Source organism: Anolis carolinensis, chromosome 4 (assembly GCF_035594765.1).
Source record: "Anolis carolinensis isolate JA03-04 chromosome 4, rAnoCar3.1.pri, whole genome shotgun sequence".
In the NCBI taxonomy this organism is placed as follows: Eukaryota; Metazoa; Chordata; class Lepidosauria; order Squamata; family Dactyloidae; genus Anolis; species Anolis carolinensis.
The window spans coordinates 59,657,513-59,945,870 of NC_085844.1; the positions used below are offsets into that span (position 1 = coordinate 59,657,513).

General features: G+C 39.7%; 3 protein-coding genes across 23 annotated transcripts; 1 reads left to right on the forward strand and 2 right to left on the reverse strand.

Moving 5' to 3' along the window:
* Positions 1–3,587: 3,587 nt before the first annotated feature.
* zbtb14 (zinc finger and BTB domain containing 14) lies at positions 3,588–11,706 on the reverse strand. Of its 6 annotated transcripts, XM_008108685.3 has the most exons (4): positions 10,835–11,007; positions 9,518–9,607; positions 7,681–7,760; positions 3,588–7,098 (listed from the first exon to the last, which is right to left on the reverse strand). In XM_008108685.3, exons 3-4 carry the CDS (start codon positions 7,681–7,683, stop codon positions 5,755–5,757), a joined length of 1,347 nt encoding a protein of 448 aa, XP_008106892.1. In that variant the 5' UTR covers positions 7,684–7,760; positions 9,518–9,607; positions 10,835–11,007; the 3' UTR covers positions 3,588–5,754. The 6 variants fall into 6 exon arrangements, with proteins under 6 accessions (XP_008106892.1, XP_008106894.1, XP_008106891.1 ...); XM_008108687.3 differs by lacking the exons at positions 9,518–9,607; positions 10,835–11,007 and adding an exon at positions 11,572–11,706; XM_008108684.3 differs by lacking the exon at positions 9,518–9,607.
* On the forward strand, positions 11,008–87,627 carry LOC134298906 (uncharacterized). 2 transcript variants are annotated; one of them, XM_062980492.1, is made up of 3 exons: positions 11,008–12,296; positions 71,464–71,552; positions 86,936–87,627. In XM_062980492.1, exon 1 carries the CDS (start codon positions 11,109–11,111, stop codon positions 12,123–12,125), a length of 1,017 nt encoding a protein of 338 aa, XP_062836562.1. In that variant the 5' UTR covers positions 11,008–11,108; the 3' UTR covers positions 12,126–12,296; positions 71,464–71,552; positions 86,936–87,627. The 2 variants fall into 2 exon arrangements, with proteins under 2 accessions (XP_062836562.1, XP_062836563.1); XM_062980493.1 differs by lacking the exons at positions 71,464–71,552; positions 86,936–87,627 and adding an exon at positions 41,350–42,404.
* Positions 21,308–203,956, reverse strand: epb41l3 (erythrocyte membrane protein band 4.1 like 3). Of its 15 annotated transcripts, none has more exons than XM_062980480.1 (26): positions 203,758–203,956; positions 104,491–104,720; positions 101,820–102,017; positions 82,296–82,400; positions 80,034–80,076; positions 70,863–70,938; positions 68,829–69,047; positions 68,182–68,269; positions 66,757–66,909; positions 66,040–66,137; positions 62,995–63,170; positions 57,917–58,122; positions 51,734–52,297; positions 45,788–45,841; positions 43,517–43,552; positions 43,303–43,368; positions 42,462–42,653; positions 35,437–35,511; positions 32,725–33,447; positions 32,100–32,222; positions 31,275–31,679; positions 30,022–30,153; positions 29,069–29,167; positions 27,157–27,237; positions 26,780–26,896; positions 21,308–25,119 (listed from the first exon to the last, which is right to left on the reverse strand). In XM_062980480.1, the coding sequence occupies exons 3-25, from the start codon at positions 101,871–101,873 to the stop codon at positions 26,786–26,788; spliced, it is 3,879 nt and encodes a 1,292-aa protein (XP_062836550.1). In that variant the 5' UTR covers positions 101,874–102,017; positions 104,491–104,720; positions 203,758–203,956; the 3' UTR covers positions 21,308–25,119; positions 26,780–26,785. The 15 variants fall into 15 exon arrangements, with proteins under 15 accessions (XP_062836550.1, XP_062836548.1, XP_008106879.2 ...); XM_062980478.1 differs by lacking the exon at positions 203,758–203,956 and adding an exon at positions 144,140–144,297 and having other exon boundaries at positions 104,491–104,741; XM_008108672.3 differs by lacking the exon at positions 203,758–203,956 and adding an exon at positions 139,828–140,004 and having other exon boundaries at positions 104,491–104,741.
* Positions 203,957–288,358: the final 84,402 nt, after the last annotated feature.

The following is a 288,358-nucleotide window of genomic DNA, read 5'->3' on the forward strand; positions in this document are numbered from 1 at the left end:
TTTTAGTATCTTTATGAAGTTACTGGGAGAAGTCATAAAATTTGGTACAGGATACTACTTCAAGGAGTTGTACTTCTCCTTGTCAGAACTGGGAGAAGCTGGAACAGGGCCTGGGCGAAAGCCAATTAACTAAAGCTGAATTCAGTTAAAGCACAGGCTCTGTGAATTGGCGCTTTTCAGGTCCAGAAATTAGGGTAAGTGGCAAAAATTTGTAAGGGATGGCACTCCTTTAAGGAAGCAAGTGTGAAGCTGGGGGGTACTCTTAGATCTATCTATTGGCCAGCTTTGTTCAGTTATTTCCTGAACAGGGATAACTTAACCACAGTAGTACTTGCCCTGGCATTTTTCTGATTTCAACTACTTTGGACTGTGAAACCGCCCTTGAATATAACTCAAGAGCTGTAGCTAGTGCACTGCTCAGCTGCAAACTTGAAAACCATATAGACATCATACAACGCTAGTCTTAATAGTCTGACGTAAGGCACTTGTGACATTTAAAGCTCTGTGGCTTGGGACCTCTCCTTGGATGTGCTTACCTGAGAAACAAGGTTTGCAGGGAGGGCTTCTCTGTGTGTTCCAATGAGGTCAATATGCTGTGTGAAAATATTATAGATTGCCTTCTTGGCTGTAGCATCTCAGTTGCAGAACACCTGTCCCTAAGATGCCATTTTCCTGTTAATACTTGCTTCTTTTAGGTGTCTATTAAAGCTTTGATGTCCTAAGTGATTAACTCTAAAATGTTTATGCACATACATTTAAACTGCTTTAGCCCTTTAAATCTGTTTTAACACATTGAATATGGTTTCTGTCTATTCCAATAATTTTGTTTTAACTTGTTTTTATTTATTTTGTTTGTGCACTGCCCTGAGACCTCCTGATGTAAAACAGGACACTATAAAATTATTATTATATTTATATGCATTTTGTTGTGTAGCTGCAGAGCCATATTTGGTAAATTCAATTATTATGGAGAACATAGGTCTAGACAGCGCATTCTTGAACAATGTCTATGAGAGATACCATAGCAATTTGACATAATCCAATAAACAAACTTACGTCAATGGGTTTATCTCACCTAGACTAAGTCACTTTAAATACTAAAGCAGATGCTACAGTCATCATTCACAACTTGCCTGTCAGGTCAGGTAATCCTTACAGTTACTCCCCATCTGACCTACAAACCTTGGATCTTATAAACAAATTGGTTTTTCTCAGATTAAATGGGAAAGCATTTTTGCTTTAGCAAATGAAGCTAGAAACATCGTTTCAAAAAAAACCCTCTCCCACTTTCTTTTCAAAAAATGCTTTCAGAATTACTCAGCTGACATTTATCACATGCATTTCAGCAAAAGGAGTATTTTTGCTTTGATATTAGAAAAAATCACAAAACATTTGGATCCAGGTGTCTAAATATTTGAGTCTCTGAATTTGAGTCTGCTCCATAGACTAAATTTAATAAATGATTCTGATTGAAAAGCCACTTATGTACTTGGTCATAGGTTTCAATAAAAACAGACTTGCTTCTAATTCAACATATACATGATTGAACCATCATGTTCATTTTGAAGTAATTTTAATTGTTACACATTTTGAAAAATTAATGTATTTAATTAGATTGGTATATGCTACGGGTTATTAATTGCTTGAATTGTCTTTCAGAACATTTATAACTTTTATCTGTCCACTGGGAGAAGATAATGATTTTCCATTTCTAAATATTATTTATACCAACATGTACCGTAAAAAGACAAATTCAGTCTTTGCTCATTTCAGGTTTTTGTTTTTTCCCAAAATCAAAGAACAGCAAGTATAATGAATTTGGAGAAAGCTGTGACATAACACAAATGTATAGAAAGGAAACCAAGACTTTCTAAGAGTAAATTCTATTGAATTTAGTCCAGAATTAACATTACATATTTACTGCATGACAATTAAGGGTTTGGCATACCTTCTTATGAAAAAAGCTTAATAAAATAGCAATTCATTAGGAAAACAATTAAATAGAGGCAAAAGAGATTTATAAAATGCAAAACCTTAGGAAGAAGGAACAAGCTTTTCCTCTTTTGCTTTATCACCACTACTCTTCTCCCTATATTAAGAGTAGACTTCAAATGACTGAAAATAAGTATGTTTGATTGGCAAAAAATTTAATGCATTCAAATTGCATGTAAGTTTCTCATTTGTCTTTGATTATACAGGCTCTATTATAGCTCATTCAGCTTCTGAACTTTTCCAGCCCATTCCAGCAACGGATGAATATAATTTTCATAACTTTAAAATGAACAAGGGGAAGTTGTCTGCTGTTCAAAACAAATCTGGTACACTTTTGTCCAATCAAACATAGCTAATGTTTATTTCTCTATTATTGAAATAAATCTTATTGACAAAAGAATCCAGGAAAGGGTTTAGTCTGAGTAACATGGCTGAAATGAACATTCTAATTACTCAGTTTAAAAAAAGGTCTGACACTGTTTTTGTGATTATCAGCTCAAAATTAGATTACTGGTAATTGCCTTCATCTGAAAAACAATTCTGCTGCTGCCAAAATAAATTTGCATCTTCATTTAAACTACTTATTTGTCTGACCAAACTAGTCAAATTGAATATTGATAATCCCATGATATGTTACCATTTATATATATATATATATATATATATATATATATATATATATATATATATATATATATTGTGCTACTTATAAAAAAATTACTTTTAACAAAAATAAAATCCACATTTTAAACAAATATGTGACTCATTCATTAACTGGACAAATTACACTGGCAAAACTGCAAGTGAAGCAACAAAGCAGACATGTTCTATGATATGCTTGATCTTCATCATCTTTTCAATGATGTATTGTTATTTTAAATTCTTTTTTGAAGAACAATAATATTCGCACTGACCCAGAAATGAGTGTTACTGAATTCAATTGCACTTTTTTTCCCTGAGGAAACATGTGTAATATTAAGCTGTAAATTTCCCTGGCATGAATACTCAATGGGTTTGGACCAGAGCTAATGTTAAGGAGAAAGAGGGCAAGGGGATAATATCTGTCAGCTTCCTCTTCACAATGCATTTCCTGCAAAGGTATTTTGTACTGACAGTAAAATGGTACAAAAGCCAAAATGGAGGGCTGCAGGAGCAATTGTAAGACTGCCACCTCCAGGGAGCTTCTGCTGGAGCAGAGTATTATCTATTAAAGGAATGGCCCATCCCTGGCAAGAGAGACAAGTGATACATCCATGCTTGAGAATATCTACGCTGCCTGAATATCCTTGCTTTCCAATGACTGTATCATACACTGCAAAAAATCCACAGAACGAATACAAGTGTAATTTATATGTTTTGTTATAAATCTGATACTGAGGTACTATGTATGGGCTGCCCTTTGTTCTACCACACCATAAACTATTATTTCCAATTACATAGAAAGGAAACTAGAGTTAATGAATGACAAAGTACTTAGTCAAAAAAGTATGCTACTTTTACCATTTGAAATTACATATCAAACCTTCCGATACCGATATATCAAAAATTAAAATGATTAATGCTCCTGGAAAAGGTAAATGGACACAACATGCATATATTCTAAAATATTCATGTTTTATTTACAGGACAATTTTCCAACTCTTGGTATTTTAAATATAACTTAAACATGACTATCCAATTGATGATTCACAATGACACCATAACAAAGACCAGTAGTTAGATATAACTTATTCTACTGCTTCAAAATGTTAGCCGTAATTACTATTCAGAAACGCAAAAGATTATTTGACACATTAATTTACAATCATTCATTCTAACCTGATGTTTAAAAAACTAGTACTTGTATTGTCCAATGTTACTTAAAATGTAATCTTGAATAAAAGTACATAAAAATTATGCCAAATTTGTTGGACATCTTTAGACTTCCCTTTTACTGAATAGAAATCCCATTCTACAGTTTGTTAGAAATGAAATGTTAATAATTGAAATAATATTAAAATATATAAAAACGATAATTCTTTATTTTGAATTAACTCAGTTAATTAACTTGAGGAGGGCAGGCTAAACAAATGGTGAAATAAATTTGTCATTCTCTTTTACAGTAAAATGCCCATTGATGGAAAGGTTGTATTCATTTCTTTGTGCCTTTACAGATATCCAGAGACAGATGTGGTACATAGCTCAATAAAGGTTGGCAGTTCTGTGAGATTTAAGCTTAATAGCTGTATCTATGAAGTGATGGCATTAAGCAGTAGGCCCAAGCACATTTACTAACAAATCAGCCCAGATGAAATCAGGACATACTTTGAAACACAGAATTAGGATGTTTATCTCCAAACAACAACTATCACAGATAAATGAAATATAGTTGAAGGCTGCAATCCTATACACAGTAATAAGAAATCATCACCATTGAATTCAATGAGGTTTCTGAGTAAACATGCAAGGCATTGGGCTGTTAAGACTTGTGGAATGCTAAACAGAATGAAATTCAGTTATGTAATATTATATTATGTTGTTAAAACGGAACAGCAATATGAGTTCTGAAATTCTTTTAAATTGCATCCCAAGAAAACTATGTTCCAACAGACCGCTTCATCCTGGGCTTCATGAAAAGACTATTCAATACAGTATTTGCTAAATTGTTAAGATAGTATCTTAAGTGAGTACCATTTGAGTGAGATTGCAGGTTGGTTCACTCTGAGAAAACAGAGGCTAGAATCTTGTGTGGGACCTTTTAACAGACACTGCAGATTTATACAAATGCTTTAAATTTAGAACACAGAAGAGTGCAATGTGTCTTACAGACTGTTCTGCTGCATGCTTACTTAGAAACAAGTTCAACTGAGTACCAATGTAAATGTGCACACGATTATAGCCTTGAAGTTTGTTGACTATGAAAAACAATGAAAGATTGTGATATTCTTAGTTACCATTTAGGATAAGAAAAGCAAGCAAAGTAGTCCCTATTGTTCAGTGATCACTGTAATGGATTAAACTAGAACCGGACACCTGCAAAAAGCGATCTGACAAAATACTACACATATTATATCATCATCAATTCTGATTAGAGGCCTGGAATTTAATGCTTCTTTTCTAAATGAGTTATTGCATTCATTTCAACCCATAATTTAAAGATTTAAAAAGTGTTGTAGCATAATTTACTGTATTTAAGCTTCTCAATATTCACTGATAGCAAAATCTGCAGGCAAACAAAACGAAAGGGCTTGATGTCAATCTGTTTTTGTCATACTTACATGAAACTAATTTCTAATGAAATCCACGAGGCTTACTTTCATGTAATAGTTGCAATCCAATGAATCCCTAATGGGAGTACATTTTGGTTGAGCCAGTTTTTAACATGACATATAATTTCTGTGGGAATTCAGGCATTCCCAGCATGACAGCAAACATACTTAGGGCTGGAATGCCAAACAAATGGAATTAAAAGTTGTTTAAATTTAAACATTTCATCTTAATTTCACTGTGCGTTGGAGTGTAAGGTCTTTTACTTCACATGCATAGTCTACTCCACTGAGATAGGCAGGTACTGAAACCTTGAGAGTTAATAAACAAATACAAATCAGGCTCTGCTTTTTCATTTGTTGCCCAACTCAAGGCCTTGTTTCCTGTTGAATATTTCTGGTGGAGTAGGTCTGCTATGAATTGTAAACGATATTTCTTACTCTGTAAGTCCTTTTAAATAATTTCTCTCAGCAGTGAGTTTATCAAACTAAACATTTTTAAACAGTAGTTTTACCCTTAACTACACGCTATATTTTCAAGTTGCTGTTCTGCCTCAGCAGCCATGGCTGCTGCTTGTAATTGTTCTGTTTCACTTTGGAGAGCACTGGTTGTTGTAACTTGTTTCCTTTCACTATGCATATTGTTCTCGTGTCTCTTTAAGTCAGACGCTTTGGCAAATGCTTTAGTGCAAGAACTGCAGACAAAGGGCTTTTCCCCTCTATGTCTCCTTTCGTGGTCTTTCAGGTGGGACTTATGCTTGAAAGCCTTGTCACACATATGGCACGCAAATGGCCTCTCATTGCTATGGACTCTCTCATGCTTCTTTAGGTCTGGAGCACGAATGAAAGACTTTCCACAAACTTCACAGCTGTATGGCTTGTAGCCCGTGTGAATCTTCAGGTGCTCCTTCAAATGAGCTTGAGTAGTAAAGCCTTTCGTGCACATTTCACAAACAAAGGGTCGATCAGCAGTATGAAGCTTTTCGTGTTTTCTCAACCGTGCCTCATCTGAAAATGTTTTACCACATGCCTGACATGCAATCTGTTCCCTGTGACCATAAAGTAAGTATTCAAATTTCATGTCGCCAGCTGCTGTTGTCCATGCTGGTGTCTGTTCATCCTTCACTTCACTGATGCCATCATTAAATGTGAGAGCTTGTGGAGTTTGTGATCCCAAGTCTTTAGTTTCAGCAGATTCTATGGACTCTACTTCCTGTCCATAGCAGTTTACCTTTCGAACCTCTTCACTTCCCAACTCCTTCAGAATTGCTTCCTGGACTCTTAAAGTAGCAGTTGGAGATTTGCCATCTTCTTGACTAGGAGGAGTTCCTTCCATTGTCATATCTGATGGGCTATCGTCATGGTCTCCAATTTCCTCAACCTCATCATCTTGGTTATCATTAGATTCAGCAATTGATCGATTTATTTTAAGACAGTACTTATTTTTTGACTGTGAATTATCTTCTGGACTAGATACATCACGTTTTTGAGAACAAAGTTTATCCAAAAATCTAATGCCAAGAATCTGACCAGAGGACATCATTAAATTTACGTCTTGTTTCTTAACTGAAATCTTGGCTGTGTACATGTAATTTAGCACTTCTTCAAATATGTCAGACCGAAGGAAATCGATTTCTATTACTGATGAACTGTCAACTTCCAGTTTTTTGAAAAGTTTTTTAAAGTAAGTACTGCAAGCAGCAAGCACGCATCTGTGAGCCCTAAATTTCACGTCTTCTACTACAATCGCTATGTCGCAGAATTCCCCTTCCAACCGCTGCTCGTTTAATGTTTTCAGAAACACAGTTTTGTGATCGTCGTCATTATATTTAATCGTTTCAGACATGCTGATGAAAAACTCCTGTAGAAAAATAATGAATTTTTATTTCATTATATGAAAAAATAAAAACATTGTGGAAAATATATTAGCTTTGAACTTTCTAAATTAATTTCCACAATGATTAAAATCAATTAATAACCTTTAAAAACAAAAGTGGGCACAGCAGTGGAGGAAACCTGTTTCATGCTTTTTTTAACAAAACTGTTAAGTGAATTGTGGATCACCATTATAAATATTTCAGAGTTTTATATCCTGAAGTTGTCAGGAGTTTATTCTAAAGTAAGACTGACAGAGAATGGAAGTCTACAATGCTTGATGGCCTTGCAGAACACACCATTTGTCTTTGCCCCAAGCAAAGATATCAACATCAGTACTGAGATCAGAGAAGAATTCGTCAGAGAGATGAAGAGAGGGGGCAAGAGAGACGAAGAGAGGAGGGCATGACATGAGCAGAAGATGGCTGCACCAAAGGCCTCTCCTTTCTCCAAAACCTTCCCTTCCCAAATTCATCTGTGAATTTTAAGGTAATAATCTAGTGAATTACATATTTTACTAAAATCAAGGATTAACAAAATGCAAAGAAAAATAAATGTTAAATTATACCATGAACAATGAAGTATCTTTTCTTAATATCTGAACAAAGTTTTGACAGCAGATTAACCGTTATCCTGAGGACCCTGAACCTGAAAGAGAAAATTTTGAGGCTTCTTAAGATAATATAATAACTATTAACGCACTCCTCCAAGAATTATATTTCTTCCACCCAACTCCATTTCACTCTTATAACCTTTTGAGATTGGCCAAAAGGCAGGAATTAGCTCAAGGTCATGCAGTTAACTTTATGGCTAACACATATTTCCTTGGTCCTTAACCAACTTTATATTATCCTACACTGACTCACACATCTATCTTGAATTTAGAGTTAGCTACAGAGGAGATGTTTTCAAGGAAAAAATCCAAATCTGATACTGAAGTCTGATGGTTTTCTTACCATTTTTTTTTTAAAAACTGTATTGTGTTATTGTTTGCCAAAGCTGTGGCTTCAAGCATTCAAATGTACATGCTGCATTAAAATCCAGGTGACAGTTAAACAAAAACCAAAATGCTAGCACTACTGTGAAAGGAAGACACAAGAATTTAGAACAGAACTTGTAGTTCAAATAAATTCATGCAAAGCACCTCTGAACCTGGGAAGCCAATAATACTTCCACTATGCCTGGCCATGCCATAGCTTTAAGCCTTTCATAGATCAGCAGGCACACCACTGAAAGTAAAATCCTATACATGTCAGAAAGCCTGCTGAATTTAGTGTGGGATAGAATACAGGAACACCCATCACCTTCTCTCTTAGGACACTTAGATCCTCAGGGGGACGCTTACTCCAGCCAGCCAGAACCCAACTGGCAACGGTAATCCAGATGACCTTTTCATTGGCTGCTCCAAGATTTTGGAATGACCTACTGAAAGAGCTAAATCAGCTGTCAGAATTCAAGGCACAACAGAAGACCTCTCTCTTTCGGCAGGCCTACCCAATCAATTTTAGACTGAATTTTAACTATAAATGTTGTAAGTATTGGTGTTAATCTTGTTCTGTGTATTTTAATAATATTATATTTTATCTGTGTATTTTAATTACGTTGCACCCCACTTCGAGTTGTGAGGAGAGGTGGATAACAAAATGTAACATTATTATTACTGGCTGATCTTGAGATCAGGCAGCAGAAGGAGGTGATTTATGGCAGCAAATGACGTTTCTGCCTATAGAATCATAGAGTTGGAAGAGACCTTGTGGGCCATCCAGTCCAACCCCTGACCAAGAAGCAGGAAAATCACAATCAAAGTCACATGCAGTCTCTGCTTAAAAGCTTCCAAAGAAGGCGCCTCCACCACACTCTGGGGAAGTGAGTTTCTCAGCTGAACAGCTCTCAGTTAGGAAATTCTTCCTAATGTTCTGGTGAAATGTCCTTTCCTGTAGTTTGAAGCCATTGTTCCACGTCCTAGTCTCCAGGACAGCAGAAAACAAGCTTGCTCCCCCTCTTCCCTATGACTTCCCCTCACATATTTATACATGGCTATGTCTCCTTTCAGCCTTCTCTTCTGCAGGCTAAACATGCCCAGCTCTTTAATGTCTGATAATATTAAAAGATTGTGATATCCTGCACTGCTGCAACTCTGTGTGATCATGCTTTCATTGATTTTTATCTATAGTTTTTAAAAAACAGTAAGATGTTCTACAAAATGAGGGAAACATGTAAGAAATGTTATATTTTTGACTCCTTGTGTCAACTTGCTTTCCTTTTTTTAAAAAAAACTTCTGACATGCAATGAGTAACTCATTTTTCTATGGCTCTCTAGCTCATTGTAATTAGCAAGAATATCAGGCTTGCTATTTGCCATGCCTAATAAATGGCCTGAAGGTTTTGTGGATGTACTATCTTACCCAAATACTGCTTTTCCCTCACTTCATGTTGGACTTCAGCAGAACTCTTGAGTTAACATTGCTGCATGAGATAGTGAAAACTTCAAGTTCCTGTGAGCCATAAAAATAGGAAGTAAAGGATTTGATTGCCAGGCATAATACAAGGATATAGATGTATACAAATATTTGTGGAAAACAAAAGACACTGATTGATTTGTTGCCTCTTATGCTTAATTCTTCTGCATGGCAGTGGGTTGGACTGGATGGCCCTTGTGGTCTCTTCCAATTCTATGATTCTATTCTTCTATGAATCTCGTAAAAGACTGTCAACATGATGTTTATGACTAGCGACCAAAACAAATCTCTGCAGATTAGGAGAAGTGTGAGTTCCAGCTGAAATGTCACATCTACCATCTCTAAAACCATGTCCTATCCTTCTGTAACATTTGTGATGCACCATTATGATTTCAAAAGTAACAACAACCAACTTGAATTTTTAAGCAATGCCATGACTAAATCACTTAGCTGTTGTTTTAAAAAGGAACCTTATTGTGCCAAAACTATTTGCAGGTGATTTTTAAATTAAAAAAAATAGAAATATGGTTGGTTGCTGTGAGTTTTCTGAGCTGTCTGGCCATGTTCCAGAAGCATTATCTTGGAAACTAGGCAAGGGAGGTTTATATATCTGTGGAAGGTCCAGGGAAAGAACTCTTATTTGTTGGATGCAAGTGTAAACGTTGCAATTAATTGCCTTGACTAGCACTGAACAGCCTTGCAGCTTCAAGGCCTGTCTGATTTTTGTCAGGGGGAATTCTTTGTTAGGAGGCCCTGATTGTTTTCTGACTGCAATTCTCCTGTTTTCAAAGTGATATTATTTATTAACTGTCCTGATTATAGGGTTTTTAAAATACTGGTAGCCAGATTTTGTTCATTTTCATGGTTTCCTCCTCTCTGCTGAAGGAGGAACACCTCCCAACAAAGGATTCCTGCTAATCAAGGTGATTAATTGCAGCATTCACACTTGCATCCAAGAGATAAGAGTTCTTTCTCCTACCCTGGACCTTTCATAGGTATACAAACCTCCCTTGACTAGTTTCCAATAAACCTCATAACCTCTGAGGATGCTGGCAACAGATGTGGGCGAAACGTCAGGAGAGAATGCTTCTGGAACATGGCCATACAGTCCAGAAAAACCACAGCAACCCAGTGATTCCGGTCACGAAAGCCTTCGACAACACAGAAATATGTTGCATTACAATCGGAACAGATTTGTAAAGGGTTCCTTTCCGATGTTAGAGTTGAGCTAAACAGGCCGAAAAAGCAAAGAGGCTTGCTTACTCGGAAGCGAAGGGGGCTGGCGGTAGCATCATCATCCTGTCTCCCAATCCTAGGCGTTTTGAAATGAGCCTACTACGGTACGTCCGCCTTTCTCCGGATGCGAGGCCAAGAGCGTGCACTCCCAACGTGCACGTACTAGACAGCGCAATTCCGCAGGCGGGAGAGCGAGCGAGCGAGCGAGCGAGTGAAGGAGAGAGGAGCGAGCCAGTGAGCGAGCAGAGCTCCGCGCCTGCTCCGTGCGAGTAACCCTGAGAGCGCGGCGTGCATTGTGCACATGCGCGCGGAAGGCTCGCGAGCCTGGCGCCCTGAGGAGGCGGGGCTGTGGCGGCGGCCACAGAGGGAGGGAGTCTGCGCACGCGCACGCCCTGCGCGCCCCTCCTTTTTTTTCTCCTCCAACGACGAGGCCTGGAGTTCGTTTGCTTCCTTCCTTGCCCGCGCGCGCGAGACCGCTGCAAGAGCGGGCTTCCCTTCCAACTCTCGCCCTCCCTCAGCGGCCGCGGCTCTTTCGCTTAAAGCAGGGCAGGGAACCGGATCAGGAGGAAGAGACCGAGCCTTTTCTTTCTTTCTTTCTGCCCCTTGGCCTTCCCTTTCTCTCCGGCCGCTCGCTATATTCGTGCAGAGACCGCCTCAAGAAGCGGCGCGAGACGAGTGCGCGGGCAGGCCTCCTCTAGGCACCCCCTCCCTTCCTTCCTTCCTCCCTCCCTCCTGGCCGCGAGCGAGTGCGCGCGCGCGCTTACCTGTGGGTGCCCACGCGCCGTGGGGAGGGAGGGGGAAAGAGGAGAAAGGGAGGAAGCGTCGCAACGGCACCTTTTTTTCTGGTGGGGATTTTAAAAAGGGGGGGAGGGGGGGAAAGAAGAACATAAGGGGAAATGGCGCGCGTCTGACCGTTACGCGAGCCTGGGAGGAGGCGGGGGGTGCGCGCGCATACATGCACGCACGCATGCGCGCACGCGGCAGGGGGAAGGTGAGGCGCGCCCGGAGGCGGGAACGTGCATGCGCGGTGCGAGCAGGGCGCGCCTCCCCCCAGCCGGGAGGGGGGGAAAAACAAGGAGGGCGGGCGCGGCTTGCGGAGTCCGTCGGCATGGAAACGAGGGGCGGGGCGTGGCGCGGGAGGGAGCCTGTCGGCTCTGCCCTCCTGTGGGGCGCCTGGGCTCGCGCTCGGAGCTGTTGGGCCTGTCTTTCGCGCGCCCTGGGTTCCGGCGGGGCCGCGCGGGCAAAGGAAGCGGGCCTCTCCTTGAGCGGCTGCTCCTCCTGTAAAGCAAAGCGCACGGCCGCACGCACGTCCTTCTGAGAGGCAGCCAGGGCATGGCCCAACGGGGAGGCGGAAGCCCCGTTCCACCCGTCGACACCCTGCTTTCCCAGAAGGGGTGAAGGCGCCTCTTGGGTTTGGCGGAAGACTGGGCCCAGACAGACTGTCCCGCTCTCCCTCAAGCCATTCAAAATACAACAGCTAAGGACAGAAGTAAGGTGCACACTTAAAAAACACCAGTGTGACATTTGATGAGGTAGAATTAATTTTCCCATGTTAATGTCATCGACCAATTAAGTCTTTCAAGGGCAAATGTTTCTCTTGTTCTGAAGGTAGAAAGGCATAATAATATAATAATAATATGAAATCCAGCATGTCTATCTTGTTTGCTGTGTCATACAATAAAATAATAATAATCATTTCTGTGATACAAAATCCAGCATATCTATCTTTTTTGCTGTGTCAGACAATGTCGTTGTGTCAATAATAATAACAACAACAACTCAGGGTGGCTAACATAGGCCAAGCCCAGGCAATCACAATGAAGCAAGGCAACACAAAATAAAACATTTATGCATAATAGCATGATCAAATAATAAAATAACAGGAATGGCATAAAGGAACATAATTTAAGAACAGAACAAGGATTAAACGAGGGCAAACTGGGCCAAAATGTGAGAGGTGTAAATTAAACCTGATGGGTGAGGTAGATGCATAAAGTACTGCATTTAATAGACTTGGGGGTGGGATAAACAGTGAAATTATTTCCCACTAATGGAGCAGAATAAAGGTGCATCAGGCACCGTGATTGTTGCTGATGGGTACCTATCATGGGGATTAATTATTCAATTAAAAAACCCTAAAATCAGGACAATAAATAAAAATCAACACTCAGAAAACAGGAATTCCAGACAAGAAGCAATCAGGGCCAGCTAACACCTCCCAACAAAAGATTCCTCCAGGCAGGAATCAGCCAAGCCTGGAAGCTGCAAGGCTATTCAATACTAATCAAGGTGGCCAATTGAAACATTCACACCTGCCTCAAACAGACAAGAGTTCTTGCTCCCGTCCTGAACATTTCACAGATAAATAAATCCCACTTGACTAGTTTCCAACATACCTCATTACCACTAAAGATGCTTGCCATAGATGCAGGCAAAACGTCAGGAAAGAACATGGCCATCTAGCCCGGAAAACTCACAGCAACCCTGTGATTCCAGCCCTGAAAGGCTTTGACAACATAAAACAGCTAAGGACAGAAGTAAGGCACACATTTAAAAAAAGCAGTGTGACATTTGAAGAGGTAGAATTCATTTTACAATGTTAGTCTCATCAGTTAATTTTTTCTAGGGTCTCTCTTGTTTTGGAGGTAGAATGGCATCTGTGCAGAAACACTCTTATTTTTATTTAATTTTCCAAAAATGTTAGTACAATTGCATTGCTACATTGATTGTACCCACATCTTTACCTCCCCACCCTGCCCCCGTCTACATATACCGTGTTTCCCCTAAAATAAGACAGTGTCTTATATTAATTTTTGCTCCCAAAGATGCTCTAGGTCTTATTTTCAGGGGATGTCTTATTTTTCCATGAAGAAGAATTCACATTTATTGTTGAACAAAAAATGATCATTTATTATATGCTGTACAGTAGTTGTCATCACAAACCAGCATAACCAGACAAAGTGTGAATCCTATCAAGAATTTCTTGTTACTACCATTAATTTCCATGTACAACACTCTATGGTACATACATTTCCTGATCCTGCATGCTCTGGTGTTCATTTCAGCGGGCATGCTTTCAAACAAAACCTTTGCTAGGTCTTACTTTCGGGGGAGGCCTTGTATTTAGCTATTCAGCAAAACTTCTACTAGGTCTTATTTTCTGGGGATGTCTTATTTTAGGGGAAACAGGGTAGCTGAAGAATACAAACACCCCTGTCACTTTTGTTGCTTTTAATTACTTAAATTTTCTCCATCTATATATATATAAAAGGGTAATGAAATCTCGGCCTAGGACAAAACAACAAAACTACACATCCCAGAAACACTAAACTTGGCAGCACAACCCCTCATCCATGCCTCTACGTTCATACAACAAAAAGAAAAGAAAAATAAAGTCCAAATTGGAGGGAGAGGAATAATTGCTTTTATCCAACTGCTGCCAGTTAGAAGGCTAAGCTCTGCCCACTTGGTCTCCTAGCAACCCACTCAGTCCAGGGGACAGGCAGAGTTAGGCCTCACTTAGGCTTCTTCCACACTGCCTATAAAATACAGATTATCAGATTTTAACTGGATTACAGTATATGGCAGTGTAGACTCAAGGCCCTTCCACACAGCTATATAACCCATTTATAATCTTATATTATCTGCTTTGAACTGGATTATCTGGACTCCACACTGCCATATAATCCACTGCATTTTATACAGCTGTGTAGAAGGGGCCTCATATAATTCAGTTCTTACCAGATAATATAAGATTATAAATATAATATGTAATAATTACTCTGATATAATAATACAGAGCAATATAATCTCTAAAATCAGGACAGTAAATAAAGAGCAACACTCTGAAAGCTAAGCCACAGCAACGCGTGGCCGGGCAAAGCTAATAATAATAATAATAATAATAATAATAATAATAAAACTTTATTTATACCCCACCACCATCTCCCTGCGTGGACTTGGGGCGGCTCACATGGGGCAAAGCCCAGTCAACATAGTTCACAGAAGTAACGACATAAACACATTTGCACAATATACACAAGTGAAAACACAGTAAGGTAATAACACAAGAGTTAATACAACAATAATAATATCAAACAACCACCAATACAATTCAATCAACTTCATAGGTGGGGGAACTGAGCAGCACCATATAGAGATAGCATCGACAGATTAAAATACCCAAATAAGAGGGACCTAATAAAATTCAGAATAGACTTATAATGAGGCTGGTGATCCAGTGCCTGTCTCAATAAAGGCCAGCCTAAACATCCAAGTTTTCAGTTGTTTCTTAAAGGAGGATAGAGAGGGTGCAAAACATAACAAAACATAATACAGTTGAGTCTCGCTTATCCAACCTTTGCTTATCCAACGGTCTGTATTATCCAACGCAATCTGCCTTTTAGCAACCAATGTTTTTGTACCAAATGTTATGATGTTTTGGTGCTAAATTCATAAATACAGAAATTACTGCATAACATTGCCGTGTATTCAAATGCATTTTCTGTCAGTTGTAAAACATGATGTTTTGGTGCTTAATTTGGAAAATCATAATGTAATTTGATGTTTACTAGGCTTGTCCAGAATCCCTCCTTATTATCCAACATTTTCGTTTATCCAATGTTCTGCCGGCCCGTTTATGTTGGATAAGTGAGACTCTACTATATATAAAAACAATTTAAAAAGATAGCATTAGTTAAAACATCTATATAAATGTACATTCAAGGGCACATTCCAAATTGTGATCCAGGTCTATCCATTATTCATCCTAATTTCATTTTACAGTTAGTGCTGCTTCTATGGCTCAAAGGCCTGGTCCCATAGTCAAGTTTTGAGTTTTTTAATGAAAAGATAGTAGTGAGGGAGCCTGCCTGATCTCATTAGGGAGGGCGTTCCACATTTAAAATGGAGTTATAAAATTAAATTGAAAGAATTAAAAGCATTTAGCACAATACTATGATAATAATTCACGTGATCCATTGTCTGGGCCATTCCAATAGTCAGTTGCTCATCTTTCATATCTATTGCACCGGTTCTCCAAAGGCTTGGTCACAAAGCCACGTCTTCACTTTTTTACGGAAAGTCATTAGGGAGAGGGCTGAGCTGATCTCCTTAGGGAGGGAATTCCACTGCTGAGGGGCCACCACCTAGAAGGCCCTGTCTCTCATCCCTGCCAGTCGTGCCTGTGAAGAAGGCGGGACCGAGAGCAGGGGAGCAGGGCCTCCCCAGACAATCTTAGGCTTCGAGATGGTTCATAGAGGGAATTACGTTCAGACAGATATATACACTATCTTAATATATAGCAGTGGTTCCTAACCTTTTTTGGACCAGGGACCACTCTGCGACATTAGTACCAACAGGGTTACGAATTGGTTTTTGGTCAACTTTAGATTTGGTTTGGTTATTTGGGGTGCTGATTCAGGAAATTGCATTGGATAGGCCACATCAGCTCTAGGTTCCAATATAGAACATATGCCATCCAGTAGTCAACCATTCTGGCCAGGAACCACTTTGACCAGGGACCGCTTTCCAACAGCTCTAATTACATATAAAGGCAGTCTCAGAGTTACAAATAAGATAGGTTCTGTAATTTGTTCTTAAGTTGAATTTGTATCTAAGTCATAACATATACATTTTAAAGTTTTAAGTCCAGCCAAATATATATATTTGTGTGTGTGTTCATTCTTTCTCCCTCCCTTTATATAGCTAGCTAGCTTTGGATAGTATAGGGAAGGGCAAACAGTCTTCTGGTATTTGTTTTGCTGTCTGCTCCTGTTCAGAAGATGTCATCTCACTTTCTGTCCCCATGATAATCGGGATTTTGAAAAGGTTGACTTGCTTGGTGAATGTGATTTCCTGCTTCTTGGCAGGGGGTTGAACTGGATGGCCCATGAGGTCTCTTCCAACTCTATTATTCTATGTGATAAAGCTTCAGTGGAGACACCTTAAAGGTAAAGGCTTCCCCTGACGTTAAGTCCAGTCATGTCTGACTCTGGGAGTTGGTGCTCATCTCCATTTCTAAGCCGAAGAGCCGGCGTTGTCCGTAGACACCTCCAAGGTCCTGTGGCCGGCATGACTGCATGGAGTGCCGTTACCTTCCCGCTGGAGCGGTACCTATTGATCTACTCACATTGGCATGTTTTCGAACTGCTAGGTTGGCAGAAGCTGGAGCTAACAGCGGGTGCTCATGCCGCTCCCGGAGTTTGAACCTGGGACATTTCGGTCTGCAAGTTTAGCAGCTCAGTGCTTTAACACACTTCGCCACTGGGGCTCCTTTTGGGACACCTTATCCCCATGATAACTCTTCCAGGAACAAATTTCCCTTCCTAGGCCTAGATTTCTCATACTTCCTCTTGTCCTACCCCAAATGGCTTCCATGAATTTTCAATTAGGTCGTCTTTTATTTCTCCTTTTGCAAATCTTAATTTATAGGTTAACTCTTTCTATAGTACTGTAACCCATATTCTATTTAACCAATTGGATTTTTTTTTTTAAAAAAGGCTTGTTGTGGAAACAAGGATTGGTGAGAAAGCTTCAGTGGTGACCTTTTCCTAATGATAACTCTTTCAGGAGTGAATTCCCCTTTTGAGAGGTAGATTTCTCTCACTTCCCATTGTTTCGCCCCCATTCTTAACTATGAGTTGTTTGTAGGTTGGGTGTTTGTAACTTGGGGATTGCCTATAGATGAGACTTAAAGTGTTTCCTGTATGGCCTAGTGGCTGTCTTGTTCAGTGGGTTTACTCTTTCAAAACTTAAGAGATAGCCAGATGCAGTAGAAATGTATAAAATAAAATGACACCTATAGCTTCTAACCCACTTCTCACGCCCCTCTCCTCCTCTATCCCTATTCTCTTTTGGTTCACTCAAATTTTATTGTATACTGTTGAAATTCAATAAAAAATATTATTTTTTAAAAAATGACACCTATAGCTGTGGGGGATTATATTCCAGGACCTGATACGGATACAAAGAAACAGAGTAATAGTGAACCCCTATTGAATGAAGAATCTATTGAGAAGCATACCATAGAGTTGTGGGGAACCTAGGAAATACCTAGAGATTACACCTTTCTAGGCACAATTAGGTCCTCCAATGTGACTGCATGGTCAATTTCTGGTGGAAGCATACTATAGAATTGCCTGGAGGTCCTAGGAAATTCTTATTTTGTCAGATAGATTAAATGAAACTGGGTTTTGGCCCAGCAAGTAGAACAGTCATACTGTACACACCTAGACCAGATATTAGTTCCCAAACTATCTGATCATTCATGGCAGCCGTCCCTATTCAGTTCAAGCCCAGATTGACTGTTCTATGGCTGTTATACTCCAGGCCTTTCCTCCCTTATTTGCCTTCTGTCAAGAGACAAACTTCTTTTGTAGCCTTTCTCTTCCCCCACCCACTCTATTGTAACATTCCCTGTCCTCTGATTGACTCCCACCAAGTAGGCTTGTCCAGCTCCTCAATTCCAGAAGTGAAAGGGTATTTTAATGCATAAAGTATGTGTCCTAGTCCTCATGAATCCTTCCCCTGTAGTCTTTTTATTCTGCTTATCCTTGGGTTTATATTTCTGGGTGGGTAAATGAGGCAGGTCTAGTTGCTAACCATGTACTCGTCTAGACTGATTCCAGATTTGCTGCCCTGCAATAAACAAAATTAGAGTTTATCCATCTACCAATGAGACTACATGTATTCAGGACTACAGTTTTCATGCTTTTGTGCAGTGCAAAACAAAGCATATGGTTACTTTAGTTTGGAAACTGTTTCGACAAAGCTGGAAGATCGTTCCAGGAAGGGATGATCTACCTAACTTATTTTCAAAGACCAGTCCAAGTTGTTTTTGTGTGCCTGTAAGTAATTTCCGGATTACAGCAACCCTAAGCAAAGCTGTCATAGGGTTTCCTTGATGAGATTTGTTCAGATGGATTTTTGCCTTTGTCTGGAGGCTGAAAGAGTGTGATTTGCCCAAATGGGTTGCACTAATCCTCGAGTCATAATCCAAGACGCAAACCACTATATCAGTGATTCCTAAAGTGGGTGCTACCGCCCCCCGGTGGGTGCTGGAGCGATCCAGGGGGGCAGTGATGGCACCTATTAGGACACAGGGGTGCGGCCAGAATAGGGGTGGGGCCTCTTCCCAAGTGCCGGAGATAGGGCTGAGCACCTGAGGCTCCTGTTAGGACACACAGGGGGCAGAGCTAGAGGAGTGGGCGTGGCTTCTTCCCAAGAGCCCAAGACAGGGCTGAGAATTCTATACCTCTCTTGAGGCACTTGTTGGGACACAGAGGGAGGAGCTAGGGAAGGGGGCGGAGCCTCCTTCCAAGAGCCCAAGACAGGGCTAAGCCTCTGTACCTTTCCTGAGAGGTCTTTTAGGACTAAAGGGCAGGGCTAGGGGCGGAGCCTCTTCCCAAGAGCCTCTGTATACCTCCCCTGAGGCGCTTGTTAGAACATGGGGGCGAGGTATAGAGGTGCAGCCCCGTCAGGCACCGCCCACCTCCCCCTCCCAGCCCTGCATCTTGGACTGGGGAGAGGCTCAGCCCCACCCTCTTGAGCAGGAACCACACCCACCCCTCTAAGACACGCCCCCTGTAATGAAGTATGAATTTTTGGTTTACAGATGTTATGTTTAATTGTGTGTTTGTGTTTTAAAAGGGTCAGTATTTCAGTTATTGCATCTCTGCACTCAGAGGTTGATTGCCATGGAGAAGTGGGCAGAGCCAACTGTCGTTTTGTGGAAGAAGTGCAGAGGTTTAAAAAAAACAGTTAGTCTGTGCTCTGATGAGTCACAGGGACTGATCCCAGGTTGAGAGGATCAGGGAGGCTCAATTGCTTATTTTTGAGCTGGTTTAAAATAAGTTTGGTGACTTATTTAAGGTAGTCTGTGTCCTGGTAAGGAACAGAGAATCTGTGATTGCATATCACAGGGTGACTGCGGTTTAAAAGCAAGAAGTTCTGAATACTTTAAACAAAAGTAGTGACATTTTAGGAAGTTTGAATCACCTCATTCTAGTATTGCAACTGTTAATCAAAGTGCCTCTTAAGTGAGAAACAATTTCGTGTAACCACTAAGCTCTGTGCCTGAATAAACTTGTTATTGTTCCTCTAACATCAAAGCTTCGGTCGCATATATTACAAATTGAGTGGTGTTACTATCTAAAGGGAAGAAGAAAGAAAACAAAATTTAAAAGGTCTCCTCTCTGAGTCTGTGGTGGCTGAATCTGTCACAAGTGGTGGCAGCGTTAATAAATCCTTTGTATTTGGTGGCAGCGTTTATAAATCCTTCACAATTGGAGCAGGGGTGGGATTTAAAAGGATTTCCCCTACCTGAAAGAGCCTTAGACGTTCGTGGCTCTTCGCACCCCCCTTTCCAGGGGGCACTGAGTAATATTTTTTCTGGAAAGGGGGCAGTAGGCCAAATAAGTTTGGGAACCACTGCACTATATCATGTTGTCCCACCAATCCTACTTACCTGATGATTATCTTAAGGTATCTCAGTTCCATATGGAAAGATAGGCCTTAACATTGTGAGCATTTTAATCAGAATGGTTGTTTTTATGCTTCCCATTTCCCACCACCTTCTGGGATTTAACAGCTCTTCTGCCTTTTTGTAGAAGTCGATTGCTATCACAGTAGTCAGATTGTTACTCCCTTCAGTTTTTGATGATGACCTAATGTATTTTATGTTTTCATTGTTTTGTAAAGCATATCTGGTATTAAGAAACATTAATAATGAATTGACAACCAATATTTCGTCCATTGCACCTTAAAATAATTCCAGGGTCATTGATTACATGTGCTTCTAGTGACAATGCCTGAGCCAAGAATACCACAGACTGTAAGCTGGACCCCTTAAAAGAAAGCCCATAAAATAAGCTTGCATAATGGCCTCTTGGTATCTGCTTGAGTTTGGTTTCAAGACCTCATGTGGGTAGCAAAATCAGTGGATGCTCAAATCCTATAATGTAGCAAAATGGCGACCCTTATAAAATGGCAAAATCAAGCCTTGCTTTTTGAATTTTTTTAAAAAAAAATCTCATCAAGGTTGAATTCACGGATACACTTCATTTAGCAACACCCTTTCTGGTACAAACATACTTTGACTTTTATACAGATAGGTAAAATGCTTCATATCTTGTTTCATCTCCTCCCAGTATTAGTAGTCCCATGGTCAGCCCTCTCTAGCAGTTTGCTGAAACACAAGTGATGTGGAGATCAGTCTGTTCTCTGCCTTAAGTGCAGGGCTTCCAGATCCTGGTTATAATTAATAGACTTGTACCTTTGTAGTATTTATTGACTGGCACATTATTAATTTCACCACTATATAGACAAGCTATGTGGCATCACCTTCTTTCATAATGAAGCAGGACTGCATTTTTTAAAATAATAAGAAAAGATTCACTCCTGCATAGTTTCATGCTAAGATAGAAGTCTTTAAACAAAGCTGATCTTGTTACAGTTTGTAGGGACTATATGTATACAGAAAAGACAAGACAGAGACAAATGGCAGCTTAGAAACAGGCAAGAGCTTTTTATTTCATCTGGCACAGAATTAAGCAGTCACCCCCCAAAACAATCTATGAAAAAAAACAGTTCCCCCCAAGAGGGACTGTCAAACAAGTTCACTAACATTGAGCCATCATTGTGTACCTCTTATTTTAATAGTGAGCACCCAATCTAAATAGACGGATCATATAAAACAATGTTAGTTTTTGGTAGAGTTGTTATTTTGGTATGCCATGCTAAAATAGAAACAACATAGCAAAAGCCTCTGACCGAAGTTTCTGTCTATTCCGTAAACCGTGCAACACAATCTTATTCAGGTTTATTCAGAAGTCGGTTCTCTAGTCGTATATTGTATTAAGGATTACAGATTTTGAGGGTCTATGATTTGTTTATTGAAAGCAGTTGTATCCAGTATGCTTTTCGTTGTTAACTTGATTTTGAGAATCCATCCTTCCATCTTACCACCCACTTCAAAATAACATTTGCCACATTTTAAGAACCACCTATATGGCCATTTACCTAGTTTTCTTATGCATGGATAAATGTATCAATTAATGGCAAAGGACTTACTTAGTTTGGCTGATGAAGGAAATATTTCTTGGGTGGAAATACGTTTTGATGAAATTCTTGATGCTTTATGAAGAATTGGAGGATAATACTCTGAGAAACATGGCACACCTATCCCATTAGTAGCTGCCACAGGTAGATTTTTTTTTTAAAAAGATCAATTTTGGCATGCACAGAGATGAACAGGTTAATTATACTTGGATTTTCTAGTCTAAAATAATACAATTGGAGAAGGATAAAACTTGAGAGGAGTGCTGAATGTTCATTAAATAACAGGTGACAATGACAGTTATACAGCTAAGAAATCTTCAACAAGAAATAATAATAAAAAAATTGGATAAGGGCTGCTTCCTAAATGATAGCAGTGGAACCTCTGTGAAACAGGAAGAAAAACATCATAGTAATGTTATCAGTCATCAGGTGGGAGAGAACGTGCACAAGAGAATAGAAGATATCCAAGCTTTACAGGTATGAGTAGAACATGAAAAACATACAGGACAATACTCTGCATATTTATTCAGAACACAATTCTGTTACATTTAGTGGCGCTTACTCCCTAGTATTTATAATTGAAGACAACGAATTCTTTAGACTGATACTATGTTACAAAATTTGGGGAGTTGTTTGGGATTTAAAATATTTCACTGAGGTAAGTGTATAAGATACCCCTGTCTGATTCTGACAAATACTGAGACTTGTTTATTAGAATAAGTCCGTGTTAACGTGAAATGGTCCCAAGAACATCTAAAAGACAAAACATCACTTTAACCCAAATTTAAAGCTTTTCTGGAGTTCCAGTAAAACAGGATTTGTGGAGCTGCCCTCAGCTTTATAGGACTCACTGAAATGGTAAAAAACCCAACATTACAATTGGAAGTGCATGAAGCCACTGGCAGGCTTGTATATAAGGCCACCCACTAACATACTGTTGTCCCAGTTTAGAATAACAGAGAGATGTCAATTTTATGAATCATCATTCATAAAATGATCATAGACATGCTGCATTCACTGTTTTTATGGTAATTCTAACTCTCTGACACTAGAAATTATGTTGGTTACCTGCTCAGGCCCTGTGTAAGTGTTCAGGTTAATAGTGTCATTGTTCATGTATCCCAGTTGGGTCATCAACAAGCATATTTCCTCATCCTAATTTTCTCCCCTTTGCACATTTCTTGTTAACACAAGGACAGTTTGCCTTTCCTGGATGTTTTTAAGAGTCAAATATTTCCTTTTCAACAAGTTGAAGCATTCCCTCTGCTGCAACTTGTTTAAAAGAGTCTATGTTAAAAATAAACTGGACATTTTGGCACTTCTGGGTTGCCCCTAAAATTGGAGGGAATTTTGGGTAGCCTCTGCTGCCTGTCTTCAGAGAGTCAGTGTACGATATTAGCACCTCATTATGCCAAAGTTGTCTCTACTGAAATGAACCTTTGGATGAGACTAAAAATTGAAACAGGTCCTGAAGTTCCACATTTGCGAAGAACTACCAGATTACAGCTGTCGTGTTTATATTTTTTCTATAGATTTGTTTTTCTTGATATATATATGTATATATATATATATATATATATATATTCTTTAAAAATATGTATTCCTCTAAATCTATCCTAAATAGTCTTTCTTCACAGAAGCGCCAGTTCAAAATTTGATGAACGCTTGGTCTTCACCATAAAAATGAACACTTCTGATTATTTATTATGCTTTTCAAAGGTCTATATAATGTATTCTATTAAATTTTCTCTTTACAAAAAATATCATAAGTGAACTACTGATGATTATCTAAATCAAAATAGCAAAGACCAATTTAACTACTTTTAAGACCCACTGATTAGAGTGGGAAAGCACGAAACACATTTTTAATTTTTCTCTTTGAATGAACATTTACATAGTTCTAGATTGTATCTAAATAATTTCTTGAAACAATTCTTTCTTGATTTAGAATATAAAATATTTTTTCAAGCTAATATCCCAAATAGTTAATTGATCATGTTCTTTGTTTAGTTTATAGGACACACATTACACAGCCATATAATACAGAAGAATTTAGAGGGCACTATTGTATGTACACAATTGTACAAGAAGGTATTTGTCTACACAACATTTTTTTCAGTCTCATTGCCTTTCTATGCATACCTGCCTAAGTATCATATTCTAGCTCATTAGAAGTACATCCACATTAAAATACCTTTACTATTATACAAATAGTATTAAAGTTCGAATACAGGGTTATTTTTAGACATAAACCAATACAAATTTGGGTGCATTTACCACTTTTATTTCACAATGCAGAAACATACATTCACCATGTGTTGTGATGTGACTGACAGTGTAATGAAGACATCATTTTTGAATGGAAGTGATAACCAATATCAAAGAATGTTTTAGTAGGTGTTCTGTACAGTTTAAGGCTTAACTCCGACCTAGATAGGAAACACTGACCAGATTTGTGAAAAAAACTTTTTTATGAGAAGAGAAAGAAATAGTTTTTTAACGTTATGCCAAATACTTCTGAAATGTTAATGAAAACACACATTTTTGTTAAAATAGCCACAGTGTACTTTATAGCATGAGGATTTGTAAAAGGGTGACTGCAAGATTTCTAATTTGAAACTCTGACCAATGCTAAAATAATAATTCTCTATTAAAGGTTTCAAATCAGGTAAACAAAGCACATTTTGTAAGCATTTAAATAAGATTAGAGTCCCACCATTGTTTATTGGACAAGAGTGATAAAACCAGATGAAAACAAGTGTAAGATTCAAGTTTGTTTACTGAATAAAATGAGTTATTGGCACATCTAACGTGATAAAACATTATACACAGTATCTATACAGCCTCTAGCATTTCAGGGTGCTCTTACCCTAAACAAAAGTTTTGCTGCTAAGAAACTGTGACTTAGACTTTTGATAAGTGTGAAGGCATGAACTGCTTTATGTGTAGCATGAGTTCATTGTTTTATATCGTTGCTGAACGTGCAGGTATAGATGGAAATGTTGTTAAGAAAAATTAAAATGCTGCTTTTTGTAATTTGTTGCTTCATGCAAATATTGGGTTACTAATGCTGAATCAGATTGCTGTAAATGGGACAATATTTCTGCCAGTGTCCTTAGTAGCAATCGACTGGTTCTTCCACACTGAAAATTTCTCAGGAGAAATGCAAGCCTGCTGGGTTATAACTGTGACTCCATGTAGGCTTCTGTATTCCCAATGATGTATATGATGGTTGTAAGAAATGTACATTACTCCTGTATAAAGAAAATGTAATTAAGTTCTAGAAAGAAACAGATTTTAAAATAATAGATAAATTGGCTATTATGTATCACAAAAATATGATGAGAGTTGCTAGTACAATTAGCTCTGTATAGCACACTGATTTAAAACTGTTAGTAGGAATGTAGTAGTGTAAGTTTGTATCACAACTGCATAATTTTTCTAAAGCAATATGCAGTATATAACACAACACTGTTTTAAGTTATTTTGAAAATATTCTGAGCCTTTTAAACGACAGGTGTGTATTTTACCCATAAACACATACAGCAATTAGGCCCAAGTTTTTAGACAGTTTGAAGTATAGATCACCAAAGATGTATATTTTGAGTCTTATGTGTGATCAATAATGGTTTTAGAAAGAAATAAAATGGAAGAATGCATTTGTTCTGTTAAAAGCACATACTTGACATAAAGAAGATCTTAGACCCAGTCTCTGGGGCTGAAAAATCTGGGTCTAAGACTTCAAAAAGCCATGGCCATAATATATGGCTCTGGACCAACTGCACCAATGACTTTATTCAGTGTGAGGCAGTAATTTATGTTCACAGTGGAGTTATCCAAAAAGGGCCAACAACTGCAGTATGTACAGAAAATTACTTATACCTGCTATTCTCAATGTCATTTTCTTTTTCTTTTAGTCCAGGACTGGTCTAAAGGCCCTGTTTGTACCCCAGAAGCCACTTTTTCCCCCTGAAAATGTATTTTTAGAAAGCTACGATAATAATTTTTTGAGAGTCCCAACTGTTTGCAAGTGAATTCGTTTATCAGTTTAATACATATTGCTTGAAATAATGATGATGTTTTGTATTGAAAGCTGGAAACCCATCTTTTTTCTCTCTCCCTCTCCCCTACTTTTTTCCAAACTACATTTAAAACTACTGACAGATGATGGGAGTATAAAGAGCTCTTGCACAGCATGTTAATCTGCACCACATATTCTAGCACATGCATACAGTAACTGCATTATCTTCAAGATGCCTTCTTAGCCAGAATTTGTCAGCATGCCTTTATTAAACATGAACAGACAAGAGAAACAAGATACATTACTGTCTCCTTTCAAGAAACAATGCCATTGTCAGAAACCAAACAGCCATGTAGAAACAAGGCAAAAAAGACATTCACATCACCACTTATTGTTGGTAGGCTAAGAAAAATATAAAGTTTAAAATAAATTTTGATCATATCTGGATAACTTTGAATTAAAACCCAAAGATCTATTCATTATATGATAGATTGCAGCCATTATATTTGCAAGCTTTCTCAAACAGCAATATTTTACAATGAAATAAATGATTTCCTTTCCCTACAAGCCAAATGCGCATTAGCAATCTTCAGGACGGGAAATTATAGAGCAACATAATGGATCATAGGAAATGCATAGCAACTAGCGAGCAGACATAAGCAAATAGGTTTCTTCTATTTCTCTAACTGGCATTAATAGAAAGTTGGGTGGGGGAGGGAAGAGCACTGTACAACAAACATAAGATTAAAATTTTGGAAATCAGTGTTTTCACAAGATGTAGAATAAATGCCAGAAAGAATAAATAGAAAGGGTTAGAGATGGATTGTGAAAGAAGAAATGGACGTTGTCACATGCCAGCCCATGAATGCCTGAGAAAAATCTTATCCTCTTACCTGTGGTCAATCTTCCCCATCTTCTGGTGTGATTTCTGTCTCTTTATGTACCACTACTTTGGTCACTGACATGTCAGGGTGCTGCTCTTTGGCCTCTTTAATTGCCTGAGCCAGCGCCTAGCCCAAGGAAACCACAGAAGGGCAAAAACAAGAAGGAGGTGGAACATGCATGATCAGTAGCAAGGTGAAGAGAGATTCATGGTAAATTACACAATTTGCAAATGAGGAAAAGTGATTCAAAACAGGAATTTTATAATTGCTCTAAATAGTAAACCAGTTAATTTCAATGGCATGCCTATACTAATGCTGACTTTTAAGTTTATGGCTTAAAAATCACCAGGTGAACTTAGGGATAGTTTCAGTAACATAAATCATACCTGATCATGATCAATGTCTGCGTCGCCTGTGATCACTATTCGTTTTTCAATTCTTGTCTCTGATATGCCTCCTTTTACTGTCTAAAGGAAAGGTGTGGGACAAATACAGGCCCTCAAGTAAGACTATTGTCCATCATTTAAGAACACAAATATTCTGCAAGACGTGTATGTCAAGTGTTTAAAAATAGCTGGCATTAATTCTAATATATACTATAGTACATTTTGGTACACTCTATTTATATAGAATACTTGCATACAAAATAAGACAAAATACTTCCAGGTGCAGTCACATAAAACAAGTACCACACTGAATTACTCAACACTTGCTCCCACTCAAGTAAAAGTACAATAGAGTCTCACTTATCCAAGACTTGCTTATCCAAGGTTCTGGATTATCCAAGGCATTTTTGTAGTCACCGTTTTCAATATATGATATTTTGGTGCTAAATTCATAAATACAGTAATTACAACATAACATTACTATGTATTGAATGACTTTTTCTGTCAAATTTGTTGTATAACATGATGTTTTGGTGCTTAATTTGTAAAATCATAACCTAATTTGATGTTTAATAGGCTTTTCCTTAATCCCTCCTTATTATCCAAGATATTCGCCTATCGAAGGTTCTGCTGGCCCGTTTAGCTTCGATAAGTGAGACTCTACTGTACTTAATTTTGAGCTGGGGTTATTTGTATTATGCCCTAGCATAGGTGGAGGTTATGGTACAATCTATTTTAAACTTATAGAAGCACCAGGGAGAGCAAAAATTGCTGCACGCATTTAATCACACATTCATTTTTCCCCACTAATTTTATACAATCTCTTCATGAAATTTGAATTATAAGTAAATTTTATTACTTTGAATTGATTGTTTCATCTTTGAATGCACAGCATGAAAAATGGCAAAGGCTCTATAGAAGAAACATCCTATTTTTATTCAATTTAAATGAAAATGATAATTTATGTTACCTTATATATAATTTAGCCATTAGCTTGGTATCAATAGGCAACAAAGGACTAGTGGCTGGGCTTTTTTTGTAGTAACACTTATAATGTTTTGAAATAGGTCTCCTTTGCATTTCCAAATTGTCAAGGACTTTGGAAATATATCATGCCCATGACTCTGCATACCAGAAAGTTTATCTACTGTTCACACAAATGTTTGCCATTGGTAACTATTTCTGCGGGTTCCTGTTTGTCTGAATCCAGAATATAAGACTTTCTGCTGAATGATTGCAGATAAACGCTACATAATAATAAGCTTAGGAACAAGATATTTGAAGGGTCCCTTCATCCTTTATGCGCCTGCTCATCAATCATCATGGCCAGAGGCCCTGCTATACATTCTTTCTCCACAGGGAAGATTAATGGAGGTCTGAGAGATGGTGCCAAACTGTAGATACAGTCAATATATGCTGTGTGTATGGATGGCTTCAATCTTTGCCCACTTTACCTATGCAGGGAAGAATATTAAAGAATGAATTCTACTCGGCTTCTTGAATGCCACTTCCTGGAACCAGATGAATCTTGATTTCAAGACCAGGTCCTGAAAGTACTGATTGGGTATACATCTGGCTTCCAGTAATATTCCTGGTTGGGATAGTATAATGAAGGGAAATAGTTATAGCTATCTCTGGATAGCAATTAAGCTGGAAAGCAGAAAAGCTTGGGGATGGATTCTACGCTCTAGCTGCAAACCCACAAGCTAGATCTGGCCTGCAAGCAAGAAGTATCCTTATCCTTTCCTTATAAAATGTGGTATGAAGGTCTTGTTAGCAAGCCATCTCATTCTGTTTACCTATGTAAGTCAGATTTAGGGTTAGATGCTAATGCTTTTGTTTTGTTTGTTTCAGCTTATCTTTTTTAAAAAAAATACAAAGCCAAACTTGTATAAATTTCAGAGATACTTACTTTGGTGATATGGGTTGTAGTTGTAGTACTGGTAGTTTCAGATGTGATTGTCTGTGCACTCATCAGAACCCCTGGTTCAGAGTCAGCACTGGGATCCCCCTATGGAAACAATACAGCGAAACATAGTACTGTAAAAAACATACTAAAGACTTGAAAGTGTATGTATATAGTAGGGAGGAAAATCCACACTAACTTAGAATTTAAAAGGCTAAATTCTTAGTGTTATTAAAAAAACATACAACGTGGCCATTTATTCAGCAATGATAAATGAACTGAAATATCATGGAGCAAATGCCCTTAAGTTTGTTTTTGTAACAGCAAGCTACAACACATACTGCATGTTGTCTGTATTTATGCCTTCAAGTTGTTTGCCAACATATGTGGCCTATTAGATTGCATAGCATTTTCTTATGTAAGGATACTTAGAGGTGGTTTTGCTGATTCATTTCTCTGAACTGACAAAGAAAATGAGATTCCACCTGAATATTAGGAGGAACTTCCTGACTGTTCAGCAGTGGAACCCTCTGCCTTGGAATGTGGTGGAAGCTCTTTCCTTGGAAGTTTTTAACAGGCTGGATGACCATCTGTCAGGGGTACTTTGATTGTGCTTTTCCTGCGTGGCAGGGAGTTGGACTGGGTGGCTCATATGGTCTCTTCCAACACTATTATTCTGTGATTCTATGGAATACAGCCTACAGCACTTGGAATTTGTTGGTAGTCTCCCAACCATTAGTACCCTGGTTTACCATATTTTAAATCAGAAAAAACTATGAGAACCAGAGCCTTTAAAATCTAATACGAATTGCTGATGGCATTTCAAATTCTTCAGCAATACAAGTTTTTACACAAATCCCGATGGCCTTTGTTGCCCTATTCCCAGAATAGCCTGTATTTTATCTTTCACAGCATCTGTCCATATTATAGTCCTTCCTTGCCTTTTGAGTAATCCTTACCTCAGATGATTCGTATGTAATGGTTTTTGTCTCAGTGTGGACGACAGGGACTTCTTTCATAGAAATTTCCATCTTCTCCCCACCTGAAGAAACACTGCCGAAACTTATTGCTTCGGTCTTCACAATTGGTGACTGTTTCAATGAAAAAGGTTGTAGGCACATTGAAGTTAATGGGTTTTGTAGTAGCAACAAGTGTTAAACATAAAAGCAATGTCCTACTGATTTCATTATATAAAAATAAATTCTGCAACAAATTAGCTACACTGTAGAACAATAATTTGGTCTAAATCAGTGCTGTATTTATTGAGTGCCACCTTTAAAAAACAGGTAGCTATGAAACTAGATTCACATATGCAGGCTTTTCTTTAAATAGTTTAATATATTCAAATATGTTAAACATTTTAGAAACAGCTGTCTGGGAGACAGGTAATTTCTATTAATGAATTGGGAAATCCATTCAGCATAGATTCTTCTCAGTTTTAACATGCACAGAGAAAAATCATGTTGCCTAGATAAGATAAAGCAAGAGGTACTTTCCATGGAATAACATGCAATGTCCTTGTCTCTTAGGCAGATCTACTTACTAGTCATGGTGGCTATATATTACCTCTTAAGATCAAAAGCAATATGCCTCACTACAGCAGTTGAGAAATAACATGTTGGAAGGATGCTATTGCACATGTGTCTCACTTATGGATTCCTTGTGCAACTGTATGGCCACTGTGAACACAATGTTGGACTAGTAGGGCTTTGACCCAGTTCTTCTTTATGCTCTTTAATTTGTAATAGCCAGCATGATTAGCCACTAATCTCCAGCACTATGCACTGTTCTCTATGAATTGTAGGATTACAAAAAACATTCATAACAATGAAACAGCAGCAAGCCTCAACACTGCCATGCAAAGGAGGAAAGTGGACTGTTTCCCATGTGACTCTGATGTGTATATCCTGGCAGAACATACACATCTTTGGATAGCTCTTCTGGCATTGTGTATGTTGTCACATGTATTCCCACTCACAAATGCATAATACTTATTGCATGCAACTGCATATATGTATGGTCTAAATTCCACTTTTCTACACAGATCCCTCCCATTTAAAAAAAAACTGCACACAAAGCTATCCTAGTACAAGAAGCAAACTGCCCACGATAACAGTATAGTTGCTAACGTGTGCTTAATAAGTAATTTATAAATTCAACATAGTACATAAGTTTATGCTTTATGCAGATTAGCTCATTAGATATTAATTACCTCAAAATGAGGTTTTCTGTCTTGCACATCCAAAACCTGGGCTGTTGTACTCTGCTTCTCCTCCACATGCTCATGAGAAACAGTAACAGTTCCTTTCTGTTTGGTTACAGCTTTTTCAGCCTCTTGCTTTTTTTCCTCCTTAGCCCCCACAGTCACAGCATGGCCCTCCTTCCCTTGGATGCTAGAGGCCACATGAGATACTGCCTCTGCTGTAGCACCCAGCTGAATGGCAGCCAATTTAGCAGCATCCCCACTTGCATGCGCACTCATCACATGTTTTTCCTCCACAATTACGGTTCCCTGCACAACCTTCTTTACAGCCTCCTGTTGCTGTTGTAGCTTCTGCTCTTCCTTGGGTGGCTTTTCACCAGGGTGTATCTCTTGACTGGACTTTGCTTCTGTTCTCTGTATGGAAAATAGCTTAGTATCAAAGACTAGCTTGGTATATAAAGATATCACCAAAGAACATTTAACTTGTCCATATGTTGATTTCACTTGCATCTTTCCTTGAGTGTTCAAAAACTAAGTAGAGGTAATTGTGAACAAAAAGACAAACAATTGGTCCTTATATATTAAAACCCCAGTGCATATTCAATATACTAAACAGTTAAGGGAGAAAAAGTAACAAAATGAAATTTCTTCTGAAAGTTTTATGTGTGCCTAAATCTAGGAGGGGCTGTTACCCAACATGCAGATTCTGAGAGTGCTTATGAATGTGAGTGCAGCATACTTACATGCAAAATAAGGAAAGCCCACCAACTCTACAACCCCCCAAGCCCCATAAAATAAAATAATTAAAATCTAAAGATGGAATCAAATGGCCACCTGTGCCCAGCTATGTGAAGTAGATGTAACCCCTCCTATGAACTCAGTTGGTTTTCTTGCAGACTCTATTAAAGTGAAGATATCAGAACCATCCAAAGATTTTTCACTGGAGAGTTGCTTTTTCTAAATAGACAGAGAAATGTTGAGTCACACATACACATGCACACAGAGAGAAAGAGCAGCAGACAAACACATACTGATCATGTTAATTGACAAAAACAAAGACAAAGGAAAGGAAGAAAAGTGGCAGGGATAATAGAGAGAAAAATAATGGGAAATTAAATTAGCGTAAGTAATAATGTCTATAAGCAGTAATTTTAAAAAAAGCACAGTTGTTAGCGCTGGGATTTTGCTGGTCTTGTGAAGCATTTTTTTTCTTCTAAAACAAGCAACAGAAGCATATCACATTTCAGTAATACTGATTTTTAAAAAAGTTTAAAAGCCTAAAAAATGCCTACTTTGTACAGTGTTAATTGACTGAAACCATGAGGAAATTATAAGAAGCTGGGTTTGGCTGCTGTCAACATAAAGCCAGGCAGCAAAAGGACCAAAAGGCAGGGTAGTGAGGGTATTGCCTTAAGAAGTCATGCTTTTATCTTTAAACTGTGGCAAAGTTGCATGTTACCACTACTCTTGAGGCTGTTGATTCAGTAACATAGTGAGCAGTAGCAATGGTAAAAGGTGGTTCTCTGGAATATTTCCACTCAGATATACTTTTATCTTTCCGACCAAATGCCTCTCCTTTGAGTCTTTCACTTTCCAGAGGTTTTTCAGCTCTGGTAATCTGCACGCTCCCTGCTCCATCACACAATTGCAAATCCTGGTCCATCTTTAATGTTTTCTTCACAATTTCCTCTTCGGGACTCTGCAGCCGTGAATCTGTCTCCTTAATGGGTGTCAACGATTCAGATACTTTTCTTTTTGCATCAGATAACCTTCTGGCTTTCTCATCAGTAACTGGTTCTAGAATTTCATATTCTGCTACTACTGGAATGATTTTCACAGATTCTGGCACTTGCATTTCCATTTTTTGAAATGCTTCAAGAGATGATGGTACCACTTTTTCTCCCTCTTTTACTTTAGTGGTCATAGTAACAATTTTCCCAGAGACAGTGTCGTAGGATTTTCCTAAGGTGTACATTTTCTGCTTATAGTCATCTTTTGATTGCAATTCACTTTCCAAGTCCACAAAGCTCTGTATGTCAGTGGCACTGGTCTTTGAAAAATCAGCTGGGATGTCACCAGTTTTACTGCTCACGGTCGTTACTTTGTATGTCACAATGGTTTTCGATTCACCATCAACTACCTCAATGGGTACTTTGTCTACAATAACCCAGTCCTCAGTGCCCTATATTTGAAATATAAAAGCTAAATTAGAACAACTAATTGTTTACCTGTGTGCCAGGAAACTAACATATATACTTTATGAAATTATGGTAGCCATCTTGAAAACAAATATACATTCTGCATTCTATCCTTTTTTCAATGTGAATATATTTAATCATTTCAGTTGTACAACTCTACTGTCTATATGAAACTAAACTCATATTTACATTTGTTTACAATATTCTGATAACTATTTAATATATTTCAAACATTCAGTCCCAGACATGCATCCCAGTATAACCGCAGTTACTTCCAAAAAAAAAATTAAGGCTGTTTCCAGATAAGATAGCTTCTAGCATTAACAATCTAATTGTATTGCATTGCTATTCCTCTCTTAAAAGAAGGCGCTAGCATGGTATAGTGGACTGAGCACTGAACTAGGACTCTGGGGACCAGGGTTTGAATCTCTGCTCAGCCAGGGAAATCCATTCGGTGACTTTAGAAAAATCACACATTCTCAGCCTCAGAGAAAAGCAAAAGAAAAACCCATCTGAAGAAATCTTGCCAAGAAAATCCTGTTATAGGCTTGGCATGTCAGAAAAGACTTTAAGGCACACTACAATTTCTTAAATATTTTTTGTGGGAAGAAAAAAGTTGGAAAAAGCAGCAGGAAAACCATGAGAAGGGAATTACAACTATAAGTTGATTACTCTTGTAAAATTCCATGTTTTAGGCAGGAAATACATACTGAAAGCTTTGAAAGCACCCTAAGGCTACATATTGCAGCACCAATGCCCAAGTCCTTTGAGGAAAATGCTGCGGTATTTTAATTAACATGCACACTCAGTGCTCAATTGCATAATTAATGGTGCAAAATCATTTTCTGGATACTAGTTTGATAAGATGCAACAACAATGGCAATGAATTACTCTTCTTACCATTAAATTATATTTGTTAGAATATGGGTTAGGGGAAAATTTTATGCACATTTTATGTGTTAGTTAACAAAATATATGCATAAACATAATCCTTCATGTGGGCACAAGAAAAATCTAGCGTTCTGCTCCCACTACATTTCCTAAGAAATCTTAGGACAGTCTATGTATATTTCCAAATAGGCTTACCTTTATGTTCATATAGTTAAAGTATATATCATTTAAGTTATGTATTCAAAAATTCCCTATGCATAACCTGTACAAGCATGTTACTGGGAATTTGTGAGGTTTGTAGATACTTCCCTGGCTTTTCATGATATTTACATACTCTGTGAGAAAATGGAAACTGAAGGGCTTTCAGGAACCTACTGAAGTCTATTTGGGATATAAGGTCGGAACAGTAAACAACTGTGCAAATGAAAATGAAAATGTGGCAAAGTCTAGTGCATGTGCACAACAGGGAATTTTGCACAAGGAAACAGATTGGATCTATAGCCAAACAAGATGGAGGGTGCCTTTCATCTGCCCCTTGCCTCAGGAGGGAACCCTACATTTCAACAGGTAGCAGCAAGGAAGGGCAAAGGGAGACCTTCAAATATCTTGCTACATCCTAAAATGTCATGCATTCCACCTGTATATATACACCTATGCATGTATACTGTCTAGGTTCCCCCCTCCCTATTGGCCCCAAAACTTAGTGCTCATCAACTGGAAATACATTTTTTGTAATGTGTGAAGCACATTTAGTATTCTTCATCCCATACAGGGAATTCACTTTAATAGTGTGTTGCTTAAATAATATTTTCAGTGATAAAGTTATTTGCATTTTGAATGCAGGAATTAAACATATGGATATAAGCATGCACAATAAATGAAGGGATTCTATGCCCCAAAAGTTGAGGCTGCAAGTGGATAAATCTTAAACAGAATTTTCCAATATCTTTTCTAGCATTCTGCTCCAGAATTCTATCCACCACTGATATTTATTGGCATATGTTCATCAAAAGGAATGTGATATGCTTACTAAATCAGTGCCACAAGAGTAGCCTCCTAGAATGCACGTTTCTCCTTTTTACCTGAGAATCAAGGAATGTAGTACTTTCATTCTGCAAAAATATACGCTTTTCAGATTTTTCTCTTTCTTCTTTGGTCTGATGAAGAAGAAGGATTGAGGAAGTGTATATTTTTAATAAAGACCTGTGACTTAATAAACAGATGGTTTTATATGTAATTCATAGCATGCTTTTTCATTTATATCTTCATATGAGCTTAATATAACTCACTGAGCTATTCTACTTGGAACAAAGATGGATGATGAATGATTCTGAAGTAATAAGAGAAAACATATATGTGTTGCAACTTGCATTTCAAACTAGTAGCAGAATCTTATATATAATTAGCTACGTTGATTTTCGCACTTATTCCAGGGGTTGAAGGTGCACCTAATTCTGCATTGAACTGGGATACAAGTTGCCGCACAGTGCCTACATACTTTCCTACAATATTGAGTTGAGAAATGTTAAAAAGAAGTCTCTACAACAGCTTATCGAGTAGTCTCTAGCTACATGATACCAGCTACCAATTACTCTTGAGCTCCTGTACAGAATAGACATATGAGGACAAAAACATTGGACATTCCTACTCTGGAGTTCCCATTTTTATTAAACACAAGAATTCGTTGCCTGAGGAGGTTTAAGGAAAACAGCCGTATGCTACCCAATTGATCATTAAGTTATATAGCACACTGAAATAATGTGGAACACATGTAGTTACTTGCACATTTGTTTTGTCTGCTCTCACATGACAACCCTACTCTAGCCTGTATGTTTTTCTCCAATTGTGTTATGCTTTTGAGGGCCATTTTGGTATGTGGAAGCTCAAGATTTTTGAAATACAACTTTTTCATTTTGCTTACTTTTCACAAAGATTCAATCTGATGGAAGCAAAACACTATAGATACCATGCTAAATATAGAAGCAGACAGATTCTACGTGCTCCAAAAGGTGTCCATTAACAAGTAGGTTGCCTTTTTTCTTCCAAAAGAGAAATAGAAGCTGAAAAATCACAGCTGGATCATATTCATATTCAACTTGTAATAAACTATTCAGAGTGATTTTTTATCATGTCAGAAGTGACTTGAGAACATACTGCAAGTCGCTTCTGGTATGAGAGAATTGGCCGTCTACAGAGATGTTGCCCAGGGGACGCCCAGATGTGTTACCATCCTGCTGGGAGGCTTCTCTCATGTTTCTGCAAGCTAGAGTTGACAGACAGAAGCTCACTCCATCTCACAGATTTGAATGGGCAACCTTCAGATCAGCAACCCAGTCTTCAGACCAGCAGTTCAGCCAGCACAAGGGTTTAACCCATTGCACCACTGCGGCTCCTATTCAGAGTGTTATACCCTCCATACTAATTTGTTTTAGCATGAAATAATATCGAAGAGATAAACAACCACTATAAAGGTTCAAAACATGAAAAGATTCAAAACATAAAAAGAGATATGTATATTAGAGCATCCTGCAAAGGCCACAGAAATAGTCAGGCCTCTGAGTATAGAGCTATATTCCTTCTATGTAAAAAGGATAAGCGAATGCTATAAAGTTTCAAAACATGAGTTGCACTATGTAATTCAGAGCACCATATACATACAATATCATCTGAGAGTTAACAACAATAATGAAAATGATATATACAGTCAACTGTTATAATCCACAGTGGTATCTTCCAGACTTCCAGTCTCCACTATTTAAACTTCAATTGAATTTGGCAACAAAAATAATAATATAAACACATTCAACCTTTGCAAAATAATTTCACAGGTATTGAAAAGCTTGACCAAAAGTCGTTTTGATTCTTTGAGATCCTGTGTTGCTGACATCAAATGTATAGCATATCTTTTGAAATTACAGTCTATTGGAAGTCAGTTCAGTTTCTCAAGAGTAAGCTCCCAAGTCTGGGGAACAAACTATGCATGAATGTTGATTCTGAGTAGTTGTCAACAAGAGCCCCAGCTAGGAGAACACAATGCTGTTTCTAAGTAGCTGGCTGTAGATTGCAATAGTCCGTTTACTACTGGCTCCCGGGTTTACTCCAGTTTCGGTTGTCCTTCTTCTGGTAAGCGGCAATGGATAAGCAGCAAATAGTTTTCAATTGGTATATTGTTGGCTCTGCTTCAGTATTTCTTTAAGAAATAAAGGAAATGGTCTAGTATTGTGCTCTTTATAAGATATAAGATATTTTTTCATTATTGTTGTTAACTCTCAGATAATATTGTATGTATATGGTGCTCTGAATTACATAGTGCAACTCATGTTTTGAAACTTTATAGCATTCGCTTATCCTTTTTACATAGAAGGAATATACAGTAGAGTCTCACTTATCCAACACTCGCTTATCCAACGTTCTGGATTATCCAACGCATTTTTGTAGTCAATGCTTTCAATATGTCGTGATATTTTGGTGCTAAATTCATAAATACAGTAATTACTATATAGCATTACTGTGTACTGAACTACTTTTTCTGACAAATTTGTTGTCTAACATGATGTTTTGGTGCTTAATTTGTAAAATCATAACTTAATTTGATGTTTAATAGGGTTATCCTTAATCCCTCCTTATTATCCAACATATTTGCTTATCCAACATTCTGCCGGCCCGTTTATGTTGGATAAGTGAGACTCTACTGTAGCTCTATACTCAGAGGCCTGACTATTTCTGTGGCCTTTGCAGGATGCTCTAATATACATATCTCTTTTTATGTTTTGAATCTTTTCATGTTTTGAACCTTTATAGTGGTTGTTTATCTCTTCGATATTGTCTAGTATAGACATTTGTGTGTATTTATCATTATAATTTGCCTACATCATGGCTGATAGCCTGAACACTTTAAGTTTTGATGAAGATTTCATCTCTAATTTAGTTAAAGATAGATCCATTTTTGGCACTCACTCTCAGGCTATCCTCACACAAACCTCAGATGCTATAGTGGAAATAGAAAAACTTAAAAGAAAATGTACTAGATTGGATCTACATGCATCCACTCTAGCTGATTATATCAAGAATAAAATGATTCCACGAGGCCTTAGAGTGTATAAACCCCCAGGCATGTTTACAGACAATTCAGATTTCATTAATAAGTGGAACTCTATTTTAAATAAATGTTCCATCGATCTAATGGTGCTTATTATTCAGGAAGCTAATTCTCAGATCAAAGTACATGAGGAAACTATCAATAAATTATCACAAAATTTAGAAACACATTCAGATCATAGAGAGAAACTACAAGACATTGAAAAAAATGTAAAGATCTAGCTATTCAAATTAAAGAATATAAGATCAAGAAGTTTCATAGAGACAAACAGGACTATGAAAATAATAAAATTTATAATTGGACAAACAAATTACTTCTCACAAAAAGGAGGGTGCGATTTGAGACAGGTTCTACGGATCTATCCCTTACCACAGAAGACGAATCTGGGAGAAATACAGATAGCACAACTTCATCCCCCACACTTCCTCGAAGGTCCAATAGAAATAGAAGGACTAGACCGACCCATTTTCAGAAGGACCAACACAAAAAAGGTCATCTTTAGTTGTTAATCTTTCTAGTTACCCCTTATCTAGACTGCAGTAGTCAATAAAGGTTTAAGTTTTGTACCCACCCCGCATTTTAATTTATTCAGAACTAAAATCGAGATCTTCAAACTGTTCAGAACTATCAGATTGAAACATCTTTTTGGACACAGAACGGACCACATACAACAAGATCAATTTAAACCAAAAAGTAGATTTGTCCCCAATACTGACAACATTATGATCAAGGCATTTGAAAAGGTAGTCACAAGAGACATTGAAAGACTATCTAGATCAAATAATAGACGACACCCAAACATGTCTAAATCTGAATTAGACATCTTAAATAGATTATCTACGATGCCTGAACTTATTTGGAAGCCCGCTGATAAAGGTGGAGCCATAGTACTACTAAATGTATCTGACTATATCACAGAGGTCAATAAACATTTGTCAGATCACTCCCTACTATAAACCAATACCATCTGACCCCACCAATAAAATCAGATCCTTGATAAAAACTGTGTGTGCGGAGGGATTAGCTTTGAACTATATTACTATGCAGACGTTTAACTTTCTACAAAACCCATATCCCAGAATCCCTGTCTTCTATATCTTACCTAAAATACATAAAGGTATTATACCCCCTCCAGGTAGACCTATTGTATCAGGCACATCTTCAATTTTAGAACCATTGGCGAAGTATTTGGATTTTTTTCTTCAGCCTTTTGTCTCCAAAACTCAAGCCTACATCAAAGACACCACTCACTTCATTAATATTATTGAATCTTTACACATTCCGAAACACTCTACTCTCATGACCCTGGACATTGCGTCCTTATATACCAATATCCCTTTAAATGAGGCTAGGACTATCGTAAAAGATCTTTTTGATTCTAGAACATTACAAACACCACCCACACATTTCCTTATGGATCTACTCGACATAGATATGGGGAATAGCCATGGGAAGTGCAATGGCCCCTGCGTTAGCCAATCTGTTTGTTGCACAGCTAGAAATCGATTACATTTATAATCAAGAAAGGAATCCCTGTTTAAAAGATATGATTTATTACGGGAGATATATAGATGATATATTCACGATTTTTTCTAGTTACCAGACAGCTGAACAATTTAGTTCCTAGATCAACGCCATTCACCCTAACATTAAATTTTCCAAAACCATCAAGTCAACAGACATAAATTTTTTAGATGTTTCTATACACCAAGATGAGAGAGGCCTGTATGTAACTAATTACTCTAAACCTACTGACAAAAATTCTATTTTGCATTTCAATAGCTACCATCATTATTCACTTAAAGCCAATTTGTCTTACTCTCAATTTCTCAGAATCAAGAGGAACAATAGCAAGCCAGATCATTATCTCTCAGCAGCCCATTCTCTCAACAGTAAACTTAAAGCTAGAGGCTATCCAGCTAAAATACTACAACAGGCCTTTCAGAAGTCTCTACAAATTAATAGAAGTACATTATTGACATACAAACCCAAACGACAACAGAACAGGATAATTTGTCCACTAACACTTACTACACAAACCCCACATATCCGCAAGATCATTAATAAACATTGGCACCTCATACGGGAGATTCCAGGATGCAAAGATATACCTATCATAGCCCACAAACGATCTAAAAATTTAAAAGACATTCTTATTCATTCTGACTTCAAAAAATCCAAGGTAGAATCCACAAGTATTACAACAGGGAGTTTCAAGTGCGGTCATTGTGATGTATGTTGCCTCACATTTGACATTAAGCAGTTTTTCCATCCATCATTACACATCAAAATCAATTTGAAAGATTTTATTACATGCTCAACAGAAAACGTAATCTATGTAATTCAGTGTCCTTGTGACTTACTGTACATTGGGATGACCACTAGACCACTGAGAATCAGAATTCAAGAACATCGTTCAAAAATTAGAAGAGAAAGTCTAGATTCCACTTTATACACACATTTTCATGACAAATCTCACCCATATAATAGCTTTAAATTTTTTGCTCTAGAGAAGTTACATACTACTGCTTACACAGACATTAGAACTGGTCTCCTCAGAAGAGAAACTTTTTGGATTCACAAACTCAGAACAACCACACCTCATGGTTTAAACGATAGACTAGACCTCAGCTGTTATCTGTGATCTTATATTTAAACACTTAGAAAACCATGTATGACTGCTCGCGTCATAGAAACCACATTTCAGCAAACTGACACTGCGAATCTGTAAGTAGATAGTAACTATTATGCCTGGGTATGGAAAAACCTTTGTTTTGTAACTCTTAATATAGCATGCTTTGATATGTCTATTTTCACTTGGTCTATATAAATTACAAATTATATCTTATATCTTATAAAGAGCACAATACTAGACCATTTCCTTTATTTCTTAAAGATATACTGAAGCAGAGCCAACAATATACCAATTGAAAACTATTTGCTGCTTATCCATTGCCGCTTACCAGAAGAAGGACAACCGAAACTGGAGTAAACCCGGGAGCCAGTAGTAAATGGACTATTGCAATCTACAGCCAGCTACTTAGAAACAGCATTGTGTTCTCCTAGCTGGGGCTCTTGTTGACAACTACTCAGAATCAACATTCATGCATAGTTTGTTCCCCAGACTTGGGAGCTTACTCTTGAGAAACTGAACTGACTTCCAATAGACTGTAATTTCAAAAGATATGCTATACATTTGATGTCAGCAACACAGGATCTCAAAGAATCAAAACGACTTTTGGTCAAGCTTTTCAATACCTGTGAAATTATTTTGCAAAGGTTGAATGTGTTTATATTATTATTTTTGTTGCCAAATTCAATTGAAGTTTAAATAGGGGAGACTGGAAGTCTGGAAGATACCACTGTGGATTATAACAGTTGACTGTATATATCATTTTCATTATTGTTGTTAACTCTCAGATAATACTGTATGTATATGGTGCTCTGAATTACATAGTGCAACTCATGTTTTGAAACTTTATAGCATTCGCTTATCCTTTTTACATAGAAGGAATATAGCTCTATACTCAGAGGCCTGACTATTTCTGTGGCCTTTGCAGGATGCTCTAATATACATATCTCTTTTTATGTTTTGAATCTTTTCATGTTTTGAACCTTTATAGTGGTTGTTTATCTCTTCGATATTGTCTAGTATAGACATTTGTGTGTATTTATCATTAGCATGAAATAAGCCAATCACAATTATTAGTCTTGTATGGAACACAAAGAGAAAGAAATTCTGGAAGATAAATTTGAATCTATGTCTGACCCGTAATCAGTATGCCTTGCATGTAGTTACAAGTAGAATTAGGAACTTCTTCCATCTTTTTGATACCCACCTACCAAACAGTTTCATTTATGTAGCATAATCTCGCTATTTTACAAACTTTATTTCTAGGAAACCTAACTTAATCTGTAATAATCAAAGAAATTAAACTACTTAGTCTGTTTTGTTGTGATAATTTTCTTGGCTTACCGAAGCCAGAAAGCAGAAAATTAATTACTCACTTCTTCAGGCACAAGTGGTTCAATCATAGGAGCTTCTTCATGTCTTGCAGCAAGCCGAACTGGTGATGTTGAAAGTCTTTTTTCCCATTCATTGGCCCCTGTGGTATCTGTGGAGGTTTCCAAGAATGTCCTTTTCAGCTCACTTATATTGGTCTGGTGTTTCATCAGGTCCTCTTGGTTTTTATCTAGTTCCTGGAGGAAGGGGAAATGCAACCTTTTGTAATGTTGACCATCCAAATTGATAGGATATAAACAAATTTAGCTGTTTAAATTAGTCAGCAAAATAAGACCTGAGGGATTAGGTCTCATAGCACTAGCACAACACTCTTAGGAAATTATAGTGCTTTGAAGGATACTTGCACAGAAACTCTTAGGACACCTTCACGCATTACATTCTGACAAGCCAAATGTATGCTCATCAGGAACTTGCAGCCAATGCCAGCTCCCCTATGAGTATACCTGTTTTAAAGATGTATTTTACAAATTGAGTGTCAATGTATTCATACATTATAAGATTACTTATACAAGGGATTTTTTCTGCGTACATTTCAAAATGCAATGTATAAAGTGGTCCGTGGTCATTTTAGCACCCAGTGCTCTTAAATATAGTCAGAATTCACACACATTCTAAAAGCTACCTTGTAAAGAGGGGGTGGGGATCTAAATACAAACACAACAGAGTCCTAAAGAACAGTGTAACAAAAAGTCCTAGTTCTAGAAGAGAGAAGGATTATTAGCAAGTGAGAATACACATCCCATGCATCATAGTGCAGATTCACAGCTTAACCACTATATTCAAAACACATATACATTACATGCACTGGTATATACCAATACCAACCTCTAACATAAGATTACTATGTTTGACATACACATTTTCACCCTTTATGCGCTTAATCAGACTATTCTGAAAAAAGTGAAAGAGAAGGAGAAGTAAGGCTAACAATACTGAAAGGATACAAAAAGCTGCTCTGGGGCAATATCGCTAAATGGTATGCCAAGGGAAAGAGCATAAAAAATTAGTCACAAAAGATACATCCTATTTTGTCACCTACCTGTGTCTTGAGATCACCATCTTCTTCCTGATCAGACTGTTAATACAGGAAAAATTTTAAAAAGTGTGATCTTACAATTAAAAAACACATTATTAGCTAAACTATTATAATACATGTTCAAACAGCTAGAAACCTTAGTATCCATATTCAACATATGTAAAATTTTAAAAGTCTTGGGAGTACCTTTCAAATTGGTAGATTTATTTCACCATGTGCTTTCATAATTATGATCCAGTTCTTGATGACTGGTTATTCCCCAGTGTATCTAAAAGGGCTGGCTATCATAAATGCCTTTGAACATTTGTGTATAATGCTGAAAATAATATAGTTATCATTTTCTGTAACCCTGTTCACCCTTATTCTCATCCTCAGGGCCATTTAACTTGTGCATATAAATCTGGGCTTGGATATTATTTTCCAAGCACCCATGGGAGTGGATTGGACAATCTTTCCATGGCAATAGAATATAAAGACATAGCCATAATTTTGTGGACCAAAGGCGATCTCATGGCACATTGGAGATTAACTAAGATAAAGAAGCTAAGACTAAGATCTACTTAATCAGATGCAACTGATAGATGGATGTTTCATCTGATGAAGTAGATTTAAGTCCATGAATGCTCATGTCATCGACATTTTTCCCTCAGACTCAAAGGTGTTATGAGATCCCATTGGACTAAAATCTGTTAATCCTAAAGTTACCGTAAGATTCTTCTGTCTCCCCTTTCCTTTTAAGAGAAACATAAATATTATGTAAAGATCTTTATAAAGCATTTTAGCAAATGTTGGGGCAGCTCTGAGCTCATGAGGAACTGTAAAGGCATGTAGAGCACTGACACGGGGCAATTATGTTTTAAACACTTGCAATTAACGTAGTTCTAAAATTATACAAGACTATGTAGAAAGAAAAGCAACAAGATTTTAATAAAATGCTAGCGAGTAGGTCAAATGTACACACTTATTTTATAGAGCTCATAGACTAAAACAATATTCATACTAACATTTCTTTTAGTAACAGGGTTTAAAATATTAAAATAATGCTCAAACAGAATGCTCCGGAAGAACACTGAGTAGCATGGTAAAGCATACTTGAGCTGTACAAGATTAGTGCAATTCCATGATTAGGAAGGAATTTTAAAGATGGATTGCATACTGATTGCATAAAGGAAGCTACCATTTAGAAATGGCCTAGAAATGCTATCATATTTATTATTATGATCCATTCTTTGCTACTTGCTTTTCTATAGTACAGAACTATGACAACTGAGCTGTCAAAAAGCTTCATGTTTTAGCGTACATGACTCAAAATGGGCTAGATAGATAAGAGCAGGCTTACTTCTCAGTAGGCTAGGGGATCACTGACTTTGTATAAAATGTATAATGACCTTGGAATGGCTTTAGACCATGATTTTTGGCGTGATTTTTAACTGTTGTAATGTTTAAATTTTTATGTCTAAATTTTTAAAATTTTTAATATTTTAAGCTTTGATTTTATATGTGTTTTGGGCATCGAATTGTGCCATGTGTAAGCCACCTTGAGTCCCCTTCGGGGTGAGAAAAGCGGGGTATAAATGGGGCTATAATAAATAAATAAATTTATCAGGGTAAAAAGAAATACACCCTTTCCAAATTACACTCCTTTCATATGTGAATGCTCACCATTCACCAAGGGCAAAAAACTTCCATTGATCTGTGACAGTAAATATCAGATTCGAATGTTGTTCTGATTCAAATTACCAACTCTATCAGGGGATTTAAAAATGTTGTACTTCAGGGTATATGTGTAGGGTTTTACTTTCATCAGAACCACAGTTGTGCACTTTTCGACTTAGCCAAAATGGAGATACATATGGAAGACCCTTTCCTTGGTGCAATTAATGGGAGCTTTCCCCCTCAAAGCTAAGTAACGCTAAATTTTAAAAGGAAAATGAGCATTTTTTAATCCAGACGGTGACGTGGAAAGCCCTGAACATGTGTCCTTTCAAGATGTAGAATTGCAATCCTCATAAGCACAGGCAATGGTAAAAGACCATGGAAGTTACAATGCAAAGACACCTGGAAATCCACAACTGCCTGCAACTGATGCACACAGATACACATAAAAGTTACAATGCAAGTATGTATTATGTATTCTAAGAATAGAATCCAAGTCCAAATATATTGTAAATAGCTATGCTCAGTTCCATTAATAAATATATATGGTGGTGTGAATTGACAGGCTTTGTTGTATAGTACATGATATATTTGCTGGCAAAAACCAACAATACTAACCTCTGTGGCAGTGGTTTCACCATCAGCTGCAGTATCTGTCCTTTCACTGTCCGTCTGTTTTGTGGCAAAAGTAGCCAGGTTCCAGGAGGTAAGCAAGAATAAAGAATAAACCCAATTTGTAAGTAAACACGAGTCATATGGTATTTTACAGTATACATCCCTGTGAACTGCACCTGGGTTGTTTTTCAAACTACTGACAATTTAAAAGAAGCAAAAGCAGAAATAAACAGACCAGGCTCAGAGGAAGTCTCAAGGTATACTGTACAAAGTATGTGGCTTTTGTGTTAAAGCTTTAGTAGCCAAACAAAATGTTTTTTCTTTTGAAAAAAGTATCTACTTGGAGCTCTTAATTCTTCCAAGGAAAGCCAGGTGGCTTTAAGTAAACACTGTGAAAACACTTTCCCATGTATACTTTTCATGAAAAAAAATACCAAAAATGTTGATAGTGGTTTCAACATTAGATTTAGAAAGGGAAAATATATAATTTGGTTATATATATATAAAGCTACTTTAACAGTCACCTGACTTTCAGCCCCTCATTTGTACAGGTTTTATTTTCCTCACATATAAAATGGCTATAAAGCTGTCTGCATTACTATAGAGGTTAAACAAATATGGTTAAAGGTAACAGAATCTGCTACACCATGCCTTTGAGAGAATTACAACTATACAAACATTTGTAATTGCTCAGGCAGAGATTCTGATGACGAATTCCAAAACTGCAAGGAAATACTAAACCAACATAAAGGCAGTAGTTTTCATTCCAGTTTACAAAACATGACCAAAATTTTTTTAAAAGAAAAGAACACTGACATTTAGTCGATACAAATGATCAAAATGAAACAAACCACAGCATTATCTATCTTAGTCCATTGATGATTCAGAATGCATCATGAATACTTGAACAGTTAATGGTGCCTGAAAATGAACTACAATTACAGGTCGAATTAATTTAAAACTAATAATTGCGCTAGTTAGGATGGGGTTGAGTAAACTTCTTATTTTAATAAATAGTTCCTATAAAATTAACATTTAATGCTATAAAAGGACTCAATTTTCAACTACAGATTCTGCTAGCATCACTAACACGTCTATTGGTCATAACCAGGACATGGCTATAAGACTGTGTTAGTTTCTGTTGACCCCGTGAGAACTGGGTGAGAGTAGTGGTGGGCTCTAAGAGAAGTCATCAAAACCATGTACAGAACCATTTCCCAAATTACAGGAGCTAAACAGCATATAGACCTAAACATGCACTTATAATTGAATTTTATAATTAAACCACATGGGTTTCAAATTGTGAAAATGGGAGGGAGAAAGTTTCAATCTGAAGAAGTGTATATACAAAGCAAGTTTTATTGGAGCTGTGTTATTTTAATACACATGTTTTCTTAGAAAAGTTTAGTTATTTTATTATATTTCTCATTACAAACTTATTGTAACATGTGTGTGTGTGTGGGGGGGGGGGCTGTATTTATTCAGTTGTAAGTTAATGTTAAATGTCACGGGCGTTTTAATTCCTCTGATTTGCTGACCTAATATAAACCTGTCCTTGTTCATTCAGTTTAGAATATTTCTCCAGTTATTCAAGTCACTGTAGTAAGTTGGTAGGCAAATGTAGGTTGATCAAAGAGCAACAGGGCAAGTTGTTTCCATGAAACAGGTCTAATTCAGGAGATTTTCAGTCTACATCTATAGGCGATCACATGTGGTCAAGTATGATTGTCTTCCATCTTAGGCATACTTAAATAAAGGTTTGTAGTCACATGTCATTCATCTTATTTGGACAAACTAAATAGTATGCTGAATATATGAATGGATTGTGTATTTTTCTTCTGTATTTTCAAGTAATTGATGTGATTGCCCCAAAGCTACTGTTTTTAGAAGTGTATGAAGTATATTACAAATGCAAAGTATTATCAATGCCAATAGTAGTATGTCTTATTCATAGGGAGAGGAAAAAGATTTTCATGGGGGTCAAGTGATGTTATGTTCTCATCCTACATATCATCTTTTGATCTCATTGGGTCTTCCAATACCTACTATTTTTGAGCATAAAAGAAGACCATGTTAAATGCATATATCCTCATATATACTTTTAATATATTGCCCACTTTCACATTTGGAATACCACTCAAACCTGTTCTATTCAAGGGGGTAGTAGAATTCTTTCTCACTTTAGAAAGGCTAGAGGTGGGAATGCTATTTTAACCTATTTTTATTTCAAAAACAAAACAAAATATCTGGGGAGGTTTGACCTGTTCTTTTTGTCTGCTTACACCAAAAGCTCAATATAGATATAGAGTCTGATAAAAGTTCGGTGTCCTTTAGAAATTAGATCTATAAGATCCCTAACTACTGAAAGGGCTGCAGCAGGGATTTCTTCTATGTGGACATGTTTCTGTAGTTTAATTTACACAAGACATTCAAGGATGTATAGACATGCACATTTTCCTTGTTACACTTTAAGATGTGTCATCAATATTTTTGCCTAGATTAGGATGACATTCATCCATGTTTGAAATCTGACACTTCTTGAAGCCTTGGGCCCCACAAAAATGCCACTTTGTGGCTGCATGTGGGCTTTATGATTCCCAAATATGATCATGCGACACTTTTGATCAAATAATTCTACTTGATATGCTGGTAATTTGCCAAAGTAAAGTTCATTGGCTATTTTTAAAAAATCAAACATGTGTGCATACAAATACTGTATTGCAAATCCTACCAATTTAAATAAAAAGTTTTATATATACAGTACTAATAACTATTGGGATTCTTAGGAAAGCAGCTATTTTGATCATAGTCTGCTTAAAGAACATTGGGACACATTCTAGTATTATAGAAAAAGGAAAGCATTAAGTTGAGAGCAACTGGCTACAATCCTACATACGCTTACCTGAGAGTAAGTCCTATTGAATTCTGTTGGATTTATGTCTCAGTAGAAATGTATTGCTTACAGAGGGAGTGAATTCAAGTATAAATGCATAAAATATTTCCTCATGTATGACTTATTCATTGTAACTCTTTCAAAGACCCTGTTATTTTGAGGTCATATGTCCATGCACACTGGATTAGCTTTACTTTTATTAAAATAGTACTACTCTATATATTCATGTATAAGTCTAGGAAGTTTAGCCAAAATCCACCTAAAATCTGAGTCAATGTTTCCATGGGGCATTTTATTAAATCTTATTAAAGGAACCATCACTTTTTCTGAGTAAAGTGGAGAAAATAGAAAGTTTAGTCTTCTCCACGAGAGCCAAAAAGAATCACTGACTCCCTCTAATATCTCCACTGTGGTACTGCTTCTGGTGTTTCTGATTCCTGGGATAGGGAAAGAAAGTGGTGAGCAGAGGTGGCTGTTGCTCTGAGGCAGCATTGGTGCTTTCACTTCTCCATGGAATTACCCTTGACTTATCCACTGATTATATCAATATCCATAATTTTGGCTTGAAAACCGGCTCTCGATTTGTACATAGGTCTCTTCTGTTCTTTGTACATTACGTTATGGGGAAACAGAGTTTATGCATCCAGTCATGCCTTAAAACTGGCTCTAATTTTATTGGCATTTCTCATGCTCTATATTCTCTTTATTAGCCTAAAACTCCCCATCTGGTTACACATTTCTGTCATTATACGTACTTACATTAACCACTCCTCTCAAATGTGTAACAGGGCTGCACCGTGTTACAATGGACTCACTCCCTGGGTACAAAGACTTTTTGTCTGTTCTGTCTTTAGAGCTATTTTGATGAGTTCAGACAATGTAAAAATAATTTAAATACTTAATTGCCAAAGTGTGGATTAACTACCTGCCAAGACTGAAAATGTATAAGGTACAGAATTATTAGAACAGTAGTGATAGTATGAAAATGTATACAGTAGAGTCTCACTTATCCAACCTTTGCTTATCCAACGTTCTGGATTATCCAATGCAATCCAATGCAATCTGCTTCCCGCCGGATCCATAGATGTTTCTCTAGGCAGCAAGGACTGAACTTTTTACGGCTTTAATTTCCGACAATGTTGTTACTGTAAGTTCATTTTATGCAATCTTTTTTTGTAGTCAATGTTTTAGTAGTCAATGTTTTTGTAATTAATGTTCCTAATACATTGCGATGTTTTGGTGCTAAATACAGTAATTACTACATAACATTACCATGTATTGAACTGCTTTTTCTGTCAATTTGTTGTAAAACATGATGTTTTGGTGCTTAATTTGTAAAAGCATAACATAAGTTGATGTTTAATAGGCTTTTCCTTAATCCCTCCTTATTGTCCAACATTTTTGCTTGTCCAACATTCTGTTGGCCTGTTTATGTTGGATTAATGAGACTCTACTGTAAATGTAAAATTTAACAATACGGACTGTAAAAAAATATTTTTCTAGGAGTGGGAAATTAAAAGGATGAGTAGTTAATCACTAAGCACCTTAAATTTTGAATTATTTACTACTGTTGTAACTACCAGGAAGAAATGGGCTTTCCACAGAAAAAATTAAAAAGCCTTAAAAACAAAAAGGTTCAGTCACATAGCCTGTCATAATAACTGCTGTGTTTTGTTTTGCTGATGTAATGCAGACATGCCCAAGTTAAAAATAAGGTTTCATGCAATATGTCCAACAAGAGAAACACCCTGGATTAGGCACAAATCTGTGTAATGTATGATAGAAAAATTGCTCTAGGATAGCTGCAGTTCAGTTCTAACACAATCCCATAATCTGAAGTTACATTAGCAAACTCTCATCTTTGCATATCTCCTTTTTTCCCTGTCCACATTCATACTTCAGTTCTAGTAATTATTTCTGCTTTACTGAAAATAATTTAGAGAAAATGTGAATTTGCAAACCATGGTTTCTACTTGCCTCAAAAAGGATTGACAACGAGCTTCAAACCATGGTTTGTAATTCTGTTTGGGCACAGTGTGCCAAAATATTTTCAGTGAAGCAGAACTAACTGGGTTTGATGGTTTCCTAGAAATAAGTGACCTCTAGTTTAATGGGACATGCTGCTATTGATGAAATTTCCATTTGACTAAAGTCTCAAATCCTAATCTTACAGTTGGGAAAATGGAATCTGTTTGTGCTCTGTATTGAGGATTGAATTACCTACTATTCTAATATAATGTACAAATCAGTTCAAACGGTTAGTTACCATTCAGATTTGCAACAAGTCAATGCCTTGGAGAGACCATTCCTCTAGATTATAATATGCTTGGGAAAAATATTTGTGTTGATGATATATTGCAATACTAGATTAACTTCCTTCCCAAACACCATGAAAACTGTTTCTACTGTAATTATATGTATGTTTAAAATATTTAAAATAAATACATATAGAAACGATAATTTTGGCAATGGTGATGTACCAGGAAGGATCAAGTAGACATTACTTGTCTCTGTCTAAGTTACTGAGACTGTTGAGTGAAACGTCAGTTGGATTTTATAAAAGCTTTAATATTTATATCTGAACATCAGATACCTTTGATGATTATATAATAGGACCAGGCAAAGATACAAGACTAATACAAAAGTTCTGAGCATCATTTTAATTTTAACTGATAAAGAGTGTACAGTATAGCTAAATTATATAGCAAAATAAGGGAACACTGATAACTAAGTATTTATTCTTTGTTAAACCAGTGGAATGTTTTAGCTAATCAGTTAACAAAACATAACTAATAAGAAGCTCTTGGATTTTAAATAACTATTTCAAAGCTGATTTGTAATAATCTGTAAATATATCTAGATTGTACACATGGTGTTGTGCCTAACCCTGGGGCTCCAATCTACACTCTCAACACAACAAAAAATTAAAAATTCTGAACATATCAGCACAGACAGAAATGAGGCTCTGAAAGTAGGACCACTATTGCAGCATTCTAACACTGTTTCGGACTGAAGCAATGAACACAAAAAAGTGTGTTCGGTGCCGAGGTACACACCTCTTCCTCTGAACTGTCACTCAGGTCATTGTCAAGGGAAGCACTCAAGGAGGCCGCCTTGGGCTCCAGGTAGCAGAGGCACATAGCCAGAGGAAAGGAGAGAGTAAGAGCATATGGCACTGAGAAAGAGGCAGACAGCAAAAAGAAAAAGATGAAAAGGAAACAAGGCACAAGGGAGGGTGAGCGAATGGGAAGGAAATGCTGCACACTTTGTGGCAGAAAGTTGGTTTCAGAGAGGTTAGGAAAGGATAAATAACCATCATCATCCAGGAGAGTGGGGAATGATTCCGGAAGCTGCAAGGAGAAGGAAAACAACGTCCCACCTTTCCCAGGTTTTTGCTTATAGCTAAATGCTGCATCATGCTCAACTGAGCAAACTCTTCCTCTTCTATCAGAGTCCAAGTCAGCCTCACCATGTTTTTGAACAGTGTTTTTGGATGACTCGCAATCTAATGCTTTCCATGTACTCTCCTTACATCTCCTACGGAGCTTTATTGAAGATGCAAAAGGACCAGATTGTGAGGATGGTGAGGGAGGTAATGAGCCAGTGCCCAGCAAAGATGGCTGATGAAAGAGAAGAAAGAGCAGCAAACAAAGTGCAAGAGCAAAAGGACAAAAAGAAAATTGTAATTAGTTCATTTCCTCTGCATATATATAAAAAATAAATTACACATGATTAAAAAAACTAAATTTATTCATTGGATTAAAATTATATCAATTCCCATGCTGCATGCGATTACTATTCAAATCAAAGACAGCAGCTCAATAAAGCAAATTTGAAAGTCAACTCATCTGTAAAAATATATTATTAGATATTTTCTGTTTAGAAATGTTCAAAATGCAGATTTTGTGGAAACCCAAATACTTTTTTTGGATAGTCTAAAGATTCACAGTCCAAAGGCTTACTATTCAGATGATCCTACAAACCACCGTTTGGAAGACTGGAAGCAAGCAACAAGTCTGCGCTCCTTCCTCCCCTTTTCCATCTGCTGGTTGCTCTAATCACACTTTGCCATGATATTTCAATACAACCACTGTGACTAGTGCAAGGTTTCCAAATTAATTTCAGGCTGTATTTTGAAAATTAGCATACCAAATTTTCCTCAGTTATGTCATCAATATAAATCATGGTAAGAAGAAACCAGAAAATGGAAAAGAAAATTGGAGTGAAACTACAATACCCCAAACACCTTTCCCCCCAAAATGCCGGAAGTTGTTTGGTGAAAGTAAGAATTTGTACAGCCCTCTAAAACAGCTCAATGAGTACTGAGCATCCCATTGCCCACAAAATACTGGAGGAAAATGGTAATCTGGGAAATGAAACTGATTACCCTAGAACAGAGCATAGCTGCTGGTGGGCTGAAACTCTACACAGTACAAGTGTATCATGCAATATTAAATTGCTGGAAGGTATCACTAATGAAGACATTTTAAATAAAGATTATTCGTTTTTTGCAAAAAGTTATACTATTTTGCATAAAAAAAATTCTACAGTCTTCAGGCCAGTCTAGGCCAGGCTATTGTTGAAGGATTTTGGGAACTGTAGTCTAAACAAATAATCTGATGCTTTATTAATCTCTGGTACTTCACTAATCTTTAGGCCACAATGTTTTCATGGAAGGAGATGGAAATGGTCACAGAGGTGACAGACTAGCAGGTTAACATTTCAAAACGACCGAATAGGGGTATAAAGAGCTAGAATGCCTGCAAAAGTACACCATGGAGCAGTGCAACTTTTTTAGCTGCACTTCCCATAGCCAGCCAATACATTCCCTCTCTACATGCCCCATCCTATCTCTTCTGCTGCCATTACAGAGCCCACTTCATCAGAGGCCATGCCCAGAAAGGGAGGTCAGAAATGCCCACTGGAGGCTGCATGTGAACTATATAGTGACTTCACAAAACATTTTCTGCTATTCAAAGCGGCCAGCCTACCAATTAAAAATATCATAGGTAGCTAGGGAAAAGCATCCCCCGAACGTTCAGGAATGCTTGTCCTTCCATGTCTTTCCTGTTTAGTGACAACCAAACACTTGAGCTGTGAAAGATACAGGAACAACAGAGAAAGACAGAGAGTCTGACTACTTAAGATTGCCAAATAAGAAAAAAGGCAGTGCTTGTAGCTCTAAAAGGTTGGAAAGGAAGGAAAAAGTCAAGAAAGTGGAGTAGATTGCAACTAAAATGGAGAAAAAGAAGGTAACCACTAGGAGAAAAAGCTTAAGGAATTTAAAGCCCCTCTGTTTCATGAATAATGAGGTGAAGGAAAAACAGCAATTGCCCTGGCCACTTACCATTGACCTATAGCTTACTACCTTTAAGCAAGCACTCTCTTTTTCTTATCCCTCTTACACTAAGAGTTTGGAGATCAGAATGGGATAGAATGGACAGTGGAGTGGGAAGTCTAAATGATACTAGAGGCTAGGCTGTTTACATGCCATGGCTGCTCTTTCACTAGTGTGTGCTTTGAGAAAACAAGCCAAGAGGGGAAGGCAGCAGCCATCATTCTGAAGTCTGTGGAATGACTTCCACTCAATCTCATGGCCTGTGTTCAGACATTCAATTCCATGCACCCCACTGGCTGATAAGCTAAGAAATTGTTCAGAGCATGTTCCACTCCCTCCATCTGTACTCCCTTGCCACCATTGTGCTAGTTAAAGATCCACAAAGGAAATACTGTGACCACCATCATCGGATGGCTGAGAAATCACCCCGTTCTATTTATCACTCTCTGTAGGGTCCCTCTTCCCCAATACAACCAGTGCTGCTGGTTTTTATCAGTCACACTGCCTTGAAGTTTTATTTTGCTGCTGTTGCTTCCTTTCCCACCTAATGAAAAATACCTCTACTAGTGGTGTGCATTCGGGACTTACCTTGTCCCGTTTTGTGTCCTGGCTTTTAGTGGGGCCCTGTTCCAGGAGTTCCGACATTTGTTGTGTTTTGTCTTCTGGACCGAAAGATCTGTTTTCTTTGGCCCAAAGCACCCCGGCCTATGGGTGCAGGCTTACTACTTTGTGTTTTTGTTTTGATTTTATATTGTGATGTTGGGCAAGGCCCCATGTGAGCCGCCCTGAGTCCCTTCGGGGAGATGGGGCGGGGTACAAGAATAAATTATTATTATTATTATTATTATTATTATTATTATTATTATTATTATTATTATTGCTACTATGGGAGCACTCCTTACTTGGCAATCGGCTGCAGGCCCAGCAAAGACCGAGTGCATAGGCCCTAAGCCTGCACCCGTAGGCCTGGGTGCTTTGGGGCTCCCAGGATTTGGACCTATGCACCTGGGCCTCACAGGGCCTACAGCCGGTTGATCCAAAAAGCAGGTTTGGAGCCGATACCAGCTTCCGCCTGCCTTTTGTTTCGAGTTGTTTTTTGTTCGGGGGGGGGGGGGGCTTTCCATTTCGTGCCATGGTACGAAACGGAAATACAAATGAAACAAATGCAACAAATACCGCGCACATCTCTAACTGCTACTAGATGTGCCAACCATTTCTCAATTTTCCTTCCTACAGCTGGCATTCTCCATAATAGAACAGGAATAGTTCCTTCTGGTACTTTGGGATTAACTCAGAGCGGAAAGGGCTATGTCATTTGCTATGAAGAAGATATCCTGAGGTGAGCAGGTATTTAATGACAAAGGCAGACCAGCACAGGTATTGGCGAGCATATCTGCATCTGGAAGAACCATAGAAAACTTTCAAGAGTTCCAAGAAGATCTAGATAGCACTTTAATCTGCTTTATGACTTTACAGTAGATCCTGATACCAGAGGAGGTCACTTGTGGCCCTTCATTTGTTGGACTGGAATTCCTAACAGGAGCAGTCTGCTCAGCCAATGGTAACAGGTGATGTGAACTGTTTTTCAGCTACATCTGAAGGCTGCCCACCCTATCTGAATCTAACTTTTGCAACTCTTGTGGGTCTGAGCAATAAAAATCCTGCGAACCTGACCATTCACAGGATTTTATTCCTTTGAATGTTCAGGACACCAAATGATTTCCCTGGTGCTAACAAGTATTCATTTAAGTTAATTATCACCACTTACTCTCCATTTGTGCTAGTAGAAGCTGCAGTCTCAAAATGTCTGAGGAACACAAGTGTGCAGAACTGGTGTGCAGAACTTCAGCTTTAACTTGGCACCAGCTCTCTCCTACCCATTTATTTATTTAATTCCTATTGCTCCTTATTTCAAACATGAGGCCCAAAGCAACCCAGTAATAGGCTGAATATCTGTGTTTGAATCGTCAAACTCCTCTGAATTACTTAAAAAAAATTAAATTAGTAATGAAATGTATTTAATTGATGGAGCCTCCGGTGGCCTAGGGGATAAAAGCCTTGTGACTTGAAGGTTGGGTTGCTGACCTGAAGGCTGCCAGGTTCGAATCCCACCCGAGGAGAGTGCGGATGAGCTCCCTCTATCAGCTCCAGCTCCATGCGGGGACATGAGAGAAGCCTCCCACAAGGATGGTAAAACATCAAAACATCCGGGTGTCCCCTGGGCAATGTCCTTGCAGACGGCCAATTCTCTTACTCCAGAAGCAACTCAGGTTGCTCCTGACACGACAAAAAATTAATTGATATCCTTCCTTTCTCCCAACATGACATCAAACATAGCCTACTAGTATGCTGAATTGATTTGTGCTTGAACTTCACTTGAACCTAAATATATCTTTTTGCTTATATCTAGATATTTCTTAGATAATATAACTGAAACAATGTTGACTGTACATGATGACAATGATGAATGCACACAGAAGTAATTGACTAGGCCTTAAGGACCGCAATTAATGTTTATTCTGGAATGCACATTACTGCTTAGATTCTAGCTTATTTTTTTGTAAAAACAATTTAAAAATAGCCCTGTTACTTTCCAATTTTCTACATATTCCTAGATGGGTCTTTCCTCCTTAGTTGATGCATGCTTTTAGATTCTGGTCTTAATCATAATCACTAGAAATTTGAGGTCAAGCACAACTTCCATCACAATAAATTATTTCAGTCCAATTGCAAGTGTCTTCCATTTTTTAATCTTGTAAGTGAACTATAGGAGCAAAGTTGAGTGCTGTCACATTTATTTATTCTTATTATAAATCTAGTTGGCTAGCAGAACAAAGTTTTTAAAAAATCAATTTAGACGTTGTAAAAAGAAAACTGAGAATAGGTACCATTTGCGTGAACTAGGCAACAAGCAAAGCAGTCACAGAAGGTACAATGTCATCATAATCTTTGGGAAGCACTGTACTGGTGCAAGCAGCCAATTCCAGTCATGCTGGATACAGCAATCAGATCTGAGATGCAGAGTTTTTGCAAGGACTGCTTGTGGAAGTAATATACAAAACGAAAGATAACAAATCTATCTAGTATTCTGATTACCATAAACATACTAGCTAAGGTGTACATGTCCTATATTTGGTAATAACTTTTGTAAGCAGGATTGACATTGACAAATTCCACTAAGCAGCATCCTGCTCTTGTTAAATGAGAGAAATCTGAACATTGCACTGATATGTGTTTGGGTATTATCAGTGTTAAAGCTCTTGGGTTAGATTCTTCTACCTGCTCTCGTTTGTGCAGTAAGTTATGAAAGGATTGACTTGCTAAGCAGATTGATTTACTATGCAATTAGTTCACACAATTCCACATGTAATGTGGTAAGGAGATGAAAGGTGAGAAATACAAAAATATTAACTTAAATGTATGATAGTTTAAAGGATGCTAGGAGTACTTAGAAGCACTAGCAGTCAAAGATCAAGAGAAGAAAGGTAACACTCCATACACACTTCTTTAATACCCAAACTTTACATAAAATCTACTAAAATAAAGGTCTCAATGCAAATGTGAGTCAAGTCTTTAAAAACGAATATAAAAACTGAACTTCTCTTCTAAAAAAATCAAACAAAATGTGAAAATGGCCACAGTTCTAAACTCTAAAACTATTTACATTTCTTACAGAGATCCTCCTGCTGTTATAAAATGATACAAGGCATTTTGATTCTATAGTGTTAAATTCTCACAGCCAGTCACATGGGGATAAATGAAATAAAACAGAATTGAATTACATACATATTATATTGTATACTGATTACTGGCCTTTTTCATGTTCCTTTTTATTACACCTGCTATGACATGTCAAATGACACTTAGTCGGCAGTATGGAATAAAATCCTCAAAACTATACCTTGGCTGAAATTGGAGTGAGTTCTTCTGCTTTCTTTTTTCTAATTTGCTCCTCATCCTTCTCTTCTTCTGCCTTTTTCTCGGGCGTCACAGTGGTTATCAAGTTGGTTTGAGAGATGCCCTTTGATGTGGCATATTGGCCAGTACCAACCTCTGCAGCAGACATAGAATCCTTCATGTATATTTCATGATTTTCATTCACTGATGCTAAAAGCAAATACAATTTGAAGAAGTAAAATCTGAAAGAAATCACTTTGCAAAGCTAAATGAAAATAAAATGTGGGTTAACAGTGCAACCCTTAACATTCCTACTCACAGATAAGTCCTCTATGCTGCGCAACCGGACTTATTCATAAGTAAGTTAGTATAGGATTGCAATGTAAACCTATTTGCCAAATAAAAAATTAAACATGTCATGTTTCAAAAACATGCAGAAACATGTATAACTGATAAATAATTAGCAAACGAATCTGGTTAATATATAAATATGTATGCCTCACACATATCATATTCAGGATTTAAATGTATTCACGCACTCATGCAAATGTTCTCAATTTTTTTGTTTGTTTGCTGATAGAGTACTTAACATCAAAATACTGAAACAACTTCAGCGCTCTACAAAAGAATGCAAGTAATAATATGGATCTAGCAATTAACACAGCACGTAAGGGGTTTTAAAGTTAGTATTAGTAATTAGATGCAGTGCAAACAAAGCCAAAATGCAAGATACTGTCATTCTAAAGATTTACTAATCCACTGGAAAGGGAGAAGGGGGTAAGGTTTTAGAAAACTGAATATGTAAAAACAATGTAGAGATCTAGCAGAAAGATTCTGTTGTTTAATTCATATGCATCTGTGAAGCATACAAGATGTAGTGGACAAATTTAAAGTTGTAAGCAGTAATGGCAACCATGTTCCATCACACATACAACCGGTTACTACGTGTGCCAAATTGTAAGGCTGCATACATACAAAAGTATTTATCTATCACACTCTTTCTTTAACTCCATATTTCTTCCACCTAAAGAAACTGAATCCATTTAGCTGTTTCAGAATGGTATTAGATACACCTATGCAAACTCTCTTAAAGACACAATTCATATAATTACACGAATAAAGGAAAATGAATTACCAATAAATTATGCAGGTATTTTTTTTCCCAGTAGTCAAAAGGATTTCTTCCTGAATAATTTGTTCTAGCATGAAAAATATTTTAATCTCTTATCTGTGCTCTAAATATATGATTTCTTTCACTGGGATCTGAACTAGATATAATGCTGTTCATGTAGTATATTTTTGCGTAATTTTATCAACATTACACAAATCACAACAGAGGGCAGGAGAACCAAACTGGGCCATGCCTTGAGCATATTGGTGCTTCCCTAACCTTTTGCCCATGATTTAGTCTTGCCCCAAATTAGGTCCCAATGGAAACTTTCTCTTAATTGCACCAAGAAGCCATAGTTCTTTTATTCAAGTAGGACTTTAGCCCTGATCAGGCTGTCTTACAATGTTAGCTATTAATTTAGTTTAGTCCTCAGTGGTGTTTGCTACTAAAAGGACTCAGAATGATTGATTCTGAAGTGTGTACTGAACTTAGCAAGATTTTTATTTTTTCATTCCAATGATCTGTGAATTTTCTTTGGCTCCATACTTGAAGGAATCAAAACATATTGTTTGCTGGATTTTTCAGCTGTGTTTTATTTTGTTTTTATATCACTGGACTTTTATATTGATATTTTTAACATTATATTCCTGTATGCTACACTAATAATTTTAGTGAAGAATAGCCTAAAAATCTTTAAATGACATAATAAAATAATTGCCTACACTGCATACCATTATTTAATTGTAAGCAAATACATGCATGCCAGCTGAGAACAGAGCAATGGCTTTGAAAGGAATATTAGGAATAGTTGTATGCATCATTTGTTCAAGAAGAATTTTGCCTGAAGAGAAACAACCATTTCACTTGACACTGAAAGACTTTTCAGGTGCTTCTGCAAGAGTGTGATGGACTGGCTGCTCTTGAGTGTTGGTTTGAACCCTGAAAACTGAGGTTGAGATTTTTACGATGTTATCAGTGTCATTGAATGGTCTTGTGAACATTACTGTTTCCAACCTAGCTACTTCACAAGGTGTTTGTAGGTTAGCCTGCCCTCCATTTTTAGCCCACTGGAGGCCAAACTGAATCCAAGTAAGATACATGTTTTAAATGCCAAAACCCACTTATAGCACTGAATTAACTGGCAATTTGTATGTAATAGTTCTGGTTCATCTGATTAATTTGTTCATTTGATTGAATAAATCATTTGATTAATTTTTTCTCAGGTGTTAAGATTATCTGATGTAAAGTTTGGAATAAAAATCTACATTCTACTTGAAAATAAAATTTAAATACATTCTATGTTTACTGGACCTCTCTCCGATTAGCAGATCTAAAACCCATAGGCAGTTCACGGTCTGAGCAAGGAATACATTCCACAATTTTTGGGTGTGAAATACCTCTTTCACGTTGATGACTATCCAATGCCTATTTTTAGTTTCACCCTCCTTTAAAAATGATTTATGCTCTGTCCAATAAACTGTAATGAAATCATCACATGCACACGCGATCTTATCTGATTAGGACTATGTGATTCTTGGTTACTATAGTAAGAGGACAATTTACTGTCCAGACAAATGTAAGTCTATATTTAAAGTGCAGCTAAATGTAATTTGCTAGGAAGTGCTTACAGTATAATCTTAAATGTGCTTACTGAGATGTACGTTCAGCAGACTTTTTAATGAAGTTTACTTCCAGTTTTGGGGAAAACTGCTGTCTAAGACACTCTGTGTTTAGATATGAAACGTGAAGGCTGATATAAACTATCTATCTAGCTAACTGTGATTAAAAATAAATGCATCCCATGGCCCTTTTATTCCTCACAAAACATTTTGTCAAAAGACTTGCTTTTTACAAATCAATCAAAAGAAAAATAATGCTGAGAACTATTTGTTCTCTGAGAAGCATGCACAGCAGTAAGGTCATAAGTTGCTTGGTAACCAGCAGGAAGCGTATTAGTACTCAAAGGATCAACATTAATGAGTGATAAGCACCCATGTTATCAATTTCAGCTAGTAGCAATAGGGATTAACACTAATTTATTTGGCTCACATATTTTTCCATTGGCTCTCAACAATCCTGAGTACCTGCTTTTTTCCAAGTTCATGAAATCTTCACAGCTACATTCAATTTAAAAGTACTGACTTTTGAATTACAACTTTTGAATAGCAGGTAACATGCTTATTATTTGTCTGCAGTTAAATAATATTATACTGACAATTGGCTAGGCAAGTTTATATTTTATAGCACCATGGCTGGTTAATTCTAAAAACAGTAAATTCCTAATTTCTGTCAGCAATAGAAAAAGTTAAGAAAAGTTAAAAACTGAGGAGTTTTGTTCATCTCATCCAATACAAGCCTATGTAAGCAAGTGTTGTAAATGCCATGCCCTACAAATATTTCTGAAAGCTTGGTAAAAATATTTATTTGTAGAAAAGAGAAAATATATACTTGAGGCTAATTTACTGAATGGTGCAATCAACTGCACCAGGTATAAACCATTTGGTATATCACAAAGGAAACATCTAGAGAACTTTATGCTGAATGATTTTTTAAAAAGTAAACCCTTAAAAAAGACTCTCTGGACACTTTATTGTCTATTGGGTCAAAAAATAATTTGAGGAAGAGATGAATCAATGATGCTATCTAAGAAAAATATAGTTTATATAATAAAAAATTAAGTTATCATATATGTGATTGTCAAGTACCAATTTTGATATCAGAATCATAGAGTTGGAAGAGACCTCGTGGGCCATCCAGTCCAACCCCCTGCCAAGAAGCAGGAAAATTGCATTCAAAGCACCCCTGACAGATAGCCATCCAGCCTCTGCTTAAAAGCCTCCAAAGAACGAGCCTCCGCCACACTAAGGGGCATATCATCCATCTGACAGTATTACCAAATTCTACAAATGGTTGTGAAAGTTGGACAGTGAAGAAATCTGACAGGAAGAGAATCAACTCATGTGAAATATGTTGCTGGAGGAGGGTTCATGAAACACTTGGTCCTAGAGCAAATCAAGCCTGAAGTCTCCCTTGAAACCAAAATGTAGTTGAAGCTATTCTATTTTGAACATAGCATGATATGACATGGCTCATCAGAAAAAATTATAAAGCCAGGTCATATTAGAGGGGATTGATTCAATCAAAAGGCAGTGGCTCTGTGTTTGAAGACATGTTGCAAGCCTGTAATAACAGGGTGCCAGGAAGACCTCTTGTGTATAGGGCTGCCATAACTTGAAGCCAGCTTGATGGCCATTAAGAGCTATCTCAGCATGTATGATCAAAAGGCCCAGGAACTTGTGGAAAAAAACCAATAAAATTTGGAATTTCAGTCTCAGACGAATGAGTTCAAGACTTGTATCATTAATGGATCTGCCACCTTCCCTTAAGAATACCACAGGCCACTTAAATAATAAAAGTCCATTTTTCTTTTTAAAAAATTAACCAATACTAATCTGGTAAAGAAAAAGTATTCTAATGACTATTTTTATATGTGATAAGCACCTAATGAGTGTTAAGGCATCTTTGGCTAGAGCAGTGGTCTGGGAGTTAAAGGCCAAAACATCTGGGGACCCACAGAATGAGAACCACTAGGCTAGAGCATTATGAAAAAATGGAGAACAGGCTCAGGGTGAGAAAAAAGTTAGAGTTTTTTTTTAAAGAAAAGAAAAAGGAAGGTAAGGATTTCAATAGCAGAAGGAAACTAGGGTTTAAAGGAACAGGTGGGGTGGGATAGAGGTTTACTCCTTAGTTTTTGTGTACTGCTACACAAAACACGCCAGGAAAAGCAGGAGGCTGATATTTATTTCATGGTCAGCTCATAACGAATCAAATGTCATGCATATACTTACAAATGTCATCCAGCAGAAATTCAAGGGACATGAAATTACAAGATGTTTACAAAGTGCTTTCTTTAGAAGGAAACAAAGGAATTGTGCTAGAAATCCAAATAAAGGTCATTATTAATATCTTACCCCCATCTAGGCTGCGAGACATAGTGTACCGTTTGCTTGATGAACGCTCAAAGTAAGGTGCAGGGCGGTCAATGAGGGCACTGGCTCGCCTTGTCTGGGCTTGTGTCCTTCCGCTATAGCGAAACTTAGAGCCCAGTGTAAGGAATTTTTTGGGAGGAGCCTCTGGGTGCAGGAGCCTAGAATGACATCATACAGATTAACTATGAAAAATGGTTGGTGTTTTTAAATTTAAAACATGTATTTAAGTCTAGATTTTACTATACCTGAAATGAAGAAATATATTGTGGCATAAAACAATCCTACACCAATTTATACACATTTGAGAGGCCGTTTTGTGTAGTAATTTCAACTAGGATTCTGGTAGACCAATGTTTAAAAATCTACTCAATTGTTAAGTGACCTTAGGCAAGTTACACTCTTTTTAGCCTCAGGGAAAGCAATTACACTGTTTAGCCAGTATTGCACCACCTGACATCCGTCGGGAAGTAGCACCCTGTAATGAAAGGACCAAGGCACTGACATTTCCGGCCCATCCTCTGTTCAGATATCAGCTAGCATGCCAATACTTTAAATCAAGAAACAGCTTCCTAAGATCCAGAGAGATACTCGCAGGAGCACCTCAGCAAGCAAGGGTCCAAAAGTGGCAGGGTAAAAGCCGGAACCTCAATCCATGGCTGTTACCGGATGAGAGACTCCCACCTGGATACACGGAAGACTGAGCAACTTGGAAGGTGCTGAACAGACTGCACCCCTTCACCACGAGATGCAGAGCCAACCTTAAGAAATAGGATTACAAAGTGGAGTCCATGAAATGCGAGTGCGGAGAAGAGCAAACCACTGGCCACCTACTACACTGCAACTGGAGCCCTGTCACATGCACAATGGAGGACCTTTTCACAGTGACACCAGAGGCACTCCAAGTAGCCAGCTTCTGATCAAAGGAAATCTAGTATAATGCCAAGTTTTAACTTTGTTTGTGTTTTTAAACACATTATAACTGTATCCTCAATTCACTTCTGACACGATAGATAGATAAATAAATAAATAAATAGGGAAAGCAATGTCAAATCTCCTTTGAATAAATCTTGCTAAGAAAAGCCTAGGCTAAGTCCACCTTAGGCCCACTATACATTGGAACTGACATGAGATACACAAGAATGGGGCTGACTTCAGGGTAAATGGACAAAAAGTTGCAGCCTGAGTATGGCATGGTATCATGAAGTATATTCAACACTTCGTTAACAGCTGGATACTTCAAAATCTTTGTCAAACAATAATTATGCCATTTACAATATGTCAACAGCCAATCTAAAGAAAATCTCTCTCACACACACCTATCCTGCAATTTAGTGTGATACTGATTTCCTTGATTTTATGTAGTATACATGCTATGCATTTACACAGATACTTTGATCTCTCTGTATTGCAGACTGAGCATTCCTTATCTGGAATTTCAAAATCTAAAATACTCCAAAATCTATAATTGCCCACATTATAGCTAAAATTGTGACAACTTTGCTTTCTGATGGTTCAATGTACACAAACCTTGTTTCATTCACAAAATTATGAAAAGTGTTGTATACAAAATGGCCTTCAGGCTATGTGCACAAGACATCTACTAAACATAAATAAATGTTGAGTTTAAACTTAGGTTCCACTCCCAAGATACCTTATTATGCATGCAAATACAGAAATTCAAAAATTAAAAATATCTGAAATCCAAAACACTTCTGGGCCCTAGCATTTCAGATGAGGGATTCTCGACTTGTATGAAGAAATGTCTGAAATACAGGATTTGCCAAAAATGAACCCTTCACTGTAGAATCAGTATTCTCTAGTAGATATTTAAATAGTGATCAAACTTTAGACTGAAACAAACTTTTCTAACAGCTATTCTCCCACATCAATAGCAATACAGTTCTCCATGTTTATTGTGTGTGTCCTTCAAGTAGTCGATCAACTTGTGGCAATCCCATGCATTGCATAGCATTTTCTTAGACAAGGAATATTCAGGTACAGTATCACAGATAATATTAATCAGAAAATGATAAGTGTTGTAGCCTGATTCTGAGTGTTCAGATGAGGAGGAATGGGATGCTGGGAGAGATTCAGAAGGCCCAGAGAATAGAAGCAGCTCAGGGAGAGTTGTTTTGGAATCTCCTGGCAGTTCCCAAGAGACTAAAGAAAGCAATAACTGTTCCCATGGGAACCTGCCAGAAGTACAGGCTGAGAGAAATGTGGGAGATGAATGTTTGTCTAGGTCAAGGCGATTGGAGTTGTGGAAACAGGGCATGCATCAAAGACAGACTCGCTTTCCCCAGAGAATTAGAGATAAGGAGCAGAAAAGCAGGTGTACGAGAAATGATGTTACAAGAAGGATTCAAGCTTTTTAAAGGGGTTTCTGGTGATACACTCTTCGTGAGAGCAACGCTGCATTCAGGTGAAGAGCTTAATTTTTGGGAGGGGCCAGTGTTCTTGGAATTCATGTTTTCATGTCTTAAGTTGTTCTTGCTTCCAGATTCATGTTACCTCGCCTTTGGATAACTCTGTCTAATGAGTTTGCAGACTGTCTTTGAATGGATTTTTGGACTCTTGACTTTCATGGAAATAACCTTTTGAACTTTGCTTCCCTCTTTAATTTGCTTGCTTTTTATATACTCTGCTTTTAATAAACATTATTTATTGAATTACCTGGGCTGTGTGTGGTTTGTGGTGAAAATAGGCTCCAGGGCCTAGTGCAACAATAAGGGAATCTTACTCAATTGGATATGACAATATATATTAATTTTGGCTTAACTAGTAATTGCAAAATTTTACTTTACAAGAATATTCGTGATATAAACATGTATCACACTAGTATATAATAAGCTCAAACTGCTTTATTTCATTAAGTAAAAGTAAAATTATAGCTTCACTGTTAAACAATAATGAGGAGCAACGAAATTTCTCTGAAATACCAGTAGCCAAGAAACATGTTAAAAACATTTTAAACAATTTATTCTTTTTTGTTATTTTAATATAAATCTTTTATATGAAATTTATTACCTGAAAAACGTATGATGCTCAACGCATACTTTCCATAGACGCTTTGCAGCACGATGATTGGGCAATTTAAACCCAATTGTGCTTTCAAATTGTTCAAACTAGAAAAGAAAAGAACATTTATTTCTACACAGAGTACTTTATCCATATTTTTTCATAAATATTTCCATATCTGTGCAAATACATTACATTTAAACAAACAAGAAGGCCACTGTAAGAATGGCCAGATTATTCTAAATGTATAACTGCCCATGTAATTTTAATTTGATTTTTTGAGTGTGACTAAATTCTTAAAAGAATATTTAATGATTATGTAATTGAATACAACGATGCAAAATATATATGTATGAATGAATATGCAGTACATTAGTTAAATTCCTTATATATAAAGAAAAGGTAATTAAATATCATAACTATTACTCAGTTGTTATCTGCATAAAATATGTCATATTTAGTCTGACACTTGCAGAGTTATAGTCCTGATATCTGTACAAATACAAATATTGCCTGCCACCCTTTATCTTTTATTGTGGAGAAGAGAAGATAATTTGAGCCAACAGAAGAAACAAGATAGAAAGCCAGGTTGTAATAAATATTCAAAGCTCAGCAAGTATTTGGTGCACTCATTTTCAAATCAAAATGCAACTCTACAGACTTAAGGAACTGCCAATTTTGTAACAACGAATAAGGAAGACACTCAGTTCATTGAAATCCACTTACTTCACCTGGTCGGATCTTGATGTAGAAGTTATTTCTCTTGTATGAAATTTTGAGAACCTTGGGCCAAGCAAACCTGTTTATTCTTAATCTGTCACGATATATCAAAAGGCCACTTGCGCAAACCCCTAACATGATTTCAACACCTTCAGAATCCTAAAAATGGAGGGGAAAAAGAGGGGCGGGGAATACAAGAAGCAAGATAAGGTTTCTTTTTAAGATCTTTGTTTTTCAGTTATATATTTATATCATTTAAATAGTGTTTCGTTTCAATTTTCAATAGTGACTGTGTTTTTTGTTTTTTTTAAAAAGGAATTTTCAGGTAGCAACCATCCTTCCTTCATTCATGTATTCTCACATACGTACACATTTTATTGGCTTTTGGCATCAGATTTGCTCCATCATGCAACCTATCATGTGGCTTTCTTGGCAAGATTTATTCAGAGAGGAGTTATCTTTCCCATCCTCTAAGGCTGAGAATGTAACTTGCCCAAGGTCACTTAACGCTCAAACCACTATGTCACACTACTTCCCAAAATCTTAAAATAGGTAAATTGAATTGTACTATAGTGTCCTTTCCTATACCTGCACTCTACCACTTAACCATATATTAAGAACCTGTAACAGTTGAAAAAACAGCACTATTTGTTATAGTGGACTGTGGGGCAAAGTTTACGCCATATAAAATTTATCAGTCATTCAGATGTGCAAGATTTTTGGGATAGTATCCACACAGGATTACTACTTGTGGAGAAGCAAATCTGGTGGAAATGGGAGGAGGTAATCTCCCTTGCCCTGTGAGCTCACAAGCTAGCTCTATAAGGAGGAAAAATGCTGAATTTAAGCAACTGTTGGATTCACTGCACAGACTAATACATCTATATAAACACACACATCTCAATCACCTTGTTACAATCATATGTATTTTCTTCATCAAACATCTGGTTGTTTTGAGATAGCTAGTCTAACAAGTAGTTTTAGGCTCCAACAGTTATTTAGTTGTGTATACTGCCAATCTGCACTCCATCTCTCTTCTTCCCACTCTGTAGCTGTTCTGCACAGGGGTTTGACTGGCACACACCGTGAAAGTCTGCTCCCATACGAGTGACAAAACTAAATGTCAGAGCTATAAGAACATGGTTGCCAGTTTTTAAAAATTTTTTACACCAAGTCTAACATGCTAAATGACTTACAGAGCTATATACGTCATATTTCAGATTTAGTCCTCCACAGTTATAAGTATTGCTGTAGATCATCAGCAATATACACAGCAAGGAGAAAACTAAAATGGGTATGAAATACAGTACCATAAATGCATTGATACATTTCTCTTTATACCCATAAACAAAGCAACATATTTGCCAATGTGGGGTATGAAGGAGAATTTATCAAGCCCGTGAATTGAATCAGAACTTTGTCTGTCATTACCTTTGCATGGTGAAGGTCTACTCCATACATGGACAATTTTTTGGCATTTTCCAAAAAATGCATCTCAGCCTCTGCTGGTGTCATTCCCCTAAAGAAAGTCATTGGGATAAAAATATTTAAAACACATGCAAAAATATAGTTTCCTGGAACATAACATTCTTCATATGATTTTAAATGAGAGATAACAACATTTCATACAACTTATGATTTAAGCTAAATAGCCAGCACCATTAAGATAAAGGTAAAGGCTTTCCCCTGACATTAAGTCTAGTCATGTCCGACTCTGTGGGTTGGTGCTCATCTCCATTTCTAAGCTGAGGAGCCAGCGTTGTCCGTAGAGCGCCGCTACCTTCCTGCTGGAATGGTACCTATTGATCTATTCTCATTTGCATGCTTTCAAACTGCTAGGTTGGCAGAAGTTGGGACTAACAGCGGGAGCTCACCCAGCTCCCCAGATTCAAACCACTGACCTTTCAGTCAGCAAGTTCAGCAGCTCAGTGGTTTAATCTGCTGCACCACCAGGGGGTCTATTAAATAGGCCATTAATTATTTTATTCATTTTAAAAACTGAAAATTCAATACATTTTTCTTGAATTAAATTTCAAAGTGTCATGTTACATCTGTTCATTTTTCACTGCTTTCCTTACCTGTGACTTTTATGAAGCTCTATTACTTTATCTTCCAGTTCCTTTGTGTGATTTGGTGCAAAGCGAAATTCACTGACATAATCACTTCCATACTCATCAGGATCATAATCTCCAAGCTCTGACTGAACTGTGTAGGAACCCAGAAGTGCGAGTGTAACAAAAGAACATGGCAGTCGTCCAGAAACAATGTCATCTCTTAGCTGTAGACAGAGGTAATACCTGCACCAGAGTAAACAATAAAAAATTATCAACATCTCCACAAATATATACAAGTAAGGTACAAATTATAGCAATTCAAAAGCAGTTGAAGTCCATATGTAACTCAGTGTCCTTTGCTTGACACTTTGATTAAACAAAGAATAGCAGATTTATGAAATAAGTTAATGCATATCTGGAATTTGAATATTAGTCCTAAAGCTATAAAAAACTATATACTACCCTCAAACTTTCCACTTGATTTTTTGACACAGCTGTTCTCCATTGAAATTCTAACCTATTTTTCTTCTGCTACTTATGGTTAAGTTTGAACAAAGTATAACTTTCTCTCTTTTATGCTCTCTCCCTGTTAAATCTATCAATGCATCACTCTCTTAGGTCACTATGTTATGGATCAATAATTCCATTAATTCATCCATCACAATTAGGGATTACTAAAATCTCTGCAGCTTGGTTTTAGGAGATTTCCTAAATAGGGAACTAGGTTTTTCTGAATTTTATCATCAACAACTCAAAATCTTCTCAAAATGATCCAAGAGAATTCAGAAAGATCTTTTCAACAAGGTTCCCCACTGGTGTTTGATTGTGCCCATTTCCCACCCCTTCCCAAGAACATATTATGCTGGGGTGAGAAAGAAAATGATAGGAAATCATAGGTTCTAACACTGTGGTGTACAGTTCCAATAAAATTGGTGATACTTGTATAGCATTAATTGGCCTTGTATATTTGAGCAAGGGAGGAACTAAAAATTATATCCAAAATGATAATGAATTCCCTGAAACTGAGATTTCTGCTGCTATACTTTCTCTTTCTGCCCCATCTGGAACAAGTGTAGGATGATGTGATACTGTAACATGTTATTAGAGCTGTTCTAGTCTGGCAAGCATCAGAGGATTTTTCTGAAAGTTCAGAGGATGAGAGGGATAATGGGTTTCAAAGTGAGGAGGCTGAGTGTTTGGAGGAAACTGCATGCAGATGATGCTGATGTTTTGGATTCTTCAGCTTGTTCCCAGGCAAAAAAGGAAAATGAGAGTACCAGTTCCCTTGAGAAAAGGCTTTGGGAAGGGGATGAGTTTTCGAGGGAGAATAGATTAAACCTAAGAACGCAGGGTGTGAAAAGCCAGCAAACCAGATTTTCTCAGAGACTTCGAGATAAGACCCAAAAATCCAGATGTGTGAGGCATAATGTTATGGGTGGCTTGCAGAGCTTAAATTAAGTGGTTTACTTTCAGGCTTTTCAGAGGAAACAACGTTGCTAAAGGAGATCAGTCTCCTGTTTATGATTTCCAGTTCATGGTTCCTGTATTGTCAAGATTCCTGTTTCATGTTCCTATTTATGCCTCTGTATCTTTGGAGAATTTACCTTGGAGAAGTTCTTGTTTTCATGTTCACTGATAAACCTTTGGGTTAATTCTATAGTTTTAGATTCCTTGGCTTTTTGTTTTAACCTAGCACTTTTGGATTATTGCTACTGAACTCTGGCTTCTTCTGTGCATTGGATTTTATATCTCTATTGACTACTTTGGATTTCCCCTTTTCCCTTTTTACATAATTTAAAAAATAAACATTCTTTTATTTGATTACCAAACTCTGGTGTGTTTTGGGTGAAAGGGTGTTCCAGTGCTAGAGTGCAACAAGAGATAAAGTTCAATTTGTGTTTAAGAGAGGAAAGGAGAGGGAGTTACACCTATTATTTTTTTCTTCCATTGAACTGATGCCAATAGAGTAGTAGTGATCATCTGACAGTACAGGGCAAACTGTTGGTTTATTATTATCAACATGCTTTAAGGAAGAAATGAAGAAGACTGTTAGAATACCTGGTAATATCTTCAGAAAGTTGGGCAGGATCAGGAGGGTAGAATTTCACATTAAATGAGAAATGCCAAGCACCACCTATAAGAGAAACCAAGGTTTACTGGGATAACCAGCATACTATGCATTTCCTGCACAATAATAGCAATTTAATTGTTTTCAGTGTTTGCCAGACTGATGACTGAGTTTTGTTTTTGCTGGTCTTTCATTATAGCCTTCAGTGACATTCTGCTTTTGAGGCAGAAATTTGTCCCTTAGCAACGAACCATTAATGTGAAATGTCCATAAAACTCTGTAGACACAGAACTGTTTTTTTGTCTAAGATATTGTTTACTTCATCAAAAAATTGGAAATGAGAATGTTCAGTAGAGTCTGTGCCTACATAACTATATCCAGAGCCTCACCATCAACACTATTGGGAATACCAGCCAAGCATAAATTCATATGCCTAATTCTATCCTCTTAAAAAGAAATAAACAATGAAAATATTTTGTCCCAGAAAACTTTGACAGGTTAATGCATTAGAAAGAAGCATTTAGTTGTTTTTAATCAACTTTTGTTAAACCATTAAACTGCTGCTTTTTTATTTGGTTGCTTTTTTCTAAGCTTCCTGCACTTCTACAGAAAGATTGGCTACCCATACTAGAAATTAATAACAAAGCTCTTGAAGACGAAGTATATGTTCTAACTACCAGGTAGGCCTTTTAATTTCATTTTAAGTACTTCTTTCATTTTGTGCCATTCTATTTTCAGCTATCTAAACTGAGCATGTAGTGATGAATATACATATTGAAGGTGTGTCAAGCTGTATTACTAATGCTTTGGTGTGCTTGATGGAAGAGGAGCCAGGTTAACACTGACAGTAAATTGTACATTCAAGTTGTGTGCAAAATTCCTATAGATTCTGTCTTTCAGGCTCTGGAATACTATATTAAATTTCTGCCACATATAAACTTCACTGAATTTCTTCATCCATCTTTACACTTGGCTTTCCTTGAACCAACCTTAGGTTGTTCAGTATAAGCAGAATTCTAAACTGCAACTGTTCAGATGTCTTAATGTTTAATCCCAGTGCAGAAATCCCCAAATTATTCATTATGTTTCAAATGATATTTGGTAGCATAGTGTGGTACAGTGGTTTAAATGGTAGACTTGTAATACGAGAGACTAGGGTTCAAAACCTCGATCAGGCATGGACACTCCCCGGATGATTTCAGGTAAGTCACAATCTCTCAGCCTCAGAGGAAGGCAAGAACAAACCACCTGGGGGGGGGGGTGTCAAGAAAACACTGTAAAAAGGTCTCCATAAGTCAGATTCAACTTAAAGGCACATAACAAAAGCAAAAGGATGGTATATGATTTATTTAACTGCCAGAACAACTGGGCATCATTAAGGTAAGAGTGTCTCAAAGGAGTTGCTGTATGCTAATGGGCATTTGTATGATTTATATTATTGAATTACTGAGGAAGGAAAAATACTATTATCTGATAATAGGTTCTCTGAAATAGATTTGCTTTTCCACACATTACAACTAAACCTCTTCCTATAGTCAAATACAGTACTGTCATTTTTCCCCCTTCTGCACAATCCCCCAGTGCAGTGGTTCTCAACCTGGGGTCCCCATATGTTTTTGGCCTAGAACTCCCAGAAATCCCAGCCAGTTTACCAGATGTTAGGATTTCTGGGAGTTGAAGGCCAAAAACATCTGGGGACCCACAGGATGAGAACCACTGCTCTAGTGTCACAGCAGATGGGTTGCTTACAAATTCTCAGTCATACCACTGGTTTTTGTAATTGCTGTTATGTTGGCTCTGATGTATGGCAACTATTAGTCCTCCAAATAACAAATTCCACATATTTTCTTGATTACACAGATATTAATTTTTCAGATTTAGAATACTGAAGTCATAGTATCAATTACATAAACCTAGACCAGTGCACACAGTATGCCCAGACGTTCCTAGCATTTTTATACAAAGTAGATCTACTGAAACCAATGGGATGGAGTAAACAGTGATTAACATGGCTAACTACTGGTAATTCATTCAGTAAATCTACTTCCAGGTCTGTGTGGTGAGCATGTGGCCCTCCAGATTGTGACAAGGGCTGTTGGTACTTCCAGTGAAATGATATTGGAGGGCACCTGATTGTCATCTTGATAAAGACCCTAGCTAGCTGCCCATGGCTTCCATCCAACATCACATCAGTTTTCATTCACAGAATGACTTCCAGTCCTCCATTCCAAATCTGCTCTAAAGAGCTGCTTTCTGATACAGATTTGTGGGTGAGTGCGACAAGATTCAGCTGCCAGAGGTTAGCAGGGCGAGGGAGTCTATTTTACTAATGTATTTGCTCTACTGACAGACAAAGAGAGTCTGGACCAAACCTAGTTAGTAGCCCTTTCTTCACAGTACAACTTTCTGACATTTTACATAAACATGCAGAATTTTGATAAAATATTTTTCATTAAGTGTCACGACCCAGGCTGCAAAGGCACCAATAACCATACACAGAGGCCAGAATCTATCTAATATCTTTATTAAGGGAATATATAAAGTTAATAAAAGCAAGTGTAGGAAATAGTCCAGAAGTAGACCTTTCAGGAAAGGTCAAAATTAGTCCAAAAAAGCAATGTCCAATATGAAATGTTAAGGTCCAAAGTTGTAATCCAATAACCGAAACACTCACTTTGCCAGGCAAAGTGAGGGGAGATGGCAAGGTCCTTTAGTCCATGAACTTGAGCAAGGCTAGGAAATAACTTGATACTTGAAACAAGGCTTGAATCGTGGAACAAGGTAACGTGGAACAAGAACAAGGTAACGTGGAATAACTTGGTAAAATCCGTGAAACAAGGCAAGGTTTAGTCCTGGGAAACAAGGCAAGGTCCGTAGGTAAACAAAGGCTGGGAAACAGGAGCGAAGGCTGGAAACAAGGGCAAGGCTTGAGCAGGAACGAGGCTTGGATCGGAGCGCGCTGTCCAGACACAACTCGCTCCGGAGGCTGACGAATTGACTCCGCGAAGTTACTACGCGGGTAAAACACCTATATAGAGTCTAACTTTCCCGCCGAAGCAGTTCTCTGGGAACCAGAAACGAAAGCTAAGCTCTGAGACCAGATGTTTGACTCCTTAAAGATTCTCACGAAAAGCAGACTTAATTGGCTACATTCTTAGCTGCTATTCTAGCACTCCTGCGCGAAGCTGCTTCCAAACCCCTCTGTTGTTTACAAAACTCATGGCGAGAGAACACGGGAGATGTAGGCTCAGGGTTTGTTTGACATACTTCTGGGACACAACTTTCTTGCAGGTGCAAGGTTCCCAGATCTGCCTGGGAAAGATCTGGCTGAGAAGATTCCAGTTCTGACTGGGAAGGTAAAAAACCCAAGTTTTCTTCATCATCAGGCATCACAATGTCATGAGCAGGACTACAAGGCCCATGAGTCATCACACTATCCCCCTCCTCAAGCCCCCTCCCAACCTGGGACTCTCTCCCCGAGGCGCGAGGTCGCGGCTTGGCGGGATAGGTCTGATGAAAGCGACGGGTTAGATCAGGAGCATGGACTGCAGAGGTGTCTTCCCAAGAGCGTTCCTCAGGGCCAAAACCCACCCAGTCAATGAGATATTGCAGGCGGCGGCGGTGAAAGCGAGAATCCAAAATGTCCTCAACCTCGAACTCCTCCTCCCCATTCATCAAAACAGGAGGGGGGGCCAGTTGGTCTGTATCAGGACGCACACCATCCGCCGGAAGGAGCAGGGAGCGGTGAAACACTGGGTGAATGCGCATTGAACGCGGAAGTTGGAGTTTGAAAGTCACGGGGTTAAGTTGTGCCACCACTGGATAAGGACCAATGAAACGGGCATCCAACTTCCGGCAAGGGCGATGGGAGGGCAAAAAGCGAGTGGACAGAAAAACCCGATCTCCTACCTTGATTTCGGGGCCCGGTTGGCGATGTTTGTCCGCGTGACGTTTATAGTCCTCCTTGGCTTGGTCTAGTTGTTGGAGCAAAAGTTGTTGCACCGCTGTGAGTTCCTGCAGCCAATCTTCTGCTGCGGGGACTTCTGAAGTTTCAATGACAGGGGGAAAGAAACGTGGATGGAAGCCGTAGTTTGCAAAGAACGGCGTTTCTTTTGTAGAAGCTTGAACTCCATTGTTGTAGGCAAACTCTGACAGTGGTAATAGAGAAGCCCAATTGTCCTGTTGGTAGTTTACATAACAGCGAAGATACTGTTCCAAAGTGGCATTGGTGCGCTCCGTTTGCCCATCTGTTTGAGGATGATGAGCTGAAGATAAACGAGAGTCTATGCCCAATAGTTTTTGTAGTGCCTTCCAGAAACGAGAGGTGAATTGAGATCCACGGTCTGTGACCAAACTCTTGGGTAATCCATGTAGTCTGAAAACATGTTGGAGGAATAGATCTGCAGTCTCTTTGGCCGTGGGGAGGCCTTCACAGGGAATGAAATGGGCTAACTTGGTGAAAAGGTCCACCACCACTAGGATCGTGGTGAATCCACAGGAAGGTGGTAGGTCAGTGATGAAATCTGCAGAGATTATTTCCCATGGGCGAGATGGAGTAGGAAGGGGGTGCAGAAGCCCTGAGGGCTTCTCCCGTCTTGTCTTGGAGCGCTGGCACACTGGGCAGGTGTTGACATATTTTTCCACATCCTTGCGGATCTTGGGCCACCAGAAATCTCTTAGGATCAAATGCATGGTTTTAAATAGTCCGAAATGCCCTGCTGGCTTGCAGTCATGGCACAGGCGAAGTGCTTTTTCCCTGCCCTGCCCTGGTGGGATATAAACATGATTTCTATAGCAAAGCAGTCCATCCTTAAGTGAGAAGGGAAATTGTAGTCCTTGACGAAGTTGGTCCTGCGCCCAGGCATCTGCTTGTTGACTAGCCCTGATTTCTTGAGCACAGAGGGGTCCAGGAGTAGGGGAAGTTGAATCAATGAGAGTGGATTTGGTGTTCCCCACTGTGAGCGTGGCAAAGTTCTCGGGCTGTAATAGTTGGGATTCAAAGGTCTCCTTGCGTCCTGCAGCGTATTCCGGTTTACGTGACAGGGCGTCTGCTTGCTTAGTTTGAGCTGGGGTTACATAATGAATCTGGAAGTTAAAACGTTCAAAAAATAAAGCCCAACGTTGTTGCCTCTGATTTAGTTTGCGGGCAGTTCTTAGATGCTCTAGATTCCGATGATCAGTATGGACTTCAATGGGAAATTTGGCCCCTTCTAGCCAATGTCTCCAAGTTTCAAAGGCTGCCTTTATGGCCAATAGTTCCTTTTCCCAAATGGTGTAATTTCTCTCTGGTGCGGTTAGTTGACGGGAGTAAAAGGCACAAGGATGAAGGTGGTCTCCCACCGGTTGTAAGAGTATAGCCCCAATTGCCACATCAGAGGCGTCCGCTTGCACAACAAAAGGGGTTCCAGGATCTGGGTGCTGAAGGATTGGCTGAGACGTGAATAATTTCTTTAGTTGCTGGAACCCTTTCTCTGCTTGATCAGTCCAGCGGAAGGGCTGTTTTCCACGAATGCAGCTAGTGATTGGGTCAGACCAGCGGGCAAAATCTGGAATGAACTTGCGGTAATAGTTCGCGAACCCCAAGAATCGCTGCACCTCTTTCTTGTTAGTTGGCGCCCGCCATTCCAATACTGCTGAAACCTTGGCTGGATCCATGGAGAGCCCTAGAGGTGAGATACGGTAACCAAGGAAATCTACCTCTTGTAGATCAAAAGCGCATTTTTCCAGCTTGGCATAAAGTCCATGATCCCGCAATCGTTGTAACACCATTTTGACGTGGTTCTCATGTTCTGATTGTGATCTAGAAAACACCAAAAAATCGTCCAGGTAGATTATCAAGAACCTATCTAGATAGTCCTGAAAAATGTCATTGACAAAATGCTGGAACGTTGCGGGAGCTCCGCATAATCCATAATTCATAACTCGGGACTCGAATAATCCGAATTTGGTCTGGAAGGCGGTCTTCCACTCGTCCCCTTCTCTGATGCGAACTAAGTTGTAAGCCCCCCGAAGATCCAGCTTGGTGTAAACCTTGGCTCCTCGAAGCCGATCCAGTAGATCCGAGATTAAGGGCAGGGGATAGCTGTTCCGCTTGGTGATATTGTTCAATGCTCTGTAGTCCACCACCAAGCGTAGTTCCCCTGACTTCTTCTTCACAAACATCACTGGGGAGGCGGCTGGGGATTGAGAGGGTCTAATGAATCCCTTACGAAGGTTTGACTCTATGAATTCCCTGAGAGCTTCTTGCTCCGGTTCAGTCAGGGAGTATAGATGCCCTCGCGGGATCGGGGCCCCCTCCACCAGGTCAATGGCACAGTCATAAGGTCTATGTGGGGGTAATTTCTCGGCTTCTTTTTCATTGAATACATCCCAATACTCGGAGTACTTCTTGGGCAGGGTGATGATGGGCTCGGTGTCTGTGGTATGGCAGACCTTGGCTACGAGGCAATGGTTTTGGCAGTACTGTGAAGCAAACTGCAGTTCTCTGTTGGACCAGGAGATGCTAGGGTCGTGGAGAGTCAGCCATGGAATTCCCAAAATCACAGGGAAATGGGGAACCTCGGTAACAAAGAAGGAAATCTCTTCCATATGTTCCCTTATCCACATCCTGGTGGGCTCCGACCACTGACTTACGGGGCCCGTCTTGAGGGGGCGGCCGTCTATGGCTTGCACCACACGGGCATTCTTGAAGTCATGATATTGTAATCCCAGAGAGTCGGCATACTCTCTATCAATGAAATTGTTGGTGGCTCCGGAGTCTATCATGGCGTGGATCATGACGGGTCCCCTTTTTGCTGACCATAAGGTGACCACTAGAAGGAACAGGACCCCGGTTGGCGGCTCTTGAATGGGTTTTTTGACCGGGTTGGCGAGCCTCTCTACGCCCGGTCGTTGGCTTCCCCCGCCGGCTGTGTGCCAGCCGCCTCAGACGCCTTCGTCTCCGTGGAGGACGCCGCCGCAAGACGGGCGGCGGGCTTCCCTTTGGCTGGGCACTCTCTGGCGAAGTGGCCCCCGTTCCCGCAGTACCAACAGAGGTTTAAGCGTTGACGACGGGCCTTCTCGGCGGCATCTAGTCTGGGACGCACGTTGCCCAACTGCATCGGCACCTCCTCGCTTCCTCTGGGGTATGGGGTTGGTGGTGGGGGTCTCCACACTGGACGCGGCTGAACGCTGGCGGGAGCGGGGGGTTTTGCCCCAGCTCTACCGCTCTGGCCTCGAACCCACTGTTTCCTGTTGGCAATCATGACTTCAGCCCGTAAACATTGATCAATGAGTGCTTCGAGGGTCTGGGGAGGATCCACCTTGGAGATTTCCTCCAGCATTTCGATGTTGAGACCCTCCCGGAATTGTCCTCTGAGGGCTACATCATTCCAGCCGGTGTTGTGGGCCAGCACTCGGAACTCGGCTATGTACTGAGACATGGGTCTGTCTCCTTGGAAGAGGCGGCGGAGTTTGTGACCGGCTGCCTCCAAATTGTCCTCGATTCCCCAAGTCTCCTTAAGGTGGTCCAAGAAGCGTTGCGCTGATCTTAGGTGTGGAGAGGCTTGGTCGAACAGTGCCGTCGCCCAGTTGGCCGCTGGCCCGTCTAGAAGACTGTAAACCCACGCCACCTTGATGTCTTCTTGGGGGAACTCGGCAGCACGGGCCTCTAGATAAGCTTGGCATTGGCGACGGAAAACATGAACCTTAGAAGCTTCTCCAGTAAACTTGGTTGGCAACGCCATGGCCGGAAGACGGATTCCGCGTTCCTTCAACCCCTTTATTTCCCCATCCTGTGCATTGAGCTTATCACGGATTCGGTCCACCTCATCCTTGTCGATGGTGTAGGTAAGCGGCTGCCCACCCGGCACGGTTCCGGTAGACATTCTGGCCTTGGTTAATTGGTGCTTATGGTTGGCGGAGTCAAACTGTCACGACCCAGGCTGCAAAGGCACCAATAACCATACACAGAGGCCAGAATCTATCTAATATCTTTATTAAGGGAATATATAAAGTTAATAAAAGCAAGTGTAGGAAATAGTCCAGAAGTAGACCTTTCAGGAAAGGTCAAAATTAGTCCAAAAAAGCAATGTCCAATATGAAATGTTAAGGTCCAAAGTTGTAATCCAATAACCGAAACACTCACTTTGCCAGGCAAAGTGAGGGGAGATGGCAAGGTCCTTTAGTCCATGAACTTGAGCAAGGCTAGGAAATAACTTGATACTTGAAACAAGGCTTGAATCGTGGAACAAGGTAACGTGGAACAAGAACAAGGTAACGTGGAATAACTTGGTAAAATCCGTGAAACAAGGCAAGGTTTAGTCCTGGGAAACAAGGCAAGGTCCGTAGGTAAACAAAGGCTGGGAAACAGGAGCGAAGGCTGGAAACAAGGGCAAGGCTTGAGCAGGAACGAGGCTTGGATCGGAGCGCGCTGTCCAGACACAACTCGCTCCGGAGGCTGACGAATTGACTCCGCGAAGTTACTACGCGGGTAAAACACCTATATAGAGTCTAACTTTCCCGCCGAAGCAGTTCTCTGGGAACCAGAAACGAAAGCTAAGCTCTGAGACCAGATGTTTGACTCCTTAAAGATTCTCACGAAAAGCAGACTTAATTGGCTACATTCTTAGCTGCTATTCTAGCACTCCTGCGCGAAGCTGCTTCCAAACCCCTCTGTTGTTTACAAAACTCATGGCGAGAGAACACGGGAGATGTAGGCTCAGGGTTTGTTTGACATACTTCTGGGACACAACTTTCTTGCAGGTGCAAGGTTCCCAGATCTGCCTGGGAAAGATCTGGCTGAGAAGATTCCAGTTCTGACTGGGAAGGTAAAAAACCCAAGTTTTCTTCATCATCAGGCATCACAATGTCATGAGCAGGACTACAAGGCCCATGAGTCATCACATTAAGTAAGCATGCTGCTTTTCTTTCGCTATAAATGAACACTTGTGAATTGGAATCTATATTTTAAGTCCAGATGGGAGATGCCTGCCATAAAAGGTAATTGTTTCCATACACTTTTTATTTTAAAAGTGTTAGTCGGAAAAACTACTGCCATCTGTTTGCTCTTATATATTCTACAAATAAGCATTACATCAAGTCTGGAAAGAAACTTTTGGTTGACTTCATACTTTTGTATTCAGGGTATTTGTAACACAGGTGCTTTCAAGAGGCAAACTTACTTCGGATCTGCTTTTTTATTTCCTTGGATGGGTCCAACCAATTCTGAAAAGAAGCATTTAAAATACTGGAATAAGATTATAAGCATTTCATTTCAAACACATTAAATGACAACTGAAACAAGTATAATAGAGTGAGCCAACTGAAGTTAAATATTTTTATGTCACATGAATATAAGTGAGAAAGTGGAAAACATGTCAGCATTCCATTTGAGAACAAGGAGAATCAAAGTACTTAACACTATCAAATTCACAACTCTTGTGCTTTGATTTTAGAATCTAAGTGAACAGTGATAGCCAATTTCTTAGCAAAAAGTATGTGCTCAGAGCTGGGATGTTTCCAGCACAAAGTTTAGCAGTGACCTCACTCTGAGGATACAACTACACTGTAGAATTGATGTAGTCCGTGCCATTTTAACTGCCATGGCTCAATGCTCTTGAATCCTGGGGTATGTAGTTCGATGAAGCATCAACACTCTTTGGCAGAGAAGGTTAAAGAACTTGTAAAATGACAATTCCCATTCTACAGCATTGAGCTTTGGCACCTATAGTGATGTCAAACTGCAATAATTCTACAGTATATAGAGGCACTGTGTGAGCCCAGGCAATCCCATGTCTTTCCACCTTCAGGTTCCCATCTATGAGGGTAATAATGAAGGCAATCACAGTGTACACTTAAGATAACTTATACTATTGCAGCTGGTGTAAAAAATAAATTTACCTGTATCTCATCGATTGCACACCATGTCACAAATGTCAAATGCCCCATCTACACTGTCCATTTAATGCAGTTCAAAGCTATTTTCACAGTGTGACAAAAAGGTAATAAACTAGCAGTAATGCATGCAGAAGAAAGTTCTTGATGTGCATCAGTGCTCTGCAGTTCACCCAATCCAGGTCTCAAACTGGTACCAAGATTTCCTATGTAATAATCTGCATAGCAAAACCACGTTCTTCAATACCACTTTGAAACTTAGATTTGTTTATTTACTGTATTTATACCCCGACCTTCTCATCCCCAAAGGTGGACTCAGGGCAGCTTACAAACTATGGCAATAATTCGATGCCAGATTCAGACAAATGCCAGATTCCCATAATTTGCTTTTTTATCTTTCAAAACTTTTCCATGATTTCTGATGTGGCGAAAGCAAGAGTATTCCATCCAGAAGACAAAACCAGTCTCACTTTATGCACAGATTTGCATATGGACTAGCAAGTTACTGATGAGAACTGGCTGAACATTATTTTACTCAGAATTCTGAAATGATCCAAAATCCAAAATTATCCACGCAGGTGTCTGAGATAATGACACCTTTGCTTTCTCATAGTTCAGTGTACACGAAGGGGACTCAGGGCGGATCACATTACACATATAGGCAAACATTCAATGCCTTTTAACATAGAACAAAGACAAGACAAATATAGGCTCCGAGCGGGCCTCGAACTCATGACCTCCTGGTCAGAGTGATTCATTGCAGCTGGTTGCAGCTGGCTTGCTCTCCAGCCTGTGCCACAGCCCGGGCCTAAATATTAAATATTGGGTGTGTTTGTGTAGACTACAGTGTGGATGGCTGCTGCTGGCAGGAGTTACTGCTAACTTTAAAAATACTACTTGTTTGCCCTGACTGTTTGTTTCTTTTGTACCTCTTCACCATGTACAATATTCTATCCAACAAATTGGAAATACAGAGTTCTCCTCCACAGAAGTGCAAGTTATTTTAAAATTAAGATCCTATATATTGGCTGCAGAGGAAGAACAGACATATCTTTGTGCATTCTAAGCTCCTTATTATCTTGTATTTCTTCACCAAAGTTCATGCATATCCATGGATTTCTGTTGGCCTACTTAAAGGTAATAAAATGTTTTGGGAAGAAAGTAAAAAAGTCAGCTTGTGCATGTATCAAATCAACGTGTGTGCCACAGCATTAACATTTCATTATATAAAGAAAAGAGCTATATGTATGATTTTAATTTATTTTCAAATTCACGTTGACTAGTATAAATCAGAAGTAACAAGAATACATCAGGTAATATAGAAATGAGTTACTGAAGCAATAACCTGCTTTACAGTGGCAAAATTTTCAACTTGAGTTATAATCATACCTGCAGGAGCATTTTGAATGCTAGCACCTAACCAATTTTAGAACCTGGACCTCACAAGAACAATTGTGATCTCATTTATTTAAGTTGCTATCCTTTGGTTTTAAATAGTTCTTCACCATCACTATTGCACCTCAATTTTCTAAATTATTGGCTAATTTTACCTTTTGGTTTTCCATGTCTCGGTATGTTAGACCAAAGTAATCTTTTTCTAAGAGGTTTAAGTGTTCACACACTTTGTCAAACAGCACCTGGCCCTTGGAGCGTTTCTACAGGGGGAAAAAGAGAGAGGGGAAGAAAAAACAGTAAATTTTTAAACATACGATTTTCTCCAAAACAAGACAATTCTAAGGTATTAGATAATTCAGTGAAGATTGATGTAATTCTTTGTCAGTGTGTATAAGCTCCAGTTTTCTCAAGACTGAAACAGTTGAACTGAGCCAGGATTGGATAAAAGGAGGTCTCACCTTGGTCAGGAAATCTTAAAAGTGGATGTGGAAGAGAGGGAAAATGACTAATTTAGACTCAACTGAATTGATTTGTCCATACTTTTCTAGTAGAGGATGAAACCTCAGTATTTTCAACCGTGACTGAAAATCTGAAATTACACATTTTGATCACAAATGTAAGTTGGTGTGAGAGGGAACATGTTGACCCAGAGATAATGGGATGCCACAAGTCACTGCCAAATTCATCTAGGCTATTAGATTGTTGCTGCATATTTATTCAAATCCCACTGAGTGATAATTGTTTCTTCCAAAATAACTGTGCACTGGATTGCAAAGTCTATCAGGTTTAAAATTGAATGCAATCAGATCACATGAACATTTCACTTAAATTCCCACAAAAGCATGTTTCTGGACGCTACACATTGTCCTTTAAATTTTCATTCGTGCATTTCCATAAACAGAATGTTGGCCCTAGCTCAAAGCTTTTAAGGTGGGAAACAGAGCAAAAGCTAAGATGGGGATTTCTTTTTCCCCATTTCTTAAAAAGTTTTCATTTGATTTAGATTACTTTAGGTACAACATAGGTTCCAACATAACTGAAAAATAACTATCAATAAAAGCAGAATTATAAAAACTGATAAATAAAGGTAAAGATTTCCCCCTGACATTAAGTCTAGTCGTGTCCGACTCTTGGGGTTGGTGCTCATCTCCATTTCTAAACCGAAAAGCTGGCATTGTCTGCAAACAACTCCAAGGTCATGTGGCTGGCATGACTGCATGGAGCGCCGTTTCCTTCCTGCTGGAGCGGTACCTATTGATCTACTTACATTTGTATGTTTTCAGACTGCTGGGTTGGCAGAAGCTGGAGCTAACAGTGGTAACTCACCTCACTCCCCAGATCTGAACCACCAGCAAGTTCAGCAGCTCAGCAGTTTAACCTGCTGTGCCATCAGGGGTCACTGATATCAAAATTAAAACCCAAATTCAGTTTTAAAAACTTAACACTCCTCAATAAGAACAGTAAGAATAACTAGCAGTAGTAGTGGTGGTGGTAAGCCTCACCCATCTAAAACCACAGTCCATTATCTGTCAGTTACCTGAAGGCTTATCTAAATAGAAAAGTTAAAAACTTTTCCCTCTAGCAGAAGAGCAAGAGTCCGTTCTGCTGCTAGCTGTCCCTAACATCTGAAGGAACTAGAATGGGAGGTAGCAATCCCCCCCCACCCCCACCCCCGTTCAGTGCATGATTAAATGCAGTGATAGCAAGGGGAGAGGGGAAGGATGGCTTTTTCCACTCAGCCTAAGAGGCAAGCTTTCCTTCTCCACTCCATAAAAGTAACACAAACAGACTAATGCAACAGCTTAAAGTCATCTTGATAAACCAGGGCTGTGACACAAACTAAATAATTATTTTCTTTAAAGGAAGAGATTAATGAGTGGGTTGTTAGAACTCTCCTTGTCTAGCTGGCCATGTGGCATCTTTCCTCCTTTTTTCAGCAAGAGACTGAAGAAGGTATTCAGCTGCCAGCTAGCACCATTGTTTGTTTGATTTCCTAATGTGGGGGAGGCGTTGTTGTTGGTGTGTGCCTGTGTGTGATGCATTTGCTTTTATATGAGGAGAAGCTTTTCAGAAAAGAAAAGAAATGAATTCAGACAATTTTACCTACCCCAGAGAAAATGAATTAATTTACGAAGAGAAGCACACAGTTCAGTGGAATCAAGTGTGATAAGAAATTGCTCTTCTCCCTAGGGAACCTTCTCCTGCTCCTATCTCTTCTTTGCTTTTCTTTTGACATCAGTCTCAATGGAACTGACCTCTGAGTAGCATGAATAGGATGCACAGAAAATCAGCAATCTCAGTCCAGTGTCATGGCAATTATTTAATTTTCTTTAATAAGGCATTGTTGTGGTAACAGGAAGGGCATTCAAAGCACAAAGGGCTTTCAAAGGATTGACTACAGCACCAGTTAATTGTCCACCTCTACACACACATATGTTCCTCTACCCTAGTGGTTCTCAACCTGTGGGTCCCAGGTGTTTTGGCCTACAACTCCCAGAAATCCCAGCCAGTTTACCAGCTGTTAGGATTTCTGGGAGTTGAAGGCCAAAACATCGGGGGACCCACAGATTGAGAACCACTGCTTTCCAAATTCAATGGAACTTACTTTCAAACAGCCATGTCTTAGATTTGATCTTTCGGCCTATCGCTGTGAAAGTAGACCATTTCTTCACTATTCGGTTATAGAAAACAGAAGCACATCTTAAATTGTTACAAAGAGATACCCAAACAAATAACAAAAGTACAAAATAGGAATAAGGATACATATTAAATGCAGTAAAAATAATGAGTATCAATCAAAATTGCATTGCAACAAAATTATGATAAGCAAATTCATTCTATTCTGCTAATTCCCCCAAAGGCGAGATATTTAGACTCAAATTCTTTAGGTTCTTCAGAAAGAAAAGTCATCAAGAAACCATTTAGGATGATGGAAAGGGGCAGTGTGTTATGTTATATAACCAACTATCCATTATTTTCCCTAAATTCATCCAGATTATTTAGCAAAAGGGCAATCTATTTTATATCTCCCCATTCAGAAGCCCGAAAAAAAAAGAAATGCAAGTATTTAATGTTTTTTTCTTCAGCTTTCCCTGCCAAGTTAAACCCATCTATTCTTTTTATTGTGTTTATTTGTACATGCCTCCCAGAAAGCTTTATGAAAAAGTTCCAGTGCTGTTACTTGGTTGTTAGAACCGCTTCCATCAGTGAAACCAAGAGAAAAGACATTTCCTCTTCCTCTGGTTCAAGACCTGTTTCAGAGTATTGCAAGACCTGTCAGATAATCTTTTGGGTAGATGGTTTTTTTAAGGAGAGGTCTCTGCCATTCTCCTGTTATTCACTAGCATGAGATATGATTTAAACCAACGAGAGGAGAGTGTCGTCCACAAATATTATGTCTTTAGATTAAAAAATACTTGTTTTACACAGCATAACAATACTTTCTTTTGCTTTCCATTTTGGTGTTAGTCAAGAGAAATAGACATGTAAATACAAAGCTTATGGGAAGACTGGAATCAACAAAATTGGTGGACTCCGAATTAAGGCTCAGTGGTGCAATCTGCATCTGTATAATACTTTGTCATTTAAAAGTCAAGCAAGGTCAAGCTCAAAGATGTTTCAACTGGCAGGTTCATGAGCTTGCACAGCTGTCTAGTCTGATAAACAACAATGAACAGCTGTAGGTTAAGGTGTTTCACTGGAGGACTGCAGAAAACACATAGATCTATTTTAAGAAATAAACATTCATTAATAATTAATGTACAACGAGTAACTGAAAAACTGAAATTCAAATTATCATCAAGAACCCACTGTGCTAGAAACAGCAGAAGGGAATACACTGAAATGGTAGACTAAATTTGCTCTTGCCACTGTACTTACTAACTAGAGGGTATTTTTCATACTGGCTTCATCTGACTTTGGACAAATTGTACTGAAGACATGTGCTCAGTCACCCATCTTAAGTAGCATAGCAGAAAACAGTGAAAGGAGTGTCTAAAAACCAATGGGATTACATTTTGTTAGAGGGTACCAATCATTTCCGTAGTTTATTTTTGCTACCCAAATCCTTTAAACTGATGGTGGGTAATTTTCAGAGCAGGATTTGTGTTTCCATGCTCCCAATCAAGTCTTTTTGCTGGATTAGAAATATGGTATCATTTCTAGTTTCAGTCAATTTCCAGAGTTCTGAGATTTTTTTCCTTAGAGTTTGGCAGGTTGTGGGAGACTTTTCCTCCAGCTGTTTTGGACTTCAACTCTCAGAAATCTCAGCCATCTTACCAGTTGTTAAGAACTATGGGAGCTGAAGTCCAAAACACCTGGAGGACCAAAGATTGGGAACTTCTAGGCTTAGTAGCTCCAAAAAGGACACTGAAACAGTATGCAGCTTGCAGTCCAAACATTCCCACTAGGCTTGTGTAATTCAGGTCAACTGCGATCCATTTTGGTGTCCCAGATTTTGGTGAGGGTCCAGATCCATTTTTCAGGAGCCTTCCAGATTTGGGAGGACAGAGATCCGTTTTCAATCACGGAAACCGAAATATTTGTTTTCTATCCATGGGGCGGGGGGAGGACTCCCAGGCTCCCCTTCCCCTCATTTTAGGCATTGTTTTCCTTATATTCTTCATTAAGACAAGAAGGAAGAGCGATGTCTCTCTGCTGCTTTCCGTCCCTTAGAAGCATACTTCCAAGGCATTTTAAGGAGGCTTGAATCCGCACTATCTAGGGCAGGGAAGGAAGAGCAATCTATCCTATGCTGGGCTTCCTTAAATAATCCTTTTTTTCTCTTGATTCACAGGCCCTGGAGTGATGCCTTGCCTTTTTCCTCTTTGCGCTTTTCCTTCTAGCGGCTGCCTCCCTCCCGCATTTCACTTGTAACTGAAGAAAGCCAGTTTTCGACAACCACTGTTCTGTTGTGGCTGAAAAAAACATGGAGGCTGAGCCCTTGCGGTTCAGGAGAACCAGACAAGCTGGACCAACTGGATTGGCTGGAGGAAACGGGTAAAAACGGATCTGGGCTCAAGCTTAATTCCCACTACTAATTTCTTACTAGGCTTGATTTTTCTCCTCTTGTATTGCTACCATTCTTCCATTGCTGACAAAAGTGCCTCAACATGTTCCACTTGTGCCCATAAATCATAGAACAGATTTTGAATTCCTCAGAGCTAGGCTAAGTGGAACAATGGAAGTCCACTAGTTTTTACAGTACAGTAAAAATATTTCATCTCCTGAAATGCTCTACCACAATAAATAACTCAATGAGGTTTCTTTGTAGTGTTGGCTATTCTGAAGGAAACATTTTGCTTTTTTTTTTTGCTGTGCAATATCTTTTCTGTGCTCTGTGCATACAAATCTCACATCCACTACACATGCCTACAATCAATTTTATGAAAAAGACTACATAATGGAGCTGATTTTAGTACTGTTTGAAGAATCAGATTTATAGTATAGGAGACATTCACTCAGTACAAATGATATGTAAGGGGAAAACATGAAACACACAATGGGGCCAGCAACCTTTATATTTTTCTAAATATTTGTCTTGCTCTTTCTGTTGTGCAAGGGCTGAAGAAAAAGAGAAAATTCTGTTGTGCAAATTGCATAATGGGTTGGTACAATGAGTAGATACAACCAGATGACAAATAACAATCTGACACAAAACTATAACTGATGCATTTTTGGAAGTGCTGTAGTCAAGTGTTGGGGCATTTTCGCATTCCCAATGGTAACGGTTACAATGCCTCTATGTCTTCATTGAATATGTTGGTCTGTCAGCATGTACCATAGGATGGTAGCCAAACTGCATATTACTTCTCCTTTGAGCAATATTTATGCTGATACTTATACTAGTAGCCATTTATTATTTTAAACAGATTTGGTTGTAGTATTGTAACTGAAATGACAGGGCTAAACCTAGAGCTCTGTAATCCTTTTTGCTACAAAACAACATCCACATAATTATTTCATAATTCTACTTAAGATTTTGGCCCCAATTTGGATGGAAGAAAGATTTACCTCCTTCGGAAGAGGTTTTTTTCATGTCAGGAATGACTTGAGAAGCTGCAGGTTGCTTCTGGTGTGAGGGAATTGGCTGTCTGCAAGGATATTGCCCAGGGGACGCCGGGATGTTTTACCATCCTGTGGGAGGCTTCTCTCATGTCCCCACATGGGAAGCTGGAGCTGACAGACGGGAGCTCACCCCGCTGCCCGGATTTGAACCTCCAACCTTTCAGTCAGAAGTGACTGACAGACATAATGTATGTATTTAAATTAGTAAAATTACACTCTGGCTTTCTTGGGAAAAGTGGCAAACAGGTGGTGAACAGTAATAAATTCAAATAAAAATACATTTTGAACAGAACAATAAAAAGATCAGTACAAAGAAAAAACACCCAACTACTTAAAGGTCTCTATAAGAGGACATCACCCTGTATACCAAAGGAGTGTCTGATCAGGAAGTCCTTGCTCTGTGACAGAAGGACAAGAAAGAGGAAGCCAACCTAGTTACAGAGCCTGAGGGACAAGCTGGATGTTTAGAGTAATGCATGTTCTCTGTGACTGACCGATTTTCCTTTCCACAATAACGTTTCCTTAGAAAGGCATTCCTCGGCAATATACAGGTAGACTTCCATTAATGTTCCTCAGCAATATACAGGTATACTTCCATTGCTTCTTTAGCAGAAAATCTGGTACCAGAGGCAGAAATAATATGGAAAAAATGGGAAAGAATGGGGATAGCTTTTTATACTACTTAGTCAAACACCTAAGCAGTTCAATATGTATTGGTAAACTTTTTATTCAAAAGTAACCACATCTACACGAGGAAGGAAACAGACAGCTCAGCTAAGTCTTGCTTAAAGTAAATCAAAACTTTCTGAAACTACTAGAGACCACATGAAGACTTCTTTCAGGGGTAATTCCTCTTTCACCAGCTTTCACTTTTTTATGGTTTCCATTTCCTGATGAAACAGGCTTATCTGCTCCTCCCTGGTTCACAAATGCTAAGCGAGGAAACAAGGGGTTAGCTGTTGTTTACCCTGCATATGGTAGGCAGAAACACAGAGCCACAGTAGTATCAGCTGTAGCAAAATACCACTTTCCCACCTCAAGCTTTCTTGCACTGTTTGGTGCAGAAACACTGCTGATGTCTGACATTTTCTGCTTTTTCACCTCACAAAGTTTATGTTGCTAGAGGGGAAAAAACCTTGGCAGGCATAAAAAGTCCTTTAAAAAAGCTTGGTTGTCAAAGGTGTGCTTCTGTTTCTATTCACCATTACTCATGTATTAACTGAAAAGAAAGGGAAACCTCATTGGCCAGAATAACAAGAGGCAAGACTTTTATGCAGTTTTCACCTGCCATTCACACAACTCTGGGTGTTTCAGTGTTTTCTTCTATAGTAGAAGACACATGTATGTGCTTTTTTTCTGGCAAAGAATTCAATTTTGTGCAAAAAAGTTTCTAGACACCTTTTTGTGTAAAATTAGAACAAAGGAGTTGCACAAAAAAACTAATTTTGTACAAGTAGGTTTCTAGAATTATATGAAGTTGTGGTTTTTATATAAAGAAAGTATTTTTCACACAAAAAAACACTGCTTCCAGAAACCCAAATGTTTTTTATGCAAACTGTGGATGCATAAACACCATTGTGGATTGAAAAACCTATCTATTTAAGAAAAAACATATTACATGAAAAACATGGCTTTTGCACAGAAAACACAGCTGAATTTCTTCACAGAACAATTGCTTGAAATATTCTGGAATGTGTGAACACCAAGCAATAATCCATTGATTTTTTTTCTCCTGCAGTAGGTAAAGGTAAAGATTTTTCCCTGACATTAAGTCTAGTTGTGTCTGACTCTGGGGATTGGTGCTCATCTCCATTTCTAAGCCGAAGAGCTGGCGTTGTTCGTAGACACCTGCAAGGTCATGTGGCTGGCATGACTGCATGGAGTGCCATTACCTTCCTGCCAGAACAATACCTTCACATTTGCATGTTTTCAAACTGCTAGGTTGGCAGAAGTTAGGGCTAACAGCGGGAGCTCACCCCACTCCCCAGATTTGAACCACCGACCATTCAGTCAGCAAGTTCAGCAGTTTAATCCGCTGCACCACCGGGGGCTCCCCTGCCGGAGAAAATTGTCTTGAATGTGAGAACTAAGCAGCCAAATAGTCACATTCCTACTCAGAAACCAGACTTGCAAATTAAGCCTCTGTTCTGTTTCCAATCAATTACAAGCCACAGTATGTTGTCTACAAGATACGTGGGTGAGGAAAATCATGTGCTCTCTTAAGCAGACATCTTTCGCAACTTGGTGTTAAATGTGCCATGTCATTTGACTCTGAGTATTTGTTATTAGTGCTCATGTCACCTGCAGGAGGTTCAGGAAATTTACATCAATAAATCTATTTAGAAGAATTACACCAATTACGCCAATTTTGGAATTGTTGGTTTATTTTCAGAACTGATGTACTGTTTATGGTAAACTGAGCAGAAGTATACAGAACATTTTGTTCAAATGGTGCCAAAACTAATCTGTCTTTATTTTTCTTATGTTAATTTATATGTCTGGCTCAAACCTAAGTGCCATGATCCATGCCATGAAAACCTTATTTTCAGAAATATATAATTTACATTCCATTATGCCGTTCTTCCTTTCAGTGCAATATGTCACCTTCTTTTCATTAAACTGAATGAATGCTGCTTTTGCTTATAAACACACAAAGATATGTATCAGGCATTAAAGCATCCAAAAATAACTTATAAACCTGAAAATATAATTCCATCTATTCTGCATCTATTATCATTATTCTTGCAGGAAAGATGGGCCTGGAGCTTGAGCAAGGTGTCAGGAGCACTCTGTCTGTAGCACAGTAACAGCACATGTCCAGCTCTTCCAGCTGAATGACTTCAGTGTTCATAGTAGATCAGCCTCTGAACTCTTGACTTCTTGTAGAAATGAAAACAGTGCAATTGCAAACATTCCTTCCTTACAAGGCATTTCAAAACCTCATGCCACTCTTAGTTTGCAAGCAGAGCGAATAATGTGTGGCTTCAAATAAACTTTCCACATTATCACTCATAGCATCTATAATATTAACACATGCCTTTGATATCAATAGGGGAGTCTCCTATCCACAACATCCTAGTCAAAGAGAAGTAAACTTGTTCTTCCCTTGCGACTGGCATCAAATGACAAGATTTCTAGTACCACTCCCCCATACATAGTTGCAGACAAAAATGCATCATACATGCATGAAATAATTATGTGCGAAATGGCACGTACCCACCAAGCATGTTACGATAAATACAGCTTTCCATTATGGCTCTCATAACAATTGTACATCAGTACTACCTCTGCAAATGATCACTGCAGAATGTAAAAATTGTTATCCTACATCTTTGAAAAAATGTTTGTGAAACCTGGTAGAGATTTGATGCAATAAAACAAAATATCTGGATCACTTTTTAACAAAGTGCTCGTTTTAAGCACTATGGAATGCTTTCATAGAGAAGGAAGAAATACAGTTGGCCTTCTATATCCACAGATACTACATTAAGACATCCACATCTTAAAATATTTTTAATCCAAAAGTAAACCTTGATTTTGCCATTTTATATATACTATACCACTGTATATAACAGGTCTTGAGTATCCAGGGTTTTGATATTCACAGGGTAGTGTAGTGGTGGAAGAACCAAATCCTATTGGATATCAAGGGCTATACTTTGCCTTATAACTTCTTCACCAGAAGGTATAACATATCCTGCAGAGGCCTGCTGAGCTTGCATAACTACCATATAACCTTTCTATACTTTTAAAATTAGATGCATCATTATGTTAATATCCCTAGGGCAAAATAAATTTGGACCAAACATTTTAAGATCACTAGGCCATTTTGGATCAACATTTTCATGATTAAACTGATTCCAAAGGACCGTATCTTCCTAAGTGAGCCTGCCTATTTCTTGAGATCTTCTAAGCAAGCCCTAATGGAAACACAAGAGAGGGCCCCTTTGACGCATGGCCCAAGGCTAAGGTGCTCCCTTCTCAGAGAGTTTAAACTGACACCCTCCTCGATTTCCTTTTGTAGGCAAGTGGAGATCTTTTTGTTTTGGCTGGCCTTTCAGGACTTTCATTTGCTGTGATGTTTGTATATGCTGTTTTTTTAATGGTTTGTTTTAAGTATTTTATTAATAATTTAATTGTGTTTTTAACTCCTGTAAACTGTTTGGAATCTTAAGAGAAATTCCATTGCCATCATGGCATAAAAAGGGTGCAAAAATGTGGAACTATTTTAGTTATTTCTCCATTTTTCATCCCTATTTTGTGGGAAACAATTTTGGGGCTACTGAAGATGTGTCTCATAGTTCCATGAGCTGTATTTTTCCTACTCTGGATGTATCAAATTATTCTGTAAGCATTTCACATGATGACTACATTGTGCTAAATTTCCCATTTCAATAAGGGTAGAATTCAAAATTTGTCTCCTGTAAATAAGACGCCTCCTTCTATCCAAGAGAGATTTTTTAATTTAGCAGAACATTTATACTGGTAAAATTGAGGAGTGATTTTTTTGTCAAGTGGTTTACTCCATATGTTTCTAAATTTGAAATCTATTATGTAGAATAGTGTTTGGGAGCTGACACAATGGGATATTTTAAACGTTGCCATAAATTGTCCTTTTCTTCCCACTGGGAGAGCATTCTGAGCCAATTATTACTAGGGAGTACTTCTAGCAACAGAAGGTCTGGGGAGCTACCAAATAGTCTGGGCCAAGAAAAAGTATAAGACAAATTTATTTGAGTAAGTTGCTGACTTAGTAATATAGTATCAAGAATTCACCTAGTGTTCTTGTTCTTAGAACAAGTAAGTAGCTTGCTTGGTGCTCTCCTAGGTACTGAAATGTCTGACCTACCTTCACATTTGTATCCAGTGAGCTCTTGCTACTGGCCTGAACATTTGAACAATATAGGAAGTTATTTGTTTTTATTTTATAAATAAATTAGTTAAAACTTGATATTTATTTATTTATTTATTTATTTACAGTATTTATATTCCGCCCTTCTCACCCCGAAGGGGACTCAGGGCGGATCACATTATAACACACAAAGGGCAAACATTCAATGCCCATAAACACATCAAACAGAGACTGAGAGACACACACAGAGGCAAGTTAACGTTCTTCTGAGGGGATGTTCGATTCTGGCCACAGGGGGGAGCAGCTGCTTCATCATCCACACTGACGGCACTTCCTCATTCCAGGTCGTAAATTAGTTAATCTTGCCTCCCCACTTTAGTGGTACCTTATCTCCTACTTGATAGATGCAACTATCTTTCGGGTTGCTAGGTCAGCAACGAGCAGGGGATATGAACATATTCTTTTAATATTGTTTTACGGTTTGAGTCCCTTACTCAAGTAACATGTAAAGATCTGTCTGCATTAAAAATTCTTTGCCATGCAACTTTTCACACACTTGCTAAAATTACTAAAAAAGAAAAAAAAATCATAATGCAATACAATGTCTTGCTTTTCTTCTCAGGAGAATAATAGAATTTTAGAATTGGAAAAGACAGGAACGGCCATCTAGTTCACCCCCTGCTTTGTAGGAACACACAATTCCAACATTCCTAAAAAGAGGTACATCCAATCACTACTTAAGATCTTCAAAGATTACGAGTCCAAAGATTATAACCCTCCAAAACAATTCGACTGTTGAAGAATCATTATGGTAAGAAGTCCCTCCTAATGCTGAGATAGAATCTTTTGTTTTGTAATGTGAATCCACCGGATTCACTCCATCATCTACATGACATCCCTTCAGAACCAGTGAGTTCACCCTGTTTGTACAGCATTGCAGTCTCAAAGCCTCCCATCTGAGTCTTACTGCTTTTCTACTATGCATATGGCAAAATGCAAATGAAGCTTCCTGCAAAATAAACCTCTTATACTGGATTAGAAAGTATCACCACTACCCAATTAAGGATCCCCTGGTTTTCACTTGTTTTTGTTCTTTCCATTAAATTTTATACAATGAATGGTGTTAGTGATAAGTACTACAGCTAACCATTTACCCAGAACAACAACTGCATATTCAATTGTATATCAGCATCCAATAGGTTTTGAATTTGCAATTAATAAATCACATGCTTTTACTTTACAGTAACAAGTGTACATTAAGCGTTGATGGCATGGTATAGTATGGCACATTTTCTACTGAGGCTAACCGTTTTCCCTGCTAAATACTTGTTGATCCTAAAAAGCCAGCACTAATCCAAAAACATAAAAATAATAAAAAATAAAGTAGCAGCAACAAGCCAGCAACTAAGGATTGCTAAATCCTGATAAGAAGATTGGTGACCTAGTCTTCATTCTGGAATCAGATCAAATTAGGGCCTTTGCTCGGCAGTACAGATCTCACTTAAACTAGTATTCTACACATACAAACTATAATGTTTAGGGGAGAGTTTCTTAAATTTTATGAAATTGTTGCAAGATATACCTATTTTTAAAAACACAGATTTTTAACATCCACTGAAGCAAAAAACCTGGGAGGAGACCATCAGCTCTATAAAAGGTGAGCAATGAAAGAAGATATATTTACCTACAAGGTAATTGTAGCAGTATGGCTAAATTGACGTTTTAACACATTTTGCAAGCAAGAATTGGCCTAAGTTCAATGTGGTGTTAGCAGTAACCATCAGGATTTCTGACCTTCCCTCTTGTAGGAGTCTCCAGGACTTAAAACCTGCTGTGGAAAAAATGTCCTATCTATCAGAGAACAAGCCTTTTTGGGAGGTAAAAGAAGAAGGTACAATTTTACCTCTCCTACTTGCTGCGGTGGAAACTGTTTTTGCTGCTGCAGTGAGAACTATGCATTGCTTGCCCTTGGTTAATTAAACAAATTGTTGGACTTGATTGCAAAGTTAAATGGGTTCAAAACTGTAACACTGGCAACACAAAGGAAACAAAAGGTTTGTTTGCTGCTGATGGTCTTGTCAGCTAATACAGAAACAGACATAGAAAACACCCCCACACTTTTTTAAAGGATGTTATCAAATAATAGACATCTGATTAACCTCTTCATCATCTAATCAGAGCTGATATAATCACATTATGGATGCTTTCAGATGTACTTCTGGAGTTCCTAATAAAAAACACTGCAGCAATTCCACCCTCCCAACCTTGATATGTTTCTTTTTGGTAAGAAAAAAACCCAGAAGAAATCATGGGAAATCAAGGGAGCACTACAAATTGAAATGTGAAATTCTAAGTATGACATGCTTTGAATACTGAAGTCTATAGACCAGGCTGGAAACCTATTACATGATCTAAAGCAGGGACTGGATTCGGTTGCAGCAACATTATATAACAAAGACTATCAGTGTTTTCTTTATCCACAAGCTAAACCAATATTATTAATATCTTTTCTCTACACCAGTTGAGCAGCTGTTTAGTCATATTGATAACTAATTTACTATGAGGCAGCAATGCTATACTGTTTGTTCCAAATATATACCCAATCTGTATATTTAAACTCTAGTCAGAACTGGTATGCTTTGAAGCTATTTGTTAATTTGAGTTTTCACGTAACTAGTCTGTTGTGATGTGTATGTTTACATCAGCTTATCTTATGCCAGTCTACAATATTTTTACAAAGTTGTAGATTTTTTATACTCCTTTTCTCTCTTTTTTCCAGACAAGGGAAAGCAGAGCTGTCTCTGCACCTGCTCAGCAGAAACTGGGGCTTCCTTCTGCAGACTCATCAACAGCCCTGATCTCGACCAGCCTTACAACAATTCTTGTCTCCTTTTCTGTCTCCATGTGTCAGTTGATATGACAAGGCTACAGCAAAAGGCATGCAAGCTAGAAATGAAGCAAGAAATGGATCCTGGTTTAAAAAATGGAATGGCTCACATAGTTAGATGACATTAGCGGGAAGACATTATAGGGAGAAGCCATGAGAAACCTTACAAGACTGAGAAAATTAACATAGGAATCCCAAATAAAATTGCACGTATGTTTTATAAAGCGTTCCATCTATCTGCTGCAATGCTTAACAAATCTCTTATGTTCATTGAAATGCCTTTTAAAAAATAAATCTTAATCTTTACTGAGTGAACAATTAGTAAAATGGAGCATGACAGAAACCCGACTGCCAAAATGCCCATTTTTAAAGGAGCTATAATATAACCTCAAGGCTATATGGAAACCATTTATTATGTGTCAGAGCATCAGCAGATTTAAACCACCATTATATCAGGTGAGATAATAGATAAATGACATGGGGTAGATACGACTATTATTAATAAAAATAGACAGTTAAGTGGAGGAAAATGTATAAGTCAGAGGATTGATTATTTTGTATAAGTATGATTGAGGGAGGGGAGGGAGGGTGGATGAAATAAAAACAACATAACAATTATTTATATTGTGATTTATAGTTATACTGCTACATCACATTACACTGTAAAATAAATTTAAAAAATATATAGAATAAAATATGGGAAAAGCCACAATGATAACCAAAATCAGGCCATATTTAGAGATTAGTATAAAAAGCTCAAAACAAAATAGATCAAGAATGTACTGGCGTATATGTTAACATCAGTGGAACCTAACCATTTACAATGACTAAGTTCACTTTGAGGAGGAGAACCAGAGGAGAGAAAACACAGGCAGAGGAGATTCAGAGGCACAGGGAGCAGCAACGCTATGTCTGACATTTCAGAAAACTACTGCCACATAGTTGATATAGAAAGATTGACCAGGGTTATGGTGTGATACAGGAAACTTTTCCCCATGAGTCCCTGCGAGGAGAAAGGTGGGGTATAAATAAAGTAAATAATAGAATACATATGTAATAACTTGCTATGGTCAGATCTCACAGATTAAAGTAGAAAAGCTGGCTAGCAGTCTACATCACAGATGCAAGCAAACAGGGAGAAAGGCAGAGGATATTTTTGACAAAGAAGTAGAATTAGGGCAAGTGGATTTGTTTGTGGACAGAGTAAAAATATGGAGATCATTAATAACTATATGATATGCAAAGCAAATGGATGAAAGCAACATTCACATAGGAGGAAAGGACAGCAAAGAGTGAGAATGGCATCACCTTTTATGGCTGACATTCCACTCTTGAACCTGAGACTCTCTGCCTGCATCCTTCATCTCCGTTCTGGACCTGTCATTTCCTTCTCTTTAGTTGCAAGACCTGCCATTCCTTCCTGCAATTATTGTTTTTGCTAATTTTACCTTGTCTGCTGTTCGGAGACTCACATAGTTGGAAGGCCATCTAGTCGAACACCTCACATGCTAAAGCATTCCTGAAAGATGGACAGCTGATCTCTTTTTAAAGACATCCAAAGACATCCACCAACCTACTCCACTGCAGAACAGCTTTTATAGCAATAATAATAATTGTTCTCCAGTCTGGTCATTCAAGCCATTCTTTCTCATTCCACTTCTTACATTATCTATAGGTTGCACTTATTTGATCAGAGCCCTGTTGTAACAGATGTCATTCACAGCTTCAGCCATTTCCTATTAGTATTAAGAGGCATTCCTGTCATTTGATTCAGCATATACAATGTGTGAGGTTGCTCTGAACAGTAGTGCAGTAGATGCTTATCCAATGTAAACAGGCCGGCAGAATGTTGGATAAGCGAATATGTTGGATAATAAGGAGAGATTAAGGAAAAACCTATTAAACATCAAAATAAGTTATGATTTTACAAATTAAGCACCAAAACATCATGTTATACAACAAATTTGACAGAAAAAGTAGTTCAATATACAGTAATGCTATGTAGTAATTACTGTATTTACGAATTTAGCATCAAAATATCACGATGTATTGAAAACATTGACTACAAAAATGTGTTGGATAATCCAAAATGTTGGATAAGCGAGTGTTGGATAAGTGAGACTCTACTGTATTTCTGAGAATACAAAATACTTTTTTTTCTACTATTGAAAAAAGGTGCAGGATTGGCACCATGGGCAGAGAAGCAATGGGGCCTTCAGTATGAAAAAGAAGGCTGACAGAAATGAAAAATAAATATCATTTCAATTATTATGTAAGTCTTATTATTACTTGACTTGTTCCTGCTAGCCTTGTCTATGGTTATCATCAGACTGAATAACCCTGTAGTTCTTTTATTCATTTGTGCAATATGTTTTGTACTAAATCATGTTCAAGGACAACTATGGACACAATATGGAATGAAAACATACAACTTATTTACAGTTCTATTGAATAAAGAAAAATGTTTTTACTTGCTGGCAGCTAATTAACAAATATGGAGTTAGCTCTCCAAGGACCCCAAAACAGAAAAGCCCCAGAGGCTTTTAAACAGAAGCTGGATGGCAATCTGTCAGGGGTACTTTATGCTTTTTCTAAATTGCAGGGGGTTAGACTAGATGGCTCATGTGGTCTCTTTCAACTCTATGATTCTAATAGTCATCAGAAATATACTTCTCTTTATTGGTATGGAATATTGCTCTGTTAAATGGTAAGAGCCTTGAAATGCATCTTCAAAATATGTATCAGAGCTCACTGAAACCATCTACTGCTATTTTGGGTATCTTTCTATTCAACTAACTGTTATAGGCCATTTAAATCTGATCATGCCCCTTACATCCAGTAAAGATTTCTATCAAAACTGATCACCAATAATTCATGTTGAACCATTTTATCTTCATATATGCAATTCTGATTATATTTAGCATTAAATAGTTTAATGACAGGAGCCCCGGTGGCGAAGTGTGTTAAAGCACTGAAGCTGCTGAACTTGCAGACTGAAAGGTCCCAGGTTCAAATCCCTGGAGCGGAGTGAGCGCCTGCTGTTAGCTCCAGCTTCTGCCAACCTAGCAGTTCAAAAACATGCCAATGTGAGTAGATCAATAGGTACCGCTCTGGCGGGAAGGTAACGGCGCTCCATGCAGTCATGCCAGCCACATGACCATGGAGGTGTCTATGGACAACGCTGGCTCTTCGGCTTAGAAATGGAGATGAGCACCAACCCCCAGAGTTAGACATGACTGGACTTAATGTCAGGGGAAAACTTTTACCTTTACCTTTAGTTTAATGACAAAGAAAGTTTTTAAATAAATGTTTCAAGTACCTTAACAGAAACTATTCAGTTCAGCACAACAACAAATGTTCCACATTAATGTTATATCACAGCTATTGTTAAGAAAATCTGGGAGTAGGATTTATCATGTCAATGATAAAAACAGAACCTTAACACATTAGAATAAAAGCACACATAGTCTTTCATCCCCAGTTTAACTAAGAGCACTAAGCAACTCAGGATCCCCCTCCAGGAGACCCATAACATCCACAGGCAAAAAACAATGGATCTGCCTCATAATTGTAAGACAATGGTTCCCATATTTAATAATCTAGAGCTGGTGTGGTCCATCCACTGCAATTTTCTGAACCAGCACCCCAAATAACCCCAGAAATAGGCCTAAAAATGAAGACACAGAGATTTTTTTTTTGGTTGGCCTGTATTATTATCTGTAGTAGTAACTGTGAGGCTAGGGGCCATATTTTAGTTCTTGGGGACCACTAGTGGTTCATGGACCACAGGTTGGGAACCACTGCTGTAAGGTGATTCCTGTTCTGACTTACTGTGCTAACTGCATAGAAAAATATTGATTTTCCAATACAAATACATTTTTAACTATCCTCTCACTGTCAATGCAGAGTCACAAATAGCCACGTCCCCCTTTGGGAACAAACTCAACTGTATCCGACATTGAGCTGGCATTTTCAGTCCTCACAGTTGGAAACCTGTCCTATCCAAGGGGGACAAGCCTGGATATATGATAGTTTTCCAACAGTGCTCAACCACAAGTAGATCATGAAGGCAACATTCCTTCTGTCATGCCATCACCACTTCCTTGGAGAAGACTAAAGAAAATTAAAGATGCTAATGTTCCTCTTGGTGCCCTTCCACACAGCCATATAACCCAGAATATTATGGCAGATAATCCACAATATCTGCTTTGAACTGGATTATCTGAGTCAACACTGCCATATAATCCAGTTAAATGTGGATTTTATACAGCTGTGTGGAGGGGGCCTTATTTATAAGATTCTGAAGAATTCAGAGGATACAAATATGTTTTCCAAGAAACCATGCACAATATGAATTGATGTGCAGTGGTTAGACTGATTAAATTTACTAACCCCATCACAGATTCATGCCTGATTGGAAGCCCAGAATCAGAGATCCACTGCTCAATCTGTAGCCCAAGGTTGATCCTCTGAGCCCTACCTGTAGGAGTTCTTCCTATGTTCTGGAGTTTGGTCTAATAATGGGCTAGGAACTGGTAAGACCTCATGACCAGCTATAAAGCTGCTGAGTTTGAGTCTTGTCATAATCTAGTATGCCTTATGCTGTAGAATTCCACTGATATCCTTTACACCTTGATACTTGATCCATTGGACAGATCCCTGACCTTCAGATGAGGCATAAATTTAAGCCACACAACAGGGGTAGGATACAACAAACTGCAGTGATACCTCTAAGTCTACAAACTTTCTCCTGTTATCACAGCCAATATATGTTATATCTTGCATGGTTTTGTTAAAATCCCTTCCCATCACTACACCTTGTGGCAAAACATTTGAAAGTATAAATTATATATAGTGAATAACTACCTCCTTTTTCTGTTCTGAACTGAATGCCAGACAGTTCCATTGAATCACCCTAAGCAATATTACCGTTACAAAGACAGGATTTTTTTTTTAAAAAAACCTTTGCACATTTTCCATCACATGCACATTTTTAAAGCATCTGCCATGGCCTCTGTCGCCAGAAATCTTTTTCGCTAGACTAAAACACCAACTGTGACTTTTCCCATATAGAATGTGTTTCAAATCCTTTGTTTTGGTATCTATTCTATATGCCATTTCCAGTTGCTATTTATTTTATGAAATATAGAGACTAAAATTACAAACACACATCTGCAACACAGATTTATATATAGGCATTACAATCCTAGCAGTTTTATTTCTAATCTATATCCTCATAATCCCTAGCAGGGAACTGACTTTTTTTCCTATCACTGCCACACACTATTGGCCTTGACGCTTAATAAATTGTTTGGTCTTTCTCATGAATTCCTAAACATCCAAAGATCCATAACCTGAACATAAATATATAAAATTCTAAATAAGATATCTTTTGAAGCTGAGATGAAAGTCTTATTCCTGAAAAAGACAACCCTCTAATACTGCTGTGTGCATGAAGAAGACCTGGGCATTGCTAGATAATCCAACAGAGGTGTGGAATAATTGTGGAATTTCCCATCTGTATAGTTATTATTTCTTTTCAGAGCGTCCTGCTGCTATACTCTCAAATACCCATCAAAATTACAAACATCACTAGTATATTTCTATTGATTAGGCAAGTCTTCACATGGAATCACTGGAACAGAAATAGGTTAGTTTTCTGATGGTCTATCCCCAACTAAATACACACTGACAATCATGAATTTTTCAAAGCATTATATATATTTGCCTATGGATATACTTTCCTTTTGGTATTAAAGGGAAGGTTTTCTTGCAACTGCCCTTAAATTAAATACAGTTAGCTGACAAAACACCAGATAATGCACACAGGAAAAGCAATTTCCCTGACACCCCTTTTCTTTGCAGTATATTTACCTCCACTTCACAGCCATATTCTGAACCATCCAGAAGGATCACTTTGCACTGCATGCTTTTTGGCTTTTTGGCAATCCTTAGAGGAGACCTGGAGAGTTTGCTGGAGGATGATTTCTGCGATATCTTGTCGTCTTCAAACTGCTGGTATTCCAGTTGTTTTGCTGCTGCAGCAGCAAATTCACGTTCTTTGTCAGTGGCCTACAAAGAGAAAACAGGGAGATTAAGTTCCAGCCTCAGATTAAAAAAAAAAAACATCGCTGATCACAGTAAGCTTTCAAAATCACAAAGCCCAATCAGATATCCCTTTGCAGAGGACTATTTGGAATCACAATTTAAAACGCAGATATAAATGCAGTGTGACAGAGATGGATTTCATTCCATATTCCCAATTGTAATGAAACTGCTGGTCTGTCACAAAATGGCTAATTCAGGACAATGTCACCACAATACGTTCTTTTTCTCTTATCTTTTTGGGAGGAGTCTGAGCTTATAAGATCTAGCCTGCTGTGTGATTTTTAAACAACTGTGCCACTTTTCAGAAGACAATGGAAGGATAGAATATTCCATTCAACAATGTGCCTTTCCTATCAGGCCGCCAAGGCTGTATCCGCACTACAGAGTTACAGCAGTTTGACACAATTTTAAGTGCTGTGGCTCAATGCTGTAACATTTGGAGCTTTGTGGTTTTGTTAGATATTTAGCTTCCTCTGTCAGAGACCTCTGATGGCGCTATAAACTATAAAACTCAGAATGATACAGCATTGAGCCATAGCCATTAAAGTGGTGTCAAACTGATACAATTCTGAAATATGGATAGTACCTCTTAAATTCCAGCAGCATCACTTTCAAAATGTTTCTGTCTCTGTTCAGAGACCTTGCACAAAAAGTCAATAAGTAAAGTATCAAGAAAAACAAAGTAAGTTTTAGCTAAAGCTTAAAAGGTTAATCTTATTTTCATCGCATCATCATAAAAAACATATTTGATTTGGCTTTCAGTGACTTCAGTGCAGCCTGGCAGCGCGGGCATTCATCAAAAAATAATCTTCCAAGTCTGTTTCCTTCATCATAACAAGTGTCCATGGGAATGAATCAAATCCGGTCAAAAGCTTTAATCTTCTTTCAAATCTAAAGAGTCGTGTATTGCACAATATGTAGCAGAATGCAATACTCAAATGCATATATAACACAGCACATGAAGAGAATAATTTATATTTTTCCCATTAAAACTAGCAAGTGTTGCAGAGAGAAAAACAGCAAATATACACATCATGAACATAAACAGGATTATGTTATAAACAGGATATTTATGCTTTTTTTTTAAAAAAAAAAAAGTCAGTGCATAGGTACTTCTAAGAGTAGCTAAGCAGAATAAAAAGAAAGCTGGAAATAATGTCTCTAGGTCACCGGAGTACCTTGTATTAATCTGTGCTGTGCAAATAAATAAAAAATGCCAGAAACGATTATAGCAGGACCCCAAACTGTCAAGATGTATTCATGCAGCAAGATAGTTTCACAGGGAATTAGACTTCATCTTCCTAAAAAAGCCTGACATCCTGTTCATGCAGTTATTTAGGGCAAAATGACCACTGAGACATACATTAAAGATTTGGTTTCATATTTTATATGCACAAATCCATTATCTTTCATACACAATGAAATCTCCCACCCCAGAGGTTATTTGTGCTGCATTTCCTCTAGCTATTTGATGATTTGCCAATAGTATCTTAAACTATCATCTAAAAGAGAAGAAAAATGTTTTAAGGTGTTTTGTGGACCAAGAAATAACAATTGGATCAACACTGCTGTTATTAGATGTAAATAGTTTTGGCCTTCCTTCCCCTTACTTTTCTGTCATAAAGTCGGGATGGTGATTATTTGCAGAATGCTTAAATGTGTACCGATTGGCTCAAAATTTGAAAGAGTAAGGACTGCTGAGCCTGAAGCATCTGTGGTTAATAAATAGAGAATGACAACAAAGTTTGTAACCTTTTGTAACCTCTAGATTATTAAATATAGTTTTCTATGGACGAGGAGATGGCGTCTACTGGATGGCATATGTTCTGTATCAGAAACTACAGCTGATGTGGTCTATACAATGCACCCCAAATAACCAAACGGATTCTAAAGTTGACCAAAACCTGCTTCATAACTATTCTGGTACTAACGTTGGAGAATGGTCCCTGGTCAAGTGGTCCCTGGTTAAAAAAAGGCTGGGAACCACTGTACTAGGGGCTTCAAAAATGTAAGACTGTGTTGGCTTCAAATCATCAAGTTCTGAATGAAATTAGATTTCAGCAGTTATCAAAACTGGAATGTACCCAGTGTTTCTGTCTTCTCCAAAAACAGGTCTCATCTAAAACAGTGATGATCACCACACACACACACACACACACACACACACACACACACACATATTTAACAGCAGGAGTGAATTCAAAAATTAAACTCAGCAGTTTTGGCACAAATACCAAAAATATTACATGACTAAACTAAAAAAAAAAAACCTCAAGCTCCTATCTCTTCTCCACTTTTCATGATTTTCATGACACCTAAAGATAAACACAGGAATAAATTCAAGATAAAGAAAGCATTTCATTCAGCATATACTTCCACATGAAAAAAAGCATATGGTGTAAAATTTTCTAAATTAACCATGAGTTGGATAACTTGCCTGCTCTTTTTTCACAGGAGTGCTGTGGCCTGCAACACCAGCAAATTGTTCTAATGCATTCTGGTGCTCTTCTTCACTCAACTGCTGCTGTTGCTGCTGCTGATGATGTTGTTGCTGTTGTTGTTGTTGTTGTTGTTGTTGTGTTTCTTGGGCTCCTGTCCCACCTGTTCCTTGCTCTCCTAAAGTTTCCTTCTGTTCCGGATCTTTAGATTCAGAGTCTGATCCAGGTTCTGTCGTCATGGTTGATTAGTCTGCATCACAAACAAGAGATGTTGACAATCATGAATTCTGGAAGGAATATAAGCTGACGGTACAAAATGAGTGATGTCCAGGGACTCAATCCAAGACCCAGCTACAGGGTGTAGAAAGCCATGCTGACCATCATGGGACTGTAAGAGATCCCCACCATCATTACTTTATGCAGTAAGTCTAGTGAGTATCTAATTTAGTTCAGTGCACAATCTTTCCAAATTTTGTTAATGAAACACAAACCAGAAACAAGTTGTGCTCAGTCTAATGCTCCAAAACAATGAAGAGTTTTAGAAAGCTTAATTGGTTTACATTGACAGTAATATGAGCTCTTGAATACTGTATAACATTAAATTAAATACTTTTATCAAATGGGATATATCATACAACAGCTCATGCTGTAATAGATTTGTTAGTTTTTAAGGTATCACAGAATTCTTTAGCAGTTTTGCTGCAACAGATTAATGTTGCAAGATGATTCATGCCCAACTCAGTCAAACAGAAGACCAAGCAGACTACAGTGAAAACATCCAAATCCATACAATTCCTTACTTCAAAGTCTTTGCTCCACTTGGACAACACTCAGAAATTCAGCCCTGTTTTGGTTATGACTCTAAGCATACACTTTTAAGCATACTTCTTCAAATTACATAAGTACATCTTTTCACAATCTAAATTCCACTGTGTATAACAGTTCAAAACAAAAGGTCTTACTATAACAATCTGTTTTTCTCCATTAAGGGATAATTTGTTTACGTGAATAATAATTTGTTTACAAAAATAACCACAAATTATAAAGAATTGTCCTTATACAAAATCAGAATCTCTTCTGGCAAGATTAATACTTTAAATTGTTTGAATATGGCTTGCGGTTTAATTTTATTTGTGTTAACCTTTTGTACGTTTTTTATTCTACTGACAAAGTTACTTTGTAACTTGAGTCCCAATCTTGAGAGAAAGAAGGGATGACAATAATGGTGATTTATTACCCCTCCAACTGTCAACTACTCATTGTAAAAATTCCAGGTATAATGATACTATTTTGTATCGACAAACACAGCTAAACAACCATTTTCATTCAGTATCATGGAGTTTACATCCACTTTATAAAGCATACAACACAAAACACTTCATTTTAAGTAAATATATAACACATTTTACATTCAAAAAATCAAGCAGCAGAATCCAAATATCAATAACAAAATTCATTCATGCGTATCCAGTTTAAATTTGTTAATGAAAATAACATTAGGCTACACAAAGGCTATATGGTAAAGTTTATAAAGCATTCAGGAAAATATGCTTGCAAAATGGAGTTTCCACCTAAATACTGTCTTGGGCAAAGCAAATAAGGGAGATAGAAGAAAAAGACTACTATTTCAAGAAGAAGAAACAGAAATGCAAACTGAATTTTCCTACACAAGTTTATCAAAAGGATTTCGGGTACAAGAAAATAAAAATAAACTGTGTGTGTAACTTTGAGATTGGCTTAATCTCATAATGAAAATAAGAGTGTTTGTGAAACACATTAGTACAACCAAATAGCTCTCAAAACTGAATAATAAATATTTCATCAGGCAATTAAGGAAACGGAGAAACAAATCCCTAAAATTACTCATTGCAACCCTCTCTGGATTCACTTGCAGCTTTTCTGAACATTTAGATCTTATTTCCTTTTTTCTAAACCTCTTTTAAATGCTATAAAGCCCAAGGTATTCTTTTTAATGCCCACTGCATTGCTTTCCATCCTCATGATTGATGATAGCAACAATGCACTTTCTGTTGAGGCTTAACTGGAAAAGGTCAACTTACTGCCTCATCACTTTCTTGTTGGAACAGCCTCATTAGTACCAATTCATTGCCTCTATAGTGGCTATTAACTGTCCCGGGTACATGGAGAGCATGCATACATGCCAGTCACCATTTAAAAGCTTAATTTAACACTTCAAAAGGCTAAGTGTGCTTCAGACAGTAATTTATAGATTTTTATTTCAGTTTTACATGCTATTGACAAAGCAGACAATTAATATTTTCCCAACAATAGTATCTTATGATCAAGAATAACCTCCTGAATTAAAATATTAATTATATTATTATATCTACTTATTCATTCATTGTATTGCATTTCTAGCCTGCCTCTTCAGTAAAAATTATACTCTTTATATTCCAATGCACAAAATCTTGATTAAAATGTGGAAACTAATTCATAACATGATACAGATACATCTATGAAATGCCAACACTCAAAGGCCAAAGAAGTGGCTGAATAAAAATGTATAAAACTCAACTCGACACCTTCATCCAATTATATTTTGAACAAGGGAAGAGCTTTCCCTAAAGACCTAGACCTTGGGCAGGTTCATAAGGGCGAAGAGGTTCTTCAAAATACAGTAGTACTCAGTTATATAGGGCTTTAATGTTGATCATTTCTGATCTGAGCTGTGTAGCAAAATTATTATAAGAAGGAATAGTTATATCCTATAATGGGTCCCCAGTCAATAATCAGGCACTAACGTTTTGGACTAGCTGAAATTTCCAAACACTATACAGAAGTCTCTTACAATGGCCTGATTATGATGTCTCTAAGGCAGTGGTTCTCAACCTGTGGTCCCCAGATGTTTCTTGGCCTACAACTCCCAGAAATCTTAACAGCTGGTAAATTGGCTGGGATTTCTGGGAGTTGTAGGCCAAAAACATCTGGGGACCCAGGTTGAGAATCACTGAGCTATGGCATGTGCCACTATGGTCGGTTAGGACATCTCGAACAGACCCACTTGGCTTAACAATCAGAAATAAATTCTTATTCCTTAAAAAGTACAGCACTTTTGGTCACTAATGTTTTTAGTCAATGTCTCAGTTTCACATCTGACTCTTTGGCTTTTCCAAGATGGAAGAATTGAAAATGTCTTCAAAAATGCAATGCAAATGTTTCATCTCATTTCCAGGGTGATTTTCCTCGCATGGTGAACACGCACACACCATTAAAAGTCAGCACAGAAGCTTGAAATACTGCATTGCAGACTGAATTGCAGATGTGTATGAATGCCCTGCAGAACTGTCATTACAAATTGTAAAGTTTTGTTGCAGATCCTACTTGTCCCATCAAATCAGAAACTAGGATATGCTGAATGCTGACAGGACTTGAGTCAAAACAGGACCATGGGTAGATAAAGAACTCATCACCAAACACAGATGTTTCCAAGTTCCCCATAACTACTTGCTTTTGTAAAAACAAAAATCTCTCATCCACCAAAAGTATCACAATGGGGCCTGAACATGCTGAAGGAGCTCCAGGACCATGGACATTGAGAGTAAGACACAAACCGTGGCTGGGGTCATAATGCATTCAGCTGTGTAGCAACATAACAAAGCACAAGCACTTTGACATTTCTACCATGAAATTAAATGCTTGAGCCAAAGTTGCATCTTGAAAAATTGACATAATCAAACCCACAAGCAATAGCAATCCTACATGATTCCATGGTTCTTTGATAGAATATTGCCTAGAATGTGGGGACGGGTGGATTGTGGAAGTGTGTTGGTGTGCTTAAATTTTTCACAAATTAATGGCATCTTTGAAGAGCACCATGAAGAGCACCATGGTTTACTGGTGCTACATAGAGGAATTCCTCTTAGTGGAGGCACTATGATATTCTGTGAGCTTATAAAATTCAATTACCAGGGGGTACTGTGAATTTATGATGTTGTGTTTGACTGTTTGTCTATATTTTGTTTTGCATTTGCTGTATTGTATGTCACACTTTGAGTGTTCTGTGAGCTGACCTGAGACCCTCTGGGAGATGGTGGCAGGATATAAATAAAGTTTTTTTATTATTATTATTATTATTATTATTATTATTATTAGTAGTAGTAGTAGTAGTAGTAGTATCTGCAGACCCACTTTGCCATTCTGCAGGTGACCTGCGCATATTGTTTCATGGTTTATCCCAAATCAGTAAAGTAAGAGCAAGCAGCAATCTGGATCTTGCTCAAGATTTTCAGCATGTGCCAGCTGCCTGTTCTGCTTTTGAATAATACCACAAGTGTGAAACTATATTAAAACAAGGTTCTTTAAAGGTTCATTAAATTACTATTTGAATGATTACTTATTAGTTCGTTCATTTTGCCATAATCCTCATGATAACCAATTAGCCCACCTTCATTTAAGACATTGTTTTACATTGTTTCATAAGGCGGCTTTTATAATTTGAAGCTCCATTAAAAGGCACCACAGGATCCTTTTAAGTGTTTGGCTGCAATTCTGTACACAGTTAGACCACTTGAATCACACTTCAGTGAGATTTAAATAGCTAAATTGTATACTGAATTCAAGCCTTAGTGTTTTCCAAAATTATTTTTCACCACTAGGGCTTTAATGATTAGAAATGATTATGCTCAACATGCATATTTCAATATTTCCAAGGCACTGTATCTTGTATTTTTTAATCCCAAAGCATTTCCTCATCATTTTAATTCAGTAGGCAGAAGTGCAGAATTCATATATACAGTAGAGTCTCACTTATCCAACATTCGCTTATCCAACGTTCTGGATTATCCAACGCATTTTTGTAGTCAATGTTTTCAATATATCGTGATATTTTGGTGCTAAATTCGTAACTATAGTAATTACTACATAACATTACTGCCTATGGAACTACTTTTTCTGTCAAATTTGTTGTATAACATGATGTTTTGGTGCTTAATTTGTAAAATCATAACCTAATTTGATGTTTAATAGGCTTCTCCTTATTCTCCAACATATTCGCTTATCCAACGTTCTGCCGGCCCGTTTATGTTGGATAAGTGAGACTCGACTGTAATACTTCCTAAAAATGCACCAATGTATTATTTAAATATAATATTTTAAAAGATTTAGAAGACATCAAAATAGAATATTTTAAAACCATTCAAAAAGGCTTATCATGTCCCCCAAAGCTGGGGAGGGGGGATTGTTGTGCAGCATTTTAAAGCTAATATCTGCCAATCTTAAGAAATGGGGCTACAAAGTAGAGTCCGACTGTGGAAAAGAGCCAACCACAGACCACCTATTACAATACAGCCTGAGCCCTGCCGAATGCACAATGGAGGACCTTCTTATAGCAACACCAGAGGCACTCGAAGTAGCCAGTTTCTGGTCAAAGGAAATTTAGTATAATGCCAAGTTTAAAATTTTGTTTGTGGCTTTTCTATACATTATAACTGTATTAGAAATTTGCTTCTGACAAGATAAATAAATATAAATAGGGGATATTGGAATAGTGGCTGAAGTAGCCTTGGGTGTTTCTGGGGAAAAGACTGATCCTTCCGCACACTTTTGCACACAAGAGTTTGTGGATTGAGAGGTTTTATTGAATCTGATTAACTTCCATAGACAACAGACAAACTCTAGTTGTGGAAAACGTGATCTGGATCCATCTCTATAAACATTTTAAAATCACAAATTAAATGGCACTCAAAATGTTTTTTCCAGAGAAGGTCTTCCCAGGTTAGTAAATGAAATAGGATGCAACACATAGAAAATACAGGAATAGAGCTTACAATTTAGCTGGAAAGCAGACATCTCATGGTTTCATGTGACTGGTGAAGGTTCAAACTGTATTAAAAGTAGATTTTGGATTTTTTTTTTGCTTAATGCAAGGAGAGAGATAAGAGAAGCCACTTTGCCAAAAAATTACATTGGAGACCTAAGACCTTCTGCTCTGACCTGTTCTGCTGTAAAATGCATTCACCTGGGTAGATGCCCAGCGATTTATGAGCCATGCTTAGGAACAGAAGGGTGATTTGTTATTCTTTCAATATTTCAGATCCTTTAAGGCACTTCAACTTAATAGGTTTGACCTGAACAAATACAAATTCTTTTTCTTAAAAAAACAAACAAACCCCAAAACAAACAAAAACGAATTGCTGAGGCAACAAATCAGCATGTTCTATACTCATTTGTCTCTTCCAACATTTTACCTTTATTTTAATATATTGGCTGGATGCAATCTGAATTTGATAGAAGTGGCAACACAGACTGTTTAATCTATTCTCCCTTCCCCTGCTTTCCTTACTTTTAAGAGGAAGTCTTACAAGTAGTCCATTTCCTTTAAGAGTTGGTTTTAAAAACATTGTCTAGAGTTTTAATGTTTTAATTTATTTATTTCCATCATTTCTATCCCACCCTTCTCACCCGAAGGGACTCACTGTTTTAGCCATATCTTACTTTGAGCCATATTGTGAGCCACACTGGGTCAAAACTTTAGAAAACTGACATTTGAGCAGAGGTTTTCTCAATATTATAAAAATTGTCCTTTAAGTTACTGTTAAAATTTGATATTATGCCAATGATATCAATGAATGGAACATCAACCTTGGAAATGGAATTGCCTAGTATATAATCACCTTTTATGCCAGACTTAATATATAAAGGGGGACAACTAAAAGGCAAAGTAGGGCAGAAAAACAGCTGTGCCATGCCATCAACCATCAGTCATAAGAACCACAAGATTAACTCTGATGTTTGTTGTCTAACCATGAATACTGGTCTATCTTCAAAGCTGTGCAGTTTGACCCATGAAAACATCTTCCAGGTGCTCTTTCATCAATCTCAGATGTTTCCAGGAGTGATCTGGAAGCTGTGGCACTAAACCAATTCAACCAAACAGTAGTTGGAATAAGCAAAATAAACAGTCCCCGAACAAGAATTTCTTAGATGTTTCTCTCAATCCCCAAAATTAGCTATTCCTAATTTCTGTCCCATGTTGCATCTCATTAGTTTTACATTTTTGTACTGGTATATGATTTGATTTTAAAGTTCCTAATAGCAATTTTGTATAGCTAACTCACTGGACAGAAACTTTGAAACATTGCTAGTAGCTTTTCACTATTGCTTACAGAAAGCTTACTGGTATGGGAGAAAAGCTTTGCTACTTCAAGGAACATGAATCACAAAATTAATGAAAAATTCTAAGCATTTCTGTTAATAATAAATAAATGCATAAATAAATACACACCCTATCTCCCCCCTGGGAGGGGGGGGACTCAGGGTGATTTCCAACAAAAGATGGCAAACATTCAAGCCATAATAAACAATAGAAACAAAACAAATCAAAGCAGCAAACAAACACATCTATAAAAACTAATAGCAACTAGCCCAAAAGGTAAGTAACTAAATAGACCAATAATATGTTGATCTCTAACCGACAGATAGCAGAACCATCTACCACCAAGTATCTCATGATGAAACCAGAGAGGGAAATTGAACTTGTCTCAATAGAAACAAAAAGGCTAAATTGTCATTTTTCTTTGTTTTAAACAGACATAGTGAAAAAGCAAACAAAAAAAGTATCATTTTCTTACTTCTATCTTCCTGTGTGCAAATTCTGATGTAGAATATTATGACTGAAAATATTTTTCTCTAATCTCAAACACACATATTTACAATTTTGAGATTTAAATTCTTTTTGGTAACACTACACATATAAAAAATATTTCAGGAACTCAAAAGCATTTCTACTTTTTGTCTGACTCGAAATTGCTTTTGAGACAAGAGGTAATCCCAGATGCAAAGCTGGCGGTACTGTAAAAGGCATTGTTCGAAAAAGGTTTGTGTCCATTAGCAAATTATGGTTCTGTCTATGCAATCTAGTGGTCTTTACATCAACAGGGATTACTTCTACTTGCCACTTCTGGTAACACAAATACATAAGCATTAATAATTTAGTTCCTGTTAAATTAGCCAAACCACATAGGTCTTCCCAAACATAGACATAGGATTTCTACAGACGTGATGTCTGCAAATACATATATATTGGTTGTAACAAAAATGCAATCAAGTTATGAAATAAGGATCAAAATAGCTATTGAAACATATACACCATAATGTTATGTTCATTCTAGCAATTCAGTTTTTTAATGGCACATCTTAATTTTTTGTTATTTCTTTTTAGATTGGAAGTTCCATTCACGCTGTTTGCATGATGGTCAAACAAAATCTGGGTGAACTTAAAGTCAAAGTGTGGAGATTCAAATTGAAGATTTTTGCAGGTTAATTCAGGTGGAGAGCGTCAAAAGGTATTTAAGCAGAGAGAGACTGTTTAAATATTAAAAGAATAGTGGGTTATAACACATGAGCAAGGAAATTGTCTAACACCAAACCAGACCAGTGGCTCATCTAGCCAAGTATGCTCCATGCTGATTAGCAATAGCTCTCTAGGGTTTCAAGCAGGGTACTTCCCAAGCCTTTCCTGGTGATCCCTAATATTCCCTGTCCTGGTAGACTCTTGACCTAGTATTAGCAAAATCTGAGGCTGCTTAGCTTTAGGAATTAAGACAAGACTAAAGGTGTTAATATTGGATTGGTGGTAAGATACCACGATGAGTACGTGGAACACTTGAACTCAATATTCACTGGTCTGTTTCTAAACACTTTATTGCCTACTTATGTATTTATTTACAGTATTTATATTCTGCCCTTCTCACCCCGAAGGGGACTCAGGGTGGATTACAATGAACATATATATGGCAAACATTCAATGCCATCAAACAACATACAGTATAGACACACACAGAGGCAATTTTAACATTTCTAGCTTATGAGGGTATGCTCGATTCTGGCCACAGGGGGAGCTGTTGCTTCATCATCCACGAGTGACACCAAGAGTTGTACTTCCTCATTCCTTTCCACGTGCTGCTGACAGTTTTATGGTGTTGTAAATTAGTTAAATTAGCCTCCTGCATAAAGCTTACCTAAATTTCCTAGTTGACAGATGCAACTGTCTTTCGGGCTGCTTAGGTAAACAGCAAGTCGGGCTATTTAATGGTCGGGGGCTTAACCCAACCTGAGCTTCGAACTCATGACCTCTCGGTCAGTAGTGATTTATTGCAGCTGGTTACTAGCCAGCTGCACCACAGCCCGGCCCTACTTGCATGCATGCACAATTTAAAATACTCCTTACCTGCTCTAAATTGAAAGCATGATTTCTCCAAGGTCACATAGTGGGTTTTCATGGCTAAACAGGCACTTGACCCCTCAATTTCTGGAATCCCAATCCAACACTCAAACCACCACACCAACTCTTTCTTTACTTTATTTAGCAGCTGCTAAAGAGAACATTCTGCCCATATCCTCATTCACTATACATATCATCCTACAAATATCCTATAATGATTACCATGTATCCAGAAAACGGTCTGACATAAAGTCACAAAAAATTGTGCCAGTTAACTGAAATACCAGTTGCTAGACAAAAGACGAGGTACAAAGGCTTTCATGGCCGGGATCACAGGGTTGTTGTGTGTTTTCAGGGCGGTATGGCCATGTTTCAGAAGTATTCTTCCCTCACATTTTGCCCACGTCTATGGCAGGGATCCTCAGAGGTTGTGGATCCTCTGAGGATGCCTGCCATAGACATGGGCGAAACGTCGAGAGAGAATACTTCTGGAACATAGCCATACAGCCCGGAAAACACACAACAACCCTGAATCTGTGGCACTTGCACTGAAGTTCACTCATGCTGTCCTAAATAGTTATAATGGTAGATTTGCATGATTACATGAGCAACAGTAGCAGAAAAATCCAGGAATGCAGAAGGTCCTTTTCACTGTGATAGTTCAATTGTCTTTGGTACCAATTTACTGAGTGTAAAAAAGTTACAGCTAAAAAAAGTGTTCTAATAATAGTGTAGTCAAGAGTGTCAGGAAGATGATAAAGAACAAGTAATTTTTGAACAGTTAGATTCCTCCATTCAAAATTAAAACAAAATCCTGCCATTTTTATTCTTGATGTTTTAAACCCATCTCTCACTATTTTGAACACCAGTTTAAACTGAGCAAGCTAGCAATGAGGGATCTAGACAAAATGTGTTTACTAATTACAGATAATTATTTAAACTGCATTGTTTAAACTACGGACATCTTTAATTCAACTAGCTAGGAAGAACTATATTAGCTCATTGGGGAAGGGAAATGGAGAGATATGGTGGGAGAGGACTGATAATTAACTTGTTTCTTTATCTTGAAAACTAATAAAAAAGCCTTAAAGCAATAATTTTAAAAATTATGGATGTCAAGAATGTAGCACGTTTCTTTTGTCAGAGTTTTATATCATTTCTTAAGTGAAAATGGGTAAGTGATTGTAAGGATCATGACCAAACACTATGGCCAGCTGCAATCAAGCCACCTGCTAGAGATGGAGTACTACTAATAGAGAATGAGTACATCGTGTTACTCAAGGTTGGAGGTTTGATGTTGGAGAGAGTTTGGAGCTTGAGGTTGAATGCTGAGCTGGAGTTGCTGGAGCTGATTTGTCCAAGTTGGAGTTGCCTGAGGTGTATTATTGCTGCAACGTCTGGAGAACAAGACTGTGGCATCTTGCTGAAGATAAGGACTTTATTGTTTACTATTCATCATGTGGAAGCAGCTGAAAAAAATCCAAGGACTCTGCTGTATAAATACCCTTATATAAATCTTTTCTTTGTTAAAGAGACAGTTTGTTTTTTGGGTATTCTCGTTTACCGGAGGGGTAAGCTTCCCAAAAGATTTAGAACCCCAATTGCTGGGTGTGACATCTTTTACCAGACTGGTCAACCTATTGGACATTTTACTTTTAGTTCATTCTAACTTCAGGAAAACATGCAGGGAATTAATTGTCCTGAATTTTAAGTATTCAACTTTCCTCCTCATTCCATAAATTTGACTAAAGTTCATTAGAACTTTAGAAACAGCAATGTGAATACAGTTTGTCCTTTATGGATAGAACAAGGACATATGCAGTGCACTTAAACCAAACACTGGCCCATTAAAACAACTGTGCTTGAATCTGTGACCAAATCAAAACAGTTGTTTGATTCTGAATTTGTGTTACTCACTATGGCATGAGAGACAAAACTCTCCGAGATATCTCTGAAATATAGCTGCAGAATAAAAACAGATGATCGAAGGTGCTTGTCCCCACCTAGGACTTTGAAAAAGAATGAGGGAATTCAAAGAGAATTTTTGCATTATAGCCAAAAGCAGTATGACAAGATAATGGAGCCTGGATATGGTGGGCTGGATTGGAAGGACATGCTGTGCTATCAAAACACATGCAAATACAAACCCACCCAAAAGGAAGGACTTCAGAAAATTCCCAACACCAGATGCCACGTGGGAAGAGATCATATCCTTCTCCTCTCCTTCAAGTTATCTATATTAAGGTCAACGTGAAACATTCAAACCCATCATGTGACTGGACAATTGCTGAGCTTGCATTCTGAAATGCTGTCACTCTATGAACACATATTTTTCCTTGGCTTTCAGGCAATTCTTCTCACTGTTGGGAGGACATTTGTTTACCCTCTAGTACAGTGGTTCTCAACCTGGGTCCCCAGATGTTTTTGGCTTTCAACTCCCAGAAATCCTAACAGCTGGTAAACTGGCTGGGATTTCTGAGAGTTACAGGCAAAAAAACATCTGGGGATCTCAGGTTGAGAACCACTGCTCTAGTACATTAGTGGGAAAGCAGCATTTTACACAATATGGTTTGTAGGAGATGCTTCTTTGTAGTTACTGAGCAATTGTAGAGAAGGGTGGCAGGGAAGGAAGCAAGGACGAATCTGTGAACTCACTCTCACCATTAACAGGCAAATATCTATATTTCTGAGAATGTTGACAAATGTGTCTATAACACAGAATAGTAAGAGCTTCTGCTAAATATTCATACATTGATCTTAGGGTATGATTCAAGCCCATGCTACTCCAATGACTTAGACTACAGCATCCCTAGATATTGTCTGTATGGAATTTAACAATCTGAGGGCAACAGGTTTTCTACTCTTCACAAAAGTTTCATAGAAAGAACGATTCTTGTTTTCCATTCCTTCCCTTAGCTTTTTGTATTCCCTTTAGAGTCTCTCTAGACAGCAAGGGGAGTCTCCTACACATGTCTCCTACTAATCCTCTGCTAATTAACACAAAGATGTGATTTCAGCAGGAGAATGATGTCCATTGCAGGCAATTTCCAGTTGTGTAGTGATGTTAGTCTACTGTAGCAAACAACAAAAACTCTTGTGGCACATTGAAGTTCTAATTTGTTATGGCATAAGCTTCTGCATATTCAGCTTTATCAGATGAAATGCACATTAGCAGGGAAATCAGAGAGGAAAGGAATGAAAAGAAACACCAATGTTATAATTTAATTAAAAGTTAAACACTGACCTTGAAGTAACTGCCTTGATCAAAATCCTGACGATTGTAAATTGATACATGTAGTTCATATATAAGTACAATCATATACAAAATGCAAGCACTATTTTACCACTACTAAGTTTTAAACAGCTTTAAAAATAATTACAATTGGTCCTTCATATTTGTGGGTTTCACTTTTGCAGATTTGATACTTTGTGGATTTAATTAATTTGCTGTAGGAGTTCTATCAGGTAAAATATTGTGTTTCTTTATTCACAGTATTCTCACTTTTGTGGGGGTTCTGAGCCCTTCACCCCAGTGAATGTGAACTGGATCTTCATTTCCTTAAATGTAACCTTTAAACATGTGCCAATTAGTCAAATATCTGTACAAATGCTGCTCTATGCAAAACACAATGGCCTACTAGGGTCAATTAAAGCAATACTAAGGAACATATGAGAATACTCCTTTATGTAAATCCCACTAAATCAATGCAGCAACTCTAATTAGAAGTAGTAACTGGATTTAGGTTCATAAATGTATTCAGCAACTGTATCTGGCATAATACAAGAGATATTTACATGTTTAGTTTCACACTCATAGCTTTGTCTTGAACAATAAACAACATGTTATTCAGGTCATAAATTGCACTTATTTTTTGTCTTTTTTTCACACATTGGAGACCTGAAAATCCACCTACCTAAACCGACTTCTAAGTTTTAGAAATAAACTGGCGTTTTAAAGTGCTTACAGCACATATGTTGGGCATTACATTTTCCTCCCAACCCAGACAGACATACTGCTCCTTGGGCCCCGTGGAAAACAGCTGTCATTAATATTCAGCCCCTTCTACTAACACTTTCCCTTAATCCCAGTAGGGTTTCCCAGCCTATAATTAAACTTTCCAGCTGCTACACTGTTAGACAGAGCCCAAATGGATCTTTTGTTTTTATATACCCCCTCTTTCCTCTTCTGGGGGATTCTAAGCAAGCTTCTCACAAGTCAAGGATTTGTTCTGACTTCCCAACCTATTCTATATACTAATGCTTTCACATTCCACAATGTTTACTGGGTGCACGCATATGTACACCAGTTACATAGTTCTGACGAAGCAACCTAGGTTTCTAGAAATTCTGCTTGCTCTGTTTGCTAGGCTGTTTAGACCAGCTGAAAATCTTGAATGCATCAATGAAATACATACGTCAGCACAAGAACTGTAGTTAGATTCAGTTTAATGTAGTTGAGCATAGGAGAATATACTGAGGCAAGGGATTCCCGCAAAAAGGAGACTGCTGCATCTAAACAGTTAAAATGGATCTCCTGCAAGCTTTTGAACTGATTCAGGGAGAAAGCATAGCAAGGAGATGAAGATGAAAAATATCAAGTTTAAGATAATTTGTTCCTTAAACAAAATGTAACTGTTTCAAGCCCTCAAAACAAGGAAAGTTGGCAACAAATCAAACAAAAATAACGCTGGTCATTAAAAAATGCCCACCAAAGAAATTATTCCATACACATGGAAAATATAACAAAGTGCATACATTACAGTTGTTGGCATGTTAGGATATTCTGAGACAGAATGAAACTACTGTCAACAAGGAAATCAGTTACGCTTGTTCCACGATGTAAAGAAGCACTGCTACATCAAATAATTTATAAACTCCATTCATAGCAGCACTGGCAAATGTCCATCAAAAATCTCAGTAAAGCATTGCCCTGAAGCAATTGTTTAGCCCACTGACATAAAAAGTGGGACATTTTAGGTCATTTGCTCTTTTTGTTCCCTTCAAATAGTTAAAAGCCACAATATGGTTTAGCTTTCCATTTTGTATGGCACATTAGAGATAAGTCAAGTACTGCACAAAGTCTCGCTTTCATGTTGGAAGCGCTCAGCAGTTTAAAATGAAGTTACGTCTGACAGCTATAAACAAGAGTGGGCGACAAAAGTGCCACAGAAAAGTAATTAGCACGGCTCACTGTGAAGGCTGCTAAATTTGTGTCTCAAAGGAGAGAACCTTTTTAAAATATCTCATCCTGTAGAGGCTATTAGTTTTTTTAAGGAGTGCTGGCCATATTTTGCAACTCAAAACAGCAGTTCAAAATGGCAGTAGTTGTAATTTTTATGAATGCAGCTTTCACTTGAAAATTGATCTGATACAGGCATATATCAGTTAACTACGCCTCTGACAGATATCAACCGAGCCCTCATTTTTCTCCTTGTCCACTGTCTAGATGAATTTCTTTAAAAACAACAGAATTGAGGAAGGTTGGAAAAATAAAGTTTAAAAAGGTGAAGGTTTCCCCTGACGTTAAGTCCAGTCATGTCTGACTCTGGGGGTTGGTGCTCATCTCCATTTCTAAGCTGAAGAGCCAGTGTTGTCCGTAGACACCTCCAAGGTCATGTGGCCGGCATGACTGCATGGAGTGCCGTTAAAGGCTTTCATTTTTGCACTGCACCAATGTGTCTATGGTGAAAATGACAATAAAGCCTAAAACACGAAAAATTGGATCCTGTTCCCTTCCACTATAACTCTGTCTGCCTGTCTAGAAGAGGCAAGCTAAACAGCAGCTGCTTCCAGAATCCCTTCCTGAGTGCTTTTGAAGAGAAAAACACAGAGAAAAGGAAAAAGCAGAAAAAGATGCCTCTTCTGCTATGCCTCGTATGTATTTCTGTAGAAGGTTCAAAATGCTTTTACTGTTTCAAATCAAATCATTTATTTAGGTCATAGACCAGCACAGGAAATAAAGGTCACAGTTTCATACAAACTTGGTATGTTTAGTACATTTAAGGTATAAACATAGGTACTGTAGCACAATAGGGGGGGGGGGAAGCAGAGGGGGAAACAGGGTAAAAACATACAATGCACAGGTCTATCAACAAATTACTGTTTCATTTCCAGCCTGTTTTGTGATGCAGGAACCTTTGCCTATTCTCTCCATGCTTTTTCTGCTTCTGGTACCAAAGTTTTGTTTGAGGAAGTTATGCCCAGGAACACATCTACTTTGTTAGTTGAAATAGACACATATTGATTTTGTCATACTTTTCAATTCTAAACTTCCCAGGTTTGCTGAGATTTGCAACTATGGTAGACCAGGCTAGGCTTATCAACAGCTCTGTAAGAAAAAATGACTACCAAGCAGCATAAAAGAACATTTGTCCATAGACAGAATGGGAAATAAAAGGGGAGTAACAACTACAATTGAAATGTCTGCATCAAAACAGCTCCACTCTAATAAGTTTATAGCACATAATATGAGAGGTGCTCCTATCAAAGGTCATGGCTGATTTAATCAAACATATAAAAGAGAATAATATTTATCTAATGAATGGTTGTAAACACCATGCTGCAGGAAATGAGAGATATTTTAACTGGCAAGCCCATTTTAAAAGGCTCATACTCTGATTTTGAGCAGCAAAATTATTTCAGATAGTATACATGCTGCACAGGCTTAAAGTGAGGACCCAAGACTACCTGAAATGTAGGTTTTTATATACCCTAAATATATATAAAGTTGTTTTAAATTACTGTTCAAACTTTACTCATAAAGTCCATCGCTAATTAATTTCCTTAAGTGAAGGCCAGTATTACAGAATTTCTCCTTTTCACACCTTGATAATCACGGACAATTTTAGAGGGGAAAGAAAGTCATTTTGGAGTTTGACTGTATCATGGTATTAAACCCTGTTTCCTAAAAGGAATGTAACTTATATTTTTAAGAATCTGTCATCAAATATTTAAACAACTCATCTCTTTTCCATATCCTATTAGGTCTTTGCAAACATGAGTGAACTTTGTGTAATTGTAGCATTCTTCCCATAAAGTGTTGTTTTGACATGGAATACAGTGTAGAACAAGCAAACACGGCAGAGGCCAGACATGGAAGGATTAGTTTCATTTGCACAGGAAAAGTAAAGATTTACATAGACTTTTGCAAACATGCCAAAATGCTGGAAACAGATTTGGCAAAATTGACCATGCTGACTTTCTTTTTCTCTCTCGATCCAGCATCCTCCTCTCATAATTCATCATCATCATCATCATCATCATCATCATCATCATCATCATCATCATCATCTTTATTTATAGACTGCCCTATCTCCCTGAAGGAATGCAGGGGTTTCCAACAAATATGGCAACCACTCAATGCCAAAAGAAAACCAAACAAACAGTAAGAAAATGAAGTAATTTCTGCTGTGCAAGAATACTGTTCCTAAGAACAAAAGGCAGCTGAGGGAAAATAGCTTTTTTCCACACAAGGCATTTTTTCATGTCAGGAGCAACTTGAGAAATTGCAAGTCGCTTCTAGTGTGAGAGAATTGGCAATCTGCAAGAAAGTTGCCCAGGGGATGCCTGGATGTTTTAATGTTTTTTTTACCATCCTTGTGGGAGGCTTTTCTCCTGTCCCCGCATGGAGCTGGAGAAGATAGAGAGAGCTCATCTGCGCTTTCCCCAGGTTGGATTCGAACCAGCAACCTTCAGGTCAGCAACCCAACCTTCAAGTCATCAGGGGCCGGGCTGTGGCGCAGCTGGCTAGTAACCAGCTGCAATAAATCGCTACTGACCGAGAGGTCATGAGTTCGAAGCCCGGGTCGGGTTAAGCCCCTGACCATTAAATAGCCCGGCTTGCTGTTGACCTATGCAGCCCCGAAAGACAGTTGCATCTGTCAAGTAGGGAAATTTAGGTACGCTTTATGCGGGAGGCTAATTTAACTAATTTACAACAGCATAAAAACTGCCAGCAAAACACGAGGAAAGGAATGAGGAAGTACAGCCACTAGTGGACAGTGAAGCAACAGTTCCCCCTGTGGCCGGAATTATGAAGCTGGAAAAAAAAGTTAAATGCCTCTGTGTCTGCCTATATATGTTGTTTGTCTGTTGGCATTGAATGTTTGCCATATATGTGTTCATTGTAATCCGCCCTGAGTCCCCTTCAGGGTGAGAAGGGCGGAATATAAATACTGTAAATAAATAATAAATAAATAAATCTGTCCTGCCAGCTTAAGGGTTTAATCCACTGCACCACCAGGGACTCCTACACAAGGCATAATTATAAAGAATACAAATAAGAAGCTGAAAAGCTGGGTTGGCTTTGATAGAGCGGCATCTGATGTGAGGTCTACTAAGCTTCTCTAATCAGCTGTGTGCAACTGAAGAGTGTCATTAATTTACTGCATAAAAAGATATGAGGAAATCCTTTAGAACCTTTGAGATGGAGAAAAAAAGAATTTTCTAGCATTAGCTTTTGGGAATTCCAGTCCACTTCATCAATGTATTTCAGTTCTATCAATTTACAATCAAGTGTGTGTATTTATAGGTGCATAACACACATTTCTTTTTAAAAAGATCATTGCCAACAGACATGGTGGGGAAATTGTGAGAACTGTAGTCCAAGAAGTAACTTTACCAAGCTTTTTAAAAATATCCAGAATGCATTCATGTAGAATATTGGAAACCAACATATAGTGAAATAGACAGTGATCTATTCAGCTTGGTGTTAGTGACACTGACTGAATAATTTACAAAAGAAGAGGAGATTGCTTTGTTAACCCTAAAATTTCAAACTATTCACTGCAGACATTCTCTATGCCAAGGCTTTTAAAACTTTTCCAATCATGACCCCTTTTGTACTGAGAATTTTTTTTATATGACCCCAGGTACACAGGTAGATAAATAGGTATAAAAATCAAACATTTACTGATAATAAACCAGTATTTCAAGGCTTGCTAAATAGGCTATTTCCCATCCCAATTTTTATGAAGAACAACTGAAGTATCTTCCGCAGAGCCCACTGTAAACACTGCACAATAGATTTGTGAAATGTCTAAAACAGATAATGGCGACATTCAGGAACCCTTTACTGTTCCCAATATTTTCAGGATCCCAACATTGAGCTAGGGGGACCAAATTTGGGGCTGGGATCCACAATTTAAGAAGCACTGCTCAATACTACTACTACTACTAATAATAATAATAATAATAATAATAATAATAATTTTATTTCTTACCCACCTCTCATCATAGTTCGAGGCAAGTTACAACATAGTTGAAAACACATAATCATCTTAAACATTCTATAAAATACATATTAAAATACACAGAGAAAAGATTAAAACACAAAATGCAAGATTAAAATTTATAATTAAAACTGACTAGTAGGCCTGTCTACTGACTAGTAGGCCAAGTTTGTAGGTCTTCAGACTCTTCCTTCTTCTTAATAGCCCAGCAACTCAGGCTGGATCTACACTGCCCTATATCCCAGGATCTGATCCCAGACTATCTGCTTTGAACTGGATTATCTGGCAATGTAGATGGACTCATATAATCCAGCTCAAAGCAGATAATATGGGATATAGGGCAGTGTAGAAACAGCTAGGGATTTCATCTGGCATCAGCACCAATGAGAATAATTAACATTTCTGTGACTTCTGAGGTCAGTATCTTACAACCGCAGCACTACATAAATAAAATAAATTTGTACAGAAACTATAGCTGGTTCAGAAGAGAACAGCACAAGAAACAAAGCTAAGTTTCCAAAATCCTTCTAACTGAAACATGTTTTGCCATCAAAGACCTAATACACAGAGCTTTCTTAATAGAAAATTAAGACAATTCACCTTAGCAATATCATTCCAATTTATATAGGTTTGCAATCTGCTCAGTTTTAAACTCTCCATAGCCACCAATGTGTGCCTTGAACGAGACTCAGAAGTAGCTCTGCAAATTCATGGTGCTTCAGCCTGACATTTCGAAGGTGAATGCCAGGACTGAAGTGCATTTCTGATGTCTTCAGGAAGATATCCTTTGCTAGGAACAATTGATTACAAAACAAAGTACCCGCTTTGGTCATTCTTCAGTCAATCTGCCTTCAAACACAGATAATTTATTTTGGTAGATTGGGATACAAGGCTGTGCTCACCATTCATTCTTTGTCACTATACTTTCATTTTATATGATAAAAGTGTAAAAGAGATAGGAACACATGAAATGTGGCACACCCACACACAAAAAATCCATCTCTTTATGTCTCTTCTGCTTCCAGTGAAGCGATTTAATCTCTTCCTTTTTTCAGTGAAAAGATTAAAATGGTATTATTCCATCCTGATTTAAGATTGACCCTTCAGGCTGGCCTTTAAAAATAATTTTAAAACATATTTTTGTATTTTAATGTTTTTTAAATGAATACCTCACTGTACGTCACTTTGGGGATTATGATGGCAAGAAAGCAATTAACAAGTATTTTCTAAAATAAATACATTTTATAAAAGAATAGATTGGGCGACAATAGCAACACAAATGCAATGCAGTATTAATATCCTTTATCCAAAATGTTTGGGAAGGTGATTTTATATAATATTTTTGTCCATAAAACCAAGTGTGTGTACATTGAACCATCAGAAAGCAAGGATGTTATGGGCAATTCTAGATTTTGGAGTATTTTGGATTTGAGAATCCCAGATAAATAATACCCAGTCAGTAACAGTTTATTCACAGAATCTGGTTGTTTATTTTACAGAATCTAGAGATGTGTAAAATTTAATTGCTTGTTTCTGAAACAGAATTCAAGTCCTTCCTAAACCTAAAAAACACATCACAGTATATTCCTTGCCATCTTGGTTCTTTAAGGAAAGTTACTGGTGGGATGACCTTTGGTTTAACATAGGCCCCTTCCACACAGTCAAATAAAATCCCACAATATCTGCTTTGAACTGGGATATATGGCAGTGTGGACTCAGATAACCCAATTTATAGCAGGTATTGTGGGTTATTCTACCTTGATATTCTGGGTTATATGGCTGTGTGGAAGGGCCCCTGGTTTGATGTGACACTTTGTTTACAAGTTCTCCCAAAAGTTTTTTTCCACCACACAATCATCTTGCATATTGGCAGAATCAGTCACAAGCATGTCCAAAAATGAAAACTAAGGCAACTTCAGGAGGTCAACATCCAATCAGACCCAAATCTAGCCTTTAATCTTACACCCTTTAAAACATTAATTGCCCTGTTTTATAATAGAAAGGAGCGATATATGGAAATAGAAGTTAACCAAAACACCTCCACTGGTGCATTCAACATTAACAGCAATTGTCAAAGTTGTTTATTTCTGCCCTGTTTCAATGTGAAGCAAACAGTGTCATAAATCCGAGGTCTTTCCACTTCTTTTACCAATGCCAATAAGAATCCTAACATTTCTTTCTCCTATTTTTTCTTCTGCTAGAACAATTCTGTTTTGCACAGAGAACATCTCCTCTTTTTAGCTCAAACACAAAGTGGTATAGTAAGAAAGCTCAATGATATTACTATTTTTAGAGCAGGAATGATATCACCATCCACAGAGAGGTTCTTGTTTGCTTGCTTGGCTCAGTTCAGGCCCTGCCATGTGGAGTGATAAGAAATGTGGGGCTTTTAAATCTGTTTGTGATGATTAGTTCACTTTCAAAAGGTGCAGACAGAGAGGATGCCAAGCCAGTCTTGCCTCATTTTATCTTATCTATCCCAAGTTATCTTATCAATTGGAGCAAGCAGGAATTCTTATTGAGAGACAAAACTGGATGATTGGAATGTGGAGCATGATTCTGTCATTTGGTCTGTCTCTTTTATTTTTTACATCTAGTGCCTTCTAAATGTTTAACTTGTTTGAATTATTACTATTGGTCTACAAGGGAATGGAACTATCAAAACAGACATAGAACTAAAAATACAGGTTTTGGATCCCTTATCCAAAATGCTTGGAGGCAGAACTGGTTTTGATTTCAGATTTTTGAGGGTTTTGGAATATCTGTACAAAGATATATGTACATAAAGAGATATCTCAGAGCAAAACAAACAGCTTAAGGATTATTAATATAATTTTTAATGGATGAACTCAGTGGCCTGAATCTCAGGGAATTTTAGTGGAACGTGTTGTATTTATTAACTTTGTTGTCTATAGTTTATTTAATTGTGTTATCTGTTATCAGTTTTATCTTGCTTTTGTGTCATGTAATTTCTGCATTTTAATTATTGTTTAATAATTAGGGTTATTGTTTTGCCTCATGTACGGAGGAGGAGTTGTTTAAAGCTACGGACAATGCGGTTGCTGTTGCCCGCTTTTGGTCCAAAACTATTTAGTTGCTTGTGATTTCCTTTTTCCCCCCATCATTTTTAAAATGTATTTGTTATGCAATGCTTTTGACACGAAATAAATAAATAAAATTATTGTTTGCTGCTTAGAATCATACCTATGGGAGAAAAGCAGGAGAAAAATAAAGAATATTATTATTAATAATAAATATAAAATGTTTGTTTCATATACACCTTGTATTCATAAGATGAAGGTTATTTTATGCACAAAATCTTTAATAATTTTGTGCATGAAACAAAGTTTGTGTACTCTGAACCATCAGAAACAGCAAATGCATCAGGATCTCAGGGTGCATCTACACTGTAGAATCGATGCAGTTTGACATCACTTTAGCTGCCATGACTCACTGTTGTGGAACCATGGCATTTGTAGTTTGGTGAGTCACTAGCAGGGAAAACTACAATTTCCCTAAGTCCATGGTAGTTAAAATGGTGTCAAACTGCATTAGTTATACAGTGTAGATGCACCATAAGTCACCAATGTAAAGGATTCTGGATCTTTGAGAATTTATAATTTTGAAATTCCAGGTAAGGAATGCTCAACCAATGCTCAACCCGTAGTTCCATTGAAAATATGCTGGTTGGGAGAAAAGAACAAAGAAAATAAGCAGCAGAACCTGACATTTCCCTCAAATACACATCGGTGGAGCATCAGGTTGTTCATAGTATGCCATTGCTATATACACTTCTTTCCTTAGTATACCTCTAGCTAATCCATATAATATTGTGAAACCTACCCCAAACACTGCAATATGATAAAAAAAATATGTGTAGGACTGTACACTAAAGTTGTAGAGAGTTGTATTTAGCCACATAAACCTTCTGAGTAAATACCAAAGCAGGCATTTAAAATCAACACTTAGGTAAACCTTGTTAATTTAAGTTTAAAACATGGATTTGGCCTTTTATGTGAATTCTTCACTCTTATCTGAGGTCATGACTCATCATGATCTTAATCAAATTAATTATGCTTTCTTTTTGTATATCTGAGCAAAAGATATTTAAAGACCTACATACTGGATCTAAATTATATTAATTCAAAAAGAACTGTGAACCCTAGTTTACCATAACAAAATATTTAATTCTGGAGCTGTGGGGGGAATCTTTCACATTGTCACAGTGCTGCTACAGCAAAATGATCAAAACCAAAAATGTGCTGGCACCAAACTAAAAGGTCCTGATAATTGCCATGTTTCAAATTCCATTAAGTCAGCCCCCAGCAAGAAGGATGCAAAACTCTTTAATAAATCATAAAACCAGAGGGGGAAAATTAGGTCATCTTGTCCATCCTGCAACAAAGTAAACCGACATTCTCCATTGTGCTGTTGAATGTCTAGTCAACTTGTAAATGATTCAAGTGATGGGATTTCTTACTTGATCCTAGGGAAACTGCCCCATAGTCCACTAGGGAGCTCTTTGCTGTTAATGCTTCCCCCTTCAAGTTGCCCAGTTTATAAATAAAAGATGATTTGCTTTACATTATCTTATCCCTTTTGATAACACCAATTAATGGTTAAATGTTGGACAAGGACTAGGGGAGACCAGGCCTTGCATCCTTGTTTGGCTATGAAAATCCACTGGGTGATCTTGGGCAAATCACTCTCTATCAACCTTAGAGGAAAGCAATGGCAAATGTCATTGAAATCAATCTTGCCAAAAACAACCCTGTGATAGCTTTACCTTAGGGTCAACATGAGGAAACACCATGAAGGGACATAAGAAATACTTGCCTCTGTTAACCATCCCACTTCCGAAAAAGAAAACTATATTGTGACTAATGAAACATGCTAGCTCTTTTGTAATCTGGTTATTGTTTACTTATATCTATTTTCAGAGACAAAGGAATAAAAATTCAACAGTGAATTTGGAATGTGAAAAACACATTTTTGTATCTTGCAGCAGATATGGAAATGTGTGAATCTTGCAGCAGAATCTACAGTTTCCACAGATACAGAGGTTCTATGTTGCAGAGAAATATGTAGCAAATGCAAAACTAGTTTTTTTAAAATTTATTAGCTACATTTATATGCCGCCCTTCTCACCCCGAAGGGGACTCAGAGCAGCTTACAAATTAAATTTACATACAATATTATATTAGCATAGTACAATACTGGGAATAAATTACTATATTGTACTGCACCAATATATTGTAATATTATTAGTAATATTACATGTAAAATATAATATATAATTAATATTATATTGTATTATTAGTATATTGTATTACAATAGATTGTCCACTTAAGAAAAATATTCTTTCCAAAAATGGCAAAATTTGATATACCTATCTTGCCTTTTGTGGTAAAGGTAAAGGTAAAGTCATGTCTGACTCTGGGGGTTGGTGCTCATCTCCATTTCTAAGCCGAAGAGCCAGCATTGTCCATATTCATCTCCAAGGTCATGTGACTGGCATGACAAGGAGCGCCGTTACCTTCCTGCCAGAGCGGTACCTATTGATCTACTCACATTTGCATGTTTTTGAACTGCTAGGTTGGCAGAAGCTGGGGTAACAGCGGGAGCTCACCCCGCTCCCCGGATTCGAACCGCCGACCTTTCAGTCAGCAAGTTCCGCAGCTCAGTGCTTTAACCCACTGCACCACTGTGTCTTTTGTTATAACCTATCCAAAGAGATCCAAATTTGGCAATACTTCTGGCATGCTATTTAACCTTATTCCTTTTTAGCAAGTAGCTAAAGGAATTCCTGCACACAAGAATTTGGTGATCCCATTGTGGATACATCTATATTTCTTACATCAATGTGTTGACTGTGTTCACACAAAAATGAAAAAGATTCTCCAATCCTGGCTTACTGTGAATAAGTTGTGTGTTAGTGCAGACAGCCTTCTTCTTCTTGATTTGTTATTTCCTGCTTGCATGAACTAACAAGAAACTGAAAGCTTGATATACAGTCCAAACTAAGCACCTTATAGCTTGCTTTTCCCATTACAATTAAGAATGGAAAGAACTGCATGAATTGGATTTCTTTTTGTTTTATGGATCTTGGCTTGGCTTCTAAGTATCAAATCACACCTTCAGCCAGCCTGCAGTGTTTAGTTTCTGGTCAGTTTAGATGTCCTTCTAGGAAGAAGAGCTAAGTGAGAATGAATGGGTTGTGTGCATCAGCATCCAACTCATTCATTATTTGCCAGAAATCCTGACTTAGCATCTGTGTAAAGGCAGCAAAATAGTGTGAGAGTGTACTACCTTCTTGTTCACTCCAAATTGATCACCCTTAGACTCATTTGCTAGAACTTCGACTCTTCAGCTACTGACATGCAATAAGGCGATAGCTATATTCTCCCATACTATTAATGTCATACTATAATTGTCATCATATTCTTGCTTTAGCCAACTCTTGGTTAAGGTAAAGTAGCAATAAACAATACATAAATAAACTTTATTTATATACCATCCTATCTCCCTGAAGGGACTTAGGGAGGTGAACAACAAAGTCAGCAAACATTCAATGTCGTACCCATAAACAAATAACCATATCACCTAAAACCCTCGCAGATCCAAATTTAAACCAAAAATAAGACTCATTATAACATGTAGCATATACAATTCCATAGTAATCCATCAAGAAAACGAAGGAGTCTTAATACATTGTTAAGATCATACCACTATCTATCTGGTACTTTTTGTAGCTTCTCTTTTTTAACACCATGAAGATACACAAGAGTTTTCAATTATATTTTGTTTTATTAACATTTGTTATATTCAATTATATTTGGTTTTTTTACATACTTTCTCAATAATATTATGCAAGACAAAAATGAAGTCATTCTGTAAATGTCATAACCCTCCTTATCACATGAAGATCAATACTGTGAGTAGCAGAATATTATTTCTATTCTTGGCCTGCATTGCAGAATGACCTTGAGTAGTTATCTCACTCAGCATTTCCCCGCCCCATCTAGCCTTTGTCTAAGTTCTATTTTTATACTAGATTACTTCAATGCAGGTATTACAATGCACTATATTTTCAGGGTGTTTTGGATAACAGCCTCTGTATTTCAAAAGGACGTACTATCCAGCAATGGTTATGCATTTGGAAACTACCCAACTTTTAGACATTTTCTGCTTTTTTTTGGATTACCCCTAAATGGACAAAAATTCAGTCCCCTGACCTTGATTTTGAAATTAGGCAAGGCAATAACAAAAATTATTACAGTTATATTCAATTTGTAATTTTTCTTATCACATGGTTGAAATGCTCTTTGCTTGAAACCATCCATTTGTAATCATCTGTTTTTTTCACCTAGTTCAGGTTTAAGTTGTCTCTTGATTACATGGTACATGTAACTGATATAGTTGTATGTTGGATTTATCCTTATATAATTTTGCATGCATTAGTTGATTTTTGAGGTTGATATTTCTTATCTTTAGGACACTGCCAAAAAGAGCTCAAGCCTGAAAGTAGAATTATGTACTAGAACACTGTTGTGTTATGGGAGAAAAGTGCTCAAGCACTTGGCATTTTGAGTAGAAGATTTTACTAATGCTTTGATTGTGTATTTCTGCATGACTGGAGGTTGGACTAGATGAACCTTATGGTCTCTTCCAAGTCTATGATTGAAAATAGAGACACACTTTATACAGAAATAATAGGTAGGGCGTAGTTCTCTGATTTCTTTTAGATGTATAGATGTAAAAAAGAGTGAAGAGTGGGATAGAACTTAATTGACAGGAATGGATCTTACTGTAGACAATCCCTTTGGGACCTCAGCCAAATTCAAACCAGTAGAGGAAACTGAAGCAAACATGTCAACCAAAGAGAGGGAATCAAACATGATGGTTGGGAGCTTTGCGTTTTCCACAATCGAACAATGAGACTTTGGGTGCATCCGCACTGCAGAATGAATGCAGTTTGACTCCTCTTTAATTGCGGTGGCTCAATGCTATGGAATTATGAGAGTTGTAGTTCTACAAAGCCTTCTCTATCACCGGGTGCTCATGCCTTACCAAACTACAATTACCAGGATTCAACAGCATTGAGATTCCATAGCATTTTGGACAGGCAGTAAGAAAAACACAAGGAAAACATCATGTAGAAAGGAAAAAAGTTTGGTACCTACAAATAGACATCTATAGAAGGTTCAGCAGAGACCTGTATGATTCTAATGGTGCCATAGGCCCATGTTTAGATGCTTTCTATCTGTCACACTGGAACATCTGCACCATAGGACCACACGGGCTATCAAGTCCAACTCCCTACCATGCAGGAAAAGCACAATCAAAGCACACCCAACAGTTGGCCATCCAGCCTCTGCTTAAAAGCCTCCAAAGAAAGAGCTTCCACCACACTCCGAGACAGAGAGTTCCACTGTTGAACAGCTCTTACAGTCAGGAAGTTCTTACTAATGTTCAGGTAGAATCTCTTTTCCTGTAATTCGAACCTATTGCTTCGAGCCTAGTCTCCAAGGCTGCAGAAAACAAGGTTGCTCCCTCTTCCTTATGACATCTTTTCAAATATTTAAACATGATGATCATGTTTCCTCTCAATCGTCTCTTGTGCAAGCTAAACATACCCAGCTCTTGAAAATGCTCTTCAAATAGTTTCCAGATCTTTGATCATTGTAGTCACTCTCCTCTGGACACTGTCCAGCTTGTCAATATCTCTTTTAAACTGAGATGCCCAGAAAATGGACACAGTATTCCAGATGACGTCTGACCAAAGCAGAATAGAGGGGCGCCATTACTTCCCTTGATCTATCCTATCCCTCTACAACAGTGGTTCTCAACCTGTGAGACCCCAGGTGTTCTGGCCTACAACTCCCAGAAGACCCAGTCAGTTTACCAGCTGTTAGGATTTCTGGGAGTTGAAAGCCAAAACATCTGGAGATTCACAGGTTGAGAACCATTGCTCTGCAATCATCCAAGTACGGTTACAGTTCTTCCTAACAACTGTGAGAAATTGTGTGCAGCTGGGGACACTAGGCTTGCTTTCCAGTGTTGCTCTACCTGAAAACAACTGTGGCTTACCAGAAATTGATGAGGAAAGAACATCAAGGACAGAGAGTACAGGAAGTCCAAATCTGAGATAATGCTATGTTAATGGCATGGGAAAGACAAGCAAGAAAGAAAACGAAGAAAACGAAACCTTGATTATAAATAGCAATGAAGGCCAAGTCAAGCTTTATTCCTTGGCAGATTAGTGGAGGTAACAGGAATAGGAAGTTATTTAGCAGGTGAGGAGGCACTCTGAAAGCGTTGATTTCTATGATGAATTAACCTTTCTAGACCAATGTCAAGGCTATCAAATATTTAGCTCTCTCAATGATTGTGGAGAAGCTAACTGTGACTCTGAAGAATTTTATCAGCAAGGGAATTTTTCACTTCAATATTAAGGAGCCCCCAGATGGCGTAGTGGACTAAGTGACTTGAAGGTTGGGTTGCTGACCTGAAAGCTGCCAGGTTCGAATCCCACCTGGGGAGAGTGCGGATGAGCTCCCTCTATCAGCTCCAGCTCCATGCGGGGACATGAGAGAAGCCTCCCACAAGGATGGTAAAAACATCAAAAACATCCGGGCGTCCCCTGGGCAACGTCCTTGCAGACGGCCAATTCTCTCACTCCAGAAGCAACTCAAGTTGCTCCTGACACGGAAAAAAAAACACTTCAATATTCAAGTTAGATATCCTTGTGTGAGCGTGCCTTCCTCAAGCCTTTAAAGTGATGCCATGAGTCACGATGTTATGTTCAGCAAACCAAACCAATTCTATCTTTAAAGTTTTAGCTTTAAGACCCTGGAATAACACAAAGCCCTGCTCCTTCCATTATAGCTATGGTTTCTGACACAGAGACACAAGATCTGTCTCATAGAGCTATTTTTCTAACACTATCTTCAACAGCTCAGTTTCTCAAGTTGATCCTGACACACACACACACACACAAAGCTCAGTTTTTAAAAAAGCAAATTCACAAATGTCTCAAATTCTTCTTATGCCCCAAATTCCAATTACCCATTGATCCTGTAATTTTTTAAACAAAAAACAAAACAAGGCAAAAACAGCGAGAAAAACTCGACAACAAAATTCAGGAGCTAAGCAGCACTGTGAAAGTAGTTCAATTGAAAACTAACCTAAAATACTTTGTAGTAATGATTTAGCATTTTAGTTTAAATTTGTAAAGGATTTTGCAGTATCTCGGTAAAAACTTTTTACTATGAGTACCATAACAAGAAAAAGAATACCCTTCTGTGAAACATTTAGAAAGTACTTCAGAAAGTTACAAAAGAATTATCAAATATGAATTTCTCCAAACTATTTGATATATAATCTATTTCCAATTAGAATCATTGTGCTTGCTTTGGTTTATTTATGGCATGTTTCTCTTGCATCCCAAAAAAGAATATAGCAAAAGGAGTTCACAATAACCCTGTCCCTAGTCTTACCTGCTGCTACAATACATACATATCTTAGTGTGTGTTTGTGTTAAGAACCACTGCCTTTAGGATTTCATCTCTTTCCTGTAGTCCAGTGGTTCTCAACCTAAAGTCCCCAGATGTTTTTGGCCTTCAACTCCCAGAAATCCTAACAGCTGGTGAACTGGCTGAAATTTCTGGGAGTTATAGGCCAAAAGCATCTGGGGTCCCCAGGTTGAGAACCACTGCTGTAGCCCCTTTGAACATGAAAACAAAGCAACCACTGGCTATTTGATCCTAGTTGCTGCACCTCTCCTTGGCTGAGCAACGAGCAGCAACAGAATAGGGGGACTTTCTTGGATTTACACTGACCCCCATTTTGCAGATGCATGGTGATACCAATCTCTGACACTGTTCCCATGTTTGGATGTACAAAATTGTGACTTTGAACCAGTGGAATATATTGAAGCTGTGTTTTTTTTCCTGCAGTATCCCATGGCACCTTGAAAAATGATTCCCGAGAATTGGGAACTCTTCAGATCAGTAGAGAAGATAGGAAAGATGCACAATAAATGGGTAAAGCAGGGGAAATCAGTGAAAATTGTGTTTCCTGGCTTGTTAGATTGCTCTCCTTTACTGAAAAGCTATAATCGGATAGAAGGTATGCTGCAGAAATGAACCAACTGTTTTTCTCTCTCTCGCTTATGGAACTAGACCATTATCAATAACATTACAATGCAAAAGTACGAATCAGATTTATATTTATCTATCTATGCATGGTTTTATTACTTTTATATCCATTCTCTCTACCACTAAAGTGCTCAAGACAGCTAACAATATTTTTTTGAAGGAAAATAATTTCAATATAAAAAAGAAGAAATTATAGTATCTGCAGGCAGACAATGCAGGCAGACAAAAGAGACCACAAATACTCAAACACATGTAAAATTTAGTTTGCTTTAACCCTGTATCAAGAGTAAGGTCTGGGCCAAATTTCACTACCCTACTCCAGAAATGACTGGTTGTACTATATCTTGTTTGGTGTCTAGTCAATGGCGAGACCTCATTATATTTCTGCAGACAATTTTGGCATTCCTGTAGGTTTTTTTTATCATGTCAGAAGTGACTTGAGAAACTGCAAGTCGTTTCTGGTGTGAGAGAATTGGACGTCTGCAAGGACGTTGCCCAGGGGAGGCCCTGGATGTTTTACCATCCTGTGGGAGGCTTCTCTCATGTCCCCACATGGGAAGCTGGAGCTGACAGATGAGAGGTCACCCTGTCTCGTGGATTTGAACTGCCAACCTTCAAGTCAGCAGTTCAGCTGGCACTAGAGTTTAACTCATTGTGCCACTGCGGCTCCTATTTTTGTAGGTGACTGATTTCTGTAGGTGATGGATTGAGAGTTGGTTTACAACTTGCCTCTGGTGGTAACTTAACTGTGCAACAAAACATTTGTGTGGATGTATTATCAGATGCATTTTTATCTCAATAGTCTGGTTGATTCAGGAGCAAACTCTAGTGGTATAACTAGGCATGAGAATCACACTGTCATCCAAATGTGTTCACTTAAAACTCACAGCATTCCTCACCACGGGCTATGCTACCGCAGCCTGCTGGGAGATGTAATCCAACAGAATTTAAAGAGCCACACAACTCCCATCTCCCAATTTCATACATAAAAGCTATGAAATGCGCCTAAATGTATATTTATATGTGTGATTTATGAAGGTTTGAATTTAACTTAATTTTAAATTGAATTGAAATGTTATTGTAATTGTTTATTATGTGTGTTTTATATTTGCAAGCCGCCCTGAGTCCCCTATTGGGTGAGAAGGGTGGGGTAGAAATACTGTAATAAATAAATAAATAAATAAATAAAATGATAAACTAACGAAGTGTGCTGAAGGCACAGCACATTACAGGGAAACATACTCTCTCAAAAGATTACCCAGTTTTTGTTTCTCAGGCATGAATGTATGACTTTTCTCCAGAGATCCCTCTGCTCCAATGCTCACAGTGACATCAATTAGGAATGGCAGGAGCTAGAACAACAAGCCTGCAGGACTTGCGCTGCCAAAGCTGTACAGATGAACCAGACTATTTCTTCCTTCAGCTTTCCCTGTTTTTTCTCTAAGATGTCAAGCACACTGGGAGGAAAAAGAGTTGTTGCCACCACATGCCTGCTAAGATTATTTTCACATAATAAAAACATTATGCCCATTCTCATAAAAAAGACTTAAAAATATGAAAGTCTAGCATCACTTTTAAGACTATAGCCTTAATCCAAATTTTGATTCCAACTACATTTACCGAAACAACTGAAAATTTCACACTTATGCAACTCCTACTGATATACTTTTAAAAATTATATGGGTGGCTAAAATTTCTACTTAACTGCTGAGAAAGCAAACAACAATTAGCAGCCTTGTAAGTTCAAATTCACTTGGATTTTCTCCTCTTCTCCCTCCAAACACATTTTACTGTCTTTACTGCTAAAATCAAACCATCAATGATATTAGAGCAGCAACACATTCCAGTGAAATATGTATGCCTTAGGTCTAGCTACACTTATGAGAAAGTTATTGAAGGCTTCAAATAACATTCTGAAATCCATCTAGGTCAATAATCACATGACATTTCGCTTAGCTTGTACACAATTAATAGTTTTCATGAATTATCTCTCCAACACAGTAAAATTTAGAACAGCGGCTTCTGAGCCTATAAACAAAATATTGAAGTACACCAAAGTTTTCAATATATTTGCAAGACAACTGAAATTTCGAAGAAAGAAAGCATTTATAACAGTGTCAGGACACATCATTCTGATATTATAATACAATTAGCGCTCTAAACTGCACCAACTTCAATCCATAGTCATGTCTTCCATATTTTATTTACTACATTTAGATCTCGCCCTTCTCACTCCGAAGGGGACTCAGAGCGGCTTACAAATTATATGTACAAACAATAATATTATTAGTATATCACAATATTAGCATTATATATTACTACTAGCTGTGCCTGGCCACGCGTTGCTGTGACAAAGTAGTGGTGGTATTGGTTAAAAATTGTTGTGTAATTTTTATTTGACGTTATTTGCAATTTTTTATTAATTTTATTGTAAGTTATATTTTTATTTATTATATTTTATTATTTTCTTGTATTATTTTTAGTTATTTTCTGTTATTATAGTATTTTATTGTATTAATTTTTTAGTGTTTTTATTTTAAAAAATTGGGTTGCTAGGAGACCAAGTTGGAGGAGCTTAGCCTTCTAACTGGCAGCAATTGGATAAAAGCAATTATTCCTCTCTCTCTCTCATTAGGACTTTATTTTTCTTTTCTTTTTGTTGTATCAACCTAGAGGCATGGATGATGGGTTGTGTTGTCAAATTTCGAGGTTGGGGGGCCTGTAGTTTTGTTGTTTTGTGGGTCGCCGTGATGCCATCACTCTTTTATATATATAGATATTGTACTCTACCACTATATTAATAGTAATGTTACATGTAATATATAATTAATATTACAGTAGAGTCTCACTTATCCAACATAAATGGGCCGGCAGAATGTTGGATAAGCGAATATGTTGGATAATAAGGAGAGATTAAGGAAAAGCCTATTAAAAATCAAATTAGGTTATGATTTTACAAATTAAGCACCAAAACATCATGTTTGACAGAAAAAGTCATTCAATATGAAGTAATGTTATGTTGTAATTACTGTATTTACGAATTTAGCACCAAAATACCATGATGTATTGAAAACATTGACTACAAAAATGCGTTGGATAATCCAGAACGTTGGATAAGCAAGTGTTGGATACTGTATTATATTGTATTATTATTAGTATTATATTGCATTACATTATAATATTACAGTAAAATAATGATGATTTTATAATCATATATGAACTATGTAACATCACATTAAGTACTTCATCCAATCAATGATCTCTGCAAGCAACCTCCTCTGCCTGTTTGCTTCATCCTCTCTATACTCTGTTTACAGATACGTGCTCATATTGATCTTGTGGAAGGAATACTGCACTGCAAATCTAGTTTCATGAAATGCATCTAACAAAGTTAAATGGATACTAATGCCAAAAATTAAGAAATAAATGTAATATTGCTACTGGGATATTCTTCAGGAAGAGCTTTATTATGTAAACAGAGTGCTTAATCACATTCTTTACCCAACAATCAAGTTTTCAGAATACTAAGTACTAAGGGGAAATGTTGCCAGAAATTTGGCAGTTAACAACATGTTCATCTGTTGTCTGTATCTCAATTCGTTTTGTGTGCTGCAAACACACCCCAATTAAATCTCTCTATTTGCCGACCCTTCAAATGAAGGCAACCGCATCTTGTTTACGGAACACATATTATGTATTATGATAAAAAGATGGCTCAGACAGTCTGTCTGACGGCCCCACCCTAATTTCCTTGAGCCAAAGTGATGTCATGTCCAAGGGAGCACTGGGACTTCACTGCTACAATTCTAGTTGATTCTATTGTCTCCACCCACTCCCTCCACAACTTTATAGAGAACAGCACAACTAAGATGCTCTTAGTTATCTCAGAAGCTGGAGGGGGGACACCCAATCCATGCCATGATCACTGATTTTGCAAGTCATCACTTCCCTTAATGGTTTAAAAATAAACCCCACCAAAGTGATACTGTCAATATAATTGAAAATATTTCACAATATTTACTTTTCACCCACAAAACAGATTTCAGACACTGCCTTCTGCCTACTAGCATAACAGCCACTTTAGTTGAGGAGTAAATTGATGACTGTGCACTTTGCAGGTGAAAACCAACAAAACAAACTCATAGCCATTTCTCAATTTCTCATCACCAATAGTGCTTTGCAACATTTTGACACATCAATTTTTATCTCCACTGCAGAGTTTAAAGCTCCTTTTAGTGAAGTTATAAAGTTCACACTTATGGATGACCTCTTACAAGCACATACACTTGCACAGACATAAATCTTGGAGTGAGCCTCATTCATTTCAAAATAATTTACATTTTAGGTAGATCTATATAGGATTGCAATTTAGTGTAATCTACTGCTCCCAAGTTTAAAAGGAAGTTAAATCTGAATGGAATGTAGCAGCCATGACACGACTGGATCAATAGGAGATAACATTTACTTCTTAGTTTCTATACTACGCTTAATACCAATGAATACAAAATACAGTACAAGATGATTCGTGTTACAAATGTACTTCTAGCTTTTAAAGAACACCAATTCAGAATAAAACCAAGAAGGTAATGTATAATCCTAGGTCTGTCTTCGATTTTAGCGAAATAGGAAGAAAATAACAGCATTAATTCTGCATTCGTCCTTTTAAGAGTAGTATAAACAACAAATGAATATATAACCCCTTTGGGATATGATCAAAGGCTTTCACTCTCACTCAAAATAGTATTTCATAGAATCATAGTGTTGGAAGAGACAACACTCGTGGGCCATCCAGTCCAATCCCCACCAAGAAGCAGGGAAATTGCATTCAAAGCACACCCAGCAGATGGCCATCCAGCCTCTGCTTAAAAGCCTCCAAAAAAGGAGCCTCCACCACACTTCAGGGCGGAGAGTTCCACTTCTGAACAGCTCTCACAGTGAGGAAGTTCTTCCTAATGTTCAGGTGGAATCTCCTTTCCTGTAGTTTGAAGCCATTGTTCCATGTCCTAATCTCCAGGACAGCAGAAAACAAACCTTTTCTCTTCTCCTTATGATTTTCCCTTGCAAATTTATACATGGCCCTCGTCATCTTTCCTCTCAGCCTTCTCTTCTGCAGGCTAAACATGCCCAGCTCTTTAAACCACTCCCCATAGGGCATGTTCTCTAGAGCTTAGATCATTTTAGTCACCCTCCTCTGGACACATTCCAGCTTTTGTGCTGCTACTAAACTATTAGTACTCCAAATACAACTTCAACCTACATCAAGTATAGCAAGTGCAAGCTGTGCATGTGTGTCTGTAGAAAGAAGGGAAGCAAGCTACAAAAAAGATATCCAGCATGGCATATTAAGAAAAACTAAAATATTAATAGATGCAGACTATAACCCAATTAATTTTATCTTGCAATGTTGACAGATCTGTTTTGAAAAAGTCAGACACACAAGACAGGACTTAAATATTCAGAGCTGCGACAGAAAACCAATCAAAACGTTCTTAAGTTTTGCAGGGGGGAAAAAATCACACACCCAACCCAGCCCAAACCACACACTGGGCAAAGCACTTTCCACCTAAAGTGCCCCGAAATTATCTGCAAAGGCTATATAATCAGAAAGCACTGAGTCATTCCAAATAGGTTGCCTTGACCAACGAGGGAAGTGCGCTTAGGAGCTTCCATAGGCTCCTCTCGAAGTTGGCCTGGCTCCTCCGGCCTCCATTCCTCCCTTCCCTTCCCTTCCCCGCCCCATCCAAGCCTATAGGTCTGATGAATACCAGCTGTCTCCCTCGATCTTTCCGTTCCTGCCGGCAGAAGTCTGCTCTCTCCCAACTTGAGGCTGCGCAGCCCACAGACAGACAGACAGACATCCAGCCCAAAGGGGGGACCTTGGGATTGGAGGAGGAGGAGGAAGAGGAGGAGGCAGCGCGCCTCCACTGCAGAGGTCCAGGGCTCCCGTCTCCTCGCTAACCACACCCACCGCATTGCAGAAGGCAGGAGCCGGGAGAGGCGAAGTTGGGAGGGAAGGGGAGGCACCAACAGGAGCCCACGAGGGGAGGCAGGCGGGCAGGCCCTCCACTGGGTTCTGGCATCCAGCAGAACAGTCTGAATGGAACACGAGGCGGGACGAAGCCCCCAAACTGCTCCCACTTTTAGGGCGCATCTGTAGAATACCTGGAACCGTGGCAGTCCTTACAAGGTCTTTCGCCTCCTTTGCCCAAGCGACTCGCCAAACTACAACCCCCAGGATCCCACTGAACTGAGTCCGGGCAAGTGGTGTCCATTCCCTGGCCCTCCAGATGCTTTGGACCACAGCTTCCAGAGTCCCTAACCATTGGTCAAGCGGGCAAGGCCTTCTGGGAGTTGGAGTCCCAAACCCCTGGACTGCAGAGGCCCCTCTGATGCTTTCTCTCCCCACCGCAGAAGTTGAGGCAAGTCTGTCTTGGAAACAAACCAAAGCAATGTGTTTTGTCGAAGGCTTTCAATGGGTTGATGTGAGTTTTCCGGGTTGTCTGGCCATGTCCCATAAGCATTCTCTCCTGACGTTTCGCCCAAGCATCCTCAGAGGTTGTGGGGTCTGTTGGGATTTTTTTTCCGTGTCAGGAGCAACTTGAGTCGCTTCTGGAGTGAGGGAATTGGCCGTCTGCAAGGACGTTACCCAGGGGACGCCCGGATGTTTTGATGTTTTTACCATCCTTGTGGGAGGCTTCTCTCATGTCCCCGCATGGAGCTGGAGCTGATAGAGGGAGCTCATCCGCACTCTCCCCAGGTGGGATTCGAACCTGGCAGCTTTCAGGTCAGCAACCCAACCTTCAAGTCAGGAGGCTTTAGTCCACTACGCCATCGAAGGCTAAGCCAGTGAGGTTTATCTATCTGTCAAATGTCCAGGGTGGGAGAAAGAACTCTTTCTCTGCTTGAGGCAGGTGTGAATGTTGCAGTTGATTCACCTTGATTAGCATTGAATGGCTTTGCAGCTTCAAAGCTGGCCTGGGGGAATCCTTTGTTGGTAGCTGGCCCTGACTAATTCTTGTCTGGAGTTCCCCTGCTTTTTGAGTGTTGCTCTAAAATCTGGACAGTCAATAAAGAGCAACACTTAAAAAACAGGGTAATTTCCAGACACGAAACAATCAAGGCCAGCTAACACCTCCTAACAAAAGATGCCTTTGGGCAGCAACCAGCCAGGCTTTGAAGCTGCAAGGCCATTCAATGCTAATCAAGTTGGCCAACTAATATTCACACCTGCCTCAAGCAGACTAGAGTTCTTGCTCCCACCCTGGATATTCCACAGATATATAAAAACCACTAGTTTCCAACATACTTCACAACCTCTGAGGATGCCTGTCATAGATGTGAGAAACGTCAGGACAGAATGATTTTGGAATATGGCCAGACAGCCCGAAAAACTCACAGCAACTCAAACCAAAGCAACTCCTTGTTGAGCCCTCCCATTTTAGTCCCTCTGGTCTAAGTATCCTCAAAGCATCAAGTTCCCTCTGATGTTGGAAGCAGGGCCACTATTTGGATGGGAGGCAGGTCATGAAGACCAGGGGCTGCGAGTCGTCTTTCAGGGGAAGGGTCTGGTGAAACCACTTCGGTCTAACCCATTCACGGGGTTGTCATAAATCAACAGGAGGCTTGGAGACGGACGCAACAGTCTCTCGCTCTGCAAACAAGGAAGATGACAGAGCGCACGTTTGTCCTTGCCAGACCCAGGCGTTGGGGCCGTAAAGCAGGCGCCGTGGCGACTCAGGGCCATGCAAGAGGGACGAAAAACACTCTCTGCTGCGCAGGGCTCAAGGGAGGGGAGAGGAAGGCGGAAAGGCCACCGGACCGGCTGCCAAAGCCACTTACTCGCCTCTCCGGGGCTGGGCAGAGAGGGAGGACCAAGGTCGCCCTTGGCCCACCTTTTTCGCCCGACTTGGGAAACTGCAATTCGCTTCTGGTGTGAGAGCACTGGCTCTCCGCAAGGACGTTGCCCGAATGTTTTGCCATCCTGTGGAAGGCTTCTCTCATGCCCCCGCATGGGAAGCTGGAGCTGACAGACGGGAGCTCACCCGCTCCCTCGGATTCGAACCGCCGACCTTTCGGTCAGCAGTCCGGGCGGGCAGACAGGAAACAGGGAGGGCAAGGCTTGGCTTTGCGTGATCTTTTAGGAAGCGGTGTTTACCTGGTCGCCGCCTACACACTGACCATTCCATGCAGTTCGAAGCCAGCGTCTGACCACAAACTCCCGCCAAAGAGAGCTCGTCATGCGCCCCGTCAGGGCTCCGGGGCCCGGGTCATCACCACCCCGGTCTACAATTCCCTATGGAATCCTCTGCACAGCGAGACCACGCGTGAAGCCGCCTTCCGTGACTCAGGGAGGGCGAGGGAGGGGTTGTGGGAGCCCAAGGGCAAAGCCTCGCCATCCCAGTCCGCGCCCAACTCGGGCTCCCTCGGGGCCTAAAAAGAGGCGCAAAAGCACAACATGGGAGCCTGGAGCCCGCCGTTGCCAAGCCGGGAAGCGTCTGCACTGGGCCCGACACCCCTTGATTTGCCATAGGCTCAACATTACGGAAGAGTTGCAGTTTGGCAAAGTCTGTTGAGAACTAAGCCAGTGAGGTTTATATATCTGTGGATGGTCCAGGGTGGGAGAAAGAACTCTTGTCTGCTTGAAGCGACTGTGGATGTAGGAATTGGCCACCTTGATTAGCATTTAATGGCTTTGCAGCTTCAAGGACTGGCTGCTTCCCGCCTGGGGGAATTCTTTGTGAGGAGGTGTTAGCTGGCCCTGATTGTTTTCTGAAAACTGGAATTCTCCGTTTTCTTCTTCTTTCTAAATGTTGTTCTCAGAAAAACTGCAAGGCCAAGAATAAGCCAGACAAAGATCCACCCAGAGGAAAAGTGTTCTTACCATACATCAAGGGAACCACTGACCGCACAGGGAAGATGAAGAATATTATTTGAGAATACAGAAATGTTGGACCGCTAACAACCACATCAGACTACACAGAGAAGCCATTGAAATCCACAAGCATGTGGACAATTTCAAGAGAAAGGAGGAAACCATGAAAACGAACCAAATCTGGCCACCAGTATTTTTTAAAAAAAACTCTAAAATCAGTACAAAACTTAGAAAATGGGGTATTCCAGGCATGAAACAATCAGGGCCAGCTAACAATAAAGGATGGAAGCAGTCAGGCTTTGAAGATGCAGGGCTATTCAGTGCTAATCAAGGTGATCAATTGCAACATTCACACTTGCCTGAAACAGACAAGAGTTCTGGACCTTCCACAGATAGATAAACTCCATTTGACTAGTTTCGAACAGACCTCACAACCTCTGAGGATGCTTCCCATAGTTGCGGGCGAAACATCAGGAGAGAATGCTTCTGGAACGTGGCCAGACAGCCCGGAAAACTCACAGCAACCCAGTGATTCCGGCCATGAAAGCCTTCGACGAGTGCCACTCTAAATGCCTGTCTCGGAGCCTCTGATGGCCTAGGGGATAAAAGCCTCGTGACTTAAAGGTTGGGTTGCTGACCTGAAGGCTGCCAGGTTCGAATCCCACCCGAGGAGAGCGCGGATGAGCTCCCTCTATCAGCTCCAGCTCCATGCGGGGACATGAGAGAAGCCTCCCACAAAAAAAAAAAGAATCCGGGCGTCCCCTGGGCAACGTCCTTGCAGACGGCCAATTCCCTCACTCCAGAAGCAACTCCGGTTGCTCCTGACACGAAAAAAAAAATCCTGTCTCCATCCCTGCCCCGCACACTCTGGAGCCCTGGTGCCGCAGTTCTCTCTCTTGCTTTCCTGCCTCCTCCCTTGCTTTTCCTTCCAAGAGACGTGGGGGAAACTCGGGAGGAAAGCCACAAGCGAGGCCCCTGAGTGGATTGCCGGGAGCCCTTTCCGCCCAGTAGTGCCTCCCCGCAGCCCCATTCCTCCTCCTCCTCCTCCTCTCTCTCTCTTGAGTCTCCTCCAGCGGTGACCTTAAAACATGGCTCCGCAAAAGGCTTCCGAAAACCTGCCACCCCCTCCTTCCCTTCCTCGCCGTGGGTCCCTCTCGTCCCAAGGGTCTTGAGGCCTGAAGGAAGAGGCCGAGAGAGGCGGGTACCTGGGCCCAGAAACGGCGAGAGGCAGGAGCGCCAAGCCGGCTTCGGGGACGAGCAGCAGCAGCAGCAGCCAAGGAGAGCCACGCGCCGTCAGCAGCAGCAGCAGCAGAAGCAAGCAGCGCAGGCTCTGCCCAGGACGAGCCCTCGCCCGCCTCCAGCAAATCAGAGCAACGCAGGCGCCAAGCCCAGCCTCCCCCTCCTCCTCTCACGTCCCTCAGACCACGGGAGAAAAAAAAGGAAAGGAGGGGGGACAGAGAGAGAGAGAGAGATCCTGGCAGCCTTCTCCGAGTGGAGAAAACACTCGCCTGCCTTCCCCATCAAAGTAGGCCACATGTGAAGGGATGCGGAAACCCTCCCGAAGCCAACACCGTCTCTGCGATCAGCGGCAGTGCGGAGGAGGCCTGGGACCAACCTTTTGCTGCAGTTCTTGGAACAGGCACAGCTCTCAATATATTCTTAATGAGTACAAGCGCATCCATGCCATCTTTTCCAGAGGTAGACTTTAAAAAACAACAACAACAACAAACGACTGGATTTGCTTCTGTATTACCAATGTTGCTCCTGTGTTATATTTAGAAATACCCAGAGTTCTCAGGGCCAGGTAAGTGTTGCATTGGCCTGGAAAAACACCATCCGCACACTGAACAGCCACTGCTTCACAGAACTGTCCCTCCTGTGCAGGGGGGAAATGTCTCTACAGAGGTAAATAAAGGAAGAGGGGGTCTTCCTTTTGGTCTGTCTTTCTGAATTAGGACAAGAAATTAGGAATAGACTCTTATCCTTTTAATTAAGTGAGTTTTCCAGGATGTAGGGCCATGTTCCAGAAGCATTCTCTCCTGACATTTCACCCACATCTATGGCCAGCATCCCCAGCGGTTTTGAGGTCTGTTGGAAACTAGGCAACTGGGGTATATATATATCTGTGGAAGGTCCAGGGTGGGAGAAAAACTCTTGTCTGTTGAATATTGCAATTAATCACCTCAATTAGCATTGAAAAGCCTTGCAGCTTCAAAGCCTGGCTGATTCCTGCCTGGAGGGAATCCTTTGTTGGGAGGTGTTAGATGCTCTGATTGTTTCCTGTCTGGAATTCCCCCTGCTTTCAGAGTGTTGTTCTTTATTTACTGTCCTGATTTTTGAGATTTTTTAATACAAGCGGGATCTTCTCACCGCTGCAGGAGTCTATTGTATACAATGCAGTTGTGGGAAAGTCTACATATGGCCCACCAAACGCAGCATTGCCCAAACACATATCAAGGAACATGAAAGGCACTGCAGACTAACTCAACCAGACAAGTCAGCCATAGCAGAGCATTAAATGAACCAACCTGGACATAGTATATTATTTGAGAGCACAGAAATGCTGAACCACTCTAACAACCACTATTTCAGGCTACACAGAGAGGACACTGAAATCCACAAGCATGTGGACAATTTCAACAGAAAGGAGGGAACCATGAAAATGAACAGTCTGGCTACAAGTATTTAAAGAATCTAAAATCTGGACAGTAAATAAAGAACAACACTCTGAGAAGCAGGGGAATTCCAGAAAAGAAATAATCAGGGTCAGCTAACACCTTCCAACAATGGACCCCCCAGGCAGGAATCAGCCAGGCTCTGAAGCTGCAAGGCTTTTCAAAGCTAATCAAGATGATTAATTGAAACATTCATACTTACATCCAACAGACAAGAGTTCTTTCTCCCACCCTGGATCTTCCACAGGTATATAAACCTCACCAACCTAAACGTCACAACCTCTGAGGATGCCTGCCATAGTTTTGGGCAAAATGTCAGGAGAGAATGCTTCTGGAACATGGTCATACAGCCCAGAAAACTCACAGCAACCCTGTGATTCCAGTCATGAAAGCCCTTGACAATACACAGTCTCCTTTTGGTCTGTCTTTCTGAATTGGGACAGGAGGCTGAGTAGATTCTATCATTTTAATTGTTGTTCAAAGCAAGGATAAGGGCAAGTTACTTTGCTGCATTTTCAGTGGATGCATTTGTTCCACTTGGTGTTGGTTTTACCACCAATTCTGATTTACAAAAATAAGAGAGAGAAGGAGAATTCTCTGGAAAAGGGAGGTGGCAACTCCAAGGTGTGTACCCACACCATGTTGAACAAACTGGTAAGTGTCAACATAAGCAAACAATGGGAAATGCTTGGGTTTTCCTTGCAAGCCATCACATTGCTCCTGAATTAGGTGAAGTGAATTAGGTTTAAGCTGTATGTGTATGTGGGGTGGGATGAGAAACATATAGTTTGTAAACAAAAGTCTCCAATTATCCCAACTTTCTCTCATGATTTATTTATTAAATTTGCATCCCACATTTCAGCTAAAAATGCTTGAAGCATGTTCCTTAAAGAAGAACAACATCCAAACAGTAACCCATTTTGATGCCCAAGGCTTACTTAAGGTAATTTCTCAGCAGTAGGGAAACAACAGACAGAAGGTCAGCATAACCTCCCTCTGCAAGGGGTTCCACAGGCCAGAATTGGCCACCAAGTACGCACTCTTATAAATTCATCAAATACGGAGGCAAGGCTCTTCTTGCCTTCCTCAAAGAACATAAGGCCCTCATGGGAGACAGCCCTGGATGACTTGGAACCAGGCCATCTCTACATTAGACGGAGATCTAGGAGAACTGTATTTCCCTAAAGGCTTAGTAAGGATTGTATGGCTCAGCTGGAATTCGATGCTTCAGCTCATATTCCTAGCAATGATAATATACCAGATCACAGAATACTGTTCACCAGTACATAGAACAAAGCATAGTGAGTGGCTCCATTATTTCTATATTCTTCCGCCAGTGAGATCAGGGCAAAATACAATTAATTCATATCTCTCTCATTTTAAACTAGACTTTCAAAATCTTAGGTCACTACTCATCAATTCTTAAACATCTATACACATAATCTATGCACATAATAAAAGTGAAAATGTGTATGTGGCTGAGGTGCCCACTTCCACAGAAAGGCTCCAGCTTCCACAAACAGCTATAACCCACAGTGCTGAGGATGCACCAAAAGCACTCTCTCTAATGACATTTCAGGTTATAGCGAGCGCCATGAACATGTAGCCCAAACCCTGCCAATGTGCTCTCCAAAAATCATACTAAAGAATGCTTTCATTTGGGGACAATTTCATGCTAGATTTCATGTGTTTCCTCCACCACAGGCTGGCACCCTTACTTTCTCCATTGGTGTGGAATTTGCATGATCCCACCCACTGTCTCTCCCTTAATCCTTTCCTACTCCTTTCAACTCTGTCTGCATAACAAACAGAGCGGAACTGAGCAGTAACTAAACATACTGGAGGAGTTTGAGGGGTTGACTCCACATGATGGAAGTTGTAGTTCACCTTGCATCAAGTCAGAGCACTGTGATCCCCTACTGACAATGGACCTGGACCACATTTGGCACATAAGAACCCCCATGACCAACAAAAAAATACTGGGTTGTTGTAAGTTTTTCGGGCTGGTTTGGGGGGAATTCACTTTGATTTATAGCCGTTGTATGTACTGGGATTTATAGTTCACCTGCAATCAAAGAGCACTCTGGACCCCACCAACGATGGCCCTGGACCCAACTTAGCACACAGAACTCCCATGACCAACAAAAAATGCAAGAGGGCTTTGGGGAAAATTCACCTTGATTTATAGGAATTATAGTTCACCTACATCCAGAGAGCACTGTGAATGCAAACAACAATGGATGTGCACTGAATTTGACACACACATCCAAGTTATAGGTAGTGGGATTTATAGTTCACCTGCAATCAAAGAGCACTCCAAACCCCACTGATGATGGACCTGGACCTAACTTGGCAGACAGAACTCTCATGACCAACTGAACATACTGGAGGGATTTGACAGAAGTGGGAGTTGTCATTCATCCTGCAGCTGGTGAGCATAGTGAACCCCACCGATGATGCACCTAGAGCACATTTGCCCAACATGACAAACTTTAAGTACTAATAGAGTTTCAGGGGGTTAATCTGGCATGATGTGATTTATACCCACAACTTTATACATTTTGTAAAATAAAAAAAATGACTACTTCTAATAACCTGGGCAATGGCGGGGACCCAAGCTATTTTAAAATATATGTTGTAAAATACAATTACAAAGTTTATTTGTTCTTGCTCTGCAAATACTTAGTATGGTGCTATGCCATATTAAAAGAAGCACGATGTCCATGTTTATGTATGTATTAGTGCTATAGATAATTGTTTTCCTTAATACAGATTCTAGCATTAGAATTAGTGGTTATCTCTGGTGGAATTATGCAGCCTCCAAAATGTTGTTGGGGTGCAGATATCACCATTCCTTATATTCCTGTGCTGATTAGGACTCATGGAAACTGTAGTCTAACAAGACCTGGAAGGCATAGGATTCCCATGCATAATCTAAATGCTAAATTCATTGGTGATCCAAACAAGAACAGATTCACTGAAATCAATGGGACTTTTTAGTCCATTATATAAATCTCACTGGGTCTAACTATTTTAATTGAAATGGCCCAACAAGCCATCTGGAACGGTTCATGGTCCCACCCCATATGGAATCATAGCCTTATCAAAGTCATAGACAAGAACCGATGTACTTTGTGAGTGTCTCACGCATATCACTGTTGGAAGATAAGAAGGTTTAGACTCGATCAAGCACTGTCTACAAGACTATTGTGTGTGAGTCACACAGAAGCTGCTTTGAGTTTTTTAAAACAAGAAGTGGGCATAACAAAAACCCAGCCAAAACAACAAATTCACAGAGACAGACAGACCTCTTGGGAAAACAGAAAGTAGGAGATAGGCTCAACAAAAGTAACATTTGGAGTAAGATATTCTTTGGCAGTAGAGTCTAAATACCCAGATTAGATTCACACCTTTTTCTTTCTTTCCACAGCTTAGCTTATTAAAAGCAAGCTTCTTTTTATGCATGACTCACATGCTTTAGTCTTCACAGATTTCTTCCCCATTTTCTGGAGTTTGAAATTCAAAAAGGTCCTGGGTAAGCAACAACTTCATTTAACTCACATAAAAAGCCACAGGCTTGCATGATATGTGGGAAAGACATAACTATTTCTAGTCACTGCAGCTTATCTAGTAAACAGATATAGAGGCAAACTTTGCATGACAAGTGGTTCTCAAACTTTTGTCTTCTAAGTGCTTAAGACTTCACCTCCCAAAAGCCTTGCCTGAAGGTTAGGGATTCTGGGAGATGTAGTCAAGTACACTGGGAAGACCGAAGTGTCAAAATCAAATATGAAACCCAGTGATGAACCAGCACTTTTAAAATGTAACCAAACTGTAAAGAACAGTGTGTTTCCTAATAGCAAGAGATGGGGGGGGGGGGGGGAGAGTACTTTCCTTGTAGGTTTCCTTTGAAAACCTGGATGTTCCAGCTTGCATTTGAGAATACCTAGTCCCTAGTTATAAATGCCTAGTCCCTAGGTTCCATAATAATATTCTGTTCTCTGCACTTCATCCAATACCTGGCCCTACAGTATGCTGCTTGCACTATCCCATGCCTGGTCCTTGTATAGCCTGGTCATGCTCATTGTATTATGGCAATTGGTTTCGTTGACTATTGTTTTGAATGAGTTTTAACATTGCTGTTTTAGACTCTTATGTTTTATTGAATTGTGTTTTTATCTGGATTGTTATATTTAACTATGTTTTTATCTTAAGTGTGTTTTTGCTTTGATGGATTGTTTTGTATTTGTGTCTATTGGCATTTTGTCCCATATGTAAGCTGCCCGAGTCCCTTTGGGGAGATGGTGGTGGGGTATAAGAATAAATAAGTTGTTTTGTTGTTGTTGTTGTTGTTGTTATTATTATTATTATTATTATTATTATTAGGTAATATTTTCTGATTTTTACTGTTTATAAAGAAAATATCTATTTGTCTCATGAGAAGAAAAAAAGTAGTTTGGTACAGTACACTAAATAATTGCCCACTAGACAAGATTCAATGCAAACCCACACATTCTCACTCCCAAAGACTCTCTCATTCCTCTTCTGGAGACAGCTGGTGTTTCCCCATACATTTCTGAATTTCCGTTTCTAAAAACTGACAGAATGCTAATTCTGAATTTTGTGGGCACTTTGACAGAAAGTGTAACAACATTCTTATGGAGTAGCTGATCATGAAAGCTCAAAATTAGTCTCATAACAATCTGAACTTTTATACAAACCATGAATTCCTTGGCATGACATATTCCATTATTTTCTAATTGTATATCAGCTAAAAAGAAGGAAAGAGATTTTATAGCACACAACGGATTGTAAGCAATCCTGTCATCTTTGTTTTTTTCTTTTTTGGCTTCATTGCAGCATTTTATTTTTACTTTTTAAAGATGAGATCGCTGGTTTGAACATAATGTTCCAGATGAGCATTAGCTATTGATTTGTTCCACAGACTTATAATAATTGGCTCCGGTTTTCTATATAATTCTTGCTGAATCCTAGCCGAGTAGTGGTCTTCACTCAACTGTCCTCAATTACCCTCTAAGATGATATTAAATAGAAAAAAAAATAACTGATTCTCTCTCATGCCCCCCTAGTCCTTCTGGCATTTGCAGCACTGGTGCCACATCTACAATCTGCGCCGGGGGGGGGGGGGGGGGAGTTGTCTCTGTCCCACCATCCACTCAAGTGTGTTTTTGGTGGCTGCTCCCAGACTGTTTAACTCTCTCACAAGAGAGACCAGGGCTAGCCTTCTGTAAGCATAATAAGGTGCATGATGCTGGGGAATTATGAGTGGGATTCTTGGGGGATGGGGGTGGATTGTGGGTCTTAAAGGCTATTTAAAGTGTATTATTATATTTTAAATATTTTTTTACCTTAATCTACACTCTATTACACTTTTTAACTGTAACCAAAATGTGGGATTGTTAGCCACTTTGAGTCCCCACAGGGGGAAAGGCAGGGTATAAATAAAGCAAATAAATAAATAAATCTGTGCATGGAAGGCAGATGTGATATTCATGCCTGTCTAGTGATGTTGACACACCAGCCATTGGTGAGGCATAGTGGAGTTGATGAAGCAGCCCTACCATGAGGATGACATCCACTGACAGATATGAGAGTGAACCAAGGCCCAAGGACATGTCAAATTTGAGGTCAAATCCACTGCAAAGGGCAAGAGAGAGTGGGCATGGTGAAATAGGGTGGAGAGCAGCAGCAGCAGCAACAACAACAATATTTATGTATATCCTGCTTTTCTCCCTTGCGGGGGACCCAAAGCAGACTACAACATATTAAAATCATGTAAACAACAATCCAAATACATCAATAATAAGTATAAAACATCATAAAAAAAAGCAGTAGCAGTAGGCAGGGGGAGGGTTCAACTCATTCAGGTACCGAACATCAATTTTGCACCACTGTCTAGTTCAAAGCCATGTACAAAATAAATAGAACACCAGTGCTATAATTTCCATTATTCACCAGAATGCTGGTTTCTGGGATGCTGGTAATTAAAGTCCAGAAACAGAACTCTCACAAGCTTTGCTGTTGTACTTAAAACGTTTGCTTATTTCTCCCCTCTCTCCAAATTTGAAAATCATTGATGATTATTTGATTCACTTTAGGAGTATTAAATCTTGAGTTAAGTCTTGGTGGTCCACACCAACAAGGGGATCCGGGAAAAAAAGAAAAGAAAAGAACCACTGCTGTACGTATTTAATTACATAGGTTGACACTTTGAAAACAGAAACAAAAACTTTTTGCCATCATAGCTACCAATTTCTGCTTTTGGGGAAAGGAGGCTAATCACTCCTCCAGTGACTATCAGTGGTGGGTTGGGTAACCAGGAAATGGGTTGTGGGGACACATATGGAGTGACCTCATTGGTCACCACCTGCATCCAGCCTAGAGAGAATGAAAAAAGATTCATAGGGGAGGGGGGCAGGAGGAGGATTTCCCCCTCCCTTCCCTGCTAAAAGAGTGGAAAGTGTCTTGAAAGTCAGTGAAATCTGGGACATCTGTTTTTACAGGGATCTTATGTTAGTAGAGTCCCCGCTGACGCAGCGAGTTAAACCACTGAACTGTTGAACTTGCTGACTGAAAGGTCAGTGGTTCGAATCCAAGGAGTGGGGTGAGCTTCTGCTATTAGCCCCAGCTTCTGCCAACTTAGCAGTTCAAAAACCTGCAAATACTAGATCAATAGGTACCGTTCCAGCGGGAAGATAATAGCGCTCCATGCAGTGATGTCGGCCACATGATCTTGGAGGCATCTACAGACAATGCCAGCTCTTTGGCTTAGAAATGGAGATGAGCACCAACCCCCAGAGTTGGACACGACTAGACTTAATGTCAGGGGGAAACCTTTACCTTTAATTATGTTAGTGGAATCCTCCTCATCTCCTTTCCCCTTTTCTCTTTCCCCCATTAGGGCTCCTTGAGGAAACACACACACACACACACACACACACACACACACACACACACACACACACACAAATACAGGTATTCCAAAAATATCTGATCCCAAGCAATTCAGTTAAGAGAGATTCAAGCTGTGGTTTTAAATTATTGTGTTGTTCACTAATTGCACAATGTAACCTGCTTTGGAACATTTAGATATCCTTCATACTCATTTGAAATTCTTCCTAAGAGTAATACGGTATCTGGTTGAAGTCATACATATGTATACAATGAAACCTATGTATGTATTCATTTTTAGCTACAATGAAAGCCAGCTGAATGTTAGATATAGGGGAAAACCTTCCTTAAAAACAAAAGACTTACAAGACATAATTACTGGGTTTGACTTAAAATAGTAACTGTTCCCTTTTTTGATCTTCACTGAGAAGACAGAAAACAATGCAGGAGCTACTGTGTAATTAATACAATCTAGTGCATGACTGTACGTTTTGCTCGTTTCATTTATATTCATACATTATGTGCTCTTCAGAAGACAATAGATTTATGGCCAATAAATTATCCAAAGAAGTGCAGTGCTGAAGCTTGCATTACTTACTGCAGCTTGTAAGTAAGTAACATGAACTGCAAAAACTAGAGAATGGGCAATATGAGGTTCCAAATTGAATTCAGAATCCAGATCAATCTGGACTCTGAATCTAAGTCAAGACTGAAGAATTTTTCCAGTCCTCCCAGAGGGGATTTTTCTTTTGCTTTATTCTACCAGCCCCTGGTGGCACAGCAAGTTAAACTAATGAGCTGCTTAATTTTCCGACCAAAAGGTCAGCGGTTCGAATATGGGGAGCAGAGTGAGCTCCCACTGTTAGCCCCAGCTTCTGCCAACCTAGCAGTTTGAAAACATGCAAATGTTTTCTGCTCCAGCGGAAAGGTAACGGAGCTCCATGCAGTCATGCCATCCACATGACCTTGGAGATGTCTAAGGACAACGCCGGCTCTTCAGCTTGTCTTATGGGCACTGCTCCTGCTTGCTAGTATTTTGATGTCTACTGCTTTTGGCCTGAACTAAACAACTTGGCACTGCCTTTTAATGCATTGCAGCAAGGTGGTGATACTGTAATAGTGCTTCCTTCAGAGCCAGTGTGGTGTAGTGGTTTGAGTGTTGGACTAGAGACCAGAGTCAAATCTTTATTGGCCTTGGAAACCCAATGGATGACTCAGATCAAGTCACACTCCCTTGGTGTCAGAGGAAACCCCTCTGTCCAAATCTTGCCAAGAACGAGCTCTGCTGTTCACCAAACCACCATAATACGTCAGAAACGGCTTGAAGGCACACAATAACAACAGTAATGGCTATACGGTATTTATCGTTTGTATATGGTTTTAAAATGAATTTTAATACTTTTAATGTTTAATGTTTTAACTGTATATTTTTAATTGCTTCTAAGTATCTCTCATGTTTATATTTTTATTAATGACTTTTTACTAATGACAAAGGTTTTGATAGTACAATTGTATTTTGAGAATGGTAGAATAGAATATTATGATGATGATGATGATGATGAGGCGGCAGAAAACAATCCTAGGATAAGCTCTCACTTCAAAATAACTTCTAACAATGCCTTGTGTGTTGACTCAGACTGACTGCCTTATACCTAACACTTAAGTAACAACAACAACAACAGCTAGAGGATATTTGGGTTGAAGAATAAGTTTTGTTGACATACACACAGGCTCAATAGGCAATTTGACAAGGCAAGCAAACTAATATAGACTGTTCTTCAAAACAGAGGGAAGTTAAAAACAGTGAATCCAACAACCGCTTACCATTCTTTCACAGTCTGTACTGTCACAGAATAAAAATAATGCCAGAAAAGATTTACTATATAACTTCAATGACTTCACATAATCTCTCCCCATCAACTCTGTAATTGGAGAGAACTAGTGAGGTTGCATATTAAGCTTATTAATGAATACAGTCCAGCTACACTTCCACATTAAACCACCTTGGTGTCTTCCTTATATGGTTATAGTGAAGACTCACTTTCTAGCATTTTGCTGCTTATTTTCCATATCGATGTCACTGAACTGGTCCAAAACATGGGATTGTTCCATTCAGCACCAGAACTAAATTGGCTCAATTTAATCTGAACTAGATCTAGTAAAAATCAAACCATATCAACTCAATGTCATATTACGAATTTAGCCTCGTTATTCTGATCTTCCTCTTTTTTAGGTTATTGATAACAACTATTTGTTAACTGTTCAGGAAAACCTCATTGCATTGGGAATGTGACAAGATTTCTCAACACCTTGCTGCAAACTGGAGGGCTACATATTCCTACATAGTTCCACTAGAGGCTTTAAGCTGAAGTTTCAACCTCAGACAGCGATGTAACATTCCTTAAGTTTCATTGCTAACAGAAGAACGTTGCTAATATTGTGTAATGAGAAAAACAACTGTGGGATAAAGGTGGACCCGAGTCAACTTGTTTCATTTATACTGACTTTTTAACTTTGGTAGTGTCTAATTTAAGACTGAAGGACTTTCCACACATGCATTATAACCCAGGTTAAACCGGGGTAAATTGGGGGGTGGAGGTGGCTAAACGATTTTTAGCCAAATGTGGGAGGAATTGGAATAAAGGCTGGAAAACACATGTTTAAAGGTTGCCCTTTAAACCCAGTTCTTCCTGAGAAGTACATATTTTTCCATATCTGTGTATGCCTACAGGCATGGAAAAAACATGTTTTTCTTCCCTCCCTCCTGTCTGGACTGCCTCCTGCCCCCCATTTCCCTCTCAACTTACTGAAGCCTTCCATGAAAGCCAGCAAACATGGCCTCTCTTCCTCTTTCCTGGAAGATCTAACAGGGGCCTTAGAGAAAAAATCCACGTTCCCCTATCCAAAGCCCTCCTTTGGCTCTTCCAAGGAAGAGGAGATGGAGGGAGGGAAACTTCAGCCTTTGTCAGAGTGAAGTCTTCTTCTAGTAAGTTCAGGGGAAATGGAAGGCAGGGAGGGGGAGGATGGCAGTTCCCATGCCCACCCCTGATTTCAGATCAACAGGGGTGAGTATCTGGACACCCTGCCCCCTCTTGAAAAATCCCGGGGTTTAGGCCAGCTGTGTGGCCTCCATCCCAAGAGGAAGTGGGATTTAAAATCCCAATTTCTATTAGATTTTTTGCCTCTCTGAAAGGGTCCCTGAGGAAGTTAAGCTCATTTCAATTTGGGAACGAGATCCCCAATCTTTTTAGCCCTTGTCAGTCCGGTCAGTAGTGATAGATTTTGGAAGTACATTCAGCCTTCATGTTTGCAGTATAAGTATTCATGGCTTTAATTACATAAGCCAACAAAATAAAACTTTTTGTAATCATCAGAAATAAGAGTACCAGTTTAAATAAATTTTATGCTGATTTTAAATATGTCTTTATTTTTCCCCATCACGTCGACTTTTTTCAAGTATGGCGAATGGTACATTACAGTGGACTACTGTAAAGTTTACGCATTTTGCATCATATTCATGTAACACAAGCCAACAAGTATTTTTCATCAGATATAATTTAATATAATTTTAGGCCATTCTTACAGAGTTTTTTTGTGCTGAATTCAGATCTGTGTTCATTTTTTCTCTATCACATGTAGTTTTGTGATGAGGCTAATTGAATAATTAATGCCTTTATGCACTGATATCAATTCGATTCTATTGATATTATTGTGTAAATTATTCAATTAGCCTCATCGCAAAACTACATGTGATAGAGAAAAAATGAACATAGATCTGAATTCAGCACAAAATCTCTTAAGAATGACTTAAAATTATGACTGATGAAAAATACTTGTTGGCTTGTGTTATTTGTGTATTACTGTATTTGCTGCTAACTCTACTGCTGCCCTAACATGATAGGTGTCCCTTTTCAAATCCCTGTTCAGCATAGAAACCTACTGGAGGACCTTAGGCAAGTCACAGTCTTTCAGCCCTTTCAAGGGAAGACAAAGGAAACCCTAAAGTCATCCATCATTACTGGCTTGGCTGCCTCAGAATAAATTTCACCAAGAAACATGTATGACCAGGCTGCCATAAATCTGAGATGATTTGAAGGCACACAACATCCAATTTATTACAGGTAAACTCAGGTCCCTTCTACACTGTCCTTATGTCCCAGGATCTGATCCCAGGTTACCTACTTTGAACTGGATTATATGAGTCTCCACTGCCAGATAATCGGGTATAAACAGATAAGATCCTGGGATATATGGCAGTGTCAAAGGGGCCTCAGTGTCATTTACCAGATAGTAAGTATAGCAGAGGCTTGTAATGTCAAGATGTTGCACTGAACACAGGAATGCCCACCCTCTGAAAGATAACTCACTAAATATACTGAGCAAAGTGTTCTTCCTGAGAAGTCTATCATCCAACTTCTGTACTCAATGCTTAAACTATTACTGAATGGAAGCGAGAAACTGGTTTAAGAAGAACCTACTGCACACTTTTAACAAATAAACCAGCATTCATTTGCTAAGTAATGTAGACTCTAAAATATTTTAAGACAAAAGGATTCCTAAATTCAGATTAATTTTGAAGTCTGAAAAAATAGTATAAAGGGGAATGCGGCCCATCAATTCATTTTTGTTGGCCCGTGCCCTTCTTACTGGAAAAATACTTCAATTTAACATTTGGGAAAAAATTGTTTGCCCTTCTTACTGCTTTAAGTTTTTAAGAAACAGCCATATAACGGCCATATTGAAGCCTCACATTCCTATAATAAAGTTTGATTGGCCCTCAGGTAACTAAAGGCTGGACTACATTGCATTAAAAGAACACTTGAATGTAAGTGTGATGCAGTCAGAGAATCACAGAGTTGGAAGAGACCTTGTGGGCTATCCAGTCCAACCCCCTGCCAAGAAGCAGAAAAATCGCATTCAAAGCATCCCCAACAGATGGCCATCCAGCTTCTGCTTAAAAACCTCCAAAGAAGGAGACTGCACCACACTCCAGGGCAGAGAGTTCCACTGTTGAACAGTTCTCACAGTGAGAAAGTTCTTCCTAATGTTCAGGTGGAATCTCTTTTCCTGTAAGTCAGCACAGAAGAATCGTGATTTTAACTTTAAAAGGTCATTCTTATCCTTATTTCAAGGTCTTTTTTGTACCAAGAAGCACTAAAGATAACACCCATAGATAATCAGCCTCTTTCTCCAACAGCCTCCTTATTACCTACTTGGAAGATACAGGTTATCTCCATTCATTTATGTGTTTTACTTTAAAAGGACAGGTTATCTTGTGCAAGCAAGGACCCTAGCCAATTAACATGAAAATACTAAATTATTTCCATCTAATCCTATTGCATTTACCTAGAAATGAGTTAAATAGATCCAATGATAAAAGAATAATTTTTTGTTGTTGTTGTTATTATTATTATTATTATTATTATTATTATTATTATTATTATTATTATTGCAATGGAATTTACATGTAGAGCATGTCTGTATGAATGTAATAACAGTTTTAATTCTCTGGCTCATTTGCATACCAAACAATTTATTTTTATGCTATTCTACAAACAGATTTGATTTAGTGACAAAAAAACCTCAAGCAAATTGTGATTAAAGTTTATAGCTTTGCATCCTATTGTTGTATGTGGAAGTTTGCATTCAACACCATCCTGGGCTGTAATACCCAGACTAGAGTTGATTGTTTGAAAGTGCTGAATAGTCTAAATGACCTCTCTAACAAGTTACAGGACATGCTGACTGACTCAGAAAACAAAAGGAAGGCCAAAGAATGCTGGTTCCACAGAGCATGACAAATACAAAACACCATGATGAAAGCTACTGGCAGAGACATAACACAAGATAAATGAGGAGCTACGAAATTATTGGCAGCACATTGAGACATAAACTCGCTCTGTGTGTGTGTGTGCGCGAATGAGAGACAAGAAGTAGAGAGAGCAGATTTGGAACTTAATTAGGTAAATAATCTAATATGGGAATATGCCTACAACATAATGACTTAGACCCTAGTGTCTCTGATTGGGGTCATGCCTTCACCTCCTGCCAAAGCCCACTGCATCCTTGCTTAATTCATTCATCAAGACTGATTGGAAGTTTCTACAGAACAACATGGAATGTAGCAATGTGAGTATGAGTCTGTGTGTGTCAGTGGGTGTTTCTTATTTATTACTTTTATTTCTAATCCACACTTTCAAAAAATTGTTCGGCAGCTAAACAGACTGAATGAACAATATTCAGATAAAGTTGGATTATAATTCCCAGGAGCGCTAGGGTGCATCTAATCTCCAGAATTAATTCGGTTTGACACCACTTTAGCTGTCATGGTTCAATGCTATACCATGATAATTAATAATTTTACAAGGGCCCCATCTACACTGCCATATAATGCTATTTGAACTGCATTATATGGTCAGTGTAGACTCATATAATGCAGATTGAACTGCACTGAACTGGATTATATGAGTCTATACGGTCATATAATCTAGTCCAATCTGCATTATAATGACTGTGTAGATGGGTCCAGAGTTTTTAGCCTTCTCTGCCAAAGAGTGCTGGTGCCTCACCAAATCCCAAGATTCCATAGCAATGAGCCATTGCGGTTAAAGTTGTGTCAAACTGCATTAATTCCACAGTGTAGATTCACTTCTACCCAACACAACTAAGAGCAACAATCACTCAGACTGTTGTCCAACAACATCTAAAGGGCCACATGACTTCTAGCCTTCAAATTCCTGAGCACATACTCCACATTTTCAAAAAAAAGCAAGGTCAAAATGGTGTTATAAACCAAGCAGTTGTACTCATACATAGCTGAGAACAAATATGAATTGCAACTGGTAACTCAACAGATTTTGTTAGTAAAAATCAGACTGATATGATATAAAACAAGAAGTAACCCCCAAATTCAAGTATAAACATGATATAGTCATTTGTCAGCTTCTGGGATCAATAGCCTTACCTCCACTGGGGCCTTTTAATGCCTAAACAAGGAGGTGTGTGTGTATTGCTCTGTGCAATAATATTTTTAACTGAGTGTCATGTTTAATTTTTTTTCTAATTTGGAATTTTTTATTATGAGAATATTATTGTCATTTTATACTTTTGATATTAAGTGAAGTAGTCTTGGCATTGAATGTTTGCCATTTGTATGTATGTTAACTGCCCTGAGTCCCTCTGGGGAGAAAGGGTGATCTAGAAATAAATAATTATTATAATATTATTATTATGTTATTACTGTAAAACCATCCAGAGAACAGGCCACAGAGTTTTACATACGTTTATACTGCAATCTACAATATATCTGAAGGCTGTATTTTTAATTAAGTCATAATGGAATGTTTTATTTGGAAAGAAGTCATAAGAAATATGCTCCAAATATGATTTTTATAACAGCTGTAGGCGTGTAAAGAAGGTTTTAAAGTTATCTCTCACAGAAAAGGTGAAGTTGCAATGATTATCACTAAACTGGGAACTGCCTGGTACCTAATGAGCCCTGCAGTGACTTTCACACCTAAATGAGTGGTACATATGGCTGCAATATAAAACCTGATAGCATTGCTTATCTATATTAAAGTGTTATTTCTCATATTTGGCCAAGAATAACTTCAATCTGTTCTACACTCCAACTGAAATTTCTAACGTTATGGTGATGGTTAGTTTTGAGGAAGATGAAGCTGGACAAAAGACAGGCAGGTCTTGCCGAAAAGAGCCACTTCCTTTGCTGTTTTGGAACTTGGAAACATTACTTTTTGACACCCATATTTTTTTAAACTGTGTGTCTAATATATTGGTAAGTAACATATAGCCCTTGGCCTAAATTGAAAGGCTGACTTATATTGAGAAGAGATAAAGAAACCAGAAAATAATAGCTTCATGTGTTAGCAAAACCCAAAATTATATCAAGTGCAATCAAACAAGTCAGGATTATGTTAAATGAGAGCAATAACAAATACTGATGCAAACTATTTTGTTTGTATAAAACAAACCACAATCCCAATGTTAAGGTCTCCTCTTGTTGTTTCACCTCCTTAGAAGAAAGAAAGAGCAAGCAGGCTGTATGTGCCACAGTGAAGAACATCTGCCTTGACACTCAAGAAACTCATTTCCTGACCATTTTATTAATATTTATGAATATGCTTTCCATCACTACCAACAAGTACAGCAAGGGATAGTGCTCTTTATCACAATCTTTGAATCATTTATACAGAGAGGAGGCATAACATATGGTGCTTAGGCCCACTTCTAATTTAAGGCATCACTCTGTCCATACAGCTTCTACTATGCTGGCTGGTTTCCACCGTCTACTTAACCTGGAGATGCTTGTTTTATGTTGACAAATTAGATCATGTGGCTTCATGTCATACACACTGACCATCCCTTATCCCCCATTCCAATTTCCAAGATACTGCAAAATTCACGATTGTCCAATATGGCTGGCTGGAATAGTCAGCCTTTGCTTTCTGATAGTTCAACATACACAAACTTTGCTTCATGCACAACATTATTACAATATTGTATATAAAATTATTTTCAATATTTTCATATAAGATGCATATGAAACATAAATGACTTCCATGTTTAGACTTGAGTCCCATGCATATGTATATGCAAAAACATCTGCAGTGACAGTCATGCTGCATTCTTCAGGTTCCTCCACACTGTTGGTGAATCTTGGGCTGAAAAAGATCATGTGGAAGGAGGGAGAAGAGAGGACTGCAAAGCAGGGGTAAATAAGGTGACAGCAGTTCTAACTGCTGTCTCTTCTCGCCGCCTTCATGCTGGGTCCCTAACAGAGGCAGGTTGTTTGCCTTACTCTTCTCTTCTCCGCTTTTTTCAGGTTGCAGTCTTGTTCTTTCCTCATTGAAATTCCTTTTCTGTCTGTCTTTGTACAGATGCAGACATACTAAGATCAGCAGTACAATTTTACACATGCTCCTACTGCAATCCTAAAAAAAAGATCATCTCTTTCTCTTTAGTTTTTTCTAAGCATGTTCTGGAGCTCCCAATGGCACAGCGGGTTAAACCGCTGAGCTGCTGAACTTGCTGTCCGAAAGGTCAGCGGTTCAAATCTGGGGATCAGGGTGAGCTCCCACTGTTAGCCCCAGCTTCTGCCAACCTAGTAGTTTGAAAACATGCAAATGTGAGCAGATCTATAGGTAACGCTCCGGCAGGAAGGTAATGGCGCTCCTTACAGTCATACTGGCCACATGACCTTGGTGGTGTCTCTGGACAACACTGGCTCTTTGGCTTGGAAATGGAGATGATTCGGACATGACTAGACTTAATGTCAGGGGAAAACCTTTACCTTTATTAAGCATGTTTCCTCTATGCATTTTAAAAATAGAGGAAAAGATGTATTTGTTATAGATCCCAAAATTTTACCAGAAGCATCTATGAGTCAAAGCAGATCCCAAAACCTGCCCTTGGCCTGTACATGAAGCTGACTTATACACATGTATATGGGACAGTCCATATTCCTTTTCAGACAATACTTCCATAATATGAAATTCCAGTAAAGTCATCCAAACCACATGTGTCAAACTCAAAGCTTGGGGGGGGGGGGGGCGGGGCTGAATCCAGCCCATCATGCCATTTTATGTGTCCCTCCAGATGCTGGACTACAACTCCTGTATTCATCATTAGACATCATGATTATAGCTGATGGGAGTTGTGATGCGGTAACATCTGGAAGACTGCAGTTTGTTCTGTTTAGTCAGGATAGTGGGGTTTGGATTTAGATAGGCTTGTGGATGGTGTCTGACTTTAAAATGTCATTTAACCTTTCCCTAATCTCAGACTCACAAGTGCTGTTAGGTTGCAATTCCCAGTCCACATAACGAATAATCAAAAGTGATGGGAGTTGTTGTTCCGATAAACATCTGGGAACCCAAATTGGGTAAAAACTAAAGAGCACCAACCACTATGTAAAAAAATTGCCCACATTATTTACAGATTCTCTGTCCATGGATTCAACGACCCTATGAAGTTAAATCATTAGGCTGATGTGGCCCCCGTTGAAAATTCACCATTTACCTATTCCATAGGATGGACTTTCCAAAAGGGAAAGGATCAGAATTTATCAGTACTGTATCAAAAATGGAAAGCGTGGTTTTGCAGATGGACCAAAGTTCCCTTCAAGCTTCAAAGTTATGGTGTTACTTATCAGCATCTGGAAGGCCACAGGTTTATTATTATTTTATTTCTTACACACTCATGGCTTGAGGTGGGTTACAACATAGCTAAAACATATAATCATTATTAAAATGTATATCATATATTCCACATCAGACATTTTGATATTGTTGACATAAGTAGGTACGTCCCTACCAAGATAGGCACATAGCAGGATGCATACCTTATATCAAGATAGGTGGCTTTTAAAGAGTAGTAACTGTGATAATACAAATGCACTTTTCATGTCATGAAAGCTGTAATTTTAAAATTCAGTAGTTTTCAAAAGCAAAGAAGGCATACAAACTAATGATCAATGCTAAGTAAATTCTTCTCCTTCCTTCATAATCATTAACTGAGCAAATTTCTTTTGTAATGACATTAAAATAACATTCAAACAGATGAATGCATTACTCATAGAAAAAAAGATCAATATTTATTTTACAGATACACTGTCAAGACTTTAATACCTTGCTTCAAAAATAAATATAAATCCAACTGCAGTTTTATCCCCCCCCCCCAAATAAATGAATGTATCTTCCCAAACAAAACATATGTCACTTGAGTCTGTGAAGAAAAACTGCAAGTATAAAAATGTGAATTGCTTGCTATTGTATGAAATACTTCAAAATGATGGAAATCCGCAACATGGCGAATGATCAATGATAAATACTAACAATTTGCCTCTTGTAGAATGCTATTTTTAGAATCAATATTCCTAGTCGATTCCAATGTGCAATTTTTTAAACTCATGCCTAACCACTGATTATTACCTATTGTGATTAAGGATTCAATATACCTAGTAATAGTTCTGAATAAACCATGGGTCTTTCTTATTCCTTTCACAGTTTGCAACTTCATATCACACAAATGTTATTAGACAGAAAGAAAAAAAAATCTGCTTTCTCTAGTGAAATGCTCAGACTCTTGAAGCTTTGAGAGTTCATGTAAGCATGCAGATTCAGTATAAAATGAGTGGCTGCAGGGCAGATAACTTTTGTTTTTTTGAGATTCATACAAGAGTTACAGAACTCAGATTCAGAGGAACAGTCCCATTACTTAAATATGATTCTCCTTGAATAAATAAACTGTATACTGTGGCACATAAATCTGGTTTTTTTTTCATGATACTGCAAAATATATTCAAAATGCAGAACTACTGGTAGTTAAAATGAAGAACATTCAAAATGTTGCTGACCCTGGCAAGTGTAAACTGGCAAAACTCTAAGAGTTTTAGGCATTTTGCTACTTAATAGCCATCCTGCCCTGCTGTGGATTGCTCTATTTTGTATTTTTGTCCTACTTTATAACAACGTAAGAAAAGGCTCTCTTCTCTCGTAATTCTTATTTTCTACTAAAAATATCTGCAGTGTATATAAGCAGTGCCACAAACCTTAATTTCACATTGCATATGAAAATTCTTCTAGTGCAATCCACATAGTGTATAACATGAAAGCATTTTGAAATGCCCAAAACTGGACCAATACATTAATTCCTGGAGCAAGTATAACACTACAAACTCTTATTAGGCTTTGCACATAAGGCAAATGATACTGCATTACATAATGGAATCAAATGAAATACAATATGTGTTTATTTCACTCAGGTATACATAAAAAGATAAAAAGGAGCCATTCTAAGTCAAATAGAGAAATCATCATTTTCGTACATTAAGCATGGTTTTAAAAATCTCTCGCCAGTCAGAAAATGGTAGGTATTTATGGTTTAATTTGGCATTTTAATTCAATTTCTATATACAGAAAGCACATTCTTCTGAATCTTATGACTAAAGAAGAGAAAATATTATTAGTATCACAACAATACTGCATGCTGATATTTTTGGGATATGAACTGAGCCACACAGCTTATATGGTGAGATATTAAATCTCTGATTTTAAAATGCATGTGGAAGCATCATTTGAGAACTGAAACATACAGGTGACCAGTATGATAATTCCAAATAATTTTTGTTTTTGTGAGAGGTGGTGGGTGCTACAGATTTATCGTGTCAAAATATTCTAGCTTATTTATTTTAGTTACTGGTATTTATTTCAGTTATTTGTTTATACCCTCTAGGGCAGGCATGGCAAAACTTTGGCTCTCCAGGCTGTTAGGAATTGTGGGAGTCGAAGTTCAAAACACCTGGAGGGCCGAAGTTTGCCCATAATTGCTTTAGGGAGTCTGAGACATGCACAGTAGATATAAACAAATAAAACAAGTTCTAGGCCTCTTCAACCTATGGGCCTCTTCAACCTGTGGCCCTCCAGGTGTTTGTGCCTCCAAATGCAAGAAGTCTTAGCCAAATTGTTCAATGGTCAGGAATTCTGGGAGCTGAAGTCCAAAACACTTGGAGAGCCGCAGGCTGAAGTGGCCTGAAGTAAACATTCTCTTTTTTAAAGTTTTTTTTTCAAAACAGTGTTTTATTTTTTCATAAAACTTCTTGCTTTAAGGCTTCACAAAACAAAACAGCCTTAGCTGTTCACTGGAAACGCAAGAAGGGTGCAGCCCCTTGGGAAGGGGCTCCATAGGGTGCTACTACAGAGAAAGTCCTTTAACAACAACAACTACTACTACTACTACTACTTTATTTTTATATCCTGCCTCCATCTCCCCAAAGGGACTCGTGGCAGCTTACATGGAGATGAGCCCAACATCAACATAGGTTAAAACACACATTTTCTTATGTACTACTCCTTGACCTAGCCTCTTGGGATAGTGAGACATTCAATGGGGACTCGACTGAAGATCTCAAATACTAGGCAGCTTCATATGGACCGAATCAGTCTTTCAGACATGCTGACCACAAGCTACTTAGGGCTGAATTGCAATGTTGCTGAACTGCAGCTCCACTGGCAACACTGGCCAGGATTGCAGGGAGTTGCATCTAAGCAAAAAATGGAGAGATTATTTAGGTTTCCACCTTGAACTAAGCTCAGAGGAAATCTGGAACCCAATCACAGATCTAACTACAGTGTGGCCTACGCATTTGCACAAGCTGTTCCTTCGGACACCTTTCAAGGGCAAGCTTAATACAGAGTGCACTGAAGTAGTCTAATATGAAGGAAACTGATATAAGAACAACTGAAAACAGTTCCACTTTCTCTAGACTTAATTGGTGTACCAACCAAAATTTAGTATTTATTATTTATTTACCATATTTATATCCCACCTTTCTCTACCCTGAGGGGGACTCAAGACGGCTTACAAACAGTACTTTTGCAGTGCCTTGGGCATAAAACACAAACATGAAATAGAATTATTAAAATTGATAGACATAAAAACATAATTAAAATACATTCCAATATAAGACACATAATCCAAAGACAAGATCTAAAGCCGTTCCATAATCCACTGCATGATTTCCATGTGTTGTGATTCAGCCTTTGCCTTTGTGTGCCTCTGATGTGCCTTTGTGTGATTCTGATGAGGATTCTGGGTTACATGTGCATAGTGATGGGATTCAACAGATTCAGGATGAATTTGAAGATGACTCTGATGCTGGAAATTATAGGGTCCAGGTGCAGAGTGTTCCTGCTGTAGGAAATGAAGAGCAGGGAGTTATTCCCATGGGAAGAAATGATGATGTTGTTTCTGATGACGGATTTCAGGTGTTAGAAGCAGAAAGGGAGGGTAGCTCTTTGCCTCTGCCTGATAACACTAACAAGCTCAGTGGCCTTGACTCTGAGACCGCGTCTCTCAATTGGGCTTTGAGACTGGAATTTAGAGGGTTGCTTAGAAGTCTTCGAATAGCTAATAAACAGGAGGTCAAAGGGCAAAGGAATGCCTTTATGTCATTCTTTTAAAACAGTTTGTTGAAAGGGAGAACTCTGTCAATGCAACTTCATAGCTTGATCAAGAAGCAAGTCTGCTTTCCTGTGCCAAGTTTGCTTTCCTGGATTCTCGTGTGGATATATTCTGGTTGATGGGACTTTTGGCTTCTATGAAAAGGACTTTGTTTCATGCCCTATATTTCTATGGACTTACTGCTTATAGCCTTGTTTTGTACCTATCGTTTGGAGCTGAACTTTTACCTTCTATGAACTATCTTTTGCCTATTTTCTAAATAAACTACAAAAGACTACTTTATGTGTGGCTTGGTGTCTTTAGCAAGGTGAAGCTAACCTGAGGTGCAACACCATGTGAAATTATTGCACTGCGCTATCTATCAAAGGCCCCATGTGTGTACATGTGCGTCCCTCCCAAAGCTGTGCACTCGGTGGAAGAGGACGACATACCAGGTATAGAAGAAGTGTACTGAGGTCTCCAGTCTTGATATTTATCAAAGGTCTGCTCCCAAAGCCAGGTTTTTACTCTCTTTCTAAAGGGCAGGAGGGAGGGGGCTGATCTAATATCACTATAGAGGGAGTTCCACAGCCGGGGGGGGCACCACTGAGAAGGCCCCGTCTCTCGTTCCCACCAATCGTGCTTGCGAAAGAGCTGGGATCGGGAGCAGGGCCTCCCCAGACGATCTTAAACTTCGAGGTGGTTCATAGGAAGAGATATGTTCAAACAGGTAGACTGGGCTGGAACCATTTATTAAAGGCCTTCTTCATCACTATCAATTACCCACCACTGAATGGTGAAGCAGGGTGCCGTGGAATCAAGAGAGCTCCAGAAAATATCTTTCATATTTATGGTAGGTTACATGCTGTTATGGTTGAGCCTTCCGGCTCCGATACTAGGAGACGAGGTCGTAAGACTCCTCGAGAGTCAGACTCTTTTGAGGAGCGTGAAAGGAAGCGGCTCCGGGACTTATTTGCAGAACCAACTGACGAAGACTCCTTTGAGGGTTTTACCGAGGGAATGGAGGAAGAGATGGTTAGTTCAGAGGAGGATGACATGGAATGGACTCGTGTGAGGGAGGATTTGGGTGCCACTGGTAATGATAGCATGGGAGGCGACTGGCGGGTTGCAGGATCGGACCCGTGGACGGACTGGAGGGATGGAACGGGATCCACAGCTGGGGATGCTGTGGGGCGTAGTCAAAGGTGTGTTAGTTCTGATGAGGATGATGAGGAGGCACCTGGAATTAGGATAGCAGCTGACAGCGATGAGGAGTTATGAACTGGCATAAAATGGGGTTTAGAACCAATGGCTAATTGCGTTGGGCAAGGTAATCTGGACGAACGCTTGGGCTCTTGTTGGGGACTTCCTGAAGACGGGTGTGATTCGTTTGCTGTATACCTTGGACCTCCGTCGTCTTTTTGACGGACATTATTGCCAACTCTGGATTGACGCTGGACTGATTGACTGATTACGACTCTGGACTAACCCTTCTGTGGCTATCGGTGGAACTTGTGGAACCTTAGACGTCTGCGTTTGGCTTTCGACCTCGGACCGGATTGGGACCCCGCTGACCGTCGTTACCCTGATTTGAAGTGCCTGGACCTGGTTTTCGCCTGTTGCACGGAGGAGCAACAGCCCGAGTTACTTCTGTAGCTCTTGAGTAGCAGAGGGGAATCTGCTGCTGGGTTTTGTGTTCATTTTGACCTTTTGTTAACCAGTTTTTGTTTGTTTAATTGCCAGGCTGAAGTAAGCACCTTTGTTTTGATCCGGATTAAACTTCTGTTTAATCCGGTTTATTCTTTTGAACTATTTAGACTCAAACGAAGTTGTTTTTGTTACTTTTTACACTGAAGACAAGTGTTTGCCTAGTCCTTTGTTTTCTACGGGCAATTTTTAGTTCTGTAACCTCAATAAACTGTGTTGTATTCTACTTGGAGCGTTCTGTCTATGACACATGCTGCAATGTTTATTAGCTTGGTGTGAACAAGCCCTGTACCTTGGAAAGTTTCATCACATTATGATTGCAGATATATTTAAAATAGGCAAAATTAATTACCACCTTCTGTGTCTGTTACTTCTGGAAACTGTTAAAAACTGCAGATGGCCGAGAACTCCAAGGTTAGAGCTCCAGAGGAATTCTCTCCTCTCTTCTTCCCTTATAAAAATCCACCTACCCACATACTTGGCTATCACACATGCCTCCTGGCTTTGGTATTTAAAAAAAATAGCAAAAGTTCTCCTGAATTTCCCAGCCACTTTAGCAATTCCTACATACATGACTGCCTCAGAAAGAAAACTGCCTTCAGAAAAGGGCAATCCACCTTCTGGCCATCTTGAGATTCCATAAGGAATAATTTGAAAAAACTAAATTGCACCACTCGATGTCCTAAGTCTGTCCTGTTCAAAAACAAAATCCTGATTAATTCTGGTGAAAGTAATCAGGGACAGTTTAAGAAATGCATCAGACTGTCCAAGATGAATGCCTTCCCCACTGCTTTCATCAGAAAATTCTTTAACACCTGAACATTTTAGAGGACCAAGAAGAAGCAAAAGGAATACAGTGAGCAGGAAGTCATGATGAAAGGCACCAGCCAAGCTGAGTCTATCACAGTCATTGCCAACAATAATAATAAAGGTTGGATCTGTTTCCTGGATCACAAATAAAGATAGATAGAAAGTGTAATCTCTGTAACATTCAGCATAGCAAACTACAATAGCCATACTAAATGGCCATAATATTGAAAAGTCTAGCCTGTTCTCTTAAGTGCAGATGGATGATGGCATAGAAATAGGTTAAATGAGAAAAAAATATTCACTGTTCATAAGCTTTGTGTATTTTATGGATGAGAAAAACACTATAATGAGCTGAGAACCTCACTTTGTATAACTGTAGCATGATTCTTTTTCCAACCTACTCGGTTTTCTTTCTCTATAGAAGTACTTCTCTTAAATAATTATTCTTTCTAACTCCATTATTAATGTCTTATAGCTTAATATATAAGTGTTTTATAGATGCTTCAGTTAACAGTTATCTTTTCACATTTGCTCATTGAAAGCTTTTAACAGAAGAGTCACTAAATATGTCAGGCTGTGGGACTGTATCTGTGTTCTTACAGTTAGTTGCCTTTGAAAAATGTTGGAAGCCTCTTAAGCAACCAGTTGAGGCACACAGCACGTCTAATCTGAATTGTGTGATTGCCCTGCCTACAGAACTTTATGGGGTCAGTGGTATCCAGGTGATTTACTTTTCTTTCTACAAATTTTTTATAAGGATAGAAAGATGAAATAGCTGTGTAGTGTCTTCTAATTGATGTTATTAGGAGCTACCCAACTCAAGCACTCATTGTCTAACATTAATAGTTCAAACCAGATTCACTGTGAAATGCTACATGTTGCTGCTTATTCAAGACCAGTAGACCAATGATACATTCTAAAACAGAGGTCTAATCATGACAACATCTTCAAGGAGTAGTTATGCCAGGTTTTCAAAACTGCAATAAGGGACACTCAAAATACATGATATGTACAGGTGGCAATCAAGAAGTTAACTACAATAGTTTGTGTTCTACCTAAATACCAGTAAAGGTATGGATTTCAGTTAACCTAGTCATATATTTCTTCATAAAATTAACATTGTCCCCATTCATAAACTGTACAATGTACACATGTCTATATTTATGAAGGACAGCCAGTTTCATTTCACCTGAAAAGCTTCTCAACCTTCAAATAGGCAGGCCAACCTGCCAACCCTAAAAGGGACAACCTTTCCAACCTCAAAAAAGGGCCGTATCTTAACATAAGGGATGACTAGCAATATTATCAAGAAATGCAGGCGGATGTCTTGATCTATCTGTTTCTATCTCCACCACGAACAACTCCTTTTGCCCACTCAAAACAATTGCACTCCCTAAATTGAATTACAACAGGGACATAGCTTAGTAAAGACAAAGTTGCTGAGAAAGTCAGTTACGGTATTCCCTCTGGCTATTGGGGTGGTTGCAGTGAAAACAGGAAAGTCTGGGGTAACTATGATATCATTGTCCAAGTTAATCAGAAAGTCTGTGAGATTTCATTCTGTAAGGTCTGTTACATCACTGTATTACAAAGAGTAGGGCCTACAGCGAGACAATGAATTTACTGAGTGGGGCAGAATCATATGACTTGTAACTTGATACAGTTTAAAGCATTTATAAGAAGAGCAGCTATTTAGATATGTTGCTACAGAAATAAAACAATGATAACAACATGCTGTAAAGCATATCTCAAGGTTGATAAAGAGCTACCATCCTCAACTGAGAACCACAACAATGTCTGAAATTTGGCACTGGCACCAGAAGGCTTTCAATATAAAAACAAAACAAAAAAGAGAGGGATGAGGACAATGCATGGCCCAAATCTTTTGTTGATTTTCTCCACCCCCACCTCACTCCCGTGATTTGTATAATGTTCCTTAAACTAACTGCAACACTGCTATAGAGAATACAGTAGTTCTGCATTCTAGTATTATGCCAATCCAATATTATGACAGCACTTGTCATAGACAGATACACAAAGCTTGGAATGTTATGTTAGAAAATAAAATTGTAACAATCAGAAATTGGAAAGGTTTCACTACTAAACAGTAACAAATGAGTCAGACATTTGGGTGAGTTGCCACTAATTAACACATTGCTGAAGATGTTAATGTTGAACTCGACCATGGGATTTAAAGAGAATGTTGTAGTGGTTGTCACTGTTGAACTTAAGGAATTATGTTTTGTTAGTGGCTTCTTCAGAAGCCAGTTCCTCCAAACTAGAATTTTTTGCACATAAACTACTACTGTCTGGAAATCGTGGGAGTTCAAGCATGTCTGGGAATTGTCAAGTTGGCAAAAGCTGTCCCAAAGCATATGATCTCATCTTACAATCTTTTTAATTCAGTTCTTTTACTCATTTACATCTATATATATAAAAGAGTGATGGCATCACGGCGATTCACAAAACAACAAAAGTACAGGCCCCCCAACCTCAAAATTTGACAACACAACCCATCATCCATGCCTCAAGGTTGATACAACAAAAAGAAAAGAAAAATAAAGTCCTAATTAGAGGGAGAGCAATAATTGTTTTTATCCAATTGCTGCCAGTTTAGAGGGCTAATCTCTGCCCACTTGGTTGCCTAGCAACCAAGGGACAGCCAGGTTTCAGTTAGGGGACAGGCAGATTTAGGCCTCACTGAGGCTTCTTCCACAGATTATCTAATTTGCACTGGATTATATGGCAGTGTAGACTCAAGGCCCTTCCACACAGCTATATAACCCATTTATAATCTTATATTATCTGCTTTGCACTGGATTATCTTGACTCCACACTACCATATAATCTACTTCAGTGGGCATTTTATACACCTGTGAAGAAGGAGCCTCATATAATCCAGTTCTGAGCAGATAATATAAGATTAGAAATATACAGTAGAGTCTCACTTGTCCAACATAAACAGGCCGGCAGGATAAGTGAATATGTTGGATAATAAGAAGGGATTCAGGAAAAGCCAATTAAACATCAAATTAGGTAATCGTTATACAAATTAAGCACCAAAACATCATATTATACAACAAATTTGACAGAAAAAGTAGTTCCATGCGCAGTAATGCTATGTAGTATTTACAGTAGAGTCTCACTTATCCAACACTCGCTTATCCAACGTTCTGGATTATCCAACGCATTTTTGTAGTCAATGCTTTCAATATATCGTGATATTTTGGTGCTAAATTCATAAATACAGTAATTACTATATAGCATTACTGTGTACTGAACTACTTTTTCTGACAAATTTGTTGTCTAACATGATGTTTTGGTGCTTAATTTGTAAAATCATAACTTAATTTGATGTTTAATAGGGTTATCCTTAATTCCTCATTATCCAACATATTCGCTTATCCAACGTTCTGCCGGCCCATTTATGTTGGATAAGTGAGACTCTACTGTACTGTATTTACAAATTTACCACTAAAATATCACAATGAATTTAAAACACTGACTACAAAAACATTGATTATGAAAAGGCAGACTGAGTTGGATAATCCAGAACATTGTATAAGTGAATGTTGGATAAGTGAGATTCTTCTTTAATATGAAATAATTACTGGGATAGAATAATGCAGAACAATATAATCTCTAAAACCAGGACAGTAAATAAACAGGGGAATTCCACACAGGAAACAATCAGGGCCAGCTAACACCTCCCAACAAAGTATTCCCATCATCAAAGTCTGGCAAATCCTGTTTTCTCAGGGCCACAGACAGTAGAAGCACATAAAATATTGCAAACAATACCACTCTGAAAACAAGGGAATTCCAGACAGGAAACAATCAGGGCCAGCTAACACCTCCCAACAAAGTATTCCCATCATCAAAGTCTGGAAAATCCTCTGTTTTCTCAGGGCCACAGACAGTAGAAGCACATAAAATATCGCAAACAACACCACTCTGAAAACAAGGGAATTCCAGACAGGAAACAATCAGGGCCAGCTAACACCTCCCAACAATAAATTCACTCAGGGAGGAAACAGCCAGGCTTTAAAGCTGCAAGGCCATTACATCCTAATCATTTTTCCTAATTGCAGCATTCATACTTGCCTCCAACAAACAAAAAAAACCCAATCAGAAATATTGTATATTCACTACCTTTAGGAAATAATATCCCCTGATGGCGCAGCGTGTTAAAGCGCTGAGCTGCTGAACTTCTGGACCAAAAGGCAACAGGTTTGAATTGGGGGAGCGGAGAGAGCCCCCACTGTTAGCCCCAGCTTTTGCCAACCCAGAAGTTCGAAAACAAGCAAATGTGAGTGCATCAATAGGTACTGCTCCGGCGGGAAGGTAACGCCGCTCCATGTAGTCATCCCACATGACCTTGGAGGAGTCTACGGACAACGCCGGCTCTTCGGCTTAGAAATGGAGATGAGCACCAACCTCCAGAGTAAGACACGACTGGACTTAATGTCTGGGGAAAACCTTTACTCTTGACCTTAACTACCACCAATTCCTCAATACTTTATTTCCCATACCACCAGACTTCACCACAGCAACGCGTGGCCGGGCACAGCTAGTCCCTTATATCTTTCTACCTCTACCAACATGAGTATTCAATCGCTTTCCATTTCTGCTGACTTGACCACTTCCCTCATTCTTCAAATGCCTTGTAAGAAGTTAATAAAGAGCAATTTATCTCCATTAGGAGCAATTTATTTATTTCAAATTTACTACAAGTACATCATAAATACAGCAGTAAGTGGATAGCTATAAAGATTGGTCAATCAAGAATAAAGGTTATTAATTACAAACATTTTCAGAATTTTGGAGCTTATGCAGAAATGTTTTTCTATACAAGTGAGTCACTAAACCTTCTCTGCTTGTCTATTCTCAAATCAAGAAGTCTGGTCAGTAAAGCTCAGTGATAGAGTGCAGGTTTTACACACAACTGCCAGGGACCCCAAATTCATGGGGAAACGCTGGTCTAGATAAAATATAGTGGGAAAGAAGACAAAGGAGAGAAACAGAGGCAACAGCAGCAGAAGAATAAAATGCAGAATGGAAAGGATGGCGAGAGAGAAAGAACACTGGAGAAAAAGCTATGAAGAAAAGGTCTGAAAATATTTCTCAATTATTCTTGTGCATAGTTCAATATTAATGCTGAAACTCACCCCAAATATTATACAAGAATGTACATTATACAATAATATACAATGGAAAGCAGTCCAAAGAACTTTCAAAACACCACAGGTTCACCATATTTATGACCGCCTGGAATGTAACCTTTTATGTGAGAGAACCCACACCACCCGCAAATAATTTGCAAACACAGACAAGGAACTATTATACCTCCACATCAACACCAGCCAAAAGATGAATACCCAGGACTGGGATAAAATAGACTACTTCACCTACAGAAAAATGGAGAAAGACATGGCTGACCACACCAAAAGACAGAAGCTAAAATTATACAAATGCCGAAAGCAGAAGCTGAAACCAAAACTGGATACATTGTGGACCATTATCAGTCTGACTGACAGGTAACTCTCAGGTGACAAGTATCCATCCATGCAAAAGGAGGCAATTTTTCTGTTACTACCACCAGGATCCCAGTAGAAAACATCATTGCCAATGCTGGATCAGCGATTTACCATTTCCCTGAGGATGGAGCCGAGGAAGATGGGAAATGGCGAGGATCCTGAGAAAGGCAGTACTTTCCACCAGCAACATAAGAAGGATAGAAAGAAAAGCCATCGAAGACCTCAACTCAGATCCAGAAATTATAATTCTCCCAGAAGACAAGGGGAATGCCACAGTAATCATGAAAACAGAACAATACAAAGAAAAAAAAATCAGACAACTTCTGGATCCCACAACATACAAAGAACTAAAACAGGATCCAACCAATAAAATCATCAGCAAAACCAACACTTTGATCACAAACTCCTCAATTGATCTTAACATATGCTAACAACTATGCATATCAGAAGCTTAGGCTTTATGGACTCCCAAAAATCTGTAAGGACTCCACTCTGCTCAGACCCATTGTGAGTGTCATTGGATCCTCCACATATGATTTGGCAACATTTCTGGCCGGATTCCTATAAACCCATATTATGCTCACTATACAATACATTAAGGACTCCAAACACTTTCCTTCCATACAAGCATGAGGGTGCAGAGAGACAATTGCCCTTCATGCCAAAAATGTCTGCATAACTAGAAGGCTAACTAAGCAACAAATCAATCATACGAGACCAGAGTAAATGCAGTATTCAGCTGTTCTTAGGCAGGCTAACTCAACTTCAATCCATTTAAAGGCTCACTTTTTCTTTTTTCTCACCTTTCATTTTTCCCTAGTTCCTCTTCTGCTCCAAAAACCCAGATGGCGTACCTTGATTTTGATCCCAGAAAGTTATGTCTTTTCACCTCCTTGCCGTCTTCCCAAAGAAATAACACCAATTTGCCCACCTAACATCAACTGTGTACTGCAATTCCTCCTGTTCTAATATTTCTTCTTGTCATGTCCTGCAGTTGATGGAGGTTAGTATACAAAAGACTAGGCAGGATCATGATCTGTAGGGTGGTGATGCTTCAGAAGGTATAGAAGGGGTTAATCTTCCTCCTAGTTCTAAAGGGCAGAGTAATCTATAGGTAAGAACTTACAGGAGGTAGCAATTAAGGGCAGATGCCTGCAAGAGAGAGGATGCAGCTGTGATCAACTACATAAAATGAACCTAGAAGAGACTGGTCTTTGGGAGAAAATATCTGTAATACTTGGCTGTGGATACTGGTGGTGTTTTCTCTGGTTTGGTGGATTATGGTATCCAGACCTGTATCATGAACTCTTGTAAGCCTTGTACTTTGTGGAACTTTGAACCAAGAAGATTATAGTGTTGGCGAACCTTGTTATATTTGTATCCTGCTGTGGACCTTGATGGACAGCAAATCTATGGACTGACCCGTGACTACTGTATTTGGACAACCCTTGAACTTTGGCTTCTCTGGCTTGACTCATGGAAAGATGGCTACGTTTTAGACTCTTGCTCCTTGGACATTTATCATTGACTCTCTGCATTTGTAGTATGCTCCTTGTTATAAGTCTTTGCTTTGTATTCTTTGGCAGTAAGCTATCTTTATGGTTTGATCTGGGTCCTTGACATGGCTAAAGTGTTTAAGTTAATATTTCAAGTAAAATAGTTTTGACACAAGCCTGGTGTTGTTTGGTTAACCTCTCCCACATAACAGCAGAGCCTTGGATCCTGACACAGCAACTTCTTAATATGATAAAAGAAAAAACACTTATTCTAATTCATTCTAATTACCCATTTCACTAAAGCATGTTTTAAACTTTAATAGGAACCTGCACAGTGTAGTAGTTTGGACGATGACCCTAGAGACCAGGGCTTGAAATCCTGCTCAGCCATGAAAACTCACTGTGTGAGAGTCAGCAAGCAACACTCTCTTAGCTTCAGAGGGAGGCAAAGGCACTCCCCCCTCAACAAATATTGCCAAGAAAACTCTGTAATACGGTCACCATAGGTTGGAAAGGACTTGAACACACAACAGATATATTAAATTTATTAACACAGAATTAGATTCAAAATGAACTGGAATTACCTAGTTTCTATATTACATAAGTAGCAACCCAGGACAAAAGTATAAAAATCAATTGCTTTGCTTTGGGCGTAATTAAATTTGTCCATTGTGCTACTGTCATCTGACAAACTGATCTGGATGAAAAATTAGACCATGGTTTGGATCATTTAGTATAAAAGCAAGATAATTCCTTTCTGCACTTAGGACCACTGAGCAAGTAATAAGAGCAATAAGTAATCCCCCCAAATCCGACAAGGATGTAACAACATGATATGAGTTTTCTGTTTTTCATAAAGAGATAAAGATGTTGAAGTTTTTAATATTTGTACCATCTTTTTCAACAAGGCAATTCACAAAAAACATAAAAACAGAAAATGTTATAATGTTGAAACACAATGAAAAATATTATAATCTCTATTTCAGAAATCCACTTGTGTTTAGCTTGAAATACACATTTTATAAATTCTGCTACTTAACCACGAGATGGAGCCAATCTCCCAAAACTGAACACAGTAGCATCTGCAATGTAACCAGTTCTTTCAACCTATATTCTTCATGAACTCTAGTTCATTTTTAAAACACACATTAGTTATTGAAAATCAAGCAAGCAAGTGTTCCTCCCCAGACAACTGTCAGAAGTTCAGAAAATCTATGTTAGATATCAAAGAAGGGCTGTCTGTTTCCAACTTTTGTCTCATCTTTCCTAAATCTGTAACTCAAAATTAAGGGAAACTTGTACTTCACAACCTCTGAGGATACCTGCCATAGATGTAGGTGAAATGTCAGGAGAGAATGTTTCTGGAACATGGCCATACAGCCCAGAAAACTCACAGCAACTCAGTGATTCTGGCCACGAAAGTCTTCGACAACTTATCAAATGTTTTGAAAAGTTAATAATGTAAAACAACAGCAGTAATTGACTTTCAATTTAAGGAGACCCATTCCTCCTCATTTCTTATCTTGTAATACTGTAAATCTAAAACTAGGAGCAAACATAGTGTTTAAAGGGCAAAAGGTGATTTCCTGGGGTGGGTCATTTACCATTGTAGGGATTTTCAAATGGGGATGTTTTCGGGTTAAATACTCCTATAATGGCATGCAAAATAAAATACAATGTATCATGTAAAGTATAATTGACCGAAGCTGGGTGCTTAGAGGAGATTGCATCAATTGCTATATCAGTACAATTTTATCAAGTTTGATATCAGTCCTATCAGTATCACAGGCAGCTATGCTAGCAGAAATTTCAGAATACTGATCAGTATTTCAAAGTATTTTCCCCTGCAAAGGTTTCCTAACTGAAAGCCAAAAGAAAATATGACCTAGTATAGGTTGAATATCCCTTACCCAAAATGCTTGAGACCAGAAGTGTTTTGGGTTTCAGACTCTTTTAGGTTTTGAAATACCTGTATTTGGATATATATTAAATGAGATGTCTTGGAGATATCTAAACATGAAATCCATTTGGGTCATATAAACATTATACACACAATCAAAAGGTAATTTTATGCACAATATTTTGACAATTTTGTGAACGAAGCAGCTTGTATACACTGAACCTTTGGAAAGCAAATGATGCCACTTTCTCCTATGTAGACACTTTTGGATTTTAGAGTATTTTGGATTTCAAAATTCTTGACAAGGCATGCTCAACCTACATATATCCTGTATTCATTACATGCAAAAGCAAAATTAGTTTATACTAAGAAAAATCTCATTTGTGTGAAAACAGCCTTTAGTTCTAAATACTATTCAAGTCAATAGGATTTATATTCAGGTAAATTATCTGGATCTACTAATAGTGGTTACTGGTTGTTATAGGACCTCTCTTAAAATGCAGTGACAGAAAAATAGTTCCTTGTTTAATATAGAGTACCAATATGCTCTATTTAATACCAGAAAGGGCTACCACTCACTGCAATTGGATGTATATTTAGCTTTTGAGATACTGTAATGTCTTACAAAAAGAGATACCAAAATCCGCTGAATGTAAAGTACAGGCAGAAGAATGTAGTAGCAGTTAACTCCTATTCATTACTCAGGCATTTTTGCTGGAATAACATAATTTATTACCCTGTTTGTCAGTTAAGGGAACAATAAAATTGTTGAAAGTCAAATCTGGACTCAATAAACCACTCAAGCTCTACTTCTGCTGACAGCTGTATTACTATTGCAAATTGCTTCAACCTTTGAACTGAGCAAGCCACTGGCCTCAATGACACTTTCTACAAAAAGGTCTATGCTATCTAGTGCAATCACTATTAAGATAAAAGGTAGATGTAGCTAACTAGTGTAGTATGCCCTAGTTCTTGCAATTGTCAAGTCAAGGGAGAAACATCTACACCCCACTCCTATTATGGTTGCTTCTCTGTCCTAAGAACCATTATTCATCCCAGCTATAGAAGACCTTCTTAGAGTGCATCTCTGCTGTAGAAATACTGCTGTTTGATATCACATTAACTGTCATGGCTCAATTGTATGGAATCCTGGGAGCTGTAGCTTGGTGGGGTACCATCACTCTTTGACAGAGAAGCATAAAGACCTTACAGAACTATAACTCCCCTGATTCCATAGCACAAAGCCATAGCAATTCATATGGTGTCAAACTGCATTATTTCTACAGTCTAGGTGTACTCCAAGTCACTGAGAACGTGGTAAGTTAACACATATTTAGTTCTGAGTTCATTAAATAGACCTATTAGTTAGCTAAATAATGGGACTAGTTAGTAATGTTAACCCACTACACCATGACTGAAGAATCCAGGACAGAGCAATTTAGATATAGAAAACCCACGGGCTCCAGATAGCAGATTCATTTAGCTTAGGCAGTTGTCGGACCAGGAAACTGAAGACAAACTTCAGCTGGGTGAAGTCTTCTCAGAGTCCTTTAACAGCCATTTCTGCAACAGCATCAGCATAATGAATAAATGGGAAAGACTCTAACATCTCTTAAATTAGAACTGCTTTATCAATCAAGTGCCTAGTCTCTCATAAAGCCCAAAGCAGCCTCTGGGATCCGTTGTTTGTTTGCTCTCCTTAACTTGGTGCTTACTGCTTGTGAATGTATTTCCATTCTTGATCTATGGACTCTTTGTCCTTCTCTTAGTATTTGTTATCTTGATTGTTGGTGTCTCGTGCTGGATGCTGGATTGGCTGGGACCTTGCTACTGCACCTGCCTTCAACCTTAGTAAACTCCCTCATCTGACTCATTCATGACTAATTCTCTTTACTATAGCTTCACTCTCCTGACACTTGCTTCCCATTGGCACAGAACAACTTCGGACTAGTAATTCAATTAAGGCCCCTGCATTCAGTGAACTAAAAGTAACTAGATGAAGCATTGCAGGAAGAGTCTTCTCTGTAGAGGATTGAAAAAGTAAATTTGGAGACACATTAAACCACAACTGCAGTCTATAGTAATACAGCTGAGAGGAAACCCATGTCTTGTTTTAGAGACCTACCTGTAACCAGTACACAACAGGGTTAGTGCTTTTAACAAAGGGCCAATTATAACACAACAACTAATATGCAGTATCACATAACATAAATATATGTTTCCACAAAGACAATTCTACAGGAAGAGAGGAAGGGATCAAAATTAATTATGCTGTTAAAAGATGTGCAAAAGGAGCTTTCAACTATTGTACTGCATTCCTTTGAACACAGATAAATAGCAAAACAGTAATTAATGGATCACACCTAATCCAACAGCCATGGATCTGAAACAAACCACTTTGATCTGAATGAAGAGGTTTTAGAAAATTATTCTCTTAATTATTCTCAAATGATTTCAAACAAATGAAGTGGCCTGGATGGAGTTTGAGCAATATGGAGTGCATATTCCAACATCTCCAGACCTGTGTGGGTGTTTATACACACACACACACACACACACACACACACACACATGAATTCATTCAACTTTCAGAGACTTCTCAAAGAATTATTTTGCCACTCTTCAGAATGTATGGCCACTTTCTTTCCTCTTCTCATTTTGTTGGATCCTAGACTAGGAGTGGGGGGACTTCAGAACCTGGAGGACTAGATTAACTTTTTTTGCTTCAGTGTTACTCTTTTAGCCAAGCAGAAGGGATCTTCCCATCATCCCCATCACCTTTAGGGATGTTTCAGTAATGGTTTCTAATTTGGGGGTGAGGCTCTCCAGAAGAGCATATTTAAATATTCTAAAACTAGAGAGGGTTTATTTTCTGTTTGGGATGAAGGAGGCAGTGTATTACCATTCGATCCCCCCAAAGTTCCTAGTGTAAACTGATCCTGAAATTACGATATTTGATCTTGGGGCACAATGATTTTCACTTCTGGTCTAGAGCTGATTTTATTATTTGCTTATTAAAATATTTATACCCTTTCGATTAAAAAATCTTAGGATAGTATACAATCAATTAAAAGCATTTAAAGCAGTATTTTAACAATTTAAATAGTTTAAAACACATAAAACTGTTCAAATAATTTTAAACCATATATTCAAAACACTATCTTTATAACCCCAAGACTCTGATCACTTACATTGGCACTCAAATAAAGCCAGGATCAGTCTCAACCAGGCCTCCAAAGAGAGGGCATTCCACTTCTGAAATGCCCAACAGAGAAGGCCCTTCCCCATTTGCCCACAAAGTTCATTGTGTCCCAATGTAGTAAGGAATGAAAAAAAAGGGTCTTTCCAGCAGATCTCGATATTCAGGCAAGTTCATTTCGCAATGTCAATTAAGTGTTCCAGGTTTCCAGTGAATTTATCTCCTTTAATGCCACCACCAAGAAGCTACAGCAGTTAATGATTTTCTCATGTCTAGAAAGTGTCCCTACCTAGCAAACTCCCAAAGAGAACAAAGAAAAGAGAAAACTTATGGAATGGTACATAACAGGTGACAAATAAGCTGTCTGGTACTGAATGGCAACTAATCAGCTCAAGGCAGGCCAAAAATGACCACCGTGATCACTGCATGTCACTGCTTTTTTCTTCTCCTGTCATAGTTCATCACTGACACAATCAAAGTTTGAAAAATGGCCACAGAAGCTATTTTGATGCTGCCTCTTTCTTCACCATTGTTAAGAAAAAAGGAACTGTAGGCAGAGATGCTGTCTGAACAAAGGGGGAAATATCTACTAACATCCAATCTTACACGGAGAGTGAAAAAGAAAGAAGACACACAAGTCACATGGCAATGTGTGAATCAGTGTTCTGATTGCTTCAGGCAAGACATCTGGGGGGAATGTGGAGCTGAACTATTTCTCCACATGCCACATCCTTCCTCCAAAATCAGCCCCATGCAGTTTCCCCTTTGGAGTTCAAAATACTGCTTCTGTTACATTATGAAATCAACTCCGCCATCAACATGGTTCTGTTTTCTCCAACAAACTTCAGTTGGTATAGCTTGCCCCTCAGTACACAAAGGTCCAAGAGCAGCCCCAATGCCTTTGCTAGAAGCAATGAAAGCCACTACTTTCAGAAGAAAGGGCAGGTTTGCACTTGGCAGTCTTTAAATTATCGTTTTAAGGTTGTTGGGCTTTTTTTGTTAGCACCTGCAATGCTCCACTGACCTTATGAATCAATTGTTTCCTCATTCTGCTGACACATGAAGTGCGAGCTATAGCTTGCCGTTTCTGTCCAAACAGCCCCATTTAACTACTTCCTTATCATGAACATCTTCCTGTGCAAGTGTAATTTAGAAACCTTTGCCACTGTAATTTTCTTTGCTTCATTCCTTTTAAAGCAAAGTCTTTATGTGACAAACTAAATAGTCATTCATCAGCACTATTATCCCTCCAGCAACTCAAAATGAACCACCATGGTTTAAACACAAAGAAAGGAGGCACAAGAGGAAACAAAGACATGATAAAATAGAATATGAAATGATAAAGTCGTGGGATTTTTAAAAAACTTTTTGAGTGCGATTTGTCTGCCACATAAAGCAAAGAGTCAGGGAAAATAGACCTGAAAAACTATTCAGGGCCAAGCAACTTAACACAAATATTAAAAAGAGGCAAAACACCTGGCACATTTATGGTTGTTATGTGCTGTCACGTCAATTGATACTTATAGTGACCTCATCAAAAGGTTTTCTGGATAAGATTTATTCAGAGAGGATTTGTCATTACCTTCCTCGAAAACTGTGAAAGTGTAACTTGCCCAAGGTCACCCAGTGGGATTTCAATGCCAAAATGGGTATTCAAACACATTTCCCGGAGTATTGGTTCAAAACTTAAACTATGACACTATGCTGGTTTTCCATTTGTAATGTTAACTATTCACAATATATAAGGAGCTCTGCCTCCGGAAAAGATCTGAAGAAATATCCTTATGACTTTTTTCTTAACCTCAGCCATTGACTGTGTTGCTAGAAATGGGTCAAAATATGCTAAGAATAACACATTTTGTTTATGTGTAGGTGGGAATAGATATGTCAATGGAAAAAGAGAAAGAGGAAAAGCAGTCAGATGACATGGTGGGTGAAGGACTTCAAAAGCCTATTTGGGACTGCTAAATCTGTCCTTCAACCACAAAGAACTGAATGGGCTAAAAAAGTAACTCCAAGGCTACACTAAGTGCATATGGTGGACTTCTTTCAAGAAGGCAAATAAAATATGGTATTTTGGAGCAGAATATCTCAGTCACGTTTCTGGTAGATGTTTCTTAAATTTCCACTCATTTCCACTTTAATCAACAATTATGCTTCCAAAGTATTTTCCAACAAGATGTATTTGCATAGGATTAAAAATGAGTTCAGAAATTACTAATTTAGAGAGAGAGAGACAAGTAGAACCGAAAACAGCTCACTGTCCCTCAATACAAGCCAACTTTGAATTATTCCAACACAGGCTTTCTCATTTCAGTATTTAAATTATGTGTGTGAGGAAGAGAACGGGAAGAAGGAGGGAAGGAGAAGTCATTTTCCCACTGCAACTGTTAAACAACTGCAAGTCAGAAAGAGAGGTTGGAATTAACACAATATGGGTTTTCCTTTAACCTCAGATTTCAGGAATCAATGCAACAAGGCATCCGAATGTTAGTGTCTTTCACATAATGATAATACATTTAGCCTATCAACTGTTTGGGTGTTGAACCATTTACAATTGTAAGGGTAAGTATAAGTACTTTGAATTGGAATCAGAAGTGAACAGGCTGCCTGTGAAGTTTTCTTTTGTTAGGCTTTAAAAAAAAGAAAGATGAGATATGAGAATGGCAAGCAGTGCTATTAAAAAACCTGGACACTGCATTCTACACTAAGAGGAAATCTAATCTAACGTATAATGTATTCCAGTCATCCAGAAGGGATATTGCCAGTGCATGGATAAACAGGGCCAGCAAGGATAATGCTATGCTACAGAAATCAGTTGAGTTTCTAGAAAAAAGGGTGGATCAAAAAGTACATGCAAGCTCCATGTTTATTATTTCAGTGTAAAGGCAATTTCAATTTGATTAAAAAAACAACACTTTTAACTAGCAGCTACACAGAATCACAGTCTTGTCAGGATTAAGCTCAGGTTTATTGGGTTTCATTCTGCCCCCCCATCAAATCCATGCAGTTAATTCAGATCAGTCAGCCCTCCACTTTTGCTGGTGTTAAATTCTTTTTTTAACATGGAAGAAGACCTCTCTAGGAATCTCTAGGTTCTCCACTGGGGCTCTATGGTCACTCTAGAAGAGTTCTTTCCTGAGGAGAACTTGGTAGCTAATCTAGGATGTTTCTGGAGGTGAACGATATAAACATATTGTGCGGTATGTTTAAATGCCTGTGTTTCCAATTTTGAAGTAAACAATCTGAACAATGTCATTACCTAGAAGAGCTGATCAAATTGAAGGCTGAATCTAGGGCAGCCATGAGCAAAATGAAGCTGTGGGACAATTGAACAGCCTCCAAGCACAATGAACTAGGGAAATTGCCCCATTGGTTGCTTGGAGGTATTTATTTACAGCATTTATATTCCGCCCTTCTCACCCCGAAGGGGACTCAGGGCGGATCACATTACACATATAGGCAAACATTCAATGCCTTTTAACATAGAACAAAAACAGACAAACATAGGCTCCAAGCGGGCCTCGAACTCATGACCTCCTGGTCAGAGTGATTCATTGCAGCTGGTTGTAGCTGGCTTGCTCTCCCGCCTGCGCCACAGCCCGGGTTATACTGATTATATGGATTATACTGATTTAGTAACAGAGAAATTACATACTTGGACATGTTTCCATTTGTAGGACTGCTCTAATACAACAGTATGCATGTGATACTAGCAGAAGTAGCTGCTGTAGTGCTGCATAAGTCTTGTAGTAAATTCAGAATAACTGCACCATATATTTGTAATAGTGGCATATTTGTTTAACTATCGGTATATGGATGTTACTATCAGTATGTGGATGAGAATAGCAATGTCACAGTTTCAAACCTGTAGTGTGAATTATACCCCACATATCACTTCTATATATTTTCTGCTTGTAGTTACATTGATGGCATTATTGTTCCCAAAGACTAATGTGTAATTGAATTGTTTTACTACAACTGGGAAATTCTTAATAAAGTTATAAAATACATTTCACCTGCAAATGGTTTGCACTCGATCACTTCCACTAGCAATCTTATTTGCTTAACATCCCCTTCAGCTACATTTACCAGGATACCAAAATGACACAGTCAATATTTTTAGTGACAGAGTTAAAGTCACTTGTTAATGCTACTGATTCCCATTTTTACCATTTCAGATTGTAATAGATTCTAGCCTGTTGCACTGATTTAACTGCTACTAGTAGGAAAGCAATTTACTGCGAAAAGCTACTTGTACATTACCAGGTGGCCCTCCCTATCCACAAATTCTGCATTCAACCATTTATGGCTTGAAAATATTTTTTAATCCAAATAACAAACCTTGATTTTAGCAATTTGATCAGGATAAACCATTTTACTATGTGACTGTATATAACAGGACTTGAGCACCTATGGATTTTAATACCATAGAGATCCAGCAGACACCAAGGACCTACTATATGGATTCTCATGAAAAAGTAGAAGACTAAACCAGAAACCAGTTTCCAAACCTAACCACAGACAGTTCCCAAGTTACAAACATTGGACTTACAAATGATTCATAGTTAAGAAAGGGGGTGAGAGAACAGGAACAGAGAGAAATCTGCTTATCGGAAGGGAAATTAATACCTGAAAGAGTTATCATGGGGGAAAGGTGTCTCAACTGAAGCTTTATAACCAATCCTTGTTTCCACAACAAACCAATTTTTTCAAAATCCAACTGTCACAGGCACAGAAAGTGCTGTGAAATTTTCTGAACAGGGGCATAGACAGCAAAACAAACACCACTGAAGAAATGTACCTGTTCTGAATGACAAACAAATTAAACTTAAGAACAAACCTACAGGACCTATCTTGTTCATAACTTGGAGACTGTCTGTATTTTATCAATCACATTGTGTACGAAACAAAGACAGATGAAATTCTATAACACTATCATAGTAAAGAAGATGGCTCAGGTTAAAGGCAAGGATGCTTCAGGCTGGTTTGCCTCACGCAGGACTTGGAATAGAGCAGTCAAATAAATTAAGATTTCCAGGTGGCTTGGGATGATATTGCACCAAGTCCCGTTTCTGTTGTATAACTGCTCTTATCACACTTCCACTGAATGCATGTGCTTATTATGGCTAACCTCTTTCAGCTCAACTAATGAACTTCACTGTTATCAGAAACAGAACATACTCTGACTGCTAAGCTTGTCATCCATGTCTGGAATTCCTCTGCCCTAATTCTTTTTGTTGTTGGTTCTGTTCTATTATTCTATACATGCCATGCATTTCTATTATTTCATGGAGAAGAAAAATGCTATCCATATACTAAAGATGACCTTATTCTGTTTTAGAGGTGTGGGTACATTACTGTGTTAGCACAGACACAAAGCAGTTGGGACTTTAGTACTGAAACTTCTGACTCAATAAATGCCATTGGAGCGAATCCAGTGAAGTAATATGGAACACGTACATTTTTAAGCTTGAGAGACATTATTCTCTCAAGCTGATCAAGGCTTCTTTGCTTCAAAGGAGAATCTGAAGCAGTTCACTTGCGGAGCTCTTTGCTACTCAGTTATGAAATTACCTAGCATCAGTCATGCAGGAAAGCCACTTAAACTGTATTTCTAGCCACAAATCAGAAAAATAACAAGAATCCCATTGAGAGGCTCTGGAAAAACTCTAAAGATGCAAACAACATTTCCTTTTAGTCAACTGTGAAATGCCCATTGATTTAATAGCCTGGGATCATACCCTAAAGAGGCACAACAACATATATGTTCAACCAGCATGAAAGCTCATAAGAAAAATGCTACGTATCATTAAACTCCAAATCTCGAGTAAAGCCCTAAGAAAAACAACTCTTTAAATACAAGAGCTAGGATATGAACCAATTAATTAGAGCTATGAGAACATATATACAGGCAGTCTGTAATTGTGCCCATTTTAACTTATATGTTTTTAGTTTTCGGTTACGATGTTGTTTTATTATGTTTGTTATGTTCAAGTTGCTGTATGTTGTTTTTCTGACAATTGACTATTTTTGTACACATGTTGGAAACCACCCTAAGTCCTCTTGAGGAGACAGAGCGCTATATAAATAAAGTGTATTATTATTATTATTATTATTATTATTATTATTCCCCAAGTTACAAACAAGATATCTTCTGTAGGGTTGTTCTTGAGTTGAATTTGTATGTAAGTCAGAACAGGAACATGTTTTACGTTAAGACCCTTGTGGTGTTTGTTTTCCTATCTGTGCCTCTGTTCAGAAGATTTCACCTCACTTTCTATTCCCGTGACACTGGATTTTAAAAAAATTGGCTTGTTGTGGAAACAAGGAGTGATGATAAAGCTTCAGTAGAGACACCATTTCCCCATGATAGCTATTTCAGGAGTGGATTTCCCTTCTGAGGGGTAGATTTTTCCCAATTCCTGTTGTGTCACTCCTGTTGTTAACTATGAGTTATTTGTAATTCGGATGTTTGTAACTCAGGGTCTGCTTGTATATATACTTGCCTTTGATCATTTCTCACCAGCACATAGAACATTTTTTGTTCATGGCACAATGTCAACCAGGCACTTATCTAAATCCAATACAACATGTAAGAGTGTGCACACACACGCTCATTTAGAATACTTCGTAGAAAATCAAAGCACCACTAGACAAACTTCTGTTCACATTTCCCAACCATTCTCATGTCACAGGAAACACTGCAATTTAATTAATGTTCAAGCTGTACCCAATAACTAGATTTTTTTAAAAAAAAACCACACTAGAAAACATGTTCAAATTCCATAAAAATTCAACCTCTTGAAAAGAAGTAAAAGGTATACATAGAATATTGGCAATAAAACAGCTTCATTACTTTCATGTAAACTTCTGGTACCAAATCAGTGAGACTTAAGTGGATTTGACCATTTCTTCACTGTGTATATGAAGACATGGGACAAAGTAGCTCTATTCAAAAATATTATTCAAAACGTAAGATATATGCCTTGATGTGTCACTGGATTTTCCTTGAGATTAAGTCACCACATCTTTCACTACAGTTCAAGTGCAACTGATTTGATCAACCGATATTTGAGTATCTTCTAGACCATATCACTTTCTGGATCATTAGAATGTGTTATTAAACATTAGATAAGAACATGGATGTCATGAATATCTGAAAAGTTTCGAAATGCACAACATTTAAAGCAAAACAGATGCCTGTCAAAATGCACATTTAGATATGAAACAAAATGTACACATAATTTGTGTTTTCATCCTGCAACCCCCCCCCCCCCAAACCCCCTTCATGCACTGGCATCACTAACCAATACAAACATGTTTGTTGAAAATAAAAGACACCTAAATAGTATGGAGTCAGATACAATAATACAATATCTGTATTTATAGACAAAAACTTCCTAAATGATACTTTCCTCTTTACTACAGAAACAAAAGAGTCAAACATTTTGCGCATTTCTTGAGTGAGTGACATCTTCATTCCCCCAAAGTTTCAGAACTTACCAGTATATCCATGACAGCCATCACCAGTCCATTGTAGCGTGATCATGGTGCATGAGTAGGTGATCCAAAAAAGCACATATAAAAAGAAAATGAAGATGAAATTAATAATTTTATACCAAAGGTGAAGTTTTATACATAATTTATTAAAAAATCAACAACTTGACATTAGTTTATTGATTGACTGCGGCAGGCATGAGTGAATTCATCAGATTACAGGACTGAGCAGCAGCTTAAGGCACCGTTATGGTGATCAATAATTCCCAAGCCTGGCTGCTGAAGGTTGCAGAATCTGTGGATTTGATAGGGATTTCCATTGATCCGAACTCTTCTCACCCACTCACGGCTAGAAGGCCTTAGTAATGGATGGCTTAAGGAAGTAAAATCTTTATAAAAACCATGAAACAAATGCCTTCCACTGCATATAAATGTTATTTCCTGCACAGAAAATTCTGTTTTCTGTGCAGGAAACTTATTTGTGTGTCTCTTTGCTTTGAAAATGGCATTTTCTACATAGAAAAATAAGTTTCATGCACAGAAAACAGAATTTTCTGTGCAGGAAATAACATTTATATGCAGTGGAAGGCATTTGTTTCTGCAGAAAATAATTTTGGTTGTAGGAGATAAATATTCGGCTCAGAAAACTTCATTTTCTCCTGTTGGGCCTTGTTTGAGCAGACTGTTCTTCCAAAACTGTTCTTTTTTTTTAAAAAAAATATTTTTTCTCAATGAATAAAAATGTAACAATATACATTATTACTCATGGTTATTATAAAGATTTTACTTCCTTAAGCCATCCATTACTAAGGTCTTCCAGCCGTGAGTGGGTGGTTGGATTTTTTCTTTTTTAGTTTCCAAAAAGAGTGAAAGTTTTAGGAAGCTTAAGAAAGAATGCAAGGCACCAATCAACTCACTACTTCAAGAGCTGCAAATCAGGACGTTTCCTGTCAGTATTAGCAATGGCCATATTCCTCAAATGTCCATCTAGTCTACACCATTAACAACATGCCAGGACACAATCTGAGTAGATTCAGTACAGAGTAGGTGGAAAGCTACCCCACAGAAAACAACTCTTTAAAACAGTGGTTCTCACCCTGGGGTCCCCAGATGTTCTTGGCCAACAGCTCCCAGAAATCCTAGCCAGTTTACCAGCTGTTAGGATTTCTGGGAGTTGAAGGCCAAAACATCTGGGGACCCACAGATTGAGAACCACTGCTTTGAGGGAAACACTATTGACAACAGCAGTAGTGACACATCATACAGAGATCCCCATATAACAAGCAGTTAAACATCTTATGAAAGCTAATATGGCAATTTTGTGTCGCTTTTGACATTTATTTTAAATATGAATCCAAAGAGACTCAAAATTATGCTTCCACTTTACATCCCTGAAATAGCTGTCAAAACAAGAGATTAAATGGATTAGCTGGCTATTGTAGCCACACTGTTCACTTACTAACTCATGGGGAGGGACTTGTGAGCTCCAGAAAAAAAAACCCGGATAACTGTCCAGTTTTAAATATTATATATAAGTAATTGGAACATGCATATATACCACCGAAGTGTCTGTCTCTGTGTGTGGATGGATGGACAAACAGACCTGAGAGAAAGATTAAGCATATGTACACACACACACACACACACACACACACACAAACATTTGGTTGGATAGAATATGTTTAGAGACTGATTATCCCACAGCAGTATGTGTACATTTGTGTATATTTGTTATATATATTTTAATAGTGTTCCGTTTTATCATGTTGTATTCTGCCTCAAGCAGCAAGGAGAGGTGGGTGATAAATAAATACATTACTACTACTGCTCCAAACATGAGTAAGGAAAATAAAGACCTTTGAGTATCAATATAGTACGTCAGGTTTTCTTTACAACCAACTGATAATTTCCTGTTTTTGATCTTACAAAGTATTCTTCGTGACTCCTAATAGCCTTTCCTGAGTACAATCTGCCTATTTCCTAAGTAAAGAAACATTGTCCCATTAATTTTCTACACACAAGCAAAAGGCTTTATCTAGATAGTACAGAGACCATTTGCCATGCTTTGCAAATGATTCCAATTTGGCAGTTTATTGACAAAGTCTACATAAATGTGCTGGGCAAGAGATGTGACATTTCCAGAAACGCTGCAATCATGAAAACATTGTGTTGAGGCTGTTGTTTTGAGAAAAAAAAATCCCTCTTCCCAAAATTAACTTCTAAAACCATAATGTTTATAATCTAAACACATTCTCAAAACTATATTCATATTGTACTTTGTGAAAGTATATCCACAATCATATCAAATATACTCAGCCACAGACAGGCAAAACTGCTTTGTTTCACTATCTTTAGGGGGGAAAGGCTTCTAATCTAGTGAGAAATTAGTAATCACTATTCCACTGGATTGAAAGCTTTCTAAAAATGAGCAAAGACATAGTTGAAGTTTCCTTTGTAATGGTGCATTTAAGCTCTTTATTAGTAGCCAGCCCACTTAAACAAGAGTGGAATAAAAGTATACTTTGTCATCTGTTTAGCTGCCCTGTGTATCTTATGCAGACTGGGGGGTCTTCTATGTGTTAATGTGGATCTATACAAAACTGGCCGGCACAGTACGATTTTCAAAAACAAAATCAGTTATGTGGATGATGAGCTCACAATGTATCCCACCCTTTTTATCCACAAGCTTCTCTTCTGAAGCATTTAAGCTGAGTCCTCATAGTGAAATCAATTGTGTCTTGGTGAATTGCACTTCCCACATGATTGGAGCATTTTCATGTCCCACACATTGTGTGTCTCCTTTGCCCCTTAGCAAGTGGACAGGTGGGTTTGGGTGGGGAGCAGAACAAACAGAGCAATTTCCTGGCATTTCTCTTCTTACATGCTGTCAAGCCTCACTCTCTCCATCTGTGTATGACAAAAGTTATGAAGCTGAAAGTGTTGGTTCAGCTCCATGCAGCAATTTTAGGGACAATTACTTCTTCACCAGACACTGAAATTACAATTCTTCAGGCATCAAGTTAGCTGTGAATATCTTCAAGTAGATATTCTATTTTTAAAGAAAAACTCTTAAATCAATACACCTTCCACTTTTTTCCCGGAGATATCTATTACTAGAATATAGCACTAACTATCCAAGATATTACTTCCTGGCTTACTTGATGGTCAGTGAAGCAACACGTGATCTAACTTCATGGTAGAGTTAGTTTTAACAAACAATTTGGAAGTTGATTCTTCAGTGCAGGTTAAAGTGAGAATAATGCCTTTGTCTTTTTAAAGAATATGATGACTCACATTTGATCCATCCAAATTATGGATGAGAAAAGTGGGAATGATTAAGTGAGAAATGAATCATATGGTGCCATTAGAAACACCAAATATACACACTAAAGCAGAGTCACAAAAACTTCACATCAAGTTTATCTCAGCACATACGGTGGGCAAAGTAACCACCAATGCTAGTTTTGAGTATTTATAGTACTTTCCCCTGTGGCAATATACAGTTGATTTCTATAGACTGAACTCATTCTTGACATAGCTAAATTGCCTCAACAATGGAAACTTTCCCAAGAGAATATAGCATTTTAAGCAATACTCCAGAAATAAGTCATGTGAATAACAATGTAAAAACATACATATCTACTCTAAAATTAATCTAATTTAACTCAACTGGATTTATTCCCAAATAATTCCAACTGGACGGCCACCCTCAATTTATTTTATGCACAACCATATACAAGGGTTTCATGAATCTCAAAATATATGTTCCAGCTTTGCATCAGTACTATTATTAATGTCACTAGCATGGTTTATATGTATTGCCTGTTTTTATGCTGCTAAACCTCTTATCTATGCTATCAGGATTATTTGGTTGGCATCTGTTGAATAACACCAAAGAGTTTTCCTCCATATATGTGTTTCTAGACCCCTTTAATCCATCAGTTAGTATTTTAAAGTTCAATTGATAATCTTTCTAAATATTCTTTTCATGAACAATAATAATTTGATGTTAGGATTTATCATTTATTAATATGTAGCTGTCATCCTCCTTTTCTTTCTCCAGAAGTGCTTTCCATCTATAAATATGTTGTCATGTTCAACTTACAGCGATCAACATATGTGGTGGCTACATTTCAAGAGCAAATAATGAAGACTATTAATAGGCTATTATAAAACATTCTAAGTATTTCAGCAATGGAAAATATTGCATGCATACAGCCTTAGCAACAACAGTCAAATTAAAAATAGAACCACAAGGGTTCAGAAATAATTTCCCATGTAAACACACCTATACAGTTTTTAATTAATTAAAGAAATTGATCTTGACAGTTACATGAAGTCAGACCATTGTTATGTTATAAATATTGCATTGCTGATGCATGTAAACTCTAGGTGAACAATCTGCTTTGGCCTATGAATCCTTTTTGTTTAGGGTGAACGAGAGTATCACGTCTATGTTTGACTAATACTCCTTACAGAAAAGGAAGGGAGTGTCTTAAGCCCCAATGCAAACACTTCCTCAAAGGGAATTTTGGGGTCAGAAGTGGGTGAAGAAATTCAATATATGCATCCCATGCCTGAACATTCATGGCTATACTCCCCATTCATACACAACTCATTCATTGAGGCACAGGAGCCCTGTGTGGAAGGGTCCCCAGTCTGTAATAGACACTTCCACACAATACTATATTCCAGAATATCAAGGCAGAAAATCCCAAAATATCTGCTTTGAACTGGGTTCTCTGAGTCCACACTGCTATATATTCCAGTTCAAAGCAGATAATGTGGGATTTTCTGCCTTGATATTCTGGGATATAGGGCTATGTGGAAAGGCCCTAAAGTTTAATCCAGACAAAATAGAAATGCTGCCAGTCAGTTGAAAAACCAACCTGTTGTGAGTATTGCAGATCAGGCTCATTGTTTGAGGGTGCTCTTGGACCCTGTGCTTCTCCTGGAAAGCCATGTTGCTGTGGGTGCTGGGAGCAAATCTGCTTAGCTTCAGCTGCTGTGCCAGATGTGTTCATTGTTGCAGAAAGCAAACTTGGCCAAAATGGTTCATGTTTTGAGATTACTGCAATATGTTCTACATCAGTGGTACTCAACCTGGGGTCACCAGATGTTTTTGGCCTAACAGCTGGTAAACTTGCTGGGATCACTGGGAGTTGTAGTCCAAAAACATCTGGGCAACCCAGGTTGAGAACCACTGTTCTACATGGGGTTGTCCTTATTCAGAACCTGAACCTGCTGCTGAACACAGCAGTCAGATTAATGTCAGCTGTGCATTTTAAAGACCATATAACACAGTGGTTCTCAACCTGTGGGTCCCCAGATGTTTTAGCCTTCAACTCCCAGAAATCTTAACAGGTGATAAACTGGCTGGGACTTGAAGCCCTCTCTTATGAACCTGACAAATATTTGAGATCTTTAGAGGAGCTTGTGTGTCCCACACTTTGTGAAGTTAAGGTGATTGGGTTCATGCAATGGCTTTCTCTGTAGCAGCACCTCAACAATGGAACACCTTAGCTAAAGATGTTAGGCTGGCACCATCTCTTTTAAGCTTTCAGCTAGTAGCCAAAACAGTACTTTTCCCATGGCATTTCGTCTTTGAAATTGCTATTTAAATTGTTTCAAAATTAGGTTTTAGTATTGTTTTTACATTGCCTTTAAGATTTTTAAAAAGATTTTTGAAGAGTATTTTAACGTGTATTTAAAATGTTTTATCTCTGTGTGGTTTAAATAGATTTTTGTGTGTTCATTGTTTTGGAAAACGTTATGGGCTGGAAGGTAATACAAAAATAAATAAATAAATAAATAAAAACAATTTTAAAGTATTTCTTAAAAAACTATATTAATAGATTTGGTTCCTGCTTTCCTTTTCAACCTTTTGTGGGTGTATGTTCCTCAATTTGCATGTTGATTAATGGTAATTCCATGAAGGTTTTCATAGGCAAGGAATACTCATCTGGATAAGAATCAAGGGAACCGGGACTCAAAAAGATCTTGTCGTGGGTGTCTACTACAGACCTCCGAGTCAGGATGAAGGACTTGATGAAGCCTTCTGTCAACAGCTGAGCAAACAGGCACAAAGAAGAGATATAGTAGTCATGGGCGATTTCAATTATCCCGATATCTGCTGGAAAACAAACTCAGCCAAGAGTACAAAGTCCAACAAATTCCTCACTTGCCTTGCAGATAATTTTATGGTCCAGAAGGTAGAAGAGGCAACAAGGGGATCAGCAACTCTTGATCTAATCTTAACAAATGTGGAAGACCTGATCAATACAGTTGAAGTGGTTGGATCCTTAGGGGCAAGTGACCATGTGCTCCTGCAGTTTGCAATACAAAGGAATGCTGAAACTAAGACAAGTCAAACACGCATTCTGGACTTTAAGAGAGCTGACTTCCAAAAAATGAAGGAATTACTGAGCGGCATTCCATGGACGCCGATATTAAAAAACAAGGGAGTTAAGGATGGATGGGAGTTTTTCAAAAGTGAAATACTCAAGGCGCAAATGCAAACAGTGCCAACAAAGAAGAAAAATAAGACAAGTGCAAAGAAGCCAGAATGGATGTCCAAAGAACTTCTAACTGAGCTAAAGCTCAAAAGTGACATGCACAAGAAGTGGAAAAGGGGAGAAATCACCAAAGAAGAATTCAAACGTATAGCCAACACCTGTAGGGAAAAGGTTCGCAAGGCTAAAGCGCAAAATGAGCTCAGGCTTGCCAGGGACATAAAAAACAACAAAAAAAGGCTTTTTTGCTTACGTTGGTAGAAAAAGGAAGAAAAAGGAGGCAATAGGGCCATTGCAAGGAGAAGATGGGGTGATGGCGACAGGGGACAGGGAAAAGGCAGAACTACTTAATGCCTTCTTTGCCTCGGTCTTCTCAGAAAAAGAAAGCCATCTTCAACCTCAGCAACACGGAATGGACGAAGGATTGGGGGAAATCCAACCCCAAATAGGGAAACAAGTTGTCCAGGAACACTTGGGCTCTCTAAACGAATTCAAGTCCCCAGGGCCAGATCAGCTACACCCAAGAGTACTGAAGGAACTAGCGGAAGTTATTTCAGAACCACTGGCAATTATCTTCGAGAGTTCTTGGAGAACGGGAGAAGTCCCAGCAGATTGGAGGAGGGCGAATGTGGTCCCTATCTTCAAGAAGGGAAAAAAGAACGACCCAAACAATTACCGTCCGGTCAGCCTCACGTCAATACCAGGCAAAATTCTGGAAAAGATCATTAAGGAAGTGGTCTGCGAACACTTAGAAACAAATGCGGTCATTGCTAATAGTCAACACGGATTTACCAAAAACAAGTCATGCCAGACTAATCTGATCTCTTTTTTCGATAGAGTTACGAGTTGGGTCGATACAGGGAATGCTGTGGATGTAGCCTACCTGGATTTCAGTAAGGCCTTCGACAAAGTCCCCCACGACCTTCTGGCAAACAAACTAGTAAAATGTGGGCTAGACAAAACTACGGTTAGGTGGATCTGTAATTGGCTAAGCGAACGAACCCAAAGGGTGCTCACCAATGCGTCGTCTTCATCATGGAAAGAAGTGACAAGTGGAGTGCCGCAGGGCTCCGTCCTGGGCCCGGTTCTGTTCAACATCTTTATTAACGACTTAGACGAAGGGTTAGAAGGCACGATCATCAAGTTTGCAGACGACACAAAACTGGGAGGGATAGCTAACACTCCAGAAGACAGGAGCAGAATTTAAAACGATCTTGACAGACTAGAGAGATGGGCCAAAACTAACAAAATGAAGTTCAACAGGGACAAATGCAAGATACTTCACTTCGGCAGAAAAAATGGAAATCAAAGATACAGAATGGGGGACGCCTGGCTTGACAGCAGTGTGTGCGAAAAAGACCTTAGAGTCCTCGTGGACAACAAGTTAAACATGAGCCAACAATGTGATGCGGCTGCTAAAAAAGCCAATGGGATTCTGGCCTGCATCAATAGGGGAATAGCGTCTAGATCCAGGGAAGTTATGCTCCCCCTCTATTCTGCCTTGGTCAGACCACACCTGGAATACTGTGTCCAATTTTGGGCACCACAGTTGAAGGGAGATGTTGACAAGCTGGAAAGCGTCCAGAGGAGGGCGACTAAAATGATTAAGGGTCTGGAGAACAAGCCCTATGAGGAGCGGCTTAAAGAGCTGGGCATGTTTAGCCTGCAGAAGAGAAGGCTGAGAGGAGACATGATAGCCATGTACAAATACGTGAAGGGAAGTCATAGGGAAGAGGGAGAAAGCTTGTTTTCTGCTGCCCTGCAGACTAGGACACGGAACAATGGCTTCAAACTACAGGAAAGGAGATTCCACCTGAACATCAGGAAGAACTTCCTCACTGTGAGAGCTGTTCGACAGTGGAACTCTCTCCCCGGGGCCGTGGTGGAGGCTCCTTCCTTGGAGGCTTTTAAGCAGAGGCTGGATGGCCATCTGTCGGGGGTGCTTTGAATGCGATTTCCTGCTTCTTAGCAGGGGGTTGGACTAGATGGCCCATGTGGTCTCTTCCAACTCTACTATTCTATGATTCTATGATTCTATGATTCAGAGGTGATGTTGCCTGTTCTTTCCTCTGAAATATAGCCTACAGCTATACAGCTAAATATAGTCTGGTATTCATTTGCAGTCTCCAACAGGATCTGATGCTTTTATCTTCCCAGAAATTACAAAAATAACTTAAAACTTAGCATATGGGTTTAAAAAGATGAGTAACTGTTGTAGATTTATTTATGAAGTACGTTTTACACTGTGTACTTTTTTGAAAAAGCAAAGTATGCAGGTGAAGGTAGATGGCATACTTCAGAAGATTTCCTTTAAAATGTTTACTGATTAGTTTTGACATTAAATTTAAGGGGCACAATTGGACAAATGGGATACAACTAGAAGTACACATATTCCATTACATCTCCAGAGCATCTCTATCCAGAGGTGTGAAATATGCACTCTTCAAAAAATTAAAACACAAAATCTTCCCCAAGTCATATTGTTGTTGCTTGTTTGTTTGTTAGATTGATGTGTCACCTTTCTTCCAAGAAACAGGGATCCAGGCCACTGATAATAACATGTATACAATTACCAATTAAAAGCATCACACAAAGGTAAAAAAGTAACTTCAAAAAGAAGTTAGGAAGACAAAAACAAGCCAAAACAAAAGAGAAGGGAGAATCAACCCAGATTTTAAAAAACACCTTTACACAAGCCAGTCTAACTGCCAGAAACCTTCATGAACAAATGGTTTTCAGAAGCTAATAGAGACAATTGGGGAGTCTAGTCATTCTTGGCAGGGAGTTCCAAGCTGTGAAAATGGTTCCCTAATCATTGCCAAAAATGCCTCTGAAATGGTGAGACTGAAAGAAGACTTTCCCCCAAAGAACTCAAAATCAAAGTCATACAAGGCCTTGTGGGCCATTGTTCAAGGCATGAAACAAAAAGATAGACAACAACGCTGTTAAAACAATGGAAGTTCACATTCTCTGTAACATGCTGTGGTGTGTCTTAAAAGCATTTCTGACTTATGGCAACTCTAATGCAAATCTATCATGGGGTTTTCTTTAACTTCTTCTGTAAATAAAAAATCATGGTTTACATGGTTGAGTGGGGATTTGATATCTGGTCTCCAATCTCGAACCAATTCACCATGTTGGCTATAGTAAAAAGTAATACCACAATATTTTTGGAACAAGATAAGTTGGCAAACACTTTTAAGAGACAACGCCATATATAAAGAAATGTCACCAAAACCAGATTAGAATTTTTCAGGGGTTGATACAGTTGGCACACTAGCCTAAATTATACAAATGCATTTCATAGAATCATAGAATAATAGAGTTGGAAGAGACCTCATGGGCCATCCAGTCCAAACGCCTGCCAAGAAGCAGGAATTGCATTCAAAGCACCCCCGACAAATGGCCATCCAGCCTCTGCTTAAAAGCCTCCAAAGAAGGAGCCTCCACCACAGTCCGGGGCAGAGAGTTCCACTACCGAACAGCTCTTACAGTGAGGAAGTTCTTCCTGATGTTCAGATGGAATCTCCTTTCCTGCAGTTTAAAGCCATTGCTCCGCGTCCTAGTCTCCAGGGCAGCAGAAAACAAACTTGCTCCCTCCTCCTTATGATTTCCCCTCACATATTTATACATGGATATCATATCTCCTCTCAGCCTTCTCTTCTGCAGGCTAAACATGCCCAACTTGTTAAGCTGCTCAGTATCCTAGGTATCCAGGTTTATGGCAGAATCCAATAATGCTCCCAAACAGGAATTCAGAGTGTGCAAGAAAAGTGTGACCCAATTAAAAGTTTTATTCTATGATCTGTCTCTCAGCTGACAAGGAACAGTTCTGATTTGTCTCAATTGAACTTCAGTTAGCCTGACCGCACCCAGCTCTTTACTAAAACCTGGTAAGTAAAGGTTTTCCCCTGACATTAAATATAGTGGTGTCCAACTCTGGGGGTTGGTGCACATCCCAATTTCTAAGCTGAAGAGCCAACGTTGTTCATAGACATCTCCAAGGTCATGTGGCCAGCATGACTGCATGAAGCGCCGTTACCTTCCCACCAGAGCAGTACCTATTGATCTACTTACATCTGCATGTTTCTGAACTGCTAGGTTGGCTAGGGGCTTATAGCAGGAACTCACCCTGCTCTGCAGATTCAAACTGCCAACATTTTGGTCAGCAAGTTCGATTACCGGGGGCTCCCTGGTACTAGTTTTAAATTAAAGTATCTTTCCTAGATTCAGACAGAAAGGGAAAATAGTGATCAGATTCCTATCAATATGTCCTTAATTAAAATAGTCTTTAAATATGGCTTTATTATAGTCAGGAGAAACAACAGGATATATATGATATATACAAATGGCAAATTTAATTATCTGAGTATGGATATTTTGTAGACACCCCCCCCCCCCCCCGCAAAAAAAACCCACACACAATTCAGACATAAGAGTGCAATATCAGTGGGTTTAAAATGATGCTTTGTTTGCTGAATGTTTTTTTTAAATCAGTAAAAAAAATTAGAAATATTTCTAAAAAGACTGAACATACCAAATGGCTGGGCTAACTGAAGCCTTGAACAGAATCAATCCATGCTGGGACCTTTTATTGTCCTTCTTATGTGATCAATTCTTTAATTAATTTGAAAAGTGGGACCAAGGAAACTATATCAGAATAACTGTTCATTATATTCCAGAGAGACAGAATTAACCAACTATTAGTCAGCATCCAACTGCACAGGATAGGTGGAATAATTTCAGCATAGTTCACAAGCACGAGTCATTTCTGCCATACCTCTGAAACCTCCAGGACTTACCTGACACTGGGTAAGCACAGATTGAATTTGCTGATGCAGTCTTTAAATATGGACTCTGAGCATTATTAGTCATTAATGCACTTTAACCCTATCCAATCTGTGGATTGCTCTTTGGAAACAACAACTTTCAGCAGAATCCCTACCCATCCCTTCCTAAGGTTGCAATACCCCTACCCAGCCAAGTGCTCTCTCACTTCCGAAATAAAACTGCCCAGCTCCTATTAGAACCGTGACTCTCCTCTCCTCTCAGCCACTTGTTCGGACAATCAGCAATTAGCTTAAGCAAAGCTCGCTGTAATGTCACTGAACTGCAGGGGAGGCACAAGCTGCAGCCAGCGTGTGAAACAACTGTATTCTGCAGAGACAAAGATAAACATAGTCGCTCTTGGAAGGAATCCAGCTTTAAGAAGAACCCCAACATAAGCTTACTAAAAAAGGATCCTAATTACTCTTGGAGATAAAGGAGGGCCTTTAGAGTTTTTCTCTCCCACAGCTAAAGTAGCTGGAAAGGGAAACTGGTATGCTTATCAGTTACTGCTTCCTCACCCATTACTCTTAAATTCCCATTTGGAGCCAGCGGGTGAGGTAAGGAAAAAAATAATAGAAGGCAGGGGTTTACAGGAATACACACACACACACTTTTATGTACATAGTAGCAACTATATTATTTTCATTTCCTCACCATCTCTATGAATATCAAGGTAAATGGTAGGAGACAAATATTCTTTACTATGATTCATTTTTCAAAATACTTCTGAGTCAAATTGTATGCCTGTAAGCACATGCGCACTAGTTGAAAATGTAAGCCAGTAAGAGGGAAAAGATATAATTGCCACGCTACCTTTTCTTTCTTTTTGCTAATTATCACAAACAATTACCTACGTAGAGAAATTTGACGGAATACAAAAGGTCTGATACAAGGACTATGGAAGCGTATCAAAAACACACCGCAAGGAAAAATGAAAGAATAAGACACATGAATCTTTACAAGTATACGTCTGATGTACATAAATATTAGCAATGTATTTTGGTAAAGCAGACCAGTGAAATTTGCTTTATAAAGAAGGCAAGACATAAAGGCATTACTACATTTAAAATTGACCTATTCATTCCATCCAATCAAGAGAACTAAAGTAATTTAGCAAACACAGAAATGTACTTCCATCCTGCTGATGGCCAGAAGTCCAGTCTTCCTAAAAGCCAAAGAACACGTTTCCTTTCTTGGAAAGGAAAATCTCACATCGCCCACACACTGTTCATTACAGCTGCTTATGTATCTATTAATGCCATGCCACCAGCTTCCTTAGAGCGTCTGATTGTTTCCCCCACAGGCGGTACTGCAGGGTGCCCACAGTCCCTTCTGCACCATCACTTGATCCTGCTGTGGGTATGAGACAGCAAGAATCTCCTGTGTGCCTAGAATCGTTCCAGCACACACCCCACTCACAATCCAGACCAACCATCTGCTGAGAGCCAAGAGCCTTCTGCCTGTTTCAAATCCTATTCCCTCTTAATGGGGGAAAGGAATTGCAAATCATAAGCAAGGAGAGAATCACTATCAGGTTCATACAGTGCACAAAATCCAAGGAAAAAGAACACAGACCTCATATAAACATTTGAGCTCAAGAGAGAAGAAACTCGACCCCCCAAAAATTGGAAGAGACATAAGAAGAATATGGTATCCCCAAACATACAGAATAATATCCAGTCTCCTTCAGTACACGAGTCTTCCTTTTTTATTTCATTGAAACATGGAAATGAAGAGAGCAGCCTTGCATCCCATCTTTCTCGCCCAAACCATTAGCTATTTGTGGAGTAGTTGGTGGAGCTGAGAACACAACGTGAATTTCTGCCAAAAGCAAACAGGTTAAAAAATTTGAAAGAAGCTTATGAAGAATAGGCAGAAGGAAGGAAAGGATAAGATCCCCAACCTTCCACTTGAATTTAAGGAACAAGTCGCAAGGCATAAGCCATGATGGGAGGTTGATCCAGGAACACATGGGCAGTGAGAAGTTGGGGAGCTAATGTTGGTCTTGATACTGAACTGAAAATACGTACAAATCAATCCATTGTTGGGTTGTTGTGAGTTTTCCGAACAGTATGGCCATATTCCAGAAGCATTCTCTTCTGACATTTCGCTCACATCAATTGTTAACTGCCATCAAGTCAACTTCGATTTATGGTGTCCCCATGAATGAGAGACCTCCATGTCACCCTGTCATCCACACCCTGACTCAAATCCTGCAGAGTCGGGGATGTGTCTTCCTTGATATATCCACCTGGAATGTGATCTTCCTCATTTCCTACTGCTTTCTACCTCACCAAACCTTCTCTTTTATAGGGAGTCATAGCTTTTCTTGATAGGTCCAAAAAGTACGTCCATCTCATTTTCAGTCATCTTGACATCTAGAGAGACCTCCACCATAAGATTCCATCAGTTGCTGTTAACCACCATTGTTATTTATTTATTGTGTCAGAAGCAAACCGAGGGTAGAGTTGAAATGTATTTAAAAACACAAAATTAAAAACTTGGCATTATACTAAACGTCTTTTGACCAGTAGTTGACCACTTGGAGTGCCTCTGATGTTGCTGTAAGGTCCTCCATTGTGCATGTAGTAGGTGGTCTGTGTTTGCTCTTCTCCACACTCGCATGTTGTGGACTCCACTTTGTGGCCCCATTTCTTAAGATTGGCTCTTCATCTCATGGTGCCAGAGTACAGTCTGTTCAGCGCCGTCCAAGTCACCCAGTCTTCTGTGACATGAGAGAAGTCTCCACACAGGATCGCAACACATCCGGGCGTCCCCTGTGCAACGTCTTTGTAGACGGCTGATTCTCTCACAACCAGAAGCGACTTGCAGCATGCAACCAACCAAACCAACCAACCAACGGACCTTTTCAGGACCAACTATGACAATAATCTCAATCAACATCGAAGGCATGTCAGCTGCCAAAGAACAGCTGCTTTGTGAACTGTGCCGAGATAAGAAATGTGACGTACTGTGTGTCCAAGAAACACCACCATGGTTGACTTTGATTTAGGGTGGCCCCATGAATGAGAGACCTCCAAGTCACCCTGCCATACAAATCCTGCAGTCTCGCACTGTGTCTTCCTTGATATATCCATCATCTTTTCCGAATGCTTACGGAGCGAAAGGCTGTCTTTGCGATGGAGCCATGACTTCTCCTGATATGTCCAAAGTATAGCAATCCGGTATTAAATCATTTTGTCTTCTGGAGAGTGTTCCAGTCTAGATTTGCTGCAGGTCTTTTCGGCTGAGCGGGATACCCACAGATCCTCCTTTTCAAGGAGTTGCTCTCCTTCCTCTCAGCTTTCCCAAAATGGGAAAGAAGACAGCATGGGCGATGCTAACTTTAGTATTGGAAATCTGGGAAGGCAGAAGGGCCGGGGATGGAGGGAGAGAGGTGTCTGTCCGCCAAGGGAAGGCCACAAGGATTCTTCCTGGCCGCAAAGGGACCGCGGACGGAGGGGGATCAAGAGAGGATTAGCCGGCCCCCTCCTGCGCAGGCGCACTGGCGCTGACCCCTCCAAGGGCCGACCTGGGCAGGCAGGCAGGCAGGGCGGGGGAGAGAGGCTAAGTCTGCGCGCGGGCTCCCAGGCACGCGACTACGGGCTCGTGTGGAGGCGTAGACGCGTGTCCGGCTCCTCTTCCTTCCCCCAGCCCTGGCCACTCAGTGGGGAAGGCTCAGCCCTGACCTCAAACCAAGGACAGGACCGCACAGCCTTTCGCCCGCTCCCTTTCTCGGGGTCCTTCCCTGCCTTGTCCCTCCCCAAAGTCCCGGAGGAGGCTCACCTGAGGAGAACAGGGACGCTGCTCCGGCGGCGCCGCTGAAGGAAAAGTGCGGAGGAAGAAGAGGAGGAGGAGCACGCTGGGAGGAATCCGCGGCGAAGAGCCGAGCGCGCTTCCAAAGCTCCGGAGGCGGAGGAGGAGGCGGAGGGGGAAAAGCTCTCCTCCACCTGCAGCGGCAGGAGCAGCTCTGCTCCTCGTCCTGGGCGCACGCCGAGAGGCCGCCCCGAGCCCCGGAGCCACGCCCCCCGCCCGCCGAGGCGTCTCCCCATTGGCCCAAGCCCCCTCCCCCCTCCTTCCCTGGTGGGAGCCTCAGTGCACCCCGTAGAAGGTGCATAGAAGGAGCCCCGTCCATTGATGCCAATACATAGGGCTCTCTTTAATACTGAAAGGGGCAGTGAAGGATTATAGGGCACTTGTGGAAGGGATGAGAACACGGAACTCTGGTGGGGTCTCCAGAGTATGATACTGAGCATCCAAGGGGCATCTCCACAAACTTCCGCCCTCCAGGTATTTTGGACTCCAACTCCCACAATTCCTAACAATCTAGGTAGGCTCACATTTGCATGTTTTCGAAATGCTAGGTTGGCAGAAGCTGGGGCTAACAGCGGGAGCTCACTCCGCTCCCCAGATTTGAGACGCTGACCTTTCGGTCAGCCAGTTCAACAGCTCAGCGGCTTAACTCGTTGCCCCACCAGGGGACAGTATGTTGTCGAAGGCTTTCATGGCTGCCTGGAATCACTGAGTTGCTGTGAGTTTCCCGGACAGTATTGGCCATGTTCCAGAACCATTCTCTCCCGGCGTTTCGCCCACATCGATGGCAGGCATCCTCAGAGGTTGTGAGGTCTGTTGGAAACTTTTTTTTTCGTGTCAGGAGCAACCGGAGTTGCTTCTGGAGTGAGAGAATTGGCCGTCTGCAAGGGGACGCCCGGATGTTTTTTTGATGTTTTACCATCCTTGTGGGAGGCTTCTCTCATGTCCCCGCATGGAGCTGGAGCTGATAGAGGAAGCTCATCCGCGCTCTCCCCGGGTGGGATTCGAACCTGGCAGCCTTCAGGTCAGCAACCCAACCTTCAAGTCACAAGGCTTTTATCCCCTAGGCCCCCGGAGGCTCCTATGTTGGAAACTAAGCAAGTGAGGTTTATGTATCTATCCAGGGTCCAGGGTGGGAGAAAGAACTCTTGTCTGTTGGAAGCAGGTGTGAATGTTGCAATTAATCACCATGATGAGCATTAGAACTTCATAGAATTTCATAGGATTTTGGGTTGCTATGAGTTTTCCGGGCTGTATGGTTATGTTCCAGAAGCATTCTCTCCCGACGTTTCGCCCACATCTATGGCAGGCATCCTTAGAGGTTGCTGAGGTATATTGGAAACTAAGCAAGTGAGGTTTATATATCTGTCCAGGGTGGGAGAAAGAACTCTTGTGTGTTGGAGGCAGGTGTGAATGTTGCCATTAATCACCATGATGAGCATTAAAAAGCCTTGCAGCTTCAAAGCCTGGCTTGATTCCTGCCTGGGGGAATCCTTTGTTGGGAGGTGTTAGCTGGCTCAGATTTATTCTTGTCTGGAATTCCTCTGTTTTCTGAGTGTTGTTCTTTATTTACTGTTCTGATTTTAGAGTTTTTTAAATACTAGTAGACAGATTTTGTCCATTGTCATTGTTTCCTCCTTTTTGTTGAAATTGTCCACAGGTTTTGTGGATTTCAGTGGCGTCTTTGTGTAGTCTGACATGGTGGTCCAGCATTTCTGTGCTCTCAAATAATATGCCGTGTGCAGGTTGGTTCATCAGGTGCTTTGCTATGGCTGACTTCTCTAGTTGAGTTAGTCTGCAGGGCCTTTCATGTACCTTGATTTGTGTTTGGGCAATGCTGAAGCTTTTCAATGCGAATCAAGGTGATTAATTGCAACATTAGCACTTGCCTCCAACAAACACGGGTTCTTTCTCCCACCCTGGACTTTTCATAGATATATAAACCTCACTTGCTTAGTTTCCAACAAACCTCACAACCTCTGAGGATGCCTGACGTAGATGTGGACAAAACATCAGGAGAGAATGCTTCTGGAACATGGCCATACAGCCTGGAAAACTCATAGCAACCCAGTGATTCCAGCCATGAAAGTCTTTGACAACATACTGTTCCATGTCCTGTGGTGGTGCAGCGGGTTAAACGGTTGAGCTGCCCAACTTGCTCGTCGAAAGGTCAGCGGTTCGAATCTGGGGAACGGGGTAGCTCCTGCTGTTACCCACATTTTCTGCCAACCTAGCAGTTTGAAAACATGCAAATGTTAGTAGTTCAATAGGTACCGCTCTGGCAGGAAGGTAATGGTGCTCCATGCAGTCATGCCAGCCACATGACCATGGAGGTGTCTATGGATAACGCTGGCTCTTCAGCTTAGAAATGGAGATGAGCATCAACCCCCAGAGTCAAACCTGACTAGACTTAACGTCAGGGGGAAACCTTTACCTTTACCTGTGGAAAGGCTGAAAATAGGGGACGGTGGGTCTCCAGAGTATGATACTGTTCCTTGAGCATCCAAGGGTGCATCTACACCAGGCATGAGCAAACTTCGGCCTTTCAGGTGTTTTGGATTCCAACTTTCACAATTCCTAACAGCCAGTGGGCTGTTTGGAATTGTGGAAATTGAAGTCCAAAACACCTGGAGGGCTGAAGTTTGCCCATGCCTGATCTACACCTATAGAGTTCATGAAGTTTTGCACCTCTTTAAATGCAATGGCTCAATTCTGTGGAATCGTAGGAGTTGTAGTTTTGCAAGGTCCTTGCCAAAGAGTTTTGGTGCCTCACCTTCCCTGGTGGGCTCCGCCTGAATTCTACACTGTGGAATGAATGCAGTTCGACACCACTTTAACTGCAATAACGCAGTGCTATGGAATAATGGAATTCGTAATTTGGTGCTTCACTTTTGGGCAGAATAGGCTAAAAACCTTGCAAAATGATAACTCCTATGATTCCATAGCATTGAGCCATGGCAGTTACAGTGGTGGCAAGCTGAGATAATTGTATAGTATAGATGCACCTTACATTCACCTCCACTCACAAATACAAAAACAGGTTGAACATGCCTTATCTGAAATGCTTGGGATCAAAAATGATCTGTAGTTCAGACTGCCACCGCTCCAGATTTTGGAATTCCTGTTTTCACATAAATGTCCATGGTGACATATTTTGGTGATGCTGCTAAGTTGAAATATGAAATTCAGTGTATATTTCATATACACCTTATACACATGAAAGATATATATATATATATATATATATATATATATATATATATATATAGAGAGAGAGAGAGAGAGAGAGAGAGAGAGAGAGAGAGAGAGAGAGAGAGAGATTGAGAGAGAATATTTTTTAATAATGTGGGGCATTTGGGGCATTAAACAGAGTGTGTGTACACTGAACCATGAAAAAGTGAAAGGGTCACTATCCGACAGACCTACACAGATCAAACTGTCACTGTGCCACACAGTGAGATAGCAAGACTAAAAATATGTATATTTGCAGAGCAGTGGCATAGCAGATCCGGTACTCCAAGAATGGAAATCCTTTTCGATTGGCAGGCATGATGACATCATCAGGTTCCCTCCTTTCCAGTTATTTCTGAGCTGGGCTCCCATCCTGGGTAAAGGTGGGAAGAATGGATTTTCTAGCAGCAGTCTGTTTTTGTGAGCGAATCCTGCTGGATTTGGGTCTGGAAACGGCAATGAAGATCCCTTAGCTTTCCTACAGTCCTGCTCCTGTGGGAGATGAAATTAATGCAACTTGACACCAACTTAATCGCCAGGACTCAATGCTATGATTTCATAGGGGTTGTAGTTTTACAAGGTCCTTATCCTTCTCTGCCAAGGAGTGCTGATGCCTCACCAAACTACAAATCCCAGAATTCCATGGCACTGAGTTATGGCAGTTAAAGTGGTGTTAAACTACATTTATTCTACAGTGTAGATATGCCCCCACTTAGCAACAGACATTTCCCCTTTTTATGCTTCTTGGGATGAAGCTGTGCTTGGGATGAAGCCGGGCCGGGCTGTGGTGCAGGCTGTTGAACAACCAGCTGCAGCCAGCTGCAACAAATCATTCTGACCAAGAGGTCATAAGTTTGAGGCCAGCTCGGAGCCCCGCGTTTGTCTTGTCTTTGTTCTATGTTAAAGGCATTGAATGTTTGCCTTATATGTGTAATGTGATCCGCCCTGAGTCCCCTTCGGGGTGAGAAGGGCGGAATATAAATACTGTAAATAAATAAATAATAAATTTTCTTGAGTGCTTCATAAGCCCCTTCCACACTGCCCCTATATCCCAGGATTTAATTCCAGATTATCTGTTTATCCCAGTTTTTGACAGTGGGGTCTCATATAATCCAGTTTAAAGCAGATAATCTGGGATAAGATCCGGGGATATAGGGCAGCGCGGAAGGGGCCTAATTCATCATTCACCACCATGCCACTGACTTGCATAGGAAGTGTAAAAAACCACACACTACAGACAAACCAGAGCATAAGCGAGATTTTTTTTTAAAAAATCAGATTTTACTGATTATTTTTTTTTTACAAATCAGAATTTACAGAAGGCTACCAAGTTCAAGTATGAAGGCATGAAAAACTTACCCATTTGTTCATCCCTAAGAATGAGTGGGAATTTTGTTTCAGATTAGTTCTGAACAGAATTTTCCAACATTAACAGAAAGTCATTGTCAGAGTATGCCCATCTGTAATACATATGCTTTATAACAGCAAAGAATTAAGCATATAAAAAGGACTTCGTGATTTGCCAGATGATTGCATGTGTGTGTGTACAAGTGCTTCCAAGTCCCTGTTGGCTTACAGTGTCCATAGGATTTTCTTCGGCAAGGGATAATCAGAAGTGGTTTTGCCACTTCCTTCCTCTGAAATATAGCTTACAGCACCTGGTAGGGCCCAAAAAATGATATTTCTTCCAAGAGCAGCAAATAAATAAATGATCAAGTGAACTCAGAATAAACAGAGCAGGCTCCTCTACTTTCTGCTTACGGTACTTGTTGCCACTCATTGGCTGCTAACTGCCAGCTCCCTCTTCTGCATCAGTACTGAGAGGATTCTTCTGCCCTAAACTCCCCTCCGAACCAGTGCAACGAGGCAGCTAGCACAGACCATATTCCCATTGCCACAAACCTTCTTTCAGAGATCTTGTGCTTCTGTTTGCATAAGATTGGAAGGGACCACAAGAACTATCTAGTCATTCTTGCCATGCAGGAAGAAACAGCTAAAGCTGTCCTGAAAGATACCTATCAAATCTCTGATCAAGAGATTTCTAAAATAAGGAAGATACATTGTGCTCCAATACAGTCTATTGGAGTGTTGAAATATTCTTACAGTAAAGAAATTCTTCCTAATGTTTAGATGGACTTTAATAATTCTCATGTTTAATTAGCCCATCACCAGTATTCTGTTGGTGGAGTCTGGAGATGATATTTTGAAGAACTTCCAGCAATTCTGCTGAATAATAAGGATTTTGGGAGGTTTTTTTTCCCCCAGACAAGAAATTTTGCCATGCTTTGCTCTTTCGACACTGCTTTAAAGTCTAGACAGTGTGGCTGCAGCATTGGACATTTCCCCTTTTGCATGAGTTTACATGTTATTTGAGCATCCATATACAGAAACAAAAAAAGGAGAAAGTGTATTTTGTTTTTCTTAACCAACAGTGCCCTAAAGATGAAAAGAAGAAAAAGCTGGCTGGACTGTATTTTTCTCTGGTTAGCAATCTAGCAGGATTACATTTATCCTGCTGGGATGACACCGAGGCATTATTCCAGGCTTCTGCGTATGTAAATGAAATCAGATTGTGCTTTGTTCTGTGTTGCTAAGAGAGTGTTGCCACTTTTTAGGGACTTGTCTCAACAGAAATAGTATGCTGTACAAACGCAGCACAGATTTTATTTTCCTCTGCCCACACTTCAGTGCTGTTTCACACTTCCTGGTGATCGCATTCTGGATTTATTGCACAAAGGCTGGATCAATGGCTGCCTTGCTGCAGCTCCATTTCATTGTAGTCCTGCTCCACCAGGAAATCAAAGCATCTAGGCACTACTTCAATCTATTGAAGATGCTTTATGAACATACAAACAGGCACAGAGGAAGTCAACAGACAGGTTTTCCAGCAATCTTTTAATTTCTGAACCCTCATCCCATCAGCCACCAGTCAAAGCAGAATAGGTCTAGCTGGTTGGTTGCTGGACTACTGTTTCATTCTCTTGCCGTGCTCTCCCTTAATGGCACACTCTGGAGACATTTTGTACAATGCAGTAATAAACGAAACAGCCCAATCACTCTGCAGCAAAAACACAATTTCCTTCCTTTCTTTTGCAAAGAAACAACACTGTATAGGTAAACGATACCCATTAATTGATCCATGCAGAGTCATCACAAAAGCATAGGCCGTATCTAGCAGAAGGAAAGAAGAAGCCCTTCAGATAGAAAAAAGACTGGACAAAGCATTGCAACTCTAAACATTGTAGGAGCACAGCTTCTAGCATACTTCAAGATTGAATATGCCAAAGAGGAGTGGTGTGACTTGTAATCCAGTAACATCTAGAGCAGTGGTTCTCAACCTGGGATCCCCAGATGTTTTTGGCCTACCAGAAATCCCAGTCAGTTTACCAGCTGTTAGGATTTCTGGAGGTTGAAGGCCAAAAACATCTGGGGACCCCAGGTTGAAAACCACTGATCTAGAGTACAACAAAAATGGAGGATGGAGCTATAAAAATGGCAGCTTTTCTCATTACCTCTGTCACCAAGGTTATTCCTTTTTATCACCATCCAAGGACTATTATAATGTGAAAATTAACTTCTTCACACTGTAGGTAATTGCCTGTCCTGGATGGGATTTCACAAGTCCTCTGAAATCTTAGACTAACATGTTCTCCAGGACAACTCTAAATCTGGATGCCCAGATTTTAACAATGACCAGGAATGCATTTGCATGGCTCAAACTAGTGCACCAGCTGTGCCACTTTTTAAAAAAATATAAGATCTTGCTACTGCAATACATGCCATGATTATATCTCATTTGAACTACTGTCTACATGGGCCTGCCTTTGGAAACTTCAGCAAGTTAACTGGCTGTAGTCTGCCAAAATGCTGACTGGAGCCAGTTATAAGGAGCACACAACTCCCTTGTTAAAATAGCTTCACTGTCTGCTGCTTTGTTTCTGGGCACAATTCAAAGTGCTGCTACAACTTGGGTTCAGACTATCTAGAAGACTGTATCTCCACATTCAAACATTCCAGTGTTCTAATATCCTTAGGGAAAGGCTTTCTCTTAGTCCTGTCACTGCCACAAACTCACTTGGTGAGGACATAAGAGAGGGCCATTGAGGTGGATGCTCCCACCTTCCAAGGGAAGCTAGACTTTCCATTTTCCAGCAAGCAAAGTTGTTTAGGTGGAGTTTTACTGTACTAGCAAGGAGAATTGCATTGGGGATTTTGTATTTTTTTAAAAATTGTTCTCAAAATGCTCAATCAGTAATCAAAATTGCTTTAAAATTTTATTACTGTTTTAATTTATTCTTTCTGGAAGCCACTTAAGAGAAAAATTAGGCATTTAAACAAACAAACAAATGAATGAATATAATTTTGCAGCACTGCATGACCTATTTATATCAAACTTGTGTATTGATGTACACATAATAGAGATTAGGGCTGGATCTACACTGCCATATAATCCAGTTTATATATCTAGATTAAACTGGGTAACGTAAGTCTACAATGTCATGTAATCCAGACCAAAGCAGATTATCCAGATTCAAAAACTGGATTATATGGTAGTGTAGATGGGGCCTGAGTCTTTGCCTATACCCAAAATTCCCAGCATATTGGTCTTCACTACATGTAAATTCCAGTGTAGAACAACTAATAGAAATCAGGAGACATCACAAAGCTCAATTTCCGTTGGTGAGCAGCCCTAACTCAGAGTTTGAAAAAGTGCGTTGTATATATAATATCTCTCACTTCCATGTCTAATTAAGGGTTTCCCACTTCATTGTCTTATTGGGTGCATATTTACTCTAAAGGAAGTGCAACTACATTCAAAGCAACTTATACTCAACAGCTGTGTTCTAAGGCATTGCCAGCAGGCACCTGACTTTAAAAAAATATATGGTAGGTTTGAAACCATTCTTGGATAGAAGAATGGAGTGAATCACAGCCAATTAATTCCCCAAGCTTAATACCTCCCTTTTTTGTAGGGATGGTTTTTTTTTTTTAACTTTGACAGCTCTTAGATGAGAGTTTCTTAAACTGTGCTCCTCCAGATTTTTTGGATATCAGCTCCCACAATTCCCAATAGCTAGTAAACTGGCTAGGATTTGTGAGAGCTGAAGTTCATAGTTTGAGAAACACTGCCTTAGAGAATAAATTCATTATTATGCTATATAACAGATTTTTAAAAACATTTTAACTTTTATATGATAATAAATAACAAAAAGAAAAAAAAATATAAAGCCATTGGATATTCTGGGAGGATGACTACTTGGATTTGACCAAAAAAAAAAAGGGAAAAAAAGGACATCAGACATCAAAAGAGGAAAACAAAAAAAGGACACTGATTTGTATGAGTCAATTGAGAATTATAAATGTAAATTTAAGAATGATTTGTATAATTTCAATAGAAATAAAATAGATCTCATTGTATACATTGTCACTGTGACTAAATGAACTGTGGACGTATTCATTCGGCTGCCTAGGGGGCTCAGTGTTGATGAATAACTTCAAGGCCTCTGTTCTACCTACTTAGCAATCTTTAGACTCGGCCTGAACCAAATATCCCTTTATACAGAATACATTTTCAAAGAGAAGATTCCTCTGTAAAGTCGAACACATGATCACCGTGTGCACAATTTGGAGGAAAGGAGAAAACTTTCTTGGACATGCTGGCACTAGAAAAAAAAGCTACTGGTACCTTTGTAGCACCTAAAACAGCAGAGTCAATTTCTTGGATCACATTTAGAAAACAATATATTTGAGCAAGATCTGCTTGGCATTTAAAAGAAAAAATCCCCCCCCCCTTTTAACTCACCAAAAGAAAATATTGCTGAATTTAATTAGAGGCAGGAGCACCAGTGTTTATTCAGTAAGATGTTAGTAATTGATATTATAAGAAGAATAGCATTTCTCTAGCAGAGACAATTAGAATGGCTAATATAACAAAACATAGTAGGCCATCCAGTTTATGCTCTGGGCAAACTATAGGTAATTAGCTGGTGTACCATGAAACCAAAAGAAGCTTCACATTTGCTAAGTGAGATGAAATCTCCTTTACTGTTAATAGGCCTGATTTATAAATTACAATTCAAGTGAAATTATATAGGGCAGTTCTACCCAAAGTTGTTGTTCCTAAATCAATACTGGTCCCTGAGCCATTGGCTGTCAATCATGTGAAGTATCTAGGGAAGAAGAAAGGTAGCCAATGGTTACAGATGTGTTGCTAGATCCTGACACACTGGAAGCTGTTAGGACTCCACATGTGATAAATGAAGGAGTACTGTGTATTTATTTTATATATAGTGTATTTATTTTAAAACTGTATTTTAAAATGTATATTAAAAGTACATGATTTGTATTCTGAAGAGCCTAGAATGTAGGATGTCATAAATATTAAAAATTAACTAGGTATTTTTAATTTTAAAAAAAGTGAGTCAAGCACTGAAAGGGTTAAATAAGCTAGCGTCGCCTTGAGGAGAATGAGTAGGCTGAAGCCTGTTAGGGTTAGTGGGCCAAAGCTAGTGTTGTCCTGAGGAGTGTTAGAATGCCTCAGTATTAGTCAGCCTCAATGAGAGAAGGCCACTGTGTGAGTAGGCCTCAGTATGAGGTAGGCCTCACTGTGAGAGAAGGCCTGGTGTGAGAAGCTTCTGTGAGAGAAGCTCCAGCATGAAGGCTGCTGTGTGTAAAGCTAATGTGTGAAGCTCCAGGTTGAAGGCCTCCTGTGTAAAGCTACTGTGTGAAGCTCCAATGTAAGAGGAGGCTCTGTGAGAGTGAAGCTCTTTATCTGCATGAGAAAGAAGCCCAGTGTGGAAGCAAAGAAGGAAGTATAAAGAACTTTATTTGTGTTATGGAAACCTTGTTTTTGTAAATAGTGTAACCGTATTATTTTGCTATAAAGAAAAGCCTCCTAAGTAAGAGACAACATTGGTCTGTGTGTTTTTGTTCTTTTTATCACCTTTGGCTACTGGTGCTGGGTCACGCTGCTGCTAATAAGTTACTCTGCTATAAGTTTATGGAGAAGGTCTTTTGTTAATAAGCCCACTCTTCCAACAAGGTTTAGTCTCACAATAAGGTTGTAAAAAAGCTGAGAGTTGGTGGTCTGCTAAAATCACTCTATTAGATAAATTACTGGATAGATACCCTGTTTCCCCTAAAATAAGACATCCCCAGAAAATAAGACCTAGTAGAGGTTTTGCTGAATTACTAAATATAAGGCCTCCCCCAAAAGTAAGACCTAGCAAAGTTTTTGTTTGGAAGCATGCCCAACGAACAGAATACCAGAGCATGCAGGATCGGTAAATGTACATACCATAGATTGTTGTACATAGAAATGGTAGTAACAAGAAATTTTGGATAGGATTCACAGTTTGTCTGGTTGTGCTGGTTTGTGATGACAACTACTGTACAGTACATAATAAATGTTCATTTTTTTGTTCAACAATAAATGTGAATTCTTCTTCATGGAAAAATAAGACATCCCCTGAAAATAAGACCTAGCGCATCTTTGGGAGCAAAAAATAATATAAGACACTGTCTTATTTTTGGGGAAACACGGTAGTTGAATTGTTGAGTTGCATCCCAGTGCCCTGGCTCACAGTAAGAAGTCAATCATCCTAGTTCTTTGTACTTGTTAAAACTAGAAGTTCTGGATGTCAGAAGAATGTGTGGTGGTGAAGCAAGATGGTGGTATGTAGAAACAGGAAGGGGAGGAATGAAAGAGATTATTTGTTAGGAGATTTTAAACCATATGGAAATGTACAATTGATGGGAAGCTGGAGATAAAGACTACTGGGGACAGCTATTGCTGTTTCAGTATAATAGTCATAGTAGAGACTAGTTTTAGGGAATTTGGGGGCAAGAGCCTGATGGTAATTACTGAATGCGATGTCTGAATCAAAATGTGTCAAGCGGATGTAAGAGGCTGTTTTATGTTACAGCTGTGGAGCATTTCATTAGAGGATTTTGCACTTCTGATTTTTGAAAACAGTTACAGGTTCATGAAACGTAACTTCATGAATTAGTTCTGCCATCCCAGAAAATGTGATGTAAATTCTGAACAGTGGAAAGGTAGAGCAGAAATGTTTAAAATACACCCACACATTATTACAGCTTTGCTGTAAGCCTTGCTGTTATTTATCCCAAGTCAGCTTTCGCTTGAACTCTGCTGTTCCACTTGCAGTTCACAGAACCATGTTGTCAGAATCTGGAGAAGTTAATCATTAGAATTATAACTCCCAGAAACCTTGGCAGAGAGTTCTAGAAGTGGTAGTCATAAAAGTGTTATGGTAAAACCAGAACTGATGAGTTTAAAATGGTGGCACTTTTTTGCTTAATGTGAATGACAGCATGCCTGTCACTCTGTCTGGCTTCTTTCTGCTCTCTGAGCTTTGAAGCAATCTTCACAGTAAATAGAAAAAGGCAATGTATTTGCCCACAACTGTTTATCGTTACAAGACATTTTTGTTGCAATTCAAAAAAAAAAAATCTAAGTAATGTCCTTGATTGACAATCCAGTGAATGGACAATGAGTAATTAAAGCTCGTTGATTTTACAAAAGATGTTCAAGAGATATGAACAAGAGATTAGGATGAAAAAAAAACTTCTACAAATGTGTGCAAGCTATGAAGTACCCCAAAAGTCTTAATTAGGTCAGTAGACTCCACAGGGGCTAGATAAATAAATAAATAAATAGGAATCAACACAAGTGCCTTCATTTTTGGACTGTCTATGTGAGTATGACCATGGAGATTATTAGGAATCATTTGTCCACCGCAATGCTGCTTAGGCAAAATAAGTAAAGTTTCCAAACTTTGGTTGTTCTATACCAGTGGTGTTAAACATATGGCATATGTGCCAGAAGGGGCGCACAGCACACTCTCTCCTGGCAAGCGTGCCATCCCCCATCTCGTCCCAGCTTGCTCACCCACCTGCCTGCTTCCCATCCCACCCCCACTCACTTGACTGCTTGCTTGTCCCCCCCACTCGCTTACCTGTTCGCCATCCCACTCACTGACCTGCCCACTAGCTTGCTCAGCTGCATTCCCCCGCCTTCTTGCTCATCTGCACCCCACTCCCTCACCCACGTGCTCACACCCCCTGCTCACTCGCTTGCTTGTCCCCCTGCTTGCCTGCCACCCACTTCCTCACCCATCCTCCTTGCTTGCCCCCCTACAAGATCACCACCCCAAGTGCCCCCCCCCCCTTAGGTACTCGATCTCTAAAAGGGTTGTCATCACTGCCCTAGACTAAAGAATGCCCAAAGTGGCAACTAAATAATTTCCTTCCTCCGTAGTATCTGGTAAAGCTCACCTGTTTCCTCAACTTACAACATTCAGTATTTCTCTGCCAGGACTATGTATGCATTTGTCAGTATGCTGTATATTATTTTACATAGATTTTCTGTATTTCTATCTGGATATCTCATTTTACAGTTGTATTTCTCCATCCTTCCCCTGTGTATTTGTTTGTATTATATTGCATATCTTTGGTAAAACTCTCGTTTCTGTTCTTTAACATCGAAAGAACCATATACGCTGATGTCAGTGTATCAATTATTGATGATTGTCATAACTCACCCGCTGGGTGACTCAGATGAGGAGGAGGCAGATTGTCAGGAATCTGCACTTCTTAATAGTGTGACTTTCCCAGAGTCCAAAGGGATGGGGGATGGGACAGAGGGAGACCTTGCTCTCTAGCAGGACTTGGCAGAGGCTGCACATGACATGATGGAGGAAGACACTGACCAATTTAGGCACTCATTAGGCACCAGTGGTCTTGAAGGAGCTGATCATAAATATCCCAGCAATCTTCTCTCACCCTTAGTGCTGACAACTGTCTTGACTTGGCTGTACTCTCTCACATTCCTGTCTTGTCTTGACCCTGGGTTGGCTACCTTTTGACTTATTCTGTTTAGTCCCTCTTGGCTCATGTATCTGGAATTCTGACCTGCTGATACAACTTTTGGACCATCTATAGACCACCATCATGGATCTCCCTGCATCTTGCTGAGATAGTCTATAGGGCTTACCCAAACTGGACTAACAACTCAATATTTTCTACACACCAACCACACGCTTCCTTGGGCACGTGCTGTCTCATTTCAGGATAATAATGTGATGTAATAATAATATTAGGAGGGTTAGGCCCGGGCTGTGGCACAAGCTGGTGAGCAGCCAGCTGCAGCCAGCTGAGACCAATCACTCTGACCAAGAGGTCATGAGTTCGAGGCCAGCTCGGAGCCTGCGTTTGTCTTTGTCTTTGTTCTATGTCAAGGCATTGAATGTGTGCCTTATATGTGTAATGTGATCCGCCCTGAGTCCCCTTCGGGGTGAGAAGGGCGGAATATAAATACTGCAAATAAATAAATAAATAAATAAATAAATAAATAGGTAGAGTATTGTAATGCCCTATGTGATGTTATGGAGCCCCCAGTGGCATAGCAGGTTAAACCGCTCAGCTGCTGAACTTGCTAACCAAAAGGTCAATGGTTCAAACCTGGGGAGTGGGGTGAGCTCCCGTTGTTAGCCCCAGCTGCTGACAACCTAGCAGTTCAAAAACATGCAAATGTGAGTAGATCAATAGGTACCACTCCAGCAGGAAGGTAACGATGTTCCATGCAGTCATGCTGGCCACATGACCTTGGAGGCATTTACAGACAACAACGGCTCTTCAGTATAGAAATGGGGATGAGCACCAACCTCCAGAGTCAGACATGACTCGACTTAATATCAGGGAAAAACTTTTACCTTTATTTTATGTGATCTTACAGACTGGCAGATGAATTGTGGTTGCTATTTCCAACAGTGGCTATGCATTTGGTCCTGCCTCTGCAGTATCCTGGGGATGTGCACTCTGTCCCCACCCTCTCAATGTAGCCCTTGTAATGATGTTGAGCAGCAAAGCATGATTGCGGGTCCATCTTTATCAGGTTCCTTAGTCCCAATGGAAAGTTCATAATTGTGTTCAAGTCTTCTGAGTTGAACCTTCTAGTCTGACACAGCAGCTTAAAAACTGTCTGAACTAAGAATGGATGGGAATCATGTACAATTGGAACCACCCTGCACTCATGAGTAGAATGTACCCTCATGAGCTGAATTCCTATCTCTATATATAAAAGGCTTTTGGCATCACGGCAACTCACAAAACAACAAAAACCAACGCCCCGCAAGCTCTAAAATAGGCAATACAATCCATCAACCCTGCCTCCAGTAAGATACAACACAATCACACAAAAAACACAATCACAACACCAAAAAAAGGCCAAAACCCACAACAGGCAATGTACGCATGCGCGCAGAACTCAAAGTATTTTTCGGGACACCATGGCTTCCCAGGATCAGCTCGCTCCCTCTCTCAGGTCCCCCTCCTTCTCTGCGAACCCTTACCAGATGCCTCCTGGCCTTTTCCCGGCAGGCCCCGGCCCCTTCCTTCTGGCCATTCAGGCTGCACCCGGTCTCCTCCAGGACCTCGGGGCCCACACCTTCCTGCACCCATGGGCCTCCCTATCATCCCTCCACCGCTGGACCTCCTGGCCCCACCCCCTTCATGGCATTCCAACTCCCAGGGCCATATCGGTGTCCATGGGCTTTCCGGCCTTCCCTTCCAGGGCCAGAAAAGGAAAAGAAAAAGGTAAGCAAGGGTCTCCTCCTCCTCCTGCTCTCTCTCTTCCTTTGGAAGAATTACCGCTCCCCCTTCGGCCGCCCCATAGGGGCAAAGGAAGAAGAGGAAAAGGAGGACGAAGGGGAGGAAGAGGGAAGGGGAATGGGCTTCCCGAGCGGGAGGAGGGAAGGGAAGCGGGGGGGTCACACTCCCTCCCCCCTCCAAACAAAGTATAAACAAAGGCAAGGAAAGACCTGACAATAGAACACAAGGTTGGGAAACAACGAAAATCAGGACGAGGAATTACAGGAGGGGCTTTCTTCGGGAGGGGGCTACCATGGGAGGGAACTTCTACTATTCTTATTCTTATTGCCATGCTTTCTATATTTTGTAATATATATATAAAATACAAAATAATAAATACAGACAGACATTGGAGCTGCAAGGATATTCAGTGCAATTCAACCAGACCAATAAAAGATTAACCTTTGTAAAAGGTGACCAGGCTTTGAAACAGTGATACTACTCTGAAGCTGACCAACCAAAGATTTCCCCTAGGTAGCAAGCACCCAGGCTTTGAACCACCAAGGCTATTCATTACAATTCTACCACCCCCAAAAAACATTCCCCTAAAAGGCAACTACCTAACCTTCCAAGCAGCAAGCCTATTCCTTTCTATTCCACATCACCAAACAAGGATTCACATAAGAAAATGGCCAGGCTTTCAGGCTACAAAGCTATTCACTGTTATTCCACCTACCTAACAAAGAATTCCCATACGCCACAGCAACGCGTGGCCGGGCACAGCTAGTCTGAATATAAAGCTAAAAAAGTACAGGAATTGGTAACTGAAGGGGAAAGAATTCCAAATTAAAATTATTTGTCCCTTTCTTCCACTTTTTTGGTAAGAAAAATAGTGTGCAATCTTTCCCCATAGTAACAATTCTGTTCTTAATCATTCATTTAACCTATATATAAATATAAAAAGTTAGATTTCATCCTGAAAGATTGCCAGTTAAGGTATCATATCTTTTTTCCAATGTAATTTATGTCACTATCAGGTATCAAAAAGATAGTGTACAGATGACAGAAGAATAAGTAATAAAATACAGTGTCAGTCTACTATATTTTATGAGGCTTTCAAGAAACCAAGAGACAAAAGTGATTTTGTGTCTGAATCTTATACATTTTAATAGAAGAAAAGCACTGTGACCTGAACCCTATTGTTAGTCTCAACTAGAGTAGATTCATTGATACACAGAGCCGGCCCAAGGTAGTTTTCAAGTGTAGGCAAACAGAATTTTTGCGCCCCCCCCCCCCAAACCAATCACTGAAAAATAAAAGCGTTGGATAAGCAAAAATGTTGGATAATAAGGAGAGATTAAGGAAAAGCCTATTAAACATCAAATTACATTATGATTTACAAATTAAGCACCAAAATATCATGTTTTTAAAACAAATTGACAGAAAAAGCAGTTCAATACATGGTAATGTTATGTAGGAATTACTATATTTGCGAATTTAGCACCAAACATTGAACTGGGATATAGGGCAGTGTGGACTCAGATAACCCATATTAAAGCAGATATTGTGGGTTATTCTGCCTTGATATTCTGGATTATATGGCTGTGTGCCATATAACCCAGAATATCAAGGCAGATCATGCACATATTTATGAGACACATATGGTCCCTGCATATTTTATGTGTGTGTGTGTGTGTATATATATATATAAACACACAATGTGAAGAATATGTGGAAAGGTAGATAGATAGATAGATAGATAGGGAGCCACAGCGGAGGAACCTTCCTGGGAGCAAGGCCTAATAATGATGATAATAATAATAATAATAATAATAATAATAATAATAATAATAATAATAAACCATCCCTTGCAATATCCAAGATGGCTCACTGCTACAGAATCTTGGGAGCTGTAGTTTGGTATGTAACCATCATTGGCAGAGAAAGCTAAGCTGTAGGAGTTGAAATCCAATCATTTATCCTCCCTATAGAATCTATTTTATATGCACTTTTAGCTATGATTTATTTGCTATTTATTGTGTTGTGTTTTTATTATTGTATATGGCATTGAATATACACCAGGGGCCCCGGTGGAGCAGTGTGTTAAAGCGCTGAGCTGCTGAACTTGCGGACCAAAAAGTCCCAGGTTCAAATCCCGGGAGCAGAATGAGTGTCTGCTGTTAGCCCCAGCTCCTGCCAACCTAGCAGTTCGAAAACATGCAAATGTGAGTAGATCAATAGGTACCACTCCAGCAGGAAGGTAACGGCGCTCCATGCAGTCATGCTGGCCACATAGTCATGATGTCTATGGACAACACCGCCTCTTCGGCTTAGAAATGGAGATGAGCACCAACCCCCAGAGTCGGTCACGACTGTCATGGGAAACCTTTACCTTTACGACACTGAATATTTGCCTTTGCATTTGGAAACTGCCCTGAGTCCTTTTGGGGAGAGAGGACAGGTTAGAAATAAAATATAATAATAATAATAATAATAATAATAATAATAACTATTATATAATATCTGGAGGGCTGAAGCTTGCCCATGCCTGCTCTATACTGCACTTTCCAGACCTTTCCCATCACAATCTGCTATTGAGCTGGATACCTGATTATTGATTAGACATTATTTCCAGCTTACTGAATTTGGCTATATATGTTTTGGCTGAGGGGACAGAGATTGCCTTAAAGCCATCTTGTGCAGCTTCCAAAACCCAACACTTGAGAGCATTTTGCACTATAGCCAGATATTTCCAAGGTCGTATTCAAAGGGCGTGGCAAATATACCCTTTTTTGAGATGGATCTAAATCAGGCATGGGAAAACTTTGGCCCTCCAGATGTTTTGGACTTCAGCTCCCACAATTCCTAACAGCCAGTATTTGAGAACACAGAAATGCTGGACCACTCTAAAAGCCACCATGTCAGACTACACAGAGAAGCCATTGAAATCCACAAGAAGCACATGGACAATTTCAACAGAAAAGAGGAAACCATGAAAATAAACAAAATTGGGCTACCAGTATTTAAAAAAAATGCTAAAATCAGGACAGTAAATAAAAAACAACACCCAGAAAATGGGAATTCCTGACAGGAAACAATCAGGGCCAGCTAACACCTCCCAACAAAGGATTCCCCCAGGCAGAAAGCAGCCAGGTTTTGAAGCTGCAAAGCTATTCAATGCTAATCAAGGTGACCAATTGCAACATTCACACTTGCCTCCCATAGACAAGAGTTCTTTCTCCCACCCTGGACCTTCCACAGATATATAAACCCCACTTGCCTAGTTTCCCACAGATGTCAAAACCTCTGAGGATGTCTGCCACAGATGTGGGTGAAACGTCAGGAGAGAATGCTTCTGGAACATGGCCATAGAGCCCGAAAAACTCATAGCAACCCAGCCAATAGGCTGTTGATGAACAATCTATGAACTTTTAGCATTAAAGGAGAAAAATGACCAAGATTTTCTCACTTAATACACAAACTGCTGGGATGTCTGAAGAAGAATAGAATGCTTCTATACCAGGCAAGGGCAAACTTTGCCCATGTCTGGTGTTAGGAATTGTGAGAGTTGAAATCCAAAACAATCTGAAAGAAAACTGGGAGTTGTAGTTTGGCATAGTACTGGCTCTCTTCTGCAGGGAAGGCTAAGGACTTTGTAAAACTACAACACCCATGATTACATGGCACTGAATCTGTTGCAATTGAGCTGGTGCCAGAATCCTTTCAGGGAACTGTTTGGGTTTGGTGTCTCCTCCTGGAGATATCCCTTAAAGGGATATCCTCCTGGCTTTAAGTATTTCCTTTTAGGATGGCTCTCCTGGCTCTGGTGTTCCCCTTTAAGGCTAGCTGGCTCCTGGCAGGCAGTTTGGAAAGATGCAAAACCAAACGGGGGAAGAGACTTTTTTTCTTTCTCCTTTTGCAGCATCTTTAAGAGCGGAGATAGACAAGGAGAAAGAAGTTTCTCCAGCAGGACTTTCTGAAGGTGCATGTTTCGATTCTCCTGCCTGCTTGTTGGCAGAGCAAGGGAGAGGGAGAAAGAGGCTGGCGCTCCGCTGCTTGGGGAGGGGGCAACTTCTTCCTCCCATCCCTCCCTAGGAGCCCAGCCTGAGGCATAGGGCCACGCTGCCGGGGAGGCTCACCTGGCTCAGGGTGGGGCGACTCCTGGCTGCAAGGCAGGGCGAGGAGAAGGGCAAGCGGCCAGCATGGCTCTTTCTTCCTTTCTCTCTCCCCTTCTCTCCTTGCTTCTCTCTCTCTCTCTCTGAGAGGTCTCTGAGAGCCTTGTCAGTGCGGCCTGGGCCTTGCCGCCATGTGGCTCGCATGGCGGCAAGGCTAAAGCCACACGGAAGGCGGGGCCAGGCCGTGCGGGCTGCATGGCGGCCTGGCTCTGCCTCCCACGTGGCCTGGCCCCACCTCCTGCACAGCTTGGGCCTTCCTGCCGCAGCCTGGTCCTTGCAAGGCCCAGGCTGCAGCGGGAAGGCCCAGCAGCCCCGGCCCGAAGGAAAGGAGGTGGGGGTGGGGGTGGGGTGTGGCGCCACCCTCCTGGGGGCCTTGATGGCGCCCCGGGGACGATGGCACCACAGGCAAATGCCTAAATTGCCTGGCGGTTGGACCGCCTCTGTTGATACATTTGTGAATTCAGCAATTAATTCAATAGGTCTACTTTAATTGAAACTGACCAATATGAGTCAAGTTGGTATGTTTGGACTCCTAGAGTTCCATTACAACAGAGGTTCTCAGCCTATGGGTCCCCAGATGTTTTGGCCTTCAACTCCCAGAAATCCTAACAGCTGGTAAACTGCCTGGGATTACTGGGAGAGGTAGGCCAAAACATCTGGGGACCCATAGGTTGAGAACCAAAGAATCATAGAGTTGGAAAAGACCTCATGGGCCATCCAGTCCAACCCTCTGCCAAGAAGCAGGAAAATTGCATTCAAAGCACCCCCGACAGATGGCTAGCTAGCCTTTGCTTTAAAGCTTCCAAAGAAGGAGCCTCCACCACACTCCGTGGCAGAGTTCCTTGCTGAACAGCTCTCACAGTGCTGTTTACCACTGCTTTACACGGTCTTATCTTAAAGGAGCACATCTTACATGGATACAAGCTACTGAGAAACAATGAAAAAGGAAAAAAAAATACAGTGGGGAAGATAACTATAGTTTTGGCTGGCATAGTAATACAACTTTTATGGATTAACATTCCGAATTTGATTAATGAGATGACCAAATGTGATTAATTGGAAGAATGAAAATCCCCAAATAGTATTGCTATGTTATCTTAAAGACTTGGTTAATGACACTGACCTTGACTTTGCTACTCGCCTTTGTGTGGCTGCTATGATGGACATAGGAGCCAACTGGGAAAATACAATTGCTCCATCAGTTTCTGAACTTCTGTGGCTTGGTACAGAATATTGCAATTTTATTAGAAGTGACCTCATATTGCAGAGCAGCTAATGCACAACAGGCACATTATTTTATTGAAAGGTGGTGTTTGTTTGCAGTGTTCTGAATCCAGCAAACCCCAAGAGAATTTTTGATGGTACATTTTGTTTTCCCCTCTGGAAGCAACAAACCTTCACTTAATTCCCTCACATTTCTTTCCCACAAGTGCATAATAGAATGGGAGGCCCTTACAGCACAAAAATCTGTGATCACATTCATATTTTTCCCTCAAAAAGACATCAAATGTGGACCTGCTTTAGAAAAAATGAGGCAGCTAATATTTTTTGTGAATAGTATTTCAGCTTTATGCATATTCCCAGCTTGATAATTTTCATGGTTAAGCTGGTCTGATTTCTCCAAGTGTATCATTTCATGCACCTGTTATTTCAATGCAGAGACAATCTTGCTATACAACTGGTTGTCTGGAGTTTCTTTTTCCTTTCCTTTCCCTTTTTGTAACCCTTAGTTACTACAGAAAGCACAGCTTCCAAGGGTATATTTTACTGCTTGAATTATCTCCGGCATAAGAAGGCAAATTCGGTGAAATATTTTTTAAAGGTTTTGTTTATCATTGCCTCTACCTGCTTGCCTTCTGAATTGAGGATTAGAAGAGCGTTCTCTAAATAGACCACTGCTTTCTGTTGTCACAGTAATTATATATTTTACCAATTGGGCACTATGGTGTCCAGATGCATGTGACAGCTTGATTTCCTGGAGCAGCCTACAAGGATGTTGCAAGAAAAGCAAAACACTTTGCCCTTAATGACACTGCCAGAGAAAAATACCCTGCAATGTGACTGTAACAACACTATGGTTGTAAAACTTCTGACTCAGAGTCTTCATTCTCCAAACACTTCAGCTATTTGCACCCATCCCAGGTCAAAAGAATGCATAACTCCAAACATTTAATTTTTTTCCGAGTCATTCTGTTTATTAACTTTTTGTGTTAAAACTAGCCCCTCATGAATTTTTTTAAAATGAGGTCAATTTCAACTCTACACAAATGGTAATGACCTTAGGATAAGTAAAGGTAAAGGTTTTCCCCTGACATTAAGTCTAGTCGTGTTCGAATCTGGAGGTTGGTGCTCATCTCCATTTCTAAGCCAAAGAGCCGGCATTGTCCATAGACACCTCCAAGGTCATGTGGCTGGCATGACTGCATGGAGCACCGTTACTTTCCTGCCGAAGTGGTACCTACTGATCTACTCACATTTGCGTGTATTCGAACTGCTAGATTGGCAGAAGGTGGAGATAACAGCAGGAACTCACCCCGCTCCCCGGATTTGAACCACTGACCTTTCGGTCAGCAAGTTCAGCAGCTCCGTGGTTTAATCTGCTCTGCCACTGGGGGCTACGATTTTAGGATAGAGTAGTTGAATTGAAAATCATGAGAAAGAAAACTTTAAAAAAAGATTGTAATGATGATCAGGGAAAGGCGAAAGATATGTGTGTATGTTTTAAATACATTTACGTAGGATAAGAAAACTGGGGTCTATCTACACTGTAGAATTAATTCAGTTTGGCAGCACTTTACTGCCATGGCTTAATGCTATGGAGTCATGGGGGTTGCAGTTTTAGAAGCCTTTTAGCCTTCTTTGCCAAAGAGTGCTTATGTCTCACCAAATTACATCTCCCATGACCCCATAGCATTGACCCATGGCAGCTCAAGTGGCATCAAACTGCATTAATTCTACAGTGTAGATCAGTTGTTCTCAACCTGTGGGTGCCCAGATGTTTTGGCATACAACTCCCAGAAATCCCAGCCAGTTTACCAGTTGTTAGGATTCTTCTTGAACCCTAAACTTGAACCATAAACTTCTTGAACCATAAACATCAGAGGCTTCATGGGAAGGTCTTCTTCCTTGTGGAACTATGTTGCAACTGAAATCCAGCAGATCCTATCATCGCCTTTTCAAGAGATTAATATTTTTGCTTTCTTCTATATATGAGTCCCTGGTAGATGATACATTAAACTCTTTATCAGAAATTCACTTTTGTCACTGAAAACCTATGACAAATGAACAAGTTACCAAAAACCGATGGCAACTACAATGGCTCCATAGTCCCTGTAGTGTAGGAGCATGTCAGGCCCCACTACCATGGAGCCATGCCAAAATTTAAGCAACAGCCTCTCCTTCCTTTCTAGAAGGGAGAGGGATGCAACAGCCTTTTCTTATTTTTTTTTCTGTAATAATAGTAGAAATAAATGTATTAATGCTTGGACCATAGGCCATTCACATTCAAAACAAATATAAGGTATAACATGAAATAAATAGCACATGATCAAGATTGCTTTTAAATCTTAAAAAGGATTAAAATGCTTAGATATAAACAACAGTGCTATGTTTAGATAAGAACAATCAACTGCAGAGATGAATCATGCCTGAATTTTCATTGCTGCCAGGGCAAAAAGAGAAAGTTTGTGAGTTACTATAGAGTTAGTATATGTGTGGTTTTTAATGCTTTTTTGTAATATGGGTTTAAACTATGTGTGATTTATCATTTATATGTTGGATTGTGGGATGAGGAGTTTTGTTGTGGTCTTATGTACGCTGCTTTGATTCCCATTTGTGGGAGAAAAGTGGAATAAAAGTTAATAATAATAATAATAATAATAATAATAATAATAATAATAATAACAATAAGTATCAGACAAAAGATAGAAAATCTTTTCTGGAACAAAATTAGAGTATAAGCAAGACAAAACAGACCCTCAAAATTTAGTTTTTAGTTCTGCATATGAAGAACAAATTAACAAACAATATATGTAACCCCACAAATTCATGAATAGAGAGCCAAAGGGGTATGAGAAAATCTGCCATCAATCACAGGTGTAGGCACATTTTAAGGCTGATGTCTATAAATGCTTGCCTAAGTTGTAAGCATTGCCAAGTAAATAGCTCTTTGATTATAAAATGTATAGACTTTGTAACAGTAAAAACAGAATTATCAACAGCCTGTCTCTCTAGGTGGGTACTATATCCCAAAATGTATTTATGGAGCTTCTTTTCTGAACTAAATTGCAATACCGAACTTCAAACTTTGCAGTTCAATAACTGCTCAACATATAACTTGGGGAACTTAATGACTGAGAAATATTTCAAAATTCTCCAATAATAAAATAAAAGAAATGTGAGATCTAATGGAAGGAAAACCAACCTTTGTTCGAACCAAAGTTGCAGAAATGTTAGGTGGAATAATTTAAATTCTCTTATGAAATGTATTCTGAAAGGCTGCCAATTCTGCTATCTGAGAATTGTTCCATCCCCTGACAGTCGCACCATACAAAATATGGGCAACGATTTTTCTCTGAAATATTTTCAGTGCTGAAACAGATAGGCAATTGCTGGTAGTGTGAAAAACCTAAGGATAGCTTCAACAGATGCTAAGGCCACTGCTCTAGTAGATTCTATACAGGAAAGGTTTCCTGTAAAATAAATGCCAAGGTTTTAAAATTTTTGACATTGTTAGCTCTGGTGACCACGGACAGATGAACCATCAAAAATGAAAATGTCTTTTTCTAAACACCATCACCCTTACTTTAGAAAAGTCAATGTTCATAATGGGTTTTTTAAAGAACAAAATATGCTGAGTTTAGAGAGCAGCTTTTTCAGAACTATATACAGTAAGTAACAATGTCATCAGCATATTAAGGAATGGAGGGTGTGAAAAATTCTGGGCCAGACAATTCTGGAACTTTGTTGTTCAGATATAAAGTTAAAAGTAATGGTGTCAACTAATATCCTTGCTTTTCTACTTTATTAGTGAAAAGAGGATCCGTTAATGAGCTGAAAATAGCCACTTTTATTCTAGCAGTAGTGTTGGAATAGACTTTCTTAATGAAAAATAATAAATGGTGATCTCCATCAGTGTTGGCTAGTTTATGCCATAGCAGGTTTCTATCAACTGATTCCAAACCTGCTACTAAGTTTATGAAGTCAACAAATAGTAGGAACAGAAATTCTTTGTTGCGCAAAAAAAGGTAATAGTCAAAATGATCAATGGTACTTTACCATTTCCTAAAGCCAGCCTGTTCCACGTAGATGTCGTTGCTCAAGGTGTCCCAATCTTCCAATTGATTTAAGAAACATTTAGTATATGTATAACTTAGAATCAATGCCCAGAAGTCTAATAAGCCAATTATTGGGATCTTGCTTGCTACTCTTTTTGTGATTGGAAATAACTATTCTCTGTTTCCAGTTCTATAGAATATTGGGATCCACTACTCAGGAAAATGTTTAAGGGTTAATGGGGAACATATTTTCTCCTAGGGCCTTGCCAGAAGTAAGAACTGCAATCAGCTTCTTTATCTCAGATACTGACACAGGAGACCAATAAGGCAAACAAGTACTTTCAAAAACAATAGATGGATGGTTTCTTGTGGGTATAGCTCCCTAAAATCTGCTAAGGTGTGCATGTTATTGATGTGCTGTAATTTGTCCAATAAATATATGTCTCAAAGCTTTTCCTCATTCTTTTCCATCACAATAAGGAAGAGTTGTTCCCATTGTGATTTAGTGTATGTGTTTTTGTTGTTGTTTTAAGTGGCCCTTAAAAGATCACATCATAGAAGTTGATCTATCAGGAGAAGTAGTAGTATCTTTATTTGTCAGCACCTGTTGCGATTGATCCATTAATGCTGTTGTGACTCAGCTGGAACCTCAAAGTGACTCTGATGGGGATTATGGGATTCAGGTTCAAAATCAGGTGGAACCTCAGATTGACTCTGATGGGGATTATGGGATTCAGGTTCAAAATCAGGTTCAGAATGTCCCTGTTGTAGTAGATGAGGAACAGAGAGCTTTTCCCACAGCAGGGAATGATGTTGATGATACTGAAACTAGCCAGGTGCAAACTGACTCAGAAAAGGAGGGCAGTTCTCAATCTGATAGCAAGCAGGCTGACGCTAACGAGCAGGCCGCTAACGAGCAGGACTTTGATGAAATTGAATCTTTAGATCGAGCTGACGGTTTGGAATTCAGGGTTCGAAGGAGTGTGAGAACAGCAAACAAGAAGGAGGTCAGAGGATAAATAAATGCTTTCATGCTTTGCAAAGGGTATTAAATAGGCTTGATCGATCCACGAAAAATTTGATTCTAAACTCGTTTCAAAACTAGAGGGGGGCAGCTTTTCGTTTCTGATGGTATTTCCGAATTTGGCCCCCCAAAAAATTCGAAATTAACGAAAATTCGTTATTTTCTAAATTAATTCATTAATGGCGGACGCGCATGCGCAATTCCCAAAAACAGCACAGAGGGAGAGTGTCAAGGACAGAACGCCACAAGATTCAAAGTAACAGAGTTTATTAGATTACAGAACTCAAAAATGCCCGTAAAACACAAGGGCCAGGCAATTTTTGCCTTTAGGAGCAAAAAAGGGACAAAAGTAAATGTTCAAAAGATAAACCGGATTAAACCGGAGTTTAATCCGGGTAAAAACAAACTGCTTTCTTCAGCCTGGGTATAAACAAAACGAAAGGCAAGGAACAAAAGATACAAAGAATGCAACTAATTGGCAGCAGATTCCTCTCTGCTGCCAACACTGAGTTTAGAGTAACTTGCGTCGCTCCCACACACACAGCAGACAGGATTCCAACACGAACAAATCAGCCAGGGATTTTAGCAGTAGAGTAGACCAGTTCCGTTCCGTAGATCAAAGCCAGAAGCAGACGTTTGTAGTTTTTCCAAGTCCAAGAAGGGGGGAAGACAAGCCGTGGTCAGTTCAGTCCGAGTTCTCAAAGCAGGAGATGGCGTCCGTCAAGAAGACGACGGAAGGTCAAGCTAATAAGAGTAAGCACAGGTTTGCACAAACAAATGCCCACACAATCCCTCCCGCCGTCTGACCCTGGATTCCAATCAACTTACGTCTCAGCACAGGAAAGTACACAAGTCTTCAGGGAAGCGTCCCACACACACACACGAATCCCAAGCGTTTGCCCAGATTACCTTGCCCGACGCAATTTGCAATTGCTCCCAAGCCCCATTTTATGCCAGTTACAAATCTTCATCACTGTCAGCTGCCCTCCTTAACCCGGGCGTTTCCTCATCACTTTCCTCGTCAGAGCTGGAACACCTCTGACTACGCCCAACAGCATCTCCAGCTGTGGATCCCGTCCCATCCCTCCAGCTACGCCATGGGTCTAATCCTGAAGGTCCCCATTCATCTTCTGCCCCATCATGGCCAGTGGCCCCCAATTCCTCCCTTACCCGAGTCCAATCCATCTCATCCTCCTCTGAGCTAACCAGCCCTTCCTCCATTCTCTCCGTGAACCCTTCGAAAGACTCTTCGTCAGAGGGTGCTGCAAATATGTCTCGCAGTCTTTTTCTCTCTCGCTCCTCGAGAGTATCCGACTCTCGAGGAGTCTTACGCCCACGCCTGTCAGAAACAGAGCCACGAGGCTCAATCATAACACTATCCCCTCTCACAAAGGCCTCCTCCCCCGATGGCGGAGAAGTGGCAGTGATACCCTCCGCTATAGCACCACGACGACTAGAGGTATCAAGTTTCAACAGCGAACGATGAAAGACTGGATGGACCTTTAAACTAGACGGTAAACGCAAACGAAACGCAACAGAAGAAATCTTTTTAACGATAGGAAAGGGACCCAAATACCGAGGCGCAAACTTTCCCCCAGCCTGTTTAATATGTTTGGAAGATAACCACACCAAATCCCCTTCTTCCAACTCCTCCCCTGCCTGCTTGTGGCGGTCAGCCTGAGTCTTCTGCGTTGCCTTAGCTTCCAACAGTAAGCGACGGGCGACATCATGCAATGCAGCCATTTCCGTAGAGCGGTACACAGGGTCCGAAGAGACCACATTGGTCGACGGCGCCACACCTCCCCGTGGGTGAAAGCCATAAGTAAGCTCAAACGGCGTATGCTGACTAGACGTGTGCACCGCATTGTTGTAAGCAAATTCCGCCACCGGTAACCACTTCACCCAAGCCGTGGGTTGATCTAAACAAAAACAACGCAGATACTGCTCTAAGAGCCCATTAACCCGTTCCGACTGTCCATCCGTTTGCGGATGAAAGGCGGACGACACGTTTAACTTAGTCCCCAAGCACTCATGGAAGTGTTTCCAAAAGCGTGACACAAATTGCGGAGCCCTATCGGAAATAATCACCTCGGGTGCTCCGTGCAAGCGATAGATGTGCTTTGTAAATAGTAAGGCCAACGTAGGGGCCGCCGGAATGGTTGAACAAGGAATAAAATGAGCCAGTTTACTAAATAAATCCACCACCACCCAAATACAAGTATAACCCCCAGATTTAGGCAAATCTGAAATGAAATCCATGGAAATGATTTGCCATGGCCTCTCCGGAACAGGTAAAGACGACAACAACCCTCTAGGGCGCCCAACAGGCGTCTTACTCTGCTGGCAAACGGCGCAGCTGTCACAAAAGCGCAGAATGTCTTGCCGCATCTTTGGCCACCAGTAGCTCCTGGTGATAAGCTGTACGGTCTTGAACCTGCCAAAGTGCCCAGCCATGGGTTCGTCATGGTGGGCTCTAATCACCTCCAATCTGAGGGACCCCACTGGTACGTAAACCTGCCCTCTACGCACCAATACCCCGTCTTGATCTTGGAGATGCGGCAGTATGGTACGGTTACCTGCTGAGAGCAACATCAGTTGCTCCTGAGTCCACACATCATCTTTCTGAGCCTCAAGGATCTGGTCATGTAACCCGAGCTCATTATCTACAACACACAGCGAGGCAGTAGGCAAGATGGTCTGACATACTACCTGCTCATTGGTCTTAAATTCTGGCTTGCGGGATAAAGCATCAGCCCGCAAGTTTGCCTTCCCCTCCACGAACTGCACCTTGAAGTTAAACCTGGAGAAAAACAAAGCCCAGCGGATTTGACGCTGGTTTAACTTCTTTGCTGTTTGCAAGTGCTCTAAGTTCTTATGATCAGACCTGACCACGATCTGGTGCCGTGCCCCTTCAAGCCAGTGCCGCCACACCTCAAACGCCACCTTAATCGCCAACAACTCCTTCTCCCATATGGTATAGTTCTGCTCGAAGGGTGTTAGTTGCCGCGAGTAAAATCCACAGGGACGCAAGGTCCCTGAGGAATCCTTCTGAGACAATACAGCCCCCAACGCGTAGCTAGAAGCGTCCGCTTCTACCACGAACGGTTTGTCAACATCAGGATGGGTTAGTATGTTGTCCGATTGAAAACTAGACTTAAGTTGTAGAAATGCCTCGTGAGCTTCCCGCCCCCACACAAATGGCTGTTTCTTGCGCAGAAGCTGCGTCAAAGGTACCGTGAGCTTTGCAAAATTCGGAATAAACTCCCGGTAGTAATTAGCGAATCCTAAGAACCTTTGTACATCCTTCTTAGTCTTCAGCTCCTGCCATGAGTTGACGGCGTCAACCTTATGTGGGTCCATTTTAAGTTCCCTACCTGACACTACATGACCTAGGAACTCCACTTCAGGCACATGAAAGACGCACTTGGAAGCCTTGGCGAAAAGCCCATTAGCCCGCAGTCGGTGCAGAACCTGCTTGACATGTTGACGATGTTCTTTCTCGTCCTTAGAAAAAATCAAGATATCATCCAAATAAATCACTAAAAATTGGTCAATTAGGTCCCTGAACACATCGTTCATGAACCTCTGGAAGACCGCAGGAGCATTACAAAGCCCAAAAGGCATGACTCGGAACTCGTGGCATCCGAAACACGTGTTAAATGCCGTCTTCCATTCATCCCCTTCCCGTATGCGGATTAAGTTATAGGCCCCCCGCAGGTCAAGCTTGGTAAAGACCTTAGCCCCTTGCACCCTTGATAACAGTTCCGAGATTAAAGGGAGCGGGTACCTATCCCGAATGGTGTATTTGTTTAAGATCCGATAGTCGCAGACCAGCCTAAGTTCCCCAGTCTTTTTGGCTACAAAGAATACTGGTGCCGCAGTTGGAGAACTAGATGGGCGAATAAACCCCTTGGCTAAATTTTCATCTAGAAACTCCCGCAAAGCTTGCCTTTCCGGTACAGTCAAGGCATACAGCCTCCCTGCTGGCAGTTTCGCACCTTCTGCCAACTTGATGGCGCAATCATATGGCCTGTGCGGTGGTAATTTGTCCGCTTCTTTTTTACAAAATACATCAGAGAACTCCCCATACTCAGCAGGCACTCCCTCCATATCAGAATGAGTAACATTTAGAGTGCAACAATCCTGCCTCTTTAAAATCACTTTACGTGTTGCCCAATCTACTTGTGGGTTTACTACAGCTAGCCAATCCATCCCCAGGATCACATCATATCTAGGTAAGCTCGTAATATCCCACACAAACGTTCCCGTTACTCCCTGCACCTCCCACGTTACTGCCGAGGTTTCCTGGTTAACCACCCCCTTTCCCTGTTTCAACCGATACAGAGCCCACCCAGCGTTCTCCGTGCGGAGAGGATCCCCAAAAGTATCAGTTAACAACTTTTTGAAATTATTCAAATTGTCCTTGACTGGGTCATTTCCCAAAATTAAATTAGTGGCCCATTGTCCTGCGGGACCGGTCAACAAACTCAAAATAAAGGCCACTTTGCTAGTGTCTGTAGGAAAAGCATGAGCACTGAGCTGAGAAAAATAAAGCTCCACTTGTGCCAAAAAGGTTGGCAACTTGCACCTGGTTCCGTCAAAGCGTTCAGGAGTCAAAACATGTCCTTTCACGGCATGAGCGGTTTGGCTAACGGTAAATGCCGTTTGCAATTGGTCTAATTTGACCCTTAACTCATCCATCGTCTTCCTGACGGGTTTATTGCTGCAATAAACCTTTTATGTGCGTCGGGCAATCTGTCAAGGACAGAACGCCACAAGATTCAAAGTAACAGAGTTTATTAGATTACAGAACTCAAAAATGCCCGTAAAACACAAGGGCCAGGCAATTTTTGCCTTTAGGAGCAAAAAAGGGACAAAAGTAAATGTTCAAAAGATAAACCGGATTAAACCGGAGTTTAATCCGGGTAAAAACAAACTGCTTTCTTCAGCCTGGGTATAAACAAAACGAAAGGCAAGGAACAAAAGATACAAAGAATGCAACTAATTGGCAGCAGATTCCTCTCTGCTGCCAACACTGAGTTTAGAGTAACTTGCGTCGCTCCCACACACACAGCAGACAGGATTCCAACACGAACAAATCAGCCAGGGATTTTAGCAGTAGAGTAGACCAGTTCCGTTCCGTAGATCAAAGCCAGAAGCAGACGTTTGTAGTTTTTCCAAGTCCAAGAAGGGGGGAAGACAAGCCGTGGTCAGTTCAGTCCGAGTTCTCAAAGCAGGAGATGGCGTCCGTCAAGAAGACGACGGAAGGTCAAGCTAATAAGAGTAAGCACAGGTTTGCACAAACAAATGCCCACACAATCCCTCCCGCCGTCTGACCCTGGATTCCAATCAACTTACGTCTCAGCACAGGAAAGTACACAAGTCTTCAGGGAAGCGTCCCACACACACACACGAATCCCAAGCGTTTGCCCAGATTACCTTGCCCGACGCAATTTGCAATTGCTCCCAAGCCCCATTTTATGCCAGTTACAAATCTTCATCACTGTCAGCTGCCCTCCTTAACCCGGGCGTTTCCTCATCACTTTCCTCGTCAGAGCTGGAACACCTCTGACTACGCCCAACAGCATCTCCAGCTGTGGATCCCGTCCCATCCCTCCAGCTACGCCATGGGTCTAATCCTGAAGGTCCCCATTCATCTTCTGCCCCATCATGGCCAGTGGCCCCCAATTCCTCCCTTACCCGAGTCCAATCCATCTCATCCTCCTCTGAGCTAACCAGCCCTTCCTCCATTCTCTCCGTGAACCCTTCGAAAGACTCTTCGTCAGAGGGTGCTGCAAATATGTCTCGCAGTCTTTTTCTCTCTCGCTCCTCGAGAGTATCCGACTCTCGAGGAGTCTTACGCCCACGCCTGTCAGAAACAGAGCCACGAGGCTCAATCATAACAGAGAGGACTTTACAGGACTCTCCCACCCTCATTTTTTGAGTGATCTTCTTCCAACTTGGTACAGTGGTAGAACACATTTAACACTGATAGCTCACCAAAATTTGGAACGTTTCCCTTATCCTCTGATTTTTGGCGAATTTTCATAGCTTTTATAATAAACCATTTTTTAATAATTGCAGAAATCTGTTCCTGGTTTGAAAGTCTTATTTCCTGTTAAATTGGGTTGTCTTTACTGTGAAAGTCATTGTTCTACTTCAGAAACTTTGTTTTTGTGGCTGAAACTTTGTTAAATTGGTGTGTGTGTGATATATACTGTGTATATATATATATATAGTCCCTGCATAATGTGTGTGTGTGTGTGTGTGTGTGTGTGTGTGTGTGTATAGGTAAAGGTAAAGGTATCCCTTGACGTTAAGTTCAGTCATGTCTGACTCTGGGGGTTGGTGCTCATCTCCATTTCTAAGCCCAAGAGCCAGTGTTGTCCATAGACACCTCCAAGGTCATGTGGCCGGCATGACTACATGGAGTGCCATTACCTTCCCGCCAGAGCGGTACCTATTGATCTACTCACATTGGCATGTTTTCAAGCTGCTAGGTTGGCAGAAGCTGGAGCTAACAGCGGGCACTCACTCTGCTCCCGGGATTTGAACCTGGGACCTTTCGGTCTGCAAGTTCAGCAGCTCAGTGCTTTAACACACTTCGCCATCGGGGCTCATGTATATATAATATACATACACATACACACAATGTGGAGAATATGTGGAAAGGTAGATAGATAAGTTGGGAGCCACAGCGAAGGCACCTTCCTGGGAGCAAGGTCTAATAATAATAATAATAATAATAATAATAATAATAATAATAATAATAATAATAAATCCCTTACAATATCCAAGATGGGTACCATTATTGGCAGAGAAAGCCAAGCTGTAGGAGTTGAAATCCAATCATTTATCCTCCCTATAGAATCAATTTTATATGCATTTTTAGCTACAGAAAAGCTAAAATCAGGACAGTAAAAGAACAACACCCAGAAAATGGGAATTCCAGACAGGAAACAATCAGGGCCAGCTAATACCTCCCAACAAAGGATTCCCCCAGGTAGGAAGCAGCCAGGCTTTGAAGCTGCAAGGCTATTCAATGCTAATCAAGGTGACCAATTGCAACATTCACACTTGCCTCCCACAGACAAGAGTTCTTTCTCCCACCCTGGACCTTCCACAGATATATAAACCCCACTTGCCTAGCTTCGCACAGACGTCAAAACCTCACCGCCGGGCCCCTCTCTGTCTCTCTCGGTCTCTCCATTCCCGGCTCCATCCGCCGCCTTCCCGCCTCACAGAGAGACACCAGGCCTGAGCTGAGGCGAGGCGGCGGCGACGGCGGCCATTTCCCCCCTCCGTCTTCCTCCTCCTCCTCGGCCTCCTTCCCCCTCGCCCCCTCCCATTGGCTGAGCCCGTGACGCCCCTTTTGCTGAGGGGCAAAAGGAAAGGGCCTGAATGGTGGGAGTTTGGGTGATTTGCAAAAGCTTTTTTTTCCTAACGAAAAAAACGACGACATAACGAAAAACGGCCTCTCGCGATTCGAAACCGCAATATCCAGACGTGTGGACAACCAATGCTTCAAAATTGCTTCAAAACAAACGAAAATAACAAATTAATAACGGTTAACGGGGAAAATGAATTATTTGAGCAAGCCTAGTATTAAAGCAGTGTGTTTAGAGACGAACCTTTGTCAAAGCAACTTTCGTTCAACCAAGAAGCAAGCTCTCATTTTCCTGGATCATCTTGCAGCCTATGGGATTCATGTTCATGGGACTTTGTCATGCTCTAATGGGACTTTATTTATTCCTTGTGATTTCTTGGATTATTCTCTAAAGTTTTGCTTTGTAATGATCTTTTGGAACTTTACTTTTGTTTTTAAAAGAACTTTTTATCTTCTATTTTCTAATAAACTACAAAAGACCTCAACCTGTGTGCAGTCTGGTGTATATAGCAAGGTGAAGCTAACCTGAGGTGCTACAAATGCTTTCTATGTAACTCTACATACTTAATCAAATTATCTACTCTTTACTACTCTGTTAACTACCTCATCAGATGGCAGGCGGCAGGAGATGTTGTTGCTCTACTCCGCTTTGAGGCATGGGGAATCCGGCACCCCTCGCATCACCTGGATCTATGGGAGGGCGATCCTGTGGGTGGAAGTGTGGGTATGCATGGAGTGCACGGTTTCCCCCATATATTTAATAGCAACACGAGAAGTGTCCTGTATTGCCACTGCAGCACGCTGGTTCTGCCCTCCTTCACTCACAGAGCCAGCATAATGTCATCTGATGTGAGCCTGGCAGCTCCATGTGTGACTGAGGCTAGATCATCATATGCTGCCGGTTTTAGCCTTGTGTGATGAAGTTATTATTAAGTTATTTGTTATAGGGTAGTTTGGATCTGAGATTTTGTATAATTTATAATTATTTGTTTTATAATGGTTTGATAAATATGAAAAATATCTAAAATCAGTATCTACATTCAAATGTGTTAAAGGGATTCCAAAAAACAGAAGCACCCACATTAATTGGCCACAGATTCTCTGTTCTCTGTCCCCCTCATGAATTACATTTCAGTTTTGAGACAAGCAAAGAAAATGAAGAATCACAAAATAAAAGTGATAGAGGAAACAATCATTTTCAACCCTGTTGTCAGCTTGAAATCTATGGATGTCAGTGAAAATATTGGCAGAAACTGCCATATAATTTATCGTGCTAGCACTTCTGTTGGTGACATAACCTTTTTTTTTACTTGGCAGGTTCTGTTACAGCATTGAAAACTTTAAAACAGTTGGCTTGATTTAGCCTGAAAACCTCAACAACAGATATAAGTTAAGAATTGTACCCAAAGTTAGTACCCATCACATTGCCAAGAAGGTCTTCCCACAATTTGCCATTTTGTGCAATATCTAACTGGAAGTGAATTTATTACTGACAACATTATCTCAGACAGAGCACCAGGGAATGTAGAATTGTCAGAACGTTAATTTCTTCAAGTCTGAAATTTTAGTTCAGAATGCAGATAAACTGCATTGAACTGGGTTATATGAGTCTATACTGCCATATAATTCAGTTCAATGGAGTTTATTTGCATTCTGAAACTTTATTATATGGTAGGGTAGATGGGGCCACTGTCTTGACCTTGAGTTCCAAAAGGCTTACTCCTAATTAGGTGGCCACAAGTTTCAGACATGTTTTTGAGCCAGAGGGTTATAGCATAAAAATTAAATACAATATGCTGGAACACCTGAAGCTTCAAAGTTCCGAAAAACATTTTTTTTAAAAAAAAATCTCTGAACATGACTGATACCTTGCTGTCCTGAAAGCTAAAGCACAGGTCAAAAAGGGTCCCTGAGATGTCCTGATACCTTGTAAAAAATACCTAAAATGTTCATTTTCATAGCTGTTTGGAAAGTTACCCTTTTGGGATATATGTCCCAGAATCCTTCAGCTTCATTGGCCTGTGGGTTCATGGAAATACTCGCTGTGAGATTCTGAGAACTGTTTTCCCCCAAAAGGAACATTTCCAACTTCTGATTGAGGGATGGTACCCCATTCTTCTGCATAACGTCAGTGCAGCCTTTGTTCACAGTCAAGACTTATGACTGACTTTCCATTTACACATAATAAGAGTTTAAAATGATGAGGAAATGTCTTCTCTGCTATCAGAAGACAATCATGGAAGGCCTTAGAAAATACAAAAACAACCCCATAGTGTTGAAATGCAGCAACATCAGGTTTGGATTGTAGCAGCAGTTACAAACATCTCAAAAGTCCTCTAGGCCCAGGGAGGCATCTGTAGTATATGAAGAATTATTTCCGCACGATGACATTTGTAAAGATATGCTGATGAAGCATATCCCAATAATTGTCCAGTTCATAAATGTGAATTACTACATTAAAGGCCCTTAATCTATCCAGTGAATAATGGCTTTCCCCAATAGTAAGGATAATTTTCATACCCATGTTTTATGATCCTGAACGCTGGCATCACTTCTTCTCAGATAAAAAACAGAAACCATTTATCTGCCTATTCTTTTGTAAAGAACTCTACCTGTGTATAGCAGAGGGAGTGATACCCTTAGCTCTTTTCAAAAGATGCTGAAAAACAACACATCTTCAAGTATTGCCAACTCCAGCAACTGAACCCAACACTGCACTGGAGATTTCTTTCTCTCTCCTGCCCTCTGTGCCTGCTGTGCCACTTGCAAACCAGGTACTGAATGATTCTCAGTCCTCCAGGACTGGTTTAAGGAGCAGAAGGGGAGTTGCCATGGATTGAACTCCTTATTGGTGTTTCTGATTCCAACATTCCACTAATGGAAGTCCAATGTTGTATTATTTCTCAGTTGTTGCTGTTTATTTGTTCACTCACTTCTGACTCTTCACGACCTCATGGACCAGCCCACACCAGAGCTCCCTGTCAGCCATCGCCACCCCCAGATCCTTCAAGGTCAAGACAGTCTCTTCAAGGAGGACATCCGCCTTGCCTTTTGTCAGCCCCTCTTCCTTTTTCCTTCATTTCCCCCCAGCATCATTCTCTTCTCCAAGCTTTCCTGTCTTCTCATTATGTGGCCAAAGTACTTCATCTTTGCCTCTAACATCCTTCCCTCCAGTGAGCAGTCGGGCATTATTTCCTGGAGTATGGGCTGGTTTGATCTTCTTGCTGTCCAAGGCACTCTCAGAATTTTTCTCCAACACCACAGTTCAAAAGCGTCTATCTTCCTTCGCTTAGACTTCCTTATGGTCCAGCTCTTGCATCCATAGGTTACTAAGGGGAATATCATTGCTTTAACTATGTGGATCTTCAATGCCAGTGTGATGTTTTCACTATTTTATCAAGGTTGGTCATTGCTCTCTTCCCAAGAAGTAAATGTCTTCTGATTTCCTGGCTGCAGTCTGCATCTGCAGTAATCTTCACGCCTAGAAATATAAAGTCTGTCACTGCCTCCACATTTTCTCCCTCTATTTGCCAGTTATTTCTCAATACTAGAGGGATAATAGAACCAAATAAACCAGGAAGTGTACAGACTGAAGATCGTTTGGAATCTGCCATTTGATTTTTCTGTTTTTGGTTGACATTTTTGGTTAACATTTACCACAAAAGCTTATGCTAGGAGTTTCGTTTTATCAGCTAGTCACCTTTGGTACAGGATTCCTCAATATCTATTTATGCAGAAACATGGCTGTCTTTGAAAACTATGACAAGAGATTTCTTAGTGAGGCTTCACTGCAACAAATCCAACCCTGTTCAAGTATTGCTGTTCTTGACCCCTCTATTCACTGAAATGTGTTTCCATTTATTTTTTCTAAATAAGAAATTAAATGACAAAGTACAGGCTAACTCTCTTCCCAGAGGTTAAATTATATTGAAATCCAGAAATGCAATATTCAATTTGCTGCAGCATCAATAGCTGTGCACTAAACACTAGCATTGTAAAATTAAATTTTCTCTCTCTGTAGTTTTATGCAAAATGTATACTTGGAAGAATATATTACAATTTGATGACATATATAGCAATGTTATGCTATGCTTTCTGTTTCAACTGAGCATGAAATGACCCCCCCCCCCCCAACTCAGTTTAATCCAATCTGGATCTTTTCAGAAAGAATGGACTACATTTCTTGCCCATCTCATATTTAATGGCCGGAGGAAATGAGAGTTGTAGTCCGAGGGCAATGAATTCATTTTACTGCTTGGTTTGTGCAGGCAGATCTAATCTGTGATTTCCCTGTGATTTGAAGGGCATGCAGTGGCACAGCAGGTTAAACCGCTAGCTGTAGGAAAAGCTGTTGACCGGAGGGTTAGCAGTTCGAAGTTGCGAGCAGGGCCGGCCCTAGGTAATTTTCAAGTGTAAGCGAATTGAATTTTGGCAGCCCCCCCAAACCAATCACTAAAAAATAAAAGCGTTGGATAAGCAAAAATGTTGGATAATAAGGAGGGATTAAGGAAAAGCCTATTAAATATCAAATTAAAGGTAGGTAAAGGTTTCCCCTGACATTAAGTCCAGTCATGTCTGACTCTGGGGTGTGGTGCTCATCTCCATTTCTAAGCCGAAGAGTCGGCGTTGTCTGTAGACACCTCCAAGGTCATGTGGCCGGCATGACTGCATGGAGCGCCGTTACCTTCCTGCCGGAGCGGTACCTATTGATCTACTCACATTGGCATGTTTTCAAACTGCTAGGTTGGCAGGAGCTGGAGCTAACAGCGGCCGCTCCCGCCGCTCCCGGGGCTTGAACCTGGGACCTTTCGGTCTGTAGCTCGGTGCTTTAACTTTGCCACCGGGGCTCCTTAAAATATCAAATTACATTATGATTTTACAAATTAAGCACCAAAACATCATGTTTTACAATAAATCAACAGAAAAAGCAGTTCAATACATGGTAATGTTATGTAGGAATTACTATATTTGTGAATTTAGCACCAAACATTGAACTGGGATATAGAGCAATGTGGACTCAGATAACCCAGTTCAAAGCAGATATTGTGGGTTATTCTGCTTTGATATTCTGGGTTATATGGCTGTGTGGAAGAGCCCCGAGGGTCCTTCAACACAGCCATATAACCCAGAATATCAAGGCAGATAATCCACATTATCTGCTTTGAACTGGATTATATGGCAGTGTGGACTCAGATAACTCAGTTCAAAGCAGATATTGTGGATTATTCTGCCTTGATATTCTGGGTTATATGGCTGTGTGGAAGAGCCCTGAGGGTCCTTTCACACAGCCATATAACCCAGAATATCAAGGCAAATAATCCACAAGTATGTTTCAGTCTACTTGGAATACACGAAGCGTGTTTAAGAACCGGTCCAAAAGTCCAGAAGAGCCTTGACTCCTCATATGACCATCATCCCACTTTCTTTGCTAGTTAACTTGAACCCAGTATGCTTTAGTATGCCAATTGTTTGCCTTAGATCAGGCACTTCGGCCCTCCAGGTGTTTTGGAATCCAACTCTCACAATTCCTAACAGCTTACCGGCTGTTAGGAATTGTGGGAGTTGAAGTCCAAAACAACCAGAGGGCAGAAGTTTGCCTATGCCTGCTGTAAAGTAAACAAATGCAACTTGGCAGCACTTTTAACTGCCATGACTCAATGCTATAAAATCCTGGGAGTTTCAGAAAGTCTTTGGGCTGGTGACTTCCTCCCTCAGGCCCAGATATTTGAAGCAACCAATCAGAAGGCTGCACCTCAGCCCTCCCCAGGAGCGCTCGGAGAGCTCCTTCAACCCCCTCCCAAACCCCCCGCCTGCCCCGAGTCCTGGCTTACGACACTGAGGAGTCGGGCGAGGACTTGGGGCTGCTGCAGGAAGTGCCACAGGTCAAAGGGGCTGCCCACCTTGGCCACTCCATAGGCGCCCCCGTCGCCCTGGCCCCCGCTTTCCATGCTGCCACCAGTGCTGGGAGTAAGCTGCAGCCACCACTCCCGAACTTGAGTGGCCCCCTCAGGCCACGCCCCCAGGGAGGAGACTTCAACTCCCAACAGCCTCACTGCTTTGGCTGATGCTCGGGGTTGGTGGGAACTGGAGTCCAAAACACCTGGGTCACCACTGAAGCTTGGGAAGCACTTGAAGGAAGTGACTCTGCACCTCTGCTTTAAAGTGAAGGCACATCAGTGCCACATTTAACTGCCATAGTGGCCTGGCTGCCGCGGAGGCCAGGCCAGGCCACGACCGCGGAGGCAGGAAGGCCACACCTGGGCGGAGGTGCCTCAACGGTCCCCCTAGAGGATGGCACCTTCAGCAACCACATACTTCGCCTAATGGTTGAACCACACCTGGCTGCAAGTGAGGGTGATCTCCTGACTGTCAGTCCTAGTTCAAAAGCATGTAATTCAAGTATATCAATGGGTACTGCCTCGGCGGAAAGGTAAAGGGGCGCAGACATGCTGGCAAAACATGATTGGAGATGTATATAGACAACGGACTCCTCAGCATGGAAAAATGGAAGAAAAGCCCCCCCCCCCCCCAATGGCCAGAGTTGAATAAAAAAGCATAGAATGTTTGCTTTAAATGTACAGTAATCAGCTCTGACTCCCTCCGGGAAGATAAAGCAGAATATAAATAAAGTGTATTATCATCATCATTATCATCATCATCATCAAAGGCTATCTATACAACTTATGTGAACTGAAGATTATTTGTTTCTGAAAAGCTGCACTCCTTGCCAGACTCAGGAGAATATTGGATCCCCAAAAAGTGGTGGAGTTAAAAAAGGTTTTTCCTTAAGCGGCAATTTTAAAATACCATTAAACTTAAATTGTGTTTTCCCCCATGTGCATGTATCATGATTATAAACAAACCATACAATCTCTTCTTAATTTCCTATGGCCACAATTTTTTAGATTTACTAATGAAATTGGCAAAAATCCATGAATATTCAGGCTGCAATTAATTTGTTTAGTTGGCTAAGGTGCCAGACAACTGTGTTGTCTTTTGAAATGCAAAATATTTACAAAAGGGGCTGAGGTGTTGTCACAGGGTCCTACATGTCAGGGGATTTCTAGCTCATTTCACACTTTCTGAAATTTCTGTTTGTCCATCCCTGTCAAATGAAAATGTAGAAAAAGGCAGTCAAGAATATTACATGTCAATTAAAATTCTGACTGACAGACCACTCTTGTTGTCATCACGGGTGTTATCTAACTCAATTAGACCAAGGATCAAACACCATGAAGGAGAGTGAAGTTTCATGATCATCAAAAATTCTCAGAAGCTTTAGTGGGATTTAAAATCAACCAGCGGACAAAAGTTTTAACTAGAAAGATGGATATAAACAACCAGGAATAATTGTTGGATATATCAGGTTTTAAAATGTATAAAAAGGCAAAGTATCTCAGTGTCACTTTGACAAATAAAAATTGTCTACTATTCCAGAATAACTATGGAGCTTTATGGATAGATATTTTTAAACTTATTATGGTGGGATAAGTTACAATTGTCATTACTGAGCAGACTGTAATAAAAATGTATGTATTACCAAGGATCCTGATTCTTTTTCAAACAATACCTGTGATGGCGACAGATAAATGATTTAAACAATGGCAGAGGAATATGTCTACATTTGTATGGCAAAGAAAAAAACCAAGAATTAAATTTAAAGTGCTACAATCAGATAATTTATTTGGGCAATACGTTTTACACATTTGCATTCAATGAATTAAAAGTAAAGTCAATTAAAAGAGCAATTTGCTTGTCTACTCTTCGGACAAATATTCTGGCAGCAGTGTTGTTTTTTAAAAGCAGTATCAGTTTTTCGGCATCATGTTAACATATTCAGAGACAGACCAAACTAATTACTTTACTCGTGTATTTAGTAATAGTTTCTGCTTAAGTGTCTGTAAAAGTATCTGAAATTACTTTTAAAGACATGTTAAGGGACATTTTGATGGAATGTTTTATGTCATTTTAAAAAATCCTGAGAGAGAAAGTAATCAAAAAAGGTAACATGAATTATTGAAGTAACAAGAGTAAACTAGAACTGCAAATAATAAGTAACAGGAAATAGTTATTTTTTTCATTATTACAATGAGTAACATAAATTATTTTTGAAAAGTTAAGTTTCTAAGATCTAGCAATTCAGATGTGAATTCAATCTTGTGCTTGTAATTGGTGTTTAAAAATCAAAGTTATAACTGCATCCTTTGCATTGAGCAGAAGCCTTTTGGTCTCGCCTCACTCTATAGCCCACAGCCCTAGCATTTAATGTTTTTAATTGCTTTTCCCCAATGAATATTCCGAAGGATTTCTGCTAGTTCCTTCCTCTGAAATGTAGTTTACAGTACCTGGTATTTTTGTGCTGTCTGACATACAAGTACTATAATGTCCAGAGCTGCTCTGCTTAGTTTTGCAGATCAGATGGGATCAGTTGGCTTTAGGGCATTTAGGCCTTTGGGAGGGTATGAAGATATTTCCCCACAATAAGAATTCTGCTGCATCCAAATTAAAGTTCCTCTCGTTTTTTAATTTTCTGGCACTGCAATGTCCAGGACCCCAGAACTCATGACTGGGGGACCCTAATGGGTGACCATGAAGGGTCTCGCTAGCCAAAACTTTGCACAATTACACAAGCATGATCTGGGGTGTGTGTGTGTGTGTGGGGGGGGGAGAGACAGGCTTAATTCCATAACTTCTTCAGGCTGATTCCATCCTAAGGAACAAGCACCTGACACCCAAGTCTTCTGCCCAATAATGAATTAATCCCCTATAGCCTTGAGAGCCCATCAAGCCATCATTGCAGGGTTGTTGTGCATTTTCTGTGCTGTATGGCCATGTTCCAGAAGCATTCTCCCCAGATGTTTCGCTGACATCTATGGCAGGCATCCTCAGAGGTTGTGAGGTATATTGGAAAACTAAGCAAGGAAGGTTTATATATCTGTGGAAGGTCCAGGGTCAGTTGGAGGTCAGTGTGAATGTTATAATTAATCACCTTGATTAGCAAGCTTCATTCCTGCCTGGGGGAATCCTTTGCTCTGAGGTGTTAGCTGCCCCTGATTGATTGATTCATGTCTGTTATTCCTCTGTTTTCAGAGTGTTGCTTTTTATTTATTGTTCTGATTTTAGAGTTTTTTTAAAAATACTGGTACCTAGATTTTGTTCATTTTCATGGTTTCCTCCTTTCTGTTGAAATTGTCCACATGCTTGTGGATTACAGTGGTTTCTCTGTGTAGTCTGACATGATAGTTGTTAGAGTGGACCAGCATTTCTGCATTCTCAAATAATAACCTGTGTCCAGGTTGGCTCATCTGCTATGGCTGACTTCTCTGGTTGAGTTAGTCTGCAGTGCCTTTCATGTTCCTTGATTCGTGTTTGGGCAATGCTGCGTTTGGTGGTGCCTATGTAAACTTGTCCACAGCTGCAAGGTATACGGTAGACTTCTGCAGATGTGAGACGATTCCTCCTGTCTTTCGTTGAACGTAGCATTTGTTGGATTTTCTTAGTGGGTCTGTAGATAGTTTGTAGGTTGTGTTTCTTCATCAGCTTTCCTATGTGGTCAGTGGTTCCCTTGATGTATGGTAAGAACACTTTTCCATATGGATATACAGCCCAGAAAATGCTCAACAACCCAGTGATTCCAGCCATGAAAGCCTTCAACAACACATCATTGCAGCGTCTTTGTCTCTTCCTGGGAACCCATCAGAAGATTCTGTCACTCATTGTCCTTGTTAAGAAATTCTGCTGAGAAGAGTAAGCCCAGCACCACAGCCATCATCCTTGGATCTTGCCCACATTCCTTTCCAAATACCCCACAATGGGTGGATGCAAAAAAACTGCTAGAAGCTTCAAACCTAACCACCAGATCAAAGAGCCAATCAGCAGCTGAAGAAAATAGCAAGCCTCCACCAATCATCACACAGCTTGTAATTCACACTAATCTACTAAACGCAACAATGTCCACTATTTCAAATAGCTGTAAATGACAGTGTATATAACCAGGCTTAGTGTCCAATTTGGGAGTGATACTCCCCGGACACTTTGGCCAAAGGTGAACAAAGTGACCTCTGATCTTGCCTTTTACAGACATGTTTTCATTGGGAAGACTGGAGCTTGGGTATGCTGGAAATTCTGGATCCACAATTCAGCGGAACTGCACAAAACAACACTTCCATCAAGCATTTAGAAATAAAGTTTGGGTCTCGGAGGAGAAGAGGCAGACAAAATTACTGAGAGAATGGAAGCACAGCAAACATGTTTTAAGTATAATTTGTTTTCAATATCTCTTTGAAATGCTAGAAATTTGAGAAATGAAGGAAACTTTTATGGGAAGCAAAATTCTTATTGAACCTGATTCAGAGTGAGGATGTGAAATCATATTCTATGCCAGTGTTTCTTAAACTGTGGGTCCCAACCCCAAATGGGCTCCTCTTAGCTCAGTGTTGGTATCTTGAAAAATTTGGCAACAGTAAAAGTTTTCTGAATGTCACATAGTGGCTGTTTTAGACATTTACCTGAATCTCTTGTGGTGTGTTTACAGTGGACTCTGACAAAGATGCTACAGGTGTATTTCTTAAAAAGTACAATTAACCTCTTAAGCAAGCCTTTCAAATGCTGATTTATTATCAGTAAATATTTGGTTTTTATACTGATTTTATATACATATATACCCATAATTACATACAAATTTATTGGGCCAAAAAGGGTTGTGAGTAAAAAAAAGTTTAAAAAGCCCTGCTCTATACTATAGCTTTCATACATTTGGGGGAGCAATCAAGCCCTGTTAATTTTTGAAACATAAACCATTGTTCAACCATGCCAATGTGTATATTTCTAAATAAATAAATATTTCAGTATTTAATAAATGAATTGATATATATATATATATATATATATATATATATATATATATATATGTAAAGTTTGGGACAAAGTAATGAATTCAGAGAACAAAATTATAACAAAGTTATATAGGAAATTATTAGAGTGAGCGACGGAAACAGAGTTGATAAAATAATGCATGAAGAAGTGGGCCAAAAATGTAGGGAAACCAATAAAATTAGATGAATGGGAGAGGGCTTGGAACTACTGATTAAAACTAACTTACTCATCAGATATGAAAGAGAATTGGATTAAAATGTTCTTTAGGTGGTACCTAACACCCCAAAAACTATAAAAAAATACCTTAAAAATACATCCAATAGATGTTGGAAATGTGGGGAACAAGAGGGAACCTTCTTCCATAGCTGGTGAATTTATGGGAAAGCCCAAACATTTTGGAAATAAATTCACCAAAGAATACAAAAGATGTTACAAATCAAAATCAGATTAGACCCCAAGTACTTCCTTCTGGGTATGTTAGATATAGAAAAAGGTAAGAGCAAGGAAATATTATTTCATTATTTAGTAACAGCAGCTAGGATGACATATGCGAAACAGTGGTGAGAGAAAGGAATACCAGAGACGGATTATTGGATGAGATCACGACATACTTACTAGCAAATTATCAAAACAGACCAAGAAAACAGATTAATTGGGAACCGATTAAAAACTATTTAAATGAGGAAAAATATAAAATATTAATATGAGATCAGAAGGAAAGGAAATTGAGGAGAAAAACTGTTCTGGACCATAAAGGAAGGTGATGCCCGAGACCGTTTGGACAGAATAAGAGTGCATAATGACCTGAACTTTTTCAAATACACTGTAAAAAAAGATGGAAGTCAATCTAAAATGCACATATATGTATAGGATTTTATTTTATTCTTATATGTATCTTTTTTTCTTCTTCTTAGCTTACTCTTTTGTTTTTGAGGTCCCCCCTCTTTTTTTCCAGTCACACCCTATCCCTTGATTGTTGCACATGTTGATATCTATGTGTATGTCTATCACAAGTCTGGCAAATACTTTCAAGAATTTTTTTTTAAAAAAGTTTGCAGTGTCTGTAACATCCATTACATTATTTACGGAACTTGAGATATTTGGTTCTTGTGCATCTGGCAAGATCCTTGGTGGTACCAAATCCATCCAATGCTGCATATGTGTCAGATCTTTCTTCATCAGAGTGTATTAATATAACTCAAAATCTAACACTATACACTGAAATTACTCTTAGAAAAGGACATTGGCATTTGAAAGTCCAAAGGCTACCAGACTGGGAAGAGAGACCTTTTGATTATCATCCTCTCTTTGATGAGTCTTTCTACTTACCACAGAAAAAGAACACAAACGGAATAATTCATCATGTTTTTTTTTTAAAAAATGGCAAAGCAGGAAAACTAGTCAGTTTCTGACTAAAATAGTTACCATGTTCTTTGGTGAAAATATTAATAAATGAATGAACCACAAAATTCAATGCATTTTTACTCAGAAGTAAATCTCATTGTTTTTTAAATGGAATTCACTCCCTAGTAAGCATGCATTGGTTTCCAGACTCGATTTTTTTTAAAATCCTTCTTTAATTTAGCAATTAATGGCCACTTTCAGTTCCCAGTTATAATGCTATAAAAAGACAAAATTAACTCGCTAATTATATCTTTTAAACTCCAGTTTTCCTAGTATCTTCATCATCATCATAACATTAATGTGCTGCACTAGATTACATTGAACATTCTGTTTATCATGTTAAATTTGAGCTAATTTTCCTGGCATTATTTTTTCTGAGGTTAAATCACTATATTCTCCATATTGTTTGAGCCAGCATGACTAGAGGTCATATAGTTATAGTCCAAATGAAACCAGCATGAGGGTCCTTGCCATTTGTTAGCTAACGGAGTTTCAGTTTGGGGTTTATTTATTTTATTTATTTACAGTATTTATATTCCGCCCTTCTCACCCCGAAGGGGACTCAGGGCGGATCACATTGCACATATAAGGCAAACATTCAATGCCATAACATAGAACAGAAACAGAGACAGACGCAGGCACGGGCAGGCCTCGAACTCATGACCTCTTGGTCAGAGTGATTTGTTGCAGCTGGCTGCTAACCAGCCTGCGCCACAGCCAGGCCATTTTCACCTTTTGATCACTTGATTTTCCAATTCATGATGGTAGTATAACCAGACAGTCAGAATTAACACCAACATGTAAGCATTTTTATGTATTGGAATCTTATTATATTTGCATGGGGAATAAGCACACACTTACACTTAGGCTATTTATTATATGCATTCATCAATAAACATACTATCTCCTTAGGGTAGAACACAAACATGTTGATGTCTGAATATTTGAAACTCTATTGCTTCTTTCCACCTAATACCAAGGATGCCATCTTGCCCCTAAACCAGAGCCTGTCCTCAGTGATGGACTGGATGAGGGCTAATAAATCCAGGCAAGACAGAAGTACTCCTGGTCAGCTGGAAGGCAGATCAAGGTGTGGGATTACAGCCTGTGTTGGATGGGATCGCACTCCCCCTGAAGACACAGGTCTGCAGTCTTGGGGTGCTCCTGGACTCATTGCTAACCCTGGAACCCCAGGTATTGGCAGTGGCCAGAAGTGTCTTTGAGACACCTGATCTGGCCATGGTGGTCCATGCCTTAGTCACAGTCTGCTTGGACTACTGCAACACTCTCTGTAAGGGGCTGCCTTTGAAGATAGTTTGGAAACTCCAACTGGTTCAGAGATCGGCAGCCAGATTACTAACAGGAGCTCAGTACAGGGAGAGATCCACTCCCATGTTGCAGCAGCTCCACTGGTTGTGACTCGAGTCTGCTTCTGGGCTAAATACAAAGTGCTGGTCATTACCTTTAAAGCCCTAAATGGCTCAGGTCCAGGCTATTTGACCAATTGCATCTCCTCTTACAAAGCAGCCCAGGCACTGCTGTCAGCAGAGGAGGCCCTGCTCTTGGTCCCATCCCAGTCTCAAGTACGGCTGGTGGGAATGAGAGAGAGGGCCTTCTCCGTGTATCCACAGTCAATACTTTTTATTCCCTCTGTTTCTAAGACAGTCCATTGCTTTACCATGTGCATATAATAACTTTGATAGAGGGAAAATAAAAAAAAGAAATTTAAATTTTTCTATGAAGCTTTGGAACTTGCTTATTCCATCTAGGGCTGGAATAAAAAGCCTGTTTATCACCAAGAAAGAACATTGACGATATGATAACCTGATTCTTTAACAAATAATGTTTATTAATGTATGCCAATTCTAGTAGTTATAAACATTAGCATGCCAAACATTATATACATAGATAGTCCAAAGCTGTTCTATTGAAATTAAAAGAAAATGCTTTACCTTGGCTTGGTTGTGTCAGTCCTTTCTGTTGTAGAAGTATTTGTTGGTGGTGGATAAGAAGAACAAACAATTTCTAAAATCTTTCATTTAAAACATTTTCTGAAATTCAAACAAAAATAAGGCAATTTGGTTTCAATGAAATTTGCATTATTTTATAATTTTGTGGAAAACAAAGGAAAATATAGCCAGTAAGACCAAGTAAAGTAAAGTTCACATATATTTCCAGTCTAGAATACATTTCATTTCATCTCCTATTGTAAAATCAATTTGGCTAAAATGAATCTCAGTTGTAGAGATGGAAAGAATAAGCATGACATTTCACAGTCTATGTACACAACTTCAGGTACAGTGAGCAACTCAGTGTATTCTAGGAAAATTACATTCAAGTTCATGATGAAATTTTTATTTTAGAACACGTTACTTATCTTATTAAAGGGCCTGCACGTTTAAATTTAGATTAGAATTCTATCCTAGATATTTAGGGTACAATAAATAAATAAATGAAACAAATTGAAGACTGGTAAGTAAAACACTGTTTATCATATTTTTGACAATAATCAAATAAGTCATTTGGGCAACAAGTTTTACACATTTATATTCAATGAATTAAAAGCAAAGTCAATTAAAAGAGCAATTTGCTTGTCTACTCTCCAGGCAAATATTCAGACAGCAGTGTTTTTTTTTTTAAAGCAGTATCAGTTTTTAGGCATCATGTTAACATATTCAGAGACAAACTGAACTAGAAACCCTAGAGCCAAGTTTGTCCTGATTTTTGTCAGTGTAACAGATGTCAATTTTATGGCAGCCCCTGACAAATTTCCCCAGTGCTGGTGTCAACGAAGCCTCTATTAAGAAGATAAAAGTATCTATCTGGTGCAGTCTTTCTTCTACAATTGACTTGAATATTAACATACAGGCTAATTAGTGTTTCCCCCTAAATATTCCATTTCATTGTGGCAGGTTATTTTAATATGCCGTACGAGGTATCACAAAGGAATCATTTGGCAACTTCACTGGGGAGACAGGTGGTGCTTCTGGCATCCACTGAGGACATGGGAGGCAGGCGGAGTGAAGGATAATCACATTAGCTGTTTATGTTCCTGTAACATGTTCAGCAGAGAAATATTTAATAATAATGACTTAAAATTTATAACTAGAATAATTACTCATTAGGCTGCCTTATAGCTCATTGGTGGACCTCATGCCTTGCATACAGATTGCTTCAGGTTCAATCCATAACTTCTTCAGTTTTAAATAAAGGATAGAACTTGCCAGGAATTCAGATGGTGCACAGAGGGGTCTCATGTGGCAAGAAGTTCTTCACACCAAATCAGTCAACAGGCTGCTATATCTACTTATGGCACTGGATTAGGTCTCCAATACTGTGGATTTAGAGGAGATAGGAGTTTTCCATCTGGAATTGCTTGTGGCTCCACATCACTCTCAATGGTGGTCCTGGTGAAATGTAAAAGCCAACACTTAAGCTGCAAAGCTGCTTGCTAGCCAGGCTGAGAAAATTCCACATGCCAAATTCATAAGTGAAAGCTAAATATTATGCTTTTGGGTACCATTCTTATCATATTGTTGACATTTTTATTACAAGATCAGCAAGAATTGGATCTAAATTACCATTTTAAGGTGTATATGTTTCCTTTGTTAGGACATAGACTCATAACATTAAAATAATTCACTATCTGTGTGGCATGAACAACTGAACTGCACCAGGAAATAGTTCTACTAACTAGTCAAAACCTTCAAAGTGCATGATAGCTAGTTGTATATATGAATAGGAGTTTTGAATTACTATTCCAAATATTAAAGTACTATAGTGTTGTATACAATGTAGTTTGAACATTTTAGAAAGGGGCTAAAAGCTCACATATAAATTTTTGAACTAACTTAATAACTTTAACATAAATATTAATAGATATCCCACCTTTTTTCTTCCCTTTCCCTCTTTCTCCTCACATACCTACCCCATGTACCTATCCTGAAATACCTCAGATACTTTGATCCTGTTTTTATCCTCATACCACTTTCCTTTCTTGTCTCTTATCCCTACCCATTTTAATCATATTCTCACTGTGTAAACTCTCAATAAAGATTATTTAAAACATGCATATTAATTTATAGATCAACCTATTAGATATTTGTATAATTATAAGTTGAATCACGGTCACATCAAGGTGAATTGTGATGTTGTTCAACACTTGTATTCTCGGGAGTGGAGCAGGGATGTAGTAACATTTCTGGGAGCATTGCAGAACGTTTGCCATATCATAGAGATGTAGCTAATCTATGGCTCTGCTCCGTTCCTGAAAAGTGAGCATTGAGCAACATCACAGTATGACTATGGCACAACATTCCCAATGCACAACACATTCTGATGCACAATAGGGTGCACTAAACATTTGGACAAGTTGCACAATGGAATCTCTTATTAGATTGCATGATGTTCCATTGTGCATTATTGCACAATAGTGGAGGTATTGTTCTCACTTGGGCCCAAATTACAACAGTGGGGCATCACTCTTAGAAGGGTATTAGTAGACCCATTGATCCGCCCTTTGGTCATCGGGCTGAAATCTGATATACAAGATTCAATAATGTCCAACAATGGGGTTGAATGTTCGCCGGTGTTGGCCCCCTTCTCAGAGTTCCATTTTGAGACTCCCTCCCCAATTTCGAGTCCTGCCTGCTTCAACTCCCAATCCCGCCCACAGACGCTACCCTTGTTCAGTCCCCTTTCCACGTCAGATGACTCCATGTCAGATGACTCCTTTTCTCTCCGACCAGTGGAGATGGGCTCTTTCCCTAGACAAACAAGTACATTTGGAGGCTCTCCATCTTTGGACAGCTGACTAACCCCTTCAGAAGGCAACCTCAATCAGCCAATCCACCAGGGGAAAGAGGGGTCACACGGGTGGGGCACCATCGAGGTGGTGTGGGGGAGGAGGAAGATCGGTCACTTGCTGCCCAGGGAGAAGCGCAACAGAGTTCTTGCGACCCTGGAGAGGAATAGGTGTGGTAGTCTCCATGACAGACCCCCCGGTCTTAAGGTTCTGCTTTTGAACGCCAGATCCGTCAATGGTAAGACAGCTGTCATTCAGGATTTGATCCTGGATGAGGGGGCGGATCTGGCATGCATCACCGAGACGTGGTTGGACGAGCTGGGTGGGGTGAATCTCACCCAGTTGTGTCCACCAGGTTTCGGGGTGCATCAGCAGGCCAGGGCTGGGGGGCGGGGAGGAGGAGTCGCGGTGATCTTTCGGCAGTCCATCGCCCTGATCAGATGCGCCGTTCCGCAATCTTCGAGATTTGAGTGTGTCTTCTTGAAGGTGGGAGCCCGAGACAGCTTGGGGATTCTGCTGGTGTACCATCCACCCCGCGACCCAGCAGTCTCTCTGTCTGAGCTAGCAGAAGTGGTCTCCAATTCGGCCCTGGTCTCCCAACAACTCATAGTTTTGGGAGACTTTAACATCCATGCCGAGACTACATTGACAAGTGCAGCTCAGGATTTCATGGTTGCCATGACGACCATGGGGCTGACTCAAGTTATATCTGGGCCCACTCATCAGGCGGGACACACACTGGACCTTGTCTTTATTGTGGACGGTGAGACAGTCAGAGTGGAAGAGCAAAATATTCTCCCATTGTCATGGTCTGACCATCATCTGATCTGTTTAAGTTTCGCTGCGTCTTCTAACCTCCGCAGGGGTGGTGGACCCACTAAGATGGTCCGCCCCAGGAGGCTGATGGATCCGGATGGACTCCTGAGGTCTCTTGGGGATCTTCCTGTTCTGGAGACTGGCGATCCTGTCGATGTCCTGGCTGATCACTGCAATAGTGAGCTGTCAAGGGCACTTGACACGATCGCTCCCGAACGTCCCCTCTCGCTGCGTAGAGGCACGTCGACTCCTTGGTTCACTGAGGAGCTGGCTGTGATGAAGCGTGCGAGGAGGGGACTAGAGTGCATCTGGAGGAAATCTTAGGATGTGTCTGACCAAGCACGGGCTAAAGCCGCTATTAAGGCTTACTCCGTGGCTTTGCGAACAGCCAGGAAAGCTTTCACGACTACCCGCATAGCGTCTGCGGCCAACAGGCCATCGGAGTTGTTCCGAGTTGTTGGGGAGCTCCTGCGGCCTCCTGAGACCCAGGGGCTTCCCGATGACTTGGCAACTCGGTGCAGCGATTTCGCGCACCATTTTGCAGGCAAAGTTGCTCAGATATGCCGTGAGTTGGACTCCAGCTTAACTGTAGTTCCAGCGGAGGTAACCGAGGTACCTGTCTGTCCGATTTTGTGGGATTCTTTCCGGCTTGTTCTTCCTGATGACGTGGAGGGGATTCTTGGGTCTGTGAGGGCGACCACTTGCGCTCTGGATCCTTGTCCTTCTTGGCTGGTTAAACTGGCCAAAGATGGGTTGTTGGATTGGTTTGTGGCTATTATAAATGCCTCCTTGGGTCAGGGGACAGTTCCATCCTGCTTTAAGCAGGCGGTGGTAAAACCGCTATTAAAAAAGACCTCCCTGGACCCATCTGTATGTAACAACTACAGACCAATCTCCAACCTCCCGTTTCTGGGCAAGGTTCTGGAGCGGGTGGTTGCCACGCAGCTCCAGGAATTCCTCGATGACACTGATTTTCTGGACCGCTCGCAGTCTGGCTTCAGGCCTGGGCACAGTACTGAGACGGCTTTCGTCGCCTTGGTGGATGACCTCCGCAGGGAGCTGGACAGGGGGAGTGTGACCCTGCTGGTTCTCTTGGACATCTCAGTGGCTTTCGATACCATCGACCATGGTATCCTTCTGGGGAGGCTCTCCGGGATGGGGCTTGGTGGCACGGTTTTGCTGTGGCTCCAGTCCTTCCTGGAGGGTCGTTCCCAGATGGTGAAGCTGGGGGATACTTGCTCGGACCCCTGACCATTGACCTGTGGGGTCCCGCAAGGGTCTATCCTATCCCCCATGCTATTCAACATCTACATGAAACTGCTGGGAGAAGTCATCCGGAGTTTTGGAGGGCGTTGCCATCTCTACGCAGATGACACGCAAATCCACTACTCGTTTCCATCTAACTCCAAGGAAGCCCCTCGGATGCTGAACCAGTGCCTGGCCGCTGTGGCGGACTGGATGAGGAGGAACAAGCTGAGGATCAATCCCGACAAGACAGAGGCCCTCCTGGTCAGTCGCTCGTCTGATCGGGGTATTGGGTGGCAGCCTGTGCTGGACAGGGTTGCACTCCCCTTGAAATCACAGGTCCGCAGTTTGGGGGGGTCCTCCTGGACTCAGCGCTGACGCTTGAGGCGCAGGTGTCGGCGGTGGCCGGGAGGGCCTTTGCACAACTCAAACTTGTGCGCCAACTGCGACCATACCTCGTGAAGTCTGACTTGACCACGGTGGTGCATGCCTTAGTTACCTCTAGACTGGACTACTGTAATGCACTCTACGTGGGGCTTCCCTTGAAGACGGCCCGGAAATTACAACTGGTCCAGCGGTCGGCGGCCAGACTAATAACTGGGGCGAGTTACAGGGAGAGATCCACTCCCTTGTTCAAGGAGCTCCACTGGCTGCCGTTTATTTTCCGGTCCCAATTCAAGGTGCAGACCATCATTTATAAAGCCCTAAATGGTTTGGGACCCACCTACCTTCGTGGCCATATCTCCTATCATAAACCTGCCCGATCCCTTCGATCGTCAGGGGAGGCTCTCCTGTCACCACTGCCAATATCTCAGGCCCGCCTTGTGGGAACAAGGGAGAGGGCCTTCTCTGCTGTGGCCCCCCGATTGTGGAACTCACTGCCCGGTGAGATTAGGCAAGCCCCCACACTAGCAGCCTTTAAGAAAGACCTGAAAACATGGCTCTTCCGTTGTGCCTTTGGAGAGTAATCACTTCATACATCCCTTTTGCTGCTCTCCTTCAATATTTGTCCTCCAGATCGCACCACCACTTTATGATCCTGTCCTCTGTGGTTTTTACTCCTACTTCCTTTCTCACCTCGAGTTTTAATCTAGTGTTCATGTGGCCCGCCCTTGGTTTTATTGTTCTTTGACCTTGTTTAATGTAGTGTATATTTTCTTTTATTGTGTTGTTTAATGTGCTATGATTTGTTGTTTTATTATATTTTGTTATATTGTATTGTTCTGGGCATGGCCCCATGTAAGCCGCCCTGAGTCGCCATTGGGGAGATGGTGGCGGGGTATAAATAAAGATTATTATTATTATTATTATTATTATTATTAACTCCCTAGTATGGTTTTATTTCAAGTCAGTGATACTGTTCCATCATCATGGACTCTAATGCAGGCTCTTGAAGAAGATTTTTCAACCATGAAAGCCAGGACTACAAAAATGAAGTAAAGGTTCCTCTAAATGCAGTTATTCCAAAATGGAAATGCATCAGCATATTTTGTTCTCCAAAATGTAGAATCAACTATATTGGTAAAGGGAAAAATTTCACCACTATGTTAGATTTTGATGCTGCCCATGGGCCTGCTTATTTAATTGGGGTGGCAGGCATTTTTTTCAGGGCTTGCGGGAGGCAGAGTTTGGGAGCAAAAAAAAGGGGGGAGGGGGTTTAAAATGGATGCTGGTGGAAACTGGGATGAGGTTGGGGAAGTAGGAGAGGGGAGGAGAGAGAGAGAAAGAAGAGAGGAAAGAAAGAGAGTGAGCAACACATGGGTCTGAAGAGGCACCGCATGGACGGAGAGAGGCAGGGAGGCAAGCACACACCCACTGGAGTACCACAAAAAAGAGGGAGGGAAAGTGGGAGAGGGAGTGTGTATGCGTCCCTTTCTGGGGAAGGGGGCGGATCCGGGAAGGGAAGGGGGTGGAGCTGCCTGAATGACGGACAGCCAGGGGCTGCCCATCATTCAGGCAGGCCCTCCCCCTTCCCTTCCAGGTAGAGGCAACCCTCCCTGGGCGCCCCTAGCAGAATTGCGCCACACACAAATGCTTACATGGCTTATAGCTTGAGCCGGCCCTGATCATACTGAAATCAACAAGATTTACTTGTAAGTAAATGGAGTTAAACAGGAGCCCTGGTGGCAAAGTGCGTTAAAGCACTGAGCTGCATTCGTCCCAGGTTCAAGCCCCGGGAGCGGCGTGAGCGGCCGCTGTTAGCTCCAGCTCTTGCCAACCTAGCAGTTCGAGAACATGCCAATGTGAGTAGATCAATACTCTGGCGGGAAGGTAACGGCGCTCCATGCAGTCATGCCGGCCACATGACCTTGGAGATGTCTATGGAAAACGCCGACTCTTCGGCTTAGAAATGGAGATGAGCACCAATCCCCAGAGTCAGACATGACTGGACTTAACGTCAGGGGAAAACCTTTACCCTAAATGGAGTTTGGAAAACATTCCAAACAACAACTCACTTCTCCTTTGCTATCTGTGAAATTCGCAATGAACTCCAGACCTTAGACTTAAGCCATAACTCTTTCAAGTAAATCAGGACTTCACTTCTATTATTTTCCAAATTTATTTGATGAAAACATGGGCTATATTTGTAGTGCTTTGGCAATTGTGTCTTATCTCTCCCTGATTTACCAACTTTCCATTTCACTTACTACAATGGAATGCTTAACATGTGGCACACATACATCTTTGTGCCAAATGTTATTGGTGTGTAGACTCTAAATTAGGCTGAATTGAATTTTCATGTGGTCTATTTATCAAAACAGAAGGTTGTGGGGCATGAAGCATCATTGAAAAAACAGTCCTCCTCTAGAAGGTAAGCTAGTTTAGGCTTTGAAAATGATCTAAACTCCACTCTTTTGCAAAACATTTGCCATGGGGTGAAGTTTGGATCATTTTGCCATGGAATGGAAGAATCACATGCTTCCTTGAAAGAGATTATTATACGTTAACTTTGGATAAGAACTGTGCTAGTCTAGTACAAGCTGATTTAACTTGTCCAAAATGCTTGGGATCAGAAGTGTTTAGGATTTCAGATTTTGAAACAGCTGTATTTGCATGTGCATGTGTAATGAGATATCGTGAGATAGTGCTGAAGTCTAAACATAAAATATATTTATGTTTCATATACACTTTATGTAAATAGCCTGAAGATACTTTTATACAATATTTTTTATCATTTTATGCATGAAGCAGTTTGTGTACATCGAACCATCATAAAGCAAAGGTGTCATATGGACAATTTTCATTTTTGGAATATATTACACTGTGTACGTGTCTTAACCTACCTGGACACATGGGGAGACGTAGGTAAGAATTATTATTATTATTATTATTATTATTATTATTATTATTATTATTATTATTATTATTATTATGGACCTCATTATGTATGTATATGTAAATGCATGTATTCTAAAATTTGAAAAAAATCCCAAATCCATAACACTTCTGGTCACAAGCACTTTGGATAAGGGAAACTCAACCTGTACAAGCTGCATAGGAGTAGTGATACATATAGCAGAATGGATGGAAAACGGGAGGTAGCTTTTGAAAGAAGAGCAGGAGGCAGCTGAAGGGAGCTTGCCAAGAAGAACACAAGGTTCCAGGCTGGAACCTAAATGACTAGCGTCAATCCGGGAAAGATAAAAAATTGAGGGCCCATTGTGTCTGTAGAGCAGTTCTTATTTAAGAGGTAATCTAATGCTATTGCGGACAAAAAGAACAAGAGACAGCAATGCGGTATTGATCTTCCTTGTCCTCCCAACTATAATTAGAGCTTGGCTTATTGCAGCAATTGGTGTTCTTCTCTCCCACCATTGCACTTTCTTTCCATTTCCTCTTCCCCGTGTCATATTGTGACAAAAACTGAAATTGTGTTTTTCTCTTCTGAATGAAAAAAGATCCAGGTAGTCCTGTGGATGCAAGCTGTGAGCTTCACAATAGCTAAATTTAGAGTATAAACACTAAAAGCAGCGACTGCCAAATACTGGATGGGTAGTTAATCTCACTCAGTTGAAAGTACTCAATTAAGTGTATCTATTATCTTGCAATAACTGCTACAGAAGGCTTGGAGTAAGAACATGCCTAAGAATAAATATAGCAATTATGACAGAAGAAGAGTTCATGCCCTCACTATCCTTCACAGAACACAGGGACTTGGATCTATAAATAAGTGTATCTCTCTTATCATTTATTTGTTGATAGCTAAAAAATCATTCCACTCGACATAAGAATTGATTTGTTGTTGTATTTGCTTGCAAATCAAAACTTGTCAAATTATGCTTTGTTGCCACATTTTTAAATAAGCCATAAATCAGAGTCTTGAAATCCAGATTGGGGCAAGTTGCAACTATTAAAAATAAGAAATGCCAACTGTACACTTCCTAGGGATGTTTTAGAAAATTACATTTTTCAGTACCGGTTTTAAAAGGCCACCTTCAATGTGTGGTAGCTTGGTATATCAAAGGCAATGATGTAAGAAATGTCTGTACTTTGGCCTACTACTGCTCTTGTTTTACTGACGGAGTAAAAAAAAATCCCAGACAATTGCCCCTATTCAAGTGATTATGCTAGTGCCATGACTTTAGTTTATAAATGAGAAAGAAAAAAAGTAAGAATAATTCTAATAACCACACATTATCTGCATGAACACTGGTGATACCTATGTAAGATGCAACAAAGACATGGTATTCTTTCCATTTCGAACACCCATGACAGTGGATTTCATACCCTTCTGATTACCATCCTTTGACTTTAGCTGAGCAACATGCACAAAATCAATATCTCAAGATGTTCATTTTGTGTTTTCATGTTTCATCTGTGGAACTCTTCTTGAGCACCTATTTTGGGATTCATCCCATCCAAGATTCCAGACAGAGATTCTAATAAAGCACTTGCTCTAGTTCTTGGGTAATAATAATAATAATAATAATAACAACAACAACAACAACAAAATCCAGCATATACATCTCGTTTGCTGTGTCACACTATGTCTTTGTGCCAACAACAACAACAACAACAACTACTTTACTTTTATATCCCCCCTCCATCTCCCCACAGGGACTCAGGGCGGCTAACATGGGGCCAAACCCAGATAACCACAATAAAACAGGATAAAATACATACAGAACAACACAAACATCACCAACAAAAAAAAATAAACAGAATACAATCCTTAAAGCTTGACTGAGATGGATCAACTCTCTTGTATACTGAAAGACAAATATATGCAGAACTTTCAGAACAACTGGACAACATTTTAATTAAAAGATCAAAAAAGGATTGGGTTATAATAGGTTTTGACAAATAAAACAAACCCCTTTGTAAATTTGTGCTTTACTTTGGAAAGTTAATATAAATGGGAAATGTCATATAAAACAAAGCAAATAGTTAAGGGAGGTTTTCTAGCCTTTATTTAGTTATCCTGGAGTGATAACGGGGATTCAATTGAATAGAATGTATAAAAGGATGAAGTGCAGCTACAAGAATTTTAAATTATTGCTCTGGATATGTTCATCTAATTGTTAACATTAATATTCAAGAAGATGACTATGTGATGCCTTTTTATATGTGTATGCCCCAGTTGAAATCAACTGTAAATAATATGATTAAAAGCATAAATAAAATAAAAATTTAAAAAATGAATACAGTGTGGTGTAATCAACTTAAGAAGCCCAATAAATATACCACCCCAAACTCAGGGGCTTGCATTCAACGAAAGCTCTGCTGTGCTTTCACTGCAGGGTATAAGGAGGGCTGAATTTTAGTTCTAGAGCAGGCATGGACAAACTTCGGCCTTCCAGGTGTTTTGGACTTCAACTCCCATAATTTCTAACAGCTGATAGGCTGTTAGGAATTGTGGGAATTGGAGTCCAAAACACCTGGAGGGCTGAAGTTTGTCCATGCCTGCTCTAGACCCATCTATTTGGCATTGTTTTTTACTTGCAGTCAAAGGAAAAGCGATTAGGCATTTTTTTGGAAGTGGATGCATCTTTCCCTTTATTTTTTTCCAGTGAAGGGAGATAGTCCTTGGAAGACCTATCAGCAGATTCAGCTGAACCATGTCCTCTCACTTTCTGACCATCATCACACATTATACATCTGTTTTTCCAAGGTCAGGTATACTCTGAAGGAAACCATGAGAGAAAACTCCAAAGTGACTGAGCAGAGCATGGAGGTGGATGTGAGATCAGATCACTTCCTTTGACATTGGAGTACTATAAAAACGTCAGAGGATTTCCAGTCCATGATATGACCCCTGGAATATATTCTCAAAAACCATACAACTGTAGCTGTAACCTGTTTTTTTCTTGTCTTTTTTCTTAGCAAAGATGGACTGGAGAATATGATGTTCTTGGAAAGAAAAATAGTTGCATGATTTACAAAAAAAAATCATGTAATTTTTACCCCTGTAAATTGTATGGATAATGTTGTTTTGGATTTTATTTTTTGACAAGAAGTTACAAGTAAAGAGAAATACATGGATACATTATAGGAACTATTTGAAAATGTTATCCGCTTCGACTCTACTGCATCAATATGTTTTTGGCTTGAATTCGAACTCTACTTCCATCCAGAGTAGGTTCATCGAAGTAGTGTCATTTACAGTGCTGACTTTCTATTCAATTCATCATTTCTCATAGTTGAACATTGGCCTTTAACTTATCAGCAAACTCAAAGCAGCATCAAGAAAAGAAAATTCATCCTTGCTAACACCAAGATTTTACCAGGACGAGAAGCTATCATTCCACAAAGCCAATAAATATATCCCACTAAGTATTTTTATTGGGATGCTTAATAGTATGAAGCAACAAAGAGCAAATAATCACGTTTCTATAATTATTCATGGCCATATTTTTCATTTATTTTTGCTTCTTTGGTTGCCCCTATGCAGACTCAGATGACTGCTTAAAAATAAGCACCAGTGAAATGAATTACAAGGAGTGATAGTGGGCGGATTGAGCCAATTGATGGCCCTATCTGAGCTGAAGCCGCTCTCTCAAATAACAGATATAAGCACCATGCCTCAGAATTTTATATCATTTTCATATGCCGGTGTAAGTAGAAGATTATTCACCACTTGAAACAGCAATGCATGTAATCTTGAAGGGAAATTTCACTTTCCCATTATCATATCTTGAATAATCTGCAAAGGGAAATGGCTTTGTAAATTGCTGACATGTCTCAATCAGCATATGACATTTAAGTAGCTGTGTACTCTGCATAAGTAAAGTCAATGCAGGGCAGCCAAGATTGTTAATACACCTCTGCAGAATAACAGCAGAGGAACAAAGTAATACGGAGTAGGAGGGGAAGAGCCTGGTGTTCAGACTTGACAAAACCATTGAACTTGCAGTAAGTCTCTGTCTTGTCTACCTTCTTGATTTGGTGAGATTTTCAAAGTGGCAATAATAGAAACAGGCAGAAGGATGCATTTCTTGACTTGTTCACAACTACCTTTACCAACAGGTTGTCATATAAAATAAAAGACAGTCATTCCTTCACATTCGCTAGTGTTCGAAGTACAGGGCCACTGTGAAAATGAAAAAGGGAATGAAATATTCTTTAATCTGAGAGAACATGTTTCTTTAGAATTTGTAAGTCTTTTCGTCAGAGGTTGGCTCAGGGGAACCTATAAATACCTAGAGAAATGTTCTCTCCAGGAATCTCTAGGTCAGTTATTCTTAATTAACCTTCTTTAATACAGTTTCTCATGTTGTAGTGACCCTAATCATAATATTATTTTCATTGCTACTTCATAACTGTAATTTTGCAAGTGTTATGAATCATAATGTATATATCTGATATGCAGGATTGTTACCTCTCTTTCTCCCTAGGATTCAGCAATGGAAGGGCCACTCCACCCCTCTCTGATCCCTGCCCTAGGGAGCCCCAGACCCCCCTCCCTAGGCTATCCCTCCTTCACCTTCTCTTAGATCTTAGGTGACCCCTGTTAAAAGGTCATTTGACCCCCGAAGTGATCATGACCCATAAGTTGAACTGTTGCTCTTGGTCCTCAGCATGACTCTGTGGTCATCATCTGGTTGGAAGTTAACCATAATGGTACACTGGAGAAACTAGAAATCCTTACAGAGAGATTGTGATCAAATTCATGAATAGGCAAAATTGCAGAAGTCAAACCTGTAAATGTGGAGGGCCGATGGTAATATGACAAGAGAATAATTGTAACTTGTATAAACTACTGTACATAAACTGAACTTTATAGCATGATACTGGTAAAGTATCATTGAAGCTGGACTGTTACCTTTAATGACAGTACCTATTGCATGATGCCACACATGTCCAATTACCGGTTTCCTTCTTTCCTGTGATTAACCCAACCTCTGTTATGATGAAGAAAACCAATCAATATCTTGCAATGTTGCCATCACCTACCTTGTGTGATGGTTCCATTCCACCTCTGTGCCACCATGATGGCAATAAAGTATGTAACTTCAGGAGGCGGGATTCTTCTCATCACCCTCCCTCTAGTTATCTATTCTGTGATTATTTAATATTTTTCATTATAATTGTATTTTTGTTTTAAAAAAATGCGAACATTGCAAGGTTATTTAAATACAGAGCAGTGGAAGTGCAAGAAGACGGAGTTACAAGGATATGTAGAAGTAGAATCATGGTACCACAGTTCAGCAAATCAGCACAATTACACCACTGACAAGAGGTACAACAATGAATATGCATATCCAAGTATGTAGCCACTATCTATGATAGTGTGACTGCTAAAGAATAATGGCTTCATGTGATAAAGTCCTTAGTGTACTGAAGCTATGTGCATGCTCTAGGGCGAACCTTATAGGCAGACTGGGATAACAATTTCAGTCGGGTGAAGCTGTGAAGCGAGAATAATGTCCAGGAGGATAAAGATGTGTGTTTGATCTGTACATCCAAAGCCCAAACCTGGTCAAGGATACTTCTGCTCTCCACCTGAAAAATTCAACTGCGACTTTAAAACAAAAGGAGTTGTCATCTTGTGCCTCACTCAAACAGCAATGAGGCCAGTGAGACCTACATCTGAATAGGTATAAATAGGATCAGACTACCCATCTTGATTATTTGCTTAATTGATACTAATCAGAGGAATAAATGAGAAAAATGTCTTTTTCAGGATTCTTCTTGAATTGAATGTAAGCAAGGGTACTTTAAAAGAATTCTTTACCTTACCAATATTTCCAACACGACGTCCGCCTTGGGAATTCCATCAAATCACACAGCATTATGCTGCTGCTGTTATTGCAGGTGTTTTAAAATGTAATTTAGTACTGGAGAAACATACTTTAACAAAGTAGTTGAAATCAACTATTTGCAGCATAAACAGGATGTTCATTTTTCCCCTCCAGCAGCCTGACTTAACACAAACACTTTGATTATATGGTTATTTACAAGAACATGCTGGAAGGATACTTTGATTTCACAGCTAACATTTTAAGCTGCTTTCTTTTCTTCACTGAAGCAACAGCCATCTGCAAAGCCACAAAGAAGTTTGGATCTCTTTTGTTCATAGGCTTGTACATGATGAAAAAAAGATGATAATTTAAAATTAATGCAAGAAAAAGCAGAACAGCTAAAATTAATCCAGTGTGGTCTAGAGGATTCTCGATCACTTTTAGACTGCAAAATTAATAGAATTAAATTGAAGTAATAAAAGGGAAGCATGCTAAGGAGAGAATTAAAATACTTTTGGAGGATGGGGGTATTCCTTTTACAAGTAAGCTTGTGAATTTCCAAAATAATGCCAAACTACAAATGTACAACCCTTCTGCCAACCTAGCAGTTGGAAAACATGCCAATGTGAGTAGATCAATAGGTACCGCTCCGGCAGGAAGGTAACGGCGCTCCATGCAATCATGCCGACCACATGACCTTGGAGGTGTCTACAGACAACGCTGGCACTTTGGCTTAGAAATGGAGATGAGCACCAACCCCCAGAGTCAGACATGACTGGACTTAAAGTCAGGGGAAACCTTTACCTTACAAATGGGAGAATAATTTGAATGTCCCAAATAGACTGGTGTCTAAACTTAGAGATGTTGGATTGTTCCTGGATTATGAACTTATTGTCTGGACATTCCCAGAAGGCTAGATTTGGTCACCATACCACATCAGCTCTCACTCTCAACACTGGATTGCCACAGGGCTGTGTGTTGAGTCCTCTACTTTTCACTTTGCATGGGCATGTGCGACTAATGCTGCCAGCAAACCCAGTTATGACACACATGCGGTGTTGGGATGATAAAAGGCCACAACTTGTTAATTGCATACAGAAGAGAATCAGGGTTGTCAGCTGTGGATGAGTCTTGGATCTGGGATCGGACAGCCCACTGCTGGCCAATACCACTTAACCATGCCAGGAGGTGCTGCTGTTTCTAACCGGCACAATACTGGGACCCTGTCACCATTGCACCCCTGGAAAACCATGGACTCTTCCTCCTCCAATGGGGGGGGGGAGCAAACCAGATCCAGGGCCCATGCTGCACAACAAAGGAACAATGCTTGACAAACCCCCCCCCCCCATAAAACAGGAAAAACATTTATGAAGGGTGGGTGGGCTGAGACTGCTCAGCGCAACCTAGTGCTGCCTTTAAAAGGCTGTCTGATGCTTGGGGGAGGCTGACCCCAGCCAATCAGGAGGCGAGCAGGGGCTGCCTCTGATTGGCCAGCCGCCTGGCCAGCAAGAACTTTCCCGCCACTGAGCGGGTTTCTGGGCAGGAGAAGCCCCCCACCAATGCCTTGGCATGTGGGAGGATGCCCTCCACCACAGAGCATTTGTACACATATTATTGTAGCTCCATAATAATATCATTACCAAATTCACAGATGATACAACCGTGGTGGGGCTTATCTCTGAAGGGGATGAGTCTGCCTATTGGGATAACATAGATCAGCTGCTCTCATGGTTCAGGGACAATAATCTGGTTCTTAACATCAATAAGACCAAGGAGCTCATAGTGAATGATAGGAAGAACAGACCAGGAAGTCAGTCCTTGGTCATAAATGGAGATCAAGTGAAGTGGGTAGCCAGTTTCAAGTTCTTGGGTGTCACTGTTAAGGAGGATCTGACCTGGGATACCCATATGACAGCGTTAGTTAAGAGGACCCAGCAGAAACTGTACTACATGAGACTCCTAAGAAACCACCAACTGAATGAAAAACTTCTGGTGACTTTGCTGGTGATTTTCTACTGCTGTGCTATAGAGAGTGTCTAACCAACTGCATCTCCACATGATTTGGTAACTGCACAGCGGCAGATAGAAAGGGGCTCCAGAGGTTCTGCCCTCCTTCACCCATGGGCTAAAACTAGCGCATGCCACCAATTTTAGCCAAATATGATGAGGTCGTACGTCTCTCTAAATTCCTCAAATTGTGTCTTTTTTTGCCCTTTTGAAAGATGAATTTCCTCTACTGCAAGCCCAAAGGCACAGATATATAGAAAGTTCCAACATAGGATAATGAGCAGAAAGATCTTGCATGAGATATGGGCAAATATATATTAGTTTACATTTTTTTATTAGCTAACATTATTTAGTACCATAATTGATGTGAGGATTTTCTTATGATCTATTAAATCTTTGGCTCATGGCCAAACTAGCATTGGTGGTTCCCATGTCTGGAGGTGGATGTGTTTCTCTGGGGTAAATCCGCTCCAGGTTAAAGTCCACGCTCTAAAGGAGCTATCCAAAATGCCAGACTGTCAGTGAGATGGGGTGGTGAAGGTAGGATTAACTACCATGGATCACTTCTTTAAACCTCCAACAGCTGCTGCTGCAAAGTGTTTCACACATACTATCCTTTATTTATTAGATTGCTTGAAGCCTGGATGAATTCACTAACAGTCGTAAAACTCTTTTAGACTCATAAAAGCTCAGAGCTGCTAACAATCTTACATAAAATTATGTTGTGAGAATCTCAGATTGCAAATGCCTAAAATCAGAAGTTTAAAATGATGAGTTGCACACATCTATATATTTTAATAACATAAAAGGCAGATGTTTGTGAAAACACAACAATAAGAATAAACATAGCCACAGGCAAATCAAATGTTTGCTTATACTCTTAAAACTTATATGAATACATGTTCTAAGTAGTACCTAAAATAATGGTATAGGGCAAGAGATTTCTTACAGAAGGGCATATCAGCATCAAGGAAGCCCCATGCGCCATATCATTCTGGGATACCACCAGATGGACTTCTATGGCTTATTTTAAATCTCAGATTGATAGTAGGACCTGAATTGTTTATGCATTTTTAATTGAGCTATGGATATCCCTCTTGATAAGGAGCTAACGAGGTGTAATGATCCTAAATAAATTGGTGATGTTAGCAAAATTGGCCATTTTATTATGTGTCTATGTGATTTGCGCATTGGACTACAACTCTGGGTTCATATCCCCACTTTGCCATTGTAAGCCTCACTCTTTTAGAGGAAGGCAATTTCCAACCTCTTCTGAACAAAACTTATCAAGAAAATTCTGTGATAAATTCATCTTAGGGTAGCCATGGGTGAGAAACAACTGGTTGGGAATTAAAAACAACAAAACCAACAACAAATTCCTTTCTATCTTCAAGGATCTCAGGACAGTGTATAATAAAGTCAATTAACACAGTCAAAATGATTTAGATGAGTAAAAATAATTTGAACTAGCTAGACTATGACAATGGTATTGTCAAATATGACAAAGCAATGGTATTCCCCATAGTAATCTATGGATGCGAGAGCTGGACCATAAGGAAGACTGAGCAAAAAAAAATAGATGCTTTTGAACTCTGGTGTTGGAGGAAAATACTGAGAGTGCCTTGGACCGCAAGAAGATCAAACCATTCCATCCTCCAGGAAATAATGCCAGGTTGCTCAATGGAGGGAAGGATATTAGAGGCAAAGATGAAATACTTTGGCCACATCATGAGAAGACAGGAAAGCTTGGAAAAGATCATGATGCTGGGGGGAAAGGAAGGAAAAAGGAAGAGAGGCTGACCAAGGGCGAGATGGATGGATGGTATCCTTGAAGTGACTGGCTTGACCTTGAAGGAACTGGGGCAGCGACGGATGACAGGAAGCTTTGGCGTGGGCTGGTCCATGAGGTCACGAAGAGTCAGAAGCGACTGAACGAATAAACAACAACAACAACAACAACAAGAATATGACAAATAAAAACAAGGCAGTTTGAAACCAGATGGAAAACGTCATTCTCTCCAATTAATGATTAACTGGAATCTTACATCCCATATATCTGCCTAGAAGTCCCACTCAGTTCAATGGACAGTGGGCATATGTTTGCAGCATAATTTCCCCATTGTGTTGTTAAAACATTTCCTCCCACCATCTGCCCATTTCTGAGGAAATGTGAGAACATATACAAACATATTCCCAGTCAATGGAAGCAAGTATCCCAGCTTTAGTGGCCTGCTGATAGATTGTACTTTTGGCATATTCAAAACTGAATCTTTTTATTACATCTTTGATGTAAAACATCGGATATAAAATCTTGACTTACATTTTCTCATGATAGGCTAGGGATAATAATGTATTCTTCAGGAAACCCATGCATAAATGAAAAGAGGAATGTGAACCAATCATTGGCAATTCTCTGAAATAGATGGTTTGTCCTTGTACTGAAACAGATAAGAAGAAAAGTTACTAGAAGGGGAAAAAAACAGGCTTTAGCTACAATGCCCAATCTTTCCAACTGGCATCTGTATGAAACGTTTATTCCATAAGTCTGGGAGAAAAGAGACAACCCTACCATTTCATTCTGTATAATCTTGTGTGTGTGTGTGTGTAAAATTGGTAATGATAATTCATAAGTGGTAGAATGTACTTAATATGTGTCAGAATATATTGCATTGAATTACAAAATAATATTTTTCTTGAATTAAAGTCTGTGATTTCAGGGTTGGAGAGGGTTGCATGGTGTCTGTGGGGCCACACGGTTAGCTACTCCACCATGCTTGAAAAAAAAATGGAAAGAGTTTTACACCTAAGTGCTGCCAACAATTCTAAAGTAGAACTGGAATAATTTTGCCATCGTTTTGGCCTTTTGGGAACCATTTTAGACCCAGGAAAGGGATTTTTCCAATAGGATGATCTGGACATTAACTTTTTTTCAACACCACCTGAGGTCACATTGAGTCAAATATTTTTGAGTCTTGTCTAGTTCGGCATACATGCCGTGGGTCATACTTTCCTCTTTTGGCACATTCAACTAGGAGAGCTTCAGTCTCCAAAGTAGAATTTAAAAAGATAAGTCAGATGATGCCCACTCTCTCATTTAGCTGTTTCATCAGTGAAAGTTTGTTTTGCTACATACTGTCCTGATATTTACAAGTAGAATGGGATGAAAAAAGTGAGTAAATGAGGATTTGCAAATCTATTATGCATTGTGTGCATACATTAAATTTACCTGTCAACCTATGAATTTCATAAGTTTTTCTTGGCCAGGGAGTACTCAGAGGTGGTTTTCCCAGTTATTTCCTTTAGAGCACCAAGCATTCTCTGGCAGTATCTCACCTAAGTACAAACCAGATATGAACTTGCTTAGTTTCCAAAATCAGGTGAGATCTGTTACATTAGGGCATTTCAGCTTCTCTATACATTATGCCAGTATATTATAGCCTAGCATTAGTCAGTGTAGTGGATTAATTTAATCCATTAATCAAGAATCTGTGTTCTTGATTAATGGATTAAATTATATGTGTCCTTTGTCTCCACTAGGTGTACAACTAGGACGACATGCATTTAGACATACTATTGTAACTTTCCTTCTCAGTCTCCCATTGCTAACTATTTGCGTTGTTACATTTTGTTCTTCTTTTGTGGACATGACAACAAGTTTTGATGTATTTTATCAATTCAAACGCTTGAAACCCTAAACTGGGGCTGGGGAATTTGCAGTCTTTAAGTTGCTGTTAAATGTCATTTGCCGCCAGCCAGGCTAATGGCCAAGTATGATAGTAAACCCCAGGGCCCTTTCTTAATATATGATTATAACATAATGATTCCATTTTATCTACCATAGTTTATACTGTAGACCCCTGTGACTTGCAATTTAGGAAAATGTATATGGAATTCTTAGTCTGCATCTACATTGACTATTTAATGCAGTGCAAAGCTAGTTTCAAACTGCGGCAGTCAGACAACAAGCAAAAGCCCTTAATGCACCTCGATGCTCTGTTGTTTGTGTAATAAATCACCACCCAGGCATCGAATACTTTCCAGGATTATTATGTAATCATCTGCACAGCGAAATTACATTCTTCAACACCAGTTTGGAACTGCATTAAATGGTCAGTGTAGATGGGGTTTAGAGAGTTCAAGTGCCTTGTTGTTGTTGTTTATTCGTTCAGTCGCTTCTGACTCTTTGTGACCTCATGGACCAGCCTATGCCAGAGCTCCCTGTCAGCTGTTGCCACCCCCAGCTCCTTCAAGGTCAAGCCAGTCACTTCAAGGAGGACATCCATCCATCCAAGTGCCTTACCAAACTACAAACCTCCATAGAATATAGCCTTGGTAGCTATCATGGACTCATAGTACTAGAATTTCCTAATGAGCAATGGCACTTGATTCATCAAAACCTGGAGAGCCACCTCTGGGTAAGACACAATAGGTGACAGACATTTATACCACTGAGTTGGCATTACCGCGACCTTCAAATCTACTTCTTTTTGCTCATGTCTTTTTATCACAGGTAATATTCTAACTCAATAAATTCAATAAGGTTTGGTATCTATTTAATTCATACTCACAATAATCCATCTTGTCGTTGGAAGGCTACCATCCTGCAACTGAAAGTCTGGAGATAGCTCTGTCATGCATCCTATTTATGATATATGCATTATAATTTCCAAGAAAATTCTCCTAGGGTTAACATCATTGCACATACTTTTAAATACTTTTAAATTTTAAAGACTCGACCCTCCTCTGACCTGTGTGCTATCCCTAGGCACATCGGCGACAGGGCTTCAAATAGCTCCCCTCCTACTCTGGTGCTGGTGAATGCTAGGTCAGTGCGGAATAAGATCAATACCATCAGGGACTTCATTATTGAAAGTGGGGCTGACTTAGCATGTATCACAGAAACCTGGTTGCAGGAGGGCGATGAGGTCCTCCTCCAGGAATTATCATCTCCAGATTTTGTTATCACCCACCAGATGCGGACCGGGAGACGGGGGGGGGGGGGTGTGGAGTGGCAATGCTCGCACGAGAAAATTTATCTCTGAGGGCGGCTCCCACTCCGAACATCTCTGGTATGGAAAGCGTTGGCCTTGTGTGGGATTCACAGGAGAGTATAGCCTTTCTACTGGTGTACCGTGCGCCTAATGCACCAGTGGACAGCCTATCACAGCTGCTAGAGGTTGTGTCGGAGTGGGCCTTGAGGTTCCCCAGGCTTATTGTTTTGGGGGACTTCAATGTCCATGCTGATGCAGGCTCCTTCTCCTCAGCAGCTGAAGACCTAGTGTCGACCATGGCGACACTAGGACTCTCACTTTATAATACTGGGCCTACACATCAGGATGGCCACACACTAGATTTGATCTTTGGGGTTGGAATCCAAGTGACCCTAACCTCCGTTTCGGAGGTTCCATGGTCGGACCACTGTGCCCTAGGAATCCGTATAGAGCACACCAACCCACCCAACCTGGGCGCCAACCCTATTTGGGTTCGCCCGAAGAGACTAATGGAACCGGTCAGGTTCCTGAATGCTCTAAAGGCCATAGAACCTGTCAGCGACTCACTGGAGGTGCAAGTGGATACATGGAACACCAAATTATCCAATGCACTCGATGAGATCGCACCTAGACGCCTTCTCCGACCCCGTAAGAATCAGTCTCCTTGGTTCACTGAGGAGCTCCGTGCGATGAAACGGGAGAAGAGACGGCTAGAGGTCATGTGGCGGGAACGCCGTGATGAGGAATCGGAATCAGCTTATAAGAAGTCCAGAGAGTCTTATGAGCAGACTATCACCGAGGCAAAAAAGTCGTATTATGCTTCCTTGATAGCGTCTGCGAGCTCACACCCAGCACAATTATTTAAGATCATTAGATCCCTGACAAAGGTCCCTTCTGTTCCAAACAATAATGACCTGGCTCCTTCTGCTGAGGTTTTCCAGAGCTATTTTGCAGACAAGATCTCGCTTCTTCGCCGGGAACTCCCTGCCACGATGGATACAGTAACTGAACTTGAGACTCCGTGGCCACTCTCTGGGCCCATCCTGGACCGGTTTACCCTGCTGGATGCAGAGGCTGTCAACAGGATCATGACTGCAGCTAGGCCAACCACCTGCTCCCTCGATCCGTGTCCCTCCTGGCTAGTAAAATCCTGCCTAGATGGATTACGTGAACCTCTGTTGAATATAATAAATAGCTCCCTTGAGCAAGGAGTTTTTCCAGAGGGTTTAAAAGAGGCATCAGTATCTCCGCTGCTGAAGAAACCAGACTTAGATCGTTCGCTTCCCGCTAGCTACCGCCCAGTGTCGAACCTTCCGTTTCTGGGCAAGCTGGTTGAGAGAGCAGCAGTGGAACAGTTGCAGCAGTTCCTCAATGACACAGCCGGACTTGATCCCTTCCAGTCTGGCTTCCGTAGGGGGCACGGGACGGAGACTGTGCTGGTCGCCATCACAGACCAACTTCGCTGCCAGAGGGATCAAGGCGGATCAGCGCTGCTCGTGTTATTGGATCTCACAGCAGCATTTGATACGGTCGACCACAATCTATTGACTCACCGCCTAGCCATGACGGGGGTTAGGGGGATACCCCTTAAATGGGTGTCCTCCTTCCTCCAAAATCGGGGACAGCGGGTGGTGAGGGGAGGGTTGGTTTCCGCGTGGTCTCCGCTAACTTGTGGGGTCCCACAGGGAGCTATTCTCTCTCCTCTATTATTTAACATCTATATGCGACCGCTTGCCCGACTGGTGCGGAGCTTTGGGCTCGAGTGCCACCAGTACGCTGATGACACTCAGCTCATTCTGAGGATGGAGGGCCAGCCGGACTCCGTACCCGATAGTTTCCATCAGTGCCTTGAAGCCGTTACTGGATGGTTGCGTGCCAGCAGGTTGAGGGTGAATCCAGCGAAGACGGAGATCCTTTGGCTGGGCCGTCCGGGTGGGAGGGAGATCCAGCTGCCTAACCTGGATGGTGAGACACTACGTCCGTCATCTTCGGTAAAAAGTCTTGGTGTCTTATTGGACCCTCTGCTCACAATGGAGGCCCAGGTCTCTGCTGTGAGCAGATCTGCGTTTTTCCATCTACGCCAAGCTAGGCGACTGGCTCCCTACCTATCTAGGAATGACCTGGCGACGGTGATCCAGGTGACGGTCATCTCGAGGCTCGACTACTGTAACACCCTCTACATTGGCCTTCCTCTGTCAGTGATCCGGAAACTGAAGCTGGTGCAAAACGCGGCGGCTCGTCTTCTCGCTGGGGTGCCGGCGAGGTGGCGTATCACCCCAATTCTTCAACAGCTGCACTGGCTACCGATTGAGTACCGGATTACTTTCAAGATACTAGTACTAACTTTCAAGGCCTTACATGGTCTGGGGCCAGCGTACCTGAGGGCCCGCTTATCACCCTACCAACTCCAGAGATTACTTCGGTCTGAAGACCAAAATTTGCTTGAAGTCCCTAACATACGGACTTATCATTTGTCTTCCACTAGGCAGAGAGCCTTCTCGGTTGTAGCCCCTCAATTATGGAATGCCTTGCCAGTGGAAACTCGAACCACCCGAGACTTACTTGCCTTTCGGAAAGCCTGCAAAACCTTGCTCTTCCGACAAGCGTTCAATGGGTGAAAGACTCGGGGCTATGTCTGTTTTTATTGTTGCTTTTATTGTTGCTTTTATTGTTGCTTTTATTGTTGCTTTTATTGTTGCTTTTATTGTTTTTATTGTTTTTTTTAAAGCCAAATGTATTGTTTTAATCTATTTTTGTAAACCGCTCCAAGCCAAACCGGGAGTAGCGGTATATAAGTTTAATAATAATAATAATAATAATAATAATAAAAATAAAAAAATACTGAGAACATTTTAAAATGCACTTTTTGTGTTGAAACATCTCTTAAGAAGTCCATTACATTTTATCTTGTTCTCACAAACTGCCCTGGAAGGATTGCAGGACTTGTATACCAATCTTTTAAATGCATTAAATAAACAGAAGCACTTTTATAGTTACTAGTGCTGCGAGGACTTCAACCTTGCTGCATTTTAAGCTGGAAAGCATCATATGGTACAAGCCTCAACTGTCATATTAGGGCTGCTTTCATGGGATCCGAACGGTCTCCCAAGCTTATTTCATTAGTTTCCTGGCATCAAAGACTAGGCAAAAACTTCTGAAATGACAAATAAAACAATTCAGGTATTTAATAGCTATGTCACTTGCAGCAAAAAATCATCTTAGCTCAGACAGCTATGGATTTGCCCGGCAGCCCATTCAAAAATAAGCCGTCCTCATTACCATAACTTTCCACACAATATGGAAACTAATTTAAGAACTATGAGGTCGCGGCTGAAGTGATAATATAATATGGCAAGAGGCAGGCCTCTGTAAGTAAAATTCATTAAAAGGACTGTGGAGATGGACAGACGTAATTTAGTTCTGTCCTTCCTGCTTCTGTGCAACTGTTTATCTGAATGGCTGTGGTACAATTTGCATAGAAAATTTATGTCCTCGCCAAAAAGGGAGAGAGAAATCCTGCAGAAGCGAACTCTTGCTTTCTTGCCTGCAAAGGAATGAATGTTTGTTCTCAAGTTAGAATTCATGCTGCAATCGCTAGAAATATTTCTGCTTTATTGTTGCAATTATTCCACCAGAATGGCAAGAACTTTTCTTCTCAGCTTGCTTTTGATCTTCTACAGGGGGAAAAAGATTAGATGAAAAGCAACAGAAAGCCAGACTCTAGTGAGAATGCATTATAAATTTGGATGCACACAGCCAATTTTAAATTATATATTACTTAGGTTATAGTGAATACATTTGCTTGTGTTGGTAATACTACCTGCACCATTTGAGAACAATAGAAAGGAACTTAGTATCTTTGACTGATTGTGCCAGCAGGACTGATGACTTGAAGGTTGGGTTGCTGACCTGAAGGTTGCCAGCTTGAATCCAACCCCGGGAGAGCGCAGATGAGCTCCCTTTATCAGCTCTAGCTCCATGCGGGGACATGAGAGAAACTTCCCACAAAAATGGTAAAACATCAAAACATTCAGATGTCCCCTGGGCAATGTCCTTGCAGATGACCAATTCTATCACACCAGAAGTGATTTGCAATTTCTCAAGTCACTCCTGACATGAAAAAAAAAAATATTTAAGAGGTGGTCCCCTATACTGATTACATCAGAACAGGAATTGGAGGTACAGCTTTGTACTGATTCAGAGCATTGGTCCATCTAGTGCAGTATTATCAGTTCTGATAATACTCTCTTCCCCCGGACAGTGGTGGAGGCTCCTTCTTTGGAGGCTTTTAAGCAGAGGCTGGATGGCCATCTGTCGGGGGTGCTTTGAATGCGATTTCCTGCTTCTTGGCAGGGGGTTGGACTGGATGGCCCATGAGGTCTCTTCCAACTCTACTATTCTATGATTCTATGATTCTATGATTCTATGATCAGCCGTGACTTTCCCTGTTGATCTCCTATCCAAGTACTAAGTAGGTTCTGTCCTACTTGTCTACCGCAATACGCTACAATCAGAATTCTCTCACCTGTCTGATGTTTTCCTTTGGTCTCCATATTTTTAACACTCCAAACACTGAAGTAATTGAAGTTATTAACTTCTCCTATTTACTATGCTCAATTGACATTTTAATTTACTGCAACATTAGAAATTAAGGCACAGAAGGAAAAATTTCTTTGGGGAGGCATAATTCTTACTCTTATTCATAGTTTATTTACAGTATTTATTTATTTATTTACAGTATTTATATTCTGCCCTTCTCACCCTGAAGGGGACTCAGGGCGGATCACATTGCACACATATAAGGCAAACATTCAGTGTCATAACATAGAACAGAGACAGAAACAGATGCAGGCATGGGCTTGCCTCAAACTCATGACTTCTTGGTCAGAGTGATTTGTTGCAGCTGGCTGCTAACCAGCCTGCGCCACAGCCCGGCCTAGTTTATCCTTGTCAAGTTTATCCTAGTTTATCCTTGTCAAGGGATGAATTGATGAAGAACGCCACGTAGCTTCAAAAGACTGCATAGTGCATTTTGTGATTTTTAATTGGGCCAATAAATATATAGTTGATCCCCGATATTCTCTAGGGTTTGGTTCCAGGAAACTACACAGATACCAAAATATGTGGATGTGAAATTTCCATTATATACAACAGGCATGGGCAAATTTAGGCCCTCCAAGTATTTTGGACTTCCACAATTCCTAACAGTTAGGAAACTGGCTGGGATTTCTGGGAGTTGGTTCAAAACACCTGTAGGGCCAAATTTTTCCCATGTCTGATATACAGTGACATAGTAAAACTGTGTCCCTTATATAAAATGGCAAAAGCCAAGATTTGCTTTGGGATTCTTTTAAAAAATTCCAGTCATGGATGGTTAAATATGTGAATGCAGAATCTGTGGATGCTGAGGCTGCCTATAATGTTGTTTTGTGAGTTTTGTATTTTATTGCATTTTTAGCTTCCCTTGAATGTGTGCCCTGGATTTGAAGGTACCAATTTGAGTTGCAACAAGGGAAACAAAATAAAAGGGAGCCAAATGATTGGGGACTTAGCTCTTTGAAGTTTCAACCTCAAACAAAGGCAACACTGTGTTGTCAAAGGCTTTCATGGTCAGAATCACTGGGTTGCTGTGAGATTTCTGGGCTGTATGGCCATGTTCTGGAACATGGCCATGCAGCCTAGAAAACTCACAGCAACCCAACGGCAACATTCTTTTGTTTGGACTGTATTCCAAATGTTTTACCTATACAGCATTGAAATGTCTTTCCAGATATAATAGCATAGAGATTGCTTGAGAAATTCAATGTTCTCTGCCTAAGAAACAGGCCACTAGATAAAGATAGCCTAGATCTCAAGGGAAGCTACTTTGCTGCTTCTAATGGAGCTGAAATTTTATTGCCTGCCTTTTACAGCCCTTTGTTCTCAGTTTCAACATGATCCAGGAGTGGCCTCTGCCTGCAATGAGATCTCTCAGCATCATATTAATGGACAACAGAGTAACATCTGAGACAGAATGTAAGCCTGTGATTCAAACATCATTACTTTTGTTCTGTATGATTTTAATATCTTTCTCTAATGAAGTGTAGCTTCAAATCTTGCATGCTTTTACTTTGTGATTTTTAACTGGTGCAATTAAATTATTGTTGTTTTGTAGATCTGATTATGTTGTGTTTCGCCACACCGTATCTCTGCATGACAATATGAGCTTACATGTGAAGGCAACACCTTTCTGGATTATGAGACAACAAAAAGGCAACGTTATGAGATAGTGTGGTATAGTGGTTTGGGTTTTGGACTGGAGCTCTGAGTATCAGAGTTTGAACTTTCACTCAGTCTTGGAAACACACAGAGTGACCTGCAGTTATACTCTCTCAGCCTCAGGGGAAGGAAATGACAAACTCCCTCCAAACAAATCTTGCCCATAAAAACCCATGATAGGTTTGCCTTTGGTTCACCCTAAATAGGTAAGAACCCAAGGTGCATGACAACAGTAAGAACAACAGGGCAATGGAAGTACAGTACAGCTAAAAATACTAAACTTGAAAAGAGCAACATATTGCTCTTTCCTTCCATGGTTTAATGATTATGAAGCATATCCCATTAAACAGCAAGCTCAAAGTCAACCTTTGGTCAAGTTAACATTGCTTATTCATCAATGAAAACTGCTTCCTACAATGTGCTGAATCAGGGGAAGTTTCAGGTTTCCTTAAAAGGAAGGGGAAGTTTCTTTCACAGAAGCCAACTGGAACTGCCCCCAGGAGACCTACCTAGTGACTGAGATTAGGCAAGGATGCAGTCCATTGTGAGAGGATTTTAAAAAGATGTTTACTAGGCAAATATGCCTCTAAAGTTGTCTAAGAGCAGAAATTCGTAGGACACATGAGCAAAAGCTCCATGGGCGTGCACAGGAACTGACTTAGCAAGAAAAATCTTTGCTATTTGGCCAGCTTTCTTTAAAAACACACATTCAGGCCCAACAGATTGTGAAACTGGACCACTGGTGTCAGAGATGGAACCCTAATAGTCAACTGTGACTACATCTCCCTGTCCCTAAAACGTGTCTGCTGCTGAACAAATAATCCAGGTAGACAAAGCTGGGAGAGACTAACTTCCCCAACTTTATTCAGCCAGGTCAAGTTCTGAATAATGGGTGCTTTCCCATTTACTAAACTAGCATTGAATAGCACTTTCAGTCCATGGGCTTATCGAGATTGTCTGAAATGAAGCACAGTTTGAGGATAACTTGTAGTTCTAGCTTGTATTGTATTCACAGTTGAAAAATTATCTTCACCATGCCGAGAGTCTATATGCTGGAACTTGAATAAAGAGCCATAGATCCTTCAATCTATAATTCTAAAACTGCAGTTGAGTCAAAGCTAATCGATGCCATTTCACTGCCTGCAAAGAGGAGCAAGAATTGTGCACTTTATATTCTACATATAGAATATATGGACTATACTAACAGATACAATTTTCTTCAGCACTGGCAATGGAGCAGCATTGTTCACTGCACTTGAAAGCAGTAGGTCAGTTTGCAGGATATTGGGAAAGCCTTGTGGCATATTGTTGTTTAGCATTTGTCAGAATAGGTGGATATTTTATCTCTGACAAAAGTTAGGTCTGTACTGTACTGTACAGCACAATAAAATCCAGGATGCCAACCAATCCAGAATTTGCCTGGCTCTGGATGTAGTCTGGATTCAGAAAATGAGTTGACTGAGCCTAAAAACCAACAAATCCCACCTGACCTTAAAAACTAAGCAGGGTCTGCCCTGATTAGTGCATGGATGAAAGACCACTAATGAATATTGGGTGCTATGGAAGGAACTGGCAAATTTCCCTCTGCCTAATCCTATGAAATTCAAGGGGTCACTATAAGATTTTTTTAAAGATTTTTTTTAAATGATGTTTTTAAAATGTTTTTTAAATTGTTGATTTTAGCCGGTTCTTGTAAGCCGCTCCGAGCCCTAGGGGAGTGGCGGCATATAAGTTTGAAAAATAAATAAATAAATAAAATAAGTTGATAGACAATTTGAAGGCACATAAATACGCATCGGTATTGAGACATGGACTGGGGAAATAGCTCTTTGGAGAAGGTGAACAGAGCATTTAGGGCTTATAAAGAAAGACCACATGCCCAGCTCATTCCAGCATGCAATGGTTTGAAAGCAAAGTTCTATAGATTTCTCCACTTCAGAGGTATAATCTTTGACATTACTCTTATCCACCACTGGTTCTTAGAAGTGGTATCTATCTATATATTTCCTTTTAGGAGTCTACTGCCAATCTCACATTCAATTTATTATTTTTAATCCATGGTTTCATTTAAAAAAAAATAAAATAAAAAAAAATAGTTAAAAATATTATTTTAAAAAACATAATGTCTGTTTTGGAACTGTAACATCCAAACAGCTTACTTACGTACTTAGGTGATCCTTTGTTGTTCGAGTAAGATTGTCTTCCAGGTGTGGTGTCCTGGCGGTGGATACATAGGTGACCGTGGACCTGAGTGTTCTTCCACAGTGAGGACATTGATTTCCAGGTGGAAGGCAGTCCCAGTCAGGGTTGGCTTGATGCACCTTCCTCTTGGCACATTTCTCCCCTTTGCCCTCCATTCGTGCCTCTTCAAATACCACAGCACTGCTGGTCACAGCTGACCTCCAGCTAGAGTGCTCAAGGCCCAGGGCCTCTCAGTTCTAGGTGTGTATGCCACAGTTTTTAAGGTTAGCTTTAAGCCCATCTTTCAATCTCTTTTCCTGTCCACCAATATTCCGTTTTCCCTTCTTGAGTTGGAAGTATAGTAACTGCTTTGGGAGACGGTGATCGGGCATTCGGACAATGTGGCCAGTCCAGTGGAGTTGATGGCATAGGAGCTTCGCTTCGTGCTGGTGATCTTTGCTTCTTCCAGCATGCTGACATTTGTCCGTCTGTCTTCTCAAGAGATTTGCAGATTCATCAGAGGCAACACTGATGGAATTGTTCCAGGAGTTGAGTGTGACGTCTGTAGACTGTCCACGTTTCACAGGCATATAACATCCAAACAGCACCAAAATAACAATACGCAGATTGTTCAATCTATTCATATTGGAAATATAGTTTGAGAACCCATTAGATCCTTCAAAAACCATCTGCAAAACATCTGGAGGTCATTATTGAAGAAACAAGGTGGATCTCTCTAGGGTTTGGATCCCAGAAAATTCTGTCCCTTTTGAGAAAAAGCAGATTCAAGTAATTGTGTCGAACACCTTGAGCCTCCTGAAATCATCTTCAATATGCAGAGAAGCTCATACGAGAGAAAGTGATTCATCACCTAATCATTCTGTCTGAAGGGTTAAGGTCCATATTCAGTGAAGTAGAGAGTATCTTGGATTATCTCTTTTTTGATAACTCTCAGCCTTTGAAATATTTCTTTATTCATGCTTTCAAAAAGTTCTGGGCTTTGGAATCTAGATTGCAACTTAGAGGCAGGGAGAAGATTGAAAATGCAATGACTGTATGACTCTGGAATGTAAAATAAGAGATTTATGATATACAGAAGTATTAAACTTTTGATATTTACATTCAATGATAAATTAACTTCTTGATATTCCCCTGTCGTCCTAATTGGTGAGTAATTAAAAGTAGCTACTTTTGACATCTGAAGTTTGTTAATTCACGATATTTGCATTTCATTCCAGGAAGCAAACAGTTAGGTTTGCTCATATGATGACCAAAGGAAAGGAGAACTTTAAATTGAAAATCCGATGAATATTTATTTAATGGATTTGAATTGCAATGAAGTTAAGAAGTGTAGGAGAAGGCCATAGAATTGCCAACAGCAGTAAACCTAAGGTGACATTTTTGTAGTAAAGTTTTCCAGCTTTTACAAATTAGGAATGTAAAAAAGTGAGACCCTCTTAGAACTCTTTCAGAAAATATCTTTTTTACATCATTTGAAACACTTGACTATCATATTGAACTAATGAAAACAGTGGGTTTTTTTAAAAAATCATAATTCTCTTTGCTTTTAATAACTATAGCTTTTAACAGTGCATTTCTAACACAAAAAGACAAAAGCTTACCTGAAGGAAGGGGGAAATCTTGACAGGTTATAAGAAGATACTTTCCAGTGATTTTTGAGTATGGAGAGCTGACTGCAATTCAACACTTGAAAGAGCGCATGTTTTAAGACTCTCCCAATATGATTGGACTATAGTGCCCATCATTCTTGGCCACCTCCCATGGAATTGAAATCCAGCAATGTCTGGAGAAAAATAGGTCTGCAATTTTGCTTTAAGATAGAGGTGGATAGCTGCTTGAATTTGGGGAACTTTTTTACATCTGTGCTTACCTATTAGGCCACACCAGTGGGTTCTAAGTGATCTGGCATTACCCCTGGGCAGGGCCGTAGCCAGAAAAAAAATTAGGGTTTTTTTTTTGAAAATTTCGGGGGGGGGGGGGGTTTAACCCCTTGCACACACCCCTCCCCGCTACAAACCTGTCAATATCTGCTTGAGATAGTGCCTGGAGGGGCTCTTAATGTTTTGTGTCTCATAGACTTAGCATGGGGATTTGGTTAACCAGTTAAAATTCATGAGTAAACCAGGTTTTTTTTATAACCTGAAAAATTTCGGGGGGGGGGGGGGGGGTTGAACCCCTAAAACCGCCCCCTCGCTACAGGCCTGCCCCTGGGAGCTGTGGTGGCGCAATGGGTCAAACCCTCATACTGGCTGGACTGCTGACCTGAAGGTTGGGTTGCTGAACTGAGGGTTGCTGTTTTGAATCCGTGAGAAGGGGTGAGCTCCCGCCTGTCAACTCTAGCTTGCGGGGACACGAGAGAAGCCTCCCAGCAGGATGATAACACATCCGGGGATTCCCTGGGCAACTTCTCTGTAGACGGCCAATTCTCTCACACTAGAAACGACTTGCAGTATGTTCTCAAGTCGTTTCTGACATGATAAAAAACTTTCTGGGTTTATTGTTGAGCTAAAAACAGATATTTTGCTTTTGGATGAATAAAACAAAATGTTTGCATTTTTCAGAGATGCCTACCATGCCCTTGATCTAAGCATTGACTTATGACTTATAGTCTGTCATATATTCCCTAGATAAGGACACAGTTCTAATAGAAGTTTTTTTTTTTTAAAAAGCACTTATTCTTGATTGTACAAGCAAATACCATTGCCACTGTTTTCCTCCCCCTTCTTTCTCTCTATGTACCTTTACTTTTAGCAGACATCATGAAAATGTTTGACAGGAGGGGCTTTTCCCAATATGACCCACTTATTGTTCACCAGTTTATTTTTTTCATATCAAGTTCCTGTTCAGGTCTTTGGAACAGGACCAGATATGGAAGTGGAATGCAGACAAACATTATTGGTAAGAAGCCATTATGCTGCTACTTCCAGTATGAAATATTTAATGAGTGTCATGAATAAAAGACATCTTTTGAATTCCAATCATCAGTGGGTTGGGAGTCATTTGCCAAGGCCTTGTTTGAGGATGGCCTATGCTGAGCTTATACCTGGGATCTCATCACCCAAATAAATAATTCATGCTTTGGTGCTCAGTTGAAATGCTATTATGATGATCAACTGGATTATTCAAGTTATCTCACCATGATTGTATGCTCTTATTCTGACAATAATGTAGTAAGATAAACAATTGGAGAAAATGAACATTATGTGAAATCTAATCAAAATGATGCCTCACTAAACAGGATTTAACAAAGGTAATGATTATAAATGAATGTGTCTTTCAGTTGAAGGATTCTATAGACCTATAAGTGAATTGTTATCAGAAGAACATACGATTACTGAATTTATTTGCTGGTTAATGCAGCAATGAAAGGGGAAAAAAAACCTGACTATGCCCTCCAATATTGCACAACTAGAATTCAGGGCACATGATACCAAACAACACCAGAGTGTGGTCAAGCTGGTAGAAGCTATAAATGCTAGCAGAAGCTACAGCAGTTTGCTCTACCTCCATCTACTGAAAAAGGTCAGCTTCTCTCCCTGCACTGAGTTGAATGCAAATGATTTCTGCACCTCGAACTCTGTACCAATTGAAGTAAGCAAAGAACAAAGACATGCAAAAAAATGTGGGTAATATAAAGTTAATTGTGTTCTCCCTGCAAAACTGGGATAGTAGGAGGAGACATTTTTAATTTATCTATATTGAACCATGGAAGATTTTAGTATCCTCAATGGATTGTCACCTTGTCGTGGTAGGTGGTCTTGCGTGTTCCAATGAACTTGCGGGCACAACCACTGGAGTCATGCACTCCCAGGAGGGGCCACAGCGGAGGATCCAGACCAAGAACAACACGAAGACCCAAAGACCTCAACAGCAGAGCAGTCGGAGGATAACATGGTACATGTTACAATGGCTGTGAAGGTGGAAGAAGGCTGCAACAGACTGAGAAGCCACCATTGTCGTGTTAATCACGCCACTGGCTGGGACCTCACTTTGTGAAGACTGTGTGCAGCGACCTTCACACATTAAGAAAAACCACGCACAGGCGTTCACCAAGAAAAAGAAAAACAAACCAACCTGTGGCATAGACCCTGAGAACTGGGAAACTCTGCCCCTTGAGCACACTAACTGGAAGTCAGCTGTGACCAGCAGTGCTGTGGAGTTTGAAGAGGCATGAATGGAGGGCTTAAGGGAGAAACGGGCCAAGAGGAAGGCATGTCAAGCCAACCCTGACTAGGACCATCTTCCACTTGGAAACCAATGTCCTCACTGCGGGAGAACATGCGGATCAAAAATAGGTCTCTTTAGCCACCTATGGACACACCTCCAAGACACCAGAATGGCAGGACCATCATCATCGGCCTATGAGGGATTGCCTAAGTAAATAAGTATTATATTGGTTTGAATCCAAGTTCTTTCTATTGGTTCAAATTTCATCTTAGTATGGGTGAGATTCCAATTTCAGATGGAATGAATTCAAAAAATTCCAAGAAGCCATTCAGAGAAAGCCCTTTTTATACTGGTGGTTTCAGATTAGGTTATTCTCATATCATAATGCTGGTTCACTGGATTTTATAAATGTTTCAGGTATCACTGCCTATAGAATTCTCTCTTATTTCCCTATTAGGTAAAGGTTTTCCCCTGACGTTAAGTCCAGTCATGTCTGACTCTGGGGGTTGGTGCTCATCTCCATTTCTAAGCCAAAGAGCCAGCATTGTCCGTAGACACCTCCAAGATCATGTGGCCAGCATGACTGCATGGAGGTCCGTTACCTTCCTGCCAGAGCGGTACCTATTGATCTACTCACATTGAACTGCTAGGTTGGCAGAAGCTGGAGCTAACAGCGGGAGCTCATTCCACTCCCGGGATTTGAACCTGCGACCTTTCGGTCTGCAAGTTCAGCAGCTCAGAGCTTTAAAACACTTTCCCCATTACCTCCCTCCTTTTCTAATAAGGAAAAAGAAACAGTATGGCAGTACAGAAATTTGCTACCTGTGTGTGTAAGGAGCCTAGAATTCACATCTGCACATAACTGTTTATTTTGCACAATTTGATCAAAACTTTTGGGCTACAGTTTCTAGAATCTCCCAGTGAACATGGCCATATTGATGGATTTTGGAGCTGTAGTGCAAAAGATGGCTTTACTAAGATACATTTTTCCTGATATCTTTTGTGGCCAAAGCATTAAACAATAGCATCTGGTACATTTAGTACTAATAGTCTACTTTGTCTTTGCAGTTTTAGCTGTGAAGAAATAAAATGAAATATACTGCAGTGCTACTCAGCATTTTATCCACTGTGTCCAATAGTATTTCCAGATAGATAGCTTTGAGTATTACCAATCAAAATATATTGTATATGTAATTTATCTTTGGTGTGCCTAGCAGTGAATGATGGCATGGATGCATGGCAGATGTCAAACACACTGATGGATAAGAAACGGGCACAATTTTATTGGATACAGCTACAAAACAGCTTTGGCATGGAACAGGGCAACCAGCCTAGGTACTGGCAATCTGCCTGCCATCCAATGAACCACATAACCCTAGCTCACCAGCTGAAAGAAGTATAGACAATTCATGAACCCAATGGGTTCAAGTCTTCACTTCACTTCACTTTATTTCTTAATTAGTTGCTCTCCACCAGAGTGCTCCGAGCGACATACAATTTAAAATATCATTCCACAATAGAAAACATTCATCATAAAAACATTCAACATAAAAACATTCAACCTAAAAACATTCAACAGTGACTATTTGGCAAATTAGATCTGATTTACTTAAATGCACAACCAAACAGCCAAGTCTTGAGCGCTTTTCCAAAAGGTCGCAACTCCAACATTGCTCTAACATATGGAGGCAACGAGTTCCACAGAATTGGAGCATAGATCGAAAAGGCTCTACACCTTGTGGCTTCCAGGCGTACCTCTCTTGGGCCCGGTACATATAGGAGATTTTCCTGGGAGGATCGAGGTGACCACTGATGGGAAAAAGGAATGAGGCGGTCCCTAAGATATAATGGTCCTTGGCCATTTCGAGCTCTAAATGTCAGGATCAGTATCTTGTAAGAGATCAGATGTTCTATTGGTAGCCAATGCAGTTGTTTCAGAATCAGTGTAATATGGGATCTTATAGATGATCCCACTAGCAGCCTGGTCGCCGCATTTTGGACCATTCGGATCTTCTGGGTCTCACATGAATCCCCTGCCATCTGGGATGGAGCTAACCCTGAATGACTGATACTGTAGTAGAGAACAAAAGCTTTTCATGAAGTTGTACCAGAGGCAAGATGCCCTTCTCCTGTGATTCTTCCACATTCACAATTATGGTAATATGATTCCAATGTAACTTTTATGGCAGCATCCTATGGAATACTGGGAATTGCACCTTAGAGAGAAATATTTAGAATTCTCAGCCAGAGAGCTCCTCTTGTGCCCCAAATTCCTAGCATTCTGTGGGATTCTGCCATGACCATTAAAGTGGGTACCCAAACATTATAGCTGTAAAGCATGAAAGAAACCTAGGTCTACCTTTTGGGCTTAATTCATATCTCAGCTAACTCTGCACCTGATTGATCATCCTGGAGATGCCTCTGCTGAAGTCCATATAAGCTACATGTACTACTGCACTGATGAAACCATGGAGATGGTGGTCATTCTAGACCAGTGATTCTGAACCTGATGTTTTGGCCTTCGACTCCCAGAAATCCCAACAGCTGGCAACCTGACTGAGATTTCTGGGAGTTGTAAGCCAAAACACCTGGGGACCCATAAGTTGAGAACCACTGGACTTCAACTCCCAGAAATCCCAGCCATCTTACCAGCTGTTAGAAATTGTAGGAGCTGAAGTCCAAAACACCTGGAAGACCAAAGGTTGGGAACTACTACTCTAGACTCAGGTTTTCACAGGCAATACCTAGAGACCCATGTTGCCTTTTTAACAAATGTTGCATAGCAAGAAAAAAAATGTTGAAAGGAATAGAAGAACAACATGGCGGTAACAGATGGAAGACAATGCTTTATCCCAGATACCATGGCTGCAGTCTTCAGCTTTATCTAGACTACACAGTTTTATTATTTTCATACCACTTTAAATGTCCTAAGGATATGTAATGTTGAAAGATACCTAGGAAACCCTATTAAGTTAATAGGGGTCACAATAGGTTGGCAGATGACTTGAAGTTATTTAGCACACAAAGTACCTAGAGGTACTCAAGTATTCCAAGAAGAGAGACCGATAAATAGTTGACCTGGGTACCTTGGAAAATGTAGCTCAAGAGAGGAGATGACAGGTGCACCCACACTGTAGAATTGGTGCATTTAGACACTACTCTAACTGCTAAGGCTCAATGCAATAGAATCAAGTCATTTGTGGTTTTACAAGGTCTTTTGCCTTCTCTGCCAAAGAATGCTAGTACTTCTCCAGATTACAACTCCCAGTAATCGTCATATGTGTCGCAAAACTGCATAAATTCTACAGTGAAGCCTTGCCAACAGATGATATTAAGCAGCACACAAGACTTCAGATCTCAGAATTCCTAAGGATGGATCCATGACAATTAAAGTGATATGAACGTGATAGGACATTATAGCACAAATATACTTAATGTCAGCTGGACACATGGATAAAATGTCATGGATGAGGTTGGACAATTACATACTTCAAGCTTTGTTTGGAAGCTGCCTCCTTTTCCAGAGGTGCCTGGAGAGATTGTTGTGCATAAGCAAATATCAGTCAGGTCCAAAGCAATAGACACACAAACAAGAGGAAAAAGGAACAAAAAATCTTTACTCTTGTCAGCAGAGTTGCAAAATCAAAAATGAAGTAAACTCAACTAACTTACACAGTTTTTCATAGCAAAGAGCATTGTTGGTCAGTCATTGCACATTCAGCATCACCAACTGTATTCTAAAAACTCATACAGTTATACCCCACTGGGTGTGGTCCAAGCTTGCTTGCTGACCTACATCAGCAGCTGCTCATAATAATTAACACCATAAGGTTTTTTTTAACACACACATATATACCTGATCCTGTTACTACTTACAGTAACAGAGATTGCCAGAGACTATCACAATCACAATTCTCTGG

What these genes read in the sequence shown, in the direction of transcription:
- epb41l3 (XM_062980478.1), bottom strand. Translation starts at nt 104,730, where the DNA reads ATGACGACAGAACCTGGATCAGACTCTGAATCTAAAGATCCGGAACAG. An exon ending in GAGCTTCATAAAAGTCACAG is followed by an intron (nt 68,270 to 68,828) that starts GTAAGGAAAGCA and finishes GACTTTCTTTAG; the next exon opens with GGGAATGACACCAGCAGAGG. An exon ending in TTACATACGAATCATCTGAG is followed by an intron (nt 29,168 to 30,021) that starts GTAAGGATTACT and finishes TTGTTTCCATAG; the next exon opens with GGGGATCCCAGTGCTGACTC.
- LOC134298906 (XM_062980492.1), top strand. Translation starts at nt 11,109, where the DNA reads ATGCGCGCGGAAGGCTCGCGAGCCTGGCGCCCTGAGGAGGCGGGGCTG.